The sequence below is a fragment of the Temnothorax nylanderi genome, unplaced genomic scaffold, assembly GCF_030848795.1.
Source record: "Temnothorax nylanderi isolate EJ_2023f unplaced genomic scaffold, tnyl_v1.0 TNYL_tig0032_pilon, whole genome shotgun sequence".
Taxonomy (NCBI): domain Eukaryota; kingdom Metazoa; phylum Arthropoda; class Insecta; order Hymenoptera; family Formicidae; genus Temnothorax; species Temnothorax nylanderi.
Window position 1 is genome coordinate 986,896 of NW_027249094.1, and position 281,136 is coordinate 1,268,031.

General features: G+C 37.8%; 3 protein-coding genes and 3 pseudogenes across 7 annotated transcripts; 2 read left to right on the plus strand and 4 right to left on the minus strand.

Annotated features, from left to right (window-relative positions):
- Positions 1-282: 282 nt before the first annotated feature.
- On the plus strand, positions 283-185,294 carry LOC139770763 (protein madd-4-like). 3 transcript variants are annotated; one of them, XM_071702932.1, is made up of 24 exons: positions 283-829; positions 103,273-103,392; positions 123,032-123,084; positions 126,116-126,215; positions 151,513-151,842; positions 159,665-159,806; positions 160,186-160,315; positions 163,397-163,499; positions 164,842-164,940; positions 173,136-173,277; positions 173,954-174,047; positions 175,756-176,144; positions 176,960-177,089; positions 177,891-178,101; positions 178,549-178,865; positions 178,943-179,070; positions 179,156-179,323; positions 179,742-179,902; positions 180,101-180,190; positions 180,326-181,436; positions 181,517-181,599; positions 182,025-182,411; positions 182,483-182,636; positions 182,796-185,294. In XM_071702932.1, the coding sequence occupies exons 1-24, from the start codon at positions 806-808 to the stop codon at positions 182,903-182,905; spliced, it is 4,776 nt and encodes a 1,591-aa protein (XP_071559033.1). In that variant the 5' UTR covers positions 283-805; the 3' UTR covers positions 182,906-185,294. The 3 variants fall into 3 exon arrangements, with proteins under 3 accessions (XP_071559033.1, XP_071559034.1, XP_071559035.1); XM_071702933.1 differs by having other exon boundaries at positions 179,745-179,902; XM_071702934.1 differs by lacking the exons at positions 180,101-180,190; positions 180,326-181,436; positions 181,517-181,599 and having other exon boundaries at positions 284-829.
- Positions 185,282-188,363, minus strand: LOC139770764 (hydroxylysine kinase-like). Of its 2 annotated transcripts, none has more exons than XM_071702936.1 (3): positions 188,225-188,363; positions 187,938-188,073; positions 185,282-187,198 (listed from the first exon to the last, which is right to left on the minus strand). In XM_071702936.1, exon 3 carries the CDS (start codon positions 187,131-187,133, stop codon positions 186,135-186,137), a length of 999 nt encoding a protein of 332 aa, XP_071559037.1. In that variant the 5' UTR covers positions 187,134-187,198; positions 187,938-188,073; positions 188,225-188,363; the 3' UTR covers positions 185,282-186,134. The 2 variants fall into 2 exon arrangements, with proteins under 2 accessions (XP_071559037.1, XP_071559036.1); XM_071702935.1 differs by having other exon boundaries at positions 185,282-187,424.
- On the minus strand, positions 188,363-196,448 carry LOC139770766 (NBAS subunit of NRZ tethering complex-like; annotated as a pseudogene).
- Positions 196,449-198,922: 2,474 nt separating this feature from the next.
- On the minus strand, positions 198,923-200,585 carry LOC139770767 (uncharacterized; annotated as a pseudogene).
- A 1,784-nt stretch (positions 200,586-202,369) lies between these two features.
- On the minus strand, positions 202,370-204,142 carry LOC139770708 (uncharacterized; annotated as a pseudogene).
- A 6,430-nt stretch (positions 204,143-210,572) lies between these two features.
- LOC139770768 (COP9 signalosome complex subunit 2) lies at positions 210,573-214,419 on the plus strand. Of its 2 annotated transcripts, XM_071702939.1 has the most exons (10): positions 210,590-210,767; positions 211,203-211,243; positions 211,394-211,588; positions 211,670-211,795; positions 211,928-212,095; positions 212,249-212,423; positions 212,546-212,684; positions 212,778-212,994; positions 213,597-213,737; positions 214,167-214,419. In XM_071702939.1, exons 3-10 carry the CDS (start codon positions 211,565-211,567, stop codon positions 214,284-214,286), a joined length of 1,110 nt encoding a protein of 369 aa, XP_071559040.1. In that variant the 5' UTR covers positions 210,590-210,767; positions 211,203-211,243; positions 211,394-211,564; the 3' UTR covers positions 214,287-214,419. The 2 variants fall into 2 exon arrangements, with proteins under 2 accessions (XP_071559038.1, XP_071559040.1); XM_071702937.1 differs by lacking the exon at positions 211,203-211,243 and having other exon boundaries at positions 210,573-210,767.
- Positions 214,420-281,136: the final 66,717 nt, after the last annotated feature.

Here is a 281,136-nt window from a genome sequence, read left to right on the forward strand (position 1 = left end):
ATCCCTCCGGGCGGCACTTTATTCCACTCTCACCCCAACGTGAAGTGGGTGGTCGCGGGGTCGATGGGTGCACAGAGGCGAGCGCAGTGGGATGCGGCGGAAGCGTGGGAGTTGAGTGTGGCGTTCTCCACGGGGGTGGCGTGGGTGGTCGAGGTAGGAAGGGAGAATAGGGACGGGAGGGGTAGGCGATCATCTCCCCTCTGCATCCCCCACCTTGTACCACGCCGCACGGGCGCCAACGTCAAGCGCTTTCGAGACTTAAGGCCGACACTCGCGTCGCGCACTTCGGCCCGACGACATCGAACGGTAACGCAGGGACACACGTGTGGTTGAGGTGTTTTGCGGTGTTCAGACATCTCCAGAACGAAGGGATCCCAGTTTCCGTAGATCGCACGGGCTCTCGACAATTGCGATCGAAGCATTTTCGGCGAGATCACGTCTCAACAACGTCGTACCTAATCTGGAGTTCCGTCACGTTCGTCGTTGAACCGCGCATCGCGAATCGTTCGCGGCACGTGCTACGCGCGACAATTGTTATGTGCATATCGCGGCGGGAAGAAGGGTGAAGTGTTGAAATAAATATTCGTAAGTGAGAAAGGTAAAGAATCGTAATTTTCCTCGCGGTAGACGCCTGACAGGTTCCTCGATGCGCCCTTCGTCAGGGGGTGACAGTTGCACGTGGTGGGAACTCGACGATCTCTGACAACAGCCTTGCAGTGAGCACAAGGAGTTGCGTACGTCAGTTAACAAGTGAGAAAAGAGGGATCCATCGTTGACGAGTGTTCTCACCAAGGTTGTCAGGACCATGAAGAAATCCTATTTCGTCTTCGTGAGTACTGAATTTTTTATCGCGTTACTCGATGCACCCGCATAGATTACGATTGTCTTTCGGTTAGTGACGAAAAGAGACCTGTCTCGGCTACTTGAGCCTCTTTTTCCTTTTTAAAAAAAAATTTTTTCTTTTCCCTTCTCTGATCGCCGTCACTTGAGAGATGACGGGAAAACAGGTCGGACCTCCTGGGATACAGACGTATTTTATGCCCGCCCCGACTCTTGCTTGTTTCGCGAGGAAGATCAAAGGCCACGAGCATCACTTTAATCTGCCGATGGCCGATGTATCTTTCTCATTTCCCTTTGAGTGGCCGAACTTTTGAATGCGGTCTCTGAGAGCTAGGGAGTCTTCGTGTCCTTTCGCTGCGCGCACCACCCTCGTCCTCTACAGTCCAAGAACGGCGAAATTAACGACGTGGCCACGTGACTCCCTCTCCCCGTCTGAGGGTTGAAGGGGAACGAGGTCAGCCGGTGCACGCGAGTCGACCAATGTCGGTTTCCAGGCTTTTCGGGGCGCCTTGAGATATAGAGCTTTATATTGGCTGCGGTTAATTTTGCGAGATCTATACATTTTGCTTCGTCTCTACATGCCTCTAAGACATATATATTATCACATCTCGGGGATTTATGTCATTGACGAGATTGAATCTGGAGAGTGAATTTTTAAGTTTATAATGGCGTGTGTAATTGACATTACGATCATTGTTCCACCCCAGTTGACTCAGAGCATCAGTTACTTTACATCTATATTATAATTTCGTACTCAACATTGTAAATGTAATATAACACATGTTATTATATTACATTTACATTGTTGAGTGCGAAATTATATATAAGATGCTGTGTCGACTGGGACATTTCTTTTCTCAATAATTTTGGAGAAAAGAGTTTATATTCGCATTGACTTAAATTTAATAAAAAAAATAAGGAGATAAACTATACCAAATAAAGATATTAAATAAGTTCTTTTTTTATTATATCCGTGAATAAAAAATATAATATTGGAATATAATTTATAGAAGACATTGTAATATTTTCTTTAATTATTTAAGTCATAATAATTGCATATGCAATCAATATAATCAAATGCAAATATAATCAAAAGTAGCGCATCTTTTGTTGTACGTGGAAAATAGGAATTATTTTAATACACGAATATTTAACACGTGAACGTAGTATTATTGATTAAAACATTATACAAGTTGAGAGAACATGTATATAAGTTGTTTCTAACGCGATAACACTTCTGGTAGAAATCTGTCGAAAGCTATCAAGGCATCGCTGTCAACGGATCTGCTGCTTGACAAAAGACGGCTTTTCCACGATGTTCCACAAATTTTGGGGCATCCTTGTTTGATATAGCAGAAACTTTGTCGAAACTTACGAGCGAGCTGCGTTGCGTACAATACAAACGAGGAGCTTCCGCGCTTCTTCAACAGCGCCTCGAAAGAACTCAGAAGAGAGCGCAGAACTAAAGTAAGGAAAGCAACGGCCATACACTCGGTCGTATTTTTGGCGTTCGCGAGTTTCAGAGCAAGAGGATTTATCGGGGTATGCGATGCACCCATTGTTGGTTCACGGATTTATTCACGGAGCTCGTTAGAAGTTGCGTTAAATTTTGAACGCAACTTCTACTCCGATTTTTTTAACTATCGATAAACGATATATTATTATTATTCCAATATTATGCAGGTTTTATTATTAATTATCTCAGCATATATTCTTATACATATTGTATCGAAGCAAACGTCATAACAGATTTTTAACTGCACATTTGCATGATTAAATCTTGCAGAAAAAACTTCTACGTTTTCAACGATATTCGAAATATTGCTACGAAAAATATAACGACGACTCCCATCAACGGGAGATTTGACAAATCGCGTAAAGAGAAATCGTGTCTTTTGATCTGAAATCACATTTCCACTTCGTTTTCATTTCCCACGAAAAGAGCAAGTACTTCCCCGCTTTCAAAAGAGTTCACGAACATTCCGTAATTCTTGAATATTTTTCCTGCGTCTTCTCGTATCTTTACGAGGGTCTTTCTGGCTCGTACCAAATTTTCTACTCTGTTTCGGGACGCGAGTAAACCGCTGAGGGAATGAAACGGATCTTGTAATTTACGAGGTACAATACTCGAAATCTCTTGTTCTGATCTACTCCCTCTGTCGCCAAGATCGCCTTTTCTCACCTGCCGAGAGAAATAAAAAAAAAAGAAAGAAGAACGATCGGGCGGTCCCCTCCGACATGTCTGGAGTTTGCTTTATTACCTGTCGATTATACGCGGCCACCCCCAAGAGTTCTGTTGTCATTCTGGGGCCCATTGTCGGATCTTGCCGCCTGGGACTTGTCGCAGTCTATCTTTCTATGTTTCTGCTCGCCTCTCTGGCTGTATACCTGTAAAGGATCTAGAAAAGACCCATAGCCGGCAAACAATGCTGGCGGGATCAGTACAAGACTATCCACAAATCTTCGTGAGAGATAGTGTTAGAGGGAAATAGGAATTATGTGGGCGCCAACATATCAATAGGCTAATAAGAAAAGATAATTTTTAGATGATACATGATTAGAAGATAATTACGTTTGCTAGTGTCATGAATGAACAAATAAAATGAGAAAGAGATGGAAAGTGTTTTTGGCATTCCACTTTTGGAACTATGTCAAACGTTCATAAACTAAATTGCATGCTAAATTAAGCCAATTATTATAAGATAAATTTTAATTATTTGACAACGCGCTATAACGGTCTTAAAATCTTTTAATATCTTTTAACATTGTTGGTTCTTGTTCTGAGGAATTTCTTATAAAAGCATTTTATATGGAGCTATTTTGCACAATGCTTTCTCGCAATTAGCAAACTACACTACCGGTACAGGCTTAGGACTTTAATATTTCTGCACGTGGAAACTCGTGTTAGTTCTAGAATTCGTGATTCCGAGGCAAGCAATATACTACGTAAAGGAAAGAGGCGATGAATATAACAAGCTAGGTAATACACGCTTGCGCGATACATTTCCGGTGCATTTAAAATAAAGCGCATTTACGTCTCTATGCAATATACTTATTATATTAGTTCGCTCTTCAGTATAAAACAGATACTTGTATATATAGTATAAGACAGATCAGATTTTCGTGAGACAGCTGATACGATAATAATAAGATTAATACTCTTATTTGTAATTTCTATTGTGAAATAGAATTATTCTAAAAGTAGAAGAATTCTAATAACACATCAATATCGTTTAATTATTTTAAATGATAATTTGCGCTTTGTTTATACATAATACATCGTGAAACTTTATAAAATTAGATAAATATCCTCGGAAATATTCACGATGGAATAAGATTTAAGGTAAAAAATTGCGAATTAAAATTAAAAGGCATGGCTTATATTTCCAAAAAAAGTTTTCCTTACACACTCATTTAAAAGCGTAAGTTTCCATAAAGTTCCGTACATCAATAACAAGTAACATAAATTTTATACATTTGGAAGATTATGACTTTTTGACGGGAAAGCGCGCGATTGAACAAAAAATACGGATGTTTTGTCGCGTGGAAAAGCAGAAAAAGAATCTGTCACGAAAATAAAAAGAAAATGAGTACCAACTTATCGCAAAACGGGAAAAATAACTAGAAATAAAAACGTATTCACATTTTATTGATTTATCTATTTCAAAATGCGTTTCAAACATTATATTAAAATCGCTTTTATGTCATATACAGGGCATCTATATATATTTTAATAATTTTTACGTAGTAATAATAAATTAATTGCTCAACCAATTTCGTCATTTGATTCCTTAGACGTAATATGCTATTATACTGTGTATACTATAGCAATTAATTAATTATAGATTAATTATCCTATTTAAAAAGAATTATTAAATTATTAAACTATAAATTTGAAGAATAAAATTTATCTTTGTTTTCATCGGAAAATGGCAATTAATTTATTATTACTATATATATATGCTATATGCATATATTATTATTATTACTATATATATGTATATGTGTATATATATATATATATATATGCTATATGTATGTATATATGTATATGCTATTACTATACATATACAGTGTCTCAAAAAGAGAGAAACTGTGATCGTAACTTTAATAAATTAAAAAAACTGAATCACGTTTTTTGTGGAAAATTAATTTAATTTTTCTGATTTATCACACATATCCTACACAGAGCGAATTTTATTCTTCTCGGGACATAAAAATTTGAAAAAGGCAATAATAGCAAATTAAATTACATAATTTTTTTTTCATCAGTTCAAAGTAAAGCAAAATTTTATTATTCAAATGTGTTATAGATTTAATGCCCATTCATCCAAATTAATTTGAAATACAAGCAACAGAATATATTCGGTATAAATTTATTTTGCAGTACGTTAAGTGTTCCACAGCAGTGACAAATTGACTGGCACGCAGCACTCGGCGTTCTTTTTCTGCGGCTCACAAACATGTATACGCGTTAACTTTACTGCTATTATAACACCGAGAAATCGTGATCGTAATTCAAAATACCGAGAGATGTGATCACTCTCCGAGCAATTAGTTGCGATTAATAGTTCTATAAATAGTCTCTGATTAATAGTTCACGCAAATAATTAATTCCCAAGGAGTGGTTTCGAAGTGACGGTTATTTATCGAAGTAAATATATTTCGCTTGATCTATTTTCAGTTGGATTGGCAATCGAATAGGGAATTACAAATTATTATTTTACAGTATTAATAAAAAATAATTATTTATTCATTATTTCTTTAACGATCTGAATGTATCTTGTCGCGCTTTAAATTTTCGACTCGAATAAATTTGCTCCGTTTACGGATTGAGCTCGTGGATAATACACGGATCACCGAATCGAGCAAATTAAGTGACGAGAAGCCGCAATACATACCATTTTCTAATTATTAACGCGCAATGTTGAGAATAAAGAATAAAGAATAAAGAACATTTATCGTATCTTTATTTTACAGCGTTTAAATATTTCGGGGGCGGTAACGGCTCGCGCGCGGCTTTAATGATTGTTTGTGTGACGTATAGCGCGCTGTACTGACGCAAGGTCGTCGCGCTCTCATTCGCACATCGAAGCTCGAGCGAGCAGGTAACGCATAACGGTGTAAATCGCTTCGTATGTCGTCTCATTATCTCGCGCAATATGATCGCAACGGGTACCGCGCCAAACGAGATCGCTCGCTACGAGGGTTCAGTTCGAAGGGAGACCGTGCAAAATGTTGCGTAACCGTCGTACCCTAGTGATTAATGCGCGTGGGGTCGCGAGTGAATTTTCGTGGGTTAAGTTAGGTGGATGAGTGTTGTGCCAAGAAGAAGAAGACGCAGGGGTGGAACACGAGAGGAGGAGGAGGCCCGGGGAGGCATTGGGCGACGGCGAAGCAACCTAGGGGTAAGTAATCTATTATCTATCTGCTTGTTATTCGCGATATAAATTGTTTATAATTATTTCACGAGAGCAATAATTATTTTCTGAAATATTAATTATTTTGGACATTGCTATAACTTGGGTGTATTTGTGTTTTACAGATCAACGTAGATCGCAGTGCAGTTTACAACTTCGCCGCTGCGCATCGTATCAGTGAGTTAAAATATCTTTTATCTTACATTACTAAAGTAATAATAGATCTGTAAAAATTGTATCAGAAATATTATAAGAATATTAAATATAATGCATTTGTGTGCGGATGTTTTCCGTTTCTAAGGTCTCATTCATGCAAATATTAACGCGCTTGAAAACGAATTGCGCTCTTCGAAGCGTGCAACGCGAAGGTCGATTATAATGGCACGTTTTAAACGGTCCCCCGGACGAGACCGCAAACGGGTTAGGCGCGGGGAACATACAGGCCGCACGGAAGTGTTTATGATCTATGGGCGGAGTGCCTGGGATTATGTACGGGGGAAGATTGTGCAAAGTGGATTAGTGGGATATTAGCGGCGGTCAAGCGTGCTGGCGCTTTCAAGATAAATACTTTGGCACGATATAGGCCCCGTGTCGTGTTACAAAGCGCCCGGGAATCGTTAGCCGCGTCTGCGCGTCGCGTGATTGAGTTCCGAGGTAGCTCGGGCTCAGATGAGGTATGCGTGGCCGGAGCGAAACGCTTTTAGACTTCTATTAGAAGCTGAACACGGGGTGGCATTCCTTAACACCTTGTTAATATCGTCCTGTCGTTTTAAGAATTTATCTTCGATCGACGGCGAGATTAAATCCTATCTTGCTGGTTGCGCGATTCGAAATGGTACAGTTATTCTTATAGTTATATTGTCTTGGATGCAAGAAACAGAAGGAGATAGATATCCTTTTAAAAACGCATTTTATTTTGTTCTTTGACGCATACACTTATTCACTTCTTTATTTCCCGTACATGTTTCTTTCGCTGATTTATAAGGTAAATGTTCCAATGCCTGTACACGTACCTATGTCTGGACATTTTTATCATTCTAGTCCTTAAATAAATTTTATCATTCTAGTCCTTAAATATAAGTTATAAAGCGAATTAAAATCAAGGACTCAAAGATAAAAATATTTTTCTTGTATTATATTTTTATCTTTGATTTTAATTAGAGTTATACTTACCTATTTAAAAACTAAAATGATAAAAGTGTCCAGACATAGGTCTTAAAAGTGTCCCGACATTGGTATATTTACCTTACTTCATCTATCTCTCTCGTCATATATTCTCTTCCTCTGATCGGACTTTCTCTTACACAGTGAGCAACATTTTTAACACGAATTAATGTGTGCACATATATAACATACGTTATATATAGCATATGTTTATATATTTTACATATTTAAAGTCAGAAGTTAGCGATATGTATGTTAGAATAATGAAACGTGATATGTGAAATATAATTCTATTCGAATACATGAATTGGACATTTAACAGACATGTCAGCAGTTTATTTTAACAGATTCTTATTCCTTTTTTAACTTTTGTGTTATATATCCGAGTACTGTCTTGTCTCAATTTTGTTTTTTTTTAAACGTTTAAACGTTAAAACATTTAAAACGTAACAAAATAAATTTGAAACTAAATTAAATAAGTTAATATAATTATTTGAGATTAACTAAAACAAGGAAATATTAGGACATGAGATTTTATTATATTTTACTAACCTTAATTAAACTCTAAAAGCTTAATTGAAATCTTGTCATCCCTAGTTATTTATAAGCCTGATAGTGGTCGATGTCTATCATTAAAAGATTAAATAAATTAACTGCTAAATAATTTTTTAAAAAGTTTTACCAAAACGAAAAGGTTCGGAAGCATGAATAATCGAAATAAATCCGATAAATTGCTCACGAATAAACGATAGCTTTACGAAAATGCATTCCGCATCGAACGTGAAAACTATGATAAATCTGTACGCGATAATTTTCATTTAAAATAAATACAGTTTGATTGTTCGGACGATAATGCGGATTACGAAGTAAACTATATTGTATACATTTACGTGTAAAACTTTAATATTCTCGCGTAACGTGCGCCTCGGGTAATGAAAAAGAAAGCTACAAATGTGCTCGAGGAAGTTTATTCGCGATTATAAACCGGCGTGCACTGCGGATTCGTAGATTTTTAGACAGCTTGTTGCAGCATGTAACGTGCTATAATCACGTAGCTCCGTCGGTCGTCACGAACGTATTTTCGACGAGGCTTTCTCTAAAAGACTCGCTAGATGATTTTCTCTCAACCGAGTCTCTGTCAAATAACTTGTGTCTCATTGTGCTCATTCCGTAACGAGTAGTAAATTAGCGCTGCACGTGCAGGTGCGAACAAGTTGAGTTCATACGACCCTAGTCGCCTAGTTAGTAAATAATACGTAATTACAGGGCGCAATGAAATATGAGTCCGTTAGTTCAGTTGCTCCGAGATCAATACTGCTTAGACTTTACCGTTTTGAAAAGGTTGACACGTCGGCCACATCGTGACATTTTTTTCAGCTAAAGATAAAAGAATGAGCTAAAAATGGGAGAAAAAATGTCTTCTACATTTTCCATATCGGAAATACAGTTTAAATTTTATATAGTTAACACGTCGGCCACATCGTAACTATATAAAATTTAAACTGTATTTCCGATATGGAAAATGTAGAAGACATTTTTTCTCCCATTTTTAGCTCATTCTTTTATCTTTAGCTGAAAAAAATGTCGTATTAGCGTCTTTCAAATCACTGTCTGAATGACAATTATTGCGACGGTATAATGTTGTTGGTCAAAGTACGATAAAAGTTCACGAGCTAACTTGTTCTTAAAAGACAGCAAACTCGGTTTGCTCATGGGAAATCTGAGCGAGCGTACTAGTATCACTACGTCCGGGATCACTTACGAGGATACGGAAATGTTGTATGGATATTCGTACGAGTGGTCGGTATGAGAGTTCGGTAACGCTGCGAGAATTTCCGAGAGTCATGCCAGATTATCGAGCTGGCCGTTCTCCCGCGCGCATTTCATCCCAAATGTACCGCGGCTGCATCGCTGCATCCCTTAGACGATCGGGCCTTTTGATTAAATCATTATGTAACTTGAATATAATTTTCGCGGATAATTACTTGGATCGTTGGGTATCGTATTAGATGATCTCGCTATTAGAATAATCGAAGGGAAATCTGAACCGTAAAGCGTTATTATATATTTTCTCATAAGTCTGGGTATAAATCGATCGTATCTATAATTTTAAACTCTTTAGAGATACTGACATATACGTTCTATTTTTTAAAATTCCAATACTGTTAACAAAGAAAAAACAAACAATAATAGGAAATAAATTTTACTGTCGAATCTCCAACAAAAGAAAAAAAGATCTCTTCATGTGATGGCAGATATTTACATAACTTGGAATTGGTACTAAAATATTTATTATTTTTTAACTTCAAAATTTATTCCTGAAGAGGATAATAAATTTTCGCTAAATTAATATAGTTAAAATTATTCCGTCTTAATTTTGAAAATATATTTTTGGTAACAGCATTGCGAATATACTTGTCTTATTTAACTTGTCGTGAACTCACTATATCTAAATATTATACTCTTTAAACTCATAAAAAAACTAAAATGAAATTTTTTAAACTTATTACTCTTTATATAAAGAACTAAGTGTCGTTTATGCTTTGTAAGCAGTAACAACAATATTTTGTCCTTACCGATATTGTGAAACATAAATGTACATATCGATAGACTTATTGGCTCTAACTTCCTTCTGCTCCGAGTCTGAATACCCTGAGATGTTCGGAGTGAAACGCGAACGGTACGAATCGAGGTTATTGGATGAATCTCGTGCACATTTGCGATAAAAGATGCGCTCATTACTGCAGTCATCCTCCGAGGCAGTGTCCGGCCCATTTCGACCGATCAGTCTTCGCTCGATCGCGGCAGCGAGTTGCCCCGTTAATGGGTTAAAAGAGGCGCTCCGTTCCGGCTCTTGCAAGGCACTTTACAGATTGCCCCTCGGAGTAGTAAGCCGTTAAGCCCCGTGCTGTACAGAAAATGTTTTAAGAACTTAAGGGCTGTGGCCGGCCTAAAAGGATTATGACCGACCAAGCAGCGTGACCACGCGCGGGAGGACGTTTAAGAGTGGAAGCGCTCGCTTATCTCGGTAACGACCGCTCTCAGGTTTTACGGATTCCCCGTTCTCCCCGCCAATCGGCCGATCGGTAGTTGGTGCGCGTGCTGTCGTTGCCGGCCAGAACGATCGGGAATTCGAGGATTACGGCTCGCGCATATATGCGCGTCGGGCAATCGAGCAAGGTGGCGACGGCACATCGTCGTTGGGCCGCTCGAGATGTCAAATACTATCCGCTCCTCGTAAATTCTTCAGCGACATCGTGTCCGGGATATTTCGATCTCTTCGCGTGTTGGACTCGCCTGAATATGGATATGTAAATGCGTAGGGCGTGAGCGCTGCAACGCGCGTAAAAAAGTACTTTGCCTGATGGCGACGTTAGTTTCGCGTTTTACGATTTTCCGTCGCTCGCCGAATCGTTCGCTGTTACATATATACGTTCGCGAGCACAACGGGGAGTATCGCGACCCTTTCACGCACATTGCTGTGATAGATAATTTTTATATTGCCTGTTACGTTACTTCGACATTCTCGAAAGTCTATTTTTAACCTAGAAATGAAATCTGGTTACTTATGAGGCATTAATGATGGATAAACGTTTATCGCCTGGAGCATAACTCCGCTAATGCGACTGGGACGAGTAGTCTGTCGAAACGACAAATTATAGAGGCGCAACGTTGATGATGGTAGTAGAGCTGGTAACGATTGCCTTGTTTTACGAATTTCTCGCCAGCCAATCGATATGAGCAAGACGTTTGAGAAATTGAAGACTGCTGGGCCGCGTACGTCCGGTTGCTAGTCGGGATAATAGTTGTGCCAGGCGCCTTTCATCATCCTGAGGCGGTAATGGACCGATACCATCGGGATCCTCGGTACTCTATTTCCAGTCCCACAGGCTTTCTACGTCGACGATAATTTGGCACCTGCAGGTATATACCGGGAAATTCTAAGGCATAGATAGCGCATCGTCGATTATTTCATCTCCCAAATGTATGAAACAGCGTGCCTTAAATGGAAAAATACGAAAAAACACGCCAACTTTCCGATTTCTATACAATACGCTGTGCCGGGGATGATGCCAAATATTTGGATGGAAAAATATGTCGACGAGAAAGACTATTTTCTTGGAAGTTAATCGTGATTTAGCTGATAGTAAAATAGCTGATAGTCCTGATTTTAATCAATAGTCAACACATTGATTTTCTTATATATTAAAAAATAAATAGCGATTTTAAATTTCTGTTATAATATATATAGTTATAAAAGTAACAGAATCGTAAGAAAAAGCGTAAGGATAGAACAATATATAAATATTTAAAAAATTGAATATTTGATTAATTTATTTTTATTTAAATTCTTTATTTGCAATTGATTTATTCTAAAATAATTTTGACCTTATTTGCAATTAATTTATTTTAAAATAATTGAACTTGAATATTACATGATTGCATATATTATTTTCTTGTTCTCTTATAAAATTGGCAGTACCGGTCTTTCGCTATAGTATGTCTATGAATTTAGTATGGCGCATCTATTCCGATATTACGGTAATCCTCTCATACTCAGTATTCAGAAAACTGAGTATCCGTTTGACAGCGGTGTACGAGCGTGCCAGAAAAGCAATTACTCGCTTAAACGTCGATGAGATATCGATTGGTAGCGAGAGATGTATTCCCTCTTACGAGCTTCTTCTAATGCGATTGATGCTCGTTCAGTTGCGATATTCGTTCCAACCATTTCGCTTATAGGTCTTATATCTCTAATTATGGGAAATTCTTTGATAAATTCATTGACAATATACCGTGATTACCATGGAAAGCTTCTCGTATGTACAAAAAATTTTATAAAATAAATAGGTAGACTAATAAATAAAATTTTGAAGAATTTTGTATAATTATAAAATTCTTAAAAAGCTTTAAAAATCATTAAGAAATTTGTGCAACAAATTTGTATAATATTTATACATATAGTATCATGTAAAGCATAGGATTTTTTAAAATAAAATTTTAATGATAATTTCCCTTTAGAATATTTACTTTTAGAATATTTATTTTAAAAAGGCAAAGAAATTAATTATTCTTAAATGGAACTAGGAATCAATAAATTTAATATAGGGATAATTTATCCCGGTTATCTTTAACTTCAATTAAAGTAATTAAAACAAAATGCAGGTGCATAATAGATACATATACAACTTTCGAATTCTTTAAGCCAATGTATATTATATGTCTCTACAGATCTCTTCGCTATATTCGTTCGTCGATAATCGATTTTGGGATGATCGGAATTGGGAATTCCATCTCACGCGGCTGGTAACGAGAATGACGAGATTAGATATCGATTACGTTCGCGTCACGCGTCATGAGGAGAAACGATTTTTCGCCGAGTCGATGAGCAATTCTCGGTAGAAACGAAATGCTTCAAGGAACGATATGGTAATTCTCTATGTTGGATATCGGTTTTTAAGATATGCTATTTTTCAGCCGAGAAAAGTTCATGCCATCTCTCATGTCAAATTATATTGGATTATATTTATGCAGTTTATAAGACGCGCATAAAAATATCTTTACATATAACAAATAGCAGTAATACAAGAGTAATTATATCCACGATAAAAATATTTGAACTGAACTTTGAAGGATTGGAGCTAAATAAATAATGACAATTAATCATAATAAAAGCGAAAATTATTTCTTAAAGACAAAGCATTTTACCTTTGAAATAATAGAGGAAGACATGTAGACACACGGAGAAAGTATTTAGTTTTATAATTATTATATAAATTATATTATATATATATTATATATATATCTTGTGTATATCTACTTTTGCATTGATATCGATAAATATCTTTCGATAAAAGTTCTATATCTTTTTTATTATTTTCAATATTCTTGTAGATATCAGATATTCTCGAAGTAATATTAGTATTTGGAAAACATCATGTATATTTAATGATCAGGTTAGCGCATTTGCATAATGAAAACGTAACATATCTTTTTAATACCATAGATGCGGAATTTGCACCAAATTGACGGGCAAAATGAAACAACAAATCGATAATGAATCACAACGAGGAATAGAAAGAGAATAGTCTCTCGTGAAACGATGCTTGTGCATGTTCACGAAACGTTTTCGATGACCTAGAAATTAACGGAAATCGTTAAAATCGACTGTCGTTACGCGAGCTAATTTCAAGGATTCCTCGGAGTATCGACACGAGTGATAGGATAACGTGTATAGAGAACTCTGGAGTGTCTCAACTCACTCATATTTGAGCAGAATTGCTTCTACGAGATATATGAATTCACTATATTGATAACTAATAATTAATAACTAATTAATAATTAATGATTCAAACATATAATAGACACAATTATTTCTAAATAAATTAATTTTTAACTTTTACTATTTAAAAGTATTTTATTACTGAAGAAAAATAAACAAGACCCTGATCTAGATATTCTAATGAAAAAGATTTATATCTCAAGAATATTGTTCTCATCGTTACGATCTTAACGTCAATATAACAATTTTAATTCTTGTTTTATTTATGTCGTTTTCAAACTGCCGGTCGATACGGCTATTTCCTTGGCCAGTTAAAAGAAACGTCGTTTTGCTTGTTACGCGCTCGTATTGAATCGGAAAGTCATTTCTCCGGCGTAGCTGCAATGTCGACTGTGTTTGTGACACATATATCGAGGGGAAGGGCGACATTTTCAACGTGCCGTCATTAACGCTCGCCACGGGAGAGTGCGACGACCCGGGTCGCAATTAGTTCGCATACCTGGCCCATGAACCTGGCGAAGAAACGAAACACCGCGCAAAGCGCATCGCATGATCGCGCAGTCACGTCTCTCTCGTATCGTGGGACGAATGTATGTACGCAGGTGCAGCATGCCCCTGCGCTAAAATGCAACACCGCGTACGCAATTATCTGGGAAACATGCAAACCATTGACGTGCCTACGCGACTACGCGTACCGCTGTTTTCTCTACTTAGGAGGCGCAATTTTCTTTTTCGTCGCGGTTCTCGTCGGGGGCTGTAAATAACGTTTGTGCGCGCGACTTGACGCGCACACACGCTCTCGCGCGTTTATTTACTTAGTTATTAATGATGTTTTCCCTGCAACGAGAAGAGGTACAAAAATGAGGATATATATAGACTAATATGTGGATAAAACTGTTCCGATTGAAATCAGCAATTAGACTGCGAAAAAGGCATACAAAAAAGTATACAAAGTTAGCATTTTAAATGATAATGAATAAGGAAAGTATTTTTCATTAACAATAGGAAATAAAATATTTTTATAAACTTCGATGTTTTCAAGTAATGTGACTGTTGAAAGGAGCATATAATTGATATAATTTTTTTATTACATATTGACTATTATATATTTACAAAATCATGTATATATTTATATAAATATGTATCGAATCAGGGGTAATGTTCGAGCATTCTATGGTCATTATTATCGCGACATCGTCGTTATTACACGACGCAAAAACTTTCATCTCCGTTGGATTTGGTTTTCCATGAATTAATTTTGAGGATTATCTTTAGAATTACATAGCTTAAAGAGCATTACAAGCCAAGGTACTGTCGCACACAGTGGTTATTTACTCTACGTGATTCAATCTTGGATTGCACTTAACAGTGCAACTTGTCTAGATTTATTAATAGAAGCAATGAAAATTGGAGCCGATTTTGCCTTTTAATTAGCTTTATAAATATAATTTTCGATTGCATATTATTTTTCAAATCAATTGATCATTTAGGTATATTTAGTCACAACAGAAAATAATTTTATTACTTTCAGAAAATAATACAACCGTTCTCTTTTAACGTAAAATATTTCGCAAAATGTGTAACGATAAAAATTTAAACTTAAAATAGTTTTTGTTACTATCTTTTTCATGTGACATTACGCGAAAAAATTATACGATTGTAGGAAAAGTAGCACATATTAAGTAATAGCGGCGAAATGCAATGCGTTTGAAATTAAATACATATGCTGAACGCATATAATCAACGCTTTTAATGTAAAATTTTTATATTTTTAATTGTCTCTTTTTTTATATCGCATTATGTTACTTTTCATTCGTTTCATTTTTTATATCGCTTTATATTACGTGTCAAAATATTCTATTGCCGCGATAAAGGTTTGTAACTGGTAACCACGGACTGCGGCAATATTTTGCACGTCATCAGAAAACCGCGGAAGCTATGCTGCGGAGAGTGGGCACTGTCGCTACGCGTCCGTGCGATAGGAAACATGAAACTATTTCCGACCCACAGTTAAATAATATCATTGGAAAGATGAGAAAGCTGAACGAGCTTTCAAGAGAAAACATTTTTCTTGAAATAACGCGAGAGACACCGTGGAATTGCGTCTGTTCATTTGCGACAATGTTGTGTAAAATCTTTACTAGATTTCCGAACGCTGTTCTTGTTTTGAGTACATAATAAGTTTCAGTAAAATCCTATCTTGTAATAGAATCTAAGATACAGAAAATAAATTTATTTCTAAATTTATTTATTTGATGACATTTTTATTTGAAATATAATATATATATATATATATATATATATATATATATATTATATTTGGATTTCTGCGTAAAAAGAAAGAAATGTCGAAAGATATATTTTATTTGAAAATACATTGCATTCAAAATTGTAAATTTAATTAATAAGTAATCTAATATTAAATCTTTGAAAAAACCATTATATGTTTTGCATAAAAATATAAATATATAAATAACTTAAAAAATATAGAAAATACAAAAAAAAGATTACATAGATAAATAGATAATCTTTTAAGACAGTGCTGAAGAACGAATATACGCGTGTAGCGAATAAAATATTGGATCAGGCTGTGTAAAAGCGCATTAATATATCATAAAACGAATGTTCAATCAGAAATTCTCTATAAAACTTTTATAACCCATCAACGCACTTGATATCCTTGCTATATTTCCGTTCGTGTACCGTGTAATCAGGTACTGGAAAAGGCCGATCAATGGAGCTTGCAAAGACCGTTCGAGAAATATTCTGAAATATTACGAGTATATTAATATACGAGGCGCATAATTATAGGAGAAATACCGACATATTCAGCCGGACAGTGTGAAAACGTCCTAATGATTCCTCGACGTTGAATGGCAAAAAATTGAAATCTATTCCGCGGAAGACAGTGGTAGAAAGTAATTAGAAAGAGCGAGCGATTATCGCGATTAAAATCCTCCGGGTAATCTCGCGATTTAACGCGACGAAAGGTCGATTTGCATAATCCACCGTAGACAGCGAGCGAAATTCGACGTTGAGTTATTCCATCCGCCTCTGTAACAATGTAATCTTCGCGTTATTCGATCATTTAAGAGTCCTTCGCACCAGTAATTTAGATTTAAGTCAAAGTGGCTTAGTGACTTTTGTTCTTTTTAAATTATTGCTTACTTTTATTACGGTTGTTAAAGTTAGATAAGGGGTTTAATTGATTTTACATATCTTTTACTATGCCTGTCTTTAAGAGGCATCGAATTAAATAATATACAGCTTTAATAACTGATTGCGAAAACAATTACTTATTAAATGATTGTGGAGTTCTAATAATTGATTGCGAAAACAATTATTTATTAAATGATTGTGGAGCAATCTAAAAAAAGAACAAAAATTTGTTTAACCGAAATTATTAATATTGGTACAATATGTATTTTAAAATACGAACAAACTTCTCAAATAATTACAGTTACGTTAATTATCAACAATGTTTAAATGACAGAATACGTTCTGTCGTTTTTCATTTAAGCATCTTGAAGATGAAAATCTTCTCGGTGTGACGTGGTGAAAGCGATAAAAAACAAATAATAATTTTGTCAATACTGACCTAAGGACGGCGTTAAAAGACGTCCGGCAGCATGTCGATTTTCTTACCGCGTGACGAGCTAACCAAGTAGGAAGAAATTTCCACCCTGGGCTTCGTAGCAATATCGCGTTTTTATCCCTCGAAACAGAAATGACCAATCCAATGTACCGGAGCTTGAAACAGCCTGGAGAAAGAGCGAGATTGGCTTCGACCGTTTGATCGGGCCAATCTCCACGCGAGTGTCGAAAAGATTTCCTATTCTCCATTATCTTTTTGCAAGGCCAAATCTTCCTTGGCCACTGCCAATATAATTTCAACTTGCGCAAATTTCTCTGATATCTTTTAAGCTGATCACCCGAGCAAATCGTGCCTCCTCGGTTGAATAAAATCGAGCACGTGCATGTTTATGGATAGAAAGATATGGCGTGTAAAGTTGCTAAATGCTGTACAAACATGTTTCAACGTATCCACGATATCATCGCGTATTCAGGAACGTACATTGTAGGTATTTGCTAAAGATTGATCGTGCCATTAAATGATAATGGATGTAGTTTATGTCGATAGTACGATTTTATCAAGAAATTATTACTTGTTAAATAATTACAATTTTTACGAGTTTTAATTGAAGAATACGCGAAAGACACGAAATGTATTAAATTATCATTCTAGCTGTATTTCATATGGAGCATTTATATGTGCACAAAATGATTTTGAGAGACATTGGAGGCACTATAAATATATAGAGTCCAATCGTACATTGTCCAAGTTAGTTCGTACGGAACGCGAAATCCGGACACGTCTCGGTACGTTTGACAAATTGACGCGAACTTCAGCGAGTGACTTTTAGCTTGATGTAAGACGAGTTCTGGTTTCAGTTTGAGCGTCGAATTTATTTTCAGCGCATGGATAGATGAGTGAAGTAGTTTCCCGAAAGGTATAGTGTCGATTAATAACGCAGCCACGAAACTGCCATTTCCCTTTCATTTCCGAACCGGATGAGATCTATATCGTTTTGTTAAAATATTCAATTCCATGACATAAATAATTCAAAGAAGAACCTGATTTGTTGGTGTTCTGCACGAAATAACTCTGAAAAAAGAACGTCGCGAAAATATAGTAACACTAAAATCCGAAGAATGGTTTGGATTTGACGCTATTAACATTTTGTATATGCGACTGGTCGAATAACAGCATCAGAGTTCCAGTTCTGGAAGAAAAAAAGCATTTTATGTTGTTTTTAATTAAAGGTGAATACTTTAAACACCATTTGCTCGAAAGCCGTGTACGTAGCTCTTTTTTCCATGTTTTCAATTCTAGATCGTCTTTAAGAAAATCGCTCTTCAAGACCTAGGTCGCCGATTCAATTTCTCACGCGCGAGCGACAGCTCGTGATAGCTCGAATGGAACGCGGAATCGGATACGTTTCGGTACGTTTGACAAATCGACGGAAGCGAGCTCGCGAAAGTTTTTTCTCCAACGCGAAAACCCGCCGCGCCACTTGCGCAAGTTTTTTGATGGGGCACATGGTCGCGTCCCTTGCTCGAAGCTCCTCAGTTATTTTTCCGTGGAAGATCGTTTCCGGTTTTTCCCGCGGCGCATAAAACAACTGGGAGAACCTCGGGGAGAACCTAAAACTTTCTTACGTTTTGTACGCGTTTTAACTTTTATTTATTAAAATTTTCTTCTTTTGACTCCTCATCACAATGTTTCATAACACGATTAAAATATTAAAATTAATCAAATAATTCACGATGTTCTCTTTCTCCTTTTTCATATACTTATCATTTAAGTATCTACTTTTAATCACACACATCTTATATCAATATGAATCACATAATTCGACAAGTATTAAGAAATTAGAGCAATAATTAAGAGATTATGACATTAAGAGAGCAATGACATTGGATACATTATTTTTAATACAATTACTCAATGAAATGATTTTCATGCTCAAAAAAAGCATGGATTTGCAATTGCAATTGAATGATCGTAAGAGCACGTAAAGTAATTAAAATTGTGTATGCACAAAGACACGCAATGAACGTGAAATTCGAACCAATTCGGTAATATTGAACGGAATTAACGTTCGGGTTATACGATTGCTAATAATTTCGATAAATAGATTTTTGATTAATTAGAGAATTTGACAAATTTAAATGTGCAAATGCACATACGATGCAAAATGATAAGCATATTAATACCTAAAATGGCACTGAATACTGTAATAGTCAATATGCAATTAAAAAATAATATTGTTATATAATATTTGAAATTATAGTGCTATTATATAATACTTGATGCAAGAGTATGTAAATGGTGGTTATATGCTTATCTTTGTATTTCTATTAACTAGTTACGGCAAAAAGAATAAACAAACTCGCGTTTTACTCTGCATTTTATTGCGGAATATTTAAAACGATACTTATTATACCCCAAAAATGAATCGTCCATGATCAACGTTGAAATACATCGCAGAATACCGGAGTATATATTCTTGATAGAATCGCGACGTATGGGACAGGGCGAGACGCGTCTCGTATTTCTGCATTTCTCTCTTTTTGCCGCATACGTCTTCAATCATGGTATAATATGAATCGCGCACGCGGGTTCACGGGGTCCGGTTGAAAGTGAATGCTTTAACGTACGCACCTGTATTGTAGGCCGCGACACACGACGTTTCTTATTGCCGATAAATCTTGTTTTCCTTTTATATATAGCTTTTGAAATATCGTTTCACAATTTTATTTGCTTCCTTTCTCAGTTTTCTAAAATACATAGAGCACCCCTTACCTATGTATATATCTATTTTTGTTTGATGCATATTTTAAAACGCATTTTGATAAATTGCTATCGACTTTTGCTCACGATATAATTAAATGTAGAAAGTAAATATAAAAAAAATATATATATGTTTATGTGTTAAAAATATTAATGAGAAACGTAAAATATTTATACGAAAATTTTTATGAGGGATGTCAGTTATTTTTACTTCTTCACTGGGTGTTTTATATTTTTTGTGTGTCATATAAACTGGTAATGGCTGAAACATCTATCCTCGGATTCATTATAGATGAGATGCAACTAATAGCGCAATTTTTTGTGGCACGTTCACTCACGAGTTAAATTAACCGTGTACTCGCGCTGTAACATCGAATAGTTAGAGTTGTTTGTAGAATAATATGCATTATAACTTCCATATGTAGTAGACAAGGAAATGAACAAAGCGCGATCATGTACGACCGCGTTTAAGCTCCGTATGTGTATACATATGTATATAAATACACACACACAATAAAGTATGGACTGCGATGCGTGTGGAGCGCGTGCTTACGTGCTATGTGTGTGTGTGTGTGTGTGTGGCAGGTATAATAAATTTTCTATAGCGAATCTTTCTCAGAATTCGTGAGAAAGTCGAAAATCATACATTCAACATTAAATGCGCTAAGTCGGCTAAGTGCTTCTATTCTTATCTATCATGAATTCATGAATGTGCCCTTTGTATTATTAGATAAATTTGATTTAAAATTAACCATATCTAGTCCAAATATATCAAACTTGACCGAATTAGCTGCGCAACGATATAAAAAAGTATAAATATTTTTTGAAAACTGTAACGCATTAACGACTTGCTAATATGTCGATATGAATTATCGATAGTTTATTAAATTTAAACATTCTGCCTCGATATAATCCATGCATACTGATGACGTTTTAAATTCGGCCGCGAGCCTGGCGAGATGTTAACCCGACGAGAGAGCAGGATTTATTGATCAGCCGCTATAAGCGCGCGAATGCTCTCTTTCTCCTCTCTCTCTCCGCGGGGGATTATAAACGGATCGCGAAGTTTCGCTGTTCCATCCTTCGCGAATTTTGCGCACGGTATTACGCAAACCGGGCTCCAACGTCTTGAATTACGCGCGAGCGCCTTCTTCTACATGTAGGCGCGCGCCTCCTCGAGCGTCTTTAATGGTACATTAACTGCTGCGGTTCTCCTAAATTATTGATATTTACCCGGGGTATGTACGAACGTGTTTTCTCAGTCGAGCGGGTTCCTCATCGGAAGAGATATCCACATTCGCGCGAATGATTAAATTTTATATGCTCGGCTACGACACACTTCCTTGAATCCCTTCGACAGCTTGTTAAAATCATATAGAGCAGGTTGAGATGCGATATAGACCGTATATTCAAATTTCTTTACCTTTTTGGCATTTTTATACAATTATTATTGCTGCAAATCTTGTTTGTTACATTTGGAATTTAAAAATATATAGTAATCTTTGTCACATTTCCGTGTATTTATATCTACACAGATTTATGCTGTTAATATTAATTTACTCAATAAAATTTTGAAATATTATAATAAGTAAATGTTACAATATATAAATACATTAGTTACATTGATAGAATAGAAGATACTTAAATTTGATATAGGAAACATGTGGAAATACATAGGTTGCTAAGCGAAAAACTAATTCAAATTTGTTATTGAAAGTTGAGTTTGACAGGAACATAGTTTTCGTTACCGATAACAGCTGAATTTATTTTTTTGTTTCTTGTTTTCGCAGTTAACGCTGTGAACCGTCCGGCGCAATCTAACGCGGGATTTTTATTTGTCACGCGTTTTGTTCTCTCTACGTCATAAAAATAGTTTTATATATCAATCAAGCGTCGCGAGTAATGCTTTTTACATATCAAAAGATATCGCGTCATTGATTTTTTATGTCGATATTTTACTTGCTTCAATACGAGAAACGTCTTCGAGACTATTTCCAGTTTCTAGACAGAGACAACTAAAATAACGATCCTCTTCTCTTAGCTGTGTTTGTTTGCTGTGTTCGAAACGTAATTGCGGATTGCTTCATCCGATAAGTTGTCTTAACCCATAAATTTGTCTGGAGCAAGATTATGGTAGGAAGATGCAAATGCAATTTCGTTCGTTGATTGACGTCGCTACGGCAACCGGGACGCGGACCGGACTGATGTCATTTTAATGCCTTTTTGCTCGTTAGAATAAATCGCCTAGTTTGTGCAATTGTACTTTACAGGTTTTATTTAAGTTGGGGCTGAATTTCTACGAATCGATATCGCTAGATATCTAGATACTATTTTAAGATGAGACGAAAAGTTATGCCATGAAAAAAGAGTTATTTATTTAATCTCTTCTTCGGTGAAAAAATAAACAATCACTTGTTACTTATCTGTAACAAGTAATAAATCGGATGAACAAGATTTATTTTAAGATTCTATTTCTTTTAATGTCTTTTATTTTCCTATACTTTTGTAATTGGTTTAATCAATTGTCGTATGTCATTATCTGGGAAGCATTCAAAAATATTTTTCAAAATTTCCTCATATTACTACCGTGTGATAAAAGGACGCACAATCAAAAGATATAACAATCATGGATGCGAACGTGTTATATTAGCGCAGCTGCCGACAGACAAAACATTCGCCAACTGACGACATTACCTACGCAAATTTGAACTAAAACGCAGTGATTTCGCTTCACATTTATTCGCGTAACCGTACACTTGCAACATGTATTTGCTCGAGCAGACGCGCGGAAACGAATGTTGATTCATTCAATAGAGCGTAGATACTCCACAGCGTCTCGTACTGATCGATACTTTCGCCTTTTCTCTTTCGGGCACGTTTCTTCTCTGCGATAAGTCGGTAAGACTATTTCATTATTCATTATTCATCGCGTTAAAGAAAATTAAAGCGTAGAAAGATAAAATAATTACGTGTACATGGCGATTGTTATAGGTGATTTTGTTGCTTCAGTTTTGTTTCGTCCAAAGTAGCTTCTCGTCAAGCAATCGCGTTTAGTCCTTTTTTTCACCGGCACTTTTTCGCCTTCGGTTGCTCGTTCGCATTCTGATCGTGTTTGCAAATTCTGGTTCTACGTTGGGGCGTGCGGTAGACCGCGGAATTCAAATAAACCGTGGAATATCGATTTTTCTTCCCTTCTTTCTAGTATGTCGTGCGGAGCTGCTGATTTTTCGTTCCGGCTTTCGCTGCGAAAAAGTTGCCTTAATGTCACTCTCTAATACAAATTTGTACGATCACGTCCCCGTACATAGATTTGCGAACGAATATGATGCAAAATTACGCGATCAAATACGTGTGACGCGGAATTCTTATTACTGTAACTACATTTTTGACGTCTATATCTAACAAGACTGACTGTAGTGTACCTTTAAATAATTTGCTACTAAAATATTGATCGACTGTAACAATTAATTTCAATTAACTTTTTAAACACAAAGCAACCAGCATTATTTTGGTATATGCACATTCTATATGCAGAACTTCGAAATTAGAATGGTTGATGGAAAATAAACTGGCACATATGTGTATAATCAATTTTTTATCTTGTCGAAAGTCAACATAAATTCCAACAAAAGCACCTTAATAATGTCTGTATTTTAAAACAGGAAATTAATCCATCATTTTGACGGGATCGGTTGTTTTAAGTGTTAAATAATTGAGACACATTTTGATGGCAATCGCGTAATTTGGCGCGCGTGTGTAACTATTCTTAAATATCCTTCAAACCAAAAACATGATTTAAAATGAATCGGTAACAGTCGGCGAACGCGTAAAGGGAGGTGGTTGAATTTACGGCCTGCGGATATACCGCGGCAGATACTCGCGGAAATTAACACGTTTCGGAGCCGTTGATTGACGCGCGGGATTGCACGTCGCGACAGCAGGAATTGCGTAAGTGTTATCGCCGAACCGTGAAGGATCGGGGGTTGGAGAGCCTGTTAAATGCGCGAGGACGGGCGCTACGAGGGGGAGGGCGCCGACGAGGGATGGCAGGCGGCGCTGCCGCGTAGGCACCCACACACCAAACTCAATTCTCACTCCCATATTTCTGGCTTGCGCCGAACTGGAAGATACATCTAGATAAATGCGGCGAAACGTGCCGCCGGCGGCGTACCGCGGCGAAAGTTTTGTCGACGCGGCACGAAATCGGTCGCGGCTTTCCCGGGGACGGGACTTTTCGGTGTGAGATTTACCGTCGCGACGCCCTTCGACGTCGTATGAGTGTCGGGCGGTCTTCTATCAGGTGAGACTGGAGGTACGAGCGACCGTAATGTCGCTTTTTCCATCGCGTCGAGGACGGTTTCTAACAATGGAAGTTTTTCGACGAATTTTTTTGCGGAACGTCTCTCCGTCTTGCGTTATATGATTTCTTACATTGTCTCTTTTTTGTCTTTCTTTTCTGTTTCTTTTTTTTACGCCACATTTCTTATATCGCGTTTATCACGGAGGCAAAATAACTTTTCCGGTGAGACACGTATTCGGTTTATATTACAAATTTCTTTCATATGTTTTTTGTTTTGATACATGTTTGTTTTATATGCCAATTTTATTTCTATCGTTAGATCATACTTTTTTGATAACAGGATTATTTTGAATAATTACATAATTATGATGCATTGCAACCATAAATGTTCAATGAACTTTATTACAGAAATTTCCCAACATTCTCTAAAGATAAATTCATTATTTTTAACTGACAATGAATTAAAAAAGATACAATCTGATATAATTTGCTCTTTTAGCTGCTACGAATAACTTTTCGATATCAACATGTTAAGTATATGACTGCGTAGTTTTTTACATATTTCAATCTTCAATGCTCTATTTGTCTATGAAAATATATTTGAATAATTACTCGATTATTAGGGATACAAAATTTTACCAGCCAATTTGGCAAATATTTTATAAAGGCAGTTGCTTGAAACGCAATAGATAAAATGCAGTATGTAAATAAAATATAAAATTCTTTATACTGACATATATTTATGTTAAGAAACATCAGCATTTTTGAGCTTCGATATTTTTGTAACAAGTACGAAGACAGCAATACGGTTTTATTTTTATTGACATCATATAAATAACGAATTTGCTATCGTGACATTGTGCACCCATCTTTATTGTCTCGAGACGATGGAACGGACAACAGTTTTCAGAGCATGACCTGCTTAAAGGGTTGGAAAATAAGGTAGGACGTGCGCGAATGTGAGCCCAATTTTTTCCTCCAGAAAATTCGATGTAGCGTATACGGGTCGTACACCGCGCGAGGACTTTATCCGACACCAGCTTTGAGCTTTTCATTCTCTTTCCAGGCTAGCAGACATCATATTTTTTATCATCGTGAGAAATCTAATTTCGTTGCAAATTCGATCGCGCAGGCAACGTCCGCGACCGGAAATTCACTTTAATACACGCACGTAATTCTGCCGAGTAGTTTAAACCAGGGGTGAGATTGGTGAGAAACGTTAAATATTGCGAGAAATTGTCTCGTGACTCAACCACGTACCATATCTGTACTTTAAAATGAATGGAATACAAATATGCATGCTATCTGAAATAAAAATATAATTCGAATGCAAAAACTTTTTCCGCTATTGTATACCGCATCAAATAGTAACTACAAATTCTTTGAATGTCTCTGTTAACCTTTTCTTAATGCTGAGTAGGTAATTATAATAGTTTTTATATAATTTTATGTAATAGTTTTTGTATAATAAATTTTTTGTAATATAGGTTGTTTGGATAAAGGTATCTTTTCGTGGATTAAATTTTAGGGCTGAATTAAACGGATAAATAATCAAATCAGAAACTTTGCTTCGCTGCAGTAAATAATTAACAATAGATTTTTACTCGACCCAACTGACCACATTTATTAATTTAGTATACTTTTTTCAACTCAATAAGCTGCACGTTGATTGTTTGTCAGTCGTAAAGCACAGATTTAAAAAAAAAACTAAAAAAGTTTTTTAACCGACAAACAATCAACGTGCAGCTTATTGAGTTGGAAAAAGTATACTAAATTAATAAATGTGGCCACTTGGATTGACTAAAAATCCTTATTGGATAAATAATATATAAGTACTAATCTTATTTTTAGTGTTTAGGTTTAATACATTCATTTAAGCATTTATTTTTCTTTAATTTGAAAATATATTACAAAAATATTTAATATTGAAAAAATAAAAATTGAAATAACTAATTTATCAAATTTTTAATAGCTATCTTAGGTCTAACAATAAGTTCGTTCTATGTGCTGAGAGATCTCTCAGTGAAAGTTATTTATATTTATTGTAGCAATGCGATATTTTATCTAAATTACAATACGACATATTACCAAAACAGTAAAAATCTATGGCTAACGTTGTTTCCCCTTTATCCCAACGCGAATGGTAGTTGAATTGAAATGTCAGGAGACATTGCGTATTCATCTTTCGGTTGCCACATGCATTCCATTCGATTCATCAGATTGCTGCGTTTGCTCTATTCGTTATTCGAAAACGCGAGAGAACGATGTTAACGCAACACATCGACGCGAGCTTTTTCAGGCCATTCGCGGTTTGCAACATGCGGCTGTGAAGCTGATAATGTCGGATAATAGAGAACAACCGAGAAATTTCCTTAACAAAATATATATGAAAAAAAGCATACCGCTCTTCGAGATAAATTGCCTGGAAATAAAAGTTTTAATCGATTTTGTTAAACTATCTCGGCGCTGTTGTATATTCGTACGCCATAACGAACACAAAAATTGTTTTCCTATAATGTATGCTCTTTGACCTACATTTTGTCAATTTTACTTTAACCATCGTGGGTTACGTTCAATCGACATGTAGTTTCCAACAATGAATATTAACGATTGTATTTTAATCGGATTTATTTTCTGATCGATGAAGATTTATGAAACGTATAACGAATTTATGGACAGATTCGTATTTTTATGTGGTATTAACAGAGGAATATAATATTTTAAAATATTTGACCTATTATTGAATTTTTCTAAAAGATTGTCGAAGAACTAAAAGTTTTATACTATTGTAATTCTATTTATTCTATATTTATCGATTTTAAAAGAAGTACTTTATTTCGCGAGAACATTTCAACGCGATTTTCAGTGAGAAATATTTATTCCGATAGTACACTTTACAAATGAATTATTCATTTTCACACAGTTAAAGTACCTTTACCGATGAATCACCATTCACTTATAAACATAACATTTACTCTCTTGCGAAAACTTTCTATTATAACAGAGATGCTAATTTAAACATTAAATGCCGTACCATTACCTTGTTGAACTACTCGTGAAAACCTCTATGACTCGGCGGAGAAGATTACGGGATTTTCGGTATTGATTGTTGACGCGCCATATATGCCATAGTATAATTCAATCTAAAGATGATGAAAGAGGCGTCGAAGGACCTAGGATAGGTGAAAGCTTCACTTCGAAAGACACGCCGCGACATCAAAGAAGCCGCCGCCGTCGCCGTCGCGTGAATTCCACGTACGCATTTTCGATACGCTTTTCCGAAATGAGAGGGGGGGGGGGGGCTCCTTAATTTCGGAATGCATCGCGCAGTACGCGTGGCACGGAATTCGCGGATGTTGACGAAGCACTTACCAGTTCGTGTCACGTTCTCTCACGCTACAACTTCTTCGGGGAGGACGTAACGGCAGTTTCGAACGTCGCGTTGCATCTTCCGCGTTGTAGCTTCTGATGAACCCGGCGAGAGTACTCGTATCTGGCGGCCAATCTGCATGCCCGTCGCCTGATACGAGAAGTGCTCGATCTAATACCGAGTTCAAGGCAAAGAGACTAACCGTCACCTTCGAAAGTTTTGGATAATCCTCCGTGCTTTTATATATTACAAGAGCTTAAGAATTTACTGAGATAAAAATTAAGTTAATGATTATTTATAGAGACATAACGATTATGTCAAGGATATTATGGAATAATTGTAATATAATTCCGTAAATTCTAAAACCATTACGTTATGACGAAGGATATAATGATTATTAATAAGAAAGCAGCTAATTTGCGGTGGCATTCTTGCCGGTCAGTGTACATGTACATTGCGGCCTAAATCGTAAACTGTCTTATTTATGAACGAATATCTCTCGCTAATAACTTTACACGTGTACGCGTGTTCGTTTACTTTGAAAATTTACAGATGCTTGCGGAGACTTAGCGAGAGATATGTCATTAACATTAGCAATCGCTTTGATCACGTTGTTTCATCAAATAAGCGGCATTTTTTCATTTTTTTTTCTTTCTTTCTCCCATTCCTTTTTACCTCTGCAAAATAACAATGAAATGAATATGGCGGATCCATTAAATAAGCTTTGTCATTTGTCTTTAATGAGAATTAAACCAGAAACGTGAGTCCTTCATTACTTATCTCCAGAAGGATTGGCATCAAGATGAGCACTGAAGGCTCTTCGATGGCCGACCGAATCCGAAGAGGCAACCTCGCTCCGAGAAATATCGTCCGTTAACTGTTTTCTCGGCAGTTAAGAGGCTCTTCTCTCTTTCTCTCTCTCTCTCTCTCTCTCTCTCTCTGTCTCTCTGTCTCTCTCTCCGTGAGTCGAGGTCTATTGATTTCCTTGAGTATGATTACGTAGCAATAAGAACGTTGATTTATTTTGCGAGAGAAATTGAACCCGTTAAAAGGTCGGAACAAATCGAAGGATCTGACGAAACGAGCTAACTTTTCTCTGTTACCAATACATACGTAGTACCACTACGTAACGTAATTAAGAGTTCGGCATAATTCTTGGGACACTCACACGTTTTTATGGAAACAAGAAACTTATCTGGAATAGGTCCAAAATCCAGTTAGAATCGGGGAAACTTTAGAATCGTTTCACATTTTAGCCGAACCGAGCACACATTTTCGACAAACGTAATTGCAGCCGAAAGTCAATCTAATCCATAAATCGGAAATCATTTTTCAATATTGTCATCGCGCTTATATTGTTAGTTCCTTTTTTGTTACGTAAACTAATGGTTAGATTGGATCTCCATCGCTAAATTGTGGCGGAAGAGATTTTCGATATACGTCGGCACGTGTCTCACGCGAATTGGATCAGATACTTTCCATCTATAATGTATTCCTTCCATCGTCCTGCGTCTGAAACTCACTTAAACACGACAGCGCCGTATATTTGCGCCGATATATACGCGAAGCTACCTGCACCTTGATTATCGAATTATCTTCCGCGTTTCTGCTCTCTGCAGACGCAATCCGATGTTCGTCGTTGAATACATTCGCCGTCTCGCTGCTGGGATATCCGTGATTGGGTGCTTTCGACCAGATGTTCCGCTATGATGCATTTAAAAAAAAAGCACACGAAAGAATACAGCAGAATAACGTATCGAGTGTATCCAAGGACTATGTTGGCGGATAAAAATTGTGAAAATTGTTAAATCTAAAGGAGTTAATAGAATATTATAATTTTAATGTAAAAACGTTTCACACGTACTACATAATTTGTTATACATTTTTATATAATTTTTTTTAATTTTTTTTTGTAATTATTTCTGCAATTTTTTGTTAATTATTGCAGAGTAGAAAATATTTTTGCAGATTTTCGCTTATTTACGACAACTGTGGAAAGTTTCATAATTTATATAGCACGCTTTGCGTTGGCAATATCTTATTATTTGTATCTGACACTAGCTTTTATTTGCAACACAAATTTGCTTCTTTTGAACGAACACTCGCCGCCTTTAAAGCGTAGTTAAAAAGCGTAGTTAAAAAGCTTGCACACAATTTGTGCGCTTTTGTCGAGGAAACCTGCTAGATCAAACTCAATAAAGTCGAGAAAAGCGATAAAGCGGTTAAATCGACGGCGCGTTAACGGGAAGCCCCGATCATTGTTTCGAAACCCGATGGGAAAAGCGTGGCTCGTCGAAGGAGCAATGGCGCCGATGGGGATGGTGCGGTGTGGTATCGGAGTGGAAGACGTATATACTTGTGTTTCTGTCCTTCCGCGTTGCTTTTATTAGACTCAGAGGTAAATCGTCGCCGATTAAGGTAATGGGTAACGGCGGAGATGTAGACAACCAAACCCACCAAGTTTTAACATTTTATGGGTTTCGACGGAGAGAGGGAGAAAGGAAGAGAAGGGGAGAGGAAAGAGAGAAAGAGAGAGACGAGTAAATAATTAGGTACCATTACTGGTTAGTTTATCTATTGCGATATCGAACAGCGCGGACAGCTCTCAATTTTGCATTCGCTTGGGTAGACTTTTCAGAAAGTACTCCATTTCCGCTAGGATCGCGCCGCCGTTAATTGATGAAAAGCAAACAATGAGCTTAAAATAGTGTGCGATCGCGCGGTTATACGAATCCGTCTAATTAGGGGTGGTTCATTCCGGTTGCACAGAGAATGACTCTTGTTGAGAGGCCTTTCGTAAACGATCGACCGAGCGAGGGCCAAGTTTCAGGTGGTTAGTGGCGGCGTCACGGTTTCGTTTTTCAGCGCTAATGGCTTTACGTGTCCGCGTGATTGAAGTAAATGCACCGCGATAAATGGATAGTTACCGGTGATAAACGAGCCGCGGAGGGCGAAGATATTTTTTACAGCTAAGGTATCTTCTCGGGCGCGCACATTACTTACCCACAAAAATGAAGCAAACGTGGTTAAGGAAGTTTGAAATAATTAAGGGAGTGGAGATGAAGTGTTGATGAAGTTCAAGATTGATAACGGTTAGATTGGAAGCAAATTTAAACAGTGATTTCCTTGATGTGAGACCAAGCTTCTTCGTAAATTTAAAGAAATCATACATTAGAAAATTTAAATCGAATCCAATTTTTATTTTATTTTTGCCATTAAGAACGTTATATACTTTATTTTAATCAAGTCTGTTTGCATGGTTATCGCGTAATTATTCTAGATTTTTATGGACCCCACTCTTGTATGTGTATGTGCTTCTTTTGAGAGCTATTTTTCGCCTTTTAAGTAGCAATAATATTGATGTTACAGCATCTTCCTCTTCTATTTCCTGATAATGTCCTTAATCTGTACGGATATAATTATCTTGACTTTTATTAAATATCATTATTAGATATAATTATTAGATGTAATTATCTTGACCTGTCTAATTTAATGTTTTGCGCACAAATCATAAATGATCATTTTGCTAGGAGATAATCTTAATAGCCAGTTTGATGGAGTCCTTTAAGGATCTCGCCGCGTTGCTTCTAATTTGTGCTTCGTAAACAAGTTACTCAATCAAGGCGTAAAAAAGGGCCTCCGTCAAGTCCGGACGTGTCTAGATACGAAGTTATGGAATCCGTGTCAAGCGGCGAAATTAACGTTCTTGAGGAAGGCTCGCCGATTAAGGGAAGAAGATCGATTGGTGAATAACCGGCCAGTAGATTGCAAGCGGCTCGATATTACTACAAATTCCTGAGCTACCTGATTTCATACCATTGCTGCACGTAGTGCATGCACATTTATCTTTACCGCGTAGGATTGCTGTTTCGGTTGAAGGTACGAGTCTGCAAAATGTAGTACTGCAAATTTAACATTGTAGTGCTCGTATTATCATCTACGATCATTTGAGAAACAATAATATTATATAGAAAGGAAAACATTAGATGCGAGGAAATTCTTATAATTAAAAGTTAACTACTAAGTCTAACGACAAACGTCATCGAAGGGAAAAGCGGCAATAGTGATAAAGCGAGTTTCGGCGATAGCAATGCAAAATGTAGCCCGATTTGACTTGGTTTCGAACCGAGTCGTTATTGTTTGCGTTTCGATTGAGTCATTGTAACAGACTAAATTGACATCAGAACTATGCAACGCGATCTGAAAGCCGCGGCCGAAGCTTTTGTAAACCTAGTCATCCCCGATCGTCACATTCGCGCAACATGGCTTCGAGCATTTGTATAGGTAGCCATGAATTGCTTGCAACCTAGTACACTGGCAATTCTGCGTAGTGCGTTAGAATTTTGATTGTCGAGTTAATAAATTCTTTTATCTTTTCCTGTAAAGTTAAAAAATCTTTCAAGAATGATATATATGTTATTGCGCTTGCTTTAATAATAATAAATAAATAAATAATGTTTTGCAGAATTGTTGAAATTAATTAATTTAAATGTGACGGTCACATATAAAAATAATTATATACATAAAAGTAAAAATGTTATATATTTTGATTTTATAAAGATAATTAATTATTATTATCTTTATTATCGTAAAGGATTACGAAGTGGTAATTTTAGACAATTTATTCTTACGATTTATCTTGTCACGAAAATCCGGATCGAATTTGTATTATCTCGATGCCGTTGCATTTCGCGAAGATGGTGGAGAAGATAGGTAGGACGCGGGAAGGCATCTAGCAAGACAGATGGGTGGGCAGATGTCCATCACTTCCGGATGCCAGCGGAAACTAGACACAAGAGACGAACCGCGTTTCGGGTCACTCAAAGGATCGCAGGAATACCGAATCCAATCACTGATATTGTTTATAACATGTGATCCTATTTAGCTTTATCTCACCTATAACAATTGTAAAGTGATATTAAATGACGAAAAGTGCTGGAGGAGTATATTTTAAATAGTGTTAGGGAGAAGAGACTCTATAATAAGTCAACTATCTTCTCCACCATCTTCGCGAAATGCAACGGCATCGAGATAATACAAATTCGATCCGGATTTTCGTGACAAGATAAATCGTAAGAATAAATTGTCTAAAATTACCACTTCGTAATCTTTTACGATAATAAAGATAATAATAATAATTAATTATCTTTATAAAATCAAAATATATAACATTTTTACTTTTATGTATATAATTATTTTTATGTGTGACCGTCACATTTAAATTAATTAATTTCAACAATTCTGCAAAATATTATTTATTTATTTATTACTAAAGCAAGCGCAATAACATATATATCATTCTTGAAAGATTTTTTAACTTTACAGGAAAAGATAAAAGAATTTATTAACTCGACAATCAAAATTCTAACGCACTACGCAGAATTGCCAGTGTACTAGGTTGCAAGCACACAATTCATACTTCCAATTATTTAATTCAAAGTCTCGCGAATCAATATCATATTTTTAAAATAATATTGCTAAAATATAGTTTGATGTTTTTATTTCTCTTTCGCATTTCACAAGTCAAATATTATCAATTTCTGTGGAAATAACTTTTGTGAGAAAAGCAATTAATAACAGATATTTGTAAAAATATTTTTCTAGTTTTGAAAAATACGTTTTCTTTCGATGCATTTCTCTTCTGCAACGACTCGCTAATTCTTATGGTTAATTGAAAACTCTGATTATACTGCAGAGATTTTTCGATATATCAATATTTAAGCATTTTTGCCTTACAGAATTTAGCAGAGTTATTGCAAGACTCTTTATTGCTGGCCTTTCTTTGACCGTGATTTGTATATTCGATGCCATAGTTGCACCCTCTTTCCTCAAAGTCGTCCTCGTTTCTGGATCAAATATGGCAATATCGATGTCATCTCTCTTTTCCATTTCATCCCTCTATGTTACTATATATTTCTGCCTCCCTTATTACCTATTCTCTCGATGCAGACATTTGCCTTTGACGTGCATGCGTGTTGCATCGCGACTACAGCCATTATATATAATGCATATCTCACGATTCTCGAATACAATCTGCAGTTTTCTTCGATTCGACTATTGAAACTTGCAGGAATTTTTTCAAATTTTGCTATTGCAGTTATTGTTGATATATGCGATTAAAATAGTCAACTACATTAATAATTTATGACAAATAATTAAAGCATGCTCGTATTGGCATTGTCGCAAATTAAATCAAAGAACGGGTCATAATTTTATACGGATTTACAGAACGTTTCGCGATTATCGTCTCTTTCGCTTAATAAATATAACGACGGAATCTGCCGCAGATGGTTATCTCATTAGAATTACATAAGTAATTACGAGTCTCGACTTAGCTTCAATCATGAAAATATCTTTCCAATTTAGCAGCTGCAATACTGCGTAATTCGTCGCTCTTATCGCCGCCGCTCCGATATAATTGAATTCCGCGTGATCTAATCGTTTCGTTAATGGCATTGGTAAGTCGCTCGTGCCTTCGGTTTTTATTTCCGGCGGAAAACGCTAATAAAAACGAAGCGTGACTCGTTGCTTCCGTTTCTTCCCTCTTTTTTTTCCTCTGTGCCCGTGGCAGTGCCTCAGAGTGACCCTTTAATTCATCTCCCCGCAGATCCACCCCGCAGATCCACCCGACCGCTTTCCCCTCCCTTCCTACTTTCCCTCCTGGGTATTCTCCAGGGACGGGCCACCATCATAACAGCGTTTTCTCGCGTGCACGTGGAATACAAAGCGTCGTCGAATCTACGAGTCCCAAGAGCGACGGCACGACTTCGTCCTACGAGCAGGATACGGTCGAAGCGCGCTACAAGAATCGGAAGTTATCGCAAAATGAAAGGAACGGTAATAACCTAATACTATTATTCGTATCCCGTTCTTCGACTGTTTCTAATCCGTTATTTTTTAAATATACATTTCTACACACACTGCACTTATACCTATATATATATATATATAGCCTATATATATATATATATATATAGGGGAGACCGGGGCTAAACCGTCAGTTTTTTTTCGGTGCCGATTTTTAACAAGAAAATAAATAATTTTAGTTAAATGTGGTATACCACTGTAAAGAGTGAACCTTTAGCTACAAAATTTATATATATATGATATTCAGTATTATATATATATATTTATATATATATATGATATTCAGTGATTGACATTGATTATAATTTCGATAGTTCGATTATCGGTGCTACAATCTTCATTACTTTAAGATACTATAAGTTATAACTGAATTATACGTCATAAAAGCAATAAATTGGCAATTAGTCAATATAAAAGGAATATGTCAATAACTATAGCATTAATAACATGTTACTTATATTATGCATTTTATATGCACCGCATTTTTTAATTGCAAAAAAATAAGCGTTTGAAAAGACATTTTTCATTTAATTTAAGCTTGGAAGATGCTAATAAGGCAAATTGGCTATAAATATTCTCGACATACCTATTTGTCTTTATTTTAACAATGAGAAATAGTTAGGTACGTACATACGAGACAACATATGTACAAGAATGACGGTATTCATCTGGCACAATGTGTCACGTCTGAGTACAAAGCCGACTGTAAATATTTCCTTATGCACATATGGTTCACCACCAAGTAATCACCCTTGCGCATGCATCTTAATCTTTGCTCCTCTCGGTCTCTGACGGCCTCTGACGCTACGCTCATCTACGATGATATTTTACATGTCCTGCGATACCTCTCTGCACGCTGTGCTTCATTTAGAACCGAATAGAGCAAATCCGGCGTAATTTTGTGTGCCACGTTTGCAAACGTAAGCGCGATTCAATGCGGACAGTTTTTATCGCAAGCTTTATATTTCGAGTTTGTCATTGGAGGGTTTTTTTTCTCGTTGCATGGACTATTGAATGGTTCAAGCGATAATCTATATTATTTTTCTCTATTTTATTATAGTATTTTTGCAATAAAAATCGTTTGCGCCTGCGGTTGCATGTAGTGCTGACACGGACGCGAAAATCTCAAGCGACCGGGATTTATTTCTCGTTATCGACACGTCGAATATTTTCCTCGTTATAAGCCTGCTCGTTCGTGCAGATAACACCATCGAAGATGACCGTTTCGATAGTGTCAAGCATAGGATATTGGCGGCTTTTATTCAGGATTTTATTCCGGAATGTACGCCGCGATGTACGCGTGACTTACATCCTGCCAAGATAACAGCGTTGAAAACTAGCGAAATGAAAATTGGGCTTTGTTTCGTATCCGATATCGACATAACTGATCCGCAAGTCTGTCAATCGTCAGAGTGGAATAATAACGTAATATTCTTTCTACAGTCAAAAAGTTTTTCCAATCGGGAAATTTTCACTACACATTTTGTGTAACGTAATCGCATTTTATTAGTCCTATTATTTATGAAACTTCCTGAAAATATAATTTAAAAAAATTAATTTTATAGAATAATAAATATTAATTTTTTTAAGAGATAAAATAAATAAATAAGCAATGATATTTTACATAATATATACATAATATATGTATATACGGTCTTATTCTGTTTTTAAGTACTCCTGCATCGATAATATTCAATGCTTTCTCTATCATAATATAGCTGGCAGTTCTCCTTTCCCTTTCAAAAAATTTTCGCAACGTTAAAGACTTTCGTGAAAGACCATGTCGATAACACGTCCTGGCCTTAATTAATTCGCATGATCCACAATTTGCGAAGGGGAGGTTCTTCAGTAGCCTCGAGCCATTTTTTTTATCCACTACACGCCAAACTCAACCGCCCAACCTTTTTCGAAACACCGAACTCGATTAAGCTTCTTGTTTGGATGCGCTGCGCACGATTATTCCCAGTCAGAAATGTCAAACTAATTTAAAACTGTTTATCATTAGAAGGTATGAATGGAAGAATGTTTCTGGCAGCTTAATTTGAAGTAGAAATGACCATTACGGCATTTTCAATTTAGAGATAATTAACAAACTGTGTAAATTCGTCGTTGCTCTTGCGCGGCCATTGTCGTTTACAAATACATGAAAATTCTCGGTAATCATCGTCCATAATTAAGTTCTCGTTAATCGAGAGAGCTAAGACCTGAAAGTAGTACTTTAGATGGTCAACGAAATAAAAGAAAAATGTCACCAATGCTTGTACATCTATTCTTAGCCAATAAGAACTATATAATTTATTATAAAAATTGCATTATTATTATTTATTATATTTTTAAAATTTGTTCTTAAATAGATGCACTTTACATGCATATATACATCGTATATGTTATTGAGAATTGTTTTTTTTCTTTTGAAATTACTCCGCGTGATTAGGAAAAATTAAATTATTTTTTTATAGTACAAAATTGTTTCTGTTATCTATTTAATTTTGAGAGAAAATTTGAATTGAAATGCCGGAAGCGAGTTGCGGTGGTGTCTTCATCCTCATCGCGGCCTTTTTCCGGGTAATCTGTACTAGCATCGCTGTCGAGCAGAACTGTTCAAGATGTAGGTGTGATAACGAACTAATACGGGTTACGATGTAATCTGCATAATAATGCGCGGGCGTTATTGGTCCGTGGATTTCTCTTCGGCTGCATACAGATTCAAAATTACTGAGACGCTTTCGAGCTTCTCGCCGTACACGTGATGATAGAAGTTGAATCAGTGCGCCCGGAATTTCAGTCTTCTTTCCCGTCCCGTCGTGGATTGCCGCTGAATTTTAATGGCTCCTAAAGACACCGGGACTTCTCCGTGGCTTTAAATTTATTCCACCTGTTTTCTCTCGCCGGCATTACTTACAATTTAATTATGATATGTACCGAAGAAACCGCGCTAACGTCGAGTTATTTCTCCATGATCAAAAACAGTTGGCTCAGTTACCTCGAGGGCGGCCATCGAAAAGATCCTGCGTAATTAAAAATTAAAATTTATTGCCAAAAAATTCTGTTTTACTACCATAGTAAATTATACATACTTTGTTTCATACACATACAGTTACGAGTGAAACGAATTAAAAATTAGAAATTTTCTCGTTTATCAACTTTCTCTATTTTAACTCACTCTACTGACTATATCTTATTGTTAGTCGCTATAAAGTAGTTACTCTTATGCCTCATCAATTTACTTTTCCTGCAACGCGAGCTTTTAACTTTAATCCCATTTATCATCCAATTCTATTCACCTGCCGTTCCTATATATTTATTAACTTTACCGTGAAATATCGCATAAAGTAATTATTAAAGTTAAATAGATATCGTGGAAAATCGGGTCATTCTTGAGAAAACTTATCACCTGAGATCGATTTTAATATCCTTCAGATATCGCGACTGGAATTCCCGAAGTATGCGCCGATGTACTAGATAAACTTTATTACAAAGTTACGTCTTATTCTCCATATACGGTTGAATAATTTTAATTATCAATCTGCTACATTTCTATCATTTTATCGATGCAACTCGAAAAATTTCGATCCGTTATTAAACGTCTTTTATCATCTGCCGCGTCAGAACGAAGTCTGGCACCGTACATCAACGATTCCCTGCCGGATATTTTTTTCCAGCCAGTTTAAGCCCATTGCAGATTTACGGCGATGCGCTAATACCACTTTGAATGTCTGATACGTTGTAATTCCAGAAACTCCGCAGTCGAGCTCCCACTTCCGGTGGCCGTTGAGAACTTTGCCGATAACACTATGTTGCGGAGAGACAACCCAACTCGACCGTTCCGACGACCATTTGATTTGCGTTCAATTTCTAGATGCTATTTCGGTTTTTACTCGCTACCCCCAAAATACGATAAAGCTCCTGCACCGTTGCATCAGCCCTTAATCTGCCGCAGTTTCGGTATTCGTTAACTACAAGCTTTATCGTTAATTGGATTTGACCTCGTTAGAGAATTATGGACATCTTTTTTCTATATATTCATTATTGGAAATAAACGTTATGCATATTATACATTACACGTTGAGTTGTAATAGCTCCAGTTTCATAACTAAATGAAAAGGAGAAAAACATTTATTTCTTATATATTACACAGAATTCTGCAATATATTTCACGTACATTAGAATATTTTAGTCTGGTACTTTCAATATTTAATTATCTTGGATGTAATTTAATGGTTTCTCTTTGACACATTTATCTTACATTGGAAGAGAACAAAAACAACATCTAGAATGAGCGGCGAAATTTTTTCTTATTCTTTCATTGATTACTTCGTTTTGTCATTTTAAAATGGACTTATAAAAATTTAATTTTTCACACCTTTTCATCCGCTTAAAAAGTATTGTACTATTCTTAAGTCTGCCTCCGCGTTGTGTAGGTAGATCTGAATGACTAGATGCTACTCTATATGGCATCCGTGATATTTTCAGTTGGTTTCTTACTTTATACTTCTGTATGTGACACGTGTAATTCGATATGTCAAACGTGCGGATATCATGCCCACGAGCGATTAAATTTTTATCTTATCTTGTTCCAGAAATATTCTTTGATCTGTGTCCATGTGTGAATACAGATATGAACGTGTACGATCAATCACTGTATATATAATCGCGTGTATAATCAATCACCTTTCTCTCTCTCTCTCTCTCTCTCTCTCTCTCTCTCTCTCTCTCTCTCTCTCTCTCTCTCTCTCTCTCTCTCTCTCTCTCTCTCTCTCTCTCTCTCTCTCTCTCTCTCTCTCTCTCTCTCTCTCTCTCTCTCTCCTCCCTCCCTGCTCTCTTTCTCTTTGATCTATATAATATGTAATAATTAAAAATATATATGAAGAAGATACTATAATTTTACTTTTGATTTAAAGATAATGCAGAACGGTAAATTTATTTTGCAAATAATAAAAACATTTGAATCTTCATATTTCATACATTTTGTAGGCTTTTTTATTTTATATAAAATTGTGAACACTTATAAAATCGTAAAGAATAAAGTAGTTACATTTTATCTCTTCACAAACTTTTATAAATCTTTCTCCTAATTCTTAAAGTGAGAGAGACTTATACCAATATTATCAATATTTAACTGCTAATACAGATATTTTAAAAAATAGAAAAGTCCTTGAAAAAGCTCCTTATAAAATTTGTGCATGCATATACGTACGTACGGCTTGACATTTGAAGATATCATAGAGCACAATACCGAAGCCATAAAAGATAACAGAATGAATTGCTTAGTAGTTCTTGGAAAGTTCAAACTCATAAAATCATTCGTAAAAGTTCAAACGTTAAATTTATGAACGGCTATTCTTATTTTATAGTAAGATTTCTTATTGAACTGCTATTTGAAGATACGTACTTATAGTTAACGGGGGTTTTTTTAATATAAAAAAATTGATGGAAAACGATCGCATGTGATTCATAAATGTCAAGAAATAATAAAAATTTAAGGAATTTGAGATATCATTTATATATAGGGCAAAGCGATAATATAACTCCAATTTTATCTTTATATATGAAATCCATTATTAGAAATTTGACGTGGGTAGACTTATAGATCGATACGTCATTCAAATTATATTGAATACTAGCTTGATACACCCGAGCTTCGCTATGGTATGCGAAGGATTCTTTAATTCACCCCTGAATTTAGATTTGCGCCCTTAAGGGTTGATTAGGCCAAAATCTTGAATTATGTTTTTAAGCATTTGTATGGGTAACCTTTGTAAGCAAAAACCAAGTCGATATCCCATCGGGCCTAAGAGATATTTTTCCAGAGGAGTCTGTGAAAACACTTTTTACTCCTATTCACCCCGTTAGGGGTTGAATTTCTAAAAATCCCTTCTTAATGGGTGCTTACGTCATGGAAGGAATATACTCCCCGAATTTCATGTTTCTAGGGGTTTGAGCTGGGCGTTGATGAGTCAGTCAGGACATTTGTTTATATATATATATATATATATATATATATATAATATAGATTACTTGGCGCGTATATACGTTTGTATTACACAAAATAAACCCCACATTAAAAGCATATAAGTGGACATTCATATTTATTTAATAGTAAATATTATGCATATAAAGAATTTGTTAAAAATCTGTTTTCGCACAACTATAAGAGCAATATAAACGTAATATTTTAATTTTAATTTTTTTAATGCACTGTATAAATTTGGTTGCATATTTTAAACGTTCCGGATGTTTACAATTTGTACATATTTATCGTTCTCGCCATTTTTACATTCAACATGCTGCGATATAAAAACAAACAAAAAAAATAAATGGGAAAGTAATATACATATATTTAATATATTTGTATTTTATTAAAAGTTTGATTAGATATGAATATCGAAATTTGTGGATAAAATTATTTATTTTTAGTATATGAGAAAATATGTTATCCATCAGTTCTGATGGGAAAAGCAAACAGAAATATTAGATAATATAGAAATATATTTCTTTTGCTATTTACATATACGATAGTACTATATTTAAATGCTGCGGTATCACGGAGGCTTGTCGACTATCGGTTATCGTTAACTCCTTTTCCCCAAAATAAACCATGTTACCCTATTTTAGGCGGATCATGCCACCGGATTACCAATTTAATTATACAGAAAACGATCCGAAATTATTAACGGTGGAATATAATATAAAAAAAGTCTTGAAATTGAACTTCGTGTATTTAGTACACACATTCTTTGGTGTACTGGCAAATTGAAATTTATAAAGTCGTGCAATCGTACTATTTTTAATATCTTACATTTAATTTAGCTTCAACGGTAAGTTACCTCGATATTATTTCAAATTTATAAGTAATACTTACATCAATCATTATTAATTCATTATTTATTAAATGAGATATCTCGTATATTAACATTTATGTTATTTAAGAATATGGTAATTTTATTTAATTAATACCTGATTAATTAAAGTTATTTTAATATTATTATTACTAACGATTATTGGTAATGGTATTGAAAGGCATACTTCTCTTAACATCGTTTAATATATAATCCTCTTATATGTATAATATTCCTTGCTCGGAGGAAAAAGGGGAAGTATAGAGGAGGTACATAGAGAATCAAAAGTCTATTGCACTGAAAATCATATTTTTACCTTGCGATAAGTAAAAATGATTTTGCAGTATATTTAGGATCCCCAAAAGTCCACTTTCAAGACTTATGATATGTAATTAAGGCCAAGCTCAAGCTGATGCAGCTTGTACAGAATATGGTTCGTGGTTGTCGCAAGTCAGATTAGGTACTCTGATATAGCAGCTCACGGCGTAGCGGCCGTGTAAAGAGAACACATGTACAAAGTGGTGAAAGGAAGTGCTCTCGGCCGTGGAGACGCTTATTTTAACAAGTGTTTGCGATAAAGTCTACCAAGATTTACGATGATGGCGGACTATTCCGCGGTAATTCAAGTACGAACTTTATATAGGGCAATCGATATCATTACGCGTGCACTATCTTCGTTTATCTCTCTTTATGCCCGTTCTTTTCAACCATTGTCATTACATAGCGTATGCATCTCCTGCATCTATTCGTCGAATTTACTGACACGTTTTTGGTGTTCGTGCATATACGCGCGGATATAGAGCTAAGCGCTAATTAAACGCCAACGTAGCCTGTAAAAAAGGGTCGAGAATCGCAGGAGGAATGCACGTGAGATAGCTTTGATTATACTTATTATGACGGCAGGTTGTGGTGGAGATATTAATATTCGAATGACCCGGTATTTCATCGATTTACGTGTCCAATAATTCACAATTTGCACGCTTCTCAAGCGTTACCATTGTTATTTTGATAGCTGAAGTGGGAGTAGTCGCATTTCTAATTATTTTATAATTATATTGCACTATATATTTGACACAACGACGTGTTACATTAGTTCAGAGCATTTTAACGTCGTTATTACATAACATTATTAAATTAGTAATCCTTAAATGAAAATGTAGCTAGAATAATTATTTCAAGAAGTAATATATATATTCCGTTTCCCATTGAATACAAATTTTATATAAAAATTTCTACAAGCGTAAACATTTGAAAATCACTATTCTAAATTACGGTTACAGTAAGATATATAGGGTGATTGCAATTTCGAATATTGTGGTAGGATTTTGAATAATGAAACTGTGGCGGCATAGGATTGAGTTGCAACAATGTACCTCAATATAATACTACGGTAATGTAATATATAATTTAATGTTATAATTCGCTGGCCAATTATGGCACTGTATTAATAGTAAAATTCAATAGAACACCACGACAAAGTGACTTGTAATTCGCTATTATAATTTAATTCTGAGGTAACAAACACACATGAACCAGCTAAAATTGTCTTGCAGCGTATGCAAATTAAGAGAAATTATTATTATTATATGCTAATATTAACATGAGCAAATTACTTATATAATAATTAATAAAAAATGCCTGTTATAATATTAGCAAAAGAATCTTTGCACGTGAGTGATTCCTTCCAATCAGATTACACATTTACACACATCGGTATTTATAAGCAATATATAAGAAGCACATGATAGGTATATCGCGTCAATTTGTAAGTTTTGTCAGCGGCTCACTAAAAAATTTTTGAAAGAAAATTAGTAAGACGTACGTAGTTTATGTGTTTAATCAATGAATAACTTGTTGCTACTTTGCCATTGTCAAACTTTTTTGTTCCATCTGTGTCAGAAGTTGATCGTAATAAATACGTGATAAATACATTGAATAACTTTGATATTCAAGCATTATTTTTATAATTCATTACTTTAAATTGGTCACACTAAAAACAATTAATAATATCACATAAAAGTATCAGTATTAAATATATACGTGTCTGCATTATGGATGGATTTGATAAAATCTCATCCACGACGAACGTAATAAGTTTACTTTTTCATCATAGATAAATGACAGATATCTGTTGCATGGCTAACACAGACGTGAGATTTATGTACGCGGTTATTCAACTCTCACGTGTATATATTTACGGCGTTAATGTCATCCGGCGCTAAATAAAATCGATTGCGTCCACAGCGCTGATTGCGCTGCAGCGCGTCGTGGTTTACATTTACAGATGTACATATTATAATTAAGCTCGAAATTCTAACGCGTTCTGACGTAAGTTTGGGATTGGTGCCGCGTACACTCGCCGGGACAGAAGATGAAGCGGGGGAATGTGCAATCTGTACAAATGCATGCCGTCCGTGCCCTCCATTCGGATTTACTGCTCGCGGTTGCTACGCGCTTTCCAAAAATTGTTTTACCGAACGTGCACTTAAACATAGAAACGCGGAGATGAGAAATGGAGAAAATGTAGCAATGAGAAATGCAGAGGAGCAACAAGCTCTTGCAGCATCTGCAATACGGAAAAGAGTTAATTGCGGATATGTTTCGTCGGAGTAATTTGTAATTGATAAATTATCATAAATATCAGACGAATTCGAGTCTATTATACCTTCACAGTTATTAATGAAATCTGATAACGATTATTAAAATTATTTTTTGATAAACATATGAAGATGTCTCCCTTTAATTATTTATTTATTTCTCTTCTTAAATTATTTCAATGTTCACATAATGTGGATACGAAATACGCGGCTGCCAGCGTTGCGGATAAATCTTAGTAAAAATGGCTATTGCAAAATGGATGACCTCCCCCATCATATGACGCAGGGTCTTACCTTGCTACGTTGTTACCCTGAAGGGATATTTATAATGTAATAAAAACTATCATAAGAAGGTAAAAAATACGCGCTGGCAAAAGGTGGAGGACTATTTTCGTTTTTCTCGGCATCTATTCACCTCGACCCACTTTCTTCCAGATGACTTTCCGATCCGGCCGTTATTTATATTTTCCGTCTGACGCGCCGGCTGTTCCCAAGGACCCGACCGGTCGGTCCTTGCATCTAGGCGCAACCCTTTGCGGAAGCACCGTCCATTCGTCCTCGTTTCTTTCCACGGCCACGGCGGGGTTAGACGGCATAAACACGTATGCGCGATCAACCCCGTTACTAAAATAAAACTGCGACAGCTGGCCTCGTAACCTTCAGAGATTCCTTATCGATCTGCCTACAAAAGAGATGTTAAACATTGATACGCACTTTATGTCGCAGAATATGCATTATCAACTATTTATGCACACTGAAACAATTGGTACGGCATTTTTTCTCGAAAACTTTTAAGATAAACGCATATTATTGTAGGAAACAAACTCGCGGAAAGATATTTTATCTAATTTATTGATTAATTCGGTAGTAAAGTATGTATAAAAGATTTTGTAATTATCGTAATTACCAAGTATTAATGTTGTATCTTCCATTCGATAAATCTGATAGTACAGCGTATATTAGAGTAATTCAATTAATTCTTCGTGCGATAATGTTTACTCTGATAACTATGAAATAGCTGTTTCCATTCACGTTAATTGGCCTGGCAGTCAGTCTTTGATTATTTACATAGGATGGTTATATCTCCGTTCTAGTACTTCAATATTATTCCATAATATTAACTTAACGTGAACAAGGCCTTAGCCAACCAAATGGCTTTCTTTTTTCTGTATATCCTGCGCTTCGTAGTAGGTCTGTTTGACCTGATGCCCTACATACGTCCTTCGCGCCACCCCTAGGGCACTTTAAAATTCCGAAGATATTCTCTCAGAATTTGCCGTGGATTTTTATGCGACCGGATATATTTGGCGTCAAGACACCATATCGTGTCACGGACTATCTTTCCTTCGAGTTACTGCGTATTTTTCTGCCTTTGCAAGGCATATTAGGCAGGTAGAATTTTTGGAATGAAAATACATGGCCTGGGGGTTAACTTTTGTTCTTCCAAACGACTCTAAGTTATGAACCAGTCTCGCGAAATGGTCTCTCCGATTTGTGGAGGTTAAACAGAACGAAAGTGGTCGTTGAAGCGATGCTATCGTTGTCAAGTATGAAGAGAATAATATGTAAATGTCTTAAATGATCAAATTCAATGTTTAAATAATATTTGTGTATACACGGTTAAATTATAGTTATTCTTATACAAACTATACATCAGCTTCATTATTCAACTCAGTGGTTAATATGTTTTTGCAATTTACTTTATTCACGCTTTACGAAGATAAAGAAATGATTAAAAATTGTTTTTTTAATGTCTTACGATCCTTTTTAGAAAATGGGATCTGCGCACCTATCTACTGAAAAGAAATCCAGGTCTTGGAATCGAGAATTTGCCGAGAAATTTGCTAACTCAAATTGCAACGAGGACTTCTTGTTTTTCTTACGCGACGTAGATTTACACTTACGTGTCTGTTTGACCACGTTATACTCAGAGTAATGTTCCACGGACACTGCGGCTTCCGGCTTAACTTCCCTTAAGTTATTACCGTTTCAAGTGAAATTCGGAATTGAAAGTTTTTTCTTTTTTACGTAAACGAGATTTCGTTTATCTTTCTAATTTAATATTGTTACAGAGTCGTATGAATCGATCGTATTAAAATGGAACTTTATCAGCATTTTGCAGATAAAGTATCTTTTCTTCGTTCTTTTTAAAACGGTAGAACAATTTTATTGAAATATCGTGAGCATATCGTATTAATATTAGTTATACGCTTTATTATTCACTATGTAATACACGTGAGAGATTATCCTGTGTAGATTAATCACCTTAGTTTCGAACTTACGTGAGTATATTAGGATTATTCTAACATAGCTTATTGTGCCTTAGTTACACAGATTACAATGATGTGGTACGAGTTTAATCTCCGGCGATTGAATTTAACGAAGCTAGAGATAGTCGTAGAATATTCATAGTCGCGGTTGTTTACATCATATCGAATTAATCGTTGATTCGCTTCATTGCTATTATCTGAATGAAGCTGCGAGTTTAAATTTTTTAATTTAATTAATACGAGATGATTTTCTTTTATTAAGCAACGGATACATCAATCAATAAAAAATATTTGGAGAGAAGAATAAATGATAAAGTATATCTGAAAATTTCGTCGCAATGTGAACATTTATAATGGACATGTTTATTTAAAGAGCTGTTATTAGAATGAAAACTTAATGTAAAAGAAAAGTGAGATTAATACTAAAACTGTTTAATTATTGTCAATGTTGAAACAATTAAAAATATATAATTCAATAGATAATTTAAAATAGATTAGAATTTTTCCGCATAATTTAACTATATGTTCGCATGATAAAACTTTCGTTCTCCTCCTTCAGTTCGGATCAATGTCTCCATCCATCTCTTATTCCCTCCATGAATCTCTACACTTCTCTGCTCCCCTAGGCGGAAACTTGGAGTGTGGCGAGTCTCGCAGCTATTATCCTTTAGGCGGTTTTCTACTTAGTTACCGCTCGCACACGCGGGCAGGCGGGAAAGTGGAAGAAAGCATCGAGCAGGGCACGCGAACTCTGATAAAGTCACGAGACTAAGAGAGATATCCGTGTCCTTGTCCTGTGGGACCGCGCGCAACGTCGGGAGGAGATGATTCCTTCCTTCCTTTTTTTTTCTCTTCCCCTTTGCCCCGTCCTCCCACTTCAGGTCGTAATTGAGCGGACGATCTTAACGCTCGAATGGCCACGAATGGCTCACCCCGCTGGTACCTAACCGCTCGTCGTAGAAGTGTTTCACGAGCCTCGACGGGACGACGCGACGCGCAATTTGCGGTCTACGCGCGAGTTTCAGTTTCGTTCTTTCGGAATCTTGATAGTTCTTTCTCCGCCGACGCGACTGTCCTGGGACGTGTGTGGGCGAAAAACGTTCCATCTGAGAATTCTGATACCTCAATACTAATAACTAAATATTATCTCTAACTCGTACATCAATAATCTTTGGGAACGCTACAATGTCCCGCTGTTCCAAACTTCGGCGTACTTTTATATGTTGTCGTTTCTTTTGTAAAGGAAAGAAATTTTAAGCTTTCTGTATTTCGAACAATCGAAGACGAAAGTTTCCCAGAAGTTTCTTAGCCACACATTCAGTCTTAATAATCAGCAGTGCTGAAACGACAAAACAGAAGGCAAAAGCTAAGATTTACCTAGTAAAGTCGAATAAAATTTAAAGAGCGGAGTTATTTTGGCGCTTCCTGTCTGCTCTTTTTATTATGAGTTTCGTGCTGGCTGAAAAGCTGCTGTTTAAGACAAATTCTTTTGATCACGAGAGAACTGGGAGCAGTCAAATATAGCTTAGGCGGACTTACGCAATCAAAAACTTCCGGAAAAGAACTTCCTCCGAAAAAGTCGGAGCTTGGGGAAGATCCACGATACCGCCGCGAGGATAGTTTCTTAATCGACCAAAAGAAGCCTTTCAATAAGTCGTGGAATAAAAGGACAATAGCGCGGGCGGAGGTAAAGAGAGAACGGAAACGAGAAAAGCGTAGTCCAGGACAGTCCGTTGTGGGGAAGGGCTCGCGGCCTTCCACGACACAAATTCTGTAACCGAGACTAACTCTTTTAATAGTTTTCTGGTCGCGCTAACTTCCTTTTTTAGCGTCGTGTTCTCGTTTTCCGTTCTTGCGCCACCCGCATTAGCGAGGGAGGACGATCACCAAACGGCTGTACAGAGAAACGGGGGGGGGGGGGAAGCCAGAGGGCTCCAGTAAACTCCAACTTTCGTACCGACAGCTAACTTCGATGCAGTGAACTACGTCAAGGACCAAGTTCCACCTTGAGTTCTTCTACGAACTTCGTCTTCGCCCTCATCCTGAAAGAATTCTAGGACATCCATGAATCCCCTCGAGAGCCATGTAACGATTAACTATGATCTTATTAGTGAATGCATCTGGAATGAATATGCGTTTAGCTTATCTCGTATGTTGGATGAACTTGGACCAAGATATCTCCAGAAATTTTATCAAACATGATAACAATTTTTACTAATGTAATAATATGATAACTGTTACTGTTGGACGAAGTTACTAACATTTTAGTGAAACAATTTAAAAGTAAGGATATCGCCACTTTTGTTGAGTAGCAACAATTTTTACTTTACTACATTACAAATAATTGTTGTATTAACGTATAGATTTTATTAGGTAGATATTTGTGTTAGATATTAAATTGATTATATTTATTTGATTACTATTTCTAAACGTAATAGTTATGTCTATAAACATATACAAATTTTTATTGTTTTTTTTTACAAACGATAAATTCGGTAAACCTTGTTCTTCAGAGCAAAATTTTCTGGAAATATTTTCTATATATATATATATATATATTTAGATAGATAAAATTTTCTCTTGCAAATTAGTTCATATATTGATCTATTACTTGGTAACGTGGGCTTTTTTTCGTCGCCAAATTGGTCTCCCGACTGGTAGCGAAACTTCGTTAAAGCACGACGTTAATTGCATTCAAAACGTTTCCACCCGCAGATTGTCACTGCAATTGCGGTAGTTCGCGGACAACCACCGTTTAATTACAACTTGCCGAAGAATATGCCATTCCGTAAGAGGGAGAAAGACAACGAGAGACAAAGGAGGAGAGGGAGAGAGATGGAAATTATAATTATTAAATTCACCATCTACAAAGTTCAGAAAGAGAAATGGAAATCGAATTTCCATTTCGAAGTTTGTCGCAAAAATACAATAATTTGATTACAGGTCACTCTGGACGAATCAAAAATATCTCGTAAATCAAGTAGTCTTATGGCTGATAACATGACATTTTATCTCTTGTCACGATTCTATCAACCAATAATGTACAAAATAAGGAGCGGAAATTATATTTCCGGATAAAAAAAATGTAATTATAGAAGCAGCTTGAATTGCATATTGATTTAATTCAGTCTAGTCTTGTCGAACTTTGTGATATTTAACTTTTTACTAGCTTCTTTGGTAGCCGAAGTGATGCTTCACATTTATAAATAATAAACTTAATATAGATGATTTGTAAACGAATACTTCTGCGAAAGAAAAATAATTGAAAAATATCCTACAACATAAAATTTACTTGAACAAACTTTGATCATCTTAATGGAACTAATTTCTTACGCGTCACTGAGAGCGCGCGCGTTTCGAAACAAGATCTTCGCATACCACACCATACATAAATAAACTTTTGCGAATTTCTTTCTTACTTCTGCTCTCTAGTTGTACATCAAAGAGAGGGGGCTCTTTTGAAGTTTGAGAACGTTTCTTATCGGGGAGAGTGATCTCTCTTTTCCTCAGTGCGGAAGTCACCTGGACACGCGAGCGCGCGCGCTAAAGTTGGGACTTTGATCGTAAGACGACACCGGCGCGGCGCGATCACCTGGCGCGGACGGAAGAAAGCATCAATAAAGAAATGCAATTTGCAAGCAATCAGCGCCGAGAGGCAACTAAAACTAGGTAGATACGTTCTGGAAGTTGCTCGCAAACCCGCGAATCGACCGTCGTAGTTCAGGCAAGACTGAATATCTCCTGAGGGACGCGCCGCTCGCGTCTTTACTCATGCCTGGAACTTTACTCAGGTCTGTTCCTAATCCCCTCTTACGCCCCTTTCCAAGATTCATGTCTCTTTATTCATCCTGCAGCTCTTATCCGTACTAAAACTTGCCTCAACTCCTGGTCATTATTTCATTTCTAACGAGTTCCGATATTCTCGCTTTGTTTTGAACTTCTTTTTTTAGGAGAGTGATCGGGGCAATGATAATTTAAGTTATGCTAATAATAACTCCGATTTTATATACTTTCGAAGTTTTAATTGCAGAAATTATCTAATCAATACATCTCAATTTAATTGATCTGTTAATTGTTGATGGGTACCTAATGTCGATCGTGATTTAAAACTAAGTAAATTTTTTTTTTTTCAAGTTAAATTTGTATAATTCAATTACGTATAGTTAAACTTGTGTGCAGACTAGATTATTTCGAGTTGTAGGTAATTAAGCGTTAAAAGAACTTTTGCAGATCGATTATGTAGCATCCAAAAAATCGAATGCTCGATGCAACATGTTTTATTAAATCAGAATTAATTAAATACATCACAAATTATTACTTTAGTATTAAGTAGGTCGTGATGATGTAACTCCACAGTTGCTACGTAGCAGAATGCTCGTTGAGTTTCTCGCTATTTGTTTCAAAGTTGCAAGTACATTACTCAGTAGTGGCAGTTGAGAAGTAAGACTGTGTTTTGCACCTTCAGTGAAGTTTGTATTTCATCGACAATAACAGATTCCAAAGTAAATCACACATTATAAACTTTTTTCTCAACTTATCTTGAGATATAATGAATATCATAAATTAAATTAATGATGAATTAATTAATACACAAATACAAATTAATACAAATTAATTAATACAATTGATTAAATTAGTAAGATAAACGATCGTAAACGTGAATAGATAGATTGTATAATAGAATTAATAATGGTACAATTTTGCTGACAGTTTCTCTATTATGTACAATCATGCATATCGTGAGCAATCATAATTTTGCGATATAATTTTATTATCTCTAGAATTGACAGAATAGATTTATAAAACGGAACGATTTAATGAATATTATCGCAGGTTGAAATAAAATCTTTTGAGTTGTGGTTATAATGGCGTTATCTTTTTGAGTATGAGTATGGCACATGAATTGTGTAGGTCGGAAGGTTAATTATAATTTATTCTTTACGGATTTCATTCAGTTTCTTTAACTATTCCCGGGTCATTTAGTCCCTCCTCGCTTACTTTGCGACACCACTCCGTTAGGTACTTGGCACTTCCGTTACAGTCGACGACGGCCGCCGCTACTCGCGAAGTCAGACCGTCCCGCGGAATACTAAGCGCCATCATTTGGCACGCCGACTACGGATGCATCCAAGTTTCCTTCATCTCGTATGTACCCCCTTTTAGTCCGCCTCCTTTCGCGCTTTTTCTGTTTCTGTCTCTTCTGGGCTCGAATATTTTATTTGCACTGCAGATCTCCGAGAGGATCGGCCGTTCTCAGTATTGATTTCGCGTCTTTTCAGAATTCGTTCGTGCCAGTTTCGTATCGGCAATGCTGTTCCATCAGGTTTCTCTTCCGTATTCATTTTTATAGCACAGATTTTTATTTAAATTATATTTATGTTTGTTTTTGCATTTTAATAATAATAAGCAATTTTTGAATTTTTGGCAGCATATGAATAAATATTTAATAAATCTATATTTAAATTTTCCTAACGCGTTGAAATTTTCAAATCTACCGGCACGTAATAACGAAAATGATTTTAATATATTAATTTGCATTGTGCTTAACATAATAATAGTCATACGCAATTTGCAAAAAATTATTAGAAAAATATCTTCACTGAATATGCATTTTATAAAACGTACGTATAATCGAATGCGGCAACTAATTAAATTTTATTAAATTAAAGTATAAATATAATGCACAATTAGTTATACATTTGAGGTGTCTGATTAACTGTGGTTTGTTCTTAAATTCTTCCGTTCTCAAGCAAGCTTTTGACATGTGGAGAAATTTCGTCATTTCGTCATTTCACGTCGATAACCAATCCCATTATAGTAACACACGCGCTCTTTGTACAAGTTGCGTAAATTCCTACGCTTGTATCTAAAACTCGTACAGTATACGAGCTTACAATTAGCCTTTATGCTCCAATATCCATTTTCTACAGTAGCTGTATGAGGACCACGCGTGTAGGACCGCGACTCCCATAGACTTTCCACTGTTCCACGCTCTTAGCGCGTAAGTGTTCATGTCATTCGACGCAGAACAAATTGAACACGGCTTTATGATCCCGCCGCGACTCTTTCCGAGAGCCACTCGAGCCACAAATGCCGTGGTAGTCCTTCGACGAAGGCAGCTTTCTGAAATACTTATTAAATGCCTTCTGTCCCGCAGTTCAATAATCTACAGTAACACGATTGTGCCTCGCGGCGACTCTGCCGACGAATATGATCGATAATTCCGAAGCGGAAAAATCGAGGAGACTCAGTGTGCGACAGCGAACGCGTCGTCGGCGGCGGCCGGTCTTCCTTCCTGGTTACTTTCACGATATTATTCTTTGGGATTTGTTCGCCGTAAAGTCTTTATTAAAAGTCAGGATCTCGACAGCCGCGCAAAGTTTCAAGTTGATTTTTTCCCGATATCTTCCTCATCCATTACCAACTTTTGCGTGTTACTGCACTACACTTTTCCCTTGTGATCTGTTTCATGTTTTTTCATGTGTTTTCTCCTTGTTTCTGATCCTCGAAACGATTTTAAGAATTTCATACGAAAACGTAGAGTACTGAGGGGACAACAAGACAGAATGTGTGTGTGTGTGTGTGTTAAACACGAGTATCTCCTACGCTTAAGCTTCATTATGTTAATATTAGTGGCATGTGTAAACGTGAAACTATATATACATAATAAGAATGCTAAACACATGTTTTATGTATGTTGAAAACTATTTTAAAAAATATATTATGATATTATAGAGAAAGGAAAAGACTTACATGTATAAGTATAAATTTTCGCGTTTAATTTAGATTAAAATTATGTTTGTTAAATTGTGAAACATTATTACTCCGTTTATTTTCCAATTATGTTTCTCACTCACAGAAGCAATGCATATTTGACCTTTCTTGACTACATGTTTAAATGTAGTTGGATATTTACCCGTTAGTAACAGTGAACTCGCTAGTAATAGTGAACGCTATTCTCGCGAACCTGTTATTATATATTTGAATCGATGGTTGCATATTTAATTTAATAATATTAAGTATTTAATAATAATAAGTATTGTTAATATCATTAATAATCAATCTTAAATACTATGTATTTGACAACATATTTGATTACATGTTGCATTGCCAAATAAATATTAATTTATGGCGGTGGATGTTATTAAAAAATTAATGGCATTATGATTACGGGCGAAGGATTGAATACCATAATTATCTCGTTCCAAAATAATAATTTTAGAATGGCAATTTAGAATATATATTTGCCGAATTTTATCCGATATATTTCCTCCGTAACCCAACTTTGGAAAGCTCGCGGCCCCAGCTTTGCCCTCCATTCTATATTCTCATTTTGTCGTACCAGATCCTTTCTACTACTTTACGACAATCTCGGTCGAAATCTTCGAAACTTCGTGCCGGTACGGTTGGCCACGCGAACATGAGCGGCTGCTACTTTCCGCGATTATTGTTCCTATCTCTCTTTCGTCTCGTTTTCTTCTGACACTCGCAGGTCTCCAGTAACACATGGCATCGCTATTCTTTCAACTTTGCAATAACATCATAGTTTTCGTAATTTTGTTTTTATTGAGAAGTTATTACAAAACATTCAGAATTTTTATTACAAAACATTCAGAACGATCAATAATTTACATATATCGCATAATTTCTATATAATCGCACATCGAGAAGATTTTATGGGCTTAACTCAAAATCGATATTTTTTGAGTTGTGACAGTATTCTTCTCGATGTGCGATATGTATATCGGTGATAGGAATGTAATATTACATATCAGTATATTGAAATTAGAAATTATCGTAGAGATTGTACAGTTTCTTTAGAATTTTAGAATATTAATTTAATAATATTTAGATTGATTAATTATTTTATGTTAGGTACTTGAAAATTTAATAATCGCTAATTTTATGAATAATTTTATAAGTATATAATTTTAAAAACGAAACAAGGAGGGGATACTTTGATATTGAAATATTAATACATATAATTATGGAATTACTTTAAAGTTTAAATTAAACTTTATATCCAGCTTACTGTGAACAAGTAATTTTATTACAGACATTATTCGCATTTTTTGAACATGTTATCGATGCGAAAGAGACGTTTAATATCGTATTAAATTAAACCATACATAGCCGATTTGTTTTACGGAGCACTGAAATCGTTAAAGCATGAACGTATCTTTTTTTTTAAATTGCATGGACTCGACGTTAAAATACCTATTTAAGTTTTTTTATATTTATTGTGATGAGATTAGTTATTGCATTGCTGAATACTCTCTTAATGAATATTCTTTATAGTCACTTAATAAAACTTTTAAGATTGCGCATGATAACTAAAGTAAATCTTGAAGCTAGAAGTTTGTACCTTTATTCATTTTTATACAAGTAACATTATAAGTTTGCAGAAGCCCGTTTTATTTGAGTTATGATTATAAATATATAAACTTTTTGTTTTGTATTTGTTATTTTGCTGCATTATTTTTTATAGTATTCATAAATTTTATGCTTATTAAATTTTCAAGTTGATTAAATTATCAAGTAATAATTAAAATTATTTAGAACATTAATTTAATTATTGTTTCTTTTTATCGTCTGGTTCCCTTGTATCGTTTGGTTTTTGACGAGCACGGTGATTTTGGATAACAGGCGGTACGATTATCTTGTTAGATTAATCATTATGTATAGAGAGAGGCGCTTTACTTTATTTGTAAATACATTGGATGCTTTCGAAAACCACTGCATTGGTATCGATCGTTGATATATACGGTAATAACGAAGCCATATTCGTAATTATGTTGCATTCATACAGGATGCTTAATACGCTTGCATAGTTTGGCGATTTACTCACCACTAATTGGGTAATGAAGGTATGAACTCTGTTCTTGGCAATTTCGAATGAAATAGTGGCATTTGCACGTATTGGAGAAATAGAATCAAATGTTATTTTTACTTCAAGTTTTTTTTCTATCATTTGTCGTATCTGTGTCATACTTTTATTATTTTGTAAATCATTACTGGCTATCCGATTATAATTGCTTTCCATGGAATAGTGTGAAAATAGCATTCTCTCTCTTTCCCTTTCTCATATCGATAGTTTTTAAATCTGTTTTATTGGTCGTTTATTTAAACTCGTTTTAAAATTGGATACGAACTGGATATAAAACAAATTGGATATAAAAATTGGAGAAATTTTTGGTACTAGCAAATATTATTCGCGAAACACACTTCCTCGAGAGAAATTATTTTACAAAATTACATTTCGTGACAGTTGCTTTATCCACAATTAAATTTATTTAATTACCTTGTTCATTGTACCTATATTATACGATATTGTATTGTAATTCGAACGTTTCAGTTTGTTACGTGAGTCACAAAATGCACGTTATAAACTGCTAGGGCGTAATCCATGTTTCCTTTATCAAAGATACTTTCGAAATTATTAGAAGATACGTATAGGAATCGCCGATCGATATTATCGCGATTTTGTAATTGATATCGAAGTCATTATTCGCCAATTTCCAAACCATAGCGCGCTGCATTAAAGGGAGTTATCGTGCAATATGTAACGGCAACGTATTGGATTTGCTCCTCTCGACGCGTTGCGAATCATTATCGGTGATAGTGGACGAACAGTGATAGAACCTACCGAGCGAAAATACGTAACATCATGTTACACTCACGCTTCTTGCAATCTATCAATTAGGTAATGGATATAGATCCCATTGTGAAAATTACTCGTGTAACGTGGACAGATTTGATTGATGTGTCGTTATATGTATACCAGCCATGCGGAAAATGTTGGCGTACGTATGAAATATCTCCACGATGAAAATTTCTCCGCGACATTTCGTACCTCCGATGGTTTGAACGGCCGTATTAAAAGGAATGAAACGTTTCTATACATGAATCTTGAAAAAAGCGAAACTGGTCGTTTCTGGCGTAATTAAAAGAGAGTGAAATTGTCATCTCGCTATGGCGCTACGGCCATTATATAGCGCTATGTAGTTTTAATTAGATGTGAACAATAGGTATTGCAAATTGCAAATTCGCGCTATTAATAACAGTGAGCAAGAGAGCAACACATTGCACATTTGCATTTCTTGTATATAATATACATGTATATATGTATATATTTAGACGCCTGTATATACAGTGCTGCGTGTGCATATTGTGCATTTATATTCATACAGTTTATTCCATACCGTGAGCATAAAACTCCGATGTACATCTGGCGATACAAGCGGCGGGCGTTAATTAACTAACTTTCCGCGAATATACACAGCTGCAACATCTCATCCTCCTTCCTATAATACTTGACGTCGCGCTTTTATCGCAATTGGCATTTAACTCGCTTATTAGTTCGTAGATCGAGTCACGCGTGACGCGGGAAACTTGTGCAGCTCTCCGATCAATGAGAAAGAAAACGTTTATAACTCTGCTCGATTGGCGATGCATGCGATGCATCGGTCGTTCTACAATGCGCCCGTAATTTTCACGCAAATATAATACCGAAGTGCAGTCGTGTTGCTAACTAGCGCCATTCATGCTTCGATTCACACTAAACTTCGATTTCATGTTTCCCTTGCTGCAGATTTATTTTATTGCGGCTGCCAGCGATGTAACTAAAAACAGTTCGTCTTCTAACGCGATATGTAAACCTACCGAGTTATCCTTTAGCCGCAAAAGCTAGATGTGTCAAATGTCAAAATTGAATCGAAAAAATAGAATTTGTTTCGTTAATATTAAGAAATTTGAAGAAAAATTTTATTTGAAGCTTTATTATTAAAATATCAGAATAAAATATCAGGTATCAGAAATGATTAAATATTGCAGACAAGACTTTTCATAATATATATACCTATTTTTAACATAACGAGACAAAATTTGATTATTATTATTATAGTACTTATTGTACATACACAGTAAAAAATTTTGTGTCAATGGAAGTCCACTCTCAATTTTGTGTTAAAATAACTCATTCATTGTGTTATTTTTGACATTTAGAAATGTTATATCGACATTTATAACATTTCTAAATGTCAAAAATAACACGATGAATGAGTTATTTTAACACAAAATTGAGAGTGGACTTCCATTGACACAAAATTTTTTACTGTGTAGTAGATATTGAGTATTCATTGATTTTGAAATAAATTTTACAGATAATCCATATATTGCAAATTCTATTTTTATCTGGACATTTGCGACTCTCTATTTTTAATTTGATCATTTGACTAAAATAATTTTTTACTACCATTTACATGGTAGTATTATGCTATTTGTGCTATTATTTTAGCCAATTTTATGCATTCCACAATTTTGCGTTTCGTGCGCGAATATCAAATCAAATAGCGAAGGAAATTGATAATATCATCTCTTTATCATCGCTTCATGCGTTTCCGTCTACGCGATGATATGTCTAATTAAATGTGTCAAACAAGACTGTCGCAGAGGTTCTCCCTCTTTCTCGTCGTGCTCATCGAAACGTCGGAAGCGAGGCGAAAAGGAAGCGATAAATTATCATGACCCGAGCGAATTCGATTTACGTGTCAGCCGTGCTTTTCTTAAGCCAGGCACAACATCTGCTACCCCATTGCGGAAACGTCGTCTTTGTAGATGCCATTTCTCCCAGTCTGCATAGAGATAGCGAGAGAAAGATAGAGAAAGAGCGCGAATGAATGGATTAAAATAATTTTATTATCGGAAACTGTCACCGATCTTCGTGATAAAAATAAGCTCGTGGGGTAACGGATTTTATTAAAATAAGTACTATCGCTCTTCTGGCAGATATCTCTTAAAGAGTGCTAGAGAACAATCGATATTGTTTCTCCTTGAGGCTGAAAGCTCTAATAATGACAGTCTTCAGAAATAAAGAGCCAATGAAAGATTTTGTCGCGGAACATGAAATACAGATTATTATTAGCGGTGATCGTAACTATTTATTTTCGATCTGTTGAAATTGTTATCACGCTCGATAGAGATCGATAGATTGTTTTTCACATCTTATTCGTTGGAGATTAATGTTATAAGCGCTGTTGTTATGCGGTTGGCGTCACAACGGTAAGCGTGACAATCGATTTCATATTCGCTCGCGTAGTTTCTCATTCCCGCCGCAACTCACACATTTGTTTACATGCACATTCTCCACTAAATAATTAACAGCTTGTTATTGATTAATTAAGCTTTTCAGCGCATTCACAGTATACGTTCTAATGTCAACCAAATACTGTGCGCCAAATACACCTTCCGATCTGCATTACCTACGTGAAGTTTCCACATAATTTCGCGTTAATAAGTTTCTCATTATTCGATAAAATATCGCAGGCACATAATGCAAGTAGAGTAAACTGTTAAACATAAATGAAATTCAATTCGGCGATTGTATTAGTTTTAGAATTCTGAGGGAAAAGTCCATTAACAAGAGAATGTCGAATGAACAATACCGGACATCAGTCGAGTGGTTTCCTGTAAACTCAGATGAATTAAATGTAGTATACGAGAATAGGGGAAGGGGGAAAGAGGGAGAGAGAATGAGAGTATGAGAAAGAGAGAGACAGGAAGAAATAGAAACAGGGAGCTGAAACTGGAAAATTTTCACGATATTCGGTTTATACAATAGTCCAGTTTCGGGTTACCCGTGAGTTTTGTATATTACAATCGAGTTCTCGATTTGTTTCCTATAATTTTGCTATTTACGAATTTTAATAATTCTTTATTATATACATGCCAGAAATTTCTTTAAAAATTAAGAATACGGTAGAGCACGGTATGCATCAAAAACGATGGTATGCCAAGCATTGAGGAATTAAAAATTAGAATTAAATCTGAAACGCATGAAAAAAATGCATTGATAACCGTTAGCTGCCAATTGACCTATTCCACACAACGTGCCATGATAGCGAGCTATGATTTTAACATTCATATCGACCGACAGTTCCTGCCGCTGAAAGTGAATTATTGAATTCCATAGCATATGCTCTTTACATCTCGAGCTAACTATAGATTATTGATATGATGGTTATTTTGAAATTTCACTCTCTAAATCTGAATCAGTGAATAGTACTGCTGAATCAGTGAATAGTCACTGATATCAGTGACTATTCACTGATTCAGATTTAGAGAGCAACTTTTGTGACCTATGATCGGTAAAGGAATCCTTTTTTTTTATAAATTATTTCTGGCAAAGATAAAAATCTCGCACGCAGTACTTATTCAGACTGTCTTGCTTCCGATTCACTAACAATTGATAAAAGTAGATATTCTTAACATTACGTTTACCATTTCGGATCTCCATTTCAATTTATAATCCGTTTTATCGGATAAACAGAGTTCACTGTGTCCAACATGTACATCCTGAGAGCTTCTTCTTTATTTTTTCCGTTTCCTTCTCTCATCCGGGAGAAATTCCAATAAATCTGACAAAACGGTGCCTTCAAACGCGCTACCTTAATCCAGTACCTACCTAAATCAAAACGTAAATCACGATTGTCCTGGTGGGCCGTACTTTGTCGGAAAGAACAGGAGATAAGATGGACTGTGCATTTGAGATTACAAAGTTTACAGGAAACTTCGCTTTTTAGGAAAAACAGTCCCGTGACGTACACTACTGAGTAATTATGTGAACGTGATTGCATGAAACATTTTTGTATGTCCTGTACAAAATAGTAATGTGACGAAAAATATTAATGAATTATTATTATCAAATATTTAACTTTCTACGTTGCTTATTTAATTTTGATTACTATATTCCTTAATTTTTAGAAGAAAATACCATTTACGGGCCGAGCTGCATCTTGATAGCCTAATAATATTTTTGTATATATTTTACATACACATACACATATTTCCAACCTAGTAAACTGCGTGCCGATTGTTTATCGGCTTTAAAACACAGCTTCTGTTGGAACAGTAAAATCTTCCCTACTTAAATCAATAATCGATTTAATTTTGATGCTAATAAGCATTCTATTTAAGTTAGTGTAAAGAATTTATTGCGAAAAATATCACCTCAGCCAGGGTTCGAACCTGAAATCTGTGACGGAAATTTGTGTACTTATAACAGAAATACATAATAGAAATATTATTAGGCTACCAAGATCCAGCTTGGACCGTAAATGGCATTTTCTTCTAAATTGATTGTATATCATGATGGTCTTGTTTCTCTTAATATTCCCTAATTTTATTGGATTAAACTGTATTTAAAAAACTTTTTATTTAAAACTGTTTCTAATAAATTGAAATAAGTGAATAGTGTTCGTATAGCGGTTTACAAATGTATACTTCTTTAAAAGCCGATACTTTAATATTTGAAGTTATCGTGTCGTGTATAGAAGCAACTCTGCGATTATCGCTTTAACGAACAATCGAGGACGTCACCGATATATGTTTGATGATGTAACCGACCTCAGCCTTCACCCCAGACTCCGTTGGCGTCGAGACGCTCTTTTAGGCGCCACGATGGCTACCCTGGGGTTACACGACCTCGCAAGAGGTCGATAGCTCTCGTTTCACGGCGTTTTAGGTTACCAATGAATAAGGGATGTATATTTAAAAGATCAATATGATTAACAGTGCAAAATTACTAGTCGACATCAGTGTACAGTAAACTAGTTGATATTTCTCGATCGTAATTTATTTGTAACATAATAAATGATATCACAACATACAATATTAATAAACATATAGTATGTGAGGTACATAAATAATAATAGTCTATATATTGTTGTGATTATACTACTGTTCATTAATGCAGGTTTAGTATTAACGACGATAACGGCGATAATGATTTCCGGAAATTGTGGCAATTGTGCGACGGAAATGGCAATAATAACTATACAAACGTATAGCATGGCACGTGCTATCAGTAGTTTTACTATTTTGCATACAGAGAGAACGTGCATATATACGGGCATCGTGCATTCAACCATTCTGTTAAACGTATCGTGAACGATGGATTACGTGGGTGGTACATGTCAATGTAACGAAACGAGCATCAGCGGACATCGCGAAAAATGTTCGCGCGCTATACGGGACGTGAATATTCGCGTTTGCATATCGTAGCACATCTATCAGGCTATCTACCGAGCACAAAAAGCGCTCTCACGCTGACGAATTGCGCTTGAGAAATTGTAAGCGATTCTCAGTCGCGATACGATGGGAGAGCTATTGAGTATAAAAATGCAATTTCTTAGTATTGACGTGTCAACCCCTACAATTCAATATTTTTATTGAACTACTCATTTAACTTGTATGACCTCACGCCGCCTTAATGTCCACGAAATAATTTAATGATCGCGATGAGATCATTTTGTTGTACGCTAATTAATGTTTTAAAACACTTAAAACATAAAATCTCTTTTTTATCACGGTGCTAAATTACTTGTACTTACGTGACATAATCATAATTTGAAGGATCACAATAGCGTTAAAGTAAAATAAAAATCGTATCGAGTGATGTGCTGTCGCTGTATCTCTTGTCTATAAAAATGACAGGGATAAGGTGCTAGCACGTCGTTGGCGTATTCATCTCGTTCGATCGGACACGTCGACGTGCTTCGTCGCGGCTCACGTGGGCGACACAACGGGCGAAGTAGATGAGGCGTTAGGTAGCCAGCCAGCCGCGCCAAAAGTGCGCGAGTAGTAATGCCCGGCGATTTGTCACCGGAACGATTTGTAATCGTTTGTCAGCCTCTCTTTCTCTCTTTCTCTCTCTTTCTCTCTGTACACGCGGTAAACACAACTAACTGCCGTCTTATTCAAATGAGCAGACGAAGGCGCGCCTCTTGCACGACAATCTCGTCCGCCTCGTTGTCGTTTCGAAACGCCGTTTCTCTCGCGTCTCTCATTCTTCCGCCACCGCTCGCGCGACGCCCCGAAGATTCCGTAAGGCATATTGTACACCACGAAAATCGTGACCCGCTCCATTAATCACACGGCATAATTCCCACCGCCCTTTTTTTGCACCGCGCACACCGACTTCGTGCACCTCGCGGCACGACGGCCGCTTCCTCGTCGAGGATGTAGGTCGGGACAATTACTCCGAGATTGGCCGAGCAGCGCGGTGGCAGCCTTGAAAAAATTCGGCGAATGTTCCTTGAATTATGACGGTCGTGGAATGCACGGATGCGCATAAATTGCATAAGCTCTCTCGAAATCTTAGACGGAAACATTTGCCTCCACTGCTTGATAACATGAAAATCAGATAACAGCAAATGGCTAGTAATTTCTCGTGGAAATGATACATTTCTGCGTAATGCAGATTATGTAATTGCTGTGATTACTGTGCATTATTGATACCTTGGTTGGTAGAAGTAAAAGCGGATGTTTCATCGAATGTTTGCGTCGGCTATCGCGAATATCTACACTAATCCGACGGTATTATTTTACCGTTCTGTGATGTGATTTGGAGTCAGGTTGCAGTGCTGCGAAACGAGTAAATACGGACATTATCGGAAAAATCTATTTATCACTACAAACCATCGGTAAATGAATTCAATTCGATATTGAGTTTCATTACCTTTTATATATCCTGCAGCATGTGTTAAAACCATTTTGTAATCTCACGAATATAGTAGATCTTCGCTATCTGAAATCTTCACTTATTTGATAATAGAATAATCAGAATAATTAAGGTATACGGCAATTTTCCATTTGCGATCTAGGAGATTAAATTTCTGAAAATAGAATTTGCGAAGAGAGCGATATAAGAAAGATAACGGTGCGCTATAGTGCTTTCGCGTCCATCATCCGAGTGCTATCGTTTACGATGACAACCATCCGTGTTTGCCGAGGCAAACGGAATCTTATTCGCGACGGCGCGTTGCATTTTGCAAGTTATAGACATTCCTATGCCTGGAACACAGGACGGCGACGAGATAGATGTAGTGTAATCGCGAGGTTAAAATTCCTGGCCGTTTGTCTTCGACGCGATTGCTCAGCATCCCGCGAGTTTATGGAGGAAGGACAATCCGCGCGCGCCGCCTACGGTCGTATATAACTATATCTGCCCGGAGTCTGGCGCCGGAGCGTCTCCTCTTTGAGAGGATTGCTCTCCTCCGCGACGCGGTAGAAAGGGGGGAAACGGAACGGAGGAATGTCGCGGCGTCACGCATTTCCCGTGTTTCACTCGCGGGAGCGGAGGAAAACAATTATGCTCCAGTCCGCATCCAGATGTTGAATAAAGCGAAGTGACTTGATCATTATCCGCAGGATATAGCGACGAGGATCAAAGACGTTATATCGTTTACATCCAGGAGGTCATGATAGATCTAATTTTATAATAATCTTGATAACACATTTTTTTTCAAGTTGATTAAACGACAAAAGCGAAACGTGTACAATTTGGCAGGATTGATTTTATGTCAATTACGTATAGTAATTGGAGCCCGTGTTCCAACAAGAGTGCGATACGCGTGCATAAGTCGAGCGCTTTTTACAAAGACAGATGAACGTCGTTAGAGGTAGGGAAGCTACGTAACAATAAATGCACGACACAAATCGATACGGATTTCGAGTTGCAGTACCGATAATGAGTTGGTGCTGATAATGTACATTGTCAGTCGACTTATTGCGATTTCCAGTTTCCCCCCCCCCCCGGCAGGTTCAATGACTCGAGTGAGACTCGAGGCGAGCAACGTCTCGTAATTCAAGCACGTAGAAACGGGCTAGATTCCCTTCGTACGTGCTTTTTAAGTTGCATCGCAGTAAAAGTAGCGACGCGTCGAGAACAGCGCCCGTGCTTTTCGCTCCGCGCGAAAAACACGAACTTTCTCTTACGGGAATGTGATGCATTTGCAGAATTGATTGTTTCCCCGCCTTTGAAGTCTTCCACTGTGCAATGGGTAATCTTACTATTTGTTTATTTATTTATTACGCTCAAATTTTTACCGGTATGATAAAATCATGAAATAATAAGTCTTTGAGATATTAAATATATCTCAAATATTGTGTATCCGTTAAAACAATCCATAATTTAATTTTAGTGTATTAAATAGATGTTTATATAATATTGCAAAGATAATATACCACGTTATATAATCAATTTATGTGTAGCAATGTGTTAACACTTTTTGCATATAAGATAATTCGCTTTTGGAATTAAAATTAATGTCAATTACATATTTGTTGGCGAATTTTTGTATATTTTATTGAAATGAGGTTACTATACTAATAATAATTACACAGTGCATAAATTGTACGATATTGTTGCACGTCATTCATTCTGAATCATTGTTGCGAAAGCTTGTCATATAAGTCTAGTGTTTCAGTCTCATATTGATCTTCATTAGTTAATGATGGTTTTCAATTAACCAACGGACAAAGGTTTCGCCTGCGGCAATGTGACATGTGTCGGTGCGTTAATGATTCATCGATCGTTGCTGGTGCACTGCAACGTCGACAGAGTCTGCTCTTAGCAGACGTCGTCTTCTGTCGATTTGAGCCTGTAACTAATCGTGCGTTTAATTCCTAGAGCTGCATTGGTCAGTTGTAAATAGCCACGTTGCTTATATCATGTCTTGGTTATTATCTATTACTTACTCTTCATATAAGATCAATGTATGTCGAATTTTCTCTCTTTTAAACCCTTTCTTTCTATTAACTCGATTATCTTTAAATATGCTTCACTTATGCCAAATCGTTGCATAAATTGATTACACGTGATATATTATCTTTGCAATATTATATAAACATCTATTTAATGCACTAAAATTAAATTACGGATTGTTTTAATAAATACAAAATATTTGTGATATGTTTAGTATCTCAAAATATCATGTTTCATAAATATAAATATGAAAATGATTTTCTCTTGCTTGTGATTGTCGATACTGCGATATTTCAATTGATACAAAATCAATTCCAGAAAATCTGTGATTAAGATCAAGAGCAACGTTTGTGGCATACTCTGTAGATACTTTAAGGTAATAGGCAAAGCATGAAAGCTATGATTATGACAAGCTAAAGCAATATCGTTCTCCTTCACTCGTTTTCCTCTCGCTCTTTCTCTCTCCTCCCTCCTTTCTGTTACTCGATGTCATCAGGGTACGCTAACTAAACCGCCAGCATCTCCTGTCAATTTGGCTTCACGGATTATTGCAGCACGATTGCGTACAACCGTTTGCGCACGACATGTCGCTAGGCACGGGACGGGGAACGGAGGCGTTGGCGCCAAGGAGCGCGACGTCTGCCGGAAATTGTAAACGTCGTCGAATCGCGTGCAGCCGGAAGGTGCGACTGACAGTACTCGGACCCGTAATACGGCGGAGGTTGCCGCTGTCTTTCGTGCCGTGGTTACGAACTTACGTTCCGCGTTATATTTTCCGCGCGAGCTGTGCTAGACTGTTCGTCTGAAGTTCGAAAATTGCGTGCAATTATCTTTCAGGCAATCGAGAGAATGCCTACGTTTACGAGAACCACGTAACCACGTTACATTATATTTTCAAACGTATATGGAGGGGTAAAAACCAGAGTGGTGTAAGTCAAATTTTTTTAAATATTTTCTCGTGTGCATAGATGCAATCTCTACAATATATAAATTGCATCTAACCACACGAGAAAATATTTTAAAAAATTTGACTTACACCACTCTGATTTTTACCCCTTCATATATATCCTTTAACCTTTTTTTAAAATAAAATTACGTTGAGAATGAAATTTATCTTATTTACTAAAAGTATTACACATACATCATGAAAGAGACATATATATTACACATGTATCACTTTTATATGCTAGACCGAATTTTGATGCACTTTTAGTAGGCTAGGTTATCACTATTAGCCCGAGGGTTAAACGAGGTGCTAGATAGCATATGCAATGGAAATTGCTATTGGCGATATTTTGGCGATACTAGAAATCGCTGTTGATACTTTTCATATATTCACAAAAATGTTGGAACGGCATATTAATGTTGGATCAGAATAATTTCGATCGTAATAAGGAAGCTACTTAAATAGACGAGAGAATAATTAATTTGCATTAAGCGGCTGAAAGCACATAGCTATCGCAGTTAATTGTTAAATGCAAACAGTAACTTTATCAACGATATATAATGACAAAGATTTTATTAGGAAGATAAAATGATATCAAAGAATAGAATTAAACATACAATAATTTAATTAGCAAATATATTCCGACAATCGTTACTTAATTAATCGACGCACTTGGAATTTAAAAGCGCTTTTTTTAATTGATTTTTTTATTAAGCTGGCACACCGGCATATAGCGCAAGGGTGAAGCTGCTCGCTGGCAAAGTGCGTAGGTAACAAATGCTGGTTTTATGCTGTTGTTTTCTAAAATTCACAAGTACGCGCTCAAATCTCTGCGGAAACGTTCGTTTTCGTTTGCGTAGTAAGTAAACGTCCCCGGAGTACCATGGATCCGAAACGGACCAACGGTGACCTCCGCAAGAGTTAACAATACGCGATATATTATGGTCCATCGGCATTGTGTGAGAACTATTACGCGGTTCTTGTACATTATTGTGCTTGATCAATGTCCGAGCGAATAAAAGGCTGATAGTACAATCGAAGAGCTTTGTAATGTCTGCATTTGTATACAGTTCGTATAAGAAGATATCGCGATACATTGCCTTTACTTAATGAATTATTGGGCACATTTGTTGCAAAGTAGCCAAATCATTATCTTGCACGCATTAGTAAATATCAAATAATAAACAATAGCAGGGAAATAGATAGAAACGACAGTTCGAGAAACGTATAACAACCTTTCGAAATCTTCAAAGAAAATAAAATAGACATTGTTATATAGTATATTTGGACCTATATATATATACACACACACACATTTAATCCATAAACATCTTAAATTGTAGTTACAAATACTTGGATTTAATCTGGAAGTATTCCCAAGTTTCTCTTAATTTTATTTTAGCATTGTTTGTATTATAAAGAGCGATATTTGAGATTTACTACGCCATAATGACTGCATCGTTATTATCGTCGATCGTATCATTTAATTCAAAGAGGTTGAGTCGGTTTAGACTTTAAGTTTTATCAAGAAAATTTTCTCTTGTGCTAACGTGCCAACGGATTATCGGAATTGACGATCGCTTTAATACCGCGCGACAACCCATCATTATTGGCGGTCTTCGTTATCGGCGACGTATTTACGCCCTCGACGTGCCACCGCGGCGTAAGAACGCCTTCGAGGAGCGTGCGGGCATCTCGATACTCGTGTCAGGATACCGCGAATACTTGCCCACACACGGCAGCATGAACATTCATCCTGCCGCGGCTATGTAAGTCGAGCCCGAAACACGCGTGAGCATCGATTCCTCCGATCGCTCTTCGGTACCAGACACCGAAACACCCTATCACGTGACCGCATGTCAGACAGAGCGAACCGGGCAATTTCCATAGCCCTCTTGATAGGCGTTTGCCAATCGCCTGACAGTTCCGCGTAATAGCGTCTCTAGGATCAATCCCAAATTTGCTTTACCCTTCGTGACACCTGTCGCAGGTCTGTGTATTGTAATTGTTAATCTTTATATTTCTCTTCCTTTTATATCAAGAAAAGCACTCCCTTCTCACAAAAGGTATGAAATATTATAAACGCTTCGTCATGATACATCTTTAGACTTTAAGAAAAAGCTATAATACCTGTTTATTCTGTTCTCTCTCGTATGTCTATTGATTTATTAATAGCCTGTTAACTTCCTATTTATCATCTTACTAATATTGTCTGTCAAAAAGATTCTGCTAACCGTGTTCTATCTCATTATTTACTTCGAGGATTGTCGAGAGTGAAATGCTCATCCTTCGGGAAATTTCGTTTTCGCGACCCTTCGAACATCTCGACCGGGCGTATCCTTGTTCGAGCACGACGGATGTACGCGGCCAACCACGGAATTACTCTGCGCGTCGTATCAGACGAACTGTCGTCGAGGGGGCAAGATCGTTGTCGTCGTACGGTGGAAGGGTCACAGCCCCCAAAAGCTACCGGATCGTTGTCGTGCGCCACCGAGGGTCATGACACCCCAAAAGAGCGTTACGACCCTTGACCGACGTACATACCACAGATAGTTGGTCGTAGTGCACGTTCTTCTTCGTCCAGACTGAATTCATCCAATACTCATCTGTCCGCGAATCTAAATCAGATTTGTTTCGATACGTCTGTACGAAGTCATGAGAAAGATGACGAAATTAATAAAATGTGATAAAATAGAATGATAAAATAAAATAAAAGAAAGAATAATAAAATTTATACATTGCACATTTTGCAAAATTAATTAAATTGTCAATTCGGTTTTCTATTATTTATTTAATATCCGCGTAATTAACGCAGCGTGTTGTAACGGTTTCTCTTCTGTTTTAACACATTTCGTGTTGCAATCTCATCAGACACAGCTTTTAATAGTATGAAAATTGTTTTCGTTATCGATAAAAATAGTTTCGGGCCGCTCGAGCTCGAAATCGGCCATTAACGCGGCGATTTACTTCCGCTTCGTAGGTCGGCCGAAGCCGATGCAGGGAAAGTGGTGACGTTACCCTGGCATGCTTGCCAAAGTTTAATGCACCTTCGGCTTTTGGTGGCAGCGCGCACGAAGGAAGTCGCCGTCGTGGCGCCGGGAATCTGTTTCTTCTTGCTGTGCTTCCGCCTCCCGCTTTCCGCTATCTTCTCATCTGGACCCGGGGCACTTTTATACCTTGGCGGTATCCGACGTCATCCTGCTTCTTTTGTGTCCTCCTATTCTTTTTCCTCTCGATTCGTTAGCCCGACGGTTTATCAGTTGAGAGGACAGCGTAGAGTGCAGCGTATATCATTCGACATCTGTCCGGCGAAAAAATAGGACGGTTGATTGCACGCTTTTGGAAGTTATTTCTATATTTTGTTTCGCGATGCCTCCAGGCAAATCGTGTTTTTGACAATTAAAGGATGGACCGCGCGGAACACAGCCAAGTGCCAAAAACAATACCTTGAGTTGCGATAGAAAGGAAATATTTTATACATTACATTTGCAGTACTCATTAATTTAATGTTTAATTTAACTTTAATTAAACGAATGAAAATTTGATGTTTTCCCTCGCCGAAGTACAAAGTAGAGACTGCCACGGATAATTAAACAACATTATTACGAAATACGTAGCGTACAAACATAGCGTGCGTAAAATAAAGTGATCAAAAAGGTCGTTTCTGGAACGAATGTAAAATGATCTAGAACGATGACCTGGAATCGATTAGAAAAGCAAAGCTAGCGGCTAGTTCGCGACGGACATGATGAATTAGTCACTTTATATGCAAATCTATTTTCCTTGCATTGCGAGAGCGAGCTATGTAAGCGTAATGATATGTCCAGTGGACCAAAAAAGATTGTTCGCGTCCGGACAATCGGGTAGCGGCTCGTGGTCGATTGCCTAGCCCGACGAGAATGACCATCCTCGTTTCCTGCACCGTATTTCTGCATAATACGCGTTTTATGCAGCTGACGGATGACGCATAAAATTTCCTTTTCTCAACGATAGAAGATATACAAATACATACCGAGAGAAGGAAAATGGGGCTAATTAATATCCAGCTATCTTGGGCGAGCATCATAACGACGTTGAGCAATTTTATCTTTGACAAAACTCACTCGGTCGTGTAAATAGAGTCTCATAATGTTAATTGCACATCATTTCTCGCTGCTAATTGTCTGGAAATATAGTGTCTGTACTCAGGAGATGTCGGCATTTAGCTCGTCACACCATTATCGTGTAGGTACATCAAAGTCATGTATAATAAATCGCGAAAATACGAAGATATGTTGATCTAAATTGGGTGATCTCGAATTGTCGAGCCAATAACAATAATAGAATCATTTCATTTAAAAAATATAGTGTTACAAAGTATTGCTAAAGCATGGATTAATTATATTATAGATTTAATTTTCCTTTTAACTTCTAATTATAAAAAAAGTTACTCGAACATTTTATGATGTACATATCAATGTAATATTTATGTACCAAAAACGGTTATTTATATCAAGTTTGCTGCACTTAATGTGTGTTTCATCTATTGATTTATCTAAATCTGTATAGTTTATTTTTTATCAGAAATAACATAATAAAGTTATTATTGAAGTTCCATTTGTCTATCACAGTTAATCCGGTCAGTTAAATTTTATTCTATAAGTTAGCTTTATTATATCATGAAACGAAGAATAGAATCTTAAATTTTGTACGCTACACATTGAAAAACGATAGCGTCTAATAGTATTTTCACTAAGAAAAGACCGATTCTAAATTAATCGTGTAATTTTACCGTGTAAAGAAGAGACATACGCAACGTATGACGTCCGTTGCATTCGGGTCAGCAGATAGGCTCGCGGAAACGAGTTTGTCGTGTTGAAGACCTTTCGATCCAATTGCTATCCCTTGCACACGACCTGCTCGAACATGCATTATACGAGTGCGACATAAATAAATGATGCCGTCGCGGGGCACTGGCGCGCAACGCCGCTATAACGTCGTCGGCGAGACCGGCGCAAATTCAATTGCACGCCGTAACGCGTAACGCCGGTGTGCGGAAGGTATTTCATTGGATTCATTAAAAAATGTCGAACGATCGGGAATCTGTCATTCGATTACCGGTAGATTTATTCCGGTATCCGACAAAGCACGGTGAGATCCGGAGGATTTAATCCCGCCCGAGCGCCCGCCCGCGGCTGTAACAATCGGGAAATAAGAGGAAGGAAATGGAGAAGGAAGAAATTTCGCGGATATAGCGCTGCGGGATTGCACGCCCAGAAGTAAGGATCGTGGAACGGGTCGGCGCGGCGCGGCGGCGGATACTTCTGCACGTTCGCTTTAAAGGATTGACCACGGAAGCAAAGTTATCGAGGAGCTTATCCTTGTCCGTGTTCAGGGTCGTCTTCGAAATCTCGGGTAGGGTTGTGACCTCGATACGAAAAGATCATCGTGATGATCGTGCTGGCGAGAAAAGCTGAGAGAGCAGAGTGTTTAGATATAGAGAAGACCTCATTTCGCGAAGGCCCGAAGATGAGGAGAAATTGAAACTGGGAATTTTTTTGTTGTATAATGCAAATTTTTCTTGAAATAAGTTTTAAGCGCCATATATTTTATTGTTACAAAGGTAATTCCGATTTTATTTTATTATTTAAGATTTATCGATTTGAATAAGGATATACAATTTGTTAGGAGTTTTAGGTGTGATGGAAACAAACATACCTATTTGTAATATTTATTTTATCTTACTTTATTATTTATTTTATTTTTTCTCTTTATCATTCAAGGTTTAGCAATTAAAAGATTATTCAGTGATTTATCTCTATTAATTCTATATCATGACATGATTTATAGTACTCAGATGATTAAAAGAAATAATAATTGACCTGTTACCAATAACGATGCTTGTAAATTGACGGCTGCATGCAAAATAGCGCCAAATTAACAGATTTTAAAATAATTGAACGCTTCACGATCGGTCACTTGCACGGTGCTCATGCGTAACAACACAGCTATATTCAAATCGACTTATCGATTCGACCTCCGGTCGACAACCGTTTCCTAGAACGACCCATTCATGTAAGCGTAGTGTTATGCTTGTATCGTAATCAGGGTCGAGCACCTACCACCCACGCAAAATTGTTTTCCTACAAGCTAGGCTGAAGATAAACCTCAGTTTATTACGCTCGTTCTTCTTCCGTGCTCCGTAACACGCGTGCAGGAATAAATTTCTTATTTTAATCAAAGAGGAAAAGTGTATTATTAATATCTTCGCACGAAATTGCGATATCGGGAATTTAATATGTACATATAATTCATAACGTGTTATCTTTTAATCCTGCTGCATACTGAATGCTGTTTGTAAGAAGCAGAAAGAGATATCTGTTTTTTATACTTTGATTATGAAAATATGAATAATTTGTTATACTTCCTGTTTTTCTCTCTTTCCCTTTCTCTTTCTTTGTTAAATCATCTAATTCATGCATCTAAATATTATTCGAAATTCTCTTCCATTTTAGTTCAAATTAAATTAATCCCTCCACAAAATGCATTCAATCGGAAAATGAATCGCGTTATTAATGCTCTGTGATTTTGGAGATAAATCGTATTAATATTTTCGTATGTACGTTTATACATATCATTAGAATAATTTCTGACATAATTTTTGTTAATAAATGCATTAATGTCGCCGAAATTAATAATATCGCAATAGCTGGCCTATATTTTTGCTAACCTTTCGTTAAAGTTGGTAGCCATACAATGTAAATTCACGCCTGATAATATAAACTTATTCAAGAATTATTTAACTCATGAAATTTATCATATCACAACGCGACACTTTAAATGCAGTTGCGGGTATAGCACACAGATATCACACAGGTAAGTTTTTCAAATAATTTAAAAACAAATACAAGCCTATAGTGAGAGTATAGCATTTATAAACCATGTGTAAGGAAAAAACAGTTATACCGTGGCACTGCTATAAATTCAACACGAGGCTCGAGTTTTAGTAAAAATCGAATTTACAGATACGACTTTACAAATAATAAATATGTTATATTCGATCTTATCTCTTGAATATCTTAATCCGACGACATTCGAATTAATAGATATGAATAACTACCCCTAATTTCCGGCTTTTCAGTGCTAGCATCAAAGCCAAGTTACGAGGCTTGCAACTTGACTGAATTGATCAGTTTTGAGATATGATGTACGTCTGCTTTGAAGTGCTTTACGAGCGTACTATTCATGTTTTTGGGAAGAGATTACTCTAAGCATCTGTCTAATATACATATCCGACGATATTAAAGGACCTCGCACATACCTTGAAAATTGGCTGAAACTTTAGAAATAGATAGTTTGTGTGATGCTGATCGAAAGTTATAATAGAGAGATTCACAATAATCGACCGTTTAAGGGGATCCTGGAGTCACGGCAATTACCGACATTTCAGTTGGACCAATTTTCTTCGAATTGGCTTTACAGAATGGAAAACCCGTTTACACGTTTAAAGTACGTACAGAAATCATGCGCGGGATAGTAAATTTAAGACTAAAAACTTAAAAAATATATATTTAATACTACTTGGTGCGTTGCACCTTTTGTACCTAGAGCTGTCACTTCAAGGAAACGTTCGCTTATATACAAATTATATAGCTTACGTGTACAAATTGAAAATGTCCCGCATCTCGGACTAGATCAAAGAACAACGTGACATTATTGAAACTAAGGTTAAAAGCCTAATAAGAAAGATTTGTCATCCAACAGATTTTATGCATGTACACACACGCAGTGTACATGGCGTTGCAATCTGACAAGGACAGATATCTCGTAGGATCTCGTTGGATAAGGGCAGAATGATCAAAATAATCGATATTTTTAATTCCGCTTAGATGAGGGCGCTTTCCCGTCGGAGTTCGGCCGTCACTCCAGGATCCCCTTAAGCGCCAATAATAAGTTGTGTGATTCTGCAGAATAATACATTGTCCACTGTCCCACAATAGTAGGTACTGAAATAACATAATATTTTGACTTTTGAACGCTGATAGCGCCTAAATGATTGATTATTGTTCATCTTGCCCATTGTGACTTTTGATCAGCATCACATAAACTATATCTATTTTTAAACAGCCAATTTCCATAAGGTATGTGCGGGGTCCTTTGACACAAGATTTGTCTCCTGGTAAATGCTGGCGCGTTTTATCAATTCCATCTTTCCGCATTGAGCTTTGTAGCTTGCGAATGAATTTTCATACCCCGTTCGCGCCTATGTTTATTTTGCTCTGAAAAATATTATTTCATGCTTATAATTCCTATTTTTAATCAACATGGGTTCGGTTAAAAATATGAATGCACTGACGTAATAGATCTTTTTTATTTTCTTCTTTCCCTGGCTGAATTACTTGATCCGCTAGGCAATAGTTCTTGATTTCTCTTCTCATATGTGCTAATATTATTGGATGTATCTTCGATCATAATTAAAGTTGAGTTCGAATAAGACTAAATCAAATTAAATCGCATTTAAATAGTGTCATTTTTTACTGCGTATTCTATATATAAAGAATTTGTGAACGAAAATATGCATTTTATTGATGCATGAAGTGATTCAAAACAGCTAGCAGCGAATTGTTTGGCAAAATTATTCTCTTCGTCTCTTATGGATTGATAAGGGTATCGAGAATGTGCGATGGAATATTGTGGATTTATATTGTTGTTCTCGAAATCTGTTGCGCGACGTACTGTATAAATATCGTACTGTATAAATAGCTCGCGTGAACGTGCATTCGAAATAATATCGTAAACGTCCCGTCGGCGCTTCGTCTAACAAGCATCTCCGCGATGTCCATTTGTTTTACGTCTGTGGTTCTTGCAGCATACGCGAGATTATCGCATCGTTTACCAATAACAGTATAACTATCCGCGCGATTGGATTTTCAGTGTACACATTGGTATAAAAAGAAGAGCCGTGTTTTGATCAGTGCACGGAGCAATAACCCCGCAACGGATGAAATTGCATTCGCGATGAGGAGACCACGAGATGTTCATTTTAACGCAAAATTAACGTGAAAGGAGTCTGCCGTTCGTCTGGTTTTTAATTTCGAAAATACAAATCTTAACTTAAGGGGGGAGCCTCATGTAACCGGTCAAAAAAATCGACAAAATTTTTATTGCATAAATTATTAGTATAATATCTCTAGAATATGTTCCCAAAGTTTCAGAGCGAAATTCGAACTTGAAATAGGCGATTTTATACCTGAGCGTTACGCAAGTAAAGCGCGCGCTCCGAGAACTTGAAACTTTAAACGCGTTTTTCTCAAAACCATGTTTTTCAAATTGGTGTGCAAGATTACTCATAAACTATTCGACCAATCGACTTGCTTTTTGGCATGCATGTAGATAACTAAATATACCATTGTATGTAAACCTCCTTGTTTAGTCATTTTATCAAATTAAATAATTTTTATTGTATAATTAAAGCCAAAATTTTTCCGTAAAAATCGAATTTTTTTTCTAAGTCCTGTTATTTTTTCAGTTTTGCATTTTTTACTGAACAAAAAGGTTTACCGACAATGGTAACTTATAATAAAAGTAAAAAAATTTTGTATTTTTGTTTCAATGGCTGCGTTCCACTTATCGCTCACAACGCTCGCGAGATCATTTCGTCCTTGTTTAACATTTGACAAACAACAAGGATGAAATGATTCCACGAGTGTTGCGAGCGATAAGTGGAACGCACCCAGTGATGAATTGCAGGCGCAATGCTGCACACCAATTGTGAAGTCCGGCGCCGCGGCCTTTGAGAATAGGCTTTGTTGCTACTTATAAATAAAGAATTTTGCAATGAAAAAATATTTTTTTACATCTACAAATGTTGCTAAAACCATTACCCAAGTTTCAATAAGTTTCATTTTAATGTCTCTAAAAAAAATTCCACAAAATTGCCTTGTTTTCAGCGTTTTACATGAGGCTCCCCCCTTAAATATTTCATACATTCCCGTTGTTTCCTCATTTAATTTTTATTTTACGAATATGTTTAAAACAATAAGATTCTGTCGTGTTTTTTTAATTCTAAAAAGTCTCGGAATAAGCGTAATTCAATGAAATCAAACTTCTACAAATACCTAAGCGATGTTTCTTTCATAGTGATATAAACACAATGTTACATTCGGGCAAAGCAGGCTGTAAAGTTTTTGTCTAAATGGTATTTAATGTGTTAAGCTTAACCTTAAATTAATTGTAGAGACGATCGCACCGACGACACTGTAGTCTTTAATTTTCAACAACTAATGCCGGCTGTAATTCCAACGACGAGTAAGAAGTTTAATCGCAGCACGCCAGAAATGCTATCGAGACTACCGCGAAACCTAATTGCGAGATCGGAGAACACTCCTCTTGTAGCCCTGGAAAATTTGTTTTCCTGGTAGGAGCATTAATTTGCAGAACACTGTGAGATCCGGCTTTCTTGCGCGCTGTCGTCTGGTTACGCACCATGTACAGCGCGATACAGCGTGTGCAGGCTCGTACAGCGAGATAAGAACTTCTCGAATTACTCAAAGTTAATGCTAACATAAACGTGGGAACTTTTAGTGTTATTGCAAGGTTCGCGGAAGCGCGCGCATGCGGTCCACCACCGAAGATTTGCTGCGGCACGAAAAGATTTGTACGGTTCTTACATTTATTCATGTCTGGTTCGTTCTCCTTGGCCGGGATAGAAAAATGGCGTGCCCTTTACAAAATTATTGGGATTTGGTGAAATAAAACTCAGCACGGAGTTTCTTATAGATTGAATCGATTTTCCTGCGATTCGTTAATCCTTCGCGAAGTCGCAATACAAGTTATTGTATGCTAACTGTAACTAACTGGGAAACGTGTTACGTTATTTATTTGTAATTGAAATTTAATTGATTTAACTTTGGCGCAGATTGTCTGTCGATATCTTTACCGAGTCCGAGATTATGATAAGCTACGTTTGATGAGTTTCCGCAGTGCAGAACATTAAATTCTTCACCATATATTTGTTGTAAACATTCCTATGTCTCACTTTTACGATCAATAACATTATTATATAGCATTATTATTGTCTCTGAGTCAAACTTAATGACGTACGATTAATTATAGCCTCTAATAATTCGCATTCAGAGATTACGAGAACGAAGATCAGAGAATACTTGGAATATCTCCGTTTGGATTATTGCATTTAAACCGATATTGTTCAGCGATATAATCTCTCGCGGTTATGACAATGATATGCGACGCAAAGATTGATGTGAGATTATTTTAGAGATGAGATTCGTATATATCATTGCAATTGCAATTAAGTGTTTTAATGTAGCCTAGTACAAAAAGGCACATTATTTTACGAATCACCGATAGACTTCGCTTTCTCGAATTCGCTTGTTATGATTTGTGATCCCGCAGGGATGATTGATTCGTACAGTCATTTGGGCTCAGCGCACCCACGGACCCGAGCTTAATGACACCGTGGACACTCTCATGTATTTACACATTATATACACCTATATACACACATTTTTGTAAGCGGCTATTGCCCGAGGGCAATGAACATTTGAGGAAAAGTAAAAGCAAGATATAGCTTATTTTTAAAATAATGAGAAAAATCAGATTAGGAATAAAAACAAGATCCATATACTTTTTATTGCGTGTTTAATATAAGAACAGAATAGCAAAGACTCAAATTCAGTTTTTACTTACCTATATTCTTTATTAAAAAAAAAAAATAATTTGCATCTTCTCTTGTTATTGTGGGCAAACCGCTTAATTCTTTAATTACCATTCATTCCATACCTATTTATTCTACACCTTTTTAGTTAGAAAATATAAATTATGATTAAATAGTCATTTTTTTATTAACCGATATAATAAAATGTTTTTGTACAATAAAGTTTTATTATAAAAGAATGAAATGTCACATTATCAGTAAAGTAAAATTATAAATATTGCATAAGGAATAACAACATTTAATAATAGAATAATAATAACAATTTATTAAAAGATCATTGCGCTTGATTTACATTTTATTGGTTCAAAATAAGATTGAAGGTTGCGGTTTCACACTAACGAGACTAGAGCTGCTATTAGCAGCTATATATCTTCTTTATTTCCACTCGATTCTTCTTCTCAATCCCTCTTCTCGTATCGTTCCCTTATCCCATTGTATCCTTAACACGCGTTTTCACGGAGAGGGTCAGATGCAAATTTCCTCGTTTCTCTTCCTGGAGATTCCTCCACCCACACTCAAGCAGCCACGCTGGCGCCAGTTAATTCGTGTAAAAAGCCTTCGGCGACTCGATGGCGATTTTGTTTTTCAGATTTACGTATCGGCAGAATTCAGACTTCGTAACGAAAGCACAGAACCTCCGAATCGCGACTCATTAGTCCTTCGATAAAACGTGTTGTTTTCATGAACTTACAAATGTGACTGTAGTAAACGCTGTTCGAGTTCAAAAGTACTTCTAACCTCCGCATAAAATTTGCAAAAATAATTTGGAGTTAATTAAACGCTATACATAGTAATTAATACAATCGTGTTGAATATAAATAAATTATTGGATTACGTAATATGTTGATGACTTTATTAAGCATAAAAATGGGATAAATTTGATCTCAGTTTATGATACTTTTTATGTTATAGCATTACAGGATTTATTGTTTTTTTTTTTGCAAGAAAAAAATGTACGATATCTAATCTTAGTAAGAAGAGAAAGAGAGAGAGAGAGAAATGTAACGTAAAAGAGTATAAGAGTAAAATATATGTGTTAGTAAGCTTATGTTGGTATATACTATGTTAAAAATAATTTATTATATCGCCTTTAAATGAATAAAAAGAAAAAAATTATCAAATTTAGTCATTTGCAAATTAACAATTAATGTCAAACGTGACAAGATCTATCTGGTTTTCCATTACGTGAAACATCATTTGTACACGGAGATAATTTTGTGTTATATTTTACCCTTAAATTCACTACAAACTTGGGAACCAAGGAATTTTTAAAATATACAAAAGACATTTTACAAACAACGTGATAAAAATTACCAAGCAGATTGGTAAATTTTGAAAAATTATTGAAATTTCCTAGATATATTTTAGTAAAATTAATCAAACATATTTTATATTTTAATGTAATAGATATTAATATTTTTTATTATGACAGATATTAATCAGAATAGCTCGCATAAAATTCTTGGTGGTACATGTTGTCCCACAACTACCATGATTTCAGGGTAAATTTTAAGAGAAAATTTTCTCCGTGTACCGTTTCTCACGGACATTCGCGATTATCGTATCGATAATCAGATTAGTTCAATTATCAAGCATTGTCAATAGAGGAATACATGTACATCGAATTCCTTCCTAATTTATTCGCGTAACTACTTGGCACCGCGTACATAGGGCTTAATCTAATCAGGCGCCGTCCTCATCCGTGCCGTCGTTCGTGTCGATCGAACCGACACACACACAGCCATTTGCCGTCGTATGTGAATGGTTCGTCCACGATTTCAATCTAGCCGCTCGTGCCGCACAGTTCTTGGGATATCGAGCAGAGGAAAAAAGAAAGAGGTGGGTGCAAGAGAATGAAAGGACGAAAGAAAATGCGCATGCATGCCGCTCTGCATAGGAACGTCTAAATTCCTTGGACCGCACGTGCTTGGAAAGATCCAAATGGCGGAGTTGACGAAATCTTGCATTTTGGCAAATCGAAAAAATTATGCAACCTACATAAGTCGCAAAGATTACTTTTGTCTTTCTCTCTTTTTTTTTTTATAAGGTTTATCTAAACAAATTTAGTAAAAAATCCAGAATATTTGTTCTAAAAAAATACATTTTTAGATGTTGATAACTCTTTTATGAAAGATTTGAAACATGGCAATAGTAGGAGAATTTGGTTAATAAAACACATTGCTATTTTTATTACAATTTTATACAGTATTAGACGAATTTTACATAAAATATTTTTTTCTATTTTCTCTAACTGTAGTAAATGTTTCTTCTCGCTGTAGAAGTACTAAGCGTGGTTATTTGCATTTACATCTGCTAAATAAGAATGGAAATCCTAATCACTAGTCCCATTTTTGAACTCATTAACTCGCCCCCTTAAACATTCCTTTCGTCGTAAGGCAACAGCGAGAAATTTCAGCCCGTGGAGTTTTATTTGCTACTATAAGCTACTGTGTACTAACCAGGGGAATATTCATTCGAGCGATATTTAATTTAGGCACAGAGATGTATAGGCAGGTATATAAGTCCAAAGATATATAATCTTCAACATCACCAATCCGCGAGCGGTTAGAGCGTTCCTATTGCTCGTGTCGCATATAGAAAGTATTTTTGAACACTTTTTGCGAAGATATTAAATATCTAAATTTTTCCAAGAATTTTTTTTTCTTAATTTGCAGTAAAAATTATTTACTGTTTGTGATGATGACGTAGAAATTACGGGAACATAATTTAAAAATAGATACCCTCTCAAATATGCATACTCTCATCGTCAGACAGACGACTGCGAGGCGAACTCCTAAAGATAACAAAATAACTCGTATTCGGGGGTGGCATTTAAACGTCCTCATTTTCAAAAGTCTTTCTCTCGACCCGACGGTGGCGGTGGGCTAGAATTTTTACACTCTCTGAAGCTTACTCTTTTTTATCTGTCCATTTGGCAGTCTCTCTCTTTTTATCTTACCCTTTCTAATTTTATTCGGTTTTATTTTTATTTATTAGTTTTTTTTTCTTGGAATATTTTACTATTTTTCGTAGACATAAATGGAATTATGTAATATAATTGTTCATTTTTATTATATTTTATTTTGTATTTATATCACTTTGCTGCACGAGCACGCAGCTATGAATGTGATATATATCTGTATAAAAATAACATATATCCAGCAAGGAAAGCTTACAAAATCATCGATATATTTTATTTAGTTTATAACGAGACAAAAGAAAATGTAACGATCTCGTCGAGCTTTTCGTTTTTTTATGCTTTTATAAAGTAGATATTTACAAATGTTATAAATATCAGTTTTCCAATAATGATTTAATCAGTATTGAAAGAGAGCCATTTTCCGAGCATCGTGTAATGAATTCTTTTGTAGATAATACAATAAACTGCATTCTGTCACATGTCTATATTTCACGATAGCGGGCTTATCCGATGCATAATACCGCAACAGCTTGTAGTTGGATCATAGCAGCAGACAAGCAGACAAGCATGGATAAATCAAGATACCTATCTAGCTAATCATGAGTAGTGCTTAACTTGACTTCGTGAAGCATTCTCTGCTAGCTCGCCACTTTTGCTCAGAATCAATCCAATCCAATCCGTTCCAAATAGAGATTGAAGATGAAGAGAGACAACAAGAAAGTGAGAGAGAGAGAGAGAGAGAGAGAAAGTTATAGAAAGAGGCCGATCCGATCAACAGACGAGAGACTGCCGACCCCTCGTTTATATTGCTCTCTTAACGTTTTGTTGGGCAAACTAACGCTCTGATCGACTTCAGATTTCTAAAGGTATATGAACACACGTGTCGAAAAAAGAATCTAGTACGAAGAAAGAATTCGGTCGATGGGAAAGAACTCGAGATGGGAATAGAAATGAGCACATTTGTAACAGAAGTCTCATTGTGTTCACAAAACTGCTGAGCAGACATGGAACGTTAATTGTCTCCAGCAATTTAAACATTCAACCTAGTCGTTAAAGGTAATTATTTAGCTAATCGAAACAGGTCGTCTCTCCGCTGTTCCAAAGATCGATGCTGCACGGCGATACGTGAAAATTTTTATTTTTTATTGCTTTACGTTATGTGTGAAATCCTGCATGTTAAAAAAATACAGCATAAAACAATGTGGATTAAAAATCTTATTCGTAAATTACAAACATATAAGTCACTAAATATATATGTCAAATCTATACATGTATTATAGCAGCTAAGAAAAATGAAATTTTAAGAAATAAAATTTTGATAAGTTTTAAAATAGAATTTTCTGTTACTTTATTTAATTTATCAATTTATACTATAAATATCTTCGATGATATGAGGATTAAGTAAAATAATTAGAGTTAATAAGATAGATGGAACAATATAATTTTCCAATGTGGCAAAAGTAACGAGTAGGTAATTATAATTTTGTAACGTATTAGTAGACGTATTAGTAGTACATATTATACTCTATTATTGTATTTAATTCAAATTTAATTCAATCTCTAGCACAAAAACATATATATGCATGTGCATTCAATAATCATAAAAAAAATTTTTTTAACTATCTTAAAATGCTCTACTACATTAAAATTATTAATTTTATCACTGAAAAGTTCATCATATACTATTTATCAATAGATTCGAATTATATTCTATTAATTCCACACAGCATTTATTGTGTTCAGCAATACGCACCTTGCGCACGTTCCTACGTGTCCACCATCCTACGTGCAACATCTGCCCGCCCTTCTCGAATGTACCCCTTTCACACGCTTTGAAAAGGATGTTAATCGTGGCCCGAAACTGGAACCGCGTGCAATTCAATTGCAGGAGAGGTCAAGCGTGATAAACTATCGGTGAATGTATCCCTGGAAGTACTAGACAATCCCCTTCTCTGTAAAAGAAACCTGAGGTACCCGCGAGTTTCTACACATGCAGGTGCAACAATATGTCCGTATATATGCGTTCCTTTAAACAAAATCGTCAATGCATGTTTCAACCTCCGCGAGATAGCATACATTCACGAGATAGATACTCTATTTTAGATGATTTATATTTCAAATTGGACTGTACGCAATTAAATAATTAGTAGTTTATTTTGCATTGAAATTTAGACAAATGACGTAATAAATAAGAGACATAAATTATTATCTATACAAAAGAATAAATGTTAATATACATAAATGATTAATACACATCTTTTTTGTGACATTCGGTTAATGCTTATATACTTGGTTTCCTATCAATTATAATAATGCCTTTGGAAAATTCCATGACTATGAATCACTTTTCAATCAATATTTCGTTTCAACCAGATCGCAATTTCCCATCGCAAGAAACAAAAAATCCGACAAAATCCACTTTCGCCAAAACTTTCCCAAACTCGATTTTAACGTGTGCTAGTTTTATCGGAGCGTGAAGGGAGAAACGAATTTACACTGTCGTCGTCTTTGCATATACACCCTCGTCGAGGTTTTCTCAGAAAAGGCCAGCTCATCTCACCAGATTTCCCTGATGTCTTTTCCTCTTCACCGTTTACCATTCCGACTTCGTTCAACGGTGGAGGTCGTTCAAAGGTTTCCACAGTAACTGAAGATTCTTGAAGACACACTACGAGATTGTGTATAACCGCGAGAAAAACACCGAAAAATTTTTTCTAAATTTTCTTGCGTGAGAAAAGAGTATATAATAGGAGCTATCTTAGGTTTATCAAGTATGTACGTTAAATAATTGTTTTTTTTTATGTGAAACATTTTAGGACAATATGTTATTTATTACGATATTATTGTACAGAAATTATAACATATAAAACAAATTGGTTTTCTACGAATAATATTTACGCATCGTCACGAATAGTCGATGAGAATTATATCGATTAGATTTCTTCGTTATTATATTACAATCTTTTTTCGAAGCTTCTTAATATTTTTTGTTTCCCCAAATAAAATCAAGTTCAGAAAGCGCGTTGAAACTCGAGATAAACCTAACGTTACAAGATAAGCTTCCGCGAACGACAATGTTGCATTTTTACGATAAAATCTCGATATATTGTACGCGGGCAAGCTCGTAACGGCGGCACCCGCGATTTTTACGAGTGGTCGGACATTGTCTCGGCGGATTTACACAAAATCGATAAAAATATAGAGCGTCTACGGCCGAGACGAGTCGAGTAGGTACCGACTTTTGTGGCACGGAGAGAGTACTGCCTTCCTATTATTCCAGTTTCTCGTGTGATGCACGTGCTCCCACGGTTATCCGCTTCGGTAGTGCATATGTGCACATGTGCACATGTGCGCATACACGCGGCTGCTGTCTGACGGTACACACCGGCGCAGTTATCAATGCGAGATTATGCATATAGACCGCGCGTCATGATTATTGCGATAGGATATGCTCGCTGAATGCGAATCCTCAGTCGACTCCTCCCGCAGGTAGATATAACTTCTTGATTAATACAGGATACAGCTTGTGCTGATTAAAAGCACTGTCGTTCGTTTTCATTTAGCAGGAATATTTTGGCGGGAATTTTAACGACAGTCCGGACGATTAAAATCATAATGCGCAAAATGTACGGAATGAATTGTCAATATTTAATTATGATTATCTTATCTCGCATTTTTGTGACGAAATCCTATGTACAGTTTTTTCTCTTTTTGAAACGTTACGCAGAATACACTTGCTTGCTTCATTGCCGAGACGTCAACAGCTAGCAACCCATTATCGAGTTGTTTATTGCATACACGATCGACAACGGCGATAATTATATTCCGATTGTTATTTGCACTAGCTATTATCGAAAGTCGTAACGTGACAATTACGATGCGTCGTAAATATATATTACGAATAGCGCGCGAAACGAATGTTATGGGAATTACGCAACGATTTCGACTCACTTGATCATATTGTCAAGCTATTTCAATTTCACCGATTCTCGCACATATCTTGCAAGTATGGCAAATCTACGGATATGTTGATGTAGCTCGGAAAACTCACGTTGCGCAGCATTTGCCTGATTGGCCGAATTGGCTTGTATTATATCCTTCGTGAATTTGCTATCGCGATTGCACGAAACTTCCTCCTTTTCCCGTCCTTCCCATTCCACTTGCACGCGTAATGCGTTCTCGAGCATACTCATGCAAACACATACACATGTACACAGGATACCTCAAAACATGATGAATATTTCTTTATAGGTTACAGATTTCGTGATAAATTTGAAGGCAAATTCTTTTTACTTGTAAATTTTGTAAGCGGGCTATTTATTTCAAATTTTTTCGTTCAAAATGTAGAAAATATTCTTATTTACTTAAGTCTTGAATTATAAATTTTACAAACAAAAACTAGATAAAATTAGCAAAATTTGTGCTCTATTTATAATGATTTAACTCGTTCTTTCACTTTTAAGTGATTCAAATAATCGATTTTTCTCGTAATTGTGACGCTTATCATTCTCCTAGTTCATTTTTTGGTCTTTATTGAAAGGATACGTTTTGACGGTTTCGAAATATCTTGTATACGGGTCGGAAACTCGCGCTCGTCGACGAGTTATCGAGCAACGAGCGCGCGAGCGAATACGCGGATAGAATTTCCTCGATTTCTTAAAAATTATATTCGGCCCAATTTTCCGGAATTGCTGTCTTCCTCCCTATCGGTGTACTCGCTCTACTTACGCGGACCAGATGGCGTATTCTTGTGAGCGAAACGATTCCCAAGCTTTCGGGATTCCGGGCGCCTCCCGCCATCCGTTCTCTCTCGTCCTCGTCATCGCCTCTGTCGCCTCTGTCGATTCCATTCGTACCGGAAATGTGCAGAACGGTTGTCCTACGTGAACGATTTTCCAAATGCATGTATGGGTTAATTTACGGCATCCTTCGACTGCTCTCCGGAGATTTTCACCGAGATCTTCCGCGTGGATGCAAGGGATTACGGAAATACGATTACTAAATCGCACAGGATCCACAGGATACGATGTAATCTCACATTCTGTCTCTTCCATGCTGATACAATCTGTAATTTTCTGCTATTTTTGAAAGTTTTGTCGCGCCAGCTTCATTCAGATGCTGTACGATTTAATTTATTTTGTTAGACTATTACACATAAGGAACAATATGTGTTTTACTTGCAGTTTTAAATCGATAATATAGAAACTAAAATCACCCCACATTTACTTTACACAAATGCAGGAGATATCTTTTTTCCGACTTTTCATTATATTTATATATGTATAAATACAGATTTAGTTGTTGCCTTCCTCCCTCTGGAAATGAACACAATGCCAACAAATATAATTGCATTGTTGTAGTAATGGCGCAGTAATAGCGATGCTATTTATATAACTGTAATAGCATTGCCTGCATTCTTTGCTTTATTACTTTATTGCCATTTTTATTTTTACAGCACACCCCTAGTACTCGCTAGCACATGTTAACTTAAATTCTCGTGACTCACAACATTGTGCTCAGATTTATATTCGGTACGCGGATTTCTTACCGATACGTATCCGTGTACATTTTCTTCTCCTTGGAAAAGATCTCATTTCTGATTAGATCGCTAATCGAACCTGAGTTATTCACCCCAACGAGTTATTTGTAACGAAAAAGCGACCGGACCTGGACAAAAAAACGAGAAGTCATTGCAAAATCTCGACCGCAGCAAATCTCATTATAGCTGGCGCCGTTTCAAGTAGTATGTTTCTAACAAGATACACGACGACAGGCGGATCTATGAACTCTAAATGCAATGCGTTTATTTATTCTTTCCCTCGTTTTTCCCTTTGTTTCCGCATACTTAAAACGGCTTCCGCAGGTTTTACTTATTGCTAGATACTTCTTCTTTATATCATAACGATAAGAAGGATGTAATCCTAGTTGAGGTAAAGGATGAGCGGCGAAATTGGACCTACTTCTGCAAAACTTAGATTCTACTGTTTCTAGCTGGCTCATGTACGTTACGTAAAGATTTTAGTTTACGTTATACTTTTTAAATTGTATACATTTTCTTCGTCAGATAAATAATTACTTTCACTCAATCTCTGCTAATGATAATCGTAAAACGGGGAATAATCAGCCCCCGATGGCTGCGAGCTGTTTACCGCTAATTGCTAATTCACACAGAGTAATGCGACGTATAAACATAATATCATGCAAAATTATTATAAATGAGTTGTATAACGAGACGTCGATATGTGCTATCACCCGCGTGACCCGATTTCCGGGCGTTAATATTTTGCGCGAATACCCGCTTTCCCGAAACATAAATACGTAACGCGCTTTCGAGTGTACTGTATCTCCGTGTTTGCAAACGTTAAATTATCCCCATCAACGCGACATCGCTGCCGGACACTGTAAAAAATATCTTACTGTCGTTCACCCTCGATACTCAACAAATTATGAACGGACAGTAATACGTAACATATATGTACTCTTTCTGGTACGTGCAGTTACTTTCCTCTTTCTCTCAAATGAAACGAATGTTACCCGTAAAATTAAACGTCCAAGTTTACGGGTCATAATATCATACATAATATCACTAGGTATAAATATCAACGCGAGTCAACATAAATATCTCATATTCTTTCTTAAATTTGCTCTCGAGCATTCGTATAATGGTGAACCGCGTCCAACATTATCAGTACATTAGTCTTCCGGTTCTTTGAAGCGGGCGGAACGAGACGAAAATGCAGGGGGGCGAGGGGTTAAATGCTGATTATTGCGGAATATACATGTAGAGCTCGGTGTACACACGTTATTGCAATCGGATCAACATCGACGTTGGTACGCTCTTCCTCCGTGATTCCCGTCGTTGATTAACGCGAGATCAATTCTGTCATCAGGTGGTTTCTCGTTCGGATTAATATCAAATTCGAGACGTGTGTGCAATCGGTTCGAAGCTCTTTTCGAGTGCGACGCTCGGAGATTCGGACCTGTCCGGCATAAGCCGAAAAGCGCTTATGGAGACGTTCTATGCAAAATCGGTTGCTGTCAAACGAATATCGGTGTATTATAAAGTCAGAGAAACTGCTAGCAGTCAGCAATACCGGCGAGATGTGCCATTTATAACGCGTGGAGAGGAAAAAAAGATTGGTTGCTTCGGTATAAGCTCGGTCAAGATTGCATTATACATTCCGCACATCATGCAATGTTGTCCGCTATTCGGACGGGCACTATAACGACATGGCTCGTCCTGAAGCTCGCGGAATTATTCCCGTCGCCATTATCCTTTTTTGTTGCGGCACGTAACTTTTTTATCGGCGCCATTATTTTCGGCGAGCGAGATAAAGTGGAATCGTATATACGCGCACGTATTCCTTGTAAATTCGACGAACTCGATAAATGTACGGAATATTGACGTCACGCGTTGATCATATGGTATTAGTGGAGATATTACTGTGGATAGCTGCGAGAGCGAATAATTAAAGTTTCGACTTTTGCGCGAAACTGACAGGTTGAAATTTTAATACTGATCGACGTGTGCGACTCGCTTTTTAATTTGCGTTATTTCACGTTGGGTAAGTGGCATCATAATGACATCGGTATTTCGAGAGAGATATGTCGATATGATTGTCTGATCTAATTTTTTATTCGCATTATTTTCAATGGACGGGACTAACAAAAAGTATCATAGATCATGTTTCCGTGAATCTCTAATTTTAAATGTAACGAATATGGAAGAATAATGCCGTGTTTATAATAATATTATTGCATATTTTAGAGTGAAATAATAAAGCGACATTTTAGAACCGTTGCCCTTTCATTTTCAATTTTAATCGATAATGTATTTAAATTAAGAAATTCATATTTTTTATAGATATTTGTGAGAAAATTTATACAGTACACATACCGAACTTTTCTCACAAATATGTATAATATATTTGATATCTTACATATATTTAATAAAAACGTTAAAAGGAATAGTGGATTAATTAAACGGACGTGAGTATTTATTGGATATACATCAAACCTCGCATCAAACTGTACGATTCAATTAAAAGCTAAAAATTGCCGCAACATGTTTTCATCACACAGGTTGCGCAAACATTACTATTTTTGCTTGCTTTATGTTCTCGTACATACTCTGCGTTTCAACAAGAAAGCTTCAACCATCCGCTCGTGCAACCATTGTCGAGCGAAATGTCACCTAAATTAGGACATCCAATTTTTTCCGTTTAATGATTTTTCTATCTCGCCAAGCTTCAGACTGTCATTTTCTGATACGTACGTTTTCTTCAAAAAATCAATTCGGTATGTAACAAAAATTAATTAAATTAAAATCACGTCTTTACACTTTTTTAAAATTGTAAGTAATGACAGAATTTGTTATGTTCATGATAAATAATTTCGATCAGAAAGGGAAAAAACATGTATAACATTTATTAGCATAACATGTAACATTTAGCACACGGTTTTGCTCAAGTATTTAAAAATTTAAAAGCTAGATATAGATCTGAAAATAACTTTGTTGAACCATCTCAAAATAATTAGGACGCTCAAGCTGGGTACTAGAATGTCAAAACTTTTTTGCAGCATTATCATTATGCTTGAGCGTTCTATATAATTACTTTGATGATCCAACAAAATTATTTTTAAATCTGTGTCTCTAGCTAAATTTTTAGATATTTCAGCAAAACCGTTTCTTCCGTACATATAACATTTTTAGCTATAATATGCGACAGCTGAGTAGAAATTATATGACGTCCGATACAAAACTGTATAAACAGAACTGCCTAATGTGTCACAATTTTTCTATCCACGATGTAATGCCGATTTGTCAATCTCAAAATTTTGTGGCCATCTGCATCAGCACATTTTGGGACGGTGTGTACTATAAGTCAATAAATCGATTTTTCAACACGATGAAACCGTATAGAGACAAAACGAAGCTATCGAATCAATCGGTTAACAAAACTAGAAACAAATAATACAGCGAGAACATTTTATACACCGAAGCTTTTGCAAGATATAAAATATATACGAACTGTTGAAAACGGATGGGATATAATGTATTCGTTATTAGCTTTTTAGTACCTTGTGGAATGGCATAATTACTTTATCGAAAAACGATTTGTTAGAAACGATTAATGCAACCATATTTCTTTTATAATCTATTGTTTAAATATATCTCCGTGTGCATTTAACTAGTAGAAAAAAACAGTGAAACAGGTTATCTCAATAGTTAAAGACTATAAATAAGTAAATGTAAAAATTGATTTATAAGTTTCTTGTGCTTTGGTTGGATGATTATTTAATTGAGAATTGAATCGCTAATGTATGCACTTAAAAAATTTAGAAGTGACAAAAAAGCAAGCTCTGACAAAATTTTCGCGGAGTAAAAGTGAACTCCAAATCTATCAAAAAATCACAGTCTGTTTATATATGCATGCGGCAAGAAAATCGAATATAATTAATTAAAAGCGCTAGCAGATGTTCCGAAGAGAACGACGTTTTATCATAACATGCTGCGAGAATAGAAGATAGAAAACTTTTAGCTTTTAAGAGGCTTTATACATGCACCATCTACGAGGATCTTGTGAAAGGTAGATTGTGGAATCTTCGAGATCGTTAAGACTTTCGACGAGGCTGTATTACGCCCGGCTGCTCTTACCGACAACTTTGCGAAAGAAGATAAAAAAGAAAAGTACAGAACAGTTGCTTCAGCTGTGAGATTCTCTATAGAGAATTTTTTATGGTCAACTGATTGCTGCACGTGGGTTACAGTTTTTTTTCCGTTACGTTGAGCTATGTCTGTACCGAACAAAACACTCAGCTTCTGAAATCCGGTTTGAAAAATAATATTAGTGTGTGTGTGTGCACTGTGTGCGCATGTGCGTGTAGAGCAGGAAAATTGAAATAATTTCGCTAACAATTCTGTACCGACATGTCGTATATTTTTATTTCTGTAACAATATTTTATTTATGCAATGCTAAAAATCTTTTATTAATTATTTGTCGACGAATATATTAAGCGGCCATTAATTTTATTGCTTCAAGCGTAACAGGGAAATTAATATTTATAATAAATTTATTTCCGCATGTTTATATATGTACTTAAATGGAAAGAAAACGCAAAATGTTTTAAAAATTTCTCTATTATTAACTAATATTTATGACAAGATTGTTATACACAATTGGTTAAAAAAGATTTCATCTTCTTGATACTGTAGAGAAAAGTAATTTTTTAAACCCATAATCAAATTGATATTGATATCTATTTTAGAGGATCTCTTTAGGTTGGTCTCACATTTCTCACACTTTTCAATCTTTTGACGATCGATATGCAATTAAAATGTTCGTTAATCTCGTAAATGTATCCGATAGTAGCTAGTATCGACAGATGTAATTACATTGTGTCGAAACAAGCGATTCAAATAAGGGTATAAAGGATTCTAACTTTTTTAAGATCGCATTTGCATTTAATATATTTGTTATATTTAAATTAATAAATCTTAAGTTTACCTACAGGAAACATTGCAAAATAATTCAAGATCCTGTTTAATTTTGTGAATTGCTTTTTAGTTTTTTAAAATAATATAAAAAAAGAAATAGAGAGAGAATAAGACTTACGTAGACTAGAAGGTTGAAATTAAATTAGTGCTGAAATCCTCAGAAATTATTAACTTTAAACTCAAAAAGCCATAATTCGTGCTCACGTTTGTATATGGATACCTTCGTTGCCGATTTATTCGAAGAGAATTATCCACAATGACGTTCACAGGTGGGCCATCTCGTATATGATGCATTCACAAATACTGCAGCACATATGTCTACATCGCTCGACGCACGTGTACATGTGTATCCGCCGGTTCCCGAAGGAGGCGTTAACGCAATCCACACAGTCCCGATCCCTCGCAAACGCGCGATACCATCGAGACGATATTCTCGAATGCAATTTCAACTATTAGTATAACTTAACACCGCTGCGAGATAGAGTATACGAAATAATGCGGCGCGACAGTAATGCGCGAGATGATACGGAACTACAATGTATAAGAAGGAAAATTTGTGGTGAAAGTTGAGAGCGCGTTACGAGTTAAGATTCGAAGATGTATAAACTTCTTATCTTTCCCAAGCGGACTTGAATAGAATATTAATTTCAGACTTAGCTATAAAGAGACATTTAATGTTGAACGTTAAAACGTGAAAAGAAGCGTCCCATCAAGGGGATCTTTTATAGAGAAAAATCGACTCCAAATTGGTCAAAGAGTCCATGGATGGAAGAAAGAGTACCCGGAGCACCCTGTATATTCTCAATGAATCACCTCTTAGTCTCAATTTCTCGTCATTCAACGTTCCCGTAGCCTCTCGCCCCGGCCCAATTAGATTGAGATCACTTCGCCAAGAATCGCGCGACTTTCTCGATGCTATATTGCGCGCGCCTCCCCGATCAAGATCGCCGGACGAGAATGGTGAATTCATTCGTGCGAATATCTCACTATTCGCGAAGTCTGTTACATGGACGGTTAACCAGGTCAAAGGGAGTCAATTGCGTGTAATCGACCTGCGCAAGGTACCAAATCATCGCTGGGGTTCGCCAGCGGGCCACGGGAAAAAGAAATGAGAAATCAGACCGAGACGGGGGAGAGAAAAGAAAAAGAGGACAGAAACCAACCGCAGCAAGTTCTAATAACGCGAGACGAGGTTGAGTAGGTGAATAGACGAGGCTGCAACCGGGGGAGGCGTGGGTCGTTGTCGTTATCATACGCTCGAATCGGAAACCAATTTGAAAGCAATACCGCGCTCATCGTCGCGGCTTATCTGATGAAGGGAGCTCGAACAAAACGCTCTTGGATCCGGCCCCGACGATTCCGGCTGGGCCTACCTGACGACTTAAGCGACTTTAACGCCTCTCGGTATTTAAATCGGTTTCTCCTCTTCGACGAGCCGTTCCGTTCCGTGACTCTCATCGCTCGCCGCCGATTCGCTCGTTAGGAGGTTGCACCATTGCTAAATCGGGATGGTGAAACTCTCGTCTGGTTTTTTTTTTTTAATTTGATCGGGAACTATTATTTATGAAAGACCCGATAAATTATCTTCCTCGGAGTAGGATTATTTTCTCCAAATAATCGAAAATGTCAGCGGTAAATTCTGATCTAAGCTTCCGGATTGCGCGATTTCGTTCGGCGTTAGGAACGCTTCGGCGAGCAACGCTCCGCGCGGGCGACCTCGTATCGAGGTTCACGAACTCCCCGGGATTCGGATGAAAAGTGACAAACGAGTGGGTTATAAATTCCGGGGTCCTCTTTTACCCGCTATATAGGTTTATTCGAGGAGGTTCTTTTCCACGTACCACGCCCTCGACTCTGCCTCCCAAGAAGTTGTAAACGAAGGAGGCAACGTCGTGCCCACGCGGTCGTACGACCCGACTTCACACCGAGAGAGCCGTCAATAAATCCGCCGAAAAACAAGGGGGATTCCGCCCTGTTGTGGCAAAGCCACAAGAAAGGGGCGATCAGCTTTAGAATTTGCCTAATTGGACAGCGAGATCCCTTTTGATCGAAAAGCAACATTCCCTCGGGAAAAAAAACATGTATTGAAAAATTTACGAGTAGCCACTGACCGCTTTTTAGATATAAAAAATTTACGATCCTTAAGTACGCCTCGGACCCTTCGCCCTACGCGGCTGCGGGACCGCAGAACTCGCTTCATTATATCCTATTATTAGTGAATCGATCCCATCAAGGGATTTCCGAGCGTCCCTTACGTGTATCCCTTACAGACACTTCCTCCACCCCCTGCGGACTTTTACTTTTTTTTTCTTCGAACCCCGAGGTAATTCAATTTGCGGGGATCCGACATGATTAAACGGAACGCTTTCCTTTCATATCCGCGGTCAATTGTGAATACGCGCGTAGACTATAGGGATGATTGAAGACCGAGGAAATATTCTTCGTGAAATGCAACCTCTCTACTCTTTTGTCATCAGCCTTTGACAGCCGTAAATAAGACAACCGTAAAAAATGCCGGCTAGTCGAGCGTAATGAGTCATTCTTATACAATCAAGGAGATTTCAGTATCTTTAAAAAAAAACTTTATAAGCTTTATATCAAGGTACCTCAATACGTTGACAAATCTGAATAAAATTTTTCATTTTTACTCTTGGCTACGAAGGGCATATTTGCAAGAATAAAGAAAAAAAAGTTTCTCGATCGTCCCTAGCGCCGACATGTTTGCGCGGAAATAGCCGACTGACAGGTTGAAGGTTTGAAAAATGCGAGCGGAGGAGCAAATCGACCAGCAAGAAGGGACGAAGACACGGTGTTAGCCAGCTGGTGAAATAATTTACCGTGGAAATCGCTTTTTTTTTTATTCTGCACGCCGCGAAAGAGAAACGTCGTCGAGGAGAGATAAAGGCAATTCGCGCACGTAAAAAAAAATAGTCGAAAGAATGGTCTGAAACTTCTAAAATCGTTGATGTTCCCGCTGAATGTCGCTGGATATCTCGAACAGATCGAACGAGTCGGAAGGATGGGATCTTATCCTGCAAAGACATTTATCAACCTCTTCCTGTGGGGACTGCTCTCCGACCATTCAGGATTATCTGTTGTTTTCATTTGAAGTTAAATTTTTAATTTAAAACTCATAAAAACTCTAATCATTAATTATATATTATTAATAGCTCTATTATTAACGGTTCTGGATTTAATTAAAAAGAAATTAATCATAATATTGATCACTTATAATTTAATCTCTCTAATCTTTTTAATTGTAAGTAACAATAAAGGCACACTTGTATTAGATGAAAAATAGTACCATTCTTATGCCATTTTATTCCCCGATAACGAAGAATTTATTATTGCATTCATCAAAGCGTACTTGCTTGCGTATATTGCTGATAAAACCCGTCCGTGTCCAATTCCATGCGTGATATATGATTGTCAAAGGCTGCAGATTCTCCGTCCTGATTTTTCATTATTACGCTTTGATACCGGACGCTTTTTCCCAGTATTTTTCAAGGAAAATCCAGTTTCCGAATTTTATTTCGATACCCGTCCTCTACGCGCACTATTATTCGTTCAACTCTTACTACTCTTCCCGCGCATAACATGCACTTCTTTGATACGCGGCAAACGAGGGTTTGCCAAACACATCGCCGTCATACGAGCGCGATACGAGCGTCGTGAACGTTAACTTCAATATCAGAGTTGTCAGACGTTTCCTCTTCCGCTTCGTACTACGGAGGAACGTCGTTACTAGTCATGCCCGCCCCCCCCCCTCTACTTTCTAACATTTTTCCATAAAGCTCGGTCGAACATAGCCACGACGGTTTCGTGTGGTACGTGCAACGGCAACTACTCGCCGTGCGCGAAATAAATTTTACATCAGCATGATTTTGAGAACATTGATCCAACATTAAACATATCGAACACGGCTTGCTTCCAATGGATCCAGACGCTGGAATTGTGCGAAGTTTGACAGTGAACTGACAGCGAGCCTCTACGATGCATTATTCACATCGATCTGCGGGTTGCCTGACTGGAAAATTTCCGGATAGTCTGATTGCGATAGTTTGAAGGCAAGCGATGCTAAGCCGCGGCGTTGAACGACGACGTTGACTATAATTCTAACTGATTGCACGTGATTATACTTACAGTTTTTCGTGGCGTTAGTAAATTTCATATTTTTCAATCACTTTATGATATTAAATGAGAAAATTAAATAAAAAGAACAAGACTAACATTTACAGAAGGTAATAAATAAAAGTTAAAATTAATAAAAATATTTACAAAGCTTGAAATATAAAAAGAAATTTAACAAATCGGGATATCGAAATTGTGGTATCGAACTTTACACCCAGTTAAATATGAAGCACAATACGAAAACGGTGTTCTTTGCAGGACAAATTGCGAATCGTATTCGCGAGAGAGGTTCAATTTTGTTTAATGAGTAGGAGGTGTTCAGATTTGTAGAGAGCCATGCGAGAAAGTTTCGCGTACCGGTCGTAGACGAGAGAAAAACAGCTCTGGGAGGTCCATAGAGATTCTATCGTCTAACTATTGGGCGGTTATATACAGCACGAACATCGAGGTAGTTTACTGTATATTATATTATGAGATTCGGTATATCTGAATTTTTAACTAAGCAAATTATTTGGAATAAAGAGTGATACGTTATATATGTCTGTAAAAATACCAGTATTCCTCTCGATTTCTTTCCCTAACAATTACATTTGCTCAAATTAAAATTTATTGAAGTTATACTTACAGCTTTTACACGTTTGAGAAATTAAAAAATTTATCAGATGTCAAAACATAGAATTTTTATGACGATCAATTTTTTTTTTACTATTTTCTGTGCATTGAATTGTGTAATTCCGTCCTGGATTTCTTAAGCATATCGACAAAACTGCTAAAAAATAAAAGCTGCTGTCAATAAAATTACTAAATACTGCGCAAAACAACGCAGTCGAGGTAAAAATACCTTCATAAATAATTCAATAAAATGTCTATAAATGTTCTTATGGGTTATGAAATCGAATGGTTTGACATATATCGAATAAAGAGCACATATAGCGCTTTAGAAATATTTTATTTAGTCACGCTTCAAAATGTATAGAATAAAACTACACATTTTTGTGCGATATTTATATATTAAATGCATTTCGCTTTACTTTTTGATCATCTCCGATCTCAATTTTGTACAAGGCGCGATTTGTTGGAGTTCCTCTAAATTCGATTTAACGAAATAGGATAAAAACACCGCATTACTGTCGTATTCTTTCATAATAAAATCTTGTCCTTTCCTCAGTTAAACGTCCATGCTACGTTTGATCCGTCCTGAACGATTTCCCGATTATATGGCATCTAAACAGACTGTCGTGCCCACAGGCCATCGAGTGCTTGACTCATGGCTTCGCCGGACTATTAGAAGCGAAGTATGATTTATGGACGCTCGTAGTCGTCGCCATAAAATCGAACTTCGTCCCAGAGCGCAGTTTACACGTAATATCGCGATTTCGATCGTGATCGTCAGCCTTATTCTCCCTTTTGGTTACCTTCTCCTTCTCCTTAGGTTAAATGTGAGTGCGGAATTCTAGACAAATCTAGATTTTACAATACTTATCAATAGTGTCTAAAAGCAGCTAGAAGCAGTCCAGAAGATTCAGCTGTCCCTACTGTAGTTATAATATAACTGATAAAGGCACGATATAGATAGATAAAAGGCAATTTGTTTGTGAGACCCTATATTTTGAAATTTAGCGCAAGTAAAATGTAGTTTTTTGCTCATTGTGTTTAAATACATATAAAGTACATGCTTTTGCGAGTATAACTCAAGAATATATATTTCGCAGAAGATACATACAAATGAGTTTTAATAATGCGTTCTATATACATGAGATACACGAGATATAATGTATCTTACGGTCTATATACATAATATACGTTCTATATATACATATACATGAGATAATTTACATCTGATAGTAATAGTAAAATCAAAGGTTTGTAATACGCGAAGATGATCGTAATATTTTATCCACTTTATCTAAAACATCGGAAAATGTTACGCATATATATTATGCATGTATAGAAAGCGACTGCATCTTACATCTCGGATGGTTTGATCGACTCGTAACCGCCACTTTTGTCGAGACTCCTGAATAATATACTGTGTTAGGGTCCCGAAGTGCTCCTTGGAACTAGCCGATATCGAAGCGCGAGCCCGCTCTTAAACAACAATCTTCTTGCGGAAAGTCTTTTCCGAAAATCTTTATAACGCGTCTTATAACGGTTTTCAAGATTGTTAGTCCACGGTAATGGACTTCCGTTAACTTAAAAGCTTCATTTTTTTTTATTAGCCAAACGTGTGTTACTCGATATTCCGTCGTTTGGGCGAATCATTATCAATAGATTGTTATAATAATTTTTGTTGCTTATAATTTTTATACCATCGATTTATATACCATTCTAAAATGTAATTAATTTACCTAGCAGTATGTAGCAGAATATTACATAAAGAAAAAAATTTTTTATAATATTATAAAAACAAACTGTACGAAACAATATAAAAATACAATTATTTTATAATAGAGATCGTAAAGTTAAAATATAAACTAGAATGACCAAGAATATTCTCTTAAGCTTTTTGGAAGTAGACAACGAAAAAGTTTGTTTTTACATTTATAATGAAACATACATACATACATATACACACGCATACCGAATCCATCCAGAAATTATCAAATAATAAAAAATATAAAAATTTCATATATGAAAATAAATGTTCGATAATATAATGCGGTAAATTTCGCGTACCATTTATTAACTATATCCTATGATTCTCGAGAAAATAGGACGTGCTATGAGGATACCGGCATATGCACCTTTTGAATATATATGCCATATGCCGGTGGAGCATTAAATCAATAGTCTATCTCAAATAAATCCGAAGGAATACATCGGCGGGAAATACGAAGGAATCGTTTTTTTACTACGTTTTGGCTGCTCCTTTCGATTCTCGCAACGATAAAAGCCTTGATTATAACAAACGGGCGCACAAATGAGCTTTATATGATTGCTTGATATATTAAGATGCATTGTGAATAAATACATTGTATGCTATCCTCGGCCGCAGGTGATTAAGGCGCTGCCTGCTCTGATCCATTTCTCATATTATATCCGAGTTGTTTTCCGACATTAAAGTTCTATACGTGATTACGTATGCTCACATATTTCTTGTTATGCAAGTCGTAACGATAAATGTGCCATACACGGTAATTGCAAACTGACGTCGTTTGTTGTAAATTCGTTTTACTGCCGTACTTAATTTTTTCATTTTTCTAGATTTAAGAAAATAAAAAAAGGAATTTTTTTGGAGTTTGCGGAATATACATGAATGTGTATAGTGATGTCCATAATAGTGCTCACATAATGATTGGATTTAATAGTTCGCGCCAAAAGGTTAATTTAATTAAAACCTAGTTTCATACGATAAATGCTTCATTATCATAATTAAAACGAAATACGATTTTAATAACATAGTATGATTTTTACAACTAAAACTGAAATAGCGGGAATAGCAGGAGAGGAAAAAATATATATAATAACAATATTTTTGCGAATAATGAAAAATGTATCCATGATTTTTAATAAAAAAAATTTATTTTTAATAACAAGAATGAAATATTTACATGAAATAGCATTGTTATGCTTCAATATGAATTTCAATTTCAGGAATTTGAAATATTTGATTCTATTTAAATATCGGAACACGTGAATACACGCGCGCTACACGCGTTACGTTCCTTCATAAATAAATGCACTGTACTCAGATTAGGTAGGCGGAGGCTCTAATCTGGAAACACGACGGTCCTTTTAGTGCAGCTTCTCAATACGCCGCCACGTGCCTTTGAAACACCTTTGTATAGTTGCGCACGGATGCGATTTCGGTCGAAAATTAATTTTATTCACACCGTGACGTAAAGTACAATCCCGTGTTCTCCTCCTGTAGGTAGAAGCACATTCCTCTTCTTTTTGTGCAGTGATGCCAAAAGGTCATGGACGGGAATAGAAATTCCTTGATAATCGGTGGACAAGGCGCTCGTGAATCCATTTTTCTCGCGTGATTTTAAGAGTTCGTTTGCGAGGAGATAAATACACCATGAAGAAACCTGAAACGTGTACTTTCCGATAAAAAAAAGCTTTATAACGTGTAATCAGAACTCGTAGATATTTCACCATTAATCAGGATTAAAAGTCGTCGTACCGAATGATCAGTTTTAATTGCGATACAATGTTGAAATGTATCTCCTGATGCTATACAATTCAACACTAATTGCCGTATCATAAATCGTGTGCGCATGTAAATTACAATGCATCGTTAAGCTGAACAGTTTACACAACAGTTATGAATACTATGTATATTACATGGCACAAGAAGCATTTGAGGAAAAATCGTGTAAAACGTGTCAAATCAATTTTTTATAATCGGATTAAATTAGATGCGTATTATGATTTCGTAGAACATTATTTTTTCAAAGGTCGATAAAATTACCAGATTGATAGAATTATAATCGATGTCAAAATTATATATTTTCAAGACGTTTTATAAATTTATTAAAATATATGATCACACCATTGCGAGTAACATATTACATTACATGATATAATCGTGTCTGATTCTGGCGATATGTTTCGATTAACTTGTTTCATCGACAGGAAATGTGCGAGAAAACTATGAAGAAATTTGTATTCTCGATGCAATGCCGTCGCATTATCGGAGACGACTCGTGCACGCTAGTTTACGGTTTCGATCCTGGAGGGGTAGCCCACGTCGAACTTTCATCGAGCGTAAGCGGGGCCAAGTTAATTACTGGAATTAATGCGGTCCGACGGCGTTAATCCGCGCGCGGCACGCGAGCCAATCAAGAGGTCAGATAAGAATTAAATGGCATCGGGCCGACGCCTCGTTAGCCGTCCCATGTCGGACATAAATTTTACGCTAAGCCCGCGGTTCACCGTTCGACCGGGGTTCACGCCGACAGAAGAGAATCTCATTTTCACGATCGCTCCACTACAAATTGGCCACGCGTTCTTGTGCACGTGTTACTTTGCGCTGTTACATGTGCAGATAGCATACAAGATGGTTATACAAGATGGTTTGCGGATTCAACGTCCACTTTTTCCGTTTTTGAACATGTACAGGAAAATGAGTGAACCAAGTTCTAACGATGCAATCAGCGGTGTTTCTTTGATTCATCTTTATGTTTTCATTAATTTCTAAGATCGATTTAATCTAATATATGTATATATGTAAATACACATGAGCTAGTTTATTTTTAGAACTTTTTAAATCTATTCTTAATACAATAATTTAATATTCGCAAAAATGCTTTCCTAGAACTTAAAGGCATATTAATCACATTAATAATTTTGGTATTTTGAATTAGAAAAACATTTAGGTACTTTTTGCAAGTTCTATATTCTAGAAGAATTCATATACATATATTGAATAAGTACAAATAAGCACCGTTAAATGTAAATTATATCAGTCGTTAGGTATATCAATTACTGTGAATTCGATCGTCGTGATTAATCCGTTCGACCGCCTTACTCCTGATCACTATAATTTTCTCGCTGTCGAGGCCACAAGAGAGACGTTGATTGCAGAGGAGTATAGGTGGTCGGCTGAAGATCGATAATTATGATTTTCCTAAGTGATAGTTAATGACATCTTATAGTTTTAAAATATAGTTTTTTATTATATAACAGTTATACACACAACATTGCGAAACTGATAATTACGTCTAAACATTTATTCGGTGTCAATCATTAATAATACTATATGTTTTTGTTTTTATTAAATATACAAATTTTTATTAGTTAATAATTAACATAATATTATTGTCTACTGATTTTACTGGCTTTTACCATTACTAAAATAAATCCGAACTGAAAAAGTTCAACCCTTTGTAGGAAAATTTTGCTGTCGACTGCGAAGTTATATTTGAATGTTGAAATATTCAAACGTAAAAAGTAGAACGTTTTATAAAAATAAAATGACTAAAAGTGTGTACGTGCGTGTGCGTGTAGATGAATAAAAGGAGGATCAATTCCATATCCTTTCTTCTCGAATGTACTAGAAAATAATAAATATGTACAATTTAAGAGTCAGAAAGCAGAAAGATACGAAAATATAATGAACGACTTAACTCGTCATCTAACGATATTGATACGATGTTATTACGATAAGTTTACGATTTATGACTACTTTTCATTTGTTTCATTATTTTAAACAGAACTGTTTTAATAACAGCCTGAAAAACATTATACGTTTCCGAATAAAAGAGCCCATAACGGATTACGTCTGAGTACGCGTCTTTGTGTTAATTCCGAATCTGTACGAGTTCATTTTCTAGGGACGCCGAGACGCCAACCGTTTACCTTTAATTATAGGGCGGCACAGGCCTCTAAATTTATCGCTAATAACGTTGCAGCGGACGTTAAGCTCCATCGTCGACGGATCTTTACGGGTATGCGCCGTACGTATGTCACGCGCCGACGTTAAACGAATGCGCGGCGGCGCGAATATATTCGTTCGCGGGACGTGTGCGAACGGTCAAATATACACATCGGTTGATTACTCCGGCGATCCTTTCTCGCGCGCGCGGAGCCTTTTAATGAAACATGCGGGAAGAGAAAGTTGGCGTAACCATAAAATATATCAACGCGCTCTCATCATGCTGGAATCTCTTTGTGTGAGTCACGAAAGGGCCGAGTATCCTAAATATGAGCAACATGACGTTCTTGACATTCAATGCATCTCGAAGCAACGAGAAAAGGGAGATAGTGGTAGATGTACTTGGCACATAAATATTCCCCTAACAATTACAAAAATTGTCGATCGTTGTGGATCTCAATATTGGCCTTAAAAAATAATTGTTAAGATTAGTATTCTTTTACATTAAAATTTATATTAAATAAAAAGAATTTGTGGACTACTTTAAGATTGTTACGAATAATCTCGGTCTTTTAATCGGTTGTGTTTTTGTTAAATTTGTACGTTTTATCTCTCTTCGAGCGATTCTTGTTGAATTGTGGTCCGATGCCGTCGGAACCCAACGAGATTGAATCGTTATACGCTTTGCGAGCCCTCATGACTAATGCCGCTTCCGCGGCAGACAGCCGATTGTTTCAACAAAAATGTATTATGCACCGGCAGCGGCGGAGACCCCTCCCGTCGTAAAATATGAATTCCTCCGGTTGGAAAATTTCGCCGGAACGAGCGCTACGTGCGGCTGGTAAAGGGCGGGTCATTGGGACGCGCGAGTGCACGGTGGCTTGTTACAAAAGTTCCTCCTTGTACCGTAATACCAGAAAGTGGATATCCGTTTTCGGGCGGAACTCGGGCCACAATTAAATTGCTTCTTCTTGCGCGCACTCTTTTGTCTCTGCGACGACCGACCGACCAGATTTACTTTGCCGTACCTCGCCACGGCGAATCGGCTCGCGGAAACGGATGGCGTCTTTCGACGATGGCTATACGGAGAGAGTGCAACCGCGCGTTTCTGCCGCTGCAGCTTCCGCACGAGTACACGAACGGTCCGAACGGCGTCCCAATTCTTTGATATTATCGTGCTTGTATATCGCGCATTATATTATATGTCACTCTTTTCTCCCTCTTTCTGTCTTTTTTTTGCGATGAGAATACACATTGCTTCTTTATACGGTTTACAATCGGGGGGGGGGGGAATACTGCTTTACAGCGATTACTTTGAAGAAGTCACTTAACCTCTAAGATAGCCTATTCAGAGACCGTTTCGACGGAATCTTTGAAAGGGTTCTATCAGAAAACGATCCCGTGATTGGTGATACGCTCGTTGCGCTTCCGCGTTATCCGCTCCATGAGATACCAGCCTTACAATCTAATAAATGAAACGAGATAATATACATAGCAGTTTGTAGTGGTTTCGTAATAATTGAATACTATACATTTATACTTCTCATCTCTCCGACATTTCAACATGTGTCGTTCTCCAACGCGTTGTTAATTCGGCTTCCTGATCTCGTATATTATTCGAGACCATGACGACATGAAACCTGAAACCGCAGAACTTTTTACCCCTTCGGCAATTCTCGACATTTATTTTCTACGGATACAAGACTCCCCCTCATTGTTATCTATTGTAAGAGCGAAAGCGCCATATCTCAGAGCAGGAACAAATCGCCATGTTTTGTGCCATTATTGGTCATTAAATATGAAATCATATAATATAGAAATCATAATAAGTATTTATCTAAAACTTGAAATAATTTTAAAAATTTACCTGATCTTTGATAACTCTATTACAGATATGCCTGCTGGGCCTCGTCGTGAGCGACAACAGTACCATCGGCGATCATTCGATCACAGAGGACACTTCCGAGATCAGCAATATCGGCAACAATCTCGCGGTCGACGCCGTAGATCAGGTAAAACGGTTTCTCCTCACCTTCACTTTTTACCAATCGCAATTGCCTCGCTCCGCGTGACGTATGCGGTCGGATTTTCGAAACCGGTTCAGAAGGTAATCCTTCGTTTCCTATTGGATCGGAAACTTGAAGAATCGCGGTCATGGTTCACACAGGAGCGGTGAAAAGGGCAAAGTGGCACGCCGCACGCTCGATCCCGCGACTCGAGAATAACGTGTTCTTACTGTAGTGTACAAGTGCCAACCGCACGTAGGACAGGCGACGCGAAATTCACGTAGGAATGAGGGATAGAAAGAGAATGGAGAAAGAGAGCCGTGGGGAAAATGTCACCGAAAGCTCCGGCAAGAATAAACATCTTTATTCACGTCGGTCGCTCGACGGAAATGGGTCGCAGAAATCGGACAACTGTGTTGTCGCGTTTTCGCAAAGCGTGCTTTTACCTAGCCTCTAGGTAACTCGCCGAAGAGTTTTATACGGTGCCTCTCCCAGTTCCGTGAAGAATGTTTTAAGTATTTACTATCCTCCGGGACCTCCGAACGTCACCGGATCCTTTCTGATGTCCTCCTGTGATATTTTTCTCTGGACTGCATTTAAATACCGATCGAAAACGCGCGGGGAATGCGCTTCCCGTTGTTTCCGTTGTAAGTTACTGCTTATTACGCATGACGTGACATCCGGGTCGCGTGTGAATACTGTGGCGAGAGACTTTCCGGCGAAATTTATGACCACAACTCGCGAGACTTACCCGTTACGGTCAAACGTCTCGTTCTTCAGAATTTAACGCTCTATATAGCATCGAAAATTCCTTCCGCCAAATTTAATCCCTTTCGCAGGAGTGACAAATACTTGCAGTCAGTGAATATCCGAGGATCAGCATCCACGATTGAACATTTAACATATAAAATTTATTTTCTATTTAATTGAAAAGAAGCCAAAATATGAATTACTGAGAATTTTAAATTTTGTGCTGTAAATTCTTAGATCTGCGAATAATTTTCTACTTTGCATAAATTTTTACAGTAGAGAAAGTAAAAGTTTGTATAAATTTTTCACGCCTAGATATATGAAGACATACGGCAAAGTTACATTTTTCTGAGAAATTACGAAAAAGATTTATACACCGGAGAATTAACAAAGTTAAAACATTACCTCGACAGAAAAATCATGAAATTTTTGTAACATTCTCATTCAGAAACTTTGTGCACCAGAAGTTTCGCTGTTTTATTATTAAGAGAAGTATAATGAAATTACCGCAGAACAGATTTCCCGCACTGTGTTTTAATCCCCGGTAATCTTTGTTGTCATTTCACTTATTAGGACGTATCTACAGAAATGTAGACAGAGTGTAATGAAAATCGCTCACTTAATATTAAAGTCGAAAAATTGCTCTCGGCCGGTTTTGCTACATCCCTTGGCATTGGAATGATTAATGGGTCACGCTTTTCTGGCTCCGGACTGTTCAATTAGCGCGGATCACACGTGACTCCTATAATTGGTCGCTTGTCGTGGATTCTGCTAATAGTTAAATAGGATTTCATCCAGCTAAGCAGTAAATTTTCAACGTATCCGCGCTCAGATTGATTCAAAAAGTACATCACAGTTGTTCGATTTCCGCACATGAAATCGTCGCGCTTTCACGTCTGCACTTTTATATATGTATATCTTTATCGCTGCCATGATAGCAAAACCGTGGGATATCGGAATAATATTAGCTGACCATATATTAGCTGACTGTCTCGACTCTAATAAAATGCTTGTCGTAAATTTCGAACAAATGGAAAATATCAAACTGTCAATTATCGACAAGAAAGAGAGAAAGAAATCTATACGCTTCCGTAAATATATCTGTAGAAGCAATTATTTATCGTGTAATTGAGTTCTCTTATACGTAAAATCTAAAATTTAATACAAAATTTAATTTAAAATATTGATTAGAGAGAAACGATGGGGCTTTTGCAGCCGCATGCTATATACGTATTAACTTCAAATGTAAACGTACTCGGTGTACGCCGGGCGAATTCTGGTCGAAACTCCTGGCGCTGTCGCGACCTCGCTCTTTTTCCCAGCGGAAGAAATAAGATTTTACCTTTCTTAAGTAGCCCGAGAGAGTGGAAGAGAAAACATTATTGGCGCACTTCTCGACCGCAGTAACGTACGGTAAGAATAGCGTGGCGCGTAGCATCGAGCTCCTTCCCCGCTAGAAATCCAACCCATTCGGTGGATACGCTTAGGCGACGTTAGAGCCGTGCTTGCATGGATGCACTCGCGCCGTTTTCCGACATTAAATCACTTCTACACGCGATTATACGCGCGCTGTATACGGCTGTAGCCGGCGCGGGCGCGAGTCTGGCGGAACTGCAAAGTACATGTAAATTGCCTAACGCACTTCGTAAATTCCGCTGTCTTGCGGAGTAATCGCAATCTTCCCGGAAAGCCGGGAAGGATAACGCGAAACAGGAAAGTATCTCGCTGAATCTCGTCGCGCGGGCCTCGAGGTAAAAGAGAAATATCTTTCATCTCTACGTTACGCATTACACACCGTTGTAGAACTCACAACGTTCTCGAACTTTACGTACGAACCGTTACTTTAAAGTTCGAAGCGATTTTCGAACGAGCTGTTACGCGCTACGTTTGTAATGATTCTTCGAGGCTTTCCTGCGCGAGAAGACTCGAATGGTTACGTTCGAGTAACTTTATCACCAACGGTTGTTACGGGTAAAAAATTCTCTTTCGCGATCACTGGTGATATCGCAAGATATTAGGACTTTCGGGAAACTTTTTGATACGGAATCAAAGTTCCACATCGCCGCGCGAGAAGCCATTATAGAAACCCGTAGTATAATTAATGCATCAATATCGAATTTCTTTTACCATATATATGAATGATAGAAAGGGGAAAAAGCGTACTCTTGAAAACTTTATCCGAATTGTATAAAAAATATTTAAGGGATATAACATTTTTCAATATCAGTTAATCGATCTCGATTTTAAGTTGCGAGACTAAAGTTCCGAAATATTTCCGTCGTTGCGACGAAAGATATCAATTTACCGAAAAGGAATCTTCATTAGTGCGCTTCCGTAAAACAGTCTCTTACTTCCACGTGCTTCTGGCATTTTAGCGGCGCGCAGGAAGCGACTACTCGACTGAACGATTAAACCGACAAATTTCGCGCAGCCCATAATTCACACCTTGGAAGGAGACTGTGCCGCACAAGTTCGTAAAATACAGTCGCGTGCTCGACAGAAAAATATGTGATCAGTTTTACGGCACGATCGCGCTGGCGCCGCGACGCCGGAATACCTGAGACAGGCTTCCCACGTGAAAACCGTCGCTTTCCTTCCGTATGTCATTCTATTCTCGACAACCGGAAGCCGCCTGTCGCGTGTAAAACTTGCAAAACTACCAGAGGCTCCTCGTTATCGCGACTTCCCGAATAGTTTCGCGCACACTTGCCGAAGCGCTCTAAATAAGCTGAGAGCCACTGATCGCGCACGTACGACGATGTCGATTCTGTCCTATCTCATTTTTATCTTCATTCCGATAGATTTTTTTTTTTCCTCTCGCAGGCTCAAACCGCGTCTTACGGTTACGGAGATTGAGGGATGATCGGACAAACTAATGGCTGGTTTGAATGAAAAGGGATCTACAGGAGAATCGCTTTCTCCTAGCAAAGTGCGTTGCACGTTGCGAAATTGAGTAGCTTAAGATAAATGATTATGGATCGGCTCTTATAAAGGTGCCATTTCGACGAAAGTACTACAACGTAATAAGTGATGGTAATGAACACATCGTGATTATGTAATCATGTCGAACAAAAGGTTTTTTCGCGCCATTGTAAAATTCGTACGCAAATACTTATTTCCGTTATTGGACGAATTAAGCTTAAGAAGTCTTGAAGAGATAATATAATTTTTTAGTTCTTAATTGGAGTCTATTCTTTACAAGATCTTACAATAAGACATTGAGAGAAAGAGCTATTGTTTACTTGAAAGCTATTATTCGAGCAAATTACCATATTTTTTGTTGCCAAATATTTCCAGTAATCCAGAAGCAAAATACAACTTTACCTTGTACGCGCTTTCGCGTACAAGTTCATTCAATTAATATCAAATATTCAGCTGATAACGATAACTCTATACTTTTGTGAGATATTCACGATAACCGAAGTTGCAGCGGATAAGGAAAATAAGGTCATATTCCGTACAGGAAGTTGTACACGATGCATATATCGTGTGTACTTCCACGGGATATTTCACTGTTTCTCGGTGATTGCATTGCGGCAGCGAACATAAAACTAACTTTGCGAATACGCCGCCGCGGCGATATAAGGCGGATTTGAAAAGCGAATTAGGATGTCGCGGCAGTATCGAAATATCGTTTGTTTTCGACGTATATTTTCAGGAGTTCCTCCGCGAATACCTCGCGAATACCCGATGAAATGCGTGTCCCACGAAGTTTTGCCGAATACGGAAAATTTGGTAGTAACGTAGAAGATCCCCTCCTTCTCCTAATGCAATTCTCGCGAAACGCAGCTTACGCAGCTTCGAAATTGCGAGTGCCTGTAAACTGAATTACCTCGCGCGGGGATGGTGATGGCATCGATTAAAGACGTTCATGCGACCGATTGGTTAATTTATTTAGGCCATCGTTATTTAAATTATATTCACGCACGATTCCGACGTTGTTGAAATTGACGAGCGTGGAATTGATCCCACATTATAAATTTAAAAAAAATTCCAGAGGTTTCGTCGACCATTTGCTGATTAATTTAGATGAATGTAGAAAAAAAAAAGAGAACTCGCATTGGAGCCCGTAGCAAACAGCGACTTTCCAAGAAGTATTTTCTCGTCTCTCAAGGCGCACGAAGTTCATTGTGCGCGGTAGACAACCATTCAGTCTGTACCCGAAACCCGTGCCAACCCTTTATCTTCTAAGGAGTATAGTCGAGCTTTTATAAGAAAATGCAGCGGGATAACCCACGGAACGTGCCTGCCCGCACATACGAGCGTTGACCTACGGACTTTATGAATTCTTCTTTACGCGCGGCTTGAAATGCAACAGTCCCGAGGGCGCAGGTGCGATTTGAATCGAGAAATCTTTCATAGAATACGTTTTAAATAAAACATTAATCGAAAAGCGTATATTTCTACACAGCTTTATTTTCGCGGGTGATTAAAAATGGCAAATTGAAAATAGATTGCAATTGATAAATTTTGTAGCCATTTTCCAAGGTAGACAATTTTGTACGAGTAATTGGTTGAAAAAACCCACTTTAATTTAAAATAAAAATTTGTATATCTCTATTATATCTAGTTTTCGAATGGAGAGCAGACATCCCGAACATGGGGCATGCATGCACGTTATTTACGATTGTTATTGTAAAACGTTATATACATTGTCAAGATATTTACGTAAAAATATATTATACGTAAATATAAATTTATATATAATAATCTTGATCTATAATAATTACTTTCTACCATAAGAAGATCATTTGAAAGTGCATCATGAATCACTGAAACGATAATTACATCACTCCCCGCTGATTAAATTTTCTCAAACATATTAATAATTAATACGGTTTGCTCGATTATCACAAAACAGCGTATCTACATGTAATTGACTGCTAATAAATTATTTTTATTTTTTATAGCACTATATTGTGAATTGCCCCCAGTTATTCTCTTATATTTGTGATCCACTTTTGAAGAGATATGAATAACTTGTTGCTATCAAATTAATTAATTTGTCTCGTGCAAATTTAAACGTAGATTATTAGCAATTTTTCTGGCTAACGTTTTACGCAATTTAATTATCCTGATATTCCATAAAGTCTTCGTAATAGTCCCATGTCATGTCATAAAAGTCTTCGTAATAATCCCATGTTATAAAGTCTTCGTAATACTGTCATAATAATTTTGTCATTTATTTATACTGATAATACATTGCTATATGAGAGAAGGGGGAATAACATAACATTTTTTTAACGTACCAAAAGTGATACAATTAATTTTTAACTTAAAATAATATTGAAATTTTTGTAACAAATATTTTTGTATACGTTTCTTTGTGAACAAAAGAACTGAGTAAATGTAGATATAAAACTATTTACGTAAAATACATTATGACACAAAACGTATATTGCTTGACGACAAAAAACCAACAAGGGCTTCGTAACGCGAAGCGATCGCTTTTAATGCTTGGCCGTGCGTGCCGTTACAATGAGCATCCAAATCTCTTTCTTCGTGCTATCGCACAGAACGTCGCCGCTCATATACCCTTCTAGTGGTACTCGCAAAGTATGAACAGGGTAGAAAACTGTCGACGGGGCACTCGCGACTTTACTACGCTTTAACAGCCTAATTGCATTTAACGGGTGTTCGGTTTCGAAGGTATTTTATCATGGTTACACACGTTACGGTGCGACTTAACACGGACTGTCCCCGAAACCGTCGTACTTAACGACGCACGTTTGCAGAGGCGAACTTGAGAAGGTATGGCTTACAATCACCGTAACTGATACTAATGACATTTCGAGCAGATCGTGTACTTAAGGCACGATTTCCCAGCATACATCCACAAAATGCTGCTCGATGAAATATGAAATATTCATGTAGGAATATACGAGTTTGTAATATCGCAGAAAGCAAGTTTCTTGAAGTTTTGTGCATTAACTGGATGAAAATACTGATCTGAAGATATAAACTGTTTTGTATCCATTTTAACATAGACAATTATTGTAGTGATTGTTAAAAATTAATTAGAGATCAAATCTTCAATTTGTTTTCGTTTTGTCTGTTATAAATTTCTCATAAATTTATATCCAATTTAAAAGCTCTCATGTTTTAGATAATATTTTTTTCTCACTGTTAAAGGCGATAGAAGACACGCATAAAGATAAAAATGTCTATACTGAAACTTAACAATCGAATCATGACCTTTGAATAACATTAAAGCGGCGTTTCTGTCGCAAGATACGTGACAAGATCGCTCAGCATATTACGTATCTACGAAACGCCAAGAGACATTAAAGAAGATAAACAGGCGAGAACTTGGCCTCATTCATAATTCATGCCGCTAATTTCTCAAGGTGGCGTGCAGTCCGCGTTATTGCATTATCCGGAAAATCCTTGAATAATTCTCATCCGACGAACTCGCGGCGCGAACTTTCGCCCGGTTACCGCTTTATCCGTCATCGCCCTGTAAAGCCGTTGTACCGTCGTTCCAATTGCAACTGCGCGAATGCACGACCGTTTTGCGTTCCATCTCGAGTTAGATCCTAGTCAATTAAATTAAATTATTTTTTATAACCAAAATGTTCTTACTGGTTTATTAGTTTTTTAACTCAACGGATAGAAATGGGAATAGAATTTGATAACACCATGACATCAGCTACCGAAACGTTTAAAAATCATTTCAACCTAAATTCACGAAGAAAAAAAAGTTGGGAAAATAGTACAAATAAAAATAATTGTACAAGTTTATTTCGCTAAAATGGTCGTTGATGACATTTATACATGAAAATGTTAGAGTTTTATTTTTAGTTTATTTTTAATGTCACATTTTATACATTTGACAAAACATTTTTGCATTTTGATATAGTGTTTTTCTCTTTTGAGCTCTTTTTGTCCAGATATCTAAGATTCATAAAAGATTACGTAAGCCATATTGTGCCTAAACAATGCCTAAACGGATGGAAAGGCTAACAACGATATCCCATGATTAGTCTGAAAATTTTCACCTATGACACCCAATCGGTTAATGATATTTCGACGCCGCGGCGGCGGTTATTGCGAGCTACATCCGCAATCTAATAATTTCGTGAATCATACGGTGGTCACGCCGTGAACGGAATAATTGAAATTCCGCTCCAGATACTCGTATCAATTGGATGCGCATTTGTTAATTTAACGCCACTCGCAGCGCCGAATCCACACTGCCGATATCCGTTTTCCTTGTATTTACCGGTGAGCGAGTTCTGTCTAAGGTCTGAATAAATATTTCCCGCTTTGCAATCTAGTCAATATCCGTTAATCGAAGACCGATACCATTATCTGTTCTCACGCAGAATTGATTGCGATACTAGACAAACAAAAGCGTTGTTGCTTTACAGAGGATTTTGTCTCTACATAGACGGGGGTACATACATCCCCGCATTTACAACCGTTGTAATATTCATGCAGATGTTTTAATGTGGATTACATTGTTTATTGCCAAGCTGCTTTAATACTCGACAACGAGTTCCGTTCCGTTTACGCACATATTTGATTAAAGTTAACGCAAAATGGTCGAGACTTGTTTAATAGAATTATTCGTTGAAATTCTGAAAGAGAGAGAGAGAGAGAGGGAGAGTGGAGAGAAGAGATGAGAGAGAGATTTCATGCAGCTTCTACTATTAAATTATATAATAAAAGGTTTTTTTTACCTTTAACAGGAAATGGCGTAGCGTAAAAACTGTTTTTACGAAAAATATACTGAATGTACATTTTGATATAGGGACAAACCTCTAAGGCAACTCTTTCCGAGCTTTTCCAATAAAATTACAATTCTCTTCCGTTACAATAGAATATATTATGCACCCGGTTAATTTGCAGTTATTAACTTATTGCAAATGTTGTTTAATAACTCATCTTATGCTACATGAACTCAGCAATTTTTTAAATACAATGAACGTAAAATTATTATATAATTATGAATATTAGATATGTTATGAAATATTTTTGTGGCTGAAAGAACCATCACTAATTGTAGCATGTAGCATGTAAATCACACGTGACTTCAAACACTTTTACAAGAATAATGCTTACTTATGAGAAATAGCAATCTATACTTTTTTGCATAACTCCTTAAGCAATTATTTATCAAAACAACCTTACGAAAAATTCAATTTCCGTTGTTTCTAATTATCCTGCAATTTCTTAGTCAACTGGATAATCACGAGCCGGCATTCCCCCGGGTTGTTCGTAACGGGTTAGAAATCGGAGTACTTTGTTTCGCACGGTGCAATATAGCCGCTCGCAGGTCGACTTGCGCAATAACAAAGCCTCGGCCATAAGTCGCGCGGGACGTAATCGCGCGAGGATCGTTGTGTCTTATAAAACTTTTGCAATTTTGAGGGAGGTGTGACTGACGTGTAATAACCTCCGTGCTGCCGTCGGCGATGGCTTCGGACATGATTTCCGGCCCCGACCGTCGGTCGCCGCCACCGCGGATTTCATAACCCCGCGATATCGATTCGCGAAGCTTCGTTCACAAATTAACTCGAAGTGGAATCCGTTTTTTTTTTCTCACATCCGTGAACGCGAATCCGCGGGTATGGACAAGTTAAATTAGCCATTTTGCCATTTTTCTTTCTCTTCCGCTCCGCCGTTTCAAGCAAACGTCGTTTCACTTGATGCGAAAATTACGACAGCACGCGAAAATAATATTTAGCCATTCACGTATTAAATTGGATACAAGGTTGTAATTAGAAAGAGATCAAATTTATGAACAACATGTCGAAAGGATGTAAAATACTTTCAAAAATAATAGTAGGATCGACTCGCAATGAAATTATATTTAATTTATTAAAAATGCAAGTTATATATATAATATGAATATATAATATGTAAACTTTATGAAATTGTACATAAATGCTTAGTTTGAAAATTTGAAGTTAATATTGATCCGCATATAGTATTAGCCTGCGTAAATATAACGAGGTACTATAGTACTTAATTGATTCGATTTCTCAAACTTGTAAGATAGATATCAACGATTTTACCTTAGATTCTACTTGAGAATAAATATTTAATATTATTCCTGCTTATAACGCGTACTTTTCTTTTTGTCGATATTACGAGCGAGCTCTCCATGCCTGGACGAATCTAGGACACGCAGGAATAGAAAAGTTCATTATGTTTCGTTTGGGCCGCGCTAATGAATTTCCGGGAAATTAAACCTGCGCTTTTACCTAACGTGGTAGACGTTTTGATATTTATCATGGGCACGCCGCGAAACTCGCTTAGCCATTTTAACAGCCGCGGTAATGACGCGAAAATGTATCGAAACGGTGATTGCATTTCGTGCAGAGCTTTGGTATCGCATCACAGTCTCAGCCATTGAAGTACTATTAATTCCGAGGTGCAATACCCAGTTTCCCATCGCACACAGCATAGATAAATATGAAATAGCGTGCATACGAAAACATATATGCTTTAGTAGGTTTTAGGGAATTGCGGCTACAATTTTTCGAAATTTCAAATCAGTTTACTATTAATAATCACTTCGTACGTACTTGCGCCGATATCGATTATTAATATTACGTTAAAAGTGGAACGTTAACTTTTTTCGCATTGCGCTCTCGTTGATTCGTATATTTATATTTCAATTTTTTATTTCCGAAAGTTTATACGAAAATGAAATAGAAATATCGGCTGAAACAAAAGAGCCTACGTATAGACCAGACCAAAAGCATATATCTAACCACGTTGCACAATTAAATAGTTATCGATTATGCAAACACGAATTATAATTAAATGATCACATCGACATTACTGATCTAATTAGTGACGTGTACGAGCCTCGTAAGTATAATGTGAATGTAATGGACGAACTTTACGCTCGGGAATTATAATGGCCGTAAAAAGTTGAAGAAAAAAAAGCGATTAAATTAAAATTCTGGAATATCACAGTGTGTCTCAGCCGACAAGGCGAATGCTTTTCTACTTGAATTCAATTTCGGACGAAGTTATTTTTCCGACTGCGTTGACTTTTATGACTTCTCTCCCCCGTAACATTGTTAATTCTTTGATCTCGGGAGATTATCGGATGACAAAGTTAATGAAACCCGAACCGAAATCACACAGGTAGAACAAAAACGCGGGAGGCCGCGAATAATCATAAATATATAGAATAATTCCATCTCCCCGTTATCGGAGGATATTAGAAACCCCGACTCGCGAGCGCCAACGATCTCCCTCTCGGTTTTATCGTCCCATAAAGCGATTCGCCCGGGGAATCATTCTGTATTTAACGTACACTCGAACGAGCCATTCGCGTTCCGTAACGCTCTATTACGGCGAATAAAAATTTGTATTTTACGCACGGCGCACCGGCGAAAGATAATTTCGTGAAGGACGAAACGCGAAACGCTAGACTCACGATAATCGTTACATGCTGATTTCATCGGTTGTCGAAGACGACCGATGATTTCGTCTGCATCGAGAATCATCATCGCGGCGCGCGGCGCCCATATCATGCTTGTAATTGCGAGTAATGGGTTTCACAGATAACAGCGACACTCCCTTTATCCGTCCGGATTAATTAATTGCTTGCGCGGGTAATTGTCGAGTACCTTTTATTTCGTCGCAAGATAAGAATCTTGATCTCGAGATCCCGAATTCGGTGAATTCCGTGAGTTATCGGCTTGACCTTTTTTTATGTCGCCAACTTGCGTTTAATTTAATGTAATTACGGCCCGACCATAAATTTCAGAACGCTAAGATAGTAAATCTGTTGAGACGTTAATGTTTAGGAGAGAATTCTCACTTCTGTTTTAGATGTACGGCGGTTCGCGAAAGCATTCATGCGGTGGTACATCTGTAAATAGAATGAATAAAACGCTTTTGATGCGTCACTGATATATTCTCATATTATCGGTTTTACGAATATTTGTAGTTTGCATTAGACTATTTCGAACTGAACTGTATGTACAAGCTGTCGCCAAAGTCATTAAACTTTGTGACTGTGTTCTCACTCAACACATGTTGATAGACATTAATTATAGAATACTGTATACCCTGTATACATATACTGTGTCTAAATTAGCTAATATAGAGAGCTGAGAGAAAGAGAGAGACATGCATGAATATTATAAGAAAAATATGTTGTACAAATGATGGGATGAGAACACCATTCTCTGGTAAATTTTTTAGCAAAATCACACGTAATACGATCGACTTTAGATCAAATAATACTGACGCGATATTAATAAAAAAGGCAAAATTAATACGCAATATATGGATAACTCAATAAACATTCTTAGTGACATTATTTTCTCGAAATGGACCAACAAAAATAATCGCATCCATCGTCGATGTGGTATTAAGTGAGTGCCATTCTCAATCGAAATCTTTCCGAAAACAACGAGGGAAGACGATTATTGGGAATGCTCGGTGACGTGCCGTGAAGGTACCTCTCTAAGATGCGTATCTGAGATTCGGTTGAAGTGGTTCTGGGGCTTCCATTAACAATGAGGGTAGGGGTTTTGGCAGGTAGCGGGCTTGGATTTCGAAGGGTGACAAAGGCGGACGGAGGAAGACGACCGACGCGACGCGCGACGAAGAGAAACTGTCCCCCGTTGTTGCTTTCGATAATTTGGGAGTCTAATGTTTCGCCCCCTCGGCATTCGGGAGAAGCGTTTTGGGGATCCGGTTGGGGCGAAAGAGGGACGAGAGGGAAAGGAAAGGCTGGAACAGGGCGAGAAGACGGGCGAGAGGCGCGAGAGAGAAAACAAATTGACACCTGCACGCGAGAATAGAATCTCGGGGCTGTGACGGGAACGAAAGCACCGCCGAAGGCGATGGGGAGACGATTGAATAATGCAGGCGAGAAGTGAGGAATCTGCTTAAAAGTCCGATCATCCAGTCTGCATTCTCCAATTGTTGCCCACGAGAAAGAAGACAGCCGACAATATTATCAGCGAGTACCGTGGTTAGCCGAAAATATTAAATCGGCTAATAATGCAAATTCTAACTTTCTATGAGTTTTACGGTGTAATTTATAACGTTATTGAATTAGAATATAGCGCGATAGAGCAGAATGAGACACGCCGATTAATAATTTTCTCTACGTATTGAAGACGAGTTTAAATATTGAAGTAACTTGATAAGTACTTATAGCACAATTTATTTGTTATAGAAATAATAAAAATAATTGATATTATTATGATATTAATAAAAGGTATAGATGACATTTTAATAGAATTTAGTAAATCATAATTAACTCTTACGATTTGAGAAAATATAAATAGGCATGACTAAAACTGTATTTATATTAATTATTGTGAAGAGATTTAGTATTATATATATATTATCGTACATAAATATACCGTTAAGAAACATTTGTTCCTTTTACTTGTCTATATAAGTAATGCCGACTAGTTACATTGATCATTATTATTATAGAAGTTACTTCCCAGTTGTCGGTTTTCTCGTTTGTGAAATGCAGATAGATTCTCGCCATGAATAAATCTCTCTTAAGTATCTATGCTATTCTTCGAAGGGACGAGTTACTATCTCACGCTGCAGTTTATTGTGCAAGTAGAGATTCATTAGCACTGCCGTAGTATATTATGCTGATACCGCGAAACATCTCATTTCGAGATACGGCACTTTTGCTCAGCCCCCCAAAGTAGAATTCCCCGAGATTTATTTCGACGGCTTCTTATCCCACTTAAGACATCAGTCTTTTTAAGCCTATTACGCAGCCCTTTTAATAGCATCTTTCTTTTCCTTTTGGATGTCTCGCGGGCCCGTCGGCGTTAACGTATAAACGACGGAATTCGATGGCAGCTCCGTATATCATAATTTGCCGCCATAAACATTTTGCTTTGAAAATAGCTTTCGGATGATGTACGCACGCGAATCGGTTTATCTCGAAAACGTATCCGTATCTTGAGAACGACGCTGGCTGTCGCACATACGACATAATATAGCGATAAGTAAATCTGCGATCTAATCCGCTGTCACGTCACTGACAGTATCTCATTTTGTAAATCCTTTCGCTTATATTATTGCATCCACGCATTGAATAAATAAGTACAGGTCAATACTTCTCTCAAATCACAGTTATTTTAGCATACGAGCTGCATTAAATCGTAATATCGAAAAATCACGAGTTATGAGAGGTGCATACTTTAATGAATTATGCATATACATCGTACGGAAATTTTGTATTATAAAACGCAGCACGCAATTAATTCATACAATTATTTATATTGTTTTATAATAAAAAATTGATCCGCGCACACGTATTCTCTCGAGAAACAACGCTTTGCTGCTAAACATTCCGGACGAAAAGTACGGAATTTCTCAATTTATACCAACAATAAGTCAAATTTAACCTGCTAAACTGTCTTAAAGACGCGTCAAATGAGGGTACGTGCGCTCTCGCTCTAGCGTAGCGTAGCGTCACAAGCGACCGTCATACATCGTCATCGCGCGGGAGACGCAACGAGCTCGATGCACTCCAACACTTCATGTAAAATGATGGGCGCGAAAGGCGCCGAGGCATTCATTATGCGATGCTCTTGCATACGCGCGTATGAGCGAGTTTATACGCGCGGTCTTGTTTGCGTTGCGCTCAGGCCGAGGGAAATTAAGAGACTAGGTCGCAGGTACGGGCGAGGATTACGGGGGCGGAAAACGTGGGAGCAGCTCACAGCCGGGAGTTTACGGCTGTTTACGGTTGTTTCCGGGGGTGTTTACGTAGCGTCCGAAATTGAGAAAATCAAGAGGCTCCGTCAGCAGAGCTGTAGAAACGCGCGCCGAGAAAACTGCAGATGCGCGAGTTTGCGCGAGCGGGCGGCGCCCGATGAAAGGTGACCGACATCGAAGGGATGATGTATGTACTTTGAGAAAATCAAATGCGCCAAACCGAAATCCGTGAATATCTCGTTTGAGTCCTTAAGGGAAAACGAGAAAAGCGTTCCCTTTTACCGGAGATTCTACGAGTATTGACGGTAGATATTGACTTCAGCAGCGGCATAAATCAAATGCCATTGGAAAATGACTAGAAAGGCAAATGAATTGAGTTAAAGAAACAATCGAAGAAGTCTGCGCACAAAAAAATTTTAAATTTTTATTGTTTAGCAACAAGGATATGATGAGAAATTAATAAAGGAACTTATTTTTGGAGAAAATATTGTCAGAAATATCTGTTAGATCTTAATATAAAATACTGCTTTTATCTTATATTTTATATAAAAGTATACGGACACACTATATGTAAAAGTATACAAGCACTATTTTTAATGTTTCCCGATAAAGTTTATATCTAAACAAAAATACTTTTTTACCTTTTTTACTTTTTCAACATATTTTCTACATGCACATATTTCCTTTTATTGTATTGAATAACGTGATGTATCTTGAATAGTTTGTTTTATGTTACAATATATCGATTTACTTTTGAATCATTCTGGAATTTTGTAAAATTTTAACAGAATGTTTAATAAGATGTTTAATTTTGTTTTTACCCGAGCCATTTTTCCTTGAATGTAAAATATGTGAATGAGCTATTTCAGAAGAAACACATCGACTATATATCAAAGGCAAAATTTAAAGGCACATCTAAATTGAAGTTTATAAAGAATAAATAGGCGAATATATAAGTTATTAGAGGTGTGAGACATCAAAATTGAAGCAGCTGCTGCGGTCAAAAAAATCGGGGCGCGAAGGTAGATTCCGTGGATCACCGTGGACGATAATGGATGAAACACCGACAGAGAGGGTGAAACGTGGAAACGAAGGGTCGGCGTTGGGGAAAGACAGAAGGGTGCTCCTTGGAGGGTGTTCGCAGGGTTGCCTAGTTCGACGATAGAGTTTGAATAATGCAGACTTGCACAACGCTGCTTAAAAGTGATCGGTCCACCCTCCTCCTTCCGCCCACCCCCTTTATCCTCTCTTCTCACCGATCCCTTTAGAATCTCACTCCCAGTTCGTCTAAGAGTACGAACTAAGATTGATTTTGGATTGGATGGGAATTGGGAATAGTGAGCCTGTTACTCTGTAGCAGCCCTCCCCTCCCCCCTCACTTTCTCTCTCTCTCTCTCTCTCGTTCTTCTCCTTCGTCGCGTCGGTTTGATTTTCTTTGCTTTTCTGTTTCCTCCCGATATACATACGTACACATGCGTTTACATAGTCGGGCGTAATATGTTTATGTAACTGGAAAAGGCGTTGAAGATGCGCTATATTTACGATTCCAGTTGAGATTTATTACCTTGGCGATTATAGAGAGAAAATATAGAAGAGTCAGTTTTCGGATTATAAAACGACAATTACTAATAACACTACATAAAGTTTACAAGATATATACTTACGGTATGATCTAGTTGATGATCTGGCTTGATATGATCTCGCTTCGTATAATTTACTATTTTATTCATTTACTGTTATCTACTACTTTTGCGTCGTATTTTCGTATTTTTTGCATTCCATTTTAAGAATCGTACAATGGATATTAACATTTTCATCGTCGCATTCATTTCGCATTCGCGGCTATCGCTCGCTTTCACGCTCAATTTACATATTTCGCTGCGTCTGTAATCACCACCGGCACCGATGGAATTATGGAAAGGACGTCCTTTGTGGACGTGACCGTATATAAAAGCCCGGTCTCTGGGCGAGATTTATCCTGCCGACGATCAACTCTCCCAGGGGAGTATAAAAGTGCCAAATTAGAGTGGTACAGCGACTGGGCCAGTGCCGTGCCTATATAGGGCACGGCGAAAGCCCGCATTGCGGAATGAGAGATCGCCTATCGGGCTATCACTGCTCCCCCTATCCTTCGCGATGCCAATTTGCGAGAGATCGCAATTCCAGATGATGCGAGAACATGCGAATCAGAAACTGTCATTTATATTCTCATTCTAATTCAGTCCTCACAGAACCCATTACGTCCTCGACGACATTTAATAATTGACGCATCGTTTAATACAATTTGTACGTATACTATGTTCTTGATTATTATTCTCATTTCTCGCTTTCGAAAAGTTCTACCAGCGAGTTTCCAGTGTAAGGGAAGTTTAATTTACAACAAAAATATCCTGCAGCCCGTAGTATATTTATCAGACTGCAGCACATTCTCCGAAGGCTTGCCGTTCCATGATTATTTTAAATCAAGTGCATTCCGTCTTCTGCTCGTTTATTATTAGTGTTGTGTTACTTAAGATTGAGTTGCATCGCTGAAATACGTCTGTTAGAAGAATAATCTTTTCCTTGCAGTACTCATTAAAAACTTGTAAAATTAGACGCTTTAGTTACAAAATGTATTGCACAGAAATAAAACTGAACTAAAATTTTCAAAGTGTCTAATGTCTACCGATATTTACCGTTGGACAAACCAGAATGGCGGAGAATAAATATATGTATTGATGTATCGTTGTGTCATATCGTAACTAGCGATGACACCCAGGTCTGCAGCGGCGCCGACCGGAACACCGCATTGCAGACACCCTTTCGAGACAACACCGGTATCGATACCTTTTTCCACTCACCCAGACATTACTTGTATTCATAAAATTTACGGAACTTTACGAAATTTTTGTGGCTCGGTATTTTTAATTTGGTTACCCCACGATCTCCTCTCGTTCTTCTATCTTTCATTTATCTTGTCATTACTTTACTTTTATTGTCTCCTTTATTATTTCCCCGGCGATTGTTCATTACATATACACGACTGCACAAAAATCGAGCTATTTTTTAGGACTTATTATTTTTAAGCGATTAACAGGCTTATAATTTTGAGGCAATCTTTGATATCGTTTGACGATGTAGCTTCTTTTGTAAAGGAAAATAATGTACGAGCGACGTAATAACTTCTACGAGATCGTTGCTAGTTTGTGGCAACTCGATCGTAGGAGCGCAACTATTTGATCGCAGATGAATATTGCCGTGTCTGCGAGCCAGCGAAGATAAACGGGATAACGGATGGTGGTCTGCATTTTGAAAGTGATTCTCGTGCAGCGTGCGAGCGGCAGCTCGCTACACCGAACCCGGCTCCCGCGAGATCGATGCGTCAATAATTTCCTACGACGATCGTAGCTCGTTCGACTCGCCGACATTATTCATCGTGCGGAATTCCGAATAAAAAACAACCGAGCGGAATCACGTTAAAAGCTTTCTGTCTTTTTCCACCAAAACGATTCCACGTTTCCTTCTGCCTACTGCCTGTAGATTCCTTTCTCTCTCACTCTCTCTCTCTTTCTCTTCTTATCGTCTTATTCTGCTCTTTTCTTACCAGGTACCCTTGTACTCACTCTTTCGCTATTCTCGCTCTTATCCATCACCTTGGTTTTCTCTACATTCTTCCAACGTTCCGTTGAAAAACGTGAACGTGAGCGCAACGAAAGGGATAGTGAAAGAAGGGCAAACGGATGAAACAGAAAGAAGCACCGTGGAAGTAAATTTCACGGCGCAGTTCATGAAAAGTGCCGGCAACGTAACACATCGAAATGCCTCTCTCGTTCTTTCCGTATGTGATAGTGCAACGAGAGCCGGCAGGACGTAGGTGGGAGGGAGGAGGGGAAGTGGAAAGTAGAATAAAAACGATTAATTGCTCCCTCCATCTTTATCCTTTTTCCTAAACCGCTAAAAAGCCGGTACAACGGCTCATTATCGGAGATTTTTACGTAAGGAACGAGCGCGGATCGAGGTAGGATCGATCGAAAGAAATATTCCCTCTCATATCGCGCGCTGTTCTGAGAGGGGATACGTTAACGACCCGCGGTTGATATAGTCTTCTATAAATTTGAAAATTTTTCGCTCGCTCACGACATCTCGCACGTGAGGACGTTAACTGTCTCGAACGCGGAAAAAATATGAGAAATGTGAATTAGATACATTTGCATATTAATACAGCATCCCTCCTCCCCCCCGTTCATCTTTTACCAAAGCACTAAATATATTATTTATGGCCTCAATTTACGTTGAAAATATGGAAGTATATTATTTTCTTTTAGTATGTAATCTAAAAATTTATAATCTAAAATTTTTATATGAATGTATCCTTATATTTTTAAAACGTATATTGACACAAGAAATTTATCTGAAAGTGGTAAAGTCGAGTAAAATATATACATTTGTAACATCATATCATATATTGATAAAATCAGGTCTCTCTCTCTTCTCATTAAATTTTCGCATTTCGTTTCTGTAATTTCTTAGATAGTGTGACCGAAATCAATGCACGCGTATACCGTCGATTGCTTATCATAAAACACCAGAACATGAATTCGTCACGATGGCCCTCGGCTTTCGGACCACGTGGCGAAAGTGAATTTTTGAAATCTGTTTCTCAGACGTGAAAACGTGCCGGGAATTGCGACGACTGGATGTTGCTAGCCGGTCAAATTTTTATCACGTTTATTCGCGAACCTACTGGTCAGAATGAGGCGATCGATGCGCATAGGCGTCACGGCGTCTGAAGCGCGTTTTACGTTGCAGAGAGAAGACCATTACAGACGCCGATTACTGCTAGTAGTCGGCTCGTATGACACTTTTACGAGCGAAATAAAAGTCTGACAATAGGGGACAGAGAGGCTGTAATGGGGGTCAATAGCACAGTGCGTTGGGAGACAAGTCAAGCCCGCGGAATAATGTCTCGTAGGCAATACGTCGTTATAAAGAAAAATTGTTTTAAATATACATCAAGATAATCGAGATAATCGAGGTCGCGCGAAAATGAGCGCGCTAACGACTAAGACATGATATACGTTTTAGATGAGCTAAAAGTAGGCTTTTAGGATATGAGTACGCGAAATGATTTCATGATTTAACAATTAATATCGGTTATTCAATTTAGCTTATTTGCCTTCTCTTCTATTTACATTTTCAACATACAATAATCCGAATGTAACGTTACTCTTTTGTATTTCAGAACGCTGGTTGGGGAGAATGGTCACCATGGTCGAAGTGGTCGCCGTGTACGAAGTAAGTCATTAATTATTATAATAATTCATGAATTTATGAATGTTGCTTTAATTTTACAAATGTCTAAAGTGTGTCGCGATACATTTCCTTTTAATTATGGTTATAAAACATTCTTTAATTATTCTTTAATTATTCTCGCCGTCTCTTTACGACTAAAGACGAGTTACGGGAGTGCCGCGAATGACATTTGCTTTAATTCCATGTTCAGCTCGAGAGGACACTAAGAAAATCATTCTCATTTCGAGAACTTCCGTCCGACATTTCCTCCGCGATAACGTATTTTGTAATAATATGCCCGTCTATGTACACATACGAGACAGAAGTTCTTACTTCTCGATGAAGAAATCGTATTCCAGAAGAAATTCTGCGACACGGAGAATGGCACATCCGGCGTACACATATTGTTCCGGTAGTCGTACGACAAAAGGGCGATCTTGACGGTGGCCTCGCCTCCTCCGCATGCAAGGCATGATCCAATCCCGCGATTTCTCATCGTCTGTTTCGTGCGGTTCTAATATTGAGTCCTACCGGTAACACAACCAGAATGTTAAGCGTCCCGGAACTCATTTTGGCGGCCACCACCGGCAATAAAGTTTGTTCCCGACTCACCCCGCTCGTTTTTCAGTTATACAGAAGTGGCCAGAAACTAGGAGACGTAGCAATTTATGGCACTTACAACTTGCGAACTGCACTTGGTCGGGAAACCCTTATTGTGTGATCTACAGCGCTCTACTTATTGATGTTTCTACACCATCTGCACGTACCTTAGAGAGCTTTTCTCTCTATTAGAATTTCTGATATCACCAAATTAATAAAAAATGTGTAATAATTATTATTATTATTGGTGCAGTAATTAATGATTACGTCGCGATGATTCTTTTTTTATTACTGTAAATGATAATACCGCCTGTAGGAGGTATGTATGACCATGTAATAATATATCGTCTTTAACGTAATTTAATTAGTGTTGCAAAATTAATAGTACTGAATAATAGAGATTAGACTTATTGCGTATTGCGTGTATTATTTATAGTCACTTAAAAAATGAACCCATCCGCAACATTATTTACGTAATTACAAAGCTTCGTAATTGGAATTAATCTGTACGTGTAATGTATGCCACGTATTATTATTCCAATTAACTAATTGTTTGTGCGTCGGTTATTGTTCAAAGCAGATAATTACTATCCGTGTAGAATAATGCGATAAATCGATATCGACTTCTCCAAAACTAGAGCCAAGTCGTGATCAATTCAATCGGCAGAGCCCATTTAATAACGATGGTTATACTATATAAATAGTTAGGTAATGCGATGCTCGTTTCAACGTATTGTACAACTAAGAGATTCATATACATATAGCTAAAAATCAAGAAAGAGAGGGGGGAAAGAACAAGAATACAAACTACTTCATCACGTAATCATTTATCCATTGATATTATTTGCATACCGCTATATTAAGGGTAGGGTAGAGCGGGATAAAAAGTAACGCGGGGCGAAAATAACAACTCAAATATCTATAGTTATAGGCATAGATGCGAATGCGTCTGTTGGTTAACGGATGAAGCTGAACAAGCTATAACGTGTCTCAGAACGCCTGCGGCCTGGGTATTGAGTGGACGTGTGCAATAAATAAAATATGTTTTTGAGGCCGTAAAGTAATTTCTTCCGACAATCTTAAACTTTTAATATAACATATCCACTGCAAGTAAGTACTTTTTCTTTTAGGTTATATTTAAGTTTCGTTATTTTTGCTTATTATAATAATTATTACTTATTTATTTTTGGCATTTTATTATTAAAAATTTTAAGTCAAAGTTCAAAAACATATTCGGGACGATTGTAACAACTGTGATTCAAAGTAATTTTTATTTGTACTAGTCCTTAAAGATATTGTGTTCCTATCATTTAAAAATATAAGAACAAAAAATGTTTATAATTAAATGAACAAAGTTAATGTTTTCTATAATTGATATAAAGAAGTTATGTTTTAATAGAATAAGATTTTATTTTACTTCTTTTGTATGAGAATATGAATATTTTAGTTTGTTTTTGTTAATATAAGAGAAATTATATTATTTTTCATTGAATAAATATTTTTTATTTTGATTATTTAAAACTATTACTATCGATCCCCTATAGTGTTGCAACCGACCCGGAGTCGGGGGCGATTGTAACATTTTCCCTCGTTTATGTTTTTGATTAATAATTCTTATTTGGTTTATCACAAGATTTAAATAGGAGGATTTCCATAAAGTGAAATGATCACATTAACTTAGGGTATCAAGAGCTTTTCTTTTACTGTAATAGTTCTTCCACAATCAAGTTCTAAAGTCAAATTGTTACTTTTGACCCCGCTCTACCCTACTCGGTTAGCTTGGGCTCATTTTTCCATATTTAATGACCCTTCTCCATTAGCTTATCTTTTATTTCTCGTGTCTTGGCACTTCTAAAAATTTCCCGACATCTTAACTGCTTTTTTTCTGAATTATAATTCTATTTCGGAGAATTCCGTATTACTCTTACGAGAAAAATAACCTGAAGAAGAAATTCCGAAAAATATCCACGTATCTTCTCGAGCGTCGACGAGTAACTCACAAAAATTGTGTTAACTTTAGTCGAAATATTTAATGTAGAAATAATTTATATAATGCTTTTCGAGTAAAGGTTTTTTGACTTATATATGATCGTATAATTGGCTTAAACACTTCAAATCATAAATGACACTGCTATTTAAATGTGCGAATGTATTTTGCACTTCCGAGCGAGGCCAACTTATACTTGTTAAGGTAACGCAATTTCCAGCGAATAAAGATCGCTCATGAAATTAGCGTGAAGTAGTAAATTGAATTAACTAACTGCGTCGCGACGGCACGCAGTGGTGAAATGCAATTAAACTCTTGACGATTTCAGCGCGCCTGGATTATGAAAAGTTTATTGAATAAGCGTGCCTAAAGGAAAGACATCCGGCCGAAACACGTTTAAAAAAGTCATTATACTTAATTTACTGACAAATTTCTCCGCTCTTTTAGGACGTGCGGTGGCGGAATCTCGCGACAACAGCGTCGATGCAGGCGTAGATCGTGCAAGGGGAAAATCTGGACTACCCGATATAAAATCTGCAATCCGGAGGTGAGTATTTCCACGTCTAATTTGTCCGAGAACTTATCGCGTCGTGTTTCGTGTATCACATGGAAATTCTCAGCTTTATGGTATCTTTTTCTTATATGTATAATAAATTTTATCGCCATAACTCAATTTGCTCTAAAATAATGATACATGAATTGCTAAGATAAGAAACGAGTTTTAAATAAATTTTAGTGAGCAGTTATTTAAAAAATTAATTGTTCCATCACTAACAGAATCTTAAGGTGAATAGAGCAAACAAAAGAAGAAAGTAGTGATAAAATATTATATTTAAACGCGAAATGTGTAGTCATAGCAGAAGGTTCAGCAAATGTTGCCAATAACGAAGTTAATTCCGCTCTTAAATCATGCAATTTTCAAAGGTAGCCGATAATTTTCCACGACAGAAGATTCTCGGTTTGTTGTTGTACTTTAACGATGTAGAATATATCAGAAACGTATAAGGAGAACAGCGTTTCGCTTTATACGTATTAGCGCATTCAAAGCGAATGTTATCAAGCAATGATGTGGGAAACCGGCCGCTATTGATTTTCCGTTACGCAAATGTATAGGTTGTATCTTAGATCTACTAGCTTTTTATTTAGGGATTCTTTTACGTGCGCCTGTTGAAGCACGAGTACAACCGACTTTATCTAAAATTCAAAATAACACGTCTACGCAGTAAAGCATCGCGCGTATATCGCGCGTATATTGAAATATACATATAGACGCGTACAATTTATATATAACTTCAGCTTATACTCTCGCGTATAAATTGCGTGTTCAATCGCGTTGCATTTAACAGTGCATTTAACAGACATCGGTATTTTACGCTTATCACGAGCGCCGCGATTACTGATATTACCGTCGAGAGGTGATGCAGCCCTGATGACGAGCAATAATGCAAACGGATCGCGTCGATTGCGAATTAAATGACATTTATTGTCGCAAATCGTTCTTAAATATTTTAGCCCCGCGCTGAACATCTGCTGGCATCAATGTTACACCAACCAAGATGCAAATTGGATACATGATGAATTTGATATTGGTGCATAACAGCCAACAGCGTTCCTCGTGTGTAAGCACGTTCTGCATCGCGGCGAAAACCAATACGCACGCTCTGCAGTTATCCGGGGTACCCCCCGACATCACGATATAGATACAGGTGACCCGACCTATATCCGTATCTGGGGCAAGTTTCGGAGAGAATGCGGCTGTACTATTAAACAGCTCCACTTTGACGCATGTCTTATCCGATCGATATCGCCACCTCCCAAGTCGATATTCTTCGTTATTCTCAACCCCACTTAACTCGAATGGCTTGTAGCGGAGGGAAACATACTTAGAAAGGATCGATGTTAGTCACGAAAATCGCTGGTAACCCGAATCAAGAAGTTTAACAACCTATCGTTATTATTTCGCGAGAAAGCAATTATGTTCATAATCGTGTAACCACACTCGCGTGTCTGTTAATAGCCTCGTTGTAAATTTCATCGTGTTTAGTAGTAGTTTCATATTTTCGCGTGCGCATTTCTGCATTGTCTCTGTTCCTGTTTCGTTTTATTATTCAATACTTCTCGTTTAGGAATTGTGACTGTTTACGTACGATATCTTTATAGCATTACTTTTTAATTATCGGGGTAATTTGCCTTTCCACCTTGCCCTCAATCGCCACAATTGAGAAATAAGAAAGGCGAAGGGGGGTGGGGGAATTTCCATTGCCCTTAATCTATTTAATTCCAGACAAGATGACGAGTGCCTTTCGTATTGCTTGAAATTTCCAATAAATCAAACGTCGATCGAGGCTGACGTCGAAATCGATCAGAAATATAGGCACCGGCTTCATTCCGTGTGTGACCATGACGTGATGGCACGGCGACGCGCTTCTTCCCGCGAGTGCATTTCACGATACTGCAGCTCTATGTATTAGTTTCCGCGTCACGTATCAATCAATTGCTGGAACAATTCGATAATACGCATATACAGGAATAGGTACGTCCTAAAGCCACTTTCAATATAGAGCTTCTCCGTATAAGCGTAAAAGAAATCAAAAATATGAATTAGAATATTTCCAATCGATTTGCCGCGCTGTAAAGTAAACCGCGTCGAAAAATCGCCGCCGCACATCGAAGTGCCGTGCCATTAGAGGTACCGGCTCTGTATATTAAACTTCTCAGATTCATCAGAGAGCGATTAGCGACGCCACTTTTCAGACCGATTAACACGCTTGTCGCATTAACGCGACGACGCTCGACCCAAATTGACGTCGTTAACTGACTCGCTCAGCACAACGGCGCGGGATCTCTCTCGAGAGATCGTATCCCGAGTTCTCGTAAAATCGTAAAAGTGCAAAGCACCGTCGGTCCCAGATGGGAACGGCCTTTGTCGCCGGGCGGTTGCGCGACCGACGCGACGTGACATTCCGCCTGCGGGACGATGTTCGCCCCGACGCTTGACTTGCACGAGAAAATGCACTCGCCTATGTTCGTACACGCGTTCACCAGGCACGGCGCAACAAAGGTATATCGGTGGCCGTCTACAAAGCCGCGTCGATCTTACCGAGACGCCTTGCCATCGACCGCGCGTTCTCACCTTTTCGCGCTTACTCCGTCCGCATACGTAATGCGTAATATCTTTTCACTTAACCGGTAACTGAAACGTTTTATTGTCCCTCTCGCTGACGGCGACGAGACTCCACTCCGCAGACTTACATCTCCGGATAATGCGGAAATACCGTGTATTATTACTATCTGTAGTTCTAGAACTACATTATAGATAGACTATACTCACAATCAGCCCAATGTAAACGTGTACGTTGTCGTTGTTGTTCTTCTCATCACTTTATTATTTTCTGTTATATCAACGCGCTCTAAAAAAGTGGCCGAGAAAGAAGAAAGTACTTAATAATTCCTTTTGCAGCTCGCTTTATTATAAATATAACTGGGGTTTATAGAGAGCATACATATATTAGCTTTACGTTAGCTTTGACAACAATAATAGTGTTTTATAAAATATTAGCATGCACATACTGGTGGCTACAATTATGCAGGAGTTTACGACGCGACACGCAATATTATTATGCGCATGTATGCATATCGCGTAATCATAAATACACCGTGCGATATACCGCAAGACAAACTTGTTGACAAATTTGCATCTTCGGCTTTGCGCGGGGTATAAAAGCAGCTACGGAAGTGACGAAGGACGGGAAGAAAAACGCGAGTCCCGGCCTTCGTCAGGTATTCCGTTCGCACGATGAACGTTAGCGGCACTAGGTTTGAGCAGATTCCGCGAAATATTCTTCGCTTGCTGCATTAATCTTTCCGGATTATCCCTATGAAATGCGATAGCCTCGTAATTTTCTTACATTTTACACTGGCCCTTTGGATTTCTTGCGTATAAGGAACAATAACGAAGCATTTGCAAACTTTACGCGTCGCGAGTATTTTCTTGTTAAATTATATTTAAATATATAAAATATTCGTTTGTTAAAATATATTTTTTATTATTGACGGAGTACCAAAAATGTAAAAATTTTTTGGAACGTTACAAAAGAGAAACATTTATATCATTATCTTCGTTTTTTTTCGTGATTACGAATAGATGAAATTTATGTTACGAGAGTGAGATTTTTTCCGACACTTTGTTCCTAAAATTTGTCGCATTTTTTCCTGTGTCAAAATGACATGGATTTTGTTCTCATCCGTGAGGCATCTCTCATTCAGGCTGATGGACAATTTTCCGTGAGCCATAAGTGCTGCCTCGCTTCTGTGCTTTTTATGATGTCACATCCAATCGACATCCATGATTGGTCAATAGCGCGCGACCCTCTGTATAAATGACCGTCCGTGATCCCGACAATTCTGATATTATCGATGCCTTGCAGCTATTGCTATCGAAAAAGATTTGATTTATTATTGCCAGCGGCAATTTTGCGCTGCAAGAAACAAAGAAACTTATGCTCACAGATGAACAAAAAAAATTTTTACAAGACGAACGTTTATATAAATTTGACGGTCTGATGTTACATTATATAAAAGAAATATATACAAAATCTCCCCCTACAAAGTTTTCTTTTTATAGCATTAAATTTACTAACGAAGAATATGTTTCTCGCAGAAATTTTAATCTCCTTGCTTTTAACAAAATTATTATTTCTTTTAATTAAAAAAAAATGTCGTTCACAGAGTTTTTCCATGGATTTTTATCGGAGGCGTAAGCGAAATTCCATTATGGAAATAATCGGGATAAACACAGTTGCGTTATTAATCCCTCGTGTATCTCAAACTTTTATCATGATTACGACCGCGCGACGATCGCGAGTAGTCATATTTGCATTACCAGTGCAATTCCAAATGTATCTGGTGATTTATCGTCGATAGATGGCAAGGTAGAACTTTTAAATCGATCGTTCGCAGGTCGTGATTGTGACCCACCAGACAGTCGGGGAAAATTGATAGGTTTCGTCACGGAACAAGTCCTTTCCAAGAGGTCTTCGCAAAGTAATCGAAGGTTACCGCGGCCAAATATTAATTGCTCGACTCAGAGGTCTTTGCTTAACGGGCGGTCTCCTTGGGGAGAGGCCGGAGACAATAATTTAGGGACGGAATGTTGTAAATTTCAAGTTAAAGTCCAACTAGGAAGGAAGTTACGTCCTCGTAATACTTTTCCTTCGTCTCAACCCTTACTCCAAATTTTCGCTACTTCTTTCATTTTCTCTTTGCGTACGGCAGTAAAAAAAAAGCGCAAAGCGAGAGCGCATACAAATGTAGATTTAAAGATTCACTATTTCGTAAAGAGCGCTATGCAATTATTCCGTTTGTATTCAGCGCTCCTCTTTGCACGTGTATACATGTTGTAATTTTTCCTTCGTGCAATTAATTACCATTCTGTTACAGTTTTTGGCAAAATGGTTTATTTAATTTACTGAAGCGAACATTATATCGAATTTATATTATATGTTAACTATTGTTTCTTTTTTGTGTGTGCTGTTAAATAAAAACTGAAATATTTCTTCTACTGACATTTAATGTGACTTAATATACCTAATAAGAATCTCTAAAAAATCTCTGATTTAAATATTTATAAAATAATTAAAATCTGATTTATATATATTATATTAAAGCAAAAATTTATTAAAAAGTACATTACAATTATAATAATTAAAGTTGTGAACGTAAATGCGCTTCTTAATAAAACCCGCTTATGCATAAAACTACGAGATAAATTCATAAATTACATCTGTAAAATGTCAAGTTTTATTTTCACTTATAATTAACCGCATACTTAAAACGTGTTAAATTAATCACTAGCTTACAGACATACACAGAGTACGAACGCATTATAAATGGTAACCCATAGTTCTAGTATATATATATATTCTAAATCCGGTAGTAACTCGGATACTTTTCCGGTGAGTGCAAAATGCGGAAACCAGAATTCAATTTAGTTTCACTGAACAAACATGTGCCTTGACCACACACACACACACACACACACACACACACACACACACACACACACAATATATGAAACATAGCGATAGCACAAGTGTGCAGCTTTGCTAAATGTATCATCGTTCGCACATAAGTATCAAGTCACGAACGATACTGAATATTTTCATGACTGAGTTCATTAAAATGAGACGTTTTTTAGTACGCTTAGACTACATGAAACGTTATTACAAGAATGAAAGAAAGCAACTGGTTACATAGTTAATTACGATTTAATTAATTTTATATATGTGAGAGAATATACAATTGAGATAATAGCTTGTAGCTAAAAGACAATGATATGTTATCAGAAACGCTTTTGAGAGAGAAACATATTTATAGTTTTTACTTCAAGTATACTACAAAATGTAATTACCTGTTAATAAAACTGTAATTATCTCTAAATATTTGGTGAAATTAGATTAAGCCTTGAAATGTATTGTTTTCGGAACAAATGCAAATACCTTTGCTGACGCATATCTCAAATTTATTTATTGTTATGATCTGTATATCTATACATATGTCAAAAAATTTCTATAACATGTTTTTAAAACAAAAACTTCAAGTTTATTAATCAATTAAAAATAAAGAGTAATTTTATCTCCAATTATATTATATGAGACAATTGTAAAATAATCACATTAATTTTAAAACATTTTGCTTAATAAAATCAATCGAACAAAGGAATTTTATTGATATTTTTAACTGTGCAAAGAATATATAGATGTATATTGCCACAAGACAATTATTTTTATTTTGAAGTACATCACGATGTTATAAATTATATTTCCACAACCCATCTCTTAAGCTTTACCATTTTTCAAAATGTGAAAGTTCTGATATTTTTATTAGGTATAATAAATGTAGGAATACTCGTGAAAGAGATAATCAGACTCTCTTTGTTCATAGCATTTATGCGGATACATATGCGCACAGGAAAATGAAGCAATATTATTTTCAGTGAAATATTCTGAAAAGGGACGTGGCCGTAAGTTTTATAATGGAAGCTTTCTGCGTTACATCTTCCAACATCTACTGCATAGAAATAGTATCTCGATGAACATAATAAAATTAAATAGAGCACAAAAGTCTCTATCCCGGAAGGAATCGTGTACATCTCGCGCATTCTGGTCTCTATTCTCGCTACGAATTTTAAATATTACTAAATATGACAGCGTACATTTAAACATTATTAAATAAGACAACGCTTTCAAATATTAGTGCTGATCTACAACCTTGTTTTAAAGGGTATTTAAGCTCTAAGCCGTAAGAAATTGACCAATCACAATCGAGTATTCTCCTGACATTCCATTGTGATTGGTCAATTTCTTACGGCTTAGAGCTTAAATATCCTTTAAAGGTTGTAGACCAGCACTTAAGTATTGTCTTTCAATATTTTCGAGAAATGTTAAATTGCAACTGATAATTCGTATGTCGTACTTAATAACGTCAATAACGATAATCCGCAATCCGGCTGCACAGAGAAAAGTGAATAAACCAAGTGAAACCGAAACGTGATTTACTCGCGACATAGATGTGCGATCGTGTCCGAACCAGATCCGCAACGGTTAACGCGCGTCCGCTCGCGTGCACATATTCGAATAATACAGCCGGTAAAACCGCGTAGCGCGCATCGCGCGAAAACGATACCGTTGTAACTTTTATTAGAATCACCGTGACCGTAACTTTACAGGGATATTAATGTCGCGTTTGGCGCCGCGCGTCGGTTATTCGTTACGCGAGATTTTTGCGGAAACGAGACACCGGATTAACGCGTAATACGTTACAACATACATACATTTGTAATGTATCCCCGCGGAAGCGACGTACTTGCCTTTGTCTCCTTTCTGATTCGGAGGCAGGCAAACTCTGGCTTTGCGATAATTCTTTACGCGCGAAAATATACATAGAAATAACAGAAATGCCAAATAGAAATTATTAATTCGGATATTTTAAGATAGTTAATGGGTTATTAATCTTCTATAGAAATGACATTATTGTTCTCCAATATAAGAAGCTAATTTAATTTCAGATTAATCTAGATTCTTGACAGAATTTAATTATTATATTTACAATTAAAGAAATGATTTTTTTTTCTTTTCAAAAGACTTGTCGATCTAAGATATTACGCGCGATATAAGTTATTAAATTACGGCAAATGTATATAACACGTGTGAAGTTTGCTTGCGCTAGTTGCTAAGAAAATGTACAAATCGAGAAAGCGGATGAGCAATCACGTTGAAATATCTTGATCGTTTGCGGGGGGGTATTTGCTTATGCAGTCGGCGCCGTCGCAACTTTTATTAGACCCCCCCCCTGTAACTGCAGTTTTACAAGGCTATTAATATCGCGTTTAGTGCAAGCAGGCCAATGATGAATCCTGTTACGTCGCCGAGATAAATAATGGAACTTCCTTACGGAGCTAAATGCGCCGGACTCGTGCATAATGCATTACTTGCAATTCCACGATGCGCAAGTAATTGCGGACGACAGGAGTTAGGTGAATTATTATTCTCGAGGTAGTGTCTGCCACTAGAAACTATTGATGACAGCGCTGTGAATGTTCATAGCGACAATTAACCGGTTTATTATTATCGAGATCGCATAAATTATTACATCTTTATATAGACTAAATGAAGGTTTACATAGACTGAATGAACGTTTGACAGCTAAAACAATTGTAGAACATAGGTACAAGAAAATCTCAGGCACATTTATCTTTTAATTTTTTTTATTGAGACCAGCTACAGTATAAGGATATCTTTTATCTTTGTCTCGCATTAATAACAATTTTTTTTAACATCAAGTCTTTTCTACATATGTCTTATCTTCTTCTAATGACATATGCAGATTTTTCTCAATCAAAGATAATTTCTTGACTTTTATTGACTTTTAATATCACGTTCTTTAATTAAGGTAATTATAATAAATATTTTTAAGAACATGACGATATTACAAATAATTACGATGTAAACTTGAAAGATAAATGTTTACGGTCCTAATTAAATTATCACAAATTTTTAAAAACGGCTGACATACGATACTCGCCTTTTCGAATTGTTATCGGCATCGAACTTGTTAATTTGCTGCGCGCAATGCTGTTCTCTAAATATCAGAGCCACCGTTAGTTACTCCCACGTTTGTCTCGTTTTATTTATCAAAACTCGAAAGTTGAACGATACACAGTCGACGTTGGATTGAATTACATGTGACTGACATGTCCCAGTGGTACGACAATTCTGACACTCACCGTTCGCTGCAGTTTGTGATGCATACATCGCTGCGACAAGCATGTGGCACGGCCAAATGGTTCCCTTTTAGGGTCACAGCGTATAATTCACTATACGCGGTTGCGTGACCCGACAATTCGGGGAAAAATAACGCGAGAGACGAGACACGATCTCCGGATAATTAACAAATTACAAATTATTATGTTTACTAACGGACATCCACTTCCGCAAAAATTTTGTTCAAATCGACGCGCAACAGTGCTCTATACATCAGTCCGCATTCATATTTCATTACAGGACAATTTAAAGCGGGGTTTCTGAAACGAGTGGTTTAACTATCTCTTTTCTAGTCACTTAAAGAAAAACATACAAGATTTCAAACTACTGTTAAAGAGATCACCATATATTGTGCATCAAAGCAAAACGCGTGCATTTCCACTAACAATCATTGAAGGCTTGAAATATTCTTTTACGTTAAACAAATATCAAATAGTATATATTGAATCAACGTATCCATTGTGACTGCGCGTTTAAGCAGATATGTGCATAGGTATCATGATTGCACGTAATCACGGCTACTTTAGAGATGCAGTGTACGATCAATTGTGCAATAGATAGACGACTATTTACTTATTATCTCATTAGTGTAAATCGCGCTCTCGCGATGTCAAGAACAGGTTTGCACAATTAGAGGCGATGCGAATCTCGTGCTACGTACGAGGCGACTCGAGGTCGCGTCTCAAAAGAATTACTTCTAGGTATACAACCTGAAAAACACATCTAGAAAACGAACCTCGTCACCCTGGGTAAATTTCTTCCCGACGCTAATTTCGTTCTCTCTCGGCGCTCTCGGCGTACATCCCAATATCTCAGTTAACCGCGAGCGAAAAAATGCGCAATGCAAACGATGAATTGTCGACGGTCCGAAGGAAGTTCGTCAGCGCGGGCCAGTTACGCGAATTACACCGGAGCAGAGGCTAGCCGCGATTGCGGCGGTCGGGAAGAATCACGGCGAATAAAATGAGCGAAGAAAAGGAAACACAACACCATTAGTATAACGAAACGGGGAGGCGTGCACTGAATTCAGGATTCCGGTCTTCCGCAACTGCGTCGTCCTTCCAGCGTTTACCCTCTCGGTGTCTCTGTCTGGGTCCTCTTTGGTTTCCCTCGGCGCACTGTGTTAACACTCGTAATGGCGCGGTGTGTATTTCAGCGAGGTTGTGCCCTACCGACGTTTTACCAGCGACGAAAACAGGGGAAATTCATTTGCGGAAGCGAGACGAAAATTTCGCCGCCGCCGTCGTCACCGCGACGCGATAACGCGGCGAGACGGCGAGAGGTTTCGCACCCCGGTCGATAAGACGGCCGTGCCAAGTGATTAAAATTAATTTAGGGTTTTGGGATTCCAAAGGACGGAAGGAGACTAATGAAGCCGAAGTTGAACTGAGATCCGCCATTCACAAAGCTGAATATTTCCACAAACGTGAACGCTTGTAGGCAAACAAATGAATATATATTAAGTAGCAAATGTAAGAAAGCAAAAATTTTATTTAGATTAAATTGATTGAAAGAATCATTTGGAAATACAAACAATGATTAGGTTTAGATGAGCAATATAATAGTTAAATAATTAAATCAATAAATTAAATTCTTCTAATTTTCCAATGTGGTATTATTAACGAGCTTAAATTTGGATTAAAATATGAATCAAATTAGATAAATTAAATCTATTACAGATTAATTAAATCACGCAGTAGGTGATAATAATTTTGTCTTATATATTTATCCGTTAATTCATTTACAAAGAATTAAGTAAATTGAAAATATACCAACAAAGATAAATTAAAATTGATTATTCGGCAAATAAATGGCTAAAGCAGTCATTGATTAAAATTAAGTTTCCTTTTAGATTAAAATGCTCGTTAGCCATTAGTTGGATTATGAAAGCTTCTCTAGAAATTTTGATGCAAATTTAAATCTACTTTACTCCGATCATCTTCCCTTTGATTTGGTCGAAAATGTTCAATTATAATTTAGAATTATAATTTGCATAAATATCCAAATTTTCCCAATATAGATTAAGAAGATCTTATGAAATTGCAAGTTAAAAATGTACCTCATCGTTATTATTATAAAGCAATAAATGATAATAAGATCTTTCCACAAGGATTTCTTAGTATATATACATATTAAACTGAGGATTTTAGACTTTAAAAAATAATTGATTGAATCAGTTGAATTTATCCAAATAACGGATAAGTATTAAATCTTAATATCCTCATCTTCTTTATATTTTATTTAAATTATTTTAAATTATTTCTTTAATATGCACCTGAATGGATTACAAACTTGATTTAGATTTACATAGTACATTATATTTCTAGTACTCTCTTTCTTTCTCTATTTATTAGATATTTTTTTATACCAATTTAACAAAGATTTGATTTTTTTCATGTATGTCACAGTGAGCTAAAGCGAAGTTCATACGTATCTTCCTACGAAAGTAATGGTTCTACTCTCGGAAGATTATGTAGATAGTGGTATCTCAAATTCTCCATTATGGTCTGCGACAGTTAGGAGTTAAATTTAATTAATTGCATTTAATAGTCTTTTGTGTATAACATAGTGTGAAATAAATTTTGGAAGGCTGTCGCATAAGCACACTGTACATTAGACAAATTTTCATGGCTGGAATGTGCATACTTGTAATCTCTGCGTATATTTATTCGAAACCTCAATGCTAACATAAAAGCAGTCGCAAATCTCTCGCAAAAGCAAGAAGAATAAATCCGCGCAACTTACAACTTTGCGTATTTTAAACATTTCACCGCGTATACCGAACAAGTTTCACATTTTTTAAATTGAAAAAATTACATACATGTCATCCCAGAAAAATTCGTAAAGTTCTCGACGCGTAAAATAATAGAAATCCGTAATTCGTAATAATTTATTTACCGCGCGTGATACACCTCGCGTTTTGGTATTAACACGCGAGTAATTTATTCGCCAATTGTTTCATAGTGACAATATTTACTGACCGTATTGTGATGACGCGGGACGCGAACTTGGAGCCGGACCGACAGTTAATAATAAACTGCGATAAACATATTGATCCGCGTAACCAGTTATAATGAACGACGGTGATCGTATCAACATTCCATTTACATCTCGCCGACCATTTTATTAAACCAATTAGCGCGCATTTTGTCACTTCTATCGTTAATCAATGGCCGCCTTTGTTAATAATGAAGGACATTGTTATACCTAAATTATCAGATCGCTTATCTCGTAGTCAATTAAAAGTGGAAGTCACTGAGGGTGTGTCAACAATGAAAGCGCGTTGAAACTATCGCAACGTAATTATCAACTTTGTTTTGTGATGATAATAATAATTGCAATGACTAAAGAATATTTCTGTTTATACCACATATTTTAAGGACATCTTTCTTTTCAACAGACCGAGATTGGTTGGTAGCGCAAATTGATACACATATCTATAAATTAGCAGTTAGAATAATGGTCCGAAGCCGGAACTGTTGAGAAAAATCCAGGACAGGTATTCGTAATTGATGGATATGCCAATGTGTTCGGTGCGTAAATAAATAAAACTAATGGATGCGAACCGCTCAAATGAAGCCGATCAGTCATGCTGTCTCGTATTTTTTATTTTATTTAAAAAAAAAATGCTAGTATCGCGACATGTGCGAAATACACAAGCCACGTAGCAAGACGGACGATCTGCGTACTGGAATATCTGCTGATAACAACATTAACGTGAACGGTAAAAGGGCGGAACTGCATTCTGCGCAAGACGAGGGCAATAAAAGTGTGTATAGCGCCCCGGACTGGCGGGGATATTTCAGGTCGTCGCCGCGCTCTGCTTCGATATAGTAGAACGAAATCATTGCCAAATCCGCGCTACGCATTCGTGTTTCAGCTAGTGTATATCGTTACGTCAGGATGGAATAAAAATACGAAGCGTAGGAAACTCGGATGTTGGGCGTACGCGGAAAATTTAAAGTTAAGGAAACTATCATTAAAATTTTGTTTCTATCGGATAATCTCTCTTTCGCCTCAAAACGAGTTTCGATTCTCTGGAGAGAGAGAGAGGGGGGACGGAGGAGGAGAAAAGGAGGGGAAAGAGAGAGAGAGAGAGAGAGAGAGAGAGAGAGAGAGAGAGAGAGAAAGAGATTCGAGTATGTATAATACAATAACGCGGTTTTTTTTCCTTTTTCTTCTATATATTTTATAAAATATCCGCTCTCCTGTATCAAATTTGAACTCACCAACAGTAGTCGAGAATTAATTAAGCCGTAAGAGTAGTCGCGTACAGTTTCAGAGATCGGAGCGGCGCTAACTTTGTACGTAATTCGATGACCACATAGTGAACGACATTGCGCTTCACTCTGCGTTCATTTTAAGAACTATCTCGATAACATCATCATGCAATAACAAAGTGTAATTTAAACTTCTATTTAAACCCGAAAAAAGTGTAGATTATTCTAGTTCTTAATAGATTATAAAAGTGACGAGGTACTGAAATAGTTATCTTCAAACTCAAGAACTGCATAAATCGATCGAAGATGTACATACAGTAAAGAGACACACTGTGTGAAAAAAATTAATTTAATAAATCACTTTTAAGTATTTAAAATATTTTAAGAAACGAATTTTTCTCTGTCTCTCTCTCTCTCTTTCTTTCTCAGGCTCGACACAAGTTATAAACAAGATATTTTTAAGATATATTGTCCTTATTCTACAAATACATATTAGTTATAAATACGATATTTAACCTATATATCTTTACTGATATGATATAAAGATACTAATAAAATATGACAAAAGTTTTTCTCCATAATGCATCGTTGCGATATTCAAATCGCTACAAATATTGCTTGTTTATATCTGTTAAAACTTAATAGGACCATTTGCATTAATAAATTAATTAAATCAAAACTGTTTGCGCAATATGTACAATTCGTAGATATTTAATATTAATACAACGATAATGATTCCTACGAATTTGCATTGAATTGTTTCGAAATCAACGTATCCGAAATAGAGGACGTTTGTTACCGAAATTACACCATAATTGGAATCACGAATTAAACTATAACATTTGATACGATTCAACATTTAGTAAGAGAATCTTCCGCTAAAATTAATCGAAATTTGACTGAATAGAATTCCCGAGATATAGCGCTAATCTCGAATGCATTATTAATCAGATGAATATATCATCGCGTGCCCCGCAGCTCTAAACTCTTACAACTTTACTTGTCTGTAATAATTTATAATTGTCTATCATTATTGTACCAGCACTGTGAAGTCAATAATAGCATGTTACTGAGACGTGAGATTTGTGATGGTTGTTGCAATTAACCCCATCTCGCTCTACTGTCGTCAGGTTCGTGCTCAGGAAACTTTAGACGTGCTTAAACTTATATTGTTAGACAAAGGGAGAGATATCAAATAAATAATCCGACAGCAGCTAAAGAGCAGGACGCTATCTCGTATCCGTTATTTTATATAATATCGTTACATTATTTGAAAAATAAAAAGGAAAAGCAAAGAAAAGTGCAAACTGATATTAAATCTTCCGCCAAAATTAAACATATTTCCTTGCAGATTACTGAGTATTAATACATTTTATAATTAATATCTAAGTCTTTAGAAGGACTATAAGAGATTAAGCTTTCTTGAATCTGTATACGCGCAAATTCTGTCACTAAAAACGTGTATAACGTATAATTACGGAAATGCATTCCGTCGTCCACGTAGAGCTTTTGCTAGCGAAGAACGATGCATACGTATACAACATACGCATGCACGCAACGGATGCACTGGAAGATACGCTGTCAGTGGGTAATGACAATCTATGCACGAAACTGGGTTAAATTCGACGCTCGGATCGGCTAGACTAATTAGCGCATCCATGTAATGTATTATAAAATCAGATTGTAAATTACAGCACGTATATATTACAGATTAAGTTACGTAGGCTCATCTTTTGATTAGCGTGCAGTAGCGTACGAGATACAATTGAGATAAACGCAAGTGTTGGTTTTGCATCGAAACCTAAAACTCTCTTGTTTTGACGTAAAATAAGATTTTTAGCAAACTATGTGAATGTTAGTTTCATTACTTAAGTTTTACCTCGAGTGAGGAATAGATCCTAATTATAAGAATAATTGGAATTTCTAAATCTTGCTTCAAACAGAAGAATCAAATTTTCATCATTATAAGCATTTGTTTTTCAGGATAATTATAGTAATAATACATTTTTAAAAATAATATTTAATGATTACATCTTTTATTGATTATATAAAATTTTGCAGCCTAACGTATTCCTAATAAAACATTACTACATACAACATTCTTATCACATAATTTATCAAAATAATATATCATGTGGGTAAGGAGAAACATATATATTCTTGAATTTATTGCAATTACTCTCGATTGAACTTAACTTCAAAGAACGCGAGCGAGATGCGAGATAATACCCCCAGCTTTATTCATGCGTGAGAGTGCAGAAGTGGTATGAAAGCGAAAAGGTCGCTAACTGTGACGAAATTTGATGCACTTTTCAGCCGGTATCAACAAAGGGAAGTCACATTCCGTCATGGTAATCGCATTTACGGCCGATAAACGCGTGTCGGTGCACTGTGTGCATTATGTAACGATTGCGTAACGAAAGGCTATCTGATGCTTGCACTTGACGAAGAGGGCCACGTGAAATCAGGGCAAATTTGACGAAACCGTGGGTGATTACGACGCGGTTAGTGCCAGAGTTACACATCGTCACGTTGCAACATCTATATACGACGGTAATCCCTAAATCCACCTGGCAAGCGATATCGCTAATGAAGCTGCGATTCAATATCGGGCACGAGAAATAGTACCCGTTAAATTCGTTGTAAAAATAATAAAATGAAATATTTACTACCTACTATCCACATGTCTACCATTCAAATTAATTATAAAGTTTTAATCTGAAGCTTTCTATTTTAAAAGTTACTTTTTTGACAGGCGACTTCTAAAAAAAGAATAATTAAAAAAATAGAATAAAAGAATATAATTTACTTAACTGCACGGAGAGAATTTTCTCTTAAAATTTACCCTGAAATCATGATAGTTGTGGGACAACATGTACCACCAAGAATTTTATACGTGCTATTCTGATTAATATCCACCATAATAAAAAATATTAATATCTATTACATTAAAATATAAAATATGTTTGATTAATTTTACTAAAATATATCTAGGAAATTTCAATAATTTTTCAAAATTTACCAATCTGCTTGGTAATTTTTACCATGTTGTTTGTAAAAGGTCTTTTGTATATTTTAAAAATTCCTTGGTTGCCAAGTTGTTCCAAGTTTGTAGTGAATTTAAGGGTAAAATATAACAAAAAATTCTCTCCGTGTGTGATTAGTTAATAATACGTCGCAAGGAAAATTGTATTATTTAGTTTTAGATAGCGAAAACGGAGTACAAATATAAACATAAATAGACTGCGACACGATTATGCAACTTTCTTATGAGTATATAAGTCGAGACTGCATGATCATTTAGTAACGAGAGATAAGGAAAAGAAAAATCTTGAATGAAATCAGATACTACATTCGGCGAAACTATTACAATGCGATTCAGAATGGGGTCGGATGTGTTTGCATTGCGGTAACTGAATACTCGCAGGAATAGGATCCAGTGAAATTTAGGTCTCGCGGAATTAAAACGGGTGGAAATCTCCGAGCGCATTCGAAGGACTGCCATGCAACTCGTGTGCGGTAGCATCGGTGATTTCAGTTGTCCAAAAGATCTGTCGCTTGGATTATCGCAATTGTTTTATTAAGCGAACGCTTAGAGAGAAAGAGAAAAAGAATATTCCTAATTTTTGTCCCGAAAAACGGAGAAAACAATAATTTCTGATTTTTTTTACCGGAATTTATAAAACTGCGAGTGTTGAAGTACCTACGTGTATTTAATGTCTATTCGCGATTTAAAGTTATTTATACACCGACACTGTTTTAATCACGTATAATAAGATAACAGATTTTCACTTGAAATTTTCTCCAAGAAGAATAAAATCTTTTCGTAAACGAGAAATTATTTATACCCCGAGATTAAAGTTAGGACGAGTATTTTTTAATCGAAAGTAGTAGGGGTACAATAGACCATTCTGAAATAAATAATTAACCACGAAGATATCGTCTGACTCAATTTGAAATGAATTATTTGGGAATATCCAATTCGAGTATCGTATTCGTATTCGGGGGTACCACTTGGTACGTAATATCGGAAACGCAAAAGGACGGAACATTAGATTCTGATCGATAGTACAGTCTCATTCTACGAAATTACATGACTCTGTAAACATATTTTCCTGTTATCCGATCCGTTTCTCTTTCTTAAATTCCCGTTTTTATATATTTCCCGGTCACAAAAACCGATGGTGCACATTGCAAATATTATTGTAGCATCAAATCGATATGTACATACGTTTAAAAGTTGCATTGTATAATTATTACATGTGCTGCTGTATTAAATTTTAAGTAAACAATGTAACAACGAGATCAAATTGGAAATTGCGAAGTTTCGATGAATAATTCCCAACTGATCGAAAACTTGTTATCAAATGTGCCTCCAGATATAATGAATATATATTTAAACTAACCAGATATATTTTTTAAACTAACTAAAAAGTATGTTCGGACATAAAAGTATATGCGAAATAATTTTTTTCATAATTATGTCTCGTATATCTTTTCGGATTTTTATCCCGTATAGGTGCCATGACGCGATTGTACATATGTAGCTATTTTATTGTTTTGAGTTTCTTTTTATGATTCAAATACTATCTGATAACGAATGTTGATGATAATGAAGGATGGTTACGGAATTTATTTTCAAGGGGATATTAATTAAGCCATGTGTGTAATTCGCGCCTTGGTGCGAGCGTATTTTCACGCGGTACTTAAGGGTCCACCTTTTCGCGCGTGTAGCGCGCACTCAATTAAATCGGTCCTCCCTCCCGAGAGGTAGGAAAACTCGGAGTGACAGGTTTAGACGTTTGGGCGTCGATCGTGGGATCTCCGCAAGCGCCGCGCCGCGCCGCTCGCTCGCTGTTTGAAGAGTCTCTCGCGCGCGCCTCGGGCTCCATTTGACTGCATTGACGATTCGCGCGGTGTAGTTTATCGGGGTAAGTTTCCGCCCGCGCGCGCGGTGTGAAACTTTCGTCGAGTAATCCGTTACGAAAGTTATCGGGCGTAACGTGCACAGAATTTCCGTAAATACGGATAATCGAGAAACGTGCCAGCCACCGCCGCGCTGTTTCTCTTTCTCTCTCTCTCTGTATGCGTCGCATCCCAGGGCTGCACCGCCTCGCTCGCAGCTCTCGCAGATGCGATTCGGGATCGCGCCACCCCTCTCTCTTTCCGGTCGATGCTACACGGCTGCCAGTAACGATTGGCGCACGCAGAAAACGTTCCGACCGATGTTGTGCGGTACGTCGCAAAATAAAATTTCACGGGGCGTTTGTCCGCGAATCCGATAGGCGTTTCGTTGGCTGGAAGGACTTAAAGTGAAACGTGCCGCGAGAAATCAGGTTAACGGAAAAAATCGGTGAACGGCGCAAAGCGGTGTCGAACTTGATTTCGGATATTTTGATATTTGCCAGTCACTAGTGATGCAAACAAAACGAACATTTTTATTTGTATTGATATGATGCTTTCTCTTGTGCATTATTTTAGACAGCAAATATTGCAAGGGTAAGAGACCAGGAAGCTATGTACAAGAGCTATGTATAAGAGAAATAAACATGCAGAAATATGCAAATTAAGAAATGCATAGATAATATTGTTTTCGTTATATTATATTAACACAGATAATGGCATAGAAAGATCAGTTCGATAAGTAGTAAGCGAGTAATAACCGTGAAATAATTTGTTAAAGAATTGTGTTTTAAGGATCTGTCAAAAGATGAATCGTCTACATTTTATTTGTCGCGATTCTCACGTTTTCAACGTTGCATTCAACGAATAGATATACCTTTAATTAAATATCGTAATGCCCAGCGCGCGCATTGTCTCGCGAAATACTATTCCCCTTGAAACAGCCCTAGCATCCTAGACACGTTTCAGAATGTTATTTTCGCAAGCATTTTCGCTCGGGACTTCCTCGAGCCTCTGTACTTCCGGTGCTCTCTTGTCCTTACTGGAATTCTTACCGGTGGAAAAGGCCGGCATGTTATCGTAATCGTCGACACGGTGGAAAAAGGTACCGTTGTGTTTTCCTTTATTCCGTCCACAAGGGGACGTCACTTCGCGGAAAGATGAAGAAAATGGGCTCACGACACTCTCGCTCGTGTTACTTTTTCGAGATGTATTTCGCGTCGCGACATTACGTCACCCGGGGTTGCGCCCTTTTTTTTTCCTTTTTTATCCACGACGAAACGACCTCAATGAGGGACTATTCACAAGACATTTTAACGGAGCGCGACGAATGGGATTTCTTTCAAAATCCGTCCTCGCCGAAAATGGGTGGAACGGACAACGCATTCGCCGGCGGTGAATATCAAACATGAAACTTAGTGTTTAACATTTATTACAGACAGATTTATGCGTTTTTAATAAATGTTTCGTATAAATCACCGAAGACGGAAGTCATATTAAAATGAAATTCTTTTATGCCATGAATTCTTTGCCAACAAATCTCTGTTTTGATATAATATGAAACTGACTATATATATATATATATATATATATATATATATATATATATATATATGTTTGATAATAAAAATGGCGTTATTTCCAAGTTTATGTGGAATCCATTGTTTAAATTATTAATGATCCTGCTCATCTTTAATGCAATCAATGTTTATTATATCGGCAAATAAATGAGCATTGATAAATTAAAATTGATGCGTGCTTCCATATGTACGCTTTTACAATAATTGGACACCGATGCAATGAAAATTGTGGCATGTATATAACTACGATTAAACAGATGAATATCAATTAGAATAAATGTGATTCGGAAAAATTTATGCAATATTGTATTGTCGTGCATATTTTATAACAAAAAAGAATACATTTTTTTAATTGCTATAATTTGACATCTCTTTCATTTCTTCCGAAACTATTTATTGTTGGTTCAAACAAAGAATCATCATTAACGAATTTTTTGAAATGGATAAGTAAGTTGCAATAATATTGAAAATGTTATTTATATTTTAAAATATTTTGTAAAATATTTAATTAACAAATATTGTGAAACAGGACAAAGAATAATAATTGTTATATATACATGTATACATCCAAGGAGCAATTTTAATTTGTATTATGCTAAATTTATTTTAAACAGCAATATTTATATTGAAATTATTAACAACGTATTTGAACAATTTCGGAGGTAGTTATCTAATATCGTTTTTTGCACCGAGTATTGAAAAAGCGCAAACAAATTGATAAATGCGCTCTCGGTAAACCTTCGATTACCATGTATATCTAAGCGTAATAAATTCCAGTTAAAATAATCAACAGCTCGATTAAACATTTATGAGTTATTTTAATATTCGTTCGTGTGGACTTTTACGGACTATAATATCAACGAAAATAAACGGACGAATCGCATGCGACAAATAACATGGCACATGCACCTGTTCGTGGTTCCACGCAATTTTTATACATTGGTTAGAAGCAGAACGAAAAATTCAGATAAATATAATTTAATAAATATTCATCAACTATTTGAATTACCGAACGCTGACTTCGTATAGCAAATAGGCGAAATGTCGCGCGTTCGATTTGTACGGTTCGCGTTCGGTTTATTGGCGCGGCGCGTCGGCAAATTGATATTTTGTAAACATCAAAATTCGGAAATTTGTATAACCGCACGCAACGCACATACGCTCCGCGCATTCTTGAGTTCTTTCCAACAAAATATCTGTGTGTAGACGCTAATAGACAATAGTACGATATACAGCAAAGCCGTACATTGCTTTTTTTGTTATTCCATAAAATGTATAAATAAGTAGCTATACAAGTAAAAATACTCCTCACAAATTGAAAGAATTTTGATTAGCTGCTAATTGACAAGTGTTACCTAGTAAATTAATTAATTAAAAGCAATTAAAACTATATTATTAATATTTAATGTATAATTGTAAAAAAACCAGCGGATACTGAGGTGATTAATTTTTAAGATATATATTTTGATGAAATATTTCTTTATTTTAATAAGTAAACTTAAATTTACTTATTAATAAGTAACTTTATTAAAAAGTAATGAGTAGCTTTTAAGCAAATTAGTCTGAGATATCGACATTTGTTTATCCGTATTATCGTTATACGTTCAAGTGTTGAAATATATATAATTGGGGTGAAACTAATTCTCCCGAACTTAAAACTTAAGATGTTAGAGCCTTCATCGATGTTCGCCGCATCTACCCCCGTATCGTCAATTTAAGGACGAAGTAAGTTGTCGCTGTGGTGTTGCGCGAAAGGTACTATCCATTGTTCCCGGAGTACACGGGGTTTCGTAATCGGCTGAAACGTCTGGCGAATGCCCCATGGGTATTTCCATCGGCGCAAGAGTGTTGGATGTAGAAACGCTTTTGCGTAATGAGTAGTTGAGATTCCTTGTTAAGGAGCGCTCGAACTCCGCGCTGCGGCTTCCGCGGTTCCCAACAGATTTCGGCGCTTCGCCTAGTTTCTTCCTCCGGTCCTACTTCGTAGCCGATCCCGCGAAGAGTGCATACATCCCAATATTGCAGTCCGTAGAGTCGATCTCGGTACATGTTATCTTGAGAAGTAAACCACGTAATTACTCGACGAAACTCTTTTCCGAATTAAACATCGTAATACGTAACTTTCTCTCTAGCATTCCAAATAATTAGTAACACGCTTTAATTGAAAGATTTCATTAAATCTCCTCAAACAGCGTATGAATAATGGTACTGTGTTTTGAGAAAACAAATTTATTGCTTAAACTTTTGTATTCTCTAAAAAAGATGCAATGAAATATATATAAAAAATGAAGAAAGAGCAGTGAGAAATAGAATTGTATGATCAATTTACTTTATATTGTTAAATAAATGTTTTGACTTCGAATTCTTTTGTGTCCGAAAATTAAAAATATTCCCTTTATAAAATCTGGAAGACGAAGAATAAAAGTTTTATCTATAATAACAAATTAATTATGGTTATTTCGCATAAACGTCGTAAACTAATGTTTTGTTCTAAGAGATGAAGGGAGATAATTGGGAAAATCTTTTACGAGTAAAAGTTTATCTATAATAATAAGTTTGTCTATAACAATTGTTTAAATCATTTAAATAATCTTCCGAGAATTTTTTGAAAATATTATTAACATAAATTGAAACATATTTATTTGATATTTGAAGAATATTCGCATTTCTATCTCTCGTGTTAATGAATATATAATAATATCTGTGCCCTTTATCCTCTTCCGGCTATCTCATATCGGGCAAGCTTCTGTGAATGAATAATTCGACGGAAAATTAAGAATTCAGGATGCCCGGGGGTCGTGTCTACACTTATATAGCAGAATAATGCTCCTCTATGTATATCTGCACCAGAAAAAGATGATTAATTGGTGATGTCGTTTACTCATGGAAAGAGAGAGAGAGAGAAGAAAAATTTGAATGGAGAAATTTTTTCGAGCTAAAAACGTATTTAAGATACATTTCGCATTCACTTTCTTTTACTTTCGCTTTCAATGAATTGTATATTCGATTGCGCATTATTGCACAGCAGTAAAACAAATAATCTATTCCGTAGATTCATCTCTATATAAGATAACACAAATTTTTGTCACTCTTTTTTGCTGATTATTTTTTTATATCCAAATTATCTAAAAGCACATTGACTGCAAATCTTTAATATATTTAGGGCCGGTTTCACCATCTCCGATTAACTGTAACCTTCGATTAAACTCACTCTTCGTCTCTTTCTAAGGGGGACAGTTAGAAAGAGATGAAGAGTGAGTTTAATCGAAAGTTACAGTTAATCGACGTTGGTGAAACTGGCCCTTATAGTAGGTATATTTTCTCAATATCATATAAAACAATGCGAGCAACTTTGTAATATATACTAAAATAAGCTTACTCTCTTTCTTATAGCATCTTATTTTTTTTCTATTACTTATACCATAAATAACTAAAATTATTTCTTTAATCTGATGGTTCTTTTTTTGATAGAAACAACTTTTATATGCACGTAACATATGTAATCATGCTAAAAGTAATCGCGATAGCTATAACAATAAAGAGATAAATGTCTTAGAAGGTTATTGCTTCACAGCTACAAACTGTTTTATATATCATCTCTCTATAACACGACAAACTAACTCAGCAAGCTGCGGATCGTCACGTTCGTGCGAGCTAGTAGTAATCAAGACCGAAGGAAACAGCGGTAGTAGTAATAGCGACGGTTTCAAACTACCAGCTACGCCTCTCTTTGCGTCGCATAATTTCCCGATTTGCAAGAATTCGGATTGCTGAGAACATCAAAGATGAATTAAATTTGCGAAATTAAATTTACGGAAGATCCTTTCACGGAATAACCGATTGATATCTTAAATTAAGAAGTAAAGTTAAATATTGAGATGTAAAAGTACTAGTAAATACTCGTATGCTGGAGAGTGTTTGAGAGCGTTATTCTAAGTTTCGCTCTCGCGAAAATGATTCGTTGTTATCGAGTAGATATCTTACGGGAACGCTATGCTGCTCGTAAACTCAGCATATCGTCGGAATATACGTCGACCCAATTGAAACTGAACTCTGCGGTGGCCGATCCGCGCTAATTAATTACTGCGCTGCCCAGCAAATTCATTACAACAAACACTGTTCCTAACAATGGTAGCGGCGAATGTTTAGCTACATTATCCTCGCCGTCCGTGTCGCTCGGACCGGAGCTGCTGCGCAGCCGGTCATATATTGAACCCGTAACGTGTAAATTTCACGTGGTCGGCCCGCGCCGCGCCGTGCGTATTTCGCACCTACATATTTTCCATCGAATTTGATAATTACCGCGGACAGAGTTGACGCGCGTCATGTGACGCCGCGAATAATTATCATACACGGCGGCAGCGCAGCGAAATACGATTCGGCGTTGTTTATACCAAAAGTTTGCCCCGGCATGTAACTGACCGCAATTAATTCTCTCATTGAGAAGCGAAGTTAATCGCGATTATTTACTTCAACGTAATCCATATTCCAATGTAATCTGAAATAACAAATATACGAGAATATATGGATAACGATGTAATAATCTTACTATATGTGTCTTTCTATGTGTCTTTATCTTCTTTAGAGATATTGTTGTTACTGAAGAATCTCTGTAGAGTTTTAAATAAGAATTTTATTTTAATGAGCATCAGAGTTTTCTACTTTGTGGTGCTTTTATGTATAAAGAGTTAATTGTGAGATTAATATACCTAATTGATAATTATAATCCATCACTGATTACATGTATAAATTGCGTGATACATTGTAATATAGCATAAAAATTACTTATATTATATTACATTAACACTATATGTAATATAATTTCTGGTTTAATAATAAAAAATATATATATGTTACAGCATACCTATCAATAATAATGATAATGATGATGAATCTCGTTACAGTTATATTCCGAAAGTAATAGCTTAATTCGTGTAGAATAATAAAATAATTATTGTAGTAAAGTGATATTTCGGATTGTTACGTTCAAATATCATTGAATCGAATTTCGGGAATTGTGCAACCTCTTGTCACTGTAATGAGAAACGAAAAATACAATGCGAATAAGATAGGTAAGAAGACAAGGGGCTGGAAGATAATGAACGTTTCTCCATGGCGAACTTACATTGCTCGTTAACTTTGCGAGAAGTGAGGTAAACTCACAGAGGCGAAAATGTCGATAGAAATACCCCAGAGATATCGCGGTCCGACTGTAGAATGGTTAATTATAACGATAATTAGCGGGCACTTTTGCGATGGTAACTCTAGGCTCTTAGGCGTCGATCCTTCACTTTGGATTCGCTATCTCAACCTCGAGTTCGAGAAGTATAAATGGAATATAATTTTGTTCTAATTAGCTATCCCTGGGAATTGGGAAACTTTGTTCTCCATGCAGTAACTTCGACGCGAATCCGTGTAACAAAATATTTTTATTATATATTAACAGAATTATCATTGAGACGAGAAAATGTTCTTTTTGTAATTAAAAGAACTTCAATGAAGGACGAGGAGGGAATTGGAAAATGAATTTGTTATAATCGATATTGCCAAGTTATATTTCATATTTGAAATTAACACAATGACGGCTTGTCATCAAATTGTTGTTCAGAAAAAAAAAACCGATTGCCAAACCGAGGTATAGCACTTTATGAACCAAGAATAAGATCCTTATGAACAATCAAGTCTTGATGCTAAAAACTTGGGTCGCTCGTCGCCGCGAAGCGACGCGGTTTCTCGACGACACTTGTAGTGACGTAACGACGTCGTAGAAGCGTTTAATGAGCCCGGTGCCTGACAACGGATTCTCCTTTCTATGATTTCAGCCCTGCGAGAAATCGGACGATTTTCGCGCGGCACAATGCGCCGCCTTCAACAATGTGCCATACAGCGGGCAACTGCTCAAATGGTATCCCCATTACGATCCGGCTAGGCCGTGCGCTTTGATCTGTCGCGGCGAGCAGACTCTCGAGAACGGCATTAGACGGTCGCGGCAGGAAGTGCCGTTGAGCGAGAAGACGATGCCGCGCGATTCCACAGATAGCCTGCAATTCGACAGCGACGAGACGATAGTGGTGCAACTAGCGGATAAGGTGGAGGATGGCACGAGATGTTACGCGGAGGGCACGGACGTGTGCATAGACGGCGAGTGTATGGTGAGTGAAATTTCTTTATATCGTCATAGACGGCTTTTGTCGAGAGAGAGAGAGAGATACGATACTCGGCATATTTCGTCATTTTTAACAAAGCGTTTTTGTAAAACTAACTGTTAAACAATATTCAATTAAATGTTATATAATCTGCATTATTCTCAGAATTCTCAGCAAGCAAAATGCTACTAGTATTCCAGCGGTTTGCCAGCAAATTCGAACACAATATTGCGGCAGATTGACATCAACTGCATCCGCATTAAACTTGTATTCTGCCAGCAGAGCGTATCGAAGTAATCCGACAGTAGATTGCCAACGGAGTCTGAGCAGAATCTATCATTTCGGAATTATTTAAACAAAATTCTTTAAATTGAAACATTTAGATGGTTACCTAAAATGGCAGTTGAATAGTGGTTTTTATAGTCAATCTTCTACAATATTCTGCTAGCAAATTCTGCTGCATTTCTGCCGATAAAATTTGAAGACGCTTTGCAAAATCTGTGGTCGACAGACTTGACTATCTAAATTTATAAATAAAGACAATCTAGATTCGTGAATAATAATAGATATGTCGAGAAATCGAGATAACCGAGTTTTTCTTTTTTTGCATATACAGAATGTATATATCTCCAATTCTGGGGCACTATATTATTGCTTTTTAAAACAGTACATTTCTTTTAACGTTTCTAAAAAAAAAATTTTTTAATGGAAAATTTGATTATAATGCATAACACATTTGAAATACATCAGTTATGATTAAATAACAATATTTTATCTACAAATGTCTAATATTACCAACTAAAATATTGAAATCAAAATGGAAAAATCAGGATTATCATATTTTTGAGATCTTACGCTTTAGCATAGACAGGTGGATTGAGCTGGGTCCGTGACGTCATTATTCTACGCTTATTGTGACCCGTGATTGATCCGACGCTTGAATTGAAAACCAACCGTACTCGACTCTTTATCCCGATGCTCTCGAACGTCCATCACAATGCGGTATTATATGTGAGAGAGAATATAGCATCTACTTCATAAACGGCATCGCACATCAATGCATAAGTTAGATGTTGTATATTCTTCCAAAAAATAATCAAAGCGAGACTCTTATTGATAACTAAAATAAAAATTAATATAAAAAATTGCCTTAATATTATTTATCATTCGTATTTCTTAAACAATTCAATTTACGTAGAGTAATAAGACAAAAAGAACAGATAGTTGAATTTATATATTAGAAATTAATCTCTATTAATATTGTTCTTATTTTCTCATGTACGGCCGGAAAGATATTATAATTTAAGACTGCAATTGAACGTTCCTCATAAAAGTATTATCGCCAAAAGTGATCATCTATTCTTTGACTCTCTTGATTCTAATAAGAGGATAATTATCGATTCTTAACCGCGGCATTATCGGAAACCATGGAACTGTCACGTGCAGACCGCAGTATATTAGATGCGAGGAGCATTAAGCGATAGGTACAGTGCGCCGCTTGTCAGTCACTATAAATTGTCGGTCGATCAACACGTGAAGGCCTTTACTCGTTAATTATCGAAATATAGCGATATACTTACATTCCATTAATTTTACCGTAATTTAGCTGATAACGAGGCGCATTAAGGCCAGTAATCTCGATGCGTTGTTTATATTTTCACGCGAGATAGTTGTATTAATTATTAAGAAACAATCGGTTGTTAAAAAAGCACGTTTGCAAATAAATAATATAAAGTTGAAAATATAGTTTGACTACTATAGGCTATAGGAAACACTATTACGTTTTTCCATGTGCGAGTATCGAGTAGTTCGGATCGATCATCTAGATATATGGAAATGCATCTGAAACGTGTAAATAATTCGAAGTAATGATGTTTGAATCATAATAACATTTTGATTTATTAATCCATTTAACTACTCGTTCGCATTGTTAAATCGATGGATCGCGATTTGCCTAGTACCTTGGGAATTTACATATTAAATTCATCATTAGTTTGGTCACCGCGTTTTGAACATCGATATAATCCGATCTGTAATTTTGATCGAATAATTACTCAATTAATTAATCAAGAGTCGCGTGTGAGCTGAGCAATATTCCCCAAAACGTTGCCTGGAACAATAAATTGGAGTATAACCTTTACAGGTGCATAAAAGCTATGTTTGAAATTAATTATATTAACGTACGTACAAATTATATTAAATTATTGATAATATATTCAATATGAAAAGTTGATTTTATATTAATCAAAGAACAGAGCAGCTGAAAGTAAAGAGCGATGATATTAGAGTTATTTCTGTACACGTGGTGCTTCTGGTTTTTTAAATACTTTTTTCCCTTTACTAGTCAATAAGTAAGATTCAGGAAGAATTTGACAAATTATTAATTAAGTAGATAAAAGCAGCGTTCTTAAATACTTTGACGGAGCTAGTCTTAAGCCCGAGGATTAAACTGAAGGCGTTACTTAAGAATTTAACCGCAATTGCCACGTCTCTTGTCGAAACTTTGTAAGATGAAACTTCTGGAGTTAGTAGAGAGAAACTACGGGGTCGGAGAAGAGATTCGCGCGAATGTCGGCGCGTAGGTGGCATGTACCGAGGTAGTGCCTTAAACGTATTCGCAACTCGTGTTGCTTTCCGCCATCGCCACGACGCCAGCACGCTCCGAGCATCGCGTTGAGAAAACGTAACGTAACGAAGCAGCCAGGTCAGTCTTCTGCTAATATTTAACATGGGCGCGTCGAGAAGCCCGATCTCATCGTCCATTAACTTAATTTGATCAACGTCACACGTGTATATGCAGATGGTGCATGTATGCAAACACCGTATATTCCAAAAGCGTAACGTGAGATAATCAGCCAGTATTATTGTACAATAACGTTGCGCGCGTTCTTTATCAGATCATTTTATCTAATAAAGAAAACTATATTTTAAGAAGTGTATACTTTCTTAATAATTATTAATGAGATTTTAATTAAGCAGTATTCTTAAATATACTACAGTCGGATATTTAATTATATTCCGTGCACGATCTGTCCGTTTACAATGTTTACATAGTTAACTCAAGATTAGTCAGATTATGATACGAATTAAACTATTATTATCACGCTAAATTATAAGAAATTATTTTAAAATTATTTCATCTATCGTGTAAATTTAAACCTCGCAAATATATATCTTACACCTCTCTATATTTTAGTCGCCCAAGAAGTATAGCGCGCGACCTCGACCTATAGCATTAAAATCTTAATTGTTTGATCCTAAATTAAATGAGACTCGTGATACCGCAAAACAACCAGAAAGAAATCGGATTAACAATAACGCTGGGAAAAGCGCGCTCGCGGTATGCCGGGAAATAATTAACGAATTCTCATAATGGCAACGTCGGGCGACGCAGTCGCGGGGACAATATCTAATCAGCAGAGAAGTCCACGTAATTAAGCATTAAGCAAACTCCAGTAAACGCAAACTGGCTTTGCGTTATTAAAAGTGCCGAGTCCCCCCGCTTTCGTTGTGGGCACGCCCGATGGACGCGTCGAGCTTTTTCATTACGTCGCGCACTCGTTAAAATGTATCTTCAGGGCGAAAAAAATTATTACGCCGTTCCCCCGTTGTGATGCGCGAACAGCGAATTTTCAGAAATTACATCAATCGGAAATTGCGGCGATGGCATTAGCGTTCTTCTTCCTATGTGTTCCGGGATAACGTATTATATTAGCACTCTGCGACCGTTCCTTCGACATTTTTCGTCAAGTCTAAATTAAAACCTCTTTCTATAGTTTTGACTGTTTCGCTGCAAGCAAATTTTGATTCTCCAGCCAAGATGCAAAATATATTAATTTATATAATAGTATATATAAATATTCGCGTCGCCTATGAAAAACGAATATTACGTACTGCAAATTTTGTATTTTGTATATTGTTATCAAAATCATATTAAGCATTACTACTCCTTTTCAGTAAAAAAAAATTATCCTTTAGAAATATATGGGCAGATAATTTTCTCATTCTTATTAAACTGTAAGAAACTAAGAGAATACTTAAAATAAATATGAGACAAAAAGTACTCTTTAAACGAAGTATGCTGAAGTATCTTATTAAAGTTTGTTCTTAACTTTCGGTCGAAATGCTATTTTCTGAAAAGATTTTGACCATGATTAATGCCGCAGAATAAAAAGAAGGGAGAAGAAAGTAACCATACGAGGCAAAAATTTGCTACTCGGAGTCCATTGCCCATTTCTTTCTACTCCATCTTCTAGTTTTCGCCGCCCGGTTCCTTCTTTCCCCTTCTGAAACCTAATTCTCTATTTTCAGTTGCTTATCTCGGAAGTAATTGATGTTCCAAAATTGAAATGAGCCCTTCCTCTCGGATTAGCCTCGATATCTAAAGTTGGAAAAGAAAACGCGCCCTGCATAATAGAAAATAGATGTATGATAAGTACATATTGAATCCCCGAGCTGTGTAGTCCTGGACAGGTACACAATAAATTTCATCGTGCCAGTGAAAACACGAAGGCGAATAAAGTGCCCGGGGGTTAAGCACCCCTTCCTCCATTCTGTAAATCCTATTCTCGAGAAAACTATGTTAAAAGGTAGAAACGAGTGTAGTGGGAAAGGAAGGTGAGACACGATGGCGGGGAAATGTCGATGGTGCTGGTAGAAAAGGCTGGATGTATCCTAATGGGATAGCGACAGCGGGGGTGCTAAGGACCAGAAAGGTACATGGAACATCGAATAGAATGTCGAGGCCGAATAATTGAATGCCAGTCAAATTTGCGTAACGAAATCGCTACGGTATGGAAAATCGCGAGACATTAGCAATTATCGTCCTTGCTAATCTCTCTGATATTTCAATCTGAATAGAGAGTGTTTTGGCTCAGTAATCGATTTCGAATTTGAAAGTATTCCCCGGAGAAGTACTAAAGAGTATTGTCTTATTTTTCTGCAAATCTCTTTTGTAATAAAGTTTCCTTGATGAACTTTAACGCGAAATAAAAGTCTTTGATGTTTCGTTACATTGATATATAAAATAACTTGGACTGTTTAAATCACGTAATGTTGATCTGAAAATATTCTTTCAAAATTATGCTCTCTTATCGTTGATATTAAATACACGATATAATCTTGAGTAATAGCATATTTTTTAATAACAGCAATTTGTATGTATAAATGGTGCAATAACACCAACTTTATTATTTTTCGCCGTCACGTATTACAGCGGTTATTTGTGCCCAGAGGAGGGTCGCAGAGTACCATTAAGACGCGCGATATTTCATTTCTCACGCCCAGAGGAATTCTCGTTTTCTCCCGTCTTGTTTACCTACAGAAATAACGGGTTGCTTCGATGACCCTATCTTTCAATTATCGGGCCCCATCATTGATTTTCACTTTCGCGAAAGTAAACCTAATCTGGTGTGCATCTCCGCATGCCGTGTCTTTTACATAAAGAGACATACGTGTCCATTAAGATATCTCGTTCTCGATCCTGTCGTCATATACGACGGAGAGAAAATGCGAAACAAATTCATTCTCGTATGAAATTAAATTTCGGCAAATCCCAGGTCTACCGGATGCCAGCCGTCCGTCCTATCCGGTGAACGTTGATCCTCCAGCTTTTCCGTTTTTCTCATGAATTATCTTCGCGGTGGCGGATAAAATGAAAAAGAAATTACAGTTATATAAGCTGAACTATTTTCGTTGCTGTATATTGAATTATTCATTGAATTAATATTATTATTTAATATTATTTTATTGTTTATAAATTATTTTAATATTACTATAACATTATTTTATTATAATTTATATTAAATCAGAGATACTTTACTTCGCCAGTAAATAATTAACAATATTATTATTATTTATTATTTCAAGAGCAATCGTATATTGAAAGTTTTGATTAACAGATTAATAAGGACTACATATAGCTATCTTAGAAGGAGGAAAATATTCTCACGATTATGCTATTTGCAGAAGATTGGATTTCATGGCAGTATACATTAGAACGTATTTCTTCCGTTTATGCTAGCCGGCGAGAATATGTCAATCCGCTTTGTCCAGCATCCCCATTCTCTTGCCAATTTTCACTCTCGCGTTAGTGTAGCGTTCTCGATGCGTGAAGCCGACCGCGGCTATTAGAGAGCCGAATCTCTCGTTTCGAAAACGTAGAAATAAAGTATCTACGTAAACTGGCTTCTGCATTGGGGTGCACGGAATAAAACTGCGCTCGTAACGGCCGCAATTCGCCGAATGACGATCACCAATGTTTAATGGAAGTATTTCGCAGAGCGTTTGAAACTTGAACGATAATCGAGCCCGATTTCGATTCTGCAGCCAAATCGAACGATCAATTGGGCCGAAATGGAGACCGTCGTGCCGCGCGCCGTACCGAATTTAGCGCGCAATTTTCGCTCGGCAATGTCTAGCTCTCATTAAACGACATCGTTACACGAAATCGTATGTATAAAAGAAGATATGAATGCATCGTAGCGGATGGATAATTTGTGCGATTCGAGATTATAGCAACTAAGAAAAGCAGCGTTTATAACTATCTCATAAGCTAAACGGGAAGAACGTGTAATTGCATAAATTGCATTTATAAATAAATGAATAAAAAAATGTCATCCTCAATCAAGTTTAGAATTATCGTATCTCGACGCGCACAAATATATAATTAAATCAAGACGCCAAAATAGCAGACTATATAATGACTGTTCTCAGACATTCGCGTGTTATATAGGGAAGACAAACGGGGCAATCATGAATCACGTTCTGTATTGACTTTACTATTTCCTCGTTTTCCACTCTCGTGCCGTCGAACAGACGCGCGTCTTCTCGGATTTGCCGACTCCGGAAGTTTAAGCGCGTAGGTAATTGGAACGAACGATTTATTCGCGTCGCAGGTCACTGCGACGAAATCTCGGATTATCTCGGGCGCCACCGCAGTTGATCGTACGAGGGAGATCCCTCGTTAGGCTCACGTCCCTCTCCTTTTTACTCTCCCGGCATCACCGAGGCGCGTCCCACCTTCGCTCGCGCCTTCGCCTTCCAGTTTGCTTCACTCTTCTCGCCCAGGATAAGGGATGAATAATGTACTCCCCGACCTCCGAGCAAACCTCCCATGCAACCTGAATGACAAATCAGTTTGCCGTCCAAGCCAGGTCACGAATCGACGTCAGCTCTCACCTCCTCCAGCTCCCTCCAGCACCATCTTCTCCACCTCAAAGATCCGGAATTTTCGCAGGACCTTTCCCGTTCTCGCATGAATCCCGATGACGCGCCAGCATTCGTCAACGTTCTTAATGTGTCCGGGATGCCGCCGATACTGCGAAACTCTTTCAGCTCCAACTAGAGCCGTAACAGGGAAAAATTTCCTGTCACGTAAACAGTAAATCGATATAAGTGCGATGCGACTTCTGAATCGGCAATAAAATTCTGTAAAAATTTTTGTATTCGTCGCCGAACGACAATTTGTTAATACTTGCTGAAATCTGGCAGAACTTTGGACAAACGAGAGAAAATCTACAATCCTTCTTCCTCTCTCACACAATTATATCCTTGAAATTCTTTCAATTCATGCAAAGATAATAATTTGGATTTATTAATTTTGATTTTACTTAAAATGCCAGCAACATTTTCAATTGCCATTATCATCACTCTTTTATCAATGACGAATCACAAAATGGCAGAACAGAAATAAACGTGTTCCTAACGATTCTTTAAGGCAAGATTATTTGTCTCTGGCAATGTGTTAGGAAGTAATAACGACAACCGCGGCTGAAACCCATTATATGGAAGACGTGTTTCATTAATCGAGCGTGGATTTCTGTTGCAGAAGGTTGGTTGCGACCTTCGAGTTGGTAGCAACAAGAACACAGATGCGTGTGGCGTGTGCGGAGGGAATGGATCAAGCTGCCAATCGCGATACTCCTGGAGTTTGGAATCGATATCCGCCTGTTCCAAGTCCTGCGGTGGAGGTCGGTAATTACTGAATTAATTTAGCCATATTTCCCTATGCAAACAATTACACGAACAAAGTAACTCAATGTTATGCGAAAGTTTATCGATTTTCGAAGGTATCATCTCCGAAGTATCCATATATTTATTTAATTTATACATAAAGATATATCAAACTGTGATTCTTATAATTCGAGGAGTATTTCTCATACTTTTGAGATTTTTTTTTATTATATTCAATAATTCCCAAATGTATGTCATGTAACTGTTTCAAGAGCTAAAAAAAAAGGCACGTCGTTGAACAAGAAGATAACGAGTGAAATTCACGAGCATTATTTGCATGAACGTTCGCCATCAAATTGGAGGGCTAATTTGCCGGTCACGTTTTTGCGCTAATAGGTTTCAAGATAGGGATGGCGGTGTGCAAATCGGCCGACGAGAGCGTCGTGGAGGACAGCTATTGCGATGCAAACAGCAGACCTTCGGTGAAGCCCGTAATGCCGTGCAACACGCACCCTTGCACAACGAAGTGAGTACTTTCGGACAGACTAAACTATCTACGGTAGAACTGCATGCACGTTCTATACGTCAAAGAAACGTCAGGCCACACTCGCGTGTACAATTGAGAGGTAGATATTATAGGTGCCTCAACCCGCGAACTGCACGCGCGCGATTTCGCCCGCCGAACAATAAAATATCCATTCCCGTTTATGTAGAAAATATTACTCCATATCTCGCATTAACTCGCGAACAAATCGCATTTCTCGTACGATATCTCGGGATTTTCAAGAAAGTAAGCGAGGAGCGAGCAAGAAATTGAGGAGTGGTACTCGGTATGCGAGCGATCTTTGTTCCTGCAACAATATTTCTCTTCCGTTTCGCGGAAGGGTTGCGGGACTGCGATTTAAAGCGAGTTTTCGCGATGGAAATCGTCCGACCAACGACGAGATACTGCGCCGCGAGTCGACGGGGACTCCCGGACAAAAACTCCCGCAAACTATTCTCTCTCTGGATCCAGCGGACACTATGGATGGAAGTCGTGGAGTCGAAAGTTTACCGTCCGGTATACAGAATCTCTCTTCTTTGTGTTCGAATTCACGGCTCGATATTCGGCGGGACGATCGACCAACCCTTGCCGATTGTCTTTTGCCGCTGTTCCGCAAACGATTTGCTTTTGGGTTGCGACCAAAAGCAAAGTAATGGAGAACGCTGTGTTTTTTAAACGGTCAGATCGCGAGCTTTTACTCGGCGAGAAATTAGTAGAAATCGTGCTATGTAATAGGCGCCAGTTGCACGTGGTAAAATTGCGTTTGGGAGACGTATTAGCTCGTTTCGTCGAGCGGACGGTTCTCGCGCGCGCTGTAATATATCTCACTCGATCTATCTCACGTCACTCGATCAATCGATCGGCGAGAACGCGAGAAAATTGCCGGTTTGGGGATACGCGCGTGCCTGCGACGACAGTGTCACTAATCGGATCGTATCGTTTATACGATCAAGATGGGCGACTGTAGCGCGACAAGACGATTATCGCGGACCCGCGATTACCGTCGAGCCGTTTCCGTTGATAAATTAGCAGCGCGGCATCGATCGCGCAGCGAATCGGTCAACGGCTGCGAATCGGTCAATGCTTGATTGGAGTGGCCGCGAGTTTAGTTTGAATTTAGTTCGACTGAAACCGACTAAACGGGCCCACCTTTCCCTCCCCAGAGAGGAACGGAACTCCGACCGCCGCGAAAAGCCGCAACCGCACGGCTTTGAGGTAGCAATCCGGAAGTTATGATTTAATCGCACATTACGACTTATCCCCTGGTTATTTACCGCTGAGGCTTAAGCGATCTCTATATACATCCGACCGCGAATCATGAATGCTTATCAAAATTCAATTGTCTATCTAGCTGGCATTCAAGCGGGAGATAGCGATAGCTCAGATCTCGTATATTATAGAAAAATATATTACAGAAATAATAATTATAATGAATTCTTGGTTTTGTTCTTGGTATTACGATACTTGCGATAATGCATGGTATAATTTATGTTTATATTAAAAGACGCAGGCAAGAGAGACGTGTTTTATAATGAGTTTCATAAGCAAGCACTACGGTAGATGGCTTATCGGGGAAAATCCGCAAGATATAGCCATGTTGACACATATATACATTATGAATTCATCGCGGATATTGGTAACACGTGTTAGGCCGTGAACGGATCTTAACATATTATAAATTAAGTCAAAAGTAGCGCGTTGACACGACACGGTAGTCCGTCGTCGGGTGCAATTTTGGGGAACAGACACGCGTAAGGGGAGGAAAATTGAAAAGACTGACGGTAATTAATTTCGAATCTCGGGGATCACTTGGCGTTCGTGGCTTCTCCACCGAACAGCCTTATATCTAATGCGTGCGCGGCTTTGCCACCGGAAATTGAACGCATCAAAGATGACTTTGAAGATCACGCGGAAAGAATGTCGAGGCTCGGCGAGATCGGCAAGGTCGGCGGTATAATCGATGATCGATATCCCGCTACGTAAACCCAGAGACATGGGCGAGAGAGTTTACCGTTTCACTTTGTCATTTAGCGCAATCGCTCGTACACGGAACATTTTTACGGCGTCGTGCATGAAAAATGCCGAGAGTGACTTTGACAGTTTCATAAAAAGCCCGTTACGTCGATGGAAGGCACTCCACCCGGATTACTTGGTAAATGCCCAGCAAATCGGTATCTTCTCTCCCGCCGATATGTTGAGGCTGGGAAACTATCAAAGATATCAGTCATGAGTTTTAATAGAGAAACGCTTTGGCATTTTAGAATCAAAATATCCACCGTCAAAAAAGCGAAGCTATTTCTACCATTTATTCGATGAATGATACTGCGGAAATTTTCACAACGTCGTAAATCGAAAAAGCTTCCAACGAGATAAAAGAAACGCGCGAAATGCGTTATTTGTGGAAAAAGTGAGATTGATATAAAACATCTTTCGGGATGATTATTTTCACATTGAAATAGAAAATGTACACGTCTTGGAGGGACTATTTTATTTTACATACGTGTTTGAAGTTTCGCCGCGTTACCCTTCACGTTCAGCGTGTATAACTGACGCAAACATTGTGTCGTATTACGGAATGAACAATTCCGCATTGTTACGAATGGAAAATGGAGGGAGCGAGTGCGGCGGCGAGATTTTGGCAGTGCCGCATGCGAGGTTCTATTTCATGTTTTGGAACTCGACAACCCACGGGTACCGAACGTGAAAAATGAACGTATCCACCGATGTAAAAGAACGAGAAACGTATCGATGAGAGCGCCCGCCGCATTTTAAACGCGCGCGCGCGTTTCAAGCAGCATGTCGCCATCCCCGGATCATAAACTTTACATCCGCCGACGTTGACGCGGCACGTTCATTTTTTACACCGACTTTAAATAACCGTAAGGACCGTTGCCGTGCAGTCGTGTTTTTTTTTTCCTCCACCGACGAAGGTGGAATGTTAATCATTAGCACGCGCAATTTTGCGAATGCGGCCGCGTAACTTCGTAACAAACTTAATCTCGTTATAAGATATTCCTGGTGATATGCACACCTTGAGCGAACTTCCTTTCTCAATCTTTTCAGGTGGATGAACGGAGAATGGAGTGCGTGCAGCGCGAGCTGCGGCGGCGGTTCGCGTACGAGGTCCGTCTTCTGTACCGAGGAGAACGGGAACGAAACCACGAAGGTAAATCCGAGAGAGAGAAAGGCTCTTCAATAATGAAGTTTTCGTTTAGTCGAGTTTTCTCCTAGACTCTATGATGATCTCGATGGAGTTCGAGATATTACTTATCTCTTAATAACGCGAAATGAAACGTACAGCTACGCTCGAATTTCAACCGTGTTTCAACATTTCACATTGTAGAATAGTCCTAGCTGTCGATATTATTGGCATTTGTCTTGAATTTAACAAACTGTTATTTACACCGTTGTTGTTGCTCTTTATTATTTCAATCAATGAATGTACTATTAATTTTATATATATCCATCTCTTCTCCCTAATTATTAAAGAATCTATTATCGGGAGAGAGGGATGAGACTTCTCATAAACGTTATTCATGCAAAGCGCTCAAAGCTTGAGATATCATAATTAAATTGTTTATACATATTTGTCCGATACGAGAAATCAATACAGTCATGCCGACGGTAACTCGGTTTCGAAAATCCCGTGGGGTGTGTTTGCGTCTGCCCACCCCCCAGAGAGGGTGTCGACGCTTTTTACGGTGTAAAGACAAATAAATCTTTCTGGAATAAATCTGCCAGGCGCGACGGAATCAGCGTTACGCGTGCACACGATAAAACGCCACATTTTTCACATTTCGCCACTGACGTTAGACACGGCCGTAATTCCGTCGCGCTTCCGCGCGGACGGAACGTTAACCATTCCTCTCATCTCAGGGAATTTTATGCCGTACTTTCGTACTTGTCTGCGAGTCGCATTTACATACGCAGCCCTGTCCCGCTTCTCGACGGTCTACGGAAGAAGATCCCACGATCCCTAACCCAGTTCGGTTCGTTTAAACTCGAGGAGCTTGCTCTCCTCGCGAGTACACGTCGTCGCTCACCGCGTAAAACCTCCCCCGTCCGACAGCTTTCACGCACACGTACATAACGTACGTAGGCGGTGTACGTTCATTTTTCATACATGCAGGACGTCCTACGCAGCCTACAGCTTCAGACATCTTTCGAGAATTTATGCAGAATATTTACGACTGACTTTTCCCTAACGAAACTTTTCTGTTACATTTTTTTTTTTTTTTTTATATTAGCGACAAATATCTTGATGATCTGCGAAATTAAATTTCTGAGATACGATTGAATTCTCATTTTTATTAATTCATAAAGACTTATGAATAATTCTGTAATTGTCGATACCTCGCCGTATAATATTCGCAACGAGAAATATCTCATTTCTGTGTTTTCTGATATTTTACTTTTGTACACTTGTATTAAGTCTCACATCTAATTATTAAAATTGTAGCGATAATATATTAAATTTTAATAATAATATTAAATCCTTTTCGTTACAGCTGCCCGACCACAAGTGTAGCAGCACGCACAAACCGCGCATTCAGGAGACCTGCAACACCGTGTCCTGCCCGATGTGGGAGACCGATAAATGGAGCGAGGTGAGAGTGCATACGATTCTACGCGAGTAAAACGCGCTGGAATACAAGCGGAGACACGGCGTTGTCCCGCTCGTATCATTTAAGAGCGAAAACGTTAAGCCTTCTCGCCACAATCACGGATTTAGGTGCACTCGTGCAGGGTCCAGTCGCAAGCGCACAAACACACTACACGCACCTATCCACCCGTGTGCACGTACTCACACACGTGCGGAGAGCACGGCACAGCTTGCTATCTCAACTACGAGTTTTACTGCAAAACGTACTGCCCAGATGGAAACAGGGTTAATGGTTGTGCACGATTTGCACGCTCCCTTTACCCTCCGCGTAAATGTTACTAGGTTGTTACGCGTACGAAATGACCGATTCGAATAACTTGTGCCTGGCAAAGTTGTGCTTTTAAATTTACCGCACTTGTCTGATCATTTATTACCTATCAAAGACGTTAGATGCTAAATTAATGTAAGATTTTCATAAATTGATCTCGTGATTTTGTCTTCTTTAATTATTTGACTTTCAAACAATTTTTACAATCTGTTCCTTTAATCTTTAGATAGAGGGAAAGAGATCATAATTATCGATACTGTGTGCGATTTCAATAACAACTTTTAATGGTTAAAAAAAGTGTCAGAATATTCTAATTAAATACGCTTAATTGCTGACTGGTTGAAGTAGATTTATTTCGGCTTTAATCTGATTATTTATCGATTTTTCTAAAAGTAGCAATAGATAGAAATAACTTTAACTAATAATGATGAAACCACTAAGATCAGTGGATTTAGCTTGAATATATACTGATGCATTCGAAGATCTAACAATTAGCAGATTAAAGGTTTCTCAAATAATCACAGCGGTGCGCGCATTACTCAAAGCACGCGTTAATTTATCTGTGAATCCAGATTGCGGCGTTATTACACGTTTGGGGCATAAACGCGCGCGACAAGGAAGCCTCTAATTATAAAACTCTGTTTCCATCCGTTGCCCTTTTCGACAAGTTACAACGTACCGTGGCCGTTTAAGGGTATAAAGCAAATTAACAACTGCGCGCGATTTGCACGATGCGCGCTTGTGGCGATGGATACGTCAACGCGAATTACACGAGAACGCGACCCTTCTCTTGCCGCAATCGCGATTTCGTGTCCACGTATCTCCGTTTCTCCACGGAGAGAACGCGATTTTCTCGAAAGGACGTGTGTATAACCGTCGTAATTGCACATGGACGACGGACTGGCTAGTGGTAGATAAAGTTGCGTCCGACGAGGATGACGCTCGTAGAGATTTTCCATTGATAGAGATAGCGGAAGTTAATTTGTACAAAAGACGTCAGATTTGATACTTTTCTTATACTTGATTCTTTTACTGTTCGCATTGGATCGATTAACGATTTATTGCTTGAACAATCTATTTTTCTTTCTCTTATAAGTAGAATAAATCGCCTAACATATTAATAAACCCCATTCTTCTTCGGTTTAAATTAAACATTAAGAGAAAACTTAATTATTCGTTCTTATTCCGCATAATGACTTTAGGTTGCTTCTAAAGCTATTCAAGGAATTACAAGAGATCAAAATATTTGTACTATTAGTTGTACGCTTGCATTGTTTAAATCCGTCTTTTTAACAAAATAGTCACTAATTACGGCAACGTAATCTCTTAATAAATCTGCGATATAATTTTTGATATTTAATTATACTTGCTAAAAATCACGGAACAACATGCGAATTGGATCCGAATGGAATCGGATTTAAGTATGTTATTCAAGCGTGAATTATGGATCAACTCGCAAATATAATCTAGTTTACGTTTAATTTTGAGCAAACAACTCGTTTGCGTAACACGGAATGCGATAAATTTCTCATTCTTGATTAAGGCAATTTGTTTGTTTCTACCGCTTTACGCGTCAGAGAGATGCCTTCGTTAAAATATATTTTAATCCTTTACCGACACGCTGAAAGTTTCCACTTGTAGCGCATGGATCCCTCGTCTAAATAAATGGAAACCGAGTTCTGCGAATTTTACATACATTTCGCGCTGCACATTTTTATTTTCTTCTATAACGTTTAAAACAAATATACATGGCGTTACGTGGGTGTTAAAACTAATAATATACACTATATTAAATTGTATTAAATAAATTCTCACGTTCGGTTTGCTTTAATCCAAGTCAGAGATACCATCTTTCAAATTCTCGTAAAGTACAGACGAAATATCTGTAAAATACACATTAATATCAGCATGCACTAGAAAAATTATTAGCTCGGCAGGAACGGCTGTAATATACGTTCAAGATGCTCTCAAAAGGAGCATCATGACTCAATAACAGGCTCCGTACTTTTGCTCCGCGCGGACAGAAAGAGAAAGCATTTGCTCTTTTTCAAACACAGATGATTGTATCGAGCGGCAGACGAGCACGTGGATAAAACGGCACTCTCATTCGCGCTGCCGCGCGCCGTGCCGCGCGTCGTCCGCCCGACGACTAAATCGGATTTCCTCGAAGCCGAGGAATCGCGAATCGCCCGAGCGGAACATCGACCGTCGCGGTGGAGAATCCCTCTACCAGGCAGCGGTATGAAAGAGAATGCGGTAACGTTTCTTGGCTCAGGGATATGGCGTGAAAATGGAGCCAGACTGTAAACTGCCCTGCCTCCTACCGTGTATACGAATTACGTCTAAACCGCGTGAGTAAGGGGAGCATATACGCGAGGCTCGTCGTCTCTCTTTCTCCGCGCGCGAAACGTCTTCTCCGAGCTACCATCGGCATCGCCCAAGCCCGCGGCCAGCCATATTCTTCCACGCGGAGTTCTTTGAGGATGCTTCAGGCCACATCAGACACCAACATCAAACAGGACAATTTAGTCTCCAAACAACTGCCTCCCCGCGCTCCTCGCTCTCTTTTCCCTCCCCCAGCTCTTTTCCGACCCACCCCGTTCCATCAAAATCCTCGGCTGGCCTGGTGAAAGGCAACCGCGTTGCCCTTCTTTCCATAGCAAAGCCGAACTTAACGGGAAAAGAAGGGAGACGCTGTACCGGTGTGAAGAGCTTTCTTACCGGCTTGAAGGAGAAAATTGAGATACTGTGATAGATGGAGAGATATAAATAGATGGAAGATTACATATTCTTCCCTGAAAATACTCGTTCCGGATACACGAACAATTCGCGAATGCTTCAGAATAATTTAAGCTATTATTATTGTATACAAGAGAAATTATTATCTTATTTAATTTACTTAATAGAGAGATAAATCTTTCTTACTGCATTATTTGCGCAGTAAGAAGTAAGATATCGCTTTCTTTTAAGAGCGATTGCGAGAAACGAGCAGCGGCATTTCTTGCAGGATGAGAAAAGTGCGTGGCACAATTACACGAACAATTCCTTGTTTTATACATCAACGTCGTAATACGGAGAAACGAGGGGAAAAAGGAAACAAGTCGATAAATCCTCTTTTCCATATTATTCTCCGTCATAGTTCGTCGCCCTTTAAATTCTGGGTTACGCGGATAAAATAAAATTACCACTTTCGAGAAAGACAATATAACAGGTAACGCACATTTGCCGGCAAGCATTTCTTCGAGGAGCTATATCTTCGAGCGTGGCCTCGAAAAGGGACGGAGATGAAGAAAACGGAGAGGAGCGTGCGCGAGGAAACGAGTGAAAGAGAAAAAAACGGAAACGAAGTGAGAGAGAGAAAAAAACGGAAACGGAAGCCATATAACGTTTTGCCGAGAAAAAGCTCACGTGGCTCAATGAAGTTACTTGCGAAACATGCGCACGTGCACTTGCAGCGTATGTGAATAGTATACATATGTAGGTATACACACGCTCGCGATCGACGGCTCGATCGACGACCCTCGTCGATATGATCGTCGCATCGCGGCAGGGTCAACGTCGTTGCAGCTCGCATCCGAAAGCGAATTCGAATACCGTCTCCGAAAGCGCGCTAACGCTTTGCACATCACCTCGGATCTTTCGTAACGAATGCGATTCAGATATCGGGGGGGCTGCGCTGCAGCACGATGCGTTACCAATGCAACGACTCCGCGGCGCCCGCGGAGCGTTTTCAGCGCTTTCGGTCCCTGGCACGATGTTCGGACGTGGTTTCTTGTATACCTTCGACTGACCGAAAATCGAGATAGTTTCTGGAGGCATTCCAGAACTTTGATTTCGGCACGCTCGAGATTTAATACACGCCTATCGTGTTGGCGGTCAGTAACGGAATTGCAAATACTTCTGCTTCGTCAGATAATTTTGAATTGTTCTGGTAACGACATGAGAGAATTAAATTAATTAATTGTAAGAAGAGGTCCAAAAATACCTTTTTTCTATTCTGTTCCTGTCACTTGTGTGTTTGCTAGAACTTACTTTTGCTCTTTTCTTTTCTCTCGATACGAACGTATTTTTCGTGTTCATTTTCATTCATCATAAATGTAGGGGGGCATAAAAATATAAATGCGTTTAAGAAGAGAATCGATCTGATTTAGGATAAAATTAGATTAGCAACTGGAATAATCTATCCGAAATTAGATCTGTTTCCGCGAGCGAGCTGCACAAATTTTCCCTGCTTTGACTTGAAAATTAGAATTAACATTGTTTTAATTGAAAAGAATGAAAAAGTAATATTTTCGCGTCTATCAACCGCGAAATGTAACCAACCAGATTATGAGATACATTCAAGGAAAGATCTATAGAGAGCAGATGTGCCAGAGTTATCATAAAACGTCTGCATAAAACATAGGGAGCTCGGGATAAATTTATGCAGCGGTAACCGGAACGCACATACATGTTTCGTTTACCAATGTTTCGTCGCAGCCTGCGTGCGAACGCATGCAGTTGAAACGGGCACGTATTGTACGCAGTGTATATACCTATGCGGTACATATTGCCTCATATTCGAACGGGTCGCTGACATCTACCTATGCAAGTTTTCTGGCACAACGTTCGACAGACCGCTTTCTCTCTCTCTCTCTCTCTCTTTCTCTCTGGTCCAGTTTCTTGTCGAGATAGACACTTACGCCCTCCTCCTCTTCCGAAAATCGATACACTGCCTGGAAGCTTTCCAGAATTTTCATTGTACGAATCGTCGTGCCGTTAGTTCCCTCCCAAGAGTCGCTCTGATTGCCCCAAAGTTTGCTCCGTGAAATAACCAATAGCAACGCGATTTTCAAATTGAAAGAAAACCTCGTCGAAAATTAGAACGTTCTGAAAGTTACACATGCCTACCTCGTATTTTATCTTGTAACAAACCTGGGCCGTGGATTACACGTCGAACTTTACGACGATTGTGCTGCCGGACGCTTTGACACACGAAACGAACTGCCGCCGCCGCCGTAAAGATATACTTTGAGAATCCCCATCAAACATTTTTCACTTTCTCAGAATGTTATTCAAATTTATTCCGCAATAAAAGTGTCGCGCGTCTTTACATGTCTGACAACGTGCGGTACTTATCTAGTTGGAATTCGTCCAACTCCAGACGGTTGGTTGCACCTTTCGGCCCTTGAATCACGGTGCTTTTGCACGAAATGATTCAGTTCGAGGATCGAGGTCAAAGTGTCTTTGTTATTTTCCAAATTGTCCATCAGTTGTCCGTATTAAATAAGCGTTATAATTTTTCCAAGATCGCCCACTTTGCGCGTTAAATTACTGAGATTATATTTGTAGATACATATAGATAATGTTTTTAATCATCATGAAATATAGAAAAAGTTTAATAAGACCCGGATATGGAAGTGTCGGAAGTTTGAAAAGATGTCGGGGAAAGATTTTTGTTCTCGGTGACAAATTTCTGTGTTGGAAGATCTCGACGAATTGTAAACCATTCGCGTCCATTACGCATTGCGAATTCCCGCTCCGGGGTAAAATAGCCTCTCATGATCCTCGAGAATGCAATCTTGTTGCATAAATAAGAACATGACGATGAACGTCCAGGAAGATAACAGTAAAGAATGGCGTTCGTACGAGTTTTCGTGAACGCTTCCGTCTCTTGAGCGAACTAAAGTTTCTTGGCAGATACGTGAAAGGAAAAATCTCCGCAACTTCCCTGCGGAATGTAGACGTCATGCTTTATTCATGAGGTCGCTAAATGCGGCCCGTTGCACTAGATGTGTATTTATTGCGGTATCCGTCGCGCGTAAGACGCAATATTTCACTGATCATGTACTACGATACTAATATTAGATTGTTTCATGTATGAGCTCTTTTCAAGTTTCTCATTTCTTCCTCAACCTGTTTGAATAATAAATTTTTTTTAAATTCCAGAAAGTATCAGGCAATAGTAAAATCTTATTCAAGTTAATTATGATATTGTTTCATTAAAAATATTACATTCGTAAAATTTTAATATACTACAATAATCAAATTTGCCTATAGTAAGAAAACTCTAACACAAAAATGTTTATATTTTTAATAAACATAGACTCTCTTATAAATAGATAAATTAACGCTTATTTAAAATCATGAGGTCTTGGCCGATGTGTACAATGAGCATATTTGCATGATTAGTATAAATGCATCGCGGCGCATCATATATCTCTATCTTTCGAAGAACGTTGTTTGTCTTGTGCGAATAACGAATCGCTATCCCATTACGTTCATTCGCACACAGACCAATGAATGTAGAATACCAGGTAAAGCGAGTAAATTTTCCCAGTCATGTGCACGTAAAAGTGTGCGCGGCCCATGATTTACGGCGCTTCATTTCTGATCGATACACAATACAGTCCGTGCCCGTCCGCTCTCGAAAACCGAACAGCATCACGGAATGGTGCTCTTTCTGATAGCGATACATAAAGGCTCTCGCGCGCGCGCGCCCGTCAGCGTGGCACGATAATGATTTCATCCGAAGCTGCGGGACGCGGGGGGTAGCCCGGGTAGCGCCGCTAGAAGACAGGAATTGATAGATTTCTCTCTTTTGTGAGCACCCAGGAGCCATGCAAATATTGAACTGAAAGCACAAGGCTCCTTAAAGCACTCTCCCCCCTCGCTATCGAGACTCTTTCCGAGTTATATAGCTCCGACCGTGAAAAGCAAAGACAGACGGAGGGAGATGTAGGATGAAGAAAGGTGAAGAACCCAGAATGAGGAACGGGATAAAGGGAGACGGAGGAAAGAGTGCGGTACCTAAGTCGAGTAGGTTTCCGCTTTTCCTTTCGTGTCACCTTTCCACCTTCCTGAACGATAGCTCTCACGTTCAAGCTCCTTCTTCATTGTCTTTCTCTTCTACATCTCTTCCTTCCTCCTTCCGTCCCCCCATCTCTCTCTCTCTCTCTCTCTCTCTCTCTCTCTCTCTCTCTCTCTCTCTCTCTCTCTCTCTCTCTCTCTCTCTCTCTCTCTCTCTCTCTCTCTCTCTCTCTCTCTCTCTCTCTCTCTCTCTCTCTCTCTTTCTCTCTCTCTCTTAGATTGCTTTTCTTACATCCATCTCTCTCTCGATACTTTCCTTTTATTCCTTCCTCGCCTCTCTTTGCAGATCTCATCGCGAGCGAGAAACTTCGAGGACACAATATGCCTCGAACGAGACTTTTCGACTTTACTGAAATGAGAACCGAAAATGGCAATCCGGAATTTTAAATTAGACCGCGCCTCGGCATTAATCCACCTTGGAATGTGGTGTTTTATGCGAAGTTGCCACGTCGTTAATGCGCCGCGGGTAGTTTCGATTGCATCTTTCCTTACTTTCGGAGTAAAACGCAGTTTCGAATTTCGTCCCTCTGATTTATCCTTGTCAAACGGACTTTTTCCTTACCTTGTTTTCTCACTAAATCGCAGAAAACAAATTACAAGTTATAAAACTTCTTTAACTATCTTTTGCTTTTTATTAAATTACAAGGAAAATATTGATAAGAAAAGGATTTAAATGGACCAACAGAATATACAAAATGGAAATATCTCATGTTTATATTGTCTTCGCGCGCGTGAACAATGTAAACTCGTATCATTAAATCACTCACATGATTCATATCATTAAATTACAATTACATTATATATTATATCTATTACATATTTTATACTATTATGTTATTAATTATTTCAATCCATTCAAAAATAAACGTGATTGTTTAACATACAACTGATCTCTTTAAGTGTGAATTTCTCTACTACAATTTTCATAAGCCGCGTGCATTATTCCTCGCTTTTTATCGGTCCACATTGCATCTTATTACAATTCTACGCGAAGTGTGCATTTTAACTTTTTATTTATGCAGTGCTCCGTGACCTGTGGCACCGGAATACGGACGAGGACGATCGAATGCAGAGACGGTGTTGGTGCCATCTCCAGGGACTGCGACCCCGCGGAACGCCCTCATACCGAGCAGGAATGCAAGACGAACGTCGCATGTCCCATATGTAATTGCGTTATGTCTGAACTCGTATTGGATCGAACAGCAATTTAACGTCCTTTAAGCGACGATTTGAAAATTCATACGCGATATGAAAGCTGATTACACGAAATTAGAGATATATCTGTATGTTTATGGTTCGGACCCCAAGCTGTTAAGAAGTCGTGTAACTAACTTAAAAAACGTTTGCCAGTGCTCTTATCTATTAAATATGATTTATGAAAAGGGCATATATTTTTAACCCTTCTTTAGGTTTCTTATACTTCGAGATAAACAGATTTTAAGCCTTTAGTTTTCACTTATGTTTCCGTGGAATGGAATACTAATTTCCAGAGAGTTTCAGTATCAATATTTTTTTATTGACATTTTTTATTATACTTTAAAAAACCATGAAATTTTGTATATATTTATTATATCGTTTTGTTAACAAAATAAAAAAATAGCTATGTGATTAGATTCACATGCGTTACATTTCTGCAAAATTGCAAATTTTTTTTTATTTTCGCGGATTGCGGAAACTTTCTCGTAAGATTAGATGTCTTTCATTGTACGAAAAGAACGTAAGAAGCCAAGTCAAGCAAATTATAAAGTCAAGCCAAGCTCAAGAAATTATTGAAAGACGTTATCGCGCGTTCTCAAGGAATATGCATAGAAAATGAGATGGCATACGAAATGTTATTTAGATGGAGACGGTATGACACAGCCCCTAGTGCAACCATATCCGCTATCCCCAGTGTCAGAGAAATTGATGGACCAACCGATACCTTCCGAATCGACGTAAGTACTCTCATACATCTTGTAATACATGTATACTGTCTATATTTATTATTAGTATCTTTAACTTACTCGAATGTTTTGCAATGTGTCGACATTACAGATCTTGTTAATCCCATTTTAAATAACTGCTCTGTACAATCTGATGTAACGATAATTTAATATAACAATAAACCAATCGGATATACAAAAATAAAAAAATTAGACGGAAATGATTTAATCATATAGATAGTAACTATAGTTAAATTGAAGTGCAACAATTATATACATAAGTTTCTCTTAGTTATTGTTATATAATTCTAATTTAGAACATCAAATTATTAATGAATTTATCTCGAATTAGGGGTGATCTAAATTGATCTTCACATTGATGTAAAATTATATCTTTTTTTTTTAAGTTTTTCTGGTAAATTAAGAATTGAATGTCTTAATAATAGCATTAGTCAATAATAACATCTATGAGATATACGTTGATATAAGATAATTTACTTATGATCGAAATAGCGTCACTAAATAGCGTTACGCGAATTTATCTTGCTGATTATAAATAGATAACTATACTCTTATTTTATTTTTCAATGTAACCTATGGAAAATGTGAAGAAACAAATAACTATCTTGTTTGATCTAATTTAAAATCCAATTTAGGTAGTCCGCGGGGCAGCCACCAAACGATTAATTCATCAAGTTCTCGGCTCGTATAAACTTTCCGTTTCGCTACAATCCTCGCGGGATATGTAACATCGATCGCAATTCGAGAACAATGGCAGCGGCTTTGGAACAGCCATTACCACCGTAGCGAAATTCCATAAGATGTTAGACCTAGATTCCCTTCAGTCAGCGTTTATAACTTTCTCTCTATATGGCACCTACTATCTGACAATTCTCCCCCGTACGCGTCCATAACGCGTTATTCTACTTTTTCGTTATCACAATCCGATTTCATCTGTCACAGATTTATTTTATATGAGGATAAACGAGGACACAAAAGTTTAATTGCGCTCACTTACACATAGTCATGATAGTCTTTTTTTTATTTCAGTATTTTTAGTATGAATGAACATATTAAATCTTGTAATAAAATCTGTATACATATTTATGAGTACCAGTGATATCATAAATTTTTGTATTTAAAAAGCCACCTAAATTATTTACTATTAAATATATTTATTGTATTAGATAGATCATGAATAAGTTCCGTTTTACTTAACAAACTGAATGTTTATATTTAAAAAACGTTATAACAGGATAAGTATTGATTCGTAAGTGATTCTTAATTACTTGCAATAGATAAAATAATTAAATATCGTGGATACTATTAGTTTCTCAGAGGAAATGATTCAGTAATTATGCATAGCGAAACTTACTTATGAATTAACACACACACACACAATAAATAAACATATGCATTTCCAATTTTATAAAATTTAAATTTGGATTATATCATTCACACGAAGATATCTTTTTTTCACAGAAAGAGATTTAGACCTTTTTATAGTCATATATTTATAAAGAATAATTTATACGCTTTAAATCTCTCTCAAGTGCTCATACCGAAAATGGATGATCAAATCTTAGGCGTCCATCGCATTTTTCATCTTTCTGGTGACCCAAAATCCCAGTTACCGGAGTTTCCGGACGAGCTCGCGTCCGCCCATCGTATTATCTTACGCGAATTCCGGGATATATTCAATCGCGACCTCGGTTTTCAGGTTTATCGCCGAGGAATGGTCCCCCTGCAGCGTTACCTGCGGCGAGGGCGTCAGGCACAGGGAAGTGCGCTGCAAGATATTCCTCGAGTTCAGCCAAACCATCGCCAAACTGCCGGACAGCCAGTGCTCCGGCCCGAAGCCGGTCGAGACGGAGAAGTGCACGATGGAGCCGTGCGGTTTGCTGGAGAACAGCCTATCCTACAGGATCGGCGACACGAGCGGATACGCCGAGTCGAGCCTGACCGACTCGTACAGTAGATCATCGTCCGGTAGTTCCGGCGGAGGCGGCTACGACAGCGGTATCAAGGTCGCCCCGGGTAGCGACGTGCAAACTACGTACTCGTGGAAGGAAACTGGCTACACCCCCTGCAGCGCAACTTGCTTAGGAGGTAACGGATCGAACGACCATTGTTCGCCAAGATTGCTTTTGATAATATACCCGGGGTGGACCGGACGGATAAGAGGCCGGGCTTCACCACCCCGGGCGGTCCGGGATTTCAGGTTTCTTAATCCGTTACATATGGATTTTAAATGACGAATAGCTTCCGCTGAAGCTCGTCGCGAACGCATTAATTTTACGTTAATAAACATTTATGTTGAAAAATCATCGAATTAATTCTAAAAGTATACGCGAATTCTCATATCTTACCCCCGAGTAGGATTTAATTTTGCGCATCAAGATTTTGTGTGTTTAAATTATTAAGTTTTCAGATAGAATCAAAGAATCGCTACTATATTTTTATTGTAGTAAAGCATATGCATTTTTATTATATCTTATTATATCATATTTATTATATGTATTACATTTCATTATATCTGTTATTCGGAACATTCTTTTCGTACGTTTAATTTATAGGCGCATCTCGAACAAGTAGAACGATTTAATAACTCATTGCTATTTATTTTTTTCAATGTTTGACATGATATTTGTAAACGAGAGTACTGTGTAGAGCCAATATTAATCGTTTATTGAATAGGATTAGCGAAACGAATTTAATTCATTGACGTAGCTCTTAATTAGCCCGACAAAATCGTGCCGATGTCATTGTGCAATTAACAGCGCTCAGATATAATCGTATTAAGATTACTCTGTGTCGACTATCGCGATACAAAGGGACGAGCGTATGCTCTGAACGGATTATCTATCGTTTATGGCGAATCGCGCGCGTGTTTATATATCTACATATATTTCTCTCTTCTCTAGGTGTTCAAGATCTTATTATAAATTGCGTGCGGGACGACACCGGGAAAACGGTGATGCCGCTTTTATGCTCGGCGGAAACGAAGCCGGAGGCGAGGATACGAGTCTGTAACGACCATCCGTGTCCTCCGAGGTAAAGCAGCAACGCTATAACTCCGTGTTATCGATCAGCTTAATGCCTAAATGTTGAGATACCGCGCGTTACGTAATGTTCGATTAGCCTAATCACCAGGTATCTTTGGACTGCCATAATATTCTAATGACTTACACTAGAGGTTCTCAATCTTCTTCGTCAAGAGGGCCGTATTAAATCTTTGACTGGGGAGAGAGAGAGCCGGATAAATTTTATTTTTGAAACTCGTATAAAAACAAAACATCTTTATTTTAAAATTCTTATATATTATAAAATTTCGACGCAGCGACAATAGAACTGCAGAACCAAAGCTCAAAATTCGTCAAAATTTCTTGGCAGGCCGGATAAAACTTCGCGGGGGCCGGATCCGGCTTCCGGGTCGTAAATTGGGGACCCTTTACTTACAGTACTTACACTATTAAATATATCAACTTTAATGCCTTCTCATAATAAGCATTTTTTCTCGTTAAATATGTAATCTTTTCAACAACAAAAAACATCTGGCACAATTTTACGAATATTTTGTTAAATGCGAACAATAATACGTTACAAACGATAAATATTTGAAAAAATTGCTCGTTTTATTTTTTGAATTCATGAAATTGTTTATCGGCTTATCTATTTAAATACTAAAAATACGAATAATTTTTTATCATACGGTTTATATTGTTTATAAGATATGTTACTGTGCAATTTCGTGACTTGTCATAGAAACGCGATTGAGGAAAGTTTAATTAATGTTACGACGCAATTCCCTGCGCGATCTTTCTTGACAAAATGTGTCATCGTCTGTGCCCGCAGGTGGAATTATAGCGAATTCTCTACTTGCATGAGCCCTTGCGGTATTGGTATACAGACACGTGACGTTACCTGTATCCACGAGGTGACACACGGCACCGGCAAAGCAGTGCCCGTTCCAAATTACATGTGTCCGCAACCACCGCCCGCCGACAGACGATACTGCAATGTACTGGATTGTCCTGTCAAATGGAGCACGGGAGAATGGGGGAAGGTATGTTTGTACACGTTTGTATGAGGCTTCAACAATCTCGGCGGAAAAAGCTTTTTGTTACACACGAACTGCGGAGTGATTTAAATCATTTCTCTCATTCGAAACTTTAAAATAACACGAAAGAATCCACTCGAAAGAGTCAAAAACTTTTTGTATATTTTGATTTGAAAAAAGATTGTAAAACTTGATAGTTATCCCAGAGAAATTATGCATGAACATTTTGGAAAATTCAAAAGTAATTTTTTTTCATTAATTTTTACATTTTTCTATCAATGAAGCTTGTATATACTAAAGCTGTCCGCATGAAATTCCAGGATTTGAAGTATCTGATAGCGATATATCCTGTATATAACTTAATTTGTATGTGTATTGTACTTTAGAAAGTGCGTGCTCTCTAAAATTCTCTAAACTTCTCCGAGGAGGCCTGAATTAAATGAATAATTTTAGTGCTCGAAAACGTGCGGCGGCGGGGTGAAGAAGCGAGATGTAGTTTGCGAGCAGATAATGGCGCAAGGTCGCAAGCAGGGTCGCGAAGAACGCGAATGCCCGACTCAAAAGCCAGCTAACGAGAAACCTTGTAACACCAGAGCCTGCCACGATTCGGACTTAAGTTCGAGCACACTACCGATCATCACCACCTTGAACACGACGTACAATCAAACAGATATCAATGCGAAGGTGGACCTGAAAATTGGCGGAGTCGCCCAGATTTTTCAAGGGACGGCTTCTATCAAAATTCGCTGTCCCGTTCGAAAGTTTGACAAGTAAGTACAGACGCGCGATGCTATCTCGTACAGCTGCGAATCGGGGAAGATAATTACAAATGCAATATCATTGTCAGAGCGCAGATTATATGGACGAAAGACAACAAGGAAATACGAAAGTCGAGAAAATACAAGATCAGTAGGAAGGGAGCTTTGAAGATAATCGATATAGCTACCTCGGATTCGGGAGTCTACGCTTGTATTGGTAAGCGATCTGTCTCGCCTGCCACGCTCCTATCCGTATTTCGACATGTTCCTATGAAAAATGAGCTGATAATTTTTTTTTTCAGCGGGAAATTCGCACGCAGAGACGCAGTTGATAGTGAAATTTCGCTCTAAAGAGCAGATAAGTAGCGAGGAATATTTACGACTCGGCAATTCCGTTCACCTACAACGAAACGCGAATCTCGACTCTGCGCCGGCGAATTCTGGCGAAAGTCCATACACTGATCACGCAGGTAAGCGTAATACGTATTTTTTTATCGAAAAAATTGTTTACCTATACGAATTTCTCATTTGTAAATATAGATATAGGAAACTGCGGTTCAATTTGTTTCAACCTCGAAATATTATTTTATAAATCAAGAGTTTTACAAACTTTTTAATAAATTTTTTTCTATTAAAAAAATTAATATCTATTATTTTTAAAATCTGAGGTTGTAATCTCAGATTTTTAACAATCTAACAGATTTTGAAGATTTTTAGCTTTAGAACTAATGATGTTATTAATCACTTTTAGCTTTAGAACTTAAAAAATCTAATAGATTTTTTAAATTCTAAGGTTACAATTTCAGATTTTAAAAATAATGAATGTTATTATTAATTTTTTAAATTAATAATTTTAGCTTCACACGCAACTTTGTTTCTTTTTTGTAGCAGCCTACGGAAATCGTTTTGATAGTGAGGACCTCAGCCATGAACGTGCGTTTCCGAGCAAACCAACAAGAAAACCGCATCAAAAGAAGCAGAAAACCAGTCCCACTCCATCGGACGCCACGATGATGCACAAAGAGCATACTGTTACCTCTCTCAACCAGGTACGCGAAAAAACACTCTACTGTCAAGATTGTCTCTCGCTACAATAATTCATTGCGTGTATCTTGACATTGCTTAACAAATGATATGGTGCATGAATTTCGTCAAACTAATTCTCTGGTGATGGTTCTGTATTTCGCTTTGCACTCCTGGACTAACTTTCCTCGGTGTCGGTTATTCGATATTTGACTATCAATCAGCCGGGATATCACGAATCCGTGGAATCACCTGCTCCATCAAGTGCTTCTACTCTTGTACCGCACTTGAGCTACTTGATATCGAGCCTGAAGGTAAGACATTAATTTGTGAATAACTTGACGGAGTCATAACGCGCGGGCCTGTGTCTGTCTGCCACCGTAGCTAAATTATCGACGATTTACGTACTATGAAATCTAAATGTTAAATATTAACGCGCTTTATGCCAGGCCTATTGGCCGTTTCACAGCGAAATAGCCACGAGTGATAGTCGCAAGACCGTTTCCACGCCATTTGTCGAGGATGGACATAAAAAGACGGCGACGACGAAGCATAGAATGTCTAACAGGGAAGCCGACTTCACGTATCAAAGTGTAGAGAATAGTTTTGACAATTTATATCGTAACACAGCCATTCCGGACGAGACCTTCGGTCCAGATGAGGAGCGGATATTTATCGATGTCGATCCCTACGATCTGGACGAGTCTCTATTCGGGTTACAGCACGGCGACGGCGTCAAGTCGGATATAATGGATAAAGTTGATACCAAGCTTACCACGAAGCCCGATATCGATTATATCGAGGAGTCGTTAAAAAATGTGAAACGACAATGGCAAGAGTCGAGGCACGACTACAGAGATCAGTGGAGTACCACGTCCAAAAGTCACGTCCAAAGTAGAGCCACGACAGAGTCTGTCACATCTTCACAAAACGGCGGAATGGACGTGTATTATGTTGAAGATTCGAGCACAAAAAAGGAAATTCTCAAGGAGGCAGACAGTTTTACCGACGAAAGTGATAAATCCATCAATCACGACGTTTATAGGAACTTGAGAACTGAAGATCTATCGACCGTCACCTCCACAATGGTATCTAGAAGTCTTGAAGATCGATTAAGGATACCGGAGTCGAATCATCGTAGTTTGAGCCACGCGAACAGGACAATCGAGTACGGCGACGCGTTCGAGGAGGAGTTGGATAAGCGGAAAATCGTGCCGTATGTGGAAAATCACACGGCGGATTATACAATCGCGCGATTTCCGACTACTAGAGATCTGGAAAATAGAGCGAGAGAAGACTCGACGTTGATAAATGATCGGAGGTCGAGTGTTGTTGGGGAGAATCCTGACGAGAACGTAAGAAACTTATCTCGCAATCGAGAGGATCACGCTGGCTTCATAGAAAAGGCCTTCTCAGTCAATCTAAAAGAGGTGTTCAGAGAAGGGCAACGTTCAACTGATGGAGATAAGCCTACGAACGTTTTGACCTCCACCGTAACGGGAGAGGCCGATACAACTCATACAACAAAAGATCCCGCTGTCGAATCACTCGCTGTATTAGGTAAGATTGTATTTGATAATTTACATTGTCTTGATAATGTTTAAGCGGTTCAATAATTAAACGAAGGACTTATAATGCAGCTGCGGATAATGTTCTGGTGTTCGAATGGGTTACGACCGATTGGTCGAAGTGCTCTCAAACTTGCGGAGGAAGTGGATTCCAGGTAAGACCATTTTTTCTAACTGTGATTAGCTTGAATTAGAAAATTTACAATTCTTTCAATTCTTAATTCAAAAGAAGAATATTTTGTAAATAATTATTATCATTGTTAAGCAATTGTCTAAGAACTGTTTGAAGCGATAAGAAACTTTAGAAGACTTGAACGTCTGGTTGATATTTGATTGTATATTCATTTATTTACTTCATCATGATTCATTCATCTACTTGCTATCATTTAAAACGCTATAAACTTTATCAATATTAATTCATATGAGAGAAATTAAAGAAATACTGATCACGACATTCTAACAAAGATATTTAAAAGTTAAAAGAATTTTCATCCAATTTCATATAGAAATATATTTTCAAAATATATTTTTAAAAATATTTCGACGAAATAACTATATTACGAATTATTCGTTTCCATAGATGCGAGGTGCACAGTGTACAGTTCGATCGACGAAAACGGATGGCAACTCCACGCAGGTTACGCCGAGGACGGTCATCGGCCAGACGCTGTGCGAGGACGCCGGGTATCCGGTACCACAAAAGGTGAGACCCTGCGGGACGGGCAAGTGTCCTCAATGGCACGCCACGGAATGGACCCCGTGCGAAACGTCCAGATGCTTCAATTGGAAGACGGCGATGCAGAAACGGGATATTAGCTGTCGTTTGGTGCACGACGTGGAGAACGGTCGCGAGAATGTCACGCTGTTGGACCCGAGCAAGTGCGACGAAGCCACGAGGCCGCTACAAAGACAGGAATGTTACAACGACGCCTGCAAAGGCGTATGGAGGGTCGGCGAGTGGACCGAGGTAAATAAACTGATTTAAAAATTCGACACGATAATGATGGCGCTTATGCTAAGATAAAACGTTTCGCACAGTGCACTGCGTCTTGCGAAGAAGATGGTATCAAGTATAGGATTTTACAATGCGTCTGGTTCGGTACGAAGAAGCCAGCGGGGAACGCTTGTAGAGATATACCACGACCTCCCGTAATGAAAACGTGCAGAGGTCCGCCTTGTCCTCAATCTACCGGTAGGTTTCTGCAAGAGAAACATACTAAATCTGAAGGTTTAGTCTTTATGCAAACCGTGACATTATATAATTATTTATATCTTACATTATTAATTAATTCCATCTTAGTTCTCTAACGCAAAAATAGAGCTTCATGATTAACATGCTGTTTTATTTTAGCATTTGTAGAAGATTGCAAGGACCACTCGCAACTGTGCAGCAGAGTGAAAACGATGAACATATGTAAGGTGCCGCTGTACAAGAAACAGTGCTGCGCATCGTGTCGTTAGATCCGAGATATTGATTGTAAGTGACTCATTGTGAGGATTAGACAAGATGAGCGGTAATGAAGAGTGCGCGTGAGAGACAGAGAGTGTAAATCGTGATTAGTCGGACAATTACTTCGTAACATATATAAACGCACCCGGGATGCCTGTTGTTAGTAAATTACGTAATGCACGCGGAAGGAGCGTGTTCACTGTGGAATAAAATTGCACAGTATTAATTACGATGTCCGAGTCATAGAGTAAAAAAAGGGAATATCCAAGAAAGGAGTTGACCAAAACTACTTCGCTGTAATAGTTTCCTCGTCGTATCGTCGCGAAAGCCGGCTCACCTCCTCACCTCGAGCGTTCCTCGTGTAAGAAAGAAACCCGCCAATCTTAACAGTTTCTAATTAATTAAACCATAATTTTCTATAACGTATGTCACGCGTAGTTGGGCGCGATTCTCATAAATTGTGCGCGCTCATATTGCCCCTAGTTAAAAAAAGAAAAAGGAAGAAAAATGGAAATCCGGCATTTCGTCCAAAAAAGTTAAGAGCGTTATATATTGTTATAGAGTTCGATGAAAGAGAGAAAGGGGAGTAGAAATTTATTGCTACGTCCTGGGAAGATCGTTATTGCGACATACCGTTGAAATCGACACGTTATTAAATGTTGTCAATGTTGGTCGCACGGAAAATGGCTTTAACCGGAATATGATATTAAAATTTTAATAAAACGCTAAGTCTGGAAGGTTGGGAAGCGTACGTTATTTGTGTTCGCAAAGCACATTAAATACATTTCTTCTTTATGCTTATTTTTTATATCTATTTCCCACGTAAATATAATAATCGTCTTCATTTATTTCTGAAGCGAAAGAAAGTCATCCCTTTAAGACTGAAACGTTCTTCGGATATCATCATTCTTGGGCATTAATATAATGAGAGTTTCGTTACGTTCCAAAGAATCGTTTGATATTCCGTCATAATCAGGAAGAAATTATTCTTCGCGCTATATCTCTAAACATATTTATTAATATGTTATCTCTTCCTCTCTCCTTTATGTTTATAGATCCCGATATAAATTATTATGAAAATGTAAAATGTAAAGTTATTTAAGAATATAAGTTATCGATGAATTATTGTGCGCCTATAAGCGTCCCGTCGGGCGATCTTAAGCCAATAGATATCCAATAAGCAATAAAAAAAAAATACATAAGTATTGTAATATAATATTTTGTTAATAATCTCTGGCGAAAATTCGTGAACATGACCATTCCGTTGTTGGTTAAAGGGCCCGACACTTTACTTATGTGCCTCTAATCACTTCTCACTACCTAGATATTACTAGTAGTTACGAATATTCATTTGTCGCGTATTGTCACTCACTAGAACTCATCATAGAAATTCGATGTTTTCAATAAGAGGATATCTCGAACAGATATTGATTATACGTGAAATGTAACGAGGATTTGTCCTCCCCCTTATATATGATTGATCATATTAAACGTTTAATTACATCATAGGCGCTGCCGGAATTCTTCGTAGGAGACATGCACACCAGCGGGAATATTTTTAAAAGTCTATTAAAGTATATATATATATAAAATATCTCTAACTCCTATGATTATTGTATAGTCAGTATACATGGACGGCAGATCATTATATAAATGTGCGAATACATTCCGTTGCATTTCACCTCTACGGCGCGCGGCGCCTATGTGATTTATACATATGTCGGTATATGATTTGATAAGATTGTGAACAGATTTTCGCTATCAACGAATTTGCCTCGACACAGCTAAGCAGTTTGCCAAAACGAGCTGACATAAATGAAAAAGTAAATATAAATTAGAATATTATTAAAGACAAGAGATAAAAGGTATATTACGAGCTATCATAAATTATTGAGATGCACGCATATAAATACTTTATATGTTGGTACGGGAAAGATTACAAAAAATATAACATGAATATACTGGACGCATCAAAAGTCGAGATACTTCCCTCAGCCACGCATTCATTAACTGAGGAAAGATACGGCGCCTTTTAATGCATCCTATATATGATTACAGCTAGCAAATGCGATAATATGTAACTGCCATCGGCGCGTCATGTATACCACTGTGTTACATTTTAGTAAGTATTTAATCAATACTTACCTTGTAATAATACGACCGCGGTGTGTTACCGATCGATGCGGTAAGAAACAAGTTATTTTCCGGTTAATCAACGTGATAACACAATTCTTGAAAGGGAAATAAATTCCGACACGTACATTTTTGTATATATCACGATGTAGGTATGTAAAATGGCTCCACACTTAGTATTGTACGTAAGCATTACTGTTCATGATATCTATGTAAATATGTAACTGCCTAAATGCGAATAAAACAAGAGAATATATCACTGCACAATACCGCAGTTATTTTTCTTAAAGTTTATTTAGAATTTTAATTTCAAACTTCCTAATATACACATATCTAATTATAGAATTTGATTATTTAATTGCTAGAATGCGGGGTATGCCAACAAAGTATTCAGTAGACTCTTTTATTAACACTAGTAGAAGCGTTACTTGAGCGAAACGAACAATGATTACAGAAAAATATCTTTTAGTCTCTATTATATTTTGAAATATATCTTACACATTATTATGCATATAATTGATAATGTGTTATAGAATTATTGCTTTCATAATTGACCACTGTCTTAGGCGATATTTATTATATTTAAAAAACATAATAATGCACAATCGGACATGAACCTAAGTAATATAATATTATAAAATCAAAATATTATAACTAAAAAACTGTATAGCTTTCCAGAAAGAAGTAGAAGAATTACTTGTATAATAATTTTCTTTAAAAAAAATTTCTTTTATCACAGTCTCGACAGAAATAAAATATTAAATGAATACAAAACTCTACAGATTGATAGTTATAATATTACTCTTTTTTAGATATATATATTACTGATAAAACGATATGCAGAGTCATTATAAATGATTGCAATTGAAAATGACCAATAATGCAGTTGCTCGTTGATACCATTAAAACGTCAATTAATAAAAAACGATAGATATATCAAATGTGATGCTAAAACAGATTATTACAAGTTTGATACCTCTGTTTCCTTCCATTCGATCTATTAATTATAATTTTATCTCTCAACTCTACCTTTATACAAAAATATATAGTCAAACAGCTAGTAATCTGTGTTATTTGCCGTTGCTTAATTCGGCAAATTCATCAATATTACTCGTTTAGGGAATTAGTCAATCCCCAAGCTTGCATCACGTCCCCTTGACTCATGGGCCACAGCCTCTTTAGTAACATCCACCCGGTTTTTTGCGTGCTCAGCAAATACTGATTTTCGGGATCGTGCAGGTACGAGTAAGCGCCCATCACCAGACTCTGACATATCCTGGCGCATACGCTGATCTTGAGGGTCTTCTTCTCCACGTCGGTCAGCTTCTTGATCCTCTCGTAACCCTCCACGACGTGTCTACCCATTCCTACGTCGGCCGTTTGCAGGATCATGTAGCAGAGAACTATAGCTAGCTCGAAAACGCGACAAGTCCTGTGAGAGTCACCGAAATCGATCACGGCGGCAATATCCTTGCCGTCGGGGCTCACGATGATGTTGTGCTCATTCAGATCGCCGTGTATAACTGTTTGTTCCAGCTGATCCATGATCGGCAATACCTCCCGCTGGAAGCTGACGATCACGTCGTGCACCAGCTGCTTATCCAACGAGCTCTTAATCGCGTACGTGAACTGCTGTACTCGCGGCACCGAGGTCAACATCCACAGTGATTTGTGATCGTCGTAGGCGGGATGATTGAAGCCCGTGAGGATCTCGTCGATTCTGGCGGTGAAACTGCCAATCTTGCGCAACAATTCATCAGTTATTTTTACGTGATACAGCAGTTCACCGGGACGATAGACCAACAGTCTCACGGCATACTTCTCCATGGTATTCTCGCTCTTCAGAGTCTCCAGAGAAAAGTACGCGCCGTTCACGTTCTTGACCGGTAACGGGCAGCAGACGTCTCGCTGATTGAGGAAAATCATTAGCTCCGTCTGCGCCTCGATCACGTCGGTTTTGCGGGAGTCCAGGGAGTTGATCACCTTGAGGACATAGCCGGTCTTCTCCAGATTGATCGCGTGCGGATTCGCGGGCGGCCCGTCGCACACCACGTGGTAATTGCGGTCGTCGTAAGCGTTCAGTTCGCGCACGCTCGTCGCCCTCATGCCGTAGAGCCGCTCCAGCAGGGCGACCGCCGTTTCCTCGGTTACGGGCGGACGTATATGCTGGCCTGGGATAAGCAGCGTGTCGTTGTACTCCATGCCGTCGCGGTGCACGGCGCGCAAAAATAGCCGCGAGTTATTAAGGGGGAAGCCGGGTCGATGAAAAAGAGAAATGTATGTCCCCTGCACGGCGAAGAGAGAGAGAGAGAGAGAGCGAGAGGAAGGGCGTTTGAAACGGTGAGTAAAGCTGTGGCTGGAATATCTTCTTTGTTCCTCGGCTGATTAATTGTTAAACTGTACAGATATAAGCTACAGCTATAGAATTTTGTATGTTAGCGTGGGAGTGTGAGAACAATTTATCAATTGATTGGAGCAACGTCAGCGGGGTAAGAAGATAAATTGCAATTAATAAAAGTTATATCGAAGCCTGATATTGTTACGATTGCAAAGTGACAAGCCTGCTTAATATTCATCTCTTTACGAGCGGTAATTGGGATTGTATCGTTACTTCATTTCATTTAGAACATATTTTAATATTCGCGCACATACATATATGCACTTTAAATATAATTTTAGCATCAAGCAAATAAGGAACTTATTTAAAAGAAGTAATATACAACTTATTACGTATCTTTTTTACAAACTAAAATAAGAGAAAACATTTTTCCCGTGTGTAATTTGTGCAATAAAGACCACAATAATAAATTTTAAGTATTTTAAATAAAAACATGCATCTTTGTAAGTAATACACGCGATAACAAGCGAATATTCGCGGCCGCGGATATATATGTACTTATATCGACTTACCCGACTGAAGGACGTGTTTATTCGACCGAAGGAAGCGGCAAACTAAGTTCTCAGACGGACGGAGCAGCTCGCCGAGCTAGGCGAGCGATCGTGTGCGCAGCGAGCGTAGTCCACGCTCAATCATCGTTCAGCACAACTGGAGGGTACAAACGCGCAATGATATTTACATCAGTGGTAATTGAGCATACAACACGATGCAGCACGATACAGCGTATCGTGGTGACTAAATGACTCAGTCTTATCGAAGCTGATAAAACGGAGATAGCGTTTACGGACCCAGTTATTACCTCCGAGATTCATTGAACCGCGGGAGCTTACTCGCTTTGGAAAACACTGGTAGGGCCGACACGCGTTCTCTTTCGCCAAGGGATTGAGCGTAAGGATATACGCTTGTTAGATGAATTTCTTCATTAAATTCATTCGTATTTCTTACAACGCAATTTATATTTATATTTACAAATAAATTTTTTTATATATACAAGAGATATAAATCTTTCAAAATATGGTCACAGAAAGCTTTGTTGTGGGAGGATTTAAAATTGTTTTAGTCCTTTTTACGTTTTTCGTTACAACGAAATATATTACACTTGTAATAACTAAAGCAATTTTAAATTCCACGCACGCACATCTAAAAAATTTTTATATAAAACAAAGAGATTACTTATAATAAATACCTTTTCTGTAACTTTCCCTTATACAACATTCATCACAGTTTTTTTTTATATTTAGAATAAATTCATTCCTGTATTAATAGCTGAAAACAAGTATCGAATGTACATAAGGCCGGCGGTATTCTCTTCATTAACTTTATAATATGCAAAGCCTCTAGTATATATTTCTGTCTTTTTAATTCATGTATGAGTATTTCTGCATTTTCCTCAATGCCGGTTAAAGCTTCATTTATGAAGACATGTTCGATTATCTGTTTATATACAACATGATCTGGGCTGAACAACGCTGTTAAATCATTTAGGAAAAGTTTCTCCAGTACTAATGGTGGTAGCACAATAGTCTGGAAAAATAAAATTATAGTGTTATATACGTTTCAGGATTTATATATAACTATTCATATATATTGCGCAAATAAACGAACGGCTAACCTGTTGTTCTTTAATGAGATTTACTGCTTCTTCATGCATCGACAAGTCCTGGGAGCATAATCTTATATAAACGCTTTGTACAAAGCTAATGTGATCTTGCTCAACCTCCAAGAACCGCTTGAGGATCTGTATTATAAAAGCATTTAGAAAAATAATATTTAATTACTTATAATGAAAAAAGGAAATAATGTAATTCATTACAGTACCCCTTCAGACGTTAATAATCGAATGAGTTGTTCGTGCTCTTGTAATATCCTTTTTTCAAAATTAGCTGTATTTGTTTCTGTAAGCGCAGTTATCACTTTCATCATTTTTAAAACTGGATGATTATCTATTGTGATATGATCTGGCATATTAAATTTCGGCCATTGCGATATTAGTTTTTTTACTTCCTGATATTGCTCTAAATTATTGATTTGATTAAACCGTTTTTGAAATAATTTAAATCGATCTTCCTCTGTCGCACATTCAGCAATGGCGTGATTAAGAGGAAGAATGATTTCTTCTTGCGAAACTTCTTTGAATCTGATTTTATCCTTCTTATCATTATTTGCTTCCATGCTATCATCAGAAAAATCACCCCAATCATCTGTCCATTCTACGGCATCAATGTCATCTGAGATAGCCATTTTTAGATCTTCATCTGCTGTAGACTTTGATGGTAGAATATTATTAACATCGAAATATTCTACAGATTCTTGTTCTTCATTTATAGATTTCGAAGTTTTCACAGTCTCTTCAGAATGTACACGAGTACTACTTTGTCCTAGTTCTAACGCACTTAAATCTTTTATTTCCACTTGTTTCATACTAGTAACTTGCGCTCCACCGAGCAGATAACTTTGCCAATATTGTAACGCTTTAACAATATCACATTCTTCAGACTTTTGTGCTGCAACCATCATGATTTTCATTAAGTCTAATGGTTTGTACAAATATAACTTTTCACAATCAGTGTACAATTTCTTGTACAGCTCTAATGAATAGTAATAAAGCGCAGTTTGTATATATAATTCAATTTGCGATAAATCCATAAAGATTGCTTGAGCATCCAAGATGTGATTTCTATTTAAACTCAATAGATACGCCATACCAAGTAACCAATCGTCTGACATAGTGTGCTTTGCACATTCTAGAAGTACTGAAATTAATCAAATAATTCTCGTCATATAAATGTAATTCGTTTACGATTAATTTTTTGTTAAATACTTTTGAATAACACACAATACTTACAATGATTAATGTCACTTATTTCTAGCCCATAGCAAGAGGATTCACTCAGTATGGTTATTCTTAAAAGCGCTCGGCAACATTTTAATTTTGTGTTTTCTATTTCTGTCATAGAATACTTATTGTATCTTGTCTCATTAACGCTTATTCTACACAGTTCGTGTAAGGATTCATAATAGCACGGAAAACTTTGAAGATTGATATCTTCCTCGTTTTGTTCCATTTCAGATTCTTGTTGTGCACTAGTTTCTAAATCGTTTTTAAAATTAAGATTCAATCTAGATTTCCAAAAATTAGTATTACTAATGTTTCTAAGCAAGCTGAATGTAGATTCTTTCATGATATTAGCTGAACTTTTTACAATTCCTGTTGAAGTTTCCAACATTTTTGGAACAAACTCTTTTACTTCTATCTGCGGCTGTAAATTATATAATAATGTTAATTTTTTTATATCTCGCATTATAAGAAAAATATTAACATTAGTATTGCTCATTAAAATAAATTTCTTTTACCGTTGTCATAGCATCTGTAAAATCATCTTCACTTGTATCACTTTCTTCATCTTTTAAACTTTCAAATTCCGCAGAGGGCATCCACAGTTCCAAATTATTATGTAGCATTTGTATTTCTAACAAGTGCATGTGTTCTAAAGCATTACCCAATATATCACTAGGACCATTATTTATTGCAAACCATAGACACTTTTGCCTAACTTTTAGATCCTGATAATTATCACAACGCCCTAAATTTAAACAAATTTCCCAGGCAGGAAGATAATTGTTTTTTGCTAATTGCGAACATATCATAGCACATGTATTGTAATCTTCAGTCTGCGGAATAAAAAATATAATCATGATATACATATCTTTGTTTTAGTTTCAACAAAAAAAAAAGAAAAAAAAACTCTTGAAATTAGATCGTAAGAAATACATGTAGAAAATATAAATGTATCTCACCTCAAGTGCCTTTTTAGCTATTAGTTCTGAAATTTTTCCTTCGCGGAGTCTATTGTTATTTCCTTCAATTCGTAAATAAGTTGCTAACGTTAATAATCTCTGTCGATTTTTATAAGCATCTCTTTGGTTATTTAAACAGTGTTCGATCAAGGTTAATTTATCCACTGTTAATCTAACTTGAAGAGGTAATATATCAATATTGAATTCATTCAATATTTGGAGCGACTTGATAAGATCATATTCTTCTTTAATTTTCACGTTATCATCTTCGATAAGATCAAGGCAAGTTCTGGAACAATCATTTATATACGTTACGTTTCAGAACAAGTTATTATATATGATTATTATTATGTTAACGAGATACTTACTTAGCTAACTCCATATGTGGATCAGTAAGTGTCCTTGAACCATTAAAATATTCTTTGGACACTTCCAATATAAGGTCAACCGCTTTCTCATAGGATACTTTTAACAAAGATTTCTCATTTTTCTTGGTTTCTATTAAGGTAGCACAATTACGAATGGTACATTTAATTCTTGAAAGTAAACGGGCTGAAACACATATTTCGAAACAGGTTTCAACAGCAATACACGAAAAAATTAGCCCATGTATATCTAACATATCGTTTAATAATTGCGCCCATTCCCTTTCATCTGGAGGTAACAAACTGAAATAATAAAAACATTGTCTCTCATGTCTATTACGAAAATCATTTAAGGACGTTCACCGGTCCTTATACTAAAGAAAATCTATAGAAAATCGATAAGGACCGGTATACGGACTCGATAAGGACTCTAGTATAAGGACCGGTGAACGTCCTTAATCTTTATATAGATTATACATTTAGCACAACCTTTTATTCAAGCTTCTTGCCGTTTGGGTTAATAGTGATTTAGCAACATCAGGATCGTTTCTATTCTTTCGTATAAATTTTAACGTTGTTTTTACACCATATTTACTTAAAAGCCTAATGCAATCAAGTTCTCCTTCAAACTCCTCTAATAGAATGCATATTGCATTTGTCCTTTTCCCATCATCTTTTGATATCGAATCTAAGATATCTTTAGCTTTTTCATACATGTCGGGATCATCACAGGCATATACACAATCTAAAGCTAAGCTAGCAACATCATCTATCATTTCAATTATCTCAATGTCTTGCGTCTGTTTTAAATACTTGAAAAATTTAACTGGAAATGTCAAATCATCTTTGCTTAAGCAGATTAGATAATCGCTTAGTAAGCATTTCTGAAGATCTCACCCTAAAATTATAAACAATATCAATTGTATATTATTGTATATATGTATGTAATTTCAGCGATTTAAAATATAGCTATACATACCAATATTGATGCCTTCGTTTAATAAAAGGTAACAAAAGGCTCTTTATATTTTCAACAAAATTAATTTTATTTGATGTACTCATCAAAAGTTTTATCTTCTCCATGTTACTCAATTTCTCTAATTTATCTAATGACATATCCTCCAATGTACTGTGTAACCGAGATTGTCTAAAGTTTCCAATTCCAATAACAAATCTACCAGGCCATTAATATATGAGACTTTCCGATTTTAACTAATTGCAAAGCATTATCTACTAAAGAACTGTTCTTTTCAATTTCAAAAGCACGTGTCTTATACCATTTTTGTAATAAATCTGGTGTAAGTTGTGTATTTCTAAAAATAAATAACGATAATTAGACGATATAAATAATTAGATAATATAAATACTATACAGACAATAATGTAACAACAAAATTCTTACCTATATATTAACAATGAGGGATCCAATTCATACAATATTTCTGATCGATCGTCTAAATCAAATTTATTATTTCATTAAACTCATGTTTTTCTGACCAATCTTTTTGTCGTAATTCACGTTGATCTAACAAAAATAGTTGACCTTCTGAATCACATTCTGGTAGCAGTTTTTGATAATCCAACGTATTTAAAGTTTCTGGAAAAAAGCTGATAATTGCCAGCCAATGAGGCAACAAACTTTCTCCATAATAAGTAAACATAATTTCAACAGCTCGATAATCACTATCTTTGGCAAATCTGTAATTTAAAAATAATTCGTGACAAAATAAAAATACATAGTATTTTTCATTAATCGATAATAAATATGTAAGTATATTAATACCTAATTGCATTTTCAATAGGTGATAACCTTCGAAACTCCTCGTAAAATTCTTTTTTATATTGAGTGGCGACTCTAATATATTTCATACGTAAGCAATTTATCTAAATGATTTAGAAGCTTCCTCCGATACCTAATTAATTCTTTCTGAGCCTCAGATAAATTTTTTATGTCTAATTTTTTCAAGCATTTCATTAACTTTCTGCACCTATTAATATGATTTCCAAAATTAAATTAAATTACATTTCTTTATATACAATTTTTCCTTATAATATAATGCATGTGCATTTTGTAAGATGTTCTTACTTACCTGTCTTAAACTTACAGTGATTTCATCCAGTGCTTGCCAATCGTCCCTCTATATCAGGAGTTACAAATTTGTCATTGTCGCATATATCGATAGCTATTAAAGTTTCTAGATTTGCGCCTCTCAATCCGAAATTCAAAAGTTCCCTTGCAGCTTCCATAGTATCAGGGACACGTACAACACATTCATTTAAAACCCAAGATCTTTTGCTTATTTTGCTTAAATGTTCTGCAATGGCGTTCAATGATAATTCTGACTTTCTCCACTGCGTTTGATACACGAGATCTGTATCCAAATTATATGTGTTTGCTAAAGCTAAAGCTTCCTCGTATTCCTAAAACATCCATACAACTTCTCAGTTACTTGATATATTAAAGTTAACTAATAATTCAATAAAACTATTTATACATATACCTCAATGTCTATTTTTCTAGAATAGAGCTCTTCTGGAGTCGTGCTTTTCAAGCCCAAAATTCTATAAGTTCGATGCAATACTTTCAATTTCTTTCTCTTTGGTTGAAATCTTTCAATATCGGTTATTGAATACAACGTACTTTGTACCAAATTCGTGGTATAATTTAATATAGTAAGAGGTTCTAACTCATCATCGTCTTTCTCGCTTTCAGATGATGCTTCTTGATTATAAAATGAAAAAGATTTTTATTCTTTTACATACACTTAATAATTCATACATTTTTAATAAGATATCATAAATAAAATACAATTAGCTAATAATTACCATACCAGGATATTAATTGCAAGAGTAATAAACCATAAATATGCTACAAACCTGACAAATGACCATCGTTGGGTTCTCTACTTCGTTTTTTACTTGTAATAAAGGTTTCGCAATCTAAACATAAAAATCCTTTCTCTAAACCAAGCTCGCATACTTGTGGTTGTCCTGCTAGAAATTCTGGACTAACACCTAGCAGATTCTTTAAGTTCCATGTAGAACAGACCGAAGTGGAACCTGAATATCGAGCTATTATGATAGTCTTAAAAAAGAATATTATTTTAAAATAATAATTATTTTATAAAACATTAGTATTATTTGAAAGATGTTTAACTTATAGCATATATGTGTAAATGAGATAGATATGTTACCTGGTCAGACCACCAACCGATATCTATTGGATGAAACTCTGTAAACCCTGGTGGAAATTTTTTTAGACTTTGTATGTCCCAGAGGATTAGGTACGTTATATTCCGGTTGCTCAGGCAACTTCCATTTTTTCTGTAGTATTAAGTTTGGCAAACCCCATAGCGAGACTGAACCATCCGTATGCAAGCATACCAGAAACTCGCCATTTGGTGAAATTTTTATCGAAAATATAATCGACTCTGATTGAAAGCTAAAGATGGGAATCAAATTCCATATAGAAAACCGCGAATTGCTGGTAGCAGAATCTTCAAACGTAAATGATAATTTGCAGTATGGATAATCATTCAAAGAGTCGCCACGAAGTTAATCCAGACTCAGATGCAGTGGACTAAAACAATATATAAGTATATTACATTTGCAAGATTACATATCATGCATATAAATAATACTTATTAGATATATGTAGATATATTTACCGTCAATTTTTGTGTTATCATATTTCCAGCAACATAGAATAAGCTACGTTTTTCATCATACGCAACGACGTTAACACCGTTTTTGTAAAAATTGCCGAAAGAAAGTCATAATTTACACTGTAGCCACTTGTAGAAATGTGATAAGACCTGAGCAACCCGCCTATACGAAATTAAAATAAATTCGTAGGCCCATTTTTCATTTGTTGTCCTTGGCTTAAGGAACAACATAGACGCTATAGCGATCACCAGCTTCAAGAATATGGGGGACTTTGTGAAATCGTTTTTGGACTTATGTTAAAGATATTATTTCCCAATGCATTGTAAAAGGATGTATAGCCGCTACTAGACGCCAATACTAAGATCATTCCATTGGGACTCAGGCAAGCTTACGCCATTGAGGAAAGGCATCCTTTGGAGCTAGATAATACAAGCATTTCACATATAAAGCATGACTAAGAAAAATTAGATGTCTATCGAGAAATATTAACGGTACTGATAATATTAATGTGTCATTTACCAGATGCCTTTCCTACTATGGAGGAATATTCATCTTTGGCCTTTCGTATTTCAATGATATTCTCTTGTAAAATAGCAAGTACCCGACCATGATCGCCGACAGCAAATTTCCATGGTAGTGTAAGACTGACTTGCTGTAAGATGCTCTCAGGTAGGGAGTACCTATTGTTGAAGTACCTGAGAGCATTTTTTTATGGTACCAGTAGCTGGAAGGATAGCCGCATCGTTCTTGCATTTCTGAAATGTTGAACATTTTAGAAATACAGCTATGGTAATGCTCCTTTTTTTCAAGTAGCTTCCAACTCTAAAACTCCAACTCTACATAGCACAATTAACATCTAGACTTCGAACGGTAATATTCTTTAACCCTGAGATTTCCCGAACGCGTATCCTAAAATATCGAAGTCTCAGACTTACTATCAATTCCGGTTCCTGCTTGCGAACGAAATATTCCAATAGTTCGTACAGAATCGGCTCGTTTGACGTTTCGTCCACGTTGCTCATCTTGTCACCACGAACACGTACATAACCTAGCAAACTCGGAGATGCATGGAGATAGGTTAAAGAAAGCACTTTGGCACCTATCCCACTCCTCTCCGATTTCGATGAAATTAGGCTCATTCGACGTGTTTTTACTCAAAACGACCGAATCTGGCAGAAAAAAGCGTCGCTCTGTCCCGCGGAGAGTAGTGAGCTCTCCTTCAGATTTTACCTATATTGTTTTAAAAAATATTGTTGTGCAACTACTTTAAAAAAATAAAACCCAAGCGGTACATATCTTTGTGTTCCCATTCAAGGATCTTCTTATTCCAACCCAAGTGGTATATAGTAGCTTTAATTCTCTTTAACAAAGTTATAATATTACAAAGAATCATTTTAATCACAAAGAAATAAAAATATTTAATCAAAATAAAATAAATTTTTTTTGTAAAAAAACTTGGCGCTGCCAGACCTCGAAATTTAATAAAATACTAAAATTTTTAATTTATAAAAAAAACAATAAAAGTAGGGAATATACATAATTTAGGGAAGAATGCGACGGGAGTAAAAAAGCAGCGCCAAATTTTATTTAGTATTGTTATTTATATGCTTTGATAGGAATACTTTGAAAAAAAAAACAAAGATTATAAGAATTTGATTAACTTTGAATAATTATCATTGATGATGACAATTTGAAACAACGCAATTAAATCATTAAGATTCAAATCATTAAGATAAATCATAAGATAAATCATTAAGATTTCAAATTGTCATCAACAATAATTATTCAATTAAATCATTGTGATTTTTGTTTCATTTTTCTTAAAGTATTCCTATCAAAGCATACAATAATAGCACTAAAATAAAAATTTATAACATTTATGTACGTCTTTCTTCATTATAGTAACGACTTCCCTTTCCATAAGCGATGCAATACTTTTAACTGGTACTGTATACTTCCGCAGCTAAGGGATTAAATATATTTTTGTGCATAACATATATATTTATGTTATTATTATGTTAAAAATATTATATTTTATGGAATCGCTGCATAAAAATAAGTTATTATTAATAAACATCTGCAACTAATTTGTTTCAGGTAAAAAAATTCGCAGAAACTTATTTTCATCAAGATTCAGACACTTGTTAACCATTATAAACATGATAAAAATAAGGCATAAAGGAATCTTAAACAGTCCGTAGATACTTTTACAAAGCATTTTGGGAAAAATTAATCTCAAGTAACCAATTGATTCAATCAATCAAAAATACCAAATGTGATGCAAAACTCACAATTACCTACATAAATTTTCAATGTAATACAAATTTTATTTATCAATATCGTTTTTTAATAATTTTTTATTCATTTTTGATAATTTTCAATGCTTGTCAATATTTTTATAATATATATAGTATTTTATTAATAGTCTGGAAGCTATTGATAAAATCTTCGATGACTATTTATACATATAGTATTAGGTTTTATGTTGCTTGATATTTTTCGTAAAATATCTTTTGTTTCTTCTGTAAGAAAGAAATGATCGTTACACAAGTCCAGTTTTGTTATCAAAGAAACTTGCAAAAAATTATAGTTTTATCGAACGCATAAGATCATTAGCTGTAGGTAAGGGCCTGAGCAGAATAGCTGACTTATAATTTCAAGACAGTGTTTTATGCTTTAAATCTTTGTTTTTAGCAACGCACAATACTGTCTTGTGTCTCAAGTCTTAAACGAGTGTACAAAGTGTCAACATTGTAAGACTTGAGACATAAGACAGTATTGTGCGTTGCTAAAAACAAAGATTTAAAGCATAAAACACTGTCTTAAAATTATAAGTCAGCTATTCTGCTCAGGCCCTAACAAATACTAAGTCTACGTTACTATTGTGACTGTACAACTATCGTGATTATGTATAAAGTACATTTATAATGCAAATTTATAATGTAAAATTCTGCTGTAAATATCACATTCTTGCGTCAACAGTATAAATTATTCTCAAACGAGCACTGATAAGTAGGTATTAAAAGTACAACATGCAGAAAATGCAAATTTTAAAAGTAAAATATTCTTAACCATTATTAGCGTATACATAAGAATATTTAAGTCGCTTGTAAAATACTGCCTACACTGTTAAAAGGATGAAATTTAAACCAATACCTTATGTGTTAAATAACATTTTGTTATTCTTAACTACCGTGTATGTCGAGATTTATTACTTTAACACAAAACAGTATTATTTTGACTCGATTGGTTAATTTAGTTAAATTAACGACATATTGAGTAAGAGCAGTGGCGACCTATAGGAATTGTTAAAAATGATTCAAATTGAGTATAATTTGACACTACGAATTTAACAGTGTAGACAGCACACATGTCTAAAAGACGTCGTAAAGATGCTTTAAGACTTTTTTTTAGACACATATGTGTAAATGACTGTCCAGATGTCCAGCTTAAGCTTTAAAATTTTACAAAGACGTTAATGAGGCGAAGGCAAGTTTATATAAACGAATAATATATATATATATATACTATGTTTCAAGATATTTTCATGTGAATTTTAATTATTATTAAAATAAGATGTACATTTATTATTTATGTTTTTGTTAGTTATACGTGTTTGCATTACTTCCTTTGAATTGAATATTATTGCGATATCAAAGTTTTAACTATGATATACAATTTTATCCGTAATATATCGCACAAGACACTATAAAGTCGAATGTGATTCAATATATTTCGCCTCTAATTACACCTGCAATTCGGTTTTTGTATTATAATGTAACATACTATTTCTCGTATAGAAATGACAACGAGAGAGAGACAACAATATTTATAAAATAAATCCTTTGCCTTTAATATAATTACGAATCTATATATTACCTGATCACCTGATCACCTGATCACCTGATGATCACTTAAAAATCTTTAGACATATATATACTTCATATAGTTACTAATCGATATAAATTGTATCTTATATGCATTTTATGTGAATTATCACACATTATAAAATATGTTCCAAGCAGCCAAGTTCTCTCAGATGCAGCAATATATCAGCAAGTATTTTACATACTTCATCTCCGCCGACATATTTTTGCTTCTTTCCACTTCTCAAAAAGCCTAGACTAATTACGTCTTGTAGGAACACTTCTGATTTGAGATATCCCAATATTACCGGTAAAAACTGGATGCGACAATAAAACCGAAGAGAGCGCCTCTCCTAAAATCGTCCAATAGAGCGTTATATGAATATTTCTCAATGTCTTGAACGCCAGCGTCCAGCAAATACTCCATCAGCGCGTCGTGATAAGCCCGCATGATGTCGAAAAATTTCTCTCGTATCTCTTCATTCGAGCAACAGTTGTAGAGATACGTGGAGAGATCGACGACGGGCGTCGAATATGTAATAAGCGCGAAATCGATCAGCATCGCGCGATATCGTCCACCCTCATCCGCCTTGAAGAGAATGTTGTTCAATAGAAAGTCGCCGTGGCACATCGTGGCCAGAGGTTCAAGCGGCTTTATTATCTTCATCATCACTTCGTCAAACGCGTTCGTGAGGAAGGCTTCCATCCTGTCGCAGAAAGCTGCATCGTGGCCTTGTCTGCGGAGATATTCCAACGATCGCGTCGCCTTAACATTGAATAGAACTTCATACATGTTTCCTACTTTCACGTATCTAGACTCTTGCAGTCGCGCCACGACGTCGAAGAACTTTTCCCGCTGCAGTTCCTTCATGACGTACCCTTTACCGTGAAATCGTCCTAACTCGCGCATCGCCGCCAACGTGTACTCGAAAGGAGCGTTGTGCGGGTACGAGCAAGAATGATATCCTCGTTCGTTAACGTTCTCCAGGGCGATCACGAAATCGGTGGGCGACCGTTTTTCAGCGTAGTAACATCTTGCGTAAAAATGCCTCTCGTTCGGTTGGACGTACGTTCGATAGAACAGAATCTCGTTGTCAAATTGAAGATCGATGCGAGCTATGTTGATGAAGTTCTGCATGTTCATGGGTCTCTTTAGCACCATAGACAATTCTTCGTTCTGATCGTTTGCTTTATTCTTAAACTGCAGGCGTACGTAATACATGGTTGTCATTATAAAGTTGATAGATTTGGAGATATCGTATCGAGCTTTGTCAACGTCCAATCCAAGATTCTCGATGATCCTCGGCATCACCTGGTCGAGCCATCTCTGAGAATCTTCGACGTGGGAGTCGTGGGACATTTTCTTCGAATATGCGATTCGTGTAAATTAATGATAAAATTTGGATTGTTGATCTAGGAGAGTATTTGTTGCCTCGACAGCTCGAACAGTACTAACATGTAGTGGTTTCCCGTAAAAACTATTAATCGGTTTCCCAGATAACATGCATGTTGCATAAGACGTCGTAAAGATATCTTTAAGACAGCTAAGATATGATCTTAAATATCTTTACGACGTCTTATGCAACATGCATGCTATCTGGGTTGCTTTGCTAGATTTGCTTTTCTGCTGTCGCGTGCATACCTGACGCGAGGCACGATCGTATTTTTTGATGACCGGCTACCCTTAAGAAAAAATGCAGTCAAAACTGATAAAAAAACTGGGCACTAACTGGTGGTGGATAACTGATTATTGAAACTGATGACAGCACGATCAGTTTATTGAAACAAGTTACTGATAAAAGAAACAGTTATACTAGTTACTGATTTAAAAAACTGGGCATAACTGGTGAGATAACTGATTATTGTAACTGATGACAGCACGATCAGTATATTGAAACAGTTACTGATAAAAGGAACAGTTGTACCAGTTACTGTTAAAAGAACTGGTCAATATTGGTCCAGTTTTTATTCAGTTTTATATTGATCAGTAACTGATAGACCTTCCCTGTTGTTCGGTTGATCAATTGAATCCAATTGAACTTTCACCAGTTCTATAAACTTGCCTGAAGAACATAATCAGTATCTGACAAAACCGTTTAAAAAAAACTGAGGACCAGTCATTAGTTACTGATGGCAACACTCAGTGTCTAACCAGTTTTTTAGATTAATATAGAAACTGATTATTAAAATGGGGCGTCAACTGAAGAACATAATCAGCATCTGACAACCGTTAAAAAAACTAGGGACCAAATCATCAGTTACTAATGGCAACACTCAGTGTCTAACCAGTTTTTAGAGTACTGTAGAAACGATTATAAAACTGGGTGTCAACTGGAAGAATATAATCAGTATCTGACAAACCGTTAAAAAACTGAGGTCCAGTCATCAGTTACTGATGACAACACTCAGTGTCTAACCAGTATTGTAGAAACTGATTATAAAACTGGACGTCAACTGAAAAGCATTACCAGTAACTGACTCTCGTATTCGTCACTGATAGAACATCACAAGTACTGATTCAACTTCATCAGTTACTGGTGCAACTGCTCAGTTCTTTTTCTTAAGGGTAGTTTTGTCTATAATAAGCTAAAATCAATATAAGAGTGGGAGACTGACAATGCATATCCACAATGTTACAAAAATAATCGAGCCACATTTATCAATACAATATACAACTACAATGTCAAAAGATAGTGCACGTGCCTATTATCAGCTGTTCATATTCAATACTATGCACATATTCAAAATACTATGACAGGACTGTGGCGATGAAATCACGAGCATGCGTCAAATGCTTGAAATCGTCTCCGTAAAACGACTGACAAAACCATCGATTGAACCATCCATTTATTTTTTGACTGGTTTAAATCACAATTGCGTTAATATTTATCATTTTTTAGTTAAGTTTGCATTACTTCCTTTGAATTGAATATTATTGCGATATCGAAGTTTTTAACTATGATATACAATTTTATCCGTAATATATCGCACAAGACACTGTAAAGTCGATGTGATTCAATATATTTCGCCTCTAATTACACCTGAAATTCGGTCTTTGTATTATAATGTAACTACTGTTTCTCGTATAGAAATTGACAACGAGAGAGAGAGAGAGAGACAACAATATTATAAAATAAATCTTTTGCCTTTAATATAATTACGAATCTATATATTACCTGAATCACCTGATCACCTGATCACCTGATCACTTAAAAATCTTTCGACATATATACTTCATATTATAGTTACTAATCGATATAAATTGTATCTTATATGCATTTTATGTGAATTATCTCACATTATAAAATATGTTTCAAGCAGCCAAGATCTCTCAGATGCAGCAATATATCAGCAAGTATTTTACATACTTCGTCTCCGCCGACATATTTTTCCTTCTTTGCACTTCTCAAAAAATCTAGACTAATTATGTCTTGTACTAACGTTTCTGATTTGAGATATCCCAATATTGCCGGTAAAAAATGGGATGCGACAATAAAACCGAAGAGAGCGCCCCTCCTAAAATCGTCCAATAGAGCGTTATATGAATATTTCTTAATGTCTTGAACGCCAGCGTCCAGTAAATACTCCATCAGCGCGTCGTGATAAGCCCGCATGATGTCGAAAAATTTCTCTCGTATCTCTTCATTCGAGCAACAGTTGTAGAGATACGTGGAGAGATCGACGACGGGCGTCGAATATGTAATAAGCGCGAAATCGATCAGCATCGCGCGATATCGTCCACCCTCATCCGCCTTGAAGGGAATGTTGTTCAATAGAAAGTCGCCGTGGCACATCGTGGCCAGAGGTTCAAGCGGCTTTATTATCTTCATCATCACTTCGTCAAACGCGTTCGTGAGGAAGGGTTCCATCCTGTCGCAGAAAGCTACATCGTGGCCTTGTCTACAGAGATATTCCAACGATCGCGTCGCCTTAACATTGAATAGGACTTCATACACGTTTCCTACTTTCACGTATCTAGACTCTTGCAGTCGCGCCACGACGTCGAAGAACTTTTCCGCTGCAGTTCCTTCATGACGTACCCTTTACCGTGAAATCGTCCTAACTCGCGCATCGCCGCCAACGTGTACTCGAAAGGAGCGTTGTGCGGGTACGAGCAAGAATGATATCCTCGTTCGTTAACGTTCTCCAGGGCGATCACGAAATCGGTGGGCGACCGTTTTTCGGCGTAGTAACATCTTGCGTAAAAATGCCTCTCGTTCGGTTGGACGTACGTTCGATAGAACAGAATCTCGTTGTCAAATTGAAGATCGATGCGAGCTATGTAGATGAAGTTCTGCATGTTCATGGGTCTCTTTAGCACCATAGACAATTCCTCGTTCTGATCGTTTGCTTTATTCTTAAACTGCAGGCGTACGTAATACATGGTTGTCATTATAAAGTTGATAGATTTTGAGATTTCGTATCGAGCTTTGTCAACGTCCAATCCAAGATTCTCGATGATCCTCGGCATCACCTGGTCAAGCCATCTCTGAGAATCTTCGACGTGGGAGACGTGGGACATTTTCTTCGAATATGCGATTCGTGTAAATTAATGATAAAATTTGGATTGTTGATCTAGGAGAGTTTGTTGCCTCGACAGGTCGAACAGTACTAACATATATAGTGGTTTCCCGTAAAAACCATTAATCGGTTTGCTTTGCTAGATTTGCTTTTCTGCTGCCGCGTGCATACCTGACGCGAGGCACGATCGTATTTTTTGATGACCAGCTAGTTTTGTCTTATAAATAAGCATAAAATCAATATGAAGAGTGGGAGACTGACAATGCATATCACACAATGTTACAAAAATAATCGAGCCACATATATCAATACAATATAAAAATACAATGTCAAAAGGTAGTGCACGTGCCTATTATCAGCTGTTCATATTCAATACTATAATATGCACATATTCAAAATACTATGACGGACTGTGGCGATGATAGATGAAGTCACGAGCATGCGTCAAATCCTTGAAATCGTCTCCGTAAAACGACTGACAAAAACCATCGATTGAACCATCCATTTATTTTTTGACTGGTTTAAATCACAATTGCGTTAATATTTATCATTTTTTAGTTAACTGTTAATATGTCTATTTATGGTTTAGGAACACGTAGTGTAATGATAATTAACAATTAAATTAATATTATATATAAAATAATAATATTTTGCAGTATAATCATAGCAACTTATAAATCATTACCACAGAGCTAATTGATAGTAATCCGCACGTTTTTCTATTTTTTAAATAAAAACAACGATTGTTCCGTTCATAAACGGAAAACAACGAAATTCGTATATCTCTAGTGTTATATCAAATATAAATATCTTAATAATAATAATAATTTATATTCTCGTTTTAATGTAAAACCTGATGATATTACCATGGAAATAAATAAAACACGTATGTTACAAATTTTGGCAATAAAAAGACTTTCAAAGTAAAAGGATTATTTTCAACTCTCTTATTATATTTTACGTTCTAGAATGGTTTCAAAAAATAAAGTTTAAAAATAATGCATAAAACAAGATCTATGAATGCGCTTTATTCTAAACATTTACTAAAATAAGTACGAGTGTAATATAAAAAAATATTTATAATAAAAAGATATATGTATATACGTGCACACGTATTGTTATTCTAAATGTTCAATATTCAAGTTCGCGTTATCGTCTTCTATGCGCATAAAGCGTTTTACTGACAGTCAAAAAATGTTCATCAACAATCGATAATGTCCTTACACTTCAATTAATCTCAGACTTACTGAGCTGCACTTGATAATCACGAAAATTTATCTACAGCTAGCTATCTTCGATAAAATCGTTGATTTAAAATTTTTTTTATTTACTATTAAAGAATCTTTATTTAACCTTCTATTCTTTTTTTATTTAAAATTTCGTATATCAATATAAAATAGAAAAAAAGTAGTATCGAAAAAAGTCGATAATACTTTTTTTTTCTATTTTATATTAATACAAAATTTCGAATAGAAAAAGAATAGAAGGTCAAATAAAGATTTTTTTAATACCGAATATCCGATAAACCTCTCTAACTCAGACTTCTCCCTTAATCTCGAGCGCGAATATATAAATTTAAATACTATAATGTAGAAACATGAAACAACCGAAATTTAAAAATTAATCGATGAATTGATCAATAAATTAATAAATAAACAAAAAAATTTTAGTACAATCCGAATCGCGAACCGCGAATCGAACCGCGAGAATGAATGACGTGAGATCCAAAAGGGACGATAATTTCCGAAGCAATATTCACGCAAAAAGTATCAAGCAATAATCAATATAATGAATTTATCGTATTCTCGCGCATGTGACATTTGTCTTTATAAATTTTCACATATATCATGTATATTCATATAAACATCTCGTTATTTTATTGCAAAATGTTATTAAAATTACATTTAATACGATATATGAAATATGTGTCATCTCACATTATATTATGCATTTTAGTATAATTGATATAAAAACTATCAGTTTTGAGACATTTCTATATAAAGAAATTATTCTGTCCAACGACAGAATATTTATTGGATCTCATGTCATTTTATTTCATTTATTGATGAAAATAACTCAAGCTACTAGATGGATAGACTATAAAAGATTAGGATAAAATTGGCGCGTTATATATATGTATATATTAATAAAAATAAATATGCAATTAACAATCATTAATGTGATTGTTAATTTATATATAATAAGATTCTTCAGAAGAATATGTGAAACGTGAACTAAAATATCTTTTGATCTTTTTCACTCATCCGTGATACATGCATGTTAAATTTGTTTATACATTTTGCTTTCTTGCACCAATTTTTGTAATATTTAATCCTGGAGTAAAAGAAAAAGGAAAAAAATACATTTGTGAAAAAATACAAATTGTTGTAACTAACTTTTTTTTATATGTAATGCGGTTTGATTTATTTCATTTTATTGAACCTATTTATTCCTTATCTACAGATATTTCTCTTATTATTTTTTATTTCTTGAATTACATGCAAGCTATCCTCTATCTATTGCCTATCTATAGAAAATTATTATTATTATTGTATATCTAAAAAATATCTAGAAATATTTTTAAAACCTTATTACCCGAAAAATAAACGTCAAGGGAAAACTCAAGTGATGAGATCATATAAAAAAAATATTCTATTTTTTGTAAAATTTTATTTTTATTCTTTATCTCTTTCTATGTCTATTTTTCAATAATTATTTTAAAAACAAATTTGAAAATGTAATTAATTTAATAAATTTAGTTAATTGATGATAACGAATATAGATACTAATTGACAATAAAATATATATTTCAAAATTCCAATGAATCACCTATAGGGTACACTTGGCGGTTAGTGTACTATGCGATAAACATTAGACGCATCAAATAAATGATGCATCGACATAACGAGCTCTGTTGTGGACTCGATATGTGCTAATGCGAGAGCATTCTCGCGTAAGCACAATAAATTGATAAATGATAGAGTTCCAGGATTAATTATTTAACCTAGTCTGATTTATAGTCTATCCATTTCAGGGCAACGGATCTGTGACAAATCGCATATATCTGCATTATTAGATGGGAATAATACATAAATATACAATCTAATATTCACACAGATTCGTTACCCTATTATAAAAAAAAAATTCGTCACTCACCGACCGATGCGCAACGGGCGGAGTTATCAGCCACGTAGCTACGATGATACTGTAACATACAAACATAAGATTTAAATTAAAGAAGCGCTCAAAATAATCAACATTTCAAAAGATAATTCTTAATTCATTATATTGGCCTCTAAGTCATCTTTCAATAAAATATTTAGCAATACAATTATCTGTTTACCGAAAAAGATCTTTACAAGAATAAAATTTTAGATAATTTCTCTGTCTTTAATTACTTTTAACTTATCGAAATGTAACAATTCGAATAAATGGAAACGATTTATTAATTTTATGTAGCTAAGAGGTGATACTTACCCCAAGGTTGCTCCGCCGGTGCCCGATATCTCTCTCGGACCTTCTCTTCCTCTCAGGACGTCAGGTCTCTCCTCCTTCTCTTCTCACCGCACAGGACACTCGCGAGAAACACTCGCGGATAATAAATTACAATCGCCCGCGGACTAATTTTATCAATAAAATTCTTTTTCGCGCGATACTGTACGGCACACCCGTTTATAAAGCCCATGAGAAGAATATTCCGTCAAGTACGCCGTAATATTTTTCAAATAGGCTTTGAAAAAGTCTTTTAGTCCGAATACCTGTACGGCACTCCCGAAACAAACGCGACGAACCGGCTGCGGTTCGTTTGTTCAATTAAATCGGCGGACGGAGAATACGTTTAGCCCGTCTTTGGATTTTTATCCAAGCAGAACGAGAGTTTTGCTTGGGTAACATCCTCGGGGTACTGGGCCTTCCCACCTCGCCAAGGTCGTACCCATGGGGAAGGAAGTACTTTACTCTGTAGTATAAAAGCAGATAATATAAAATTAATTTATATAAATATGAGATATTTCCCAAAATATTATCACATTATCTAACACGGATTTTTCGTGAAAATTTGACAGAATCGCGACGTCGATTGCCTCGATTCGTTCCGAGTTCATCACCGCGTTACGTTAACGACGACGAAATGTTTGAAGATGTCGCGCGGTAACTTGGCGCGACACCACGCGAATCAAGTAGACGGCTAGTAAAGACACGCAGTTAATTAATCAAAAATACAATAAAAATTAAATATCGCACGCGCAGTACGGGATCGAGCACGATAAATCTCGCGAATGTAAAACTGCACTATTAATACCTTGCACAACGAGAAGTCGCGAGTCGTTAACTTACGCGGCACGAAATACACGAAAATATTAACGAACTGGTGTTGTATCACGGCGCGTGCTATTATTCGAATCACTCGATACGATTTCACGTTGTCACTCTTTTCCCCTTTCGAAAAAAATCGGAGATAGCATTACAATTCCGCCAGAGCGTTCAAAGCACGACACTTATTCGAGAGTCCAGATATATGGCGAGACCGCGAGACGAACGATTATCGCCCGCGAATGCACAACAAAACTGCAAATCACTCACAAATCACATAATCACAATTGCCGTACCTTCGCCTTGACGTCTCCGTCTCGAGCGATTCACACGACACATTCATATTCCGACACTGTCCGACAGACACTTGATCTTGATACTTACATTGCGAATTCTCGAGCGCGTAGTCGATTATTCCCGCAAAACGAGGAGCAGGAGTGCCAATCGCAGGAAAAAGCGCGTCCCGAAAAAAACACACAGCACCCACAGCTACAGCACGGCGCACGGAGCACTTCACAACTGTCCGAAATTTACCGGGAGAATGACCGAATGATTTCCGCAGGTAACGGTACTCCAAACATCGAAGAAAACAAGCGGCAAGGCCGCTCACCGACAAGAACAATCGATCGCACGCCGACTTCGAGAAGGTACGCCGTTTCTGCGTTCAACGGTCGCGCCTAGTATGGCGTCTGGTATGTCGCTGCCTACGCCGCGCCGCTGCGCCGCGCCGCGCCGGCGCGGGCGGCTCGGAGCGGCGGAACGTAATTGGTCAGATCCGGGGGCTCGACTCGCGAGCCAATCGCGTTCGATGTCTCTCCCTACTGTGCGGCGGCAACGGCGTACCGGCCGCGCGCGCAAGCAACGCTACGTAACGCGTTGAACGACGGTGTGGGACGTTGTCGGTCGTGTAATTCCTTTCTCGTGAACGAAAAGAAATTCGGTTACGGGGTGTTGCAAGCTGAATGTACGACGAATATTCCGTTCCTTCTTCGTGTTGACTGAAACGAGCGAGATGATGCCGTCGCTAGACGAAATGAACGTCGAATGCCGTGCTGGACGCCATACATATCACCCTGCCGGCTGTGATTTGGCGGGTCTCCTTAAGTCTCCTACAGTGCGCCGTGATTGAATGGTGAGTGAATTATATGTACATATGTGAGAAATAAATGATTCGAAGCGCGATACATCCGAATCTTAATGGAATCGTTGTTCCGCGTGTCGCAGTGAAACAATAATCTCGGAATTCACGTTTCCTGTCTCCGTTTCGATTTTTTCGAATGAGTGAATCGCGCGGGAAGAATATAGCACGCTTCAATGAATAGCTTGAACTCTCACGTTATAAGTGCGGGAAATTAATTCGCAAACGATCGCGAACGAGAGAGCGAGCTTACTTCGAAATGCGTAATGAATATCGAGAGTGCGAACAGCTGAAATGTGCATTCTCGAATACAATTCCGTTTTTCGTTCAAAAACAGACACGTAATTCGCTCGTTCACGTAATTCGTTACGTTTACAAATGTTTCAAATTAATTTGTATGTGCTTTTTTATTCGTCCTAACTTCTACTTTATAAAAAATCAACATTAAATTGTATCGTTTGTGAAAATTTCGTCGCGATCGTTCTTGCAGCGCGCGGTGATCGCGCATACCATAAAAGACGATAAACCGTCGAGATACTAAAAAATTATAAAACATTCTCTGTTACTTGTTCCCCAAATATTATATATTCGTTTTGCTTACAAAATTTTCCATAAAGGCCTATTGTCTCGTATTCGGATTTTTAAATTGATAGGAGATACGTATCTTTTATTTGAAATAACTTAGACAGCACACTTGTCCAAAAGCGGGACATAAGACATCATTTAAATATCTTTTAGATGTCTTACGAAAAGATGGCTAAAAGACGTCTTATGTCCCGCTGTATATACAATACATTTGCAGATGTAGCACGGACGCGCACTAAAATGATGTTTTATCGGTAGTGTCGGAAAATGAACGTGGCTACGTAGTACCAATTTCGAAAATGGATGTACTGGCGGTAGTGTACAGTGGCTTTCGACTTTCGACAGTCCCACCGAAAAACATCCCCACCGGGATGGCCTTTGTAATGGCACTCTGATCGTAGATCAAAGATCAAAGCTGAATCTTGACCAATCAGATTGGGGTCTGATGCACCTGGGAAAAAGCTAACAATCGACCAATCAGAAGGAGAAGGACGAAGATTTCTTTGTTCAAATTTTGAACTTCAAAATCGCTGGCGAGAGCCAGCGTACTTTGTGCCCATCTACAATAGGTGTTTTAAGCCCTAAGCCCTAAGAAATTGACCAATCACAGTCAATTATTCTCCTCAAATTCAACTGTGATTGAACAATTTCTTAAGACTTAGGGCTTAAAACACCTATTGTAGATGGGCACTTTGTGTTCTTTGCAACTAAACCTTTCGAACGTTTTTCATATCTTTCTCTTTTTCCGTCTAATTCTTTATTATATATACTTATATCATTTTAAGTGCAAAAATTATTACATGGCCCAATGCTACAAAGGAATTAACAGACCTGAGGCTACGCCACTGCATCGCGCAACGGCAGCGGCGTTTGTGGTGGTTTGTGGCGTTCACGCTAACCGCGCTAGCGCAAAGAGGCGGGTTTCAAAATACGCTTCGGCCTCCGCTGCGGGTACAGCTGTACATACTCGCACATAACCGTCGTTGTCAGCGGGGGACCGCGTAAAATCTGTGCTAACGTGGGGCGGAGAGAAACTCGCGAAATGTCAGATGAGGAGGATTTCATGTGCGAGGAAGAGGAGGATTACGGATTGGTAAGTTTCCCTCCGGAGGATCGCACGGCCGTCGTTTTCGTGGAACGTTCCGGCTCGCGGGTGAGGTTAGAATTTCTGGAGCACTCGCGTCCGGTATACAAAAATAGTCCGAGGGATACCTCGAAGGATTCTTCTCGACGAACGGGCCCGTCAAAACGGGTTCGACAAATCTTCCATTGTATCGTGCGCAAAACGTTTCCGATTTTTCGTTTGGTTAGGTTATGTTTAGGAACCATCTTCGGTGGTGTTGAATTAAGCACGCTCTATTGTCCGGGTACATTCCGTTTCACGCAGGGTGCAACATTTATCCTTGATTAACATTCGGTGAACAACAAGGATAAATGATACACTAGGCGCATCGTGCGTGAAATAGAATGCACCTTTAGACGTCCTTGACTGGACCGGCATCTCTAATCGCTTAATTTGTTTTAGCAGTATTCTGAAGACTCCAACTCTGAGCCAGATGTCGAAAATCAGTATTATAATAGTACAGCATCATTTATCCTTGTTTAACGTTTAGCGAACAACAAGGATAAATAATGCGTTATACGCATCATGCTGGGTGAAGCGGAATGCACCCTTAGACGTCCTCGGCCCAGCATCCCTAATCGCCTAATTTGTTCCAGGAGTATTCTGAGGATTCCAACTCTGAGCCAGACGTCGATTTAGAAAATCAATATTATAATAGTAAAGCTCTCAAGGAGGATGACCCGAAAGCTGCTTTACAAAGTTTTCAGAAAGTACTGGATCTGGAAGGCGGCGAGAAGGGAGAGTGGGGCTTCAAGGCTCTCAAACAAATGATCAAAATTAATTTTAAACTGGTACCTGAGAAAAAAATGTGTTAGACATACTTGTAGCTCTCTGGTTGTACATAAATGTTAAACGCAACGTCTCCTTTTCAGTCCAATTATAAAGAGATGATGTCGAGGTATAAACAATTGTTAACGTACATTAAAAGTGCAGTTACTAGAAATCACTCGGAAAAGTCAATAAATTCCATATTGGACTATATTAGTACATCAAAGAATGTAAGTACATTCAGCGAATAAGCATGTTATTGTATTTAGTATCTCGATAAATTGTTTTATTCTTGATTAATCTTTTTTTACTTACGTTAAATTTCTTCTGCATTTAAAAAAGTAACGAATATGTTCTTTAAGATGGAGTTATTGCAAGACTTCTATGAAACCACATTAGACGCATTAAAAGATGCAAAGAATGATAGGTTATGGTTTAAAACAAATACAAAATTGGGAAAACTATATTACGATCGTTCAGATTTTAATAAATTGGCGAAAATACTAAAACAGCTTCATCAAAGTTGTCAGGTGTGTATATGTATATAAGTATCATGTGAATGAATATATATGATTTATACATATGTTTAACTTATTATCATATAAGTAACATGTGATTGAACACACATGTGCACATATTATTTATACATATATTTAACTTAGTTTACATATATATTTCTTCAGACTGATGATGGAGAAGATGATCTGAAAAAAGGAACGCAGTTATTAGAAATTTATGCCTTAGAGATACAGATGTATACAGCACAAAAAAATAATAAGAAATTGAAAACACTTTATGAACAGAGCCTTCATATTAAAAGTGCTATTCCCCATCCACTAATTATGGGTGTTATTAGAGGTAATAACATGAATGTTTTCCAGAAGCATACAACAATTTATAACGTTTTACGTTATCGCGACAATTTTGCGATGTATGTATATTGCTTAGAGATGCAAAGGGTAACAAAGTGCTTTTTTCAGAATGTGGGGGTAAGATGCATTTAAGAGAAGGTGAATTTGAAAGAGCTCACACCGACTTTTTCGAAGCCTTTAAAAACTATGACGAGTCTGGTTCACCGAGACGTACAACATGTTTAAAGTACTTAGTTTTGGCCAATATGTGAGTGTGATTATGTATTCTCCATTATTATGATTATTATCTAGATTATATTTATACAATTAAATATATATATTTATATGATTATGTTATTAGGTTAATGAAGTCTGGTATTAATCCTTTTGATTCACAAGAGGCAAAACCATACAAGAACGATCCTGAAATTCTAGCAATGACGAACTTAGTTGTCAGTTATCAGAATAATGATATTAATCAATTTGAATTAATTCTAAAACAAAATAGGAACAATATTATGGATGATCCTTTTATCAGGGAACACATTGAGGATTTATTACGGAACATACGTACACAGGTATATCTCATATCTTCAGCTTATATTAATGTTAGCATTAACTAAATTGTCTTACAATTTGTTAAGATAAACAAATGTATAATAAGGCTCTGAACAAAAAACAAATTAAGTAAATAATGGGCTATGAGAGCTGACGCAAGATCTAATATGCGGAAAAATTATATTTAACAATTCTTAGTCAATACATTAAAAATTTCAAACGTTTTAGCCCTAAATCGGAGCCCTCTTCAGTGATAGTAAGTCGAAAGAACGCATATATATATATATGATGTACAAAAAATTATTATGCACGCGTTAGCCCTTTGCGATACCACTGTATGCGTGAATAATAATTTTTTGTACATCATATATATATGCGTTCTTTCGACTTACTATCACTGAAGAGGGCCCCGATTTAGGGCTGAAACATTTAAAATTTTTAATGTATTGACTAAGAATTGTTAAATATAATTTTTCCGCATATTAGATCTTGCGTCGGCTCTCATAGCCCATTATTTACTTAATTTGTTAAGATAAGTCTGTATGTCACATTTATGCTCAAAATATGATGTATAAATACATACTACATCATGATATTTTATTAATGCACATAATTGTTTTAGGTTCTAATTAAATTGATAAGACCATATACTAGAATTTATATTCCTTTTATAAGTAAGGAATTGAACATCGACGTTTCGGAAGTGGAAAGTCTCTTGGTATCTTGCATCTTGGACAATACCATTCATGGTCGTATAGATCAGGTAATATTTTTATAATCTTGTAGCGATGCTGAATGCATCGGGTTCCTCTGCACAATGACGATTAAACGCGCGTTTATGCGTGAGTGCATGTATACGTACGTGTGTACATGTTATTGTTTGTATGCGTATATGTGCGTGTGTGCTGCTGTAGCTCTGCAGTTGCTGTCATGATTGCTACTGCTAGACTTTCTTATTAGTATGTACCAATTCTTGGTGAGAATGTGAATTGGTGAAGGAGTACTCGTTGTTCTCAGTTTTTAAACCTGATTGGCACAGCCGAGTGCTCGCGAGAGAGTGTGCTTGTTTTTGGCATGGCTGGCTAGTATGGTGATCGGGTTGCCGTTTGACAGGGGTGCACGCGACTACCACAGTCTAGAATTTACGAACGATTCTGTTTATACATAATGTAATTCTCTATATTCTTTACAGGTAAATCAGGTTCTCGAATTGGATAAGAAATCGGTATGCGCTGCGCGCTACAATGCTCTCGATAAATGGGCAGGTCAGTTGCAATCCTTGCATACAGCCATTGTGAACAAAATGTCTTAAGTGGCATAGCGCACGTGATCCTGCAATAAACACAATCTAATTTCACTTTTGTGTATAGTATATCATAAAAGCCCTATACAGATATATGAAGAATTGAAATCTATTGTGATATAATAAATTTAGCATTTTAGCACGGGAGTTATTTTCATTTCCGTTGTATAAAGTCTATCCCAAAATAAATCGAAGTGAGGAAAATCAAGTGATGCAAAAAGATATACACAGAGGTTAAAATGTCAGGAAATTTTTAGATTGATAGATAATATACATGATATCTAATGACTTTCTTATTTACTGAATTTAGCTTGTTTTATAATAATAAAAGCTCTCCTGAATAAATCAAATAGGAAATAGTGAGAGAGGCAATCAGAGCCACGCGCGGTAATTATTGTGCAATCAATACATAGTCAATAAGATAAAATATATTAGTCAATACATATTCGCTGTCAATACGAATATGTATTGACTAATATATTTTATCACTGGGCAACAAAATTATCGCAACAAAAATTTACGTAAAAAATTTGCCCAACTTCAAATAAGCATAACTCCGCGAAAAATTGTCGTATCTGAAAGATTTTTTTTTCATTTTAAAGGGTGAAGTCTGTATTTTAAGGAACCATTGTTAGATTTTGAATTTAGCCTCCCGCTCTCCCGCCGTTCTTCCAAAAGTAAGGACGTGTTACGTCTCCAAAAAATTGCATACTTTGACACATTCTACGGAGTAGAATGAATTTTTTTCGTAACTATCATGGCAACCATCGTAAAATATGGACTTTTCCCTGCAAATTAAAAAAAAAATTAAGTCTGTACGATTTTTTTTCGCCGAGTTATGGCTTATCAAAGTTACCTATGCATTTTTGTGCATTCAATCACCGCCAACATTAGTATTACCCGATGAACACTACGGGGACGTTATTGGTCGGATTTTGCCTATCGTGTGTGTGTGTGTGTGTGTGTGTGTGTGTGTGTGTGTGTGTGTGTGTGTGTGTGTGTGTGTGTGTGTGTGTGTGTTAGCAGAGATTTGGGCACACTGATTTTCATTCAAACGAGGAATTGTTACGATTTTGTCGTTTGTTTTCGAATTAACGATACAATACAGTGATTGCAATACTGTGAAGTTATACTTACAGAAGTAATGTACTGTGAAGTTACTTACTTCAGTATTACAAAACTTCACAGTATTGCAGTCACTGTATTGTATTGCTCATTCGGAACCAAAAGACAAAATCGTAACAATGCCTCGTTTGAATAAAAATTAGTTTGCGCAAATCTCTGCTAACACACACACATACACGATAGGCAAAATCCGACCAATAACCTCCCCGAAGTGTTCATCGGGTAATACTAATGTTGGCGGTGATTAAATGCACAAAAATGCATAGGTAACTTTGATAAGCCATAACTCGGCGAAAAAAAATCGTACGGACTTAATTTTTTTTTTAATTTGCAGGGAAAAGTCCATATTTTACGATGGTTGCCATGATAGTTACGAAAAAAAATTCATTCTACTCCGTAGAATGTGTCAAAGTATGCAATTTTTTGGAGACGTAACACGTCCTTACTTTTGGAAGAACGGCGGGAGGGCGGGAGGCTAAATTCAAAATCTAACAATGGTTCCTTAAAATACAGACTTCACCCTTTAAAATGAAAAAAAAATCTTTCAGATATGACAATTTTTCGCGGAGTTATGCTTATTTAAAGTTGGGCAAATTTTTTACGTAAATTTTTGTTGCGATAATTTTGTTGCCCAGTGTATTAGTAGTTATTTTAAAGCTTTTACTATATTGATTGCGCAATAATTACCGCGCGTGGCTCTGATTGCCTCTCTCACTATTTCCTATTAGCTTGTTTTGTCGGCTTCTAATGTATATTGCTTTAGATATGACATTTAAAACAATATTTTTCAGCATGCAATGTTTTAACATGGGTACCAATTGAATCAGTACGATAATCCTATAATCCATGATACGTTATTTACAGTTAGACTCTTGGCTCAAATAAGTGTCGGAATCAATTTTGTAAATAACATTATAATTACAGTCGAATTCTTGCATGTAAAGATAAAATATTTAAATTGATTAAGATTCTAAAAGCTGACTTGTTTGTCGTCTTAATTCAAACTGTATCTTCAAATTGGCATTAATATATGATGTAAAGATAAAAATATAATGATGAAATAGATGGAAATCAGTTTTCACAGAGTTATTATTGTATGTCAGTATGTCAGTTAGTATATCACCTATTACATTTCATAATTTTTATATCAAATGAATATTTTAATCTCTTATTTAATTCAAAGTAGTTCCAGATGATATTTATTACAGAAGGATTAATGCTACATTTTTTCTCAAAATTTTGAATGTGATAAGAACAAACATTTATTAAAGCCAATAATTCCCATTTTTGACAAATCTCGAATGACGTAGATAAAAATTCAAATAATTAGTTCATATAAATCGTACATTAAAATTTTAAATTAAGTTTAATCAAAGCTGAAATCTTAATATCTGGTAGAATGATACAATGATATAAACATGATAAAGGGGAGTCTATTAAACTGCCGAATGTTTGTTTACAATAACTCTATTAAAAAATACATTGTGCTTAAATTAAATGTGAGGATGGATATAAACATAAATTGCACGAGAATTCCCGGTGTTAAGTTTAACGTAATTCCATCGTTCTTCAATTGTATTAGTAGCTAAAATTAAGATCAGATACATTAATAACAGCAGGATAATGTCTCAAAATAACAAAGAAAATATTTTTGATACAATTTCTTAAGAGATTTAAAAGTAGAATATCTTGACCAATATAATGCAGATCACGTAAATGGCATTCCGTAGTCTTACACATTATGCGAGGCATACTTATATATAGAGTTCGGGCACACACAATCGACAATTATCAGAACTTTGGAAGTCCGTGCTGTCATCGCAAAATTATGGGAAGTCAAGCTTCGCTGCGAACGGAACATGGCTCGATTCGGTCGGGACAATTTAACTGACGCGAGAATGTAGACGCTGCAGAGAGAAGGATATCGTACGAGCACGAAGGAGGATAGGATATATACGAGACACCGTTGGTTCTACGTTTCTCTCCCCATCACCCCCCCTCACCCTCCTCCCGTCCCCTTGTCTGCCACGGTGCCGCTCGTTACCACTTCTCCGCACGTTCGTACGCTTAAGTAAATCCCGAGAGGGAAATAACAAAACCTTGGGCCATGACGCGCGATGTATATGTATCCTTCGCAGAGAGTAATTCCACGCTTGGGTATCGGTGACCTCGATTGCGGAACGTTCCTGTGCGCGACCGTAATGACGACAGTAGAATTGATTTTGCATTAAAAATACGAGCGCAGTGATTTAAGTCATCCGGAGGTTATCCGAAAAAACAGTTCGAAAAAGTTTATAAAGGGTTTCTGCGACATTTATTTTATCCAAATATTAATGATATAGACACGTTTCCTTGTTCTTTTTCTTTCTTCTTTCTTTTATTAAAAATATAAAAGACAGGCTCTCGATTTTATCGTCGTTCTATTAAAAGTTTGTATTAAATTTGAGATATGATCGTATACGCATATACAATGTAACGTGGGTTTTATTATTTCTGTCGAAGAATACCTCGGTACAAATAATTTAACAGGCTATTAAAAACATCCGGATAAGATTTCCGGTTCAGATATGCCACAGATGCCACAGAGAGGCATCTGTTCCATATTCAAATAATACTAATTGCCTTTAGCGATTCACGTCACCTGACTTGCGCGATTTGACGTACGCGAATACCGATGATAGGGCAGGTCTAATAATTTTCACTCGATCAGCCGAGTAATGGAACAATTCGTATTGCCAATTCCGTATCAGGCTTCATCTCGATTTCGTGCCGCGTTGCTTTATTTCCGAATTTAGAGCATTTGCCGTTCGAAAACGCGTAATAACTGATAATAACTTTCGATGTTTTTATAACAATTTACACTGTTTGTTTTAAGAAGTAGAGAAAAACATTAATAATTTGATCAAGAGAATCTAAATAAATAGAAAATAAAGAAATATTGTAAGAATTTCGAAGGAGAATTGATTTCGAAGAAGTTTATAATCACAACAAGTCTTAATAAGTTTATCTTTTATACACTGGTTGCAAATATTATATCTGAATATAATTTCAAGGTGTATAAAGATATCATAATAAGCAACAATTATAAAAATAAATATTAAAGCTGTTCATAACAAGAGCCATAATAATCCATAAACACATTAGATTTCATATATTTAACAATTTTCTCTCTCGAAAATTGACAACCGAAAGGAAAAAAAATATTCTTTACTAATTATAATTCTCTTTATTTTGTGTTTATTGTTTTATTTTGATTTTTATATATTTAGTTTTTTTACAAAGAAGTTTACCCTCTTCTAATTATAATTATGTATGTGTATATCACAATTTACAGACCACAGCGAAATGGATTAGTACACACACCTTTCATTATACTAGTCCCTGGGGTGAATCTTACAACCCGCAGCGTCGAAAAAATGAAACTCACGTTATAGTAATTTTCTAGGTGATCGTTTACACTAAGGCCCAGTTTCACAAGTGTCGGTTAACTTTTAATCTTAGATTAACTCACTCTTCGTCTCCTTCTAACGTCCCCCTTAAAAAGAGACGAAGAGTGAGTTAATCTAAGATTAAAAGTTAACCGACACTTGTGAAACTGGGCCTAAACAAATCAGATGACTGTTCCTGGGTTAAATTATGAACTTGGAAGTAGATTCTGCACATTCTGCAGAAAGAGATTGAGGTTAGAAAAAATTGAGAGATGTAGGCAATTATATGTACGCCATATCGTCGCCGCATGTGCCTTGAAGGTCACGCAAAACAGCAAGCGGATTAATTCCATTTTGCGAAACTTGATCGCAACCATGTGCAATGTGCACAATCTAAAGACGATGTCGCAAGCAAATACGGGACGGCATACGGGAGGTCCGCTATGAATATCGCAAAATCGAGCGATTTTGCACCGAGCATCAGAACCGCCGGCCGTATACTTCTTGCACGCACCATGTGGTGCTTAAACGACGGTTTACTCGAGAGAGCAGTCACCCCTCCCTATCATATAAGTATATTTTTCCAACAACCCCGCTGCACCGTACGTGCAGCCTACACTTACCTCGGCGTGCGCGCGCCGCGCAAATTGTTAATTACCGACCATTAGCCTATTAGAGGCGCGTTCGATTTAATTAGCTTGAGACTAATTTTATTGCTCTCTCGTTAGCATGCCGCGGTCGTATGAGGTCGACCTTTTTCATTGCGGACCCGACCACGTACGTATACGTGCATATTACGCACGTGACGCGTGGAAGCGCGCCGTACACTCGCTAATTTATGTTACTGCAAAACATTAAATTTCATTACATCGCTCCGTTAGAATCTTTTTTTGCGTTAAATTTTCGACACAGAGTGCATGCTACGCGGAATTATTTTTTCTTTTATTCTTGAATTAACGCGAGGGAGAACAATTTGACCGAGAGTTTCACGTTGTCTCTATCTCTCGATTACGTAAGTTCGGTTTATGCATTTTCAGTTTTATAACGCAGCGTTTTGATATGTATAACGCAAATATATTTTGTTTTTAATTAAATCTTATACTTTTTCCCGGTAATTTAGCCGAACGAATTTTTCGTACCGTGAGCGCATTCGAAATACCATCTATATTTGCATTTGTAGCGGCACATGCGAATATATAACCGTTTCGCTGTAATTAAGTGCCAATCTTGAAATGGATTCGCAATCAAGTATATTCATATAGGTTTCGCGGGCAATTGTCAATGCTCGTAAACTCTGCTAAATTTGTTTACGCCAGTCACAAATTATTTATTGCCAAACGTTAGTTACTTTATCAAGCCCGACAGAATCGCTAACCCAAATACAGGGGGATATATTCTGACAAATAATGACACCGGCACGAGCCAAAAACAGACTAAAATGCGCATGTACAAATTATAAAATTTGTCCAAATTGACGCTTATATCTGCTGAATAATAAATATCCGTTTCTGTTACTGGCAACCGTCGATATACAATAGCAATTATTCAAACGACGATACGCGGATATAATTTAATTACCGCGTATGCCGGGATTAAAACAATTTTTTAACAAACACGTGATAATGAAAAAGAACAACATGCATACGGGCACTTATTGGAATATATATGTATCAATAAAACTCACAATTAAAACAAATGTAACGGTATACGGATAGTGTATAGATTTTGTTAAAATCAAAATAAAACTTAAAGCAGAATCTTTTAGAAAAATTTGGAATTAATTTTTCTATGATAGAAATGCTGAAAGCTTAAATTATAAATAATTGAAAACATATTAAAACAAAGCTTTTAAATGTATAATATCCCATTATAAAACAAAATTGTATTCTTCAGTTATTTTCAATTAGATTTAGGGTGAGATTGAACGTTTCAAAAAACACTCTTTTCCTTAAATTGTATCTCTACATAAATAACTAAACTAAAGTACCGAAATGATTAAAGAATTCGAGTAAACATGACGATAAGTTGGGGATGCTCAATATAAAAATATATTTTATTGTTCGCAATTTACAGCGCAAGCTATAATGCTAGTGGTTAATGTATTAATAGATACAAAATAGATAATATGAAAATACAGATACAAGTTGTCACTGTACGTACTTCCTTAATATCGGAAATATGAACGGAATTATCCATTCCTCGTGGACACACCGTAAATCCCGCGTCTAAGCGCAGATATGACCGCCGCAGAACGGCACGGCTGGTTTCGGCTCCATTTCAAGCATTGTTATTCAGTCTACGTTTGTGCCTATGTAAATGTTGGTTAAGCCCACGCAGGCTGGCAGAGTCCCTCAGGCTCGTCCTGTATCGTGGCTATATGAGAGAGACTATAATCCCGCTGCCTACGGATAGTTCCCTCCTCGCTCGTGCCACGTTTAAGACGATATCTCCCGAAGATCTCACCGTCCATCTTCTTCGAAAGCTCATCCGCATGGCTATATAGTAGCGCAGAATTAAGCTCAATGCATTCAAATACATTTTGGTAATATCCGCTAGTGCTAACTCAATAATAATAATAATTACGATTTAATTAATAATGATGACATTGTAATTTAACCTCGGTGCACCTGCAGAATTAGCATTTCTGAAATGAGATGATTAAAATTTATAATATCACAACCGGAAGTTGTACTCTAGGAGTACTCTAGAGAGTACTCAAGCGTACCAATATTCAATCTATCTATTTAATGACGCTTATAATTTTCTGTTTAACAGTTCAACTAATCACATTTTTTCAAAACTAACCACATTTTTTTATACAAGTGTGCCTTGGAAGCTTTTTCTTTGAGATAGAAGAAAGCTATCAGCCGCACTGTTGACGTGGTTTTCGCTAAAGACACCCTCAGAAGAAAGCTCATTTAAGAGCGAATGAATGTAAATGGGGCAGCTGCACGTACTAATTAATTAATTAGAATGTAGAGAAGCCATGCATCGAATAAGGACGTCAAAAGGATAGACGGGACGGTGTAAAACAAAGTCGCGACTGTCCATGGCAGCGGTGAATAGGGCGAGATAAACCGTAACTGCGAAGTAACCTCAGGACATTTTGCATAATGGCAAGATTACGAAGGGAATACGTGGCCTCCGTCAGAGAGTTGAGCAAAGTCGAGCGAGAAAAATCAAGGATGTACTTAAACATCTACGAAACTCCCCTTTCTCTCTCTCTCCCTCTCTCTCTCTCTCTCTCTCTGTCTCGTTATCTCTAGCCGCGGTGCAGCTGCAACTGCATCATCCAGCAGGTATACATGAAAAACACGCCGCTTCACTCAACCCAGCGCGTTAATTTAAGAGCGAATTTCATTTTCCGCGTCCCTGCTTGGAGCGTAGGTCCTAACTTGGTGGAAAGTGGTGCGGGTTAAAAAAATGAAATCTCGCGTACTCCGAAGTTTTAAATCTTCTTTGATGGCTCTGCACTGTAAGTATATAAGGGGTCCGGCAAACAAAAAGATGAGGCGCTCCTTTCGCCGTGATGAATTTTCTGTCACCATAATAAAGAAATATTCCGTTTCGTCACAAAATTGTTGATGAAAATCGTTTCTTTATACGCGAACTGCTAGATGAAACAACAAACGATTATTTTTACTTTAATTATAGAAAACACCCGAAAATAAACAATCTGAAAAAAGAAACAAAATAAAATATTACATGTATATGATAACGTGTTATTGTTATTTAACATTAAAATGAGAGGAATTTATTGTTGTGTATAGAATTCAATTATTTTACTCATTATTCTTCTCGTTCAATTAACGAGGCAATCATTTATACCATATCAATCGTTTATTATCGCATCGATATTGTCTGTAAAGGAACGCACGTCTCTCCCGAGTGATTTGACCGAGCCGGACGATCAAGATTAATTCCGTTAATTAATCGCCGAAGAAACGTGGCGAAATGAAAAGCGTCCATTATTCGCGACAAGATCGGTGACCGGACAAGGGTGGCGCGAAAGCACTCCCCGAGCCCCTTCCAGTTCATAGCCCCGCCGGAGCTTCATTCATCTCAGGAAATCCCCCTGAAGTGGCCTTCTTTAAATTGAAACTCAAATACACACCCTTAAAGAGCGAGCGAAAGAGCTCTTGAGGCGCCGTTGAGCCCATTCGAGACGGTTATTTTTCACGCCGTGTGGTCGGGAGAGACCTCGTCGTACCCGTATACCCACTAGTCGGTGCCGCTGTACGATAAGGTAAGATAACTGTTACGGGAAATCAATTCTCTGCTCGCCGTTAATCGTAATAAATACGCGTTACGCGATTAATCACGCTCGGAGGATTGTCATTCGGAGCAACGGCACGGAATTATTTATCCGAATATTAGAGATATGTAATTACAATATATTGTAAATTATATTAGAGATAGAATTCGCGTAAATTTTAATTATTTATTCTAGTTTAATAGCATATGCGAAAGTGCAGTTTTCAGCGATATATAAATTTATGAAATAAAGAATTGTGGCCTTTATGGAATCGCAATATCTGGAACTGGCTTTCTGCTTTACGAGACAGGTTTATTACTATTGTTATTTATTACGACACGAGCGGATCATGCGCGGCATTTTTACTGACTTCTTCATATTGTTATTACCTCGACCAAGTATTACCCCCCAACGCCGGCAACACACGCCGTCGCTCCACTCCCTCTCGTGATCCTCTTTCGTCCTATTACTTCTGATGCCTGTTTATACGAACGCGGCCAAGGCCCGGGCCGTAATTAGGATATACCTCCTGGAAGACGGTTCTACCTCTACGGCGCGCCGTGAAAAATACACGCCGAGCTCCCGTGTGCACCGGCGGACAAAATTTTGTCACCTTAAGTGAGTTATACCTCTCGTACTCGTTTTTCCCTTAGTTTCCCTTATTTATATCGTCCCACGTATCGTTACGCCTTTATTTATTTGACCGTAATGCCGGGAAACGGATGCACGCGCGCTCGAATTCCACCCGAAAACTTTCCCGATTGCACATTGGATATGTGTGTACGTGTAGTAGCCCCCGATTGTGGACGTGCATAATCTGAAATTCAAATCGCGTGATCGACCGGCCGATCCGAGAGATGTTGTCCTTCTGATTTTTACGACGCCCGCATTCGTTCGGGCGTTCGCGTACGCCGCGCGCGCGGTCGTCGCTTGCTCCGAATCCGATTACGCATTTAAGTCCTCGCGCTTCGAGATAGCTGCATCCGCAACATCCCCGCCTTTAACGTTCATTACGCCTTGATTGCACGGTAGACGCGATGAAGCGTGTGATCAACCGCGCGATGAGATTACTCGTCGGATTATGCGAATGCGACAGCGCGGCAATATGTGCGCATTAATATGTTTTGCAGAATAAACGTTCTACCCCCGATAACGATGTAACGCGCGAATAATATTCCGTGGCACTCGCGTGATCAACAATATCGTCAATGTGCTCTGCTGATGGGGTGCGCGCGTAAAAACTGGACCCGCAGCCTCTCTCGTCGGCTTTTATAGAGAGAGGCGCTTTCTCGTACTCTTTTCTCTTCTAACAAATTGCTGAAGAGTCTCTCATTGCCTCATATTGTTAGTGTCTCCGAAAAATCAGATCTTCCAAACATATAATTATTTGTAAATAGTGTAAAAACTTCCAGGATGGCTGAACTATCGATGGCGAAATATTAATTTGTAAGAAATTAATAGATAGATATTTATTTGATCTCTGCCTTGCGACTTCGGATGGACTTTCGTGCAATACAGTGTTTTATACAATGTTTCATATAATGTTTCACTTTCTCTTTTTCACCTTGTTTCATATATTATACTTCTAATTGTAAGCTTGTTTACTTTACTTTGCATTATTTCACGTTACTTTATCTTACTTTATCCTATACTACTTTATTGCATTTTAACATTTATACATTTATATTTACGTATAAATTATCTTTTAAGTGTTTAGCTATTTATTTTATATAATTAAAAAAAAAAGAAGAAACTCAAATCTCAAAAAATCCGATCTCAGATTCTCCTCTCCTCCCCTCAATTCAAAACCTCAACCTAAAATCCTCTCTTTTTTTTAGCCTCTCTTAATTGTTTTGTAATTCGTATGTACATACTCTTCTGCTTCTTTTTCATTCATCTTTTCATTATTCCTCCCTCTATATCCTAGAATCTTCGTCCTCTGCTTTTGCCTCTTCTTCTTTCTTTGCTCTTTCCTTTGTTATTCTTTTTTTCTCTAGTCTTTGCCTCTTGTCTCCCAGAATCTCCTCTAACGTAACGGATCGTTTTGTTTCGCTGTCTCACATTCCTCTAGCTAGCACATGTCGTATTGTCTCCTCTGTCTCTCCACATATCCTACATTTCCTTAAATCTTCCTCCTCCTTCCAATTGGCTCCCCCTCACCTCATTTCCACATCTGAAATTTGCGATAATTTTCTCCTATCTTAATTTTTCTTCTTCTCTTCTAGATATTCTGGAACCTCTTCTGTTATTAATTTCTTATGAAGCTTATTATATTTTGATTTTTCTATTTTCTTTGTAAGAAATTAATAAATACGTTCATTCAGAGTTCTTCCTATCGCGACTTTTTCTTCTCTTCTTCTCAACTTGGATTTTTTAAATAATAACGGAAGAGTAATAGAGTTCGCGCTCTAGTAAATTTTACAACAATATTGTTTTCTTCGCATCCATCGCAATCGGACTCGTGGAAGTTATTGACAATTTCAACGTCGGGGCGCAATAACGGAACGCGATCAAGCGTCAACGTCAACCCGTCCGTCGAAGAAATGTAATCTCCGCGACGCGCTACATGGATGTAGACGCTTAATTCTCTTTACGTTACAGTGAATTATTTCGAACACATTCTCCTCGTGACGCGACACAATAGGACGCAGACGGAATCTCTTTTGGGAGAATTATTGTCGCGGCCGCGTGGAAGCGTACGGTCGGCGGCGCGATGACAAAGAGCGCGCCCGTTTTTCCGCTCGGCGTGACGACGCGTCGCCTAAGCGTATAATCTCTCAAGTATTGTTCGCATCTTCCGTCGATTTATCCAACTGCTAAGGTGGAAAGGTGCGCGCCACGCCACCGCTTGTCGTCCGTCCCGTGCGACGGCGGAGAGGAACGCATATGGGGCAACGAAAACACATCTGCCAGTTTTTAGCGGCGGCACCATATATCATAAACGCGAGTGAAACGTTAAGGGCGCGAGAGGGTCACCGTCTGGACCATCTATCTTGTACGACTTAACTCGGGAACGTCCGATACGTACAGGGTGTCTCGTAATACGCGGCGCGGCCCACGTATCCGCGGCAGATTGGGGAGAGGACGAGGGCGCAAAACGACGAGCGAAGTTTCTACGTACATCGTTCCCCGGATCGTTTTGTTTCTGAGTTACAAGAGCACGTTTTACGGAAGTTGGCGAGCAAGCCGGCAGGATACTTGACGACCTTTTGACTGTTCATATTTGAGTGTCTATATAGACACTCCCGGTTGGCACGAATCGTCGAATAGTCAATTGTTTCCCCGCGCTTTGCGCGTATTGATTAACATCGGCATTCCTGCGATAAAACACAACAGCAACTGTTACTATGTACAATAACCGGTTACTTTAGGATAGATCGATATGTGAAATCGCGATTGGATGTTCGAAGAATTTTCCAAATACATATAGTTGCAAAACTTGTCGCTTAATTATGAAAGACATTTTGTATTATTAAATTATTTTGCACGTATAAATATAGAATATACGTTGTTTGTCTGAATTTCCTCCTTAGTTTTATAGACTTAATTTTATAGTCCACGGAGCAATCTATTCAAGTACACAAAACGGCGAACTTATATATAGAAATTCATGTGAGCGGACACACGTACTCGCATCCATGTGTTCGTACCTTCGTACATGCATTGGATACACAGATACCGCATGTTCCAATATTAAAGCCGCATCGTAACGCAATAATGTCTCGACAACGCTGATCCAAGATGGGAGCAGTTTTTCTTGGTTACGTCGGCGCGAAGGTGTTCCCATCTACCTCGCATACGAAGCTCCGCGCGAGCTTTGTCCCCCGACGACGACGAATCATCTGGGAGATAAACGACTCTACGCCGTCGATTTTGTCAGATCGTCTGGAAATTCGTTTTCACCGAGAAAATGTTAAACGATTCATCACAAAGTTACATACGCCGGCCATTCCCTGTGATGAGATTAACAAGAATGTCAAAATGATAAATCTTTAGAGAAGATTATTAGATAAATACGAATACCACATAAGGATTTCTCTCGTTTTGTTAAGTAAACGTTGATCGTTCTTGCACGGAAAATCAGGCCAAGAAGATCGTCGATTAAGAAAATTAATCAACTGTTTTTATTTTCGGATCAAATGTCTATTGTGCATTGGTCGATTTATTGTCGTATACAAGTAGATAAACAAATGAAAGATACAGGAGAAAACTATATCAATATCCATCCGGACTATCCGGAGTAATTTCGAGAAAAATGCAATTTTAGTTTCAAGACATCAGATATCTCAGGAAGCTATTAGAAAAATTAGTACAAAATTAAGTTAATATCGAAACACAGCCTTGGTACTTACTTAGTATTTACATTGTATATGTTGAACTTTGATGGTTCTTCCCTGTAAGAGCGCGTGGACGCCGTGGACTATGATCGTTTTTCAGCACGGTACAATTCTTTCGGCCTTATTTCCAATTAATTGTAACTGTTCTTGATCAAAATAGATAAAAATGAATTATGAAAGTTCTTTGAAAATGCCACAAGCATGATCAAATCAATTTTGACAAAAAGTGGATTTTAATAATTTTTCCTCTGTATATCCTTTCAATATATTTAATTGAGCAACGCAACGCCAAGCACATGCGAGGATTTTTTAACAGGAAAAAAATATCAGTGACCGACACCGACACCGGGATTCTTCGCTTCCGTTCACGTGGACAGAAATTTTAATTTCAGGATAACACACATCGCGAGAGCGGAAAACGAATGGATGGCGAATTAATCCAGCCGTGAACGCGTGGCGCGCGGATGAAAAGGCCCCGGCGCGGCGTATTGGTAAATTGAGAGGTTCACGCCGGGATCGCGCGGAATCCTTGACATTTACATTTTATGATATTTGTCGAGTCCTTCGACCCTTTGGCCTTTCGCGCGGAGGGCGGCGGGAGGTGGTAGGAAGATAAGGAGGCGGAGGAGAGTACGGGAGAGCCTTAAGCCAAACCATCCCTCCGTTCCCACACAAATATTCTTACCGAGACGTTTTCCTCCCTCTCCATCTCTCTGACATGCCGCTGTATATTATCCGTGTGATATATGTGCCGTGAAAAAAAGTTACGAGATGCTCATTACCGAGATAAAAACCCGGCGATGCGCATTCTCAAAATCCCGCCCGTGTTTCATTTTATCCTTTGAAATCGCGCGCACGAGGTACACGGAGCTGTCGGCGGAAACATTTCACTTTTCCGTCTTGGCGTTTATTCAGAATCGTAATCTATTGTGGCGAGTATATCCACTTGGAAAATGTAAAGAATTTGTCTTTCCTGTTTCTTATAAAATAACTTGTTAAATATTTGAAGCATTCCAACATTGGTCGAGCAAATTGCGAGGAAAATTATCGCCAGTATTGAGATTAGCAGATTAGCGAGGAATCTCTGATTTTTTTATATTTCATTTGCGAAATGTGTAATTCGTAGTGTCTTTCAATGAATATCTTTACATGAAAAATAACAGTAGGTACTCGTTTTGCTGCATACACATATACACACACATTATAATCCTTTGAAACATCCTATAATCCTATTCGAAACAATTAATTTTTTTTATACATGAAATATGAAAATTCTGCCTTTTTCTCTGAGATCATAATATTCTGCTTTTTGTTCGATTTTTATAATAGTTATATGCAATGATAGATTTTATTACAATAATATATTCATGCAACTAACGCATAAAAATTTACTTATGGCCTACGGTCTGCCGACACTTAAAATATATATTAAACTGCAATTATCTCAAGCTTCCGTTAATGAGAATGGGATAGAAGATAACCGATACGGGCGAAAAAGGTCGAGATAAAATCGTTCTTTTTTTCCGTACACTTCGTCGAACGGGCTTCACGCGCAGCTGCGGCTTTTCATTTGTTTCTCATTCAAAAATTAAATATTATTACAATTCCAATGAAATATACCGTTTCCGATATGAAAACCCCTGCGCCTTGTCGGGCTGATCCTTTTTCCACATTCCGAATCCTCCGTAGCAGAGGCAATCCCCGCTATGACACCCCGCGACACACTCGCAAATCAAATACGACCCAATTCTGTCAGTCGCGGGGTCGAAAGTATTCCAGCCGTCCACATGTCCGAGGGTTAATACCGAAAACCCCGGGGATGCCGGGGGGGCCCGTCTGGATGATAACCGAGCAGAGCAGAGTGAAATTCTAATCGAGCGGCGGCCGCATACCGAATCGGAACGACAATTAACCGCCTCGTCCTCGAACATTCTCGTGGCGGTTTCCTTTTTCCGTTCTATCGTGCAGAATATTTCGTATACATTCGTATCCGACGAGAGCGCGCGCGCCTGCTACCCGCGCGCGGCCATTAATCCCAAAATAATTATGCGCGCGCGGTCGTGCGCGCGCGATACCGCAGTATACCTACCGGTTATTGTTTCTCTGGATATCTGGATCGCATAAATACCGCTATCCGTTGCATTCATTCGTGCCGTTATCGTTCCAACGGCGGGCATTTATTACGTCGCCTGACCGAAAGGGCCGACCGGTTCGCGTGGTTAATTCCATAATTGAATGGCACCGATACTACACCGTCCATCCTGTTATGCCGCACGCTGCAAGATTGTGACGCCACTGACGTCCTCCGTTGCGTAATTCGGCGAACGTCGCGTAATTCAGGAATCCCCATCAGACGATTCGGTCCTTCCCAGCCGTCGCGAGTCATGAAAAAAAAAGAGTCAAAAGCGTTTTTAATAAAGCATTTTAAATATAACTCTCCCTGCGTCCACCGTTGTTTCGCATATACGTAAATTTCATTAGTTCGAAAACGCTCGCGGTAAAACTCATTTTTCCTTCCGCAGTCCAGATAACGGAACGGATAAAACTGGCCGCTTCGTGTGCCGATAACATAAATTTCCCGAAAAATCTCGCAATAACTAATGCAACTCTCGACGAGAGCCATACGCTGCAGCATCGATTGAACGGTTTTTACGTAATGGAGATCGATTGTAAGCTTAATATTTTGCAAAATATTTCGTCGGGTATTTTCATGCCATAAAAATATATCCATGTAAAAATTAAGTGTTATCTACTTTTGTTAAATAATAATCTAAAGCGTATATATAATTACAGATATTAATTTAAATATTGTTTGAACAACAAATAAATTTCACGCTCCGAATTATGCAAATTATCTTTACGGTACACAAAACATCGTAAATTTTTTTACCCCCCGAAAACTAAAATTCGCTTTCCTATTTTTTCATTTATGTAAAAGTGCACCGTCGCTTTTACATATGTACAAAATTGTTTGAGTTCTACTCCGCGCGAGATGCGGCACACGTACTCCGAGATGCAAACCCCCGCGCGCGCCGACGCGATGCGTCATCGGGATATCTTCTTCGTTCGGGTCGCGCAAGAAATCAAGCCGCCCCGGCCCCCGGAAGCGTCGTTAATCCTGTTGTTAAGTCGGCAAGGGCCGGGAGACAACGAAAACGTCGCATGGGCGGAGTATAAAGTGCGAACGGCGCTTCTCCGCGTAACAAGGCGCTGGGCACGTTTTAATCATCTCCGTTTTAATAACCATCGGAGACCGCACAGCACACCGCGCCGAGGCACGGCCACCGTCACCTCCCCCGTTGCCCAGGCCTCGGTACACAGAACGGACGGTACCGGTCCTTGTCGCGATCCGTGGGAATCTCGTTCCGCCCCGGCGAACAAACTGCACCGGCCGAAACGAATTTCTCATTTGCACCGGCCGGATTGACACAGCGTGCCGGACAATAACCGATTCAGCGGACTCATTTAAGGTAAACTCAGCCTGCGGATTGACCCGATACGTGATTTCGGTACGGTTTCGCCCCGGGTACGAACCAGGGCGAATGTACACAGACGGATTATTATGAAATTATACGTGGATCAAGCGTCCGGCCGGTGGTGCGCGACGAATTCGAAGAGAGAGAACGGGGCCCGATAGATAATTTCAACGTCAGCGGTTCTCTCTTTGGCGGCCAGACGCCCGCGCCGCGCCGCGCCGGCCGTGTGATGTTTCGCCCCGTCCGATAATTGAAGCGGGTATGATCTCGAAATATTCGCTTGGTCTGTTGATCTACGAGCTTTAACGAAAATTTAAATATTATGCGATGGAACTCTGCCAAACCGAACCGTGTTAACGGATATTGCATGGGAGAATTAATATTACTTAGAAAATTTCGAAATATTGTAGATAGCGCGTGTTCGGCTGCTTTGGGGATTTTATTTAAAAAAGGTAATATATTATGTGTAACCTGCTTGATTTTATTAAAAATTTGATTTCACGTACATTTCAATGCAATCAAAAAAATTGTTTATTCTTTCTTACTTTTCTATATTAAAAATTCTATCAAAGGTATTTTTTTTCTACTAACGCGTCGCGTAAAAAAGATATAATATGCATATTTTATTATTTGTTCACAAAATGTTTATCAAGATTCTGATATATGTATATATAAAACAGCTGTCGAGCTATTTGTCTATTTCGGGATGTTTGCAGATTGTGCCATTTTAATCGCTTTCGAATACGAACGTGCAGGTAGGAATTATAATGAGATTATACGCGGATTAACGTCACGGCGACACACCCGATACTGTTATGTGACGATTGCGAAAAGCGTTTCATAATTTCATATCGATTATTCTGGATCCGCTCATCGCGCGCGACGTTACATCCCATTCGCGATAATTAACTCAATTATTAACGGGTACCGTCGTGGAAAATGATTTTTGCCGCCGGCCGCACTTTAATCTGTGGTTTTTAAAAACGCTCGTCACTTTTGCGCCGCACGAGATTCAGAAATATGGTAAAACATATAAAAAGAGAAATATTAAGCCGATGTTATTCACTCTGTTTAATCCTGTCAGTTCAAGTCCTTGTTTATTAAGACAATAAACTAAATTATACCTTAGTTATTTTTGCACGATAACAAATAATACTACAGAATTTATTGACACATTTTTAAGCAATTCTCAGATCTTTCTTAATTGTAAGTAAATTATAAATAAATTGGTTTTCATTTTGCATAAATCATAAATTATAATTATAAAAAATATAAGTTATTAAAAAATTAATTTATATTTAATATTAAAAATCTTTCTAAATGCGCACTTCTCCATCTTCCCTTTAAAATTACGAAATATTATACGTACGATACAATTTATTAAAAATTCTCGTAATCAATAAAATCTATCTGTTTTACAGTACATATAATAATTTAATAAAATTAGCGATAATGTAACGGATAGTGAATTTGATACTTATGAATGATGATAATAACGATGATGGTGACGAATGATAATCGCTTTCCGCCGCTCTCGTGTACCGCTTTGTCTCTTATCGAGACACATCACCCTACTATCCTATTTACAACTCTCGAGATTGCAGGTCTTGTCGCCGATACGGATATTCACATCGTCCAGGCGCAATATCGCGATGTAGGTAATTCAACTGCGTAGCAGTTTGATATTCGCGCCAGGTGTTAATTACGCGACGGATGTAGATAAGTCCGTTTTCGTTTACACTAGTTCGTCCTATAACGGTGGGACGGACGTTAATCAATTACTTTAATTAGATTCACAGAATGGATCGCGCGCAAAAAGTAAGCGCCACCGTCGTCGTCGTCGTCGTCATCGTCGTTGATATTACTCTGCGAATTAACTGCAGCGATAATTGCAGCTGTCAGCCGACGCGACTTTAACAACGACCGGTTTTGTTTGCGATTGTGGGACTGGAGCGCCATAAAACTCATCCAATTTTACATTTAATTTTATATTTCTAAAATAAGGATGTAAAATTGGAATTAAGGATTTAAAGAATAATGAATTTGATGTTTGGCTGATGTTTATGAAAGCAGCCACAAGCGTAGGGGCGTGGTAAATAGAACAGTACAACCCTTCTACATAACAATTAATAAGATTACGATTATCCGCTTTGCCGATGCCTTGCACGATCCTGATTCCGCTCTTCCGAGATTTAACCGCGTCGCTTCTTGATGTCAGCGTGGAAATGTTGATGAGCGTGTTGATCTAAACCGGTACGCCTAGGAAATTGTTAATTAGCTGGCGCGCCGCTAACATTTCGCTCACTGCATTACCGCGCGGCAAGTGCTATATACGCGGTCACGCTTTTACGCGTATGCTTTGGCATTAATATTTTACTCCCCTGACAGTTCCCGCCATTTATTATCCTGTTTGCCCATCTCTCATCAAGAGTCTGGAAACATTGAAGAATATCAGTTATAATATAATTCGTGTTTTACGGTGAACATTAATCGGCAATATATGTGTAATATGAAGGAACAAATGAGTAATGACTCGTTCATTTAGTCCGCTGTATAATTGACGAACGCGTAAATCCAAACAATTGGGGGATAATTAATGAATGACAGAACACTTTTGAAATATTCTTTATTAACGCTTAAAGATCGAAAATTTTCAAGCGTTTTAAGAGGATGCTTCGGATTTTGTACGTTATCTAACACAATTTCTTATGATAACGAATCCTTTTTAAGTAGATTACAAATCCCTCGGGGATTAATGTAGATCTTATCGCGTTTAAAACTAATTGCGGTAATTAGTAATACTGAAATTAATAATCGCAATCGATGCGAGATGATTCTAAAGTAGAACTTTAAATCCTTCACGCCGATGCCATTTCATTTGGATTATATCCATTCGGTACTAAGTGGATTTATTATCAATCCAGATATATTTCCAGTTGTATGGTGAAATTTATTAATACCGGCCTAATAAAGGCGAAATAAAATCTGCAAAACGATACGCGCGTGCGGTCGCTCGGTGTCGCCGATAATTGATAATTTCTGTTGTTTGCTGCGCGCGACGTAATAGCGCGAAATTTGCGGCCCGACTTCGGACACCGTCGTTGATTGCCATTGAAATTTACAACGGCCGCCGTGTAAGCTGACAGATTGCAACTAGCTCATTGAACATTGTAATAAGTGGTAATCTCCTAATTTTGCTTCGTTATAGACGGTTCGATTATGTTTCGCGTCCCGTTAATTTGACTGCAGGCAGCCCGGGAAACTGCATTCACATTAACCGCTTTGGAGTGCAGTGATGCTGCGTGACATCATATCCTGCCTCTAAGCACAATCAAATTATCACTGCACACGTGACAAAACAGCCGATGCTCCCTCGCCGCGACAAAACAACGGCCGTCCTTGTTGGCCACCCTTCGCTCTGCCTCTTGTGTCGACTAAATTAACTACTTAATTAAACTGGGCAGACAAGCGCGTGCTGCCCACTTCCGCGCGGGCCGTATATTTTTGCGCGTAACAGGCCGATGCAATCATACAAGTGTATTCAATATCTTTATTAAGAGATAACTGACTTAAGGTAATTGTACTTTGCCCGTTCTAAGAAAACAAAAAGATTTGCAGAGATATCCTAATATATTTTAAATATTTGCAACTAGAAAGATTCTAAAGAGAAAAATTTTTTAATTTTATGTTAAATAAATATTAAGCTACCTCTAAAATGCGTGAAATACCTTAAATACTTGCTGATTTATATCACTACCTTGCTCTAAAAGGAAAAGGAGAGCCCGAGGATAGTGGAATTATTAGTTAATTAGTGAGAATACGAAATCATAGAATTAAAATATTACGTAACCATTGGCTTATGGAGAATTTAATGAAATACTTGTTGAAACTTTCGCATTCGGACTTAACCAGGGAGGATTTTGCGTTTCCCCATCGTCTCGACTTGTAATTAAGGGATGAATATTTCCGCGAATGATCTCGCTAATTCACGTTGATATTACCAGCGAAAGTTCCAGATATATGAATATTTCGAATTATCTATGAGCTTCGTAATTATATTTGCGGAATATATTAAACGAATACTAATTTTACGCGTCATTTTCCGTTATATCTAAATTGCGCGCGCAGTCCCCTTCGGCCTCCTTTAATTGTTTTACTGAGCTAACGAACGACAAACTACTACAATAACTAAACGCAAACGTTGGCATACAGCAGGTGTAATTCCACATACGTGTGTTGTTAAGATATTCAAGAGACACGATTCGTTATGCAATTCATGATCGCGCATTACGCTCGCTGCCGAAATATCAAAGAGAGTCAAATGGCACTCTACTCATTCATTGACGTACGATCGAACCGAATCTCATCCATATTTATATCTCTTTTTTTTTCGAAATAATACTCTCTATCTGTCAAAATTTACATGTAGTGATCGCGCGGCGTTGCGATATACAAGATACAAATACATTTGATGCATAAGCTTTCATCACGAATATCGATCTCTCGACATTTTCGTTAAAATGGTTTCGATGTTTCGATAAGGAATATCATCGCTGTTCACCAATTCACCGTGCGCCATGTTACCGAACGTGTAATATTCGTTTTCGCCCTGACATCGGCGGCGCGGGGGAGATTATCGCGAGAGAGCTACGTGCAAAATCGCGTATCGCGAGCGGAATGAAAGAAGCGGAAAGTGCCGTGTAACGTATCGCGGGGTGTAGCGGGTGAGAGAAGGAAAGAATAAGAATGCGCCGTGAGTTTTCAAAGAAGGTTGCCACGGCGGTCCCATGGGGATAACGACTACGCTACGGCGCGGGCGATTCCGTGGAGGCTGCGGGATATTTCAGAGCGGACCGGCGTCGTTGAATCGTGCATTTTACGACGGCTCCTCACGGGCCCTACCGGGGCACGCCGATATCCTTTGCCGGCGGTACTCCCCGCTCGTAACCTTTTAACATGCAGCTTGCGCTATCGAGGAACACGAACAATACAGAGACGGCGAAGCGGAGCATGTATCTCAGGAAATTTTAGGTGCGCTGCGCTAGAAAGAAATTTTTGGCGCTAAGTGTTGTACCTTTTGCCGCGGTATTTTGCGTTAAAAAATTTTGACAGCGGGCAATCCAAAGTTTTAAGTATATAAGCTTTAATAATTGAGTAAGAGCTAAGCGCGCGCCCGTCTTCCGCAGTCACATAAGATACATATTTAGCTACAGTTATAGTAAACCTATGTGATTACGTTATATAATATAATATTTTTCACAGTACGTTGATTATACATTTAATATACATATATACATTTATATAATATATATACATGTATGTACATTTTATACGTATTTTATTTTGTTTTTGCTAAATATGAAATAAATATTATTAGTAATAATATTTAATTAGATATAAAGAGTAACGAAGAATTGAGAATACAAATACTATCTCGTGAGACTCTTACACCAATTTTGTATTTGGCATTTCCAAAATTTGATTATTGGGTTTTGCATTAGTAAAATCTCACGCGAAACATCCGACTCGTTATTACAGACCGAACGTGTCAAAGATGATTTATTAAGCTCCATTAGAGGTGGCTTGGTTTAACGAGAGCAGAACACGTCTGCCACGCTTTTCCAGCACTGTGACGAGGATGAATTACAAATCTCAATTGAGGACAGATCCTCGCTAAAGATTAACAGAAATTACGGAGAAATCAGAAACCCGTTGGAGATATTCCGCAAAGCGGCAGTTTCGATTTGTCAGCCGGCGAAATTCACTCTTGCATCATTAAGATAAATTACCGTTAAGTTCATAGCATCCGTCAAACTGAACAATTGGGTCATGGAAAAACATAAACAATAAGCTCCGAATTTTTACGGAGACGTAATAAAACAGTTTTTGGGGAAGAAACGTTATTACATGCAGTTCCAGAATAGATACTTATAAAAACTTTTATATAACGTTTTTGATACTAAAATGTGCCCCTGTAGTATCAATTATTTCAACGGTAATAATTTCAGTTACAACTTGATAGAATAAATCTAATGCGCGGTAGCTATTGTATCGCCGTACCCGAATCGTGAATCATTTAGACGTTTGCGTGCAGACTTACGTACCGAGCTCTTTGCATCTGCGAATTGTGCATCTCAAAATAGGAGACAGTGACGAAGATACGTACATGGGGGTTGTAGTCTCTTGTACCGAGGTCCTCGATTGATGCTCGCACGAACACGCATCACTGAAAATCGCCTACACGCAACACGCGCGCGCACACACACACACACACACACACACACATACATACATACACATATATATTGTATATATATATATATATATATATATATATATATATATATATATATATATATACGTACATACACGTGGTCGGCGCGAGCAATGTCCGGCGCGAGTAACAACACCGCCGATATCGATGAAGACCACCACCACGCTGAAAACGATCGTTACCACGAGAGCAAGGGGGGGTTGTGCCTTGTGCCTTGTGCCTTGTGCCCCGTGATTCGCTCTCCGCAGACTATCCGGCAAGTGTATACTCGGCCATATGACGACGATGCAGCCGTGTAACGGATATAAGTCGTACGGAGGATGCGCGGGTTGTTGTACGTGCCGGGTGGACGTGTTATTAGATACGGGAAGTAATGAGCCCTTGGGTATAATTAATTATGCAATATTGTGAGCGCGCGCTGCATTACAACGCCGTTCGTTCATGCGCGCGAGCGTCGAGGATACGCGCGCATATACTTCACCTTGTGATTTATACGAATATCCCGCCTTTTATCCGTTTTCGTTTCGCGTTCCCTCCCTTACGCGCGGCGCGATGTAATTCACTTGTATGCATGTACCTCGCATGCACGTGCATATACATACGCATATAAATACGCTCTCCTCTTATTTACATACGTCCGTTAGGATGATTTATACGCTCTTTCTGATCAATCTCAAGTACCTCTTAATAACAAACTTCTTGTTACGCGCGCGAGGCAGCTTCGAGCGATAAGATTTAAGCGCCGCGCCAAGAGCGTTATCGCGTATTTGCCTGCTTATTTGTTAAACAGACTTTATAATTCAATCGCGCGGAACTAATGCCCCAAAGCTCTTTCTCTCTCGCGGCGGTATTTGCGCTGCGCGCGCCCGCCAATAGCTGTCGACTCTACATTCGTGAGTAGCATAAGTGACATCCCCCGACACACACGAACGAATCCTCCCCGACTGACCGCTCGCGCGCTCCGTATGTGTGCGCGCCAGGATCACCAAATATCAGCGTGTACGTGCGACACAGGGCTCCGGCGCGTCTCTGTAACAGAAGTCGTGCAGGTCGTACATGTCCAGCATACGGGTTATCTCCCTACGTTCATGGCCCTCTCTGCCCTCTACGTTCAGCCCCGATGCCTCCCTTCCGGCCTTCTTCGGGCGCTCGCTCCCCAACGTCAGCGGCGAGTCTATTTAATATTGCAGCGAATCGCGCGCACTACCGCTAGTCGCCGTTGCACCTTGGGATGCTTACGGAGTATCGAGTAGGCGTATCGAATTTGTTTGCGTCGAAAACTTACGTGTTCGTTACTAGACATCGATATTTGGAAGGCAGTATCGACTGGAGAATATTGAGACTACGCTTTCTAGATGTTATAAAGCAAAGAAGGTCTAAAACATTTTGTATTTTAATAATTATTTAAATTTTTATTAATTTATTGATGTGGTTCTTTCCCTCTCTACAGTCTCTACCTTTTTTTACTTAATTATATAGCACAGCTATGTCATTTGTTATTTTTACAATTCAGTCGCTCGATTTTCCTGTGTTTCTCCTGTGGTGATTTGAAATGCATTACGACATCCGTTTGCGTATCGCGGTCATTTCTGAAACTGATGTAAGTAATTCAATATTTACAAGCGCGCGCGTCCCGCTAGCTGTTGTTTACAATATACACAGACGTAATTACATCTATTATTTCTACTGGATTTATTTATATAACTACGACTAACAATATTGTGCTCAGTACATAATATACAAATATTGTTAGTACGATCATAAAAATATAACAAATATAATATACTGATGCAGTATAGAAAAATATTTGACTGTAAGAAAAATACTGAAATCGAAAATATTCTGAATTTTTCGTGTGGTTAAGTGATATAAGCACAAATTATACCTACGTATCGCATATTTTTATTTTTTCTGTGAAAATCACAAAATTATATATTGGTATTTAAAATTTTACATATTTTTCAAATCAAATACATAAAATTAACTATTTATTGCTATGTAACATATTTATATAATATATTTTGCATTTTTAACGAATGCCAGAAGGAAACTTTCTTTCTCTATCTATGTAATCTACATAAATCCATCTTTTATCTCTTATCATTGTACAAAGACCCTCACAATTCATCATACATCATGTACACGCTCGATAACTTCACAAGCTTCATTAATTCATTGATCTTCATTTATGTAATTTCGCTGCAGACGTCTCCGGCGTCTCCGGCGTTGTTGATCGAAAGTACAGCGATTAAATTCTCCAGGGTACCGGAGCCGAAATGTTGCGAATGAACTATTTCCGCCGGGTGATATTTGTTCGGCCAGAAATGATTACCAACGAAATCGCGCTACCGTGGGGTAAACGTTGACGGTACAATATTGCGATACGTCGGCCGGCGCGCCGCTGAAATATCGCCGAGCGTGCAATACCGTCAACTTTTCTCTGACTGCGCGGCGTAACGAGGTCGATCGATTATCGGCGACCGAATTTCTTCGCGATTCAGCGAATTTCCTATTTTAATTCGATATCACGCAGTATCCGTTCCATTAAGGTAAGGCCGATCCTAAAGTTAACGTCTTGCTTCGCCGAAGTTCTAATTTTAAATGAAAACTTTTGTCCTAATGTGTGTATCTAAGAAGGCTACAAATTAGTCTTCGTTTATTCGTCAACGTTAGAATAATCGAATATATTACGTGTATTTATTTTTACATAAATTTATAATATATAAATGTTTTACAAGGAAAACTAGCATATAATGGTCGTTCGCCTCGGAAGCAGAAACGAAAGACAGACATTTCGCGTCTAAATATAGACGAACGTAATCCGAAACGTAATAGTAGCGCCCTTTGTATTTCCTGCCTAACGAATATTACATTTTGCATTACGCTATACTGTGCATTATAAAACTCTTCGCGAGAGGGACAATTCGCTGCGTACGCCGCGGCTTATCGATTTTTTCCCCCGCGATTGTACCGCGTGGGCTACGATTTGGCAGCACCTGCCTACAGGCCACGTACGACGTCGACGCGGAATATTCAAAAAGCGATCTACTGAGCCGAATAAAAAGCAGGTCGCGTCTGCGGCTTGGACGACTTTTTACGACGGTACGCCGGCACACATACGTAATCGGGTGGATATGTAAGTACCTATCCTTCGCACGAGCACATACGGCGGAATGAATATCCCGGGCTCGGAATCTTGGATCTCGGTGATGTAGATATTGAATATTAAACATGTGCTACGCGCGTGTGGGGCGCGTATTCCGGGGGAAGATATGTCGCCCGGGCAAGCAAGGGGGTGTCGGCAAGCGGGCGGGAAGAGTCGCTTCAGTGACACATTTTACATTTTAGCTTTTATTTTTATTCATTTACTTTTTTAATAAAACTGTACCGAAATATTTTACAGCGGCTAAGGGATAAATAAATAATTAGGGACAGTTAAATAATAAATGAGTAAAATAATTCAATTTTCGCGAGTTTCAGAGCATGCGAAAGAATCTGCATTTTCGGGAGATAAGATTTTTCGCGAGTGTAACCGAAGAACGGTTCAGAAACGGTTTGCAAAATAATTGGAGTTAAGTTCTCCTTTTACAAAACATCTGCAATTAAAATTGCAATCAATTACGATGGGGCAATATCGATCTCGATAAATTGTTTGTATCGATGTTGCCCGATATTATTACTGAACGAGAGATATAATTCTTACAGTGACATGAAATATCACGCATAATTACAATCGTATTAATTCCGTACTCATTTATTGGCAGTACAATGACACATTGTTTCCCGCGTAACATTGCTTGCATTCTATGAAACTACGGATACGAATAAAATTTTATTCTACTTTCATTAGTGAATTATCACACTGAAAAACGTTATTACATTAATCAAGGTTATTGCAGGTTTATTCTGGAATTACAGAGTAAATATTGCGATAATTGTTACCGTAGAAATTGTTGTCAACTGAAATTATATGATTCTAAATTTAAAATTCTTTTTTAATTTAAAAATTAATTTAAAAAATATATTCTTTTAAATCCCTTTTTCAAACTAAATCTATTAACTTTAAAAGTTACAAAATTTTCTACTTACTGTCTAGTTTATTAATTTATTGGAAAAGAAGAGATAGATTCTCTTTATATATATATATATTATATATATATTTCTTCTTGACGACGAGGACCAAAACCAATGATCGAATCGTCACGATGATTGTTTGCCAATTATAGCCGGATGAAATGAAAGTTTAATTGTATATTTCTTCTATTGTATAATAAAAGATATTTGTCTCGCCTTTTTGTCATTTTATTATATCTTTATAGAAAAATAATATTTTATGCAACCTTATTGTATTGATATATAATAAAAAATATTTTCGATAAATTGTGAAGACTTTCAAAAAATTGGTGCCTAAATATTAACTTTAGGAAACTAGATCATATACATATTTCGTGTATATGTATCTTTTAAATGGCTTGCAATTGTCTCGCCGTGTTCCAGTTTGCAGAAAAAAAACTGTGAAGTATCAGTAAAGAACAGTTACACAACAATTTTCATCGTTCGGCCATCATGACTGAAATCAGCACAACTGCCTATAGAACCGCTATTAGAGTTGGCAAGTGTTTAATGGCACTGTGTCGACGTGCCCGTCGTTATAGTCACCTATATGATTGCTCGTGATTCTCTGCTATCAAACAATAACACAAAATAATAGCGTAAAACGTTCACGAATTTTTAACGAAATTTTTTTCAACAAACGCCGCTGAAGCGGCAAAATAAATTAACAAAATAAATTGCAGAATTAAAGTAGAAGATAACAGGCAACAAATAACCTGAAATTTATGCTATGTGATTCGAGTTTAATGACATAATTACAAGTGTATACATAACCGATTATAAATTTGCAAAAAAAAAACAAACAGATTAAAAAGAAGATTTATTAAAATATTATTATAACGTGTGGAAATTTATTCACTGACCTTTTTTATTGTGGATTATTTCTAATAGATTTCAGTAAGTTAAATTGTTTACACATTTAAAAAGTAATTTTTAAATGCGTTTAGTTTCGTGCTTTATTGACCAGCGATCAATGTTTATTACTCAATAGAAATATATTCTATACATTTTAATTTTTAATTACTAAACTTCCTACAATTTACTAAATTACTAAACTTGCCACAATGTAGGAAACGTAAATCTAAATTCTAATGCTATATATCTATTCAAGGTTAATTGAATACAAATTCATCTAATATGAATTGCAGATTTGTAGTCGCGGGTATCTGTCTGTAACTTCGCTCTCTACAGTGGTATGCAATTCCCAATGAAGGCTTTGAACGGTTGGAGCTATACAGCCGGACATCTGAATTTATTTCGTGTACAACCGACCGGATTTTATAGTTAATCCGCCTATTTTTTTTTGCCGGATTTCAGGCAAATAGCGGGCCGCAATCGTGCCGGGAGTAACGGGTGTTCGGGTATCACGCATGCGGCATTATTGCGATTTAATGGTACCGTCGGCACAACGCGATCGTTTATTATGCCACGCTACGTGTTGCTGCTTGCTGTGCCGTCGCCTATCTCGTCGGTCGCGCCTGTAAAAGCAACGGGTTATGGAGTAATAACTCGACGCTATATGATGCCGCGTCGCCGTGCAGCGACGTACCCCCGGTAAGCCAAACAACGCAAGCCGTCGCGACGCCTACGTTCGCACAAGCGCCGCGCCGCGCCGTCGCGGGGTGGCTCTTGGTCTCTCGGCCTCTTCTCGCATAAACGCCAGTCTATCTGATGTCCCTCGCGCGCCATTTAACATTTAATGGACGGTACGCTGTCCGAAAAGTGCCGTTTATCATCCCGGCAGGTTCCAACGCGGCCGGCGCGGCGGAAGACAATGGCACGTAACTACTGATCGACGATATAACGGGGCGGCTACGTGAGAAAAAAATATACGACACAATCGCGATGACTTTTAGGAGCCTACAATGTTGAAAGATTCGAAATTGACCTCGACAGGAACGACGTTCTGAATTTTCGTTATAATCCGAGAAGTATTTCATTATGAAGACATCAATCAATTGTAAAATCTCGAAATCAAGTGAAAATCTAGTACGAATATTTAGAAACTTAATTTTACTCCAAGAATACCAGTCGACTTTTCCTATTAGAAAATTATATTATCTTACGACAAGTTATATTAGTATATAATTATATCAACGAATCTCACGTGCTATTAAAAATTATCGAAGGATTACGAAATCTCAACTTGACTCAAAATAGTAGCATTGATACTCTGGCAAATTGAGTTTCACCAGGAAGCTTAATTGACTTTACAACGTTCAGTGAATGGACAAAGCGTGAATGTGCATGCGGCACAATACACCGCGAACACGACACGACAGTCGCCGGTGGGCCATCGATGAGGGCGAAATGACGGCGGCTATAATACGGACCGTCGCTATATTTCGACGGTCCTCCTTTCGCTCTCTCCGCACGAGCACCCTCGTTAAGCGTCTACGTGTTCGCGATTCTCAATCGGCTGATCCTGGCATACCGACATTATTTTTCAACGGTTGATCGGTCACGGTTTCATCGGACTCCACCTTTAATCTCCCCTCGCGAGTTTTAAAGGGCGCGAGAAGTATACGTCACGACGTCACGTAAGATTCATTATCTACGTCACGATCATCCCCCCTGATTTATGTGCAATCACAAAGGTACCTAACACACCCTTAATATCGATTTTTTGATGTTCTTTCTCTCGAAGAAGAATCACTGCGTAATGAAAAAAGAAAACGATGGATATCGGAAAATCCGCGATTCACCTCATACCGCGCGCGCGCACGCACACACACACACACACACACACACACACACACACACACACACACACACACACACACACACACACACACACACACACACACACACACACACACACACACACACACACACACACACACACACGCGCGCGCGCGCACAGAGTCACGTGTTCACATCTAGCCACCGTGTGCTATCGCAGCCTTCGTAGATGTACGTGCCCGCGACTGCCAAGAGTCACAAGAAGAGACCAACGAAAAGCGGAGCGGCCGGGCTAGGCAGCTATGTACGTCACGTCTGGGTTCTGGATTACATTTATATCCCCATGCCTCCTCGTGCCCGGTGAGCCCAGGGGGCCGATGCGCCAATACGTGCCTATAATCTTCCGCCTCATACTCTTTCACTCACTCGCTCGATCGGCGAAAGCCGATCTCCTCCCTTCCACGGACCCACACGCGGTCCGCCCGCCATCTCACCTAAATCGTCCGTGTGGCCGTGCACATGCACACACACACACACGCGCAAATCTTTACACGTCCGTGTGTGTACGCGTGCATAAAAGACTACGAGGTATACGAGCATGTACGACTAGTCTCGGGCAATTGCTGGGCGAATAGTAACTCACGCTTCACGAATGGTGACTACGTTGCCGGTAGTAGATCTCTCAGCTATTACACCTGCGGGACATTTTATTTTTGAACGATGTCTCGGTCATGACTCGGGAATCCTTATCCGGCGATTTCGTAGTATTCCGGCGATGTGGTAAGAAAATCGGAAAAGGATGACGTCGATACCGGAGTAAGCTCGACGGAACTTCAAAGCTCCTCGTTAAGTTGTTTACGATGGACGTTACGAGTTTGATGGGGAAATTCTGGCGTTTATTCATGGTTGTATTGTTTCGAAGGACCAAATGCCCGAAGCTCGTTCGAAAATACACTATTGTTCGTTGAAATCTGAGGAATATATTTTAAAATTCTTTATTTCCATAAAGAAACCGTATTAAACCTTCTAAGAGCGTTTATCAAACTTTAATTTAAAAACGATATTATTGTTGTTTATGCTATTATTATGAAATAGTTATCACATGATGCAATAAAGTTATACGACGTTTACTAATAATATACGTTAATTTCGTTTTGGATTCTTTCAGTAGTATTCAATCACTTTAATCGGACAGAAACAACAAGAGCGTTCTTCGTTAGAAAAAATATCAGGTACAACCTTTTATGAAGTGCTTTGTACATAAGAGAGATCGAGAAACATAATATGCGCTCCGGATGACAGCCGAACGTGAAAGTATCCAGTATCGATAAGCCTCGGGGAAAAAAAGTATATTCTCCAGCTTCCTTTTCTGAAAGTCCCATACTCGTATTCGGCGGTTGTCCTCCTCGCTCTTACCTTTTTCCTCTCTTTATCCCGTACAGAGGTGATTTACGAGGAAGACTTAACACAAGCTGGTTTGTTTTTATCAATAGTTAATTCGCAATTTACATCCGTTTAAATATTCATACCGCCGTCGCCGCGAAAACCCGGAGCTTTCGGTCCCCCGCATACTTATTCGCGAATCCTCGACTCCCCCTTTCGGCTCTTTCTCACTCTCCCTCTTTAGCCTCCGCGTTATATCTCTATTCTTCTCTGTCTCTCTCGCGCTTTCTCTCTTACTTTTTCTCACCTTCAACGCTCCCATAAGAAGCGACAAAACCCGGCAGAATACGTTCAAATGCTTCTGCAAACCGAAACCTTCCACGCATTAAATTCTAAAGCCGCTTTCTAGTTTCGCGATCTACCCTCTTTCTCGCGTACGATGACTTTGCGAACGAGTTTTCTGTGTCGTCAAACTTTGTCCCGGAAACATTGTGATTGCACGTTGTGATCACTGTCAGCGTGTACGTTAAAAAAAAAGGAACGAAAAATACGTAGTAACTACATCAGTCGTAGTGACAGCTATGGGTGATATTATAATGTAAGCGTAATTAATTAAGCTCGATGCTAGCACGGTAATTCATATTAAAATTGCTTACCACATCTGGACCTGGGTAGAACCTGGTTAATTATGCGAGTGTATTTCATAGCTGGGACTATATGACAGATATACTGCGTAAACATTTTTAATTTACAATGAATGACACGTGTAGAATTAATTAGTAGAAAAGTTTGTGGTGCTTTTAATAAAATGCGGTCTGACATGTTTAATAGAGAGATATTAAGTCGAAAATATAATTATTAAAATACACAAAGTATATTTTTATGCATAAAATATATACTTATACAAGAGGATCCGAAATTCGCAGGTGAATTTAAGAAATATATAATATTTTTTTAGTCTTTTAATCTGACTTAGAGATTTATATAGTTGACGGCGTTTTAACGAAACATGTAATACATTTTTACAGGTACACGTATACGTTTTATAGCATTTACGAGAACAGGGATCCAATTTTGTAAGTAAACACGTATATCGTACTGAATGAATAATTTCTGGAAATAAAGTTTGCATCATCGTCTGGCGGTTAAAAACAATTCTCATTCAATACATTTTGATAATTCGCCTGTATTTAACAAAATGTTTACGTAAAAGTCCTCGCGACTACTCCGCGTCTAGCCCGACCAAACTTTTCTCTCAACTTGATATTGCTAGCGCGTCCGCGGAACAATGCGCAGGGTGTAACCAAAGTTACCGAAACGCGTTGCTAAAGCTCTCTTTCTCTCGCTCTCTCTCTCTCTCTCTCTCGTTCTTTCTGAAAATCGACAGACTCAATGTCAAATTTGCAAAAGTACCATCCACGTCTCGGCTAAAACTTTGTTTTTATTCCGTTCTCGGAACAGAATATATGCGGCATATACCGGCGGGGCCGACCTCTCACGGTTCACGGAACCATCCTCTTTCCGAAACTTGTCAGTACGCACGCATATTTGCGTGTTTTATTCATGAAATACGGCTGTCTATCGTATCGGCGTGATAAGATCCGGAAATTGCATGTACGATGTTCCGCCGCGTAATCTTGTCGCCTTCGAAACGAGGCTCCCCGCAACGAAACGACGCAAACGCGACGTGTAGAATTTATCTGGCCTTGATATGACTGCCTCTCCACGACGGAAAGTTAGCTATTTTCCACCAGATACTGAGACCAAAGCTATATGAAGTACCGCTGGCTGGCGTTTCTCGTGCTCCTCAAGTCTTTCTCAAATATAAAATGGAAGCATCAATATTTTATAAAGGGACGTTGGAAAAAAGAGGTATTTAACGATTTAAGAATTAATCGTTGAGATAAATGTGAAGCCAGTATAAATAAAGTTAACAATTTTTAACTAAGTTAAATAAAGTTGACAATTTTTCTTATTATTTAATATATTACTTTTTTATTATATAATACTACTTAGATACATTTCAATTGGCAGTTTATATTAAGAGAAATGCATAAATTATGAAAAATGATTTAAAAGTTGCTACATTTTATTTATATTTAATAGTATCATACTTAATCTGCGGCAGAGATCTTGAATAATTTTTCCTGAGTACCTTTGTGATAAATCGAGAATAGTGAGCAGTCGTAACGGGAAAGAACATTTTGATTATTATGGTTATCACACGCGTCACAATGCAGCTCGACAGTGCAGCACGTGGACTGTAAACACCGGCTGCCAGCGTTATACGATCGCTGCAGGTGCAAGTTAAATGCGCGTCAATGCGTTCAGTTAAAGCTCATGAAGTTTGGGCTTCGTCATCGATGGTGACCTCGATGGTTTCCACGAAATGTTCGAGATTAATAGTTAATAGGGCCACGAGAATTATCAAACTCTCGATTTTGAGAGGTTTTAGCCTTGTTCATTTCTCCTATATCGTATAACAGTACCAAACGATCAATATTGATTTCTAATACTAACAGTAAGTATTATACTATTATTAGAACAATATTGCAACATTCGGTCAGTACCGTTTCGGAACGCACAACTTCTGCCAATTTCAGACGTGGTACTGAAAATCTACCGGCAGTATATTGTTTCAGTATTATTATGCAATACTGATCTGTATACATATATCGGACCAGTACCATAAATATTGTTCCTTTTTACTGATTCAGTATTGGACCAAAATTGAAATATGAAACTCAAGATCTTCTTTGGTACAAGATCGGTATTTCGCCAATATCCAATACTAGGTACTAGGCTAATGTATGAAATATCCGTATACATTTTTTATTTTTTACAAAATATTTATTTACAATTGAATGTAAATTGATTACAACAATTCTTTATTATATAACTTTCGTTACATAATAAAAAGGCTTAAATCATTTAATTCGTAAAATCGAATTTTTGATATAATATTGGTACCTAATTGGCATCAATCAACAACGCATGCTTGGACGACGTATATGTTTATATACGTGTACACGTCGATCGCGCGGACAATGTCACGCTCTCGTGTCCTCGCTGCTAATGACTCATTATCACGAGCAATCGCCCCCTTATACACGACGTCGCCGCTCTCGTCTCCTATCACGTTAAAGCGCCCTTGTCGAGCCTATCTTTCGTCCTACCTGCACATCCGCGTCCGCTGCATACATATTCAATCCGTCATGCGATCAATTGTTAATCAATTAATTAACAGCGCGAGCGGTGCTTTAATGACAGCGCGCGATACTGCCACGCCTCACGAGACTCATTTAAGCACTCTGTTCATTATCCGCGCAACGTAAACGCGCGTAATTCCCCGGTAACGATCACAATGGAAAATGCTCGCGATTCCTGCCAAGTTAGGTATTATTCGGAATTTCTAAAAATCGAGCGAATTAACAAAATGTGTTCTAAAAATAATTTACAGTTTTTATGAAGACTATATAATACTTGGTAGCGTAATTACGTCCAAATATCATTACGTTTGAGAACATTTTTTCTCCCGACTGCTGCCAACCTTCGGTTGGCGAAGACGAGGGAGTATGCGTTTCACTGGGGCCGAACCTTTGTTACCTTAGTTCTCGATAACTACAACATACTATGATATGTGCTTCCGTATATAAGTTTCTTATTGATCAAGCAAGGTTTATAGCTTATAATTATCATTAATCGTTGTGTTAAATAAAAAGCGAAAAAAACGATATATTATTAGAAATATGACAGCTCGTATCTTTTTTTCTGAACGAGCTTTATTCTCATGAATTTACAATGTACATTGGCGGAGATTCTAACATTAGTTTGCATATAATTTACATCCGTTTCTCTATTAATCTGCTAGCTGATTAGCTAATTAGATACATCGCACGATTAGCTGATCAAATCATGATGCGTTCCACACGCGCGGCGCTCCCACGGTCTTCAGCACCCCTGTTTAGAATCGAATCGAAGAAAGACCGTCGTTTGATCCCTCTCTCCAAAGGTCAATCGGATAATGAACGGACGCAAGAAGCGTCCCAGGGCGAGTCTTTCGCGGTAAAACGCTTTTTCCCTTAAGTACGAAAGCCGGCGCCCGTGTACACGTACACGCGGCCGTATCCCGGAAGGTTAAGCCGTGGATAGAAACTCCGCGTTGGTCGTTTTTCCTCGCGACCACGGAAAAACGCTCCCGGGGAAAATAAGGCCGCGCGGCGGCGCCTAACCCGGTAACGGATTAAAACGGAGCCCCCGTAAAGCGCGTGCCTGTAAAACATCCCCCGGGTTCCTCCCCCCCTCGTTCCTTTCCTCGGCCCGTCAGTTGCTACGTCCGCGTGTTGATATATCCCGAGTTTGTAGTTTGCGCTAGCGCTACTAAAAATCCCTTATTCCTAACTGTGTCGCGAGCACAGCGGGGAAGGTAAGAGAGCCGGGGGGCGGCTGGGTCAGACGAAACGCGGGGCGCGGAAGGGGTCATCGCGCGCGCACCACCTGCACCCTTCCCACGGCTTTAGCCCGTAGCGCCAGCTAGACCAACAATAAGCTGATAATTGAGCTTTTGAATAATTCCAGCTATTTAATCCGGGGTTTAATAAAGCTTCTCTCTCTCTCTCTCTCTCTCTCTCTCTCTCTCTCTCTCTTCCCGCCCGTCCCTGCCACGCTCCCTGCGCGCGAGCGCCGTTTCGAAACACCCGTGAATTTCATTAGAGGCTCATCAGCGAGGGCTTGCGACATTAATGCGAGCAATTTCGTCGCGGCCCTTTTTTTTCGCCTCTCGCGGCCGGGCGCCGAAAAAGGTCGCGCGTAGGCAAGCAGTTTGAGAAAAGCCAAGCAGAGAAAGCGCTTTCCGCTGCAGCTGTAAAGAGTCGGCGTGCACGAAGCACACGTTTTGTTAGGGAAATTTCCCAAGAGCGCATTTTGTATATGGCAAACATTAACGCAGAGACCTAGTTATGTATAAATACAAAAAAATGTTCTGAGGTAGTTTACAACATTTGGTATTTTTTTCCCCTGATATTAAATACGAGGTAATCAAATTTCGTACGCGTTACGTGTTCAGCAAACGCAGCAAAATTGCTATTTTCCTGTTACTTTTTCAATCCTGTTATGTTGTGCGTTAACGTTCATACTTGGGGTATCGATATGCCGGACCGATACCGGTCTATGCAAGGACGAGTGTTTAGTATCGCAGGGTTCTTTCATCGGTAGATTAGTTAATTTCGGTGCCGCTCTGCCCGTGGTCCCCGGGTCCCCGATGTAATTAGCTGTACAATAGGAAACAACAGTTCCCCGTGGCTCTCTATCGCATCGACGATGTAACGTCTAAACCAATCTCCGGCAGCAGACAATTATTACACCCGCATTTCGTACGTAATCCCCCTTCTCGCCTCCCCGGAGGCTGTGTTGCGGACGAAAGTATTCCCCGAGGTTAATGCGAACTGCATTAGGCGAGTGGCAGCCGCATGTACCTCAACGGTCAGTTGACAAACGGTCGGTTTCAATAATCAGACGCGTTCACTTAACGGGAGTTTATCGTTTGATGCTCCTTTTCGGCTTTGACACTTTAAAAACGATACTCTCTCTGTCGAGTTTCTTTTTAAGGACATAGTTATTATATGCTGACCCAGACAAAGTGACATAAATATATAATAGTTTCATATAAAACTTATAAAAATGCTACATTTATGAAGTTATTTATTTAGGCCAATTTAGGGAATTCTAAAAAAGTAGGCAACAACTGGAGTAACTTTGTTTTATGTATGTCATGTTAAAAAAAAGGAAAAATAATGTTTTTTAGACTTTTGCTTTTTTAGATAAATAATTATTATTTAGAAAAGCAACTTTCTCTTACGTATTTTTTTCTTCAGACACTTAAATTATTTTTAAATCAAATATTTTAATCTTTTGAAAAGTAATTTTTGAATATATACATACATATAAGAAGACTAAAATGACATAAATTATGATACGAATATTAGGGTAAATTATCAATTATTTAGATTGTTAAATACTGTTATCTCAGTTAGTAATTAGTGACAATATCATCTTACATTTTGTTGATGAGACACTGCTAATGTGTAATCATCAAAAATGGTATCAATGGAATATAATCACAGGAATATTACCTATTAACAGGCGGTTCTAATAACAGATAATTTAATAATACCACAAATCTGTAATTATCCAAACCAGGAACCCGATCAAAATTATAACTGGGTAAATAGAGTAGGTTATCCGCGAAACCTTGTCGCAAATTTCTATTAGTAACATGAAAGGAAATATCACTAAGTTTCATCATTCCACGTAAGAACAATTTGCGGAAATTCTATCTGAAGGAAGATTTATCGATCATTTTAATCGATTTAATAAGAACGGATTTTAAGTATAGCTTTTGAAATTGAAGCGTGTTTTACAAATCGGAATAAATTTATTAAATTAGAGTAAAATTATTAAATATGGTAAATAATCGAGAGCAAATAAATGCTTGCTGTTACAACCCCGATCATGAGTATCTTACCGGGATAACTTCAACCGGGGTAATTCTATCTCTCAAATATCAACTCTCAAATATCAACTCTCAAATATCAAGATATCGCGGCGTTGATCCTTCTGATCCAGCGCTATCTTAAACGATGAGCTCGAGCTTACGCTTGCTAAACATCGTGGATCGGTAATATGTAGAAGCCACTTCCTCGAGTAGTCGCGGTCAGCTTATGTAGAGAGAGAGACTTCATGCTTCCGTGGACAGAGCACACACGCATACATTTTGACGCGTACACAGTGAACGCACACGTAGGATGTACGGCCCCCCTCTAACGTGATCGTGTATAGGGGTAACACAATCGATTAACACAATGCCGTCGTCCAATACCGATATGTTTAGGCATCAAAGGGAATTCCCACCTTGTGACACACAGGGCTGATGCCCTCGGCAGACTCCTTGACTGTTGGCATAGTTAAAATGTCATCGTGGATGCGGTTACCGGAGCGTCGCCGTATGGGGGCTGGCTTTTGATCATTCCGCTTATTGTCGGTGTGTCGAATTGCAGATACGCGGCGATACCGAAACGATCCCGCGGGTTATTCCTTTGGCAATCTCGGCAGTCAGCCAATTATAAGATAATATTCAAGATGAAACAGACCCTGATGCGTGCACATTCTTGATGATAGTCTCAATCCGAGATCTCTCTCATCCTAGATTTAATACAGGATAATACTCAAGATGAAATAGACCCGATGCGTGCACGTTCTTGATGATGGTCCCAATCTGAGATCTCTCTCATGCCAGATCTAATATATGGACCATCGTAACGAATGCGATAATATACTACACGATCAATTTACAATTCGGGTCAAGCAGGACAGTCGAGATGAAGTTAATGGAATGTTGCAACAATAGCGAAACATAGTCACATTTTTCAATAATGAAATAAAGTGTATAATACTAAAAGCAAAAATTTTCTAGTGTGTCTTTAGAAGGGTGAAAGAAAGGGAAGATGGAGAGTTCTATTCCCTCCTCTGCTGTCGTCCTCGGTAGGAGATATAAGATTCATGAGATGCTCCGTGCAAGAATACAATTTTTATGAACTAAAAGCGAGAGAACAAGAGCTTGCATTTATATCAACGTTCTCTTTCGTTGTCTTTTTTTTCTACCTTCGTATCCGTCAATCACAAATAATTAATGTAAAAAAAAAACGAGGTGAAGTTACGGATATAGCACATGTTCGGAATATAATGCATGTGCTGTTAAAATCTATATAGACGAATCATCTTTTATTTCGTTAAAAATTTTTGTATTTGATTATGACACGTTTGACATACATATCAAAATAATAGTCACATGAAATATAAAGGCAAAATTTAATAGACAACTGTAAAGTAAAAACAAAAAAGGACGTACGTAGAATAAAAAAAAGACTATTCGTGATTCTTTTGTAATATCTCATTAATTCTTATACATTTTATTTACGTTTGTAATATAATTTTATAAATCCATTGCCTCAACATTAAAATGAAAAAATCACTCACCGGCCGATGCGCAACAGCAGAGTTGTAAGTTACCCTGCGTTGATCTGTAACATATAAATATTTTTACATTAAAGCAGTGTCGAAGATAACACAGGCACACAAAAAAAAAGTGTCTTGGCTGAGACACTACACTAGTGTATTCCCATGTACTTTTTCCCGCTGAATCCGAATCCGAAGTCAGAATTGTCAGATTGGCTAAAATTTATGAGATAACCACAAAAAAATGCTCAAAAACACGAATTAAAGGGAAAAAAATTGTTTTTTTGTGGTTATCTCATAAATTTTAGCCAATCTGACAATTCTGACTTCGGATTCGGATTCAGCGGGAAAAAGTACATGGGAATACACTAGTGTAGTGTCTCGGCCAAAACACTTTTTTTTGTGTGCCTGTGTAATCAATACTTCAAGTAAATAATTATTCGCGTAATTAATCCGCGAAAAATCGTGCAAGTATAATATTACGACCGTACGAACATAAGAGAGAGAGGTAGCCAAATGCCTCGTCATCTAATTAGTGACGCGCATGAATGGATTAACGAGATTCCCACTGTCCCTATCTACTATCTAGCGAAACCACTGCCAAGGGAACGGGCTTGGAAAAATTAGCGGGGAAAGAAGACCCTGTTGAGCTTGACTCTAGTCTGGCACAGAGACGCGACGCCGCGACGTTCGCGACGTAATATCTCTCTTCTCGCATGTGCCGGAGATCGAACTCCGAAATTGCAAAATTGCGCCGGAGTTAAACCTAACGAGTAATGAGTTTCACGTAATGGGCGAATCAAGTCGCGTTTGAGAAAGAGCGTGGCGGAATGCGCCACCAGGACAATAAAATAAACGAAAAACATCTATTCACCCCACGGTTGCCCCGCTGTCGCCTGATGCCTCCCAAGCCTCCTCCTCCTCTCCTCGGTCCTCCTTCATTGTCGCATATCGCATTTCCATCGGTGCACTCACTCTCGAGGTTTACGCACGAAAATCGACGATATCGTCGCTTATGATCGCGCGACACTTTCGACACTTTGCACGGCACTCCCGTTATTAATCTCGCGACGCGGCGCGTATACACGTTTATTACACGACGACTGAAGAATTACGGAGAAGCTACGAACGAAGCTATACGATTCGCTCGACGCCCGTCGGCGTCGGCCCGTGATGTCCCGCAGGTAGACGCGACGAGTGAGTCTAAGATGGCGGAGAGAATTTCGTAAGTCGCGCGACCAACTTCACTCGCCAGGAGCAACCGTCGCGAGTCACGAGGACACTAACACTTACTGCTTGCGAGGCGATTTTGGTTAACCATGCATGCAATTAAATCGTCGATTTATGAACACTCACATTTATGTCTATCTCCCACGATCGCCAAATATCAATACATGATTAAATACAAAGTTCTTAAATACGTACGACGTTAATAGAGACTGTGATCTGTGATCGCTAATTAAACACGTCGCGGCGTTATTCGATTTACCCCTGGTTTCCATGCACGCGTTTCCGCGCGTTATAACGCGCGTCAAACATGCGTCTCCATGGTTACACGTTACACCAATCAAATGCGTGGTTTTTTCAAACGCGCGCGTTTGACGCGCAATTTTACGCGCGGCAATGCGTGCATGGAAACCAGGGGTAAGGGTCCGCTCGAATTCTTTAACCGTGTTCCGAAAACGACAATTCTGAAGCCGCGCGATACGACGCGAGCGAGACGCGAGAGGCGAGTCAAGCTGACGGTTGAGAAAAGCGAAATTTATACGGATACCGAGGTATATCGCGTTCGATAATACTGACTTTGAATTACATTCTTTCGGATGATCAGTCTCGCTTTTATCAAAACCATCAACTTGACTCGCCTCGCGTCGTGCCACGCGGCTTTGGAGTGAATTTGTCGTCGTTTTCGGAACACGGATGAAAGATAAGTATATACGAGGCACGAGCGAAACTTCTAAATCGAGTAACGCCGCGACGTATTTAATTATTAGCAATCACAGATCACAGTCTCTAATTAACGTACGTCGTACGTATTTAACTTTGTATTTAATCATGTTTTGATCGTGGGGGATAGACATGAATATGAATGTTCATAAATCGACGATTTAATTGTAGTTAACCAAAATCGCCTTACAATTAGCAGCAAGTGTGTCCCGTCGGCGTCGGCCCGTGATGTCCCGCAGATAGACGCGACGAGTGAGTCTAAGGCCGGTATTCATAGTCGGTTCTTATATTTAAGATCGTCTTAAGTACAATCTTAAGATGTCATTAACCAATCACAAAGCCGTATTAGCATCTTAAGACATTACTTAAGCCGGTCTTAAAATAAGAACCGACTATATGATTACCGGCCTAAGTCCCAGTCTACAATAGGTGTTTTAAGCCAAGCCCTAAGAAATTGACCAATCACAGTCAACTATTCTCCTCAAATTCAACTGTGATTGAACAATTTCTTAAGGCTTAGGGTTTAAAACACCTATTGTAGACCGGGACTAAGATGGCGGCGAGAGTTTCGTAAATCGCGCGGCCAACTTCACTCGCCAGAAGCAACCGTCCTTGCCGAGTGAAGTTGGCCGCGCGATTTACGAAACTCTCGCCGCCATCTTAGACTCACTCGTCGCGTCTACCTGCGAAACATCACGGGCCGACGCCGACGGGCGTCGATCGGATCGTATAGCTTTGTTCGTAGCTTCTTCGTAATTATTCCGTCGCCGTGTAAGAAACGCGTGTACGCGCCGCGTCGCGAGATTAATACCGGGAATGCCGTGCAAAGTGTCGAAAGTGTCGCGCGATCATAGGCGACGATATCGTCGATTTTCGTTCATGAATGTCGTGAGTCATGAGTGAGTGTGCCGACGGAGATGCGACATGCGACAACGGAGGAGGACCGAGGAGAGGAGGAGGAGGCCTGGGAGGCATCGGGCGACAGCGAGGCAACCGTGGGGTGAGTAGATGTTATTCGTTTATTATTTTACTGTCCCCTGTGGCGGATTCCGCCACTTTCTCAAGCGCGACTTGATTCACCCATTACGTGGTATTCATTACTCGTTAGGTTTAACTCTGGCGCTGGCGCAATTTTCCAATTTCGGAGTTCGATCTCCGACATATGTAAAAAGAGATATTACGTCGCGTCTCTCTTTTATTCGCACGGTCGTAATAATATTTGCACGATTTTTCGCGGATTAATTATGCGAACGAGTTAATGCGGAAACGAGTTTATACGGCCGCTATTGTTTCTTACATTAGCATTTCAAAATAAGATATCTGTTAAAATGACATCTTAAAAATTTAACGGGTGCGATAATTATTTACTTGAAGTATTGCTTATCTTTGACGCTGTTTTAATGTAAAAATATTTCTACGTTACAGATCAACGCAGGGTTACAACTTACAACTCCGCTGTTGCGCATCGGCCGGTGAGTTATTTTTTTTATTTCAATGTCGAGACAATGAATTTGTCAAATTATATTACAAACGTAAATAAAACAATTCAACCGTAGGTAAAAAATGATATATGCACTCTTCATGTATAAAGAGGCATTTTATCATTACTTAAAATATTTGTATATTAGAACCAATACTCCTCAGTACAATAATTGTTTTATTTAAAGTTTTACTTCAATATAGAGTATAATAATTCATTAATCCCTTTAATTAGATGGTAATAATCCGCTACATCAGTTTCACACTTTTTTATATAATTGAAGGGTTTGTTAAACAAATTTGAAGGGTTAATTAAAAAAATGTTATTCATGATCTATTACTTTTTAATGGCTTTAGGTATCCGTCAAATTTATTTGACATCATCCATCGCCCCAAACCATTTTAATTGCAAATTAATGATTTGCAAGAATTAACTCTTTAAATTAACTGTTAAATTAAACCATTGAATGAAGAGTTTAGATATTTGTAGGGCATAACATATATATAATGCATGTTACTTTCATTTTACGAATATTTTTTTTCGGACTAATATCAAGAGCTGAAATGTTACAAATATTTGCCATTGTTGCATTTTGCTACCGCAATGAAACGGCGGGGGTGAGAAGTGGAGGTACGGCAGTTGTCGCTTATTCGATAATGCCACTGCGTCGTATCACCCTTTTAATGTAGTGCTCGCCATAGTAAAGTTTATCCACGGCAACGTGGGAAATTACTAACTTCTTGCTTGCTCTGGTAATTCTCGTCGCGTCCCCGTTCCTTTTCGTCTCCTCGCGCTCCTTTCCCCCTTTTATCGCGAAGCCGCGTCTTCGTGGGCTTGCCGAATACGAACGACTTAACCCCCGTGTAACTTGGCGGCGACCGTGGAACATTAAGTTCGCTCTACGCTACACACGCGCGCACATTGGTGTATGCATTAGTATTAGTACATATTTTAATGTGTCGGCGTACAGCATTTCACGCCCGCGCGTGTCAGTGCTGTATATGTTTTAATGTCTCTCTCTTTCTCTCTCTCTCTCTCTCTCTCTCTCTCTCTCTCTCTCTCTCTCTCTCTCTCTCTCTCTCTCTCTCTCTCTCTCTCTCTCTTTCTCTCCCTCCTTCTCTCTCTTCCTGTCTTTCTATCGACCGATCAACGCCGATATATCCTTTATGATTATCGGGCCATGATTATTTCAGCCGTTTAATTGATATAAACACCGAGCCGATAATTATTAATTTCATGAAATATTACTACTCCATGTACGTCCGCTTTAAATGCCCAGCCGTCCGCGAATGGAACTGATAATTGTCCAGCACGGAGCGTCGCAATTACGTTACAAATACAGTTACGAATTTCTATGATGTTGGTTACAAAAAAATAACAATTATTTTTTAAATAAATTCCGATTAAATTGTATTTTTTTTCTGTCTCAAAGTCAGTTAAATAGCGGATTTTAATTTTGTTTTTATTTTTATCGATGTAACACTTCATAGCTGCAAGAGTAACAATGATTTTATATATTATATGATATTTCGTTTGTACGTATAAATGTGTGTATAAAAGTGCACATGTACTGGTTTTTAATTATAAAAGTGAGGAGTAATACTGTGTTTTCGGTTACTTGAAATATAAAGAATCATGTGTTGCCTATAGATAAAAATATGGATTTTTTTTTTTGGTCAAGAAACTTGGTCAAGAAAAGGAAACAAGTAAAAAGTTAGTAAATTATATAGATGCAAAAAAATGTAATAAACATTTTTTCCTGCTTCCTTGTCGATACGCAGTGTGTACATTTCACTTCTCTGCTTTAACTTGGCCGATCGAATTTCAATTTGATTAGATATTCCAGCATCTCGGTAGGGATACATTTCCGCGGTCGTTTTGCTATTCAATGCCATCGAGTATAAACGCGTATCGACGCTTAACGACATAATTCACGCGGTCTCTCGACGTCCCCGAAATGTAGCCCCGATTTATTCCGATCGCGCGGTTTATCATGCGATGTATTGCATTCGGTCCACCATGTCTGACGCTCGTGTTATTGCTAACGCGCCATTTGAGATGAGACCGTTCCGCGAGAACGTGCCATTTGCAGCCACCGCTGTGTGTAACGCGACGCCAGCGAAAATAGATATAAATAGTCGCGATGCATACGGGGGAGGATGACGGCGGCGCTGTCTCTCAACACGTCTCGAAGAGGATGCGTGACGGCGTGACGACGCGATGGGGGGCGGGGCGGGGGGCGGGGGCACGACGAAGAAAAGGACGACCGCCCGGGACGACCCGCCGACACGCATTTTGCATTCTCTCCCTTATGAATATGTTATCAGGACGTCTCTTGATGGGTTCTCGCTCGCGCCGGTCACGCGCGGACAAATTTACTGTCAATATTTGCTCGCCCCTGTGATCCCCCCGGGGTGGAGCACCCGGGGGTTGAAATCTCGCATTCGCGGCGCCCGCGGCGCGAAACGCACGTAGCCCGGCGCGATCAGCGCGATGAGCCTCGCGGGACGCGTCGCACACACGCCCCCGTCATCCGACAATCCGCGCGCGTGTCTCTCGCTCTGATTTTATTATCCGAAGCTCCGGGTGAGACGGGGGAGGGCAGGGGTAACGTCGGTATCTAGAATATTTCGCATGGAAAGCAAATACACGTTTGGTATATTTGACTGTTACCAAAGGCATCGTAAGTATATCCGTTACGCGGATTTGCGATACATTCCACGCAAGAGAATATAAACCATGCGCGGGGGGAGAGGGCGCATTAAATTTCTACGTATTCGCGGTTGATATTTCGTGTATTGCATCTCGTAGTTTAACAATGTTCCCCGCCAGTGATGCCTGGGTACACTCGGAAAACTCCTCAAAGTTTGTACTCTTGCCGTACATATATATATTATATGTATATGTATTATGTACATACATAAAGCAGTCACAAGTCAAATATATTTATACATCTTGCGCGCGTGCGCGCGCGCGCGTAAAGTAGCGCGAGTCGCGGTTAAAGCGACGTGTTTGACGGTAGAAATACCGTAGAACTGCACTTGACACCTGTGCCCCGAATTCGGGGATTTTCCTCCGCCCCTCGTCCGGCATACACGTCCACCCTTCTCCTCGTCCTTCTCCATCTCCGCGCGCCTCTCGCTGCACCCTCTTGTCAACCCGCGTCGCGGCTGGCCGGGGTCCAGCCCCACCTCCCCCTCGACGTTCACCCCCGTTCGCCACTTTGATTCCTGCAACTGGCCTTCTGCAAAATTACCTACCTACGGCGAACTCGCGTTGAGGTTTTGCGGTGCCGGCCGGCCGCGCGATATATCAACGTTACTGCTGCAACGACGACGGTTTGCAGTGTGTTTGCGCGCGTGCGGCCGACTCGGCCCAATTTTACATGCAATTTCGCGGCGGTGGACGGCGGGAGATCCGCCGAGGACGCCGAGGTTTTTAATTATATCTACCCGGTCGGGCCGCTCGGGTGGGATATTAACCGGAAATCATTCCGGCCGCTCTGCAGCGGGCCACTGCTATCGACATTGTGTATGCCCCGCGTGCTCCGGCACGGCTGGGAAAGGGCGCAGCGACAGATACGGAACAAAAATGGAGCTATCAGGGCAATCGTTGCGAATAGTTACGAATTGTCGTATCGGTTTCAGGGGGATAATCCGAACGATCGGAATATTTTCATGCGAGCGCGTTAATCGTTATTGGAGTTTTATACTTTTATACTTGCAGACCGAAAGTCACAATACGCGTGGACAATTTGAAAAAAATAATGACCGATGGAACGATTACATCATGGGAGCGTAAAGTACATATTTTTTGTAATCGAAGCAATATTTAGTTCCTTTCATTTTTTTTTTGAACGGTAAATTAATATTGTCTACGTTCCGCTGTCACTTGAAAGTGAAATATTGCAAATAAATCAAATTTTCGTTATTGTTTTAGAAGAATGTGTAGATCTTTTCTCATATTTATTTCCATTATATTATTTCTATCAATTTGTCCTACGCATTTTCTTTTTCTTGCTGCTCGTATACATTAATAAAACAGAAAATGAATAATATTATAATAATAATTGTTTGTATCATTAAACAGAAAGACTTGTTTGTACGTCCGCGTAATGCTTTCGGATGTACTCGCGAACGGCATCAGGCGCAGATGACCGTTTTGCAAGAGTATACGTTTCTCAGTGTTGCGATTTATCATCGTGTCCGTCCGCTGCACACACTCCCGCGAATGTCATTAAGCGCGGATGATATCGAGACCTCAGCGTGGCTATCGTTACCGAACGCGGGACGTTTCCATTAAGTGCATCGCGAAATGAATGCGGGCGCGCGAGCGATGAGAATGTGGGGCTCTCGCCCGAAATCGTATTTCTGTCATTAACATGGCCAATTTTAAAGGAGATACCGGAATGTGAAAGCGCAGTCCTTCAGCGAATAATAATTCTCGCGTGAGACTCGCGCTCGACTCTTTTTCGGATGGAAATACGACGGGCTGCTGCAAACAGCAACATAACGCACGAAAAGTACGAGGAACATTTTTATCTTTGAAATCCAGCTTTCGCCACGAAGAGACGACGGAAATTTATATACTTATCGCGATTCAAATAAAATTTCTCCCCGAAGAAGCTTCGCTTCGCTCGATCACTTCGCGATCGCATCAGCGCGGCGCGGCGCGACGTATAAACAATTATCGCTAAATACGCATGCAAAAGTATCTCGGTGCGAAGCACCCACGTGCTGTTACCCGATGATTAATATCGGTGACAAAAAATGCATCCACTCGGACGAAGCGACAAGCGAGCACTCAAGCTGCCACTACTCGGCTTCAACGGTGTCATATAGATCCCGACAGTGGCATGTATGTGGCTCGCTCGCTCGCCGAGAGAGACCCTCCTCGAACGTCGCTGCTATCGACAGATATTGACCGAAGTGCGCGAAGAAAAAATATTTCCGACGTTTCGTGCGCGCTTCTTCCACTTCACACACGCACCCAGCAAATGTCCACTCGTCCCGGGCTCGAGAGAATCGCGTCCGCTTTTATATACGTGCCACGCGCGCGTCCACCGGCGACCGAGAACGACGACACATCAAACGCAGCCGAGAAGAAATGTGCCCCGCGAGTGTGATTTGTTGTCGCGTTCTCTACCGAGCGGATCTTCACGCGCCGGCGGAAAGGGGTAGATCGTTAATAAAGACGTTTGTGAAAACGATTCTCGTGCGGTGAGCGATGCGCATAAACTTTCCATTTACGTCAAATACCGTTAAAATACAAAATCACACACTTGTTAGAGCTAATAGCTTTAATTCTTTTTAAAAGCATTGTACCCAGAAACTAAATTGTGTTTCAGTATTTAGTTTCGTATATCTACTTCGTTCTCTCTGTATTTTTAAATCGCGATGAATGTAAAAATATGGATAATAACAAAAGGCAAAAATATAGGAATAATAAAAAGCAATAAAAGCGCGCGCGCGCGTTGGGGTTGCTATTGAAAACCGAATAATACAATTTATTTGACTGCTGTAGCCGCGCCGGAAAAGGATGGCATTAAGCGCAATATGCGCGCAAACTTCATTCGACGCTCGCAAAGTTTTGTCCCAGATTCAACGCGTGCTGTACACGCGGCCATACGCGCGCGCGCGTACTCGTTAAAAGTACGATTCGTTTCCATTAAGTGCACCGGGGGATGATCACCTCCGGGGAATCGCCCACCAAGCTACGTGTACGTGGCGAATTAAGTCGTTAATGTCAAACACCTTGGCCGGCGGTCGTCCGAAATTTTGGAAATTACGAAGTTTAGTTACACACCCGTTCTCCGGGCGCCCGGGAGAACGAGAAGAGCTGATTCTCAGGAGCCTGCTTACGTATTCCGCTGGTAATTAGATTTGACACCCAAATTTGCGGACGCACGTTTACCGTCCTGCAGACAACGTGCACGCTCGTGCATTACTTCGGATTGTCCTTGTGAATGGCTGCGTGAAATTGTTGCTTCCTGGACCTCACGGCAAGAGTTCCGCGAGTAATGCACAACATCAGCTTTGTTCTCTCGAAACTAATCCAGGCTATTTTATATTAAAAATGCCTCGGAGATATTTCTTAAATGCGCGCAATGCACTTACGCAATCTTATTTGCAAATGGTATTTTGCTTTCTTTAAATTCTATTCAGCAAACTGACGTAAAAAAATTAAATAAAATAAAATGTGGATAAAGGATTGTCCGGAATTCCTCTGTTTCAACATTCGCATAGCGACTGCGGCGCGTTATAAATCTGTGAAATTGTCGCATTGCAAACGAAATGTGAACGAAACTTCATCTTAAAGTTTTCGTTCCAAAAAAGCATCGATTTACTTTAAATAACGTCTGAATTTAGTAGAAAATTTACTTTTCATAATTCTAAACAAATATATAAATGTAAGTAGATTTCACTGGCTATCTAATGCTGCATTGTTTAACTAACTCTTAGAGATAGAGTTTTCATCAACAAACATGCGACTACATAATATTCTTTTCCTTCAATGAATCCTGTTCATTGCTGCTCCAATTATCTCGATATTATCTCAGCATTTTTATATCTTTTTTACAGAATCCGTTCTTTTTATTCGAATAAGAATTTTCCTACAAAAAATATATAATTAAATTTGGCAACAATAGCTGCATGTAAAATTGTTGGTGAAAAAAGTTTAAAACTGAAAATATTCTGTGCGAGACGGCAACTCTTGTTATCAGTAGTTTATTATTAGTAGTTGTCAGTGTATTTTTAATTGCATATGTTTTTTTTAGTTACGGTTTTTTTAGCGTTGGCCACATGTCGCGCAGTTTTAAAATTGTTCACGCGAAAAATTGTTGCCGTTAAAATATTTCAACCACTTTATCGTAGTGCATACGGCCAAAGTGCAATAATCATTATCATTATCCTAGCTTACAATTAGTTAGTATTCAACAACATATATATTTTAAGATTTACAATATTTATTATCAATTATTTTGGGATTTATACCATTTATTTATTTATTATGTGCTCGTTTAACTTTACTGAGAATGGAGATATTTTGACTTTATATCGCGCATCAAAAATTTAACAACGATGCCGCGATGTAACGATATATCGCGAGATGTATAGTACGGTTTACTGTGCGACGTGAATATATTTTTAAACGTATTTTTCATGCGACCACTTTTGGTCCCGTCGAAATTGGTAATTCCTTTGAGCCACACTCTTGGAAGCAGAAGTGGAAGGAACTACCCGGAACATTATCATTTATATGAAATCCTTTGCGCGTCCTTATGCATAGTCATTATCCCGTCGCTTTTTACCGCTATCCCTCCAGGAGGAGCTTGCAGGAGCGACGAAAACAAGAGTAGTTCGATACACGTACACGCGCGTGGAAAGGCGACAATCTTAATTAAAGGGCGCTGGCTGGCCCCTGCAATTTTATTCGGCATTAATTCGAGCCAAGTTCAATTACACGCGCTTTAAGGCGCTACCGGCTTTCCGCAGTTTAACTCTTACGAGCAAATTGATTAAAAAGCTTGGCGAAAATTGTGTGCAAGTTGACGCGAGGTCTAACTAAACCCTGGTAAAACAATAATACGAAATGGACAGTTACCATGTCTGTTCTTTTAAATAAACCGATTTTTGCAGATAGTTCGCACAATTGTTCTCAACGACTTTTTATTGTATCAAGAGACACGACAGTGTCTCTCGGTGTCCGATTATAAATCGGCAGACATATTTCAATACTTGCATGTATTCATTTTCAAGGGTATTCATACCCTTACTTATCTTCATCTACGCTGATTTATCTGAGCACCCCTCTCCTTCACCCACTCCAAAGACCTCAATACATTCCGACACATTCCCACATAATCCAACACACCTTTATTCACTCAAACATATCACCATCCACTCTCGCTCCCCCACTCACACTCCCCACTCCAAACACCTCAATACTTTCCGACACATCTCAACATAGCCCAACACATCCTTATCCATCCAAACACATTATCACATATATCCACTTCCCCGATCCACATCCCTCTCCCCATCAAATAATCCTGTACGTGTCTCAATAACCCAATCAAACACACCACCACCCACCGCCACTGTTCCATGTACTTCCATCCACTCCAAACACCTCAATACACCCCGACACGTCCCAACATAGCTCAACACAACCTTATCAATATAATTCTATATATACGTCATATTAAATAACTTATGAATCTGTATATTGTTAGTTGTTTTTACAGTTATGTCTTATTTTATATTACATGAAATCAACACGTTACTTATAAGACACTAAATATTACAAAATGCGTGATATTACCATGAAAATGATCTTTTTAAAAAAGATTTAAAAAAGCGCCAAGTGTCCGCGCCGGTCGAAATAGCTATTGTGTAAAACAATGATATTTTAATTTTTATCTATTTTTGCTATAAAAGTAATTATATTAAAAAAACTTGGCGCTGCCAAGACAAGTGCATGCGAATGTTTCATGTAGAGAAAGGAAGTAGTATCTTTATGTATGTACAGATACTACAGATAAATCATCTTAAATTTACTTCACATTTATATCTATATTCACATTTTAAATCAAATTCGCTCTTCAATCACACAAACTTCACACACGCACATATTTAGAAGTCTAGCAACGCCAAGTATTTTTGGATAAAATATTCCGTTATTTTAATAAGCATGATAATGTAAGAATTAAATGTCATGATAAACACAATTTGTCACGCTCAACACCAAAGTTTATTTGCATTAAATATTTCATTATTGTACTAAGTGTGATAATAAAAGAATTGAATTTTATGATGTGTATAAATTCATGCTCAGTTGGCGCGACGTTTGATATCGCTACTTTTACAGCAATAACATTGTTTCGCACAATAGTTATTTCGATGAGCGCGGATACTTGGCACTCTTTTTTTACCTTTTTTTTTAAAGATAATATTTATGGTGATAATATTATACACTTATATAAAGAAATATTGCACATATGTACTATATAGATACTTCATTATATAGTAATAATATTTTCGCGAATAAAGTCCGTTTACGGAAAAGATCGTATTTGTCGAAACGTAAATAAACTTGGGATGTGTTTCTAAATATATATACTTCACGTGTGCATTTTTGTAAATATAAATATTTACAGTAAAATGTAAAGGTCCATATTTCGGGATGCACGTGGAAAAGCATTGAAATTGTGAATATAATATAACATAACTTATAATGTTTCACTTAACAAAGGTATTTAGGATGATCTAAAAATATTATCATGTTTTCGCAGAGATCAATATCGAATTACATCGTTACACAAATAGTTTTTCTGGCGAGAAGTAACATATTTACGGATACTTTCGCGGAGCGTGAAAATATTCTCAAAACGCATCAGGCGCAATGCTTTATTACGGTATAACAGCCGGACGTAAGGATAAAACTTTTCGCGAGCTTTTCTTTATTTAAGGCGACGGAGTGTACTTTCTCCGGGAGAGAGAGGCTTTAATGCAACACGTAAGTATGACGACGATTTACTTCCTTCCCCGTTATATTTTTCTGCCTCGAAAGACAAAGCGCCGTTGTGAAATCTGAATATCTGAGGGCACGGAGCACACAGCGTTATACTCGGCGGCGAACGTGGCGTTATTGCATATATATACAGGGCGGGGGGAACGGGGGGGTACGCGGTGCACTTCATCATTCTCGATTTCGTATGTAAAGCGCATGTACGGGCTATACTTACACGGAATATCCGCCTGTAATACCGAGACTTCTGCGGGAGGGTACAAAGCGCCCCCCGCGTACCCCCGCGGACGAATATATGTATAACTGTATGTATGTAAAAACTTCGATTCGCGATCACGCGGGGCGCGCGGAGATGATTTCGGAGATAAAATCCGAGGAATATGAAAATGTGATATTGCCGCGGTGAATTCGCGATTGAACGAAATTTCGCGGCGAAAGAACGGATTTATCGCGCGCGTCGACAGTCGGATGGGCTCCTATTTCGCGGTAATTCGAGAACTTGGTCAAGCAACACCCGGCGCGTACGTTGAAGCGAAAATAAGAGAGAACCGAGAGAGAGGTAAGCGCGCTTAAGAATAATAGATTCCCACCGAATCCTCGCCGATGTGGGTTCTATTCAGAAATAGCGTTGTGTATAATGTTACGCAGATTAAATCTAATTTCGGTGGAAGCGTGGTTATTTGTGGAGCGCTTAAAATCGGGGAAAATTGTGGAACTCACGAGAAATAAGTAGTGAAAGCGTATCATATTTTTGCTTGTACTGGTGCATAGCAATACATACACACTTTCGCTTTATATACGAATATCTTCGTTTCTCATATTTAACACCGATAACTTTCATCAAAATTAATTGACGTCATTCTCGTGTAAAAATGCAAATGTATCCGCGTGCTGTTTACTTGAGTAAATCACTCTCAAATGAGAACTATATCACATTAAGTTTCAAAATATTCAAAATAATTTTAACGAAATATACATATTTAAATAAACAAAGAATGTATCGCTCCACTATAAAGTACTGAATAACATTATTTGCAATAAAATGCATTCGCGCACTGTTGATCCCCATCGAATTCATATGTACCGAAGATCGTTAGTTCATTTCGATGATGTCGCTTTTCAATTCGCGAAAATCACGAGTGAAAATTATATCGTCGGTTTGACCACTGGTTGATTCGCCGTTTATATAGACCGACCCGACCCGGCGCATGATGAAAAACTCGCTATCGACCGCATGCTCTCTCTCTCTCTCTCTCTCTCTCTCTCTCTCTCTCTCTCTCTCTCTCTCTCTCTCTCTCTCTCTCTCTCTCACGCATGCTGCGCGAGAATAATCGAAGTGCCGTAAAGGCGATTGGCAACGATGTCTGGCGCGAGAAGGCGGAAGACGAGTGAATGCCAGTTTCGCTTGAATGCGAAAAAAGCTCAGAGAGCAAGTAAAGATAGAGGAGGGGGAGGGGGAGGGGGAGGGGAAGTAGGAGATGATATTATTCAGATCCTTGGCAGAAGCCGCCGTTGGGAATATCGCAACCGCTTCAAACCGACCGGCCTCTTTAAGGTTCCCCAGGCTCGTTTCGCGACGACTTCTCAAACGCGGCGCAGTCTCCTGTACGCGGCGAACAAAAAAAAAAGGGAGCAAGTGCGGCGTGATGCGGCTCCGATGCGGAGAGACGGAGATGGGCAGGCGGGTAAAATGCTGTGGAGAGACTGCGGTGATATAGATATATATGAACAGGATCTGTCGCGATTGGGGTGAGTCTTGCGCGACGAGGGAGCTTTCGCTAAGGAGAGACAGTGGCTCCCTATGGTACACAGGAAGCATCCTTGAATCCATTACGGCGGAAGCGGAAGACTGTGTATCCGCGATGGATCCGCGCGGCGGTCGGCGGATGTATCGCGTCAAATGGAATCGGACGGCTTGATCTGGTTACCAGTGCCGAGTGCCGTGCGAAGGGAGGATTATACGCGATGAAGTCAATAATATGACGTGGCGCTGTGCTTACGTCCGGTGACAAATTTGGAGCGTTTATCATGATGTGGACGTAGCCCGTCTATCCATTGCAAAAATGTATATAAATTGATCGGATAAAAGTTGAGTATTTGAACGAAAGTGCTTTCAGTCGTATAATTAAAACTGTGCGTTATTTTAGGATCTATACAACTCTATACATAGAAAATTCCTATCTAGGACACTCTATACATAGTGTCCTAGATAGGAATTTTCGATTTGCAACGTACGTCAATCTTGTAACTTACAATTCCGTGCAAAGGAGAGAATTAATTAAAAACATAACCTGCAGTACAAAAATTTTAGTGTTTATTGTTATATTTGCTCGTTGATTTTTTCATTAATAAGATACTGATATCGAAAAGTAACTAATAGTTATTTTATGACATTGTTTTATAAGTTTACGTTTTGTTAAAAATGTTCAGCTAAATGGAGTTTTTGCACAAACGTGCAAAACACACGAGAATAAAATAAACAATGTAAAATACAGTGACGATATAGCGAATTATACGAAATAACAGTGAAACAGATATTAACGAGAAAAGAGCATTTGCAAATACTTTTAGCTTGTGCATTATCACATTTACGTATTAACACCCTGTGATTATTTTTTCATATGAATTATATACACTTCATTAACGACAACGTTGATATTAAAGTAATATGAGATGCACTGTCATTCGAAACTTAATACTATTATTTAATAATCCATATATTCAGTATCAATCTCGTATTAAACATAGCTAAATTTATTACAATTAAAATTTATGAAAAACAAATAGACACATGTGTTTATCGTATATTCGACAAACAAACATACGTGAAAGCTCAAGATGCAACGATGAGCGAAAAAAAAATGAAGTAACAACCGCTGTTAGAAACACAGAATTGATATCGCACGTTACACGTAAAATGCAGTTATCGCTTGCGGTGTAAACTGGCGATTTATTAGCGGAGCATTAAATCGAGAGCGTACACCTAGTACATTTTCACCGTTCTCGTGCCTCTCCCCTCGTCTCGTCGGTGTGCCCACTTGTTTTTTACGTTTCGGTATCACCCTCGCGATCCGGTGCTTCTCCTACCATTTTTATTTGTTCCCCATTCAAAAATTATACGTATCCGCCTGCAAATGAAATATCATAGCCGGTGCGCAGTGCGCACTCATGGAAAGTGCCTGTGACGATTTAGCACGGGCAGTTTGCCGGCGTAATTAGACTTTATTGCACTCACGGTAAACTGAATTAATTGGAAACGCCTGCGCGCTTTACAGCGCCGATATTCGTGAGATATCGCCGCGATGATTGGCCGAATTAAAAGATTGAAAATCTTGCCACGGCGGAAAATATCTCGCGCGAAGCAGAAAAAGAGAGAAATAAAAAAGCGAGCGGCGTCGAGAGTCCTTTTTAAACGGTATATTTTAATAGGAGAACCAACAAATGCTGAAACCGATGAGAGTATCGAGCGTCAAGTATTTTTCACTTACTTATAATTAAGCGTATTTTAAATTTATCTATATATATTATTTTTAATTGTAGTTTATAAAATTATTACTCTAAAAACTACTTTTTTTATATCATGTTATGTTTAAGTTGTATAAGGATATAGATTAACACAAGAATACATACTTCTCTCCTTTTATTCGTACACTTGAGTTTAGATAATTTATCACAATGAGAGAAATATATCAACCATACGGTGTGACGTGGGTAAAACGTATCTTCTTGAATCGAAAATGTGGTGAAAGGGAGAGCGAGGTTTTTAAATAGTCACATAACTGGATTTTTATTCTTAATTGACAATATTCTTTCCAAGTAATAAATGAAGGTTTCTTCGCCATTCTGTATTTTACAAGTTAAAACACAATCTATACTTACATATTAAATGTAGTAACATTTAGATTAACACTACGTAGCGAGTTATGATGCACATTAAAAGCGATTTGCAGCTCTCGCATGTGCCTTGCTTCGTTAATCCTATATCGATATAAAGGAGAGGCATTCTGCCATTGGCCTGTAATCGCAATCGTATTCGCCTTACAACTCTCCTTCGTTCGCCGAATATCGATCAGCAAACTTCAGCACTTTTTTTCAAGGTCTTTGTGATTTAATTGCATCGAAGTAATTTTAGCATTTTCTCCTTAACTTTATAGTGACATAATTATAGAAAAAAATGTGTTTTTTCCAACAAAGTAAAATATATATTTTTTCTGTTGATTAAAAATGCGAACTTTTTTATTATACCCATTTAATGAAAATCGCAGTGACATCTGATCCGTAATTAGATTAATAATAAAAACGCAAGTACGAGGAGTTAATTAAACGGCTACATTTAGTATAAAATATATAGTGAGGCTACAAATCTGCGAGTTCACAATTCGCTTCTGTTAGAAGTATGTCAGTGAACATTTTTGCAACAAAACTGTGACAGAGCTGAATGCACACTTCGTGCCGGAACATCGTGATATTGCTACTAAAAATGCAAAGTTTCTCAACTACGTGGAACTGAATAATAATAGAAACTGAATAGAGGCACTGCGTCAACTGTCAATGAACGAAGTATACCAGTTTATTGCCGTTCGTGTGTGATGATTATATTTAAAAAAAAAACTTTCAAATATTATATTAAAGAATATTTGTGTGGAAATTAAGAAGAAAATGCCTTTGTTTCGAACACGTGACAAACGCACGCGTGAAAGTAGTAAAACTTTTGGAAAATTCAGAAAGCAATCGTTTTCTTCGCGTTTTATCTTAAGTGGAAATACGTAGAAGAAGAAGAAGAAGAAGAAGAAGAGAAGATAAACTGTCGCCGCGCGCGAGACCTTTTTCCCTTTCCGATAAATGATATTATACCTCCAATGTACGCCATATCGATCTAAAGCGGATTACACCTTCGTTTATGTATATCTATGTACAGGAACAAAATGAGGACCGCCAGCCGGAACCACAAAAGAAACCGGCCCCGCCAGAAACGACCGATCGCTCTAATATTCTCTTTTAGTCTCTCTAATCGCGTTCAACAGTAACAATTAATAATAATATTATCCGTGCGACGCGGCCGGCTTTTGTGGCGGGCGTGCAACGGGATTTCGCTACGAGATATACGAGACTTACGACGGCGTGATAATTATTGTTTACCCCCTTACAAGCTAGGTCCTTTGTGTGAGTTTGTCGCTCGCGAGCGTCGTCATTATCAGGCTGTGAGTCGAGTCAGGGCGGCGCAGAGAGGCATCTCGGCGAGGTGTATTCGCTTCCTCTCTCACTCTCTCTCTCTCTCTCCCTCTCCCTCCCTCTCTCTCTCTCTCTCTCTCTCTCTCTCTCTCTCTCTCTCTCTCTCTCTCTCTCTCTCTCTCTCTCCGGAGGTCTTCTTTAATATCTTCTACGCTTAAAAACGTAGAATTTCGCGCTCCACGTAGCTGGAATGTAGTGTTATGTTAAGAATTTTTCAACAGCTTATTTTTCTTATTTTCCAATAACAAAGTTCTGCTTCGTAACGAAAGGAACGAAGTGTCGAGGTAAAAGCGTTCATAGCAATCACATACCTGTGAATTATGCAACTCAGGATACTTTTATCCTATTCACGACGAGAAATCTTGCGACCTTTCTTTATTAATAATTGAATCTCTCGTATCTGAAGGTCAGCAAAGCGGTATGAATTACGTATGTTGCGACGAATATACTTAACAAACGACATTTCACCCAGCAATGTCAGAGAAACAAACGGTTATACAATATTCCGAAGGATCTTGAAATAGTTATGTTATCCGCTTTTTGCTTTATTTATCCCGGGAAATATGTGCGGGGATAAATGTATCGTTCGAACACACTCGTGTCATTGCGCAAAGATGCATTCGTGCGTGCTAAAACTTTTTTTGGCACGAAGCGCCGAGTTCGAATCCGCCCTGACTTTTCTAGGACTACAAAATTCAACATTATCGACTAGATCTGGTGAGTAGTCAAGCGCTTCACGCTCGTCCCAAATGAGAAGCATACTGATCCGCTTCTAATTCCGTTACACGTTAATTAATAGTTTTAATTCTATCAACGTTGCGTCCTACGATCGATTTGCTTGCACATGGACGAAAACACGAAGCGCAAAGACTTACATATTTAAACCATCTTCGTCCATACGTTCACATATCAGAGTCGCAGTTTTGCGCAATCAAATCAATGATTGCGCAGTTTTGCGCAATCAAATCAACTTGCATTTACGTGATGGATTTGACAAAGCCTTGATAATGTCAAGTCAATCGCGTCAGCGTTTGCGAGATTTACATTTCGATCGCGCGATTGCAGCAAATTCGCTGACGGTCATCGATAAAATTTGAACGCGATTTATTCGGAGTTATTCGGATTAAATTTCGGTATCGCGGCCCACCAACAGAGATTTAAACTCTAATTACAAAACTCGTGCGCGCGCGAGCGCGTTACGCTTTCGGAATCGAATTCGAGTATAACATGCAGTAATTGTTGAATGTTAATATTGTGATTCCGCCCGGAACGCTTCCGCTAATGCGAATTTCGGTGTAAATTCCGTGTCTGCGATCAATTATTTATATCTTATCACGCGTACGCGGCATAATCAACGAGCGCAGTCACGTCGTAGCGTCGAGAGCGCATCCCCATGCACGCATATCCACACACACACACACGCACACACACAAGCACACGCATGCATTATACACACCGACGCGCACTTACGCATACTCATGAATTTGGCACTTATTACGCGATAAATTATGTACATAGATTTATACTAACTAGGAATAAAGCACCTCGAGGAGAAGTGACGTCGCCGGTCGCCGATCGGATCGCCGCACGATCGACGCCGGACGTGCTTTAAAATGCTTTATACAAGTAACCGAAATGTAGATTTATACATTGAGCTATGTACAGTTGTGTCTCGCACCCTGCGCGCCGAACTTCTCGTCTCGTTAATCGCCGTGGACACGGGCGCGAGGAAAATCGGTATCTCTCCCCCGATTTTCGTTGCGAGCCCGCAAATTCGGCGCGCCGCGTGATCGCGATTAATATTAAAATTTATAAATCTCTCTCACTTCCTTTGAGCACCGAAAATCGACTTATCCCATGCAATCCTTACGTAAACACTCGATACAATAATACATTAAAGTATAAGCAATAATACTTTCAACATGTTTCACGATTCGCGTCGCATAGTCGGGCAGTATCTCTACGCGGGATTTTGCCTTCGGCGTATCGTCGCGGAATCGCGCCTTTTGCGGAATTCAAGTCGGTGCAGATTAATCCCCTTGCAAAAATGTTCAAGTTCGTTGTTCCGTATTTTATCCCTCTTGTAACGTTACGTTTTCCATCTTCCATTTGTTTCTTTGGAGAACTTGCCGTTAGCGGTCTCTCCTTTGATTTATCATGGAATTTACTATATGGATTCCTTCATCTTGACAAAGTATAATTCGTTATTAATATCATTTCATTGTAATTAATAATATACTCGGTCTACGCGCAAAAGCATCGACGAAAATACTTAAGAAATATCAATAGGACATTTTTGCATTCAGTTAATTCTGATTTAATTTTATATTATTTATTTGGGCCGTGTTCTCTCAATTTGTGTCAGTCAAGCGAGTCCCGCAACTCAGTAGAAATGATCTACTTAAAATACAACGTCGTCCCGAGATTTACATACGAAAACACGCGGCACGTGATATATGCGAGAGAGAGATTACGTTTCCTAAATCCCTAATGATCGTCGCACGGTCCGCCGTTACTTCGTATACCTATAAACAATGATATTACGGTCGGTTAACATCTCGACGAAATCATCCCTTGTACACGTATACCTTGTTTTGTAAAAATTTACGCGAAAACTCAAGGCATTCTTGGGTTCGATCTCTACGCAGATCTTTAAAATCCGCTCTAGTACCAGCTTTGCCTTTGACTTTGTCGATATAACGTCAGAGAGGTGATTGCAGGAATCCTCGAAATAGTGATCGTCCGCGTCTTCCGCGCTTCCAAAATCTGCGATTAATTGCCATTTACGTAGTGGCATCCACCGCGTCGTGTGACAGCGCCAATAATACTACCGCGTATCAGCATGCGATTTAATATCCGCGACAAAATACCGAGTGCCGCGAAATTTATAGCGGTATTTCCCGATAGTTGTCCGAACGGAATGACTGGGCCGGCCAATTTTGTCGTACCAATCTGGCGATTATGAGGCGCCGCGGGCCGTAAAAGTGTGGACCGCAGCCGTCGGACGGCCCGCGCCTCGTAATTCAGGACAATAGGTATCCACGCGCCGGGAAGCGGGGGGAGGGGTTACGGGAGGATGAGAAAGACGGGAACGACGCTAAATCGGGGGTCGGACAATGTTTGGCCGGCTAGGTGGTGCGCGCGGCGCGATAACCGGCAATACTTTCGCGGCCGTCATCCCATTATGAATGGGCCGTGTTAAACGAGGCGGGAAAAGCTCGCAAGTACATCGCAAAGTGATGATACAGGCTGTGTATAACAGGATTCCCCTGTATATATATAACGAAGCCTCTCGCCTCTCGCCTCTCTCTTGCCCTTTCCCACCTCGTCCCTTCTCGCCCTCTCTTTCTCTCTCGCGCACGATGTAACTGGCCTCTCCGTTATTTCTCGCCTTCCCTATTGCACCTGCCGGTATTGTACGGTTTTACGTGCGTTGCAAGAGCGCGCATGTTGAAGCAGCACTCTCGTTTGCGTCGCGCGGAAAATAAACACGCATGTGAAAACGGTACACAGATAAAGATCTAGCTTACCCGCAAGAGCGGACGATTCACGCGTGTCGACGTTGAATCTGTTCGACGCTGTACCGAAAGTATCCAAGTTTCACCGCGATTTAAAATAAATATTTTCTTGAGAAAAAGTTAAGATGGCGATAACTCCTGAATCAACCTATATCTATGTAATTTTTTTATGGTTACATGCTATAATAAACATGATATCAAATAATTAGAGAAAGGAACGCGACATCTTCCAAGATTGACGCAAGGCTTATTCGCGTGAAATCAAAATACACTTCGGAGAGACCGTCGTAGAATGTCTGGGCGAAGAGGAAGACTTAAACAAAAGGGGAGCAAAATGCAACAGATTGGGTTCGTTTAAAGACAACACTTTGGCGCTTCCACCCCTTACGAATGGCTTGCATTAAATGAGGCGGTGAGAGAGCCCGGCAAAGCGAAGACGCGCGCGCCGCGTATAACAGGATTTTCTATCTCGTCCCCTTCCTTTCGCACGCCCTCCCTCTCTGTTATCTCACTGTTATTCTATGATTTTGCGTGCATTGTGCTCGTTGCGGGAGGGGAGTAACATTGCGAAAATACATCACGCGCGTTGTACGCCGCAGATAAAAAACCAGCCAGGCAACCAATTTCACGTAGCGGCGTCGTATCATACAACCGGCGCACGTCAGCGAATTTAAGAGGCGTCTGAATCGTAAGAAATTCGGTATAACCGGTCGAGAAAACGCTATCGTATCTTGTAGCAATCGCGTGAACACAATAACGCGATATGGTCCGGTGTATAGTCCAGCAAATACCAATAAATCTATGCTTACATTTATGACATATATAAAAACAGAACTGTCTTTAAAAGAAAATAAGCACATAAGAAATCTAGCCAGAAATGATTAGTCGAATTGATGTCGATTTAACGTCGATACGTCGATGAATGATCGATGTCGAATACAGTTTTATATTTTTGTCATTTCAGACCTCATTATAGTTATTTTCATCTTGAGTAAAATTGTTTTTCGGCCAATTCTACATCGAATCGATGTAAAATCGAAAAGCACAATATACATATAAGTATATATATACTGTATTCAATGTAGTGAATTGACCAAAACACAGTAGAAATCTAACAGAAATATTCGCCATTGTTCAATTAACAATAAAATAAAAACGTTATGATAGGAACAAATTTTTACACAGTAATATCAATAAAATATATCAGTATTCGACATTTAGTTGAATCACGATTTAGTCAATGTATTCGACATTTATTGACACATCGATGTCAAATCGACATTGATTCGATAGATTATTTCTGGCCGGAAAAGCCAGTATATATGTTTATAGGTTTTTAAGAATAATATGCTTAAACTGGCTATTTATCGGAATTAATGACCTTTCGTGGATGAAAATGTAAAAATTAAAACGGAATAAAATTGATGTATGTAATGCTTGTAAATGCTTGTAAAATCTTTACACGTTCATTTACGACTTGAACAGGCAAGTTTTGCGGACTCGCGCAACTATAGCGCGCTTACAGTCAAATTCTCTAATAGCGTCGATAATACGGGGCAAACTTTCGCGTCGGTGCAGTTAATCGTTCTTACATCTCTCGAATCGCGATCGCTTTTCACGCGGAAAATTGCGCGGCCGCGCGACGAACGGAGCCGTTAAAGCAGGGACAAAAGAAAATGAAAACAAAACACCGGCAGATTGAATTCATTCGGAGACAATACTTAGGCGGTCGTAACCCGTTACGGACGGATCGTAGTAAACTGGGCGTGAAATGCTTTGAGAGTGCGGAGAATTGGAATTACATTTTATCGCGCGCACAGCTACGCGAATCGATATGGAGAATGTCAATCTACTGAAAATAAACATTTGCTAAAGTGCATTCGATTGGATGGCACGTTGCCATATATGTATATATATAAAACCACGTGTAAAGTGTAAATTATTCGCGTGAAGGTACCTACATTCTACTTTTTACGTCACAGATATACCCATTGATGTCTAATGTCACAAACGGCTCGAATATTGTTGTTCGAATATTTCGAATAATATTCGAATACCGCGGCGCAAACACATCGAGATAAGAACGACGAGAGAGAGAGGGAGGGAGGGTGGGAGGGATAAATGGCGCGAAGAGGGTTTTCGCTGAGCGGAACAAATATTACAAGACGCGCGAGTCGTCACGGCAGAAATTACAACGTAAAGGTACTTTTACGTAATGCAGAATAAATGTTTTCGTTGGGACGAAAGGTAAATCTTCGCGGGCGCATTCGGGCAATATCGCAAGGGACGAGCTTTTCTCATGGAAATATAATACATTCCACGTTGTCGCACGCTGGATATGACGACAATCGTTTAAGCTACATTAATAGCACTGGTGCAGAAGCACCGTGCATTGTGGCGAATACAACGGAGATGTTTAAAATAGCTTCAACATCCCAAGCAGCTGATACAACGAAAAATTATAATAGCGTATTAACAGCAGATATAACGATGGTTACTGGCGATTAGATAACAGAGATAGTCGATGAAAATTAATGCCGTTTAACTCGCGATGCACACAATTAATCCGTGTGTCAAGATAATATTTGTTTTGCGCTGTTAAAGCTTGAGTTTTGAATATTATTAATACGGTTACGTAAACGGTTTCTTCCCCGAGAGATTTGAGAATTAAAAATACCTCATGCTAATGCCGCGGTATATTAAACCCATTCGTGAACATTACTTTCCTCCCTCATTGCATAATTGCGTAATAAGGAGGATACGAAGTACATCGTAAAGTCCAGCATTCGCTATTGCCTTTCTTCCTTCGTTCTCCGTTCTTTGTTCCAACAGGAAAATGTACGCGGAATAAGCTCTACATTAAGGAAAATAGATTCTAATGTCTATAATTAAAGGGAAATTAGAACATTGCGAACAAGAACGTGATTACATGGGGTATGGAATATAAATTCTGACGTAGAGAACAGAATTAATTTAGCTTTATCAAGTAAAAATCGATAATTAACTTTAAATTCCTCACTATAGCACATGATTACAATATAATTAATAAAAATGGAAATAAAATTGATAATTTTACAATATATTAAAACAAAAACAGAAAAATGATAAATCTCGACGTATTGTCAGGTTTGACGAAACCTGGAAATCAATATTTGAATTTTGTCTGAAAAAATATCGAAGTTTACGTTTTGATTTAAACTTACTATTGCGGAATTCAACAAATATATCCACTAATTTTGACAAATATTATTAAAATAACATCTCTCGTTTTGATTTCCGTTGTTTTATAATATATTTAAAAAATCTGTGTGTACTATATCGTTATTTATGAAAATATAATTATACACTACAATATTGAAAAAAAAGGAGAAATATGTAAAAATAAATATGCGTTTATTAAAAAATTCTCTTGCAGCTAACTAGAAATAAATAACAAAATATTGTTTTTCAGTTCATTTTAAGAGTTTTACTTAAATTAAAATATAATTCCAATTATTTAAATATCTAACGTATAATCTTAAATTGTAATTAATTAAAAATTAAATCGTAATAAAATTTAGTCACAGCTGATAATAACTTTCACTCGAATCTAGGGTAAATTGATTCATTTCATTCCATGTTCTTCGTGAGATTTGTATTTTTATATTTACTCTGTACTTTTCTTGGAATCTATTTTAGGTATGATTACAAGAAACGCTTCTCAGGATTGCAAATATAATTAGATATTGTATAAGATTGTATTTTATGCGTAACGTATTTTATGGTAAAAATACCCCGATGCATTTTTCTCGATTTCTTTTATATTTCGAATTCTTTACGGTTTTGATCGAGCACAGTAGGCTCTTTAGAGAAAAATCCGTATACGCAGCAGCTTTTAGAAAATGATCGCACAGCCCCGGGATTTTATTGCTGCCCCTTCTTGGTCGGGCGAGACTCTTTAAAGGATCGTCTTTTTACTGTTGCTATAATGAATACGGACATAAATTCCGTTCGAAACGGAAAGCGTACCAAGCTTTCCGATTTAATACTTAACAGCCTCGTAAAATATACCCCGCTTTAAATTTAAGCAGATCCATAACGCAAATGTAAGATGGTCTTAGATTTGAGGGCGTTGCTTTTCTATAAAACGAGATATAGTATTATATATATATGTATATATGTATTACTTACTATTTATATATTTAAAAAATCAGAAAAAGAGACATAAAATAAAATTTCCATATATAAGTATACAATCTTTAAAAGCATTCATGATTGAAACAACTTTATCAAATGATGCATGTCTCGAAGGGAGATTATTAAAACTTCCGGGTTGAATTAGGTCATAATTTGTAAAGTGCCAGTCGACGATTTATCCTCCATAAAAAGTAAATGAGTGTGCAAATGAAGGCATCGCGTTTTAACGGCAATTAACTTTTTACACGCTAAAAAAAATAAAATCTCAACGGTACATCCACGTGGGGCGAAACACACGGACACACGCGACTCACTAACGCAGAATGGACCTTTCGCGTCGTGAATTGTTCGTGGAAAAAAAAATCGTGTTTAACAATATCCAACCTCGTTCGCGCGACCAAACGCGCGGTATGTGCGTCGGGATTGTCGTTTCGCGAACCGTAATACACCGCTTCAAAAACGCGCATTCGGAATGCATACACGGTGGGCGGTTGTTGACAATCGCTGCGGCAAACGTATCGGTGTATCGGTAAACCGTCGTATTTTCTGCTTATTTATTAGAATATCGCATCCTCGTGATTAATTTAGCCATCTCCAGGGACGGGCGATCACTTTCTGAAATTTCGAGCTAATACTATTTTAAAACTTTAATTACTTTTGAAGAATATACCTTCGTTATTAAGTATGAAGTTATATTTTAGTGATGACCTGGATTCAAATTCCTTTTAAATATTGAAACGGTAAAATGATCTTTAACCTTTAACCCATAAAGTCATTCAAAATGAAGAATCAGTGAGTTAAGTGTCGCAAGCCAAGATAACTAACGAAAAGCCATTTCTCGTTCAGTTCGAAATAGATCGACTTTTTTTTCGCGAAACTCTAATCCCGCGCTGAAATAATAACTTTTGAGAAATTTTGGAACTCGAAGAGTGAAATGTCTTTTGACAATCTTAACATAATCGGCGAGTGCTTTCGATCAAAGCGGTCACTTGTGGCAGCCACGGGTCTCAAACTCAAGTTTCATTGGTAGATCTGAACAGATTCACCCCTGGGGTGTGTCTCCCTATAGACCGCGATCGCCGCCGCGCTCGCGGTAATGCGTCGCGCGCGCGTATCGCTCACGATATACAAATATACAATGCATCGGTCGTATATACGTATATGCGCTTATGTGTGCGATACATAATCGCGGAGTGCGTACATAAGCGGGGGAACGCGCGCGCGTGTGTGCAAGTGTAACGACGTCACCGAGCAGTATCTCTGTTACGCCTGGATTGCCGTGGACTGTGGCCGCGCTCACGCATCGCTTAACATAATCCCCCATTCGACCGGGACTACATAGATTACGGAATGATACCTCCGACGGGGCCGCTGTACAATTATATTGCGGTATTGTATATTCCGGCGTCGCGATGCGCGTGAGTTTCGCGCGCATACATTTCCGGCGAGGGATCGAGATAAAGGGGTGGTCAAGGTGTTTCGATATCCAGATGGATGATCTCTACGAGGCAAATCCAGGCGTCCTGTTACTGAAGCCAAGAGAGAGGAGAGGGCTGTTGTTGAGAAAGAAAGATCGGAATGTGCTCTTCGGAAGAGAGATCGATGGTCCATTCGACAACGAGGATTATATTACTGCAGTAATTTCCCAAAGAAAGAAATATGCCGCTGTTCACATTTATTAGCAGGAAAAGGCTTCTTTTTTTATCTTGGGAATTAAGAGTCAGGAACGCGAACGCCCAGTATTCTGTTAAAATACCATCAGGATCGTGCAGCTTCACTATTCACATTCCGTTTTTCCGTGAAGGCATCCGTCGGCCATACACAGAGCCGGAGTTTCCGGTTTTAAACTAACACGAGGTTCGGTGCGAAATTTCCGGCCGAAATAATAT

Excerpts from the sequence above, each read along its gene's own strand:
- LOC139770763 (XM_071702932.1), top strand. The coding sequence starts at position 806 with ATGAAGAAATCCTATTTCGTCTTC. Across the intron at positions 103,393-123,031 it reads CGGTCGACGCCGTAGATCAG|AACGCTGGTTGGGGAGAATG; the intron begins GTAAAACGGTTT and ends TTTGTATTTCAG. Across the intron at positions 151,843-159,664 it reads GCATAGACGGCGAGTGTATG|AAGGTTGGTTGCGACCTTCG; the intron begins GTGAGTGAAATT and ends TTTCTGTTGCAG.
- LOC139770764 (XM_071702935.1), bottom strand. The coding sequence starts at position 187,229 with ATGGAGTACAACGACACGCTGCTTATCCCAGGCCAGCATATACGTCCG.
- LOC139770768 (XM_071702937.1), top strand. The coding sequence starts at position 210,717 with ATGTCAGATGAGGAGGATTTCATGTGCGAGGAAGAGGAGGATTACGGA. Across the intron at positions 212,424-212,545 it reads AATTATGGGTGTTATTAGAG|AATGTGGGGGTAAGATGCAT; the intron begins GTAATAACATGA and ends TGCTTTTTTCAG. Across the intron at positions 212,685-212,777 it reads TACTTAGTTTTGGCCAATAT|GTTAATGAAGTCTGGTATTA; the intron begins GTGAGTGTGATT and ends TTATGTTATTAG.